Below are 283941 nucleotides of genomic sequence, written 5' to 3' on the forward strand. Positions count from 1 at the left end.
ATCATCCTGGTAAAACAGCAAGTCTAGTAAATGTAACTATTAGGGGCTCTGGGCAGTGCAGCTACATTAGCAAAATAATCAAACTTTTTCATGTCTTCAGCAAGTGACTTTGTCACAGATGCCTCATGTATACATAGCTACCTGTGAAAGAATTATGATAAAGTTGGCTTTGTTTAAAACTTCAATATATTGAAGAAATGCAAAAAGAAATATGTTAAGCTTTTGGAAGAACAGGAAGAAGTTCATCACTCTCTGTTGCAGAGAAAAGACTGATAACAGGACCTAAATACATCTTAGAGCATCAGAAACCAGGTGCAAAAAACACCTTCAAAAATGTATTCTTGTGATTTAGAAGGCAAGCTCCACTTAATTTAAATTGATTTTTTTGTTTTGTTTTTAAGTTTAGCAGTGATGAAGTTAACTGATACCAGAAATGTTTTCTAGTACTCTTAAATTGCTTTTCTTTGTAGCAAAATGCAATAAGTGTTTTATTTTATGAATACATAAGGAAAAAGCTTTCTCACAAAACTGTAGGAATCAAAGTATATACGGTACAAGACAAAAATATAACATTTAATGAAATTATTATTTTGTTGTTGTTACATAAAGCCCTGTAATTACCACATTTAGCCACTGTTTCTATTAAACCGTATTTTAAAACATGTAATTTTATGAAAAACTTTTTTTTTATATTAAAGGCAGCTATTTCTCATAACATCTGACCATGATTTCTAGGCCCGGTCTCACAATTATGTGACCAACATACAGTTTTGCTCACATTTCCCTGCCGAATCAACACAGCTCAAAGAGAAAGAATTGAAGCCTATTCCTTCCTGTGAATCATCACACAAATTGTTTGCAGGCCTCCAGTCAATCACATATGGGAACTCACTCAGGAGGAGAGAGTATTTTTTTGTTTTGTTACGTTTTGTTACTGGTGGTAATGTGGAAGCAAACTATTCTGCCTAGAACAGAAAGCAGAGGGAGCTGGACAACTTGATCAGACCTAATTCCCCAACCCTTCACTGTTTCTCTGAATGATTTTGATACGCAGCTTTTAAAATAGTCACTTTTCACAATAAAATAGTATTATTTTTTCTTTAATAATGGGCTCAATTCAATGAAGCAAGACTGTACAGTTCAAAAGATGCAAGAGTAAGAGTGAGTAAAGGGATCTTTCATGGCAGGGTTTCTGATTCTTACCACTTCATAGTTGTAGCAGGCTCTTTTCCCTGTTAGTAAGGAAGCTCTCACACCACAGTTGAGAGAATTGATCTTCATTATTATATAGTGGGACAATCACTTGGCCCTGGAATACTTCAGTTTCTTTCTTAGTTCTGGATTTCAGCTGTAATAGTTCAGCACTGCAACTACTTACAATTTCGACATTATAGCAGAGGAGATGAAATTCTTGTCTCTGTCAAAGAAAGAGTCTGTCCATAATTGAGTTTCACAGGATTTTGCACAAACTCCCAGATCTTGACCTGTAAACAATGGGGAAGATTTTGCTTGTCTTCTGTAACAGGGACAGGAAAACCTAATTCAATCACTGGGCCCTGCACTTAGGTCACAGCCATACGCAATTCTGCAGGTCTTGGGGAAGAGTGTCTGGAAAACTGCTTGACAGAAAAGGACCTGAGGGTGTTGGTAGACAGCTGGCTGAATATGAGCCAGCAGTGTGCCCAGGCAGCTAAGAAAAACAGCATTCTGGCTTGTATAACAGTCTAGCCAGCAGGACCAGGAAAATGATTGTCCCCCCGTACTCTGCTCTGGTGAGGCTGCAACTCGAGTGCTGTGTTCAGTTTTGGGCCCCTCACTACAAGAAAGACATCGAGGTGCTGGAGCATGTCAAAGGAAGGGCAATGAAGCTAGTGAGAGGTCTGGAGAACAAGTCCTACGAGGAGTGGCTAATGTAAACTAGGGTTATTTAGCCTAGAGAAAAGGAGGCTCGGGGGAGAGACTTTATTGCTCACATCTACCTTAAAGGAAGTTATACTGAGGTGAGGGTCGTCTCTTCTTACAAGCAACAGGACAGGAAGAAATAGCCTCAAGCTGTGCAGGGGAGGTTTAGGTTGGACATAGGAAAAAAAAAGTCTTCTCTGAAAGGATTGTGAAGCATTGGAGTAGGTCACCCAGGGTGACTTGAGTCACCATCCCTGGAGGTGTTTCAAAGATGTATAGTGGTGTTTAGTGACATAGTTTAGCAGAAGACTTGGCAGTTAATTGCTCAACTTGATTTTTAGAGGTCTTTTCTAACACAAATGATTCCATGATTCTATTCTACAGACTCTACAACAACTGAGAGATTTACAGAGCTGTTAATACCAGAAAGTAGACTGTGACACTATACTAAGTACAGTATAATGCATTATTTTGCTGACACTAACAAAAAACAAAACAAAGAAAGATCCTCTGCATCTGCTGCTACCAAGTTCAGCAGCAAAGCTTCAATGAAAGTAGGTCTGAGCCACAAGAGGGCAAGACATTATTCACTCTTTAATGTCTGTGAGCCAAGGAGCTGTTAGTCTACCAGGCCTGCCTTTAGGATTCATATTTAACAATATAACATGCTTCCATCCTTGTTTAAGATCTTGGGATTTCATGAACATTACATTTACATGCAAAGGTAAGTGAGCGACAACTAATTGTGTACAAGAGAAACTGCTTACTAGAACTTGCTCAGTTTTATCTCTCAACTAGATCTAATTTCACTCAGAAGAAAATAGTAGGAAAAAAAAAAAAAGGTGGTATGCAGCCAGCATGAAGAACACGCCCTACACGTTGAGAGCTGTGTCAGCTTTTTGATTACCAGATCCATTGTATCTCCCTTTACTGAGGTTCATACATCTGCTAGTGGAAATAAAAATAACCACTTCAACTTGATTTTCCCTTGAGCCCTGTATTATTTCAGCTGCTGATTCAGAAGTATACTATATTGTACTTCAACAGCAGAAAAGGTTCCGATGGAAGGTAGGAAAATGCCTAAGGAACCATCTCAAAAGCCGTAACTTGAGGCTGGGATAATAATTATAAACATGGGGCATAGAAGTGCAAGCAGCTTGAAAAGAGAACCAAACAGGAACCATGAACTGTAACGGAAGTCTTACTGGAAGTTCCTGATGGAAAAAAAAGGCATTAGAGAGACTAAGCTTACATTCACTCCCAGCCTTCTTAGTGTATAAGGAAAACAACACAAAGGAATAGAATTGAGAATTACAAGGGAAAGGGGACAGGGAGAGGAGAGATGAGGTATGAAAAGACAGGAAGAAATTGAGGTAGCATCTAGTACAGGAGGAACAAAGAACACCCATAAGTCACAATAAAATCCTAGAAAAAAAAAATTAGAATTATGGAGTTTTTCAATATATAAATTAGTTTATTTTCATTTAGATATAAAAGTTATAAATACAATTAATGTAAAACAGTATTTGATAAAAGAGCTCTGAAGCGGTTCATATATCTACATAAATGTGACCAAGACACGGAGGCTCTGACCCAGTGAAGATGATTTGTCATCAACAGATAGCTTGAAGAGCCACTGCTGTCCAGCTTAGCTGAAAGGGTGAGTAAAGCAATGCTACTGTGGCCTTCTGAGAACAGAGAAAAATCAACTTAAATTGGAAATTATCATCGTAGCTTCAGGACACCCCAAGTTAACATAGTTTCTTTACACAGTCCTAGACAGAAAAATAATAATAATAATCAGATTATGAACTTTTTTTTTTTTTTTTAGTATTTCTGGATGGGTGGAGGGAATGCAGAGCCTTCAGCCAAGAACTCAGTGGAGAACAACTGGAAAACTCTGTCAGGTCTTAACTCCAGCATAATGCGCAGGAAGTACATGAAGGCACAAAATAGATCCATGATTCAAGTTCTCTTCACTGACTGCTGTGCTGATGAGATCACTCTCAAGACAATGGCTCTCAAGCTAATACAGAATGGGCATCTGGGACTTGGCTTCCAGCATTTTCTAGAGCTGGTGCCCTCAGCAACAGTTCAAAATTTACAATTAAAAACAAAGTTTACACATGATTACCATCTTTTTTTTTCCTGGCCATGAAACTCTGTGAAGATATTTTCTGATATTATTTTGAAAGAGCAAGTGATATTTACCACTGCAAAGACTCTGGAGAACAAAAGCAGTAAGTCTGTTTTTCAGGAGCATGAAACAGAACTTGTCTGCTGACAGTATGCAAAACTGCTAAACGCTGATTCTTGTCTTATTGGAAGGATACAGTTTTCCAGTTTCATCATGGATATGCACAATGGCCATGAAACTGGCAAGATAGTAGCTGTTCTCTACTTTAGCACACACCAGATGTGTGCACTATGAGGCTTATGTGTCAGTGTGCAGCAATTGACTCTGATGAATCAAGGCCATATGAATCAAAAAGTGTCCCATGCTGTGACCTACTGTCTCCATACTGTAGAACCCAGCATTGAAAATTAGAATAATGAAAAGGAGCTGGACTATCAGACTTAGCAGAGAATCATTCCACAGAGAAGGAGGTGTTTTTGCTACAGACTCATTCCAGCTTGTACTTGTTGAACACTACCTACAGTTGCACAGAAGCTTAACCTCAACCCTTCTCTCTCTCAGTGTTTTTACAGACAGCAAAATGCTACACAGGGCAAGAGAGAACACATACTATAACCACCCTTCTATTTTTTTTTTTTTAATTAATCTGATCAGGAACTCAAATGAGTATCGGTAGCATCATCTTCAGGGGCACTGCTTAAGATCCAAGGTATATGGACACTAAACTATTATTTTTCCAGTACAAGCTGCAGTGTGTTTCAATTAGTGGGTTAACTTCCTTAGCCTGTTCAGGCAGCAGCATGTGTTACAAGGATTCTGAAAGCAGAATCAATTCTGACAATAAAAACATCACCAATATTCCTTGTTCTTCCACAATGAGTACAGAGACTGCTCAGTCTTGGGACAGTCTCCTAAGAAGATCTACTGTAAACCACCATAATGCTCTCCGGCCTACTATTCGCTTTCAAATAAGCCTGCAGAAGTTTGTCCTCCAGTTCCTTTCCATCCCTGATGTGCTTTTCATTGCTCCACCTAAACTCTTGTAACAAGATGCAGGGATGGGAGTCAGTTCCACGTCTCAAGTCTGTTGTCTCTCATTCACAGGCCAATTTGCTATCAAAGCTGGAGAGTCCAATAGCAAAGGCCTGAAGAGCACAGAGAGGATAATTATAGTCCAGAGTGAACACATCTTCTGCTACACGACCGAACTGCATCACAATGTAGTCAGCTGGGGAGGAAAAAAAAGATTCAGAGACCAGCAATTTCACAGGGAAGCAAAGAAAACAAACAAATGAACAAAAGTTCAGAAGTATCTGGCAGTCCCAAATATAAGTGGTCACCGTATCCATCCTTTGTCACCAAATTGGACTTAAAATCTTTTCTCTGGGGTGACTGTGGTATTCCAGAGATTACCAAGAACCAAGGCCCACACCACTCTTTTGCTGGGTTGAAGGTGTCACATTAACTTTTCTTCCCCTGCAGGAGGCTTGCATTTGTTCCCTCTTTTGCTGGACAACAGCCTCTGCACCCATCCCAAAAAAAGTTAGGTCTTTTATAATTTTCTTGACAGCTGAGACGTCCTCAGTCATCTTGAGCTGTCTTCTTTCATCCAGTCTCCCTTCTCCAGGAAGAGTGTCCTACTCCTCCAAAACCTCTTGAAATATATTGTGCTTTCCCTGTTTGAATGACATCCCACCCCCAATTCTCCACCAGACTCTTACGGTCATTGTCATGGACAATCTGGAAGTTCTTCACTGAAGCCTGAGTGACTCTCCCATGGAAGTTCAAAACGTAGGACTGAGTATCATCATTCCAGACTGGAGCCTTGTTGTGCAACTCAATGAGGTTCTCTAAATTTTTGTTTTGCCATTTTGACAGAAGACTCTCATTTTCCTGTTTAGAAGAAAAAAATACATTTATCAGATTCAGAATGGCTCTGTTGAGTACTGCCTCTCTCCCATGTGCACACTGTGATTCAGTGTCATTCCCTGTTAAATGACACACAATGACAGCATTTAAATTCAGTCCTACTGAAAATATCCTGCAGGTACCAGGAAAATACCTTAATGGTTTCCTAATCCAACCATTCCTTTCCACTCAAGAAGTTATTGCCATATCTCCACCCAAACACGAAAAAAAAGAGTGATAGAAAAAGTGTGTGCATGCACAGGAAAGACAGCAATTCACAGATCACAGATGACCATCAAAGTGCTGTTAGAAATCTCCTTTGTGAGACTTACAAGCTTTCTCTGATCCTGTTGGATCCAACTTCCATTTCCAAAATTCTAAACTTTGAAATGAACAAAAAACATCTACAATTAACTACATAGTGTAAACTGCATATGCCCTGGGGTATTTCAGTATAAAGTCAAAAGGCTGCAGCAGGTGGCAAGTATGCCATAAGTAGATTAAATGTCATCCTAACGGATCAAATAAGAGGTGCACAATATGACAAATACACAGACAAATAAAAGAAATATACAAAACGGAGAAGCAAAGCAGCACATTAAATTTGAGAAAGAATTAATTACAAGGAATTGGAAATAGTGCGTGGAACACATGGCATACAATTTAATTTTAAAAGTTATGTGATAAATAAAACCCCAAATTACATAATATAAGCTAAAGCTTACAAGAAAGAGAGTCCCATATTTAATGGGAGTTCAGTTAGAATGGAAGCAAACAGAAAACCACTTTTTGTGGAGGTCTGGCTAATACGACTAAATATTTTAGTATTGTATATGGATAGAAAAATAGGTTATTCTCAAAAATTCTCTGTTTTCCTTACACTAAAATTTGTTGTTCAGTTTAAGTTGTATCTTCATTTGTACCTTTATAAAAGTAAATAAAGATAAACTTTAAAAACTGGCACTAACAAGCTGAATTTTGATGCAATTTTTGTTTCTGTAAAGTGGGGGCGGTATTGCCCAATCAGAGGCATCACACTACAGAGAAGGAAGATAAAAACAGTCAATACCCCGAGGGATTTGACAACTTTTTTGAATTGCTTTGTCTTTCAGACTTGGCTGTCATTATGCTTGCCTGCTAGCAAAGGGGTATGGAAAATGTTAGAAAAATGCAAGAAGAATCATTAAACTTTTACTGAAGAATATGGGAACACCGAAACATGAAGAATCAATGACCACCTCCAGATATAATTTTCCTGCCCACATAATTAAATATGTTTTTCAGGTTCTCATAAGTCTAAATTTCCACTCTTGAAGGTCACTCTTCTCTGTCATCAAAAATATTCTCTTGTTCTACTTATATCCACACACAACATAGCTGTAGATGCCATTTTCTAGCTTATAACACTGATCGGGTGAATTAGTTGGCATCTGTCTTTTCTGCCACTGGTCTCCTATCACACCAAACATAACACACACATTTAGGGATGCCAGAAGGCATCTTCATCATACTCCTTACTATACCTTCATATACACATCTGTAAGTTGCTCGCCAGGAAGAAATGCATCTGAGAAATCCTCATATGAGAAATCCTCATTAAATACCCACAACTACATCCTTCTCATCCCACTTTCTCCCTAAAGAATCCTCACTTTCCTGGGATTCCTACAAAGATGCTGTCACCATTCTGATAAAAATGTGCTTGCTCTCTTGCTACTACACCAAAACACTGCCCTATCCATTTATTATCCATCTGTTGTAATTCCCCTACTCGCTTAAAATGAAGGCTTTTGGGAGACGAGAGTTTGTTCTGTGTTCATGTAACTCTCAGTGTAACAGAGTCCTATCAATGAGGAGTTATAGGTGCAAAAAGATACAGTAGCCACTGCAACAGTAAATAGCATTTAGGCTAACTACAAGACAAATAAGAATACAAACAGTATTCAAAAGGCTACAAATGAGGTGAAAGTCAAGAATAAATTAATTAACACCATTAGACTACACTGTTAGTGTCTAAGAGACTCATTAACAGCCATGGACAACCCTGCTCTAATGACCACTATTGTCACCAACACCCACACCTCTAGGAGAAAGTTTTAACCTCTTCCTCCAATCTGAACCATGACCCAACTTCGTAACTCACATTTTGTGGCTGGATTGGAATTCGCTTATGATTCATGTTCATTCCTGGAATGATCACAGACATTTTTCTGGGACCCTTGAATCCTAATACATTGGTTTCCTGAAATACAAGTAAAAGACATTATTTTCAGGAATGGAGATACTCTGTCTCACAGAAAGACAGACGGAAAAGCTGAACTTGAATCCACATTTGTGTTGGTTTTTGGAGATTTGCTAGCTGTAACTGTGCTAGCAGTCATCTAACTCCAAATGTGTTTAATCACTGAAATAGCTCTCTTCTTCCATTTAGAGAACTGTCTCAAGACATACAGAGCACTACCTAATTTGTAGTACATCTGCATTGTCTTAATGAAACATCAACACTGAAATTAGACAAGTGCAATTTCCAGGCATAGATTTCTACATCCAAGGCAAAAGCATGCTAAAATCATGCTAGTGAGCAAGAGTTAAGTATAATAAAGTATACAGATCTTTGATCTGAGACAATGATATATAGATATCACCATTTAGGCTAGATTGTTCCTAAAGAATGAATGGCATTTTTCTTGTGTTTAAGAGCATACCTACTATTTGCTGTCAAATTGTACTTTTTTATAAATGATTAAGAACAGACCCGGAAGGCAAAGTAGTCAGCATCACAGAATATTAAGGAATGGAAGGGACCTTGAAAGGTCATCTAGTCCAATCCCCCTGCCAGAGCAGGAACACCTAAATCACATCACACAGGAATGCGTCCTGGCGGGTTTTGAAAGTCTCCAGAGAAGGAGACTCCACAACTTCCCTGGTCAGCCTGTTTCAGTGTTCTGTCACTCTCACTATAAAAAAGCTTTGTCTCATATTTAAGCGGAACCTCCTATGTTCCAGCTTGCACCCATTGCCCCTTGTCCTAAAGGGGCAGTTCATCCAAGCTTCAGTCTTCAGACAAGCAGACTTTTCCAGAGTACTGCAAGACACTGCTCCAAGTAGACTGAGTATAAAAAGCAAAGGAGAAAGGTCTTTCCTGGTATTCTCAAACCATTCACTTAATAGTGTCAACCAAAATCCAATGCTCAGTTTAAAGTGTTTTATTTAAAGTGTTTTGTAACAATGTCAATGATACCTTTAAAGCTTCCAAATGCCAATTAAAAAGCCAGAATCTTTTAGAATCACTGAGCTAACAGAAGTGATACAACGTCTAATGTGCTAGAGCATTTTCACAGACACAGAATGAAGGTCTTCAGAGCTGCAATCTCTATTATTTCATTTCAGAAAACCTATGAGCACATATGAGAACAAGAGTACTGATTTTATTCATGTATAAATTTCACTAATTTCACCTATATGAAACAGTACAAAATCTGAGAAATTGACTTTATATCTTCTGCTGTACTCATTTTAACACCCTGCTCTGTTGAATTAAACAGGGAAACAGTTTGGAGAGAAACTTTTTACAAGGGCAGGTGACAATGACAAGGGGGAACAGTTTTAAACTAAAAGAGGAGAGATTTAGGTTAGATGTTAGAAGGGAATTCTTTACTCAGAAGCTGGTAAGGCACTGGAACACGTTGTCCAGAGAAGGTGTTTGCCCCATCTCTGGAGGTGTTCAAGGTCAGGTTGGATGGGACCCTGGGCAATCTGATCTAGTGGGTGGCGTCCCTGCCTATGGTCCCTTTAAGGTCCAGCCCAACCCAAGATGTTCTATGAAATGAATAATAAAATGAATAATACTGTATACAAAGATCCACTGATGTTTCTGTAAGCAGGCTAGTACTGGAATTATCATGTAATTTTTTTCCCCCCATGTGGCATTAAGATTAACAGGGAGAAAAAAATCAAATTCCAGTAGGATTATGCACTGTTAAATTTCTACTACTCTACCTGTGATAAAAGAAGAATTTCTCCACTTGACTGGCTTTTATTTTGTAAAGTATCTTAAATTTTCCTCAAACCTCAGGACTGGAATATGAAACAAAGTGTTTTGAAAAATTTCACACTTGTAGCTACAAGTATATTGTTTCTATGCCTTAGACTGAGATGACCCACAAGACCAAGATCCTCTGTCTCTAGGAGGAGAGACAGTGACAGTGAATAGCTTCCCCTGGAAATGTGCCCTTACTAACAACATGCTACTACTGAAATAATACCAGCTCACTTCTATTTACCAAAATACTTTTAGTTCTGCTAAAAATAGCTCTACTTCACGAGACATTTCCAGTTCCTTTGTAGTGTCTACCGGCTGGGCAGTTCATAATATGGCTGGCTCTGAATCAAGGATATGCTGACTGGGAACATGCCTAATGTTGGGTCAGGTGACAAGTTCATCAGAACATTAGCTAGGATCTCTCTCCTCTGACTTCTTTCCCATTAAACTTGTAAAAACCTATATTTGAGGCCCCTACCCCTTATCATATCTGGCTGAAATTGGTTAGTTAGTTCAAAAGTTAAATGAGGGAAGATGTAGGCAGCATGATTTTGTGAGTCCCATTTCCTTAGTAATCAAGCTACAAAAAAGAAGAAGGGCATAAAAGGGAAGAGGCACTACTTACATAATAGATAGCTGCAAGCTCCTGTCGAGTACGGGCCTTTTCCAATACGCCTTGTGCCTTGATGGGGCTAATTCCATGGTCATAGACCGTAAATTTAGTTCCCATGAGGTTTGACCTAATGTTAAGTTATGGAAAGACAGAAAAAGAAAGAGGCATCAGTGGATTATTTTTTTTTTTTTTTTATCATCTGAACGCATGTGTGCAGCACAGAGAAAATACTGGTCATCGGGTTTGTCCACAGTCAACTCAGTAAGGAATTTCAGTTCCATTGTAAACCAAGCATGTAACCTGTACTGGAAAAGCCCTGAGCCAGAATTCCTCCAAATTCTAAATTACCATTGTGAATGGTAACTCTAAAGGAGGCTTGCCAACCCAGGTGGGTACACATCACATTAAGCACGAACAGGTGAATACATTCTCTGAATTGATATGAAATTGATGTTTTTAACTCCAAATAAACATGTAAATTCTACCTCTCCTATTGCAGAAGATGTACTTTTGTCCATAGTTTTTTCTGTGGTTCTCACCTGAGTTTTCCAATGAAACTTTCCCCTTCCCGGGATAAATCAGTTGGGTCAACTGATATGAGGTAATTGGACGTTTTGCTCTTTTTTCGTTTTCTCCCTGCAAGAAGGAATGTCTGGAAATACAAAATTTTGATCAAGACTGGTGTTTTGAAAGAATGCAGAAGCACTGCTATCCAAACTGTTACGCATCCATTTTTTGTTCTATACTGTTATTACTGTCTCCATAATTTTCTGTTTCACAAGTATACAGCCTGAAATCCTGTTCTTCCAATCAGCTCACTCAACAGTCTGGATATAATGCAACTGCCTTTTCTAGTTTTTCCTCTGTTTCTTCTCAACAGCCCAATCTCTTTGCTTTTCTTTATCCCTGACATTTTTATACTTTATTTCATCTTCAATTGTATTACGGCTTCTAAACTTGCCAACATCCTCCTTAGTGCCTTGGCCAAATATAAACTGTCCTCATCTACATGCTGTCTCTCCTTGGTTTCTGGTGTCTTACTGATCTATGCACTGCTCTCTGTTACACCAAAAATATTATGTGGTAGGAGTACAATAGCCAAGCCAAGATACTGTGTGCTGCTTCCAATACCTTTCTGTTGTCATCCCTTTCCAGATGCATGTAATAAGTAGGGAAGAGGCCCCGGTCCATTCCCTTCTTATCTCTAGTGATTCGACATTTGATTGTAATACCACGGGGTGCAGGGCGTAATGCAAAATCCTCCAAGTTCTCTACTTCTCCCAGATGTGCAACTGCCTGAGGGGATGGACTACAGGAAGCACCTGTTTCCTGTGGAAAGAACCATCATATTAGCAAACCAGTATCAGATCAGAGGCTTTGGTATTCCCCAGGAAAAGAAAGGCCTGTTGAAACAGAAGATCTCATGCCTCTAGAATATATTTGGGAAAGGAAAGCTGAATGAAAAAAACACTTGTGTTTCTCTGAAGAAAGTGACTAAAGACTATTTAACTCTGAGTAGTCTAACCCTCCAAGGGGAGGAGAGAAAAAGTAGTCATGAACTAGAGAAAAAGTGAATTACTAGGAATAGGGAAATAGGTTGATATATGATAAACATTCTAATCAAAGAGCCTCTCTGCTTTTAGAGCTTCAAACACTCTGTGGGAAATAAGGCAGCATGATGAACTGGACTGATGGATGCTGCAATAAGACAGAATGTGCTTTCTGCAACTGAATTGAGCACTAAGCTTATGTTGGTTCTGAAAACCAGAAGAAACAGAGCAAGATGACAGCGGAACCTTCCCAACTAAATGCTGGAGGAGCCTTGGAGCAATGCATACAGCCAGCATGCAAGTTATGGTCACCAAAGGAACTAGAATTCTAGTGGGAATCTGGTATCACTTACTAAAGTCATTTTTCTTAGAGGTAGCTGAATCCTGTAGATTATAGAACCCAGGGCATTCTTTGTCTGACTAGGCCTAGGAGATGAGGTTGATGGTTTACCCCTTTCACCAGGTCCAGACAGTAGAAAGTCTGAGTGAGTACACACATACAAGTGCACACTTGAAATTCTCTAGTGGTTCTCACCCACCCCTTGTGGCACCCCCACAAGTCACCTCCAGCAATTGGCACCCATACCCCAGTCACTCAAGTTACCAGTGACCAGACCTCTTGTATTACTCACTGGCAGTGCAGCACATTATACACCCAGTCACCTCACAAGCATACTCACGTTGGTCTCTTGAATAGTATCGAAGACTTAAGTACAGACCTGTGCGGTGCCAGGAGTTGGACTTGATGATCCTTATGGGTCCCTTCCAACTCAGGATATTCTATGATTCTATGACTCTACATCCAGGATTGCTGCAGACTTTTATCCCCTCCCTTTACTTCCTGTTTTCCCATGCATGTTGCTCCTTGATCCACCTTGCTTCCCCCCCCCCTTGTGTCCCTTCCTCTAATCACCCTATAAATTTTGTATAATCCCAAAATTTTTGTGTTCCATTGCAAAATTCTGCTCACTGTTGCATCCCACATTAAAATTTATAATCCTTCAAGCAGACTAGTGGATTTTGAGCTGGAGACAATCTTTCTCCTTTGAGCATCATAGGGGTAGCTGATTCAGTGTGTTCTGTTCGTCACTGATTAGGTTACTTGGGTTGGGTTCCTCCACCCATCATTGTTCCTTTGATCATTACTACTACTCTTTGTGTTTAACTCAGGGAGCCTTCTGTTAGATAACCTGATCATCTTGTCCTTCCCCTGCCTTCAGGGATTAATGACAGCTCCAAATACTGTATTTTCACCCAGTGCTAAAATGATTAGTAAGTCAAAATCAAGCACGTACCCAGCCCTTATCAGAAACTGATTATAAAACACGTACTGCAAAGGATTTCTCACTGGTTGCAGAACTAGGCCTCTCAGATTCAGGATGTGGTGAATGAGATGCTGGTCTCTTACTAGCTTCTTCCTCTTCTTCTGTGTCCTCCTCATCAAAATTCAAACTGCCTGAAATTCCTGTCAGAACATAGGATCAAGCAAGTAACCTTTGAAAGAAGGTGTCATAAGATCAGGATATCACTAATTCACATAAGACCCTTACATAACTATCCTGCTCTCTCTATTCAATTAATTTATGTTTTTCCAACTACTGATTTTCTTCATGCTATATTGTTTCCTGAGCCTTGAAATTCAAACCAGCGGTGACATTTTACAGCTGACAGTGCGCAGCTGATTAAGCTTTTATTAATGCATGTTTTACATGATATAGCACGTTTAGCATATGCTACCATTGAATTAAATTTTGCCTATTTTTATGCAGAAAAGCTCTCCGTGCTTTAAGAACAAAAAAGACAATCCAGCTCAATAGGGTGAAACCTACCCTGCAGCTTGGACTCTACAGAGTTTACATCCTTTACCATTTCCCCTTAGTTTTACACACTGAAATGGAGTATGATACTTCTTCAACTAGATGCTTTCCTGTTCTTACATCAGTAGCAGAAACTCAGGTTTGTTAAATACTACTAATGATTTGATTTTCAGAATGGAAATAGAATTGTCCCAGTATTTATTTATTTAATCTTAAACCAAGCACAGCTATGTAGGGATGACTGGGTATATAACAAAAGTAACTCTGAATGAAGACTACATCAGAACACATCACTATTTGGTGTTTCCTTTTACTTGGTGTTATATCATTGTTATATATCATTGTTAGTCTCCTCAACAGTTAAATTACAACATTACTGTTTTTAGAAGGTTCTGCCATTGTAAAAATACTCAAGTATTTCGTATATCGTATCCAGATATATCTGGAATAAAAACACCCCGAACTTCAGCAAAATGTGAAGTATAATGTTTTGTCACCAAAAAAAATCTCAGATTTTTTTTAGAAAGGCCAGAAAATTATAAAGCATATTGTCATATTCCAATTAACAACAGAAAAAGGAACTGCAGACCTGCATTTCTACATGCTGTAGAATCTACTAGCTCTGCTTGTAAGAGGAAGATCCTACAGACATTTGTTTAATGATTTCTTAAATGCTACTGAAAAAAAAAAAGTTACAAGTAGAAGAGTCCTGAAAAAGACCTCTGCCCATTATCAACTCTTACCTCGTTTCTCTAAGATTTCTTGTAGATCTGGCTTGACGGATGTTTCTGTTATAGACTGTCCATCCTTTTCCTCATCTGCATTGTCTTCTGTTATGGAAGATCCAACAGAGAGAGTTTGGAGCTTGGTTCCTAAATCTTGCACTTCTGATTTCAGGAAAGCAGCTGGTCCATCAATACCTTCAGGCCAAATGAAAGAGAATGCAAAAGCCTCATTTTTACAGGTAAATACATTTCCCAGGATGGTTGGTTTCTCTTTCACCTTCCCTAGCTCAAGCATCCCTTTAAAGTACTGAAGTATTCTTATTTACTTAAACTTTTGTCAGACCTGGGAGGAGCCAGGCCTGACTGTGGTACAGATCTCCTGTCACTTTAAACATGTCAGTCATGAGTTTCTCCATTTATAAGTCATTGCATATACTTTTTTTCAAGGACTCAAGCAATTAAGATGAGCAGTATTTGTCATGCACGTTGGTACCTTTCAATTTATTTATGGATAACTACTCTTTTCAACTCCTTGTTTGTAAGAAGTTGTATTGAGTGAGTGCTCTACAGTGAACAACACAGATCAATCTGATAAAAAGCATCCACAGCTACAAGCTTAACAAACTGAGCTTCCTCTTCTACAGACTAAATAACCCCAGTTCTCTTGGCCATTCCTCATAGAACTTGTGTTCCAGGCCCTTCACCAGCTTGGTAGCCCTTCTCTGGACACGCTCCAGGGCCTCGATGTCCTTCTTGTAGTGAGGAGCCCAAAACTGAACAAAGTACTTCAGGTGTGACCTCACCTGAGCAGAGTACAGGGGGACCCTGTTCCTGCTGGCTACACTATTCCTGATACAAGTCAGGATGCCGTTGGACTTCTTGGCCACCTGGGCACACTGCTGGCTCATGTTTAGCTGAGCATCAACCAGCACCCCCAGGTCCTTTTCCTCCACACAGCTTTCCAGCCACTCTACTCCAACCCTGTAGCATTGCATAGGGTTGTTGTGACCAAAGTTCAGGACCTGGCACTTAGCCATGCTGAACTTCATCCTGTTAGCCTATGGCCATCTATCCAACCTGTCCAGGTCCCTCTGCAGGGCCTTCCTATCCTCCGGCAGATCGACACTTTCCCCCCAACTTCGTGTCATCTGCAAACTCACTGAGGGTGCATTCAATTCTCTCATCCAAATCATCAGTGAAGATATTAAAGAGGATGGGCCCCAACACTGACCCCTGGAGAACACCACTGATGACTGGTCGCCATCTGGATTTCACCCCATTCACCACCACTCTCTTGGCCCATCCATCCAGCCAGTTTTTAATCCAGCAAAGAGTGTACCTGTCCAAGCCCCCAATTTAATGTCCACATTAGCAAGTCTCCAGTGATCGGGGACCTCTCTGCTGATAGGCTATTGATAGATGATGGAAAGCAGCTTGGCCATCACATCTGGCAGCTCCCTCAGCACCCTCAGGTGGAACCCATCTGGCCCCATGGACTTGTGACAGTCCAGGCGGAGCAGCAGGTCTCTAACTGTTTCCACCTGAACTGTGGGGGGTTTATTCTGCTTCCTGTCCCAGACTTCCAGTTCAGGAGGCTGAGAAACCCAAGGATAACTGATCTGACTATTAAAAAACAGATGTAAAGAAGGCATTGAGAATCTTTGCCTTTTCCTTATCCTCAGTAGTCTTGTTCCCCACCATGCCAAGTAAAAGATGGAGATTCTCCTTGGTCCTCCTCTTATGGTTAACATATTTGTAAAAACATTTTGTTATCTTACCATAGTGCCCAGGTTGAGTTCATGTTGGGCTTTAGCCTTTCTGTTTTTTTCCCCTGCATGTGCTGACAACTTCCTTGTACTCTCCCTGAGTTGCCTGTCCCTTCTTCTACTGGACATAAACTCTCTTTTTCTCCTGGATGTTCAACAGAAGTTCCCTTTTCAGCCACGGCATTCTTCTTCCCCACTGGCTCATCTTATGGCACACAGGGACAGCCTGTCTCCTGTGCCTTTAAGACTTCCTTTTTGAGGAGTATCCAGCCTTCCTGGACTCCTCTCCCCTTTGGGTCTGACTCCCAAGAGTCATTTGTTTGCGCTGAAGAAACTTCAGAACTAGGTACGCTAGTGAAGGAGTAGTAAATTTCATTTTTTCTTGTACTTCCAGTACTACTGAAGTTTACTAACTTTGAATGTCTATCAGTCTTTTCACTTCCTCTCTTCCTCTCTCCCCATTTAAAGCTGTCCTTCTTCAGATTTCCCCAACCTGATTTTAAACATGTAAATGCTACATCACCACTCTCCTCCTCATCTCATGATTGTGAAAGATCTTGAAACCAAGGAAAACATTTAAAAGACAGGATCTCACGGGATATCATATGTGATCTTCAAATTAGGTAACATTGGTTTAAATTCTACTCTGCAAATTAATTCCCTATTAATCTAACAGTGGTATTATAACATCCTGCATTAGTATGCATCTCAAAACCTATTTGCTGTTACTTTCTTGATAGCCTGACAGGATCTTGGCTCTCATAAACTACTTCCTGACATTTCTACTGCAATGTAGGGCTTCCACATCCAGTCATATCCAATCTTGAGATGGAGCATACATTGATTCTATGCAGGACAGTAAAGGCAGCCACCACTGGACCATTCTCTTTTCTTTATCCTACTGCTTCAGAAAACCCTCACTGTATTTGTAGCTCCCTGCCAATATAGAAGTTCCTAGCCCATTTCTACACTTCTTTTTAGCTAAACACAAGTGAGAGAGTACTGAAAGGCAGCTGTCACAAAATTTGAGGTAAGTTTTCTACTTGTTTATACAGTTCAATATTTCTCTACTATACTAATAATACGGTTGTACTTACCATGTAACATAACATCACTGTGGAATGGGGTAGGAGTTTCTACTAAAGGAGTCTGCTCCTCGCATCCTTTGGGCCTTGGCCTGCGCGGCTTTGCCTCAGGATTTGGCTGTACCATCAAGGGATCAAGACGTTTCTTCCTCTGCTTCTTCTCTAGAAGAGCTCTCTGAAATAAAGAAAAACATGAAATAGGAATGAGTAACCACATCCAGAGAGGCAGTGCCTCGGCCACTGGTAATGACATGCTAGTGGACCTACAATCAACCTAAAATGCACTTGCAAACTTTTACAAAAATCCTAGATAAACGCACCACACTGTCTTTGGAGTGAGATACTCCAAAGCCTTTGGTTCTCCATCAGTGACTGATGGGTGATGAGAGTACCTGCTTGTTTTCTGATCTATCCTGAGACCATCAACAGATAATTATAATTCCTTTTAACAGATAATTTTAACTCCTTTAACTCCATTCCTCCTAACTCCTGCAGTAAAAACTGCAGCAACCTTTAAATCAGACAAATTCAGTAGTCACTTAGACACTTCATATAGTAATGTTGCAACATACAGCATATTCTGTCAATTTTATTACTCCATGCATCATACTTAAGCTAACAGAACAGACCAAACAGCACACAAGGACTCTCCATTTGCTGCACTATAGTTACAATTGGACTAAATGTTCTATCTTTTAGGACAACCTCCCTCATATACAGGAAATACATAGTTTATCCTCACTGGTTTGTACAATTGAACTAACATTGACAACCAAGATTATCACCAAGATTAACACCAAGATTATCAGAGTAAAAATAAGAGCCCATGACCTATTAATTATATGGTAATTAAGCTTTCCATTATATTAGCATACAATTTCTAAACATCCTTAACAAGGGCTTATTCTGCCACTGCAGTTATAAATGCTGTCACAATGCAGTAAAAGCAGGTCAGTACTTGCAAAGGAAATGGCTTTTGTGAAAAGGCTATCATCTAACAGGGAGAACTCAGACAGCTCCCAGAAACAGATGTTTCGAGATAAAACAGAGTAGGAAACAAACAAACAAACAAAAAACACACCCAGTCATTAAAATAAGACTGATTTAGTAATAGGAAAAGATCTACCTTGTAAAATATTTCCTTTCAATCCTGAATTACACAGAAATAACTTTATATCCATATGTGGATGTTAAAAATAAAACTTTTTTCTAAAAATAATTTCTTCACCAAGTGCTTCTCAGTTAAGGATCCAAGGATCCAACAGATAAATAGTAACAACAACTCAACTCACTTGAGACTAACGTTTTTGGAATCCTTTCCTGCTACACTCTTTCTCTCTCTTGTTGGAACTTTTCTCTCCTGTTAGGCTTTTTATCTCAAGTGAGGACAGTTTCTGAGGCAACCTCTCCCTGAAAGGATCCAACACAACTTGGTCCTTTATTCTTTCTTTCTACTTTTCAAGTTATTTTCTCCAAAATATGTACTTTTTTAGATTCATGATCTCACTTTGAAGACTAGATAGCAATACAGGTTCCACTCATTACTGCAAAATTATTTGCACGGATTGTCCTGCACAGCAAAAAATACATAGAATTACAAAGAGATTATCAGACTGGTCTAGAGAAAAGGAAGAAAAACAAGCAGTAAAGTAAAATTCTTAGAAAATGCTCAGTCATCACAGGTCAGAATATTTTCTCTACAAGCATAGTTAAATTGTCCAGAAGAATTCAAATATTTTTTAAATTATTATTTTAAATTAATGCTAAGTGAAAATTAAAAATACATCTGTAATATTTTCTAAATCTGTGATAGTTGACATAAAAGGAGTCGGGAAAAACTGAAATAAAAAAATTAAAATAAAAATTTGAAAAAACTGTTGCTGAGGCTTTTCTACATGGCAAATATACAATTGGAAAAAACAACAACAACAACAAACACATTCTAAAGGCAGTAAGAAAGTACATAGCTTGAAACTATTATTGGGATCAGTATGGGATATAATAATTTTTAGAGTTACTAAACTGATTATTCTATTAGATCATTTAAAAATAATAATAATTTATAATAATAATTTATTACTTACCTATCTATAAATTTATTTTCTTATTATAGTAAATTCTGCTTCATTAATGACTTTCTGGGGACTCACCAATCTAACAGGATAATAGGGTCATATTGAAACATATACTTTATTGCTGGTATATGTGACCAACCTTCTTTTCACAAGAACTTCAAGACAACCAAAGTGACGAATCTTGATAGTAATTTCATTTGTTTTTAAAAGGTTAGTTTCTACTGCTTTGCTTATTGAGATGAAAATCTACAAGCTCATTGAAGGGATGGTTAGTAGCAGTTCCTTCTCCATGCACAAGGTGGCAAAGCAGCATTACCTTCAGCACTGTGTGCTCTTAGACTCGTTCCACTAAGATGAAATCTAAAAAAACAAGCTGTATTTTGTTTCCTTTTGTCTACTAAGTGGCCTTTTCCTCCAGCTCTGAGTCACAGTAAAAATTCATACAGCATTAAAAATAAATAAATAAAAATCAGATAGTTCATGAACAGAACACAGGAACATTTAACCCATTAAATAAATAACAGACGCCAAGTATTGTGATTCATTCAGGATTTTGTGAACTTCACATATTAAGTATTTTCAGAAGCATTTTCTTTGCACCATAGAAAAGCACAACATCAGGACAGAGGATGACTGAACCATCACAAACCATCAACTCTGGTTCTAATGAGTTTCCAATGTGCTGCCTAAGAAGTCAGATGCATCAGATGAATACATCATATCAGACTAATAAGAGAAGCAGTTTGGTACTCTTCCTATCAGTACAATGAACAGCAAGATTGTATGCAAGAAGGCTTCAACCACTTCACTCTTGAAGATGCAATATCATACTATTTATTATTTGGCATGGTCCCACCTTAGCAGGCCACATGGGATGGATCCTAGCACTGCAGCATCCTCTCCTCTCTTCCAGCTCCTCCTCAGTTCATACTGAGACACCAGGGACAATGCTAGTGATGATGGCATTAATGAAAAACTTGGTGTCAATAATACCAAACTAAGCACATTCAGAAATATGCCTTCAGCTTCACCCTTTGCATCCACGGAGAGGTGGCAGCACCACAGTTTTGAGCTTCAGGTGCCTGAAAAGAAACATGTTCTACTGCTGGGGAAGTAAACACTGCCTGAGAAGTCACCCACTCTCTCCTCATGGAAAAGGCAGTAGTCTAGACAAAAGCATCCTGTCAGACAGACCTGGCCCACAGATGGATCTTGATGTCAAGCATTGTTATAAATAACACTTCATTGCAATTACAGGGTTTCCAAATCCCTCTTAAAGATGGATGAGAAACACAAATCTTTGCTGTGGCAAATGCTTATTCCAGATTCTTTGTGTGGTCAAAGGTGATAAACATGATTCTACTGTATTTTGCAAAAACATCCTGTAATTTTTATCTCAGTTCCTACAAACATTTGAAATTGATCAAGTGTGCTATCAGTTACAACCAGCAATGACCATCGTCTCTGATACTGATTTGCCATTGACCTCTATTTCTTCAGAAAGCATGGTACTTACTACTCATGTAAAAGATAGAAGTAGACTTTCAAAGTTAACATTGAAACCTAAAAATACAATCCTAAATGAGAGACTGTTAGCATTTCACAGCAAATCTCAATTGCAAGCTGCAGTGAAGCTCGGGTGTTAAAATACATTTTACTAAAACTTTCTAGCTGTCATTTTTTGAAGATTGCAATCAATAAAATCAAAAAAGCCTGAAATAAAATTGCAAAAGTGTATGAATTCTATAAAATCACTTCTTCACAGTTTAACTGACAGCTGCTCCAAGGAAATCCCACCCAGCCCAGCAGCTTTGTTTTGATGGAACAGTGCTGTATCTCCATGGCAATGTCTGAAACTGGCATACATCGACCACAGTATCTAACATTAAGAGCCAGTAGCCACTGCCAGCTCATGACCCAAGACAACAATCCTGAAACAGACATCAAGGTTCATCACCAAGCAGAACGACCATCTTTAGTATGGAAACTTCTTATTGAATGGCATTGGGCATTATGTACCTCTTTTTTTTTTTTTATTTTTTAAGATTACTTATGAGATCTTTCGCTCAAGCTAATGCCTTTTTTAGTTTTTCTCTCCAGTAAGTATTACTGAAAAGCTTATAGGTAAAAGGATCATTGTGGCTTCTATGGTTACGGCCAAAGACCATTTTTACTCCCTGATCTGAAGTGTTTTAGGTAACAGCTTACATATGTACTGAGATAAAGTTGGTAAAAAATCCAACATCTGAATTCAAAGCTAAATAGACTAGAACTAACAAACAAGTTTTGGTAAAGTGGGCTACTAACCAATACATCAGTTCCCCAAAGAGTGTTATGTCTGGATTTAAAGATCCTCAGCTGAGAGACAGCATTTCTAAAAAACATACTTTAAAGTTCTACCTTGATTAGTTTAATGTAATATGGTGATTTCTGTTTCATGTGGAATAGGCAGCTAGATAAGTATAATAATTTCAAAACTTCTAACCTATAGAGAATCATTTGAAATTTCAGAGGATGCACACTTTATTGCTTTCATGAGTAGCTAATCAAGGCATCCAGCAAATAACACTCACATGTTTTAAAAATTAAGACAAAAATCCTAATATCTGATAAATGCTTGGCTGCATTTGATTTTATTTAGTTACTTATTTTTAGGAAATGAAGAAAGAAATAGAGATATGCTGGAAATCTCTTTCATCAACAGTATTAAGCAGATCTTTCAATAGCTTAGGGAACACTTCTCTTTCACTTTGAGGTCATTCCCTACAGTCTTCCAACCTTTTTATTCATTCCTCCCTTTTGGTGACTCAATCCCAATGAAATGAGAAGGACATGTGGAAAAGTAAATGTATCAAAGAAATCAAACCTACAAGGCATAGCAATGTTGACTAACAAAAACCAGGCAAATCTTTAAAGAAAAATGTTAGAAATCAGTTCTGTTTATATTCTTCAGACTAAACATTTTTAATCACTTCACTCCCAGTTCTCAAGTCTCTGTGACACTGTGAATTCACATAAAACCTTGCATATTGCAACTCAAGTTAAAGAATGTGGACAGGATTCACTGTTGCTGTACACCTTACGTAGTTCTGAGCAAAAAATTACACAGTAAATGACAACAGGCTGGGAAATCAAGAGGAAAAATGAGGGAGAGGAAGGAAGAGAAAAAGGAAACAAGCACTTTAACCTCCTCCCTTCCTACAACGAGATAGCTAATGTTTGTTTTCCTGTACTTATATTTGCCAGCTTGTGCACAATCATTTACCTGATTCTCTAGTTTCAGTTGTCGTAGTTTCATGCCTTCATCCTCAAAAATGCTGCGAAAGTGAAAGATACAAACAATTATTACTAGAAAATAGTTTGCATTATAAGAACACGACATTCATAGACCGCAACATAACTGTCGAGATTTTTTTTTTTAAAAAAGAAAAGCATAATTTCTATCCCACAGAAAAGCCAAGCCACCAGGCATTATAAAAGAAACATACTTCATGTTCTGTCACAAACAAGACCAGATTTAGTCACTTTAGTAAACTGTTCTGAAAACATTTTGTAAGCCAAAAGAAACTTCATTACTCATAGACAGATAACGAGCCACTGCTGAGGTGGGCTTTGAGACAAGACAATTCAGTATAGTCCTTTATCCTTCATAAAATACCCAATTCCAAACTAAATCAAAAATTGAGGCTTTGTCTTGGGTCAACCCTGTATTATTTACTTCTCCTACCAGACTTCCTAGAACTACTGTTAACACCTGTAAATGTATGCAACACCTGAAATTAATTCCCACAGACAAAAGAAAAAGTAATTTCCCTACTTATTTTATAACCAATTTTCATAAGAACTTTGGGTTTTGTTTCTAAGTTGTGTTTCATATAGAAACTTTTCCTTTTGTAGGATAATGAATTATTACATAAACTGCAGTTTAGAGCAGTTAACCCTACAAAGAAAAAAAGTTAATTGACAAGCACATCTGCCTACCACAGTTGTGTGCTTTCCTCCTACACAGCTTTGACGAAGATGTCTCTTGAAGTGAGACAACTTTAATACTGCAGGAAAAAGTCACTTACTACAAGAAACAGATAGGCATTATGTATTTTTTATGGTATGCAGAAAAGCAGAACTAACCAACATTGAAATTTAAACAGGAAATTTTGTCTGGTCTAGGTACACAGAAATGACCAGTGATGTGAAGTCACAAGCTGGCAGACAGTGCTGAATGTAACTTCAAAAAGGAAAAATCAGAGAAAGAAATGGCATGTGTGTGTTTGCAAAAGTATGCAAAAAATGCATGTGTGCTTGTAAAAGTATGCAAAAAAAAAAAATGTATGCAAACATGAAGTATGGATGTACATAGTGCTAACAAAGAGAAAAGCCTCAGTCTAATTAACCCATACAGAATCCACACTTGACTCAACGTCCAGGCAAGCAAGGAAGTTAAGTCAAATGAGGCTGAAGTCCTTACAGACAAACATTGGTCCTGTTCTGGAAGGCAGAAACATGCAGAGAAAGAAGTTTTGTATGAGCACACCATAAACAACAGCTTATGTACCCTAAAGCTGATGCTTACTGCCCAACTAAAGGTATTTTAGAAGAAGTTACCAATCCCGCTGTTTTTTACTTTGCAGTTTTCCTGATTTCTAGATATTTTTTTTTCTTGATGTATTTTACATACCATCACATAATGGCTCTAGGACCCTGGAAACACCTTGATTATAAAAACTGACCTTACTCCTCATTCAAGCCAGTAATAGCTAGCACCTTGAATTCAAATGCAATGTGGAGGGGCTGGAAAAATTGATGTCTTTCCTGAAGAGTGATGGAGAGCTACTGAGTGTCCCCACAGCAACATTTACAGTAATACACTCATCTCCATCTCAAAACAGCCAGAATTTGAAAAGAAACAGAGACATATCTATTGAATGCAGAGAGATATATTAGTTGCCACATGAAACTACAAAAAAAAATATGAAATGTTTTTTATTTAAAGCATATGTGATGGAAAAGGCCACTTTTGGCATAACCAGAAAAGATTCTTGAAGGAAAAAAAACAAGAAAAATAAAATTAAAAATCTTTCTTTTTATATGCCAACTGTCTTAAAATATGGATGACATCAGTTAAATTCTCTAAAGAGTTTGTCATAAAGCAATCAATATAGTTCCCATCAATTTTTACTAATATGTGGACATATTCTTATATAAAATTAGAAACAGATACGAAGTTGTACTGCATTGATACAAATGACTGTCTATATTTTTATTGCTTTTCCTAACAGAAAATAAGCCCATAGCAATTTCACAGAATCACAGAATTTCTAGGTTGGAAGAGACCTCAAGATCATCAAGTCCAACCTCTAACCTAACACTAACAGTCCCCACTAAACCATATCCCTAAGTTCTACATCTAAACGTCTTTTGAAGACTTCCAGGGATGGTGACTCCACCACCTCCCTGGGCAGCCTGTTCCAGTGCCTAACAACCCTTTCGGTAAAGAAGTTCTTCCTAACATCTAACCTAAAACTCCCCTGGCACAACTTAAGCCCATTCCCCCTCGTCCTGTCACCAGGCACGTGGGAGAACAGGCCAACCCCCACCTCACTACAGCAGTTTGAGCCTCTTCTTCAGAAAAATAAGCAGCACTACTTATAAAAACAAGGTTCTAAGTTTTCATTTTTACCTGTATAACAATAAAACACTGGAATACTCTTGCACATGAGACTTGTGGATATCCTCAATTAATATTATTTACTTTGTATTTTTAATTTATTTTCTACCCACATTGGAATAAAGTTATGTAACTTCAAAGACAGGTCTGAAGACTATTGGAAGAGGAAGGACCATGATGCAGACTACATAACCCCTCACCTTTGGCCACTTAATTGAGACTCTAAAGGGGTTTAAATACATAAAGATTTTAACAGGTCACAAAACTTTAGAAAACAAAAGACAAGAGAGCGTTCTTTTTTACTATTTACTATTAAACACAGACTTAAATAACCTTATAGCAGGCAACAAAATGAGCAGCCTTCAATCTTCTCCATTAAAAAATGTAAGGATTTACATAAGGATCAAAATAAAATAAAATAAAACAAAATAAAACATAATAAATCAAAACAAAACAAAACAAAACAAAATAAAATAATAAAAACAAAACAAAACAAAAACAAGAGCACTGGGATACTATAAATAGTAGCTAAAAATGTTACACCATCCTTATTTACTCCTGCAACATTCCCTCCAGCACTTAGTCATCAGAAAAGTATAACAGTAACCACGCAAAAGAACTTTCTTTCCCCACCTCCATTCCAACTTTTTTTCTAACCACCACAGTGAATTTGGTGTTGTTACAAACCTTGCCAGAAAAGGCTGTGCAAGGGTTCACTCCACAGCTCATCACTAAGGAATGCAAGCAGTGTGCTAACACAGCTGCAGGCTTCAAACGGGAAGCCTTCCGATGGACATGCCCACACAAAACCACTGCGCTTTTCGCTACGCTCTGTTCTGTTTGACTGATTTACGTGCAGTGAGTGGAATTCAATATCCAGTAGGAACAGGAAAAATAACCAGCATTTCCATAGCTACAACAACATAGTTAAAAAAATATATAAATAATTAAATAAATAAAAAATCACCCATTTACCTTTGACAAATAAGAACTGAAAATATTGAAGTAGCCTGTCATAATCTTCCTCTTTCCAACCACTGGGACAGAGAAGACTATACAACACCCTGCCCACTGATCCCTTTGCTAAATTCTGGGCTCCTCACAACATCCCCAAGAAGGATATTGAGTGGCTTGAGTACGTGCAGAGCAGAGCAACAAAGCTGGTGAAGGAACTAGAAAACAAGAGTTATGAGGAGCTGATGAAGGAACTGGACTTGGTTAGCCTGAAGAAGAGGAGGCTGAGGGGAGAGGTCACTGCTCTCTACAACTACCTGAAAGGAGGCTGCAGCAGGGAGGATGTTGGTCTCTTTTTTTCAGGTGACAAGTGGTAGGACATGAAGAAGCAGTCTCAAGCTGTGCCAGGGGAAGTTTAGGCTGGATATCAGGAGAATTTCTTCATGGAGAGGGTGGGCAAGCATTGGCACAGGCTGCCTAAGGAAGTGGTGGAATCCCCGTCCTTGGAGGTACGGAGATGTGTGGGTGCGTCACGAAAACACGCGGTTTAGTGATGGGACTTGGAAGGTCAAGTTGATGGTTGGACTTGATAATCTTGAAGGCCTTTACCAATTTAAATGATTCTACGATTTGAATTTAGCAGAATCCTCTAGCTCTCCTACTAAAGCCTCACGACGGATAATCCTGTAAGTGCAACACTAAAGCTAAACAAATTCAGACTCCAAATGAAACATATTTAACATTGTGACTAATTCACCATTGTCCTCAAAGAGGCGTGGATTTCAGCAGAAAACAACAGCCTTTAATCAAGCCTGAATATTATTATGTTAAAACCTGTTCTCATGAAGTAAGGGTACAGTCTACCTCAGATTTCAAGCATGGCTATCCCAGATGGGAGACCTACGCCTTCTTCATTCAAGTTATAGCAATGGACCAATTAAGATTCCTTTATGTAATAACTGTTGAAGCTTTAAGAGGCAAATGAAAGGCTGTCTTTATTATGGACTGGTTTTCAAGGAACTGGCTTTTTGCACCTGTAAGCAAGAGGCAGCAAGCAGGGGAAGTGAGAAGACCTATAGGAAATACAGACTGTAGAAAGAATTCTCTACGTGATACAGAATTCACCGGAAAGACATGTTTGAAATACATCAGGCAAAGGGAAAGTCTCAAGTTGGTTTTTCCTGTACGCAAAAAAGTAGGGTCATTCCTCATGTCAGAAGTGCACTGAACAAATACCCTACACAGCTTCTTCTCCTAAATAAGCAACATCGTAAGGTTTTCCAGACAGATCAGCCCATCCTGTAATTCAAGTACTTACAGGTTTGATAAATAATTAAAAGAGGAGGGTTCTCTAACCTCTTTAAGCACGTCAGACTAGCTGACAGAAACAGACCCCACCAAAGCCTTAAAAGAAACTCTGACATGAGAGAAAGATAGATGGTTTGCTGTGCTTCTGGACTGTTTCCATTGCTTTATTTCATTTACAGGAACTCCAAGGTATAATAAAATTGCACCATTTTCCTCCACAAAGCTCCCAAACGTACCAATATTTTATGTTTCGTTTCTCACTCTATAGAGCTCCTTATATCAGGGCTCTAACAAGGCTAACATAACTCCTTTTTTCTTTGCAGGACAGTTTATTAATGTGGTAGCACGGATCACATCTCTGAACAATAGTCCTAGAATTAAGAATTGGAGAATGTGAAGAATATGGCTTGTGGCTCATATCTTCGTCCGCTGTGTTTTATCTTTAGCTGTAGAAGTGCAAGTAAAATGAAATTTTATTAAGAAATACAGAGTCTGCTGGTACAAAAGGGTTTTCATGCTTTAACTCTCCAAAGAGCTTTCCTAAATATTGTTCTCATGTTCCCCTCACTACAGCTATAAAGAAAAACAAATGGTGCAGAAAATAACAAATTTGAAGCAGGATTCTAATACTTAAAAAAAAAAAAAAGTTCCATATAGAAGTTTCAGTGCTGTCTCTGGAAAGTGGCTGAGGAACAGAATTAATCTGTAATGCACCTTCCAATCCACAAAAGTTGGGAATCCAATTTGCTTTCCTTGCAACTGACATAATTTTATATTGTTCACCTCTGGGAAAATGTGTAACAGCACCCACTGGAGTGAGGACTATCAAGCTGTTCTGCCTTCCCGAAGGTAGAGGAGTTTTCTTTGGTAGACACAGGATATTCTTTGCTTCATAATTAAGTGAACTACCAGAGAGACTCCTGAGGCAAAACAGGATCTGCTGTGAATCAGCCATGAAATGCCACTCCCATTTCTAAATGGCAGAGATCACATTACATCAACACCTCAATTATAAATTATTTTCAAGCAGTTGGTATTTCAATAAAAGGGAAAGTTTTACCTTCTGTTTTTGTGTTGGTTTTAAAATAAGAATCCTTTCTTCAGGAAAACAGTTTTATCTGTGATTCTTCCCCAAAGAAACAAGTACAGATTTCTAATGCCAATATCGTGCTGTTTAAAAAAACATTTCACAAAATTTGTTTGGATAGTTTTTCACCTACTGAACATAACACGGGAAGAATGATACGGGACCAGTTATCACATAATTTTGGAAGCAATCCTGAATGAACGGATACATTACAGTGAATAAAGATTCTCTTAGAAAAGCACGAGCAGTAAGTATCTTAACTTAAAACTAATGAAGAACATCCTAAAGAAACTCAATGGCAAATTATTCCTTTACAACTTCTACTCTACCTACATCTGAGTTAAAAAATGGAACTACAGTGTGGAATTATTAGATGCTTTGAAGTGACATGTACCAGGAATGTACCAAAACAAAACAACCAACAACAAAAATCACTAAGGCTGGCACTCTGAAGAATATATATATATATATGTTCTTCATACACACACAGATATTTTGCTAGTACTGTGGCAAAACAGAAGCTCCAACAACTCGGTGCAATAGAAATACCAAGCTGAAGAAAAGAATTACAGAAAAAATAATCCAAGATACATGTGCTACAGAAAAAAACCTTTTGTTACAAAACATGAACAGATTAACTTCTGTTGTCAAAAGCCAAGAGAACATTCAATTTGATACAAACCTATTCCTGTAACACCATGTTCTCCATACTTAAATAATACAGGCAATGATACCATTAAATACAAAATGACTTAATAAGAGAAGTGTAGCTGAAAGTAAGAGGCTGTTCAACTTAAAACAGCTGAAAAAGAATACATTAGACTTAGCCTAAAGGAGTTCCTTTGGAAATTCATCTGTTTTGATGTGACTGCTCACATGCCAGATGGAACTGCTGCAGTCTACTACTGACTGAGTGCAGCTACTTAATGCAAAAAAAAAAAAAAGTATTTATCATTTGACAGACCCAACACAAGTGGAGACAAACTTCAGTTTCTTAATCGAATCATAGAACAACTTGGGTGGGAAGAGACCTTAAGGATTATCTACATCCACCCCACCTCCCGGCATAGGCAGGGATGTCACCCACTAAATCAGGTTGGCCAAGGCCCCACCCAGCCTGGCCTTGAACACCTCCAGGGATGGGGCATCCACAGCTTCTCAGGGCAACCTGTTCCAGTGTCTCACCACCCTCTGAGCAAAGAATTTCCTCCTAACCTCTAATCTAAATCTCCCTTCTTTTAGTTTAAGACCATTCACCCTTGTTCTATCATTATCTGCCCGTGCAAAGAGTACTTCTCTATGTTTTTTGTAAGACCCCTTTAAATACTGAAAAGCTGCAATAAGGTCACCCCAGAGCCTTCTCTTTTCCAGGCTGAACAGCCCCAGCTCTCTCAGCCTTTCTTCATAGGAGAGGTGCTCCAGCCCTCTGACCAACTTTGTGGCTTTCCTCTTGACCTGCTCTAACAGGTCCACATCCTTCTTGTGCTGGGGGCCCCACACCTGGTACTCCAGGTGGGGCCTCACAAGGGCAGAGCAGAGGGGGACAATCACCTCCCTTGCCCTGCTGGCCACTCCTCTGTTGATGCAGCCCAGGATGCAGTTGGCCTGCTAGGCTGCAAGCACGCACCGCTGGGTCATGCCAAGCTTTCCATCCACGAGAACCCCCAAGTCCTTCTCTGCATGGCTGCTCTCAATGAGTTCTTCTCCCAGTCTGTCCTCGTGTCTGGGATTGCCCAGACCCTGGTGCAAACACATCTCAAAACAGGAAAAACTAACATTGCAGGAGATGGTAGTATAAAGTAAACAGGAATGTGATAATAAAGCAACATCAAAAAATGAGGGGTCTGTAGGAGAAAAACAGAATTATGGTGAAACAAAGAATAAAGCATGTTATCTCATCCCTTTATCAGAAATAGCTGATACTATCTTGCTTGGTACCAAGTTGACCATGAGCCAGCAATGCAATGTACCCTCACTACTAAGGTGGATAACAGTACTGAGGGCTGCATTTGCAGCTAGCAGCAAGTTGGGCAGGAGCATTGATCCGCTTGAAGGCAGGAAGGCTCTGAAGAGAGATCTGAATAGGCTACATCAATATGCCACATCCAATTGTATGGGCACTCAACAAGGCTAAACGCTGGGAGCTGCACTCGGGTCCACAACGTGAGAATTAAAGCTGTGTTTCTGCAGTAGAAAATTCCACTAACCTTGCATATTCAGAAGTAATTGCACAGGCACAACAGTGTGTGGGGGGGGTGCGTTAAGCAGATAAGGGAGAAACAAGCATCAGGTAGTAGGGGATATAAGGCTATTATACACTTCTGTTGTGTGCTCCTGCTTGCAGGATGTCCACCATTGCAATCATGAATAAACATGTTACTTCACTGAGATCCTCGCCTGAGCCTGTGTTATTGGCTGCAGATTGCTTCTCACAATGACAATCGTATGCTGGAGTATATGCTTGGGGAAGAGTGGCTGGAAATCTGCCAAGCAAAAAGGACCTGGAGGTGTTAGCCGACTGCTGGCTGAACATAAGCCAGCAGTGTGCTCAGGTGGCCAAGGAGCCCAATTTCTGATAGACTGGCCTCTATCAGAAATAGTGTGGCCAGCAGAGCTAGGGAATGGATTGTCCCTCTGTACATGGTGAGACCATGTGTTGAGTATTGTGTTCGTTTTTGGGCCCCTCACTACAAGATAGGTATTGACTGGCTGGAACACATTCAAAGAGCAATGAAGCTGGTGAAAGGACTGGAAGACATATGAAAAGTGACTGAGGGAATCGGGTTTGGTTAGTCTGGAGAAAAGGAGGCTGAGGGGAGACCTCATGGCTCTCTACAACTATCTGAAAGGAGGATGCAAGGTGGGCATCAGTCACTCTTCTCACATGGCAGGCAATAAGATGTAAGGCAATGGCCTCAAGTTGTACCAGGGGAGGTTGAGGTTGGTTATCAGGAAGAATTTATTCATGGAAAAGGTGGTTAGGCATTGTAACAGGCAGCCCATTGAGGCAGTGGAGCTGCCATCCCTGGAGGTATGTAAGAGAGATGTGGACGTGGTGCTTAGGGACATGGTTTATTGGTGGACTTGTAGCACCTGGTGGATGGTTGGACTTGATGATCTTATGAGTCTTTTCCAACCTAAATAATGCAATGATTAGGAAGAGCACTGCCAGCATGTCAAGGGAGGTGGCCCTTCCTCTCTGCTCAGTACTGGTAAAGCCATAATATTAAGTACTATGTACAATTCTGGGCTCCTCAGGAAAAGACAGACATGGACACACTGGAGCAAGTCCAACAAATGGCCACCAAGGTTATTAAAGGACCAGAACATCTCTTATATGAAGTGAGTCTGAGAGAGCCAGGACAGTTCAGCAAGGACCTTCTCAAGGTATATAAGTACCTGATGGGAGGGCATAAAGGAGATGGAGCAAGTAGTGCCTACTGAAAAGACATGAGGCAACAGTCATGATTTAAAACACATGAAATTCCATCTGAACACAAGAAAACATTTCTTTTTACTGTGAGGTTAATCAAACACTGGAAGAGGTTGCTCAGCAGAGTTGTGGAGTTTCCTTCTGTAGAGATACTCTAAACCTGACTTGACACCATCCCGTGCAACCTGTTCTAGTTCACCTTATTTGAGCAGTGGGGTTGGATGAGATGATCTCCTGAGGCTTCGTCTAACTTCCATGATTCCCTGATTCTGTCTGTTTGGATTCTGGAGATCACAAGATACACGGAAATAGTTTAGAGTCTAGGTCTTAGAGAATGAGTTAGGTGGTAATAAATAATTCAGGCTGTTACAGGAAAATGCAAGAGAAACACTAGCACCACAAAATGGTTAAACTATGAGCTTAGAACTATTTTGACTAACGTATTGTTTTGTATTTCATACATCATTCAAAACTGGCTCATCAGGTACCAAAGATTAGCTCCTGCTACTTGGAACAAGGGGAATGGAACAATGAAAAAGCAGCACCCTCTGAACAGATGCTAGAAAGTCTTCTAACTGGGTTAAAAAGAAGAGTGCAAACAAAAGCCAGTGATGTTCTCTGTTAGACTATGGTGGGAAAACAGAAGATGGATTCATGTTTCCTTAGCAAGTCTTACATAACTGATTACAGCATACCTGAATTGAAAGCATACCTATCCTTTTTCTGGAAGGAAGACCAAGAGAAGATGGAAATGCACATAGGCCACTATTACAACCATTGGGGATGCTGGGAAGGAGGTACAGAGGAAGACAACAATAAGAATGTGCACATTCACTTATGTTCAGGTGCGTAGCCAAATGGGGTTTAAAACAGGGCTTTTATTAAAATATTTGTAAGAGGAGGGGGACAATGAACCTCCAGCCAGGCATATTCCTTCAAGAGTTCATAGCCGGTGACTCACAGGGATCCTGGCATTGACTCGGAAGATACAAATTTGTAACGTGAGTAAGGATCTTTCAGCTCTTAACCACTGATTCAATTGCAGAATGCTATACTTCCAAAAATCATGTGTATTCAGGTTAATTTAATGAAACTGAACTTTCTTCTATGAAGCAGAAACTGCCATAAGCAGAACACCAGCTTGTATTTAATGTACTTTCAACTACATACTCCAAATCCTCAGGGATATTTCACGTATACACATTGGCAAGATCCACAGGGCCTTAGATTCCTATAGTCTTCAATTTGTGAATTATTAAACCTTGCCTGTCACTTCTGTTGGCATTGTACTCCATTGCAACACAAATCCATTTAAATGCAAAGCAATTGCTACTCTCCCCTGGCAACAAAGTCTGCAGTTAAACAGCACACAGGGTGCATAACCCAGACTAGAGAGCAAAACACAAAGTTCCCTGAAAATAAATTTACTGCATGTCATGCCAAAAATTGTTTTATTGTCTGACAAACCAAAAAATCAGGGAAAAAAAATAAATTTTCTAAATTAATAGTACAGAATGGTATGTGGAGTTTTAGTTCCAGTCCAGTTCTTATAAGTTTTAATGAGGAAGCTATTAAGAAGATTGAAACAGTAAAATTTAATTTCCATCCCAAACTAGATGATTCAGCAATATACTACATTTAGAATCTTGGGTTTTGTGTGTTGGTTTTTTTTTGTTGTTGTTGTTGTTTGTTTTGTTTTTGTTTTTTTTTGTTTTTTGTTTTGGCCTGTAATTTCACATAAGAATTTTAGATTGGAAAGGAGTGCAGAAGTAAGTGATCACTGACTTCTCTAACAGTAAGAGGCTGTTAGAGTTTTAGTCTCACACAGGAGATGTTTTAAACACTAGGACTAAGGGTAAATGTTCTTGTAGTAGCCTAAAACACTAGCTCTAGGCATATCAGCAAATTTCCTTACAAGAGCAGTCATTCCATAACCCAATTACAATACATTTAACAGCTTTATTGTGGAGATTACCCAGCTGTATCCCACTGATAAAACAAGACTGGAACTATGCTAGTGCAAGACAATTTGCAGAAACAGTTTTCACACAACATGAAGGCACAATTACCTTGAAATCTGGGCACTTGCCCCTCCTACAAATGTCATATTGACATTGGATAAAAAAAAAAAAAAGCAGGAGAAAAGAAAAATAACCTTTGCCTCTATAAAAATGGGCCATCAGTAACCTAAAGCATAAGGAATGGGAGAACTTATCTGAAGAGACAATTCAAATAAACAGCATCTTTAAGACTTTTATTGTTCTAACAATTGCAGTTACCAAGTGCGAACATTTCAAGTTGTGTCTGGAAATTTTAGTGACAAGAACAGTTTTGCTACTTTTTCTCTCTTGCCACTGCTGCCTGCATCACAGGAAGTGGACTGATTCCCTCTTTATTCACATTGACAAGAGCCGCAACAACCTGTAGCCACAAAGGTATTCTCTTCTTTCTAAAATGTGTTCCTAGGAGTACATCTCAACTGCATTTAAAAAATATGTACAAATTTATACCATTTTAGACAGATTTCTTGGTAATGCTCCAAATTTAAAGGGATTGGGCAAACAAGATATTAAGCCAATTTTCTTTTATCTAAGGATAAGATTTGTGAAATTGTAATCCCTGGGACTTACAAAATAGTTCTTGTTAATTCCAAGGAGGTCACCAGCACCCAAATAAAAATACCCAAGGGCTAACAGAGATGTTAATAGGATTTTAAAAGGAAACCTGGACTTTTCTGTCCTGTCTGGACTACAAGTATAGCTAAAATCATTCGCAAGTAACTTTTATTTTTTTTTCTCCCCAAACTTACAATTCAGGTACATCTATGCAAAATAATCAAGCCCAGCAGTCTTCCAAGACTCCCAACAACCTTAACTATGCTACAGTCTTTCAAATATGGAAAGGCCTTTTGGCTGGAAATCGCTTCTGAATATTTTTCAGTCTACGGGCTCATAATCTTTGGAAATTTAGCTTACTGACAATAGGCCCTTTTTCTTCATTAACTTTTGAAGACATTCTGGAGCAACCTGGGATTCCGAAACTGAAAGCCACTAACTCATGTGTGTCTAGTCACCAGGAAAGCATCCAAAGTATGGGAAGTGTTGTGGTTTTACCCAGCTGGACAGCTGATTTCCACCATAACCATTCTCAATTCCCCTCCTCCTCAAAAGAGGGGGAGTAGGAGGAAGAAGAGAGAAGAAGATGGAGAAAGGATGAGAAAAATACAACGCAAGGGGTCAAGGGATGAAATAAGGATAGGGAGATCACTCAACAATTGTCATGGGAAAAAAGAAAAAAAAAAACTGGCATAGGGAGATTAATATAATCTATTACCAACAGGATAGACCAATGAGAAACTAAAAGCAAACTAAAAGCACCTTTCCCCCATCCACTCTCTTCTATGTCCTCCCTTCCCCCCCCCCAAGTGGCACAGGGGAATGGGACAATGGGGGCTGCAGTCAGTCCCTAACGCTTCATCTCTGCCACTCTCTCACAGTCACTTTCTGCCCCCTGCTCCCCGTGGGGTCCCTCCCATGGGATGCCATCCTTCCTGAACTGATCCTGCAGGGGCTGCCCACAGGCAGCAGCTCTTCAAGCACTGCTCCCACACGGCTCCGTCCCACGGGGTCCATCCATGCCCCAGGAGCAAACTGCTCCAGCACGGGTCCCCCACTGGTGGGCGGCAGCTCCCCCCAGGCCCCCTGCTCCACGTGGGCTCCTCTCCACGGGCTGCAGCTCTGGCCCGGGGCCTGCTCCTGCGGGGGCTCTCCATGGGCCGCAGCCTCCTCCAGGCCACATCCACCTGCTCCACCGGGGGCTCCTCCACCCATGGGGGGGCTGCAGCGTGGAGATCTGCTCCATGTGGGACCCATGGGCTGCAGGGGGACAGCCTGCTCCACCAGGGGCCTCTCCACAGGCCGCAGGGGAACTGCTGCTCTGGAGCATCTCCTCCACCTCCTGCACTGGCTTTGGGGTCTTCAGGGCTGCTTCTCACTCCTCTCTCCCAGCTGCTGTTGTATAGCAGTTTTTTTCCCTTCCTTAAATTTGGTCTCACAGAGGTGCAACCAGTGTGTTTCTTTGGCTCACTCTGGCCAGCAGCAGATCCCTTTGGAGCCAGCTGAAACCAGCTTTTACATGGACCAACTTCTGGACTTTTCCACAAAGACTCCGCCTGCAGCCCCTCACTACCAAAACCTTGCCATGTAAACCCAATATAGGAGGGACCATTGTAGTTGACATCCATTTTTGTAATCTCTGTAGAGTCAGTCATGATTTCAATGTCCTGAAAATAATGTTCTTCATGTGTGACATCTCCAATCCAGAAGCTGAATCCCATTTGGGAGGAAGCATGTGGGAAGCTTAAAACATTGCTGTTTACTACATAGTTATTGTGTGAAATGGTAAAGTTCATTAGTCTCCGAGACTGTCAAGCACGTACTACCATAAGACTCAAATTGCCTTCTCAATATTTTAAACGCAGTGATTTTAGTTAATTTATCTGAATGTGTTAACCTTACCCAACATTTTTAATTTCAGACTTTCCCAAATGAAAAGGAATGTCGTAGCACTAATCAAAACAATGAAACAGCTCCATCAATATTACCATATTATAAAGCATTAAGACAGCTTTGTCATGCCTAGCTGAAAGTCAAAGCTTAAATTGTTGGTTATTGGCAATAATGTACCACATTCATTTTTCTTTACAAAAAGACTGGACAAGTAACAAATTCATCAAATCAGAGAATATCTTGAGTTGGAAGGGATCCACAAGGATCACAGTCCCAATCCTGGTTCCACACAGGACCACCCTAAAATGAAACCATGTCTGAATGTGTTGTCCAAACACTTCTTGAACTCTATCAGGCTTCGTGCCGTGACCCTCTTCCCTGGGAAGCCTGTTCCAGTGCCTGACAACCAGTTGGTGAAGAACCTTTTCCCAGTAACCACCCTGAACCTCATCTGTCACAGGTTCACGCCATTTGCTTGGTCCCAGAATGGAGCCCTGTAGAACCCCACTAGTGAGCGGCCACCAGCCTGATGTAACCCCATTTACTCTAACTCTTTGAGACCAACCCATCAACCAGTTGTTCACCACTCGTATTATGTATTTACCTAGCTGTAAGAGAGACATTTTGCCCAGAAGGATACTGCGAGAAAATTTACTGAAATCCAAAAACATAAACTGGTTTCTGTTGGTCAACTAGGTGAGTGACCTTGTCATAAAAGGAAATTAAGTTCATTAAGCAGAACCTTCCCCTCATGTTGGCTGTGACCAATGACTGTATTGTCTTTCAGGTGTTTTTCAGTAACTCTCAGAAAAGTCTTCACTATAATTTTACAAGGGACTGAAATGAGATTGACAGATCTGTAGTTACCAGGGTCTTCTTTCTGTTCCAGTTTTCAAAAAGGGCAAATGTTTGTTAGCTTCCAGTCACGTGGAACCTCTCCAGTTTGCTTTGCCAAACAAGAGCTGTAATTACTAAATTAGTCATTTACAGATAACTTTACCATTCTCTTCTTAGGAAAAGATCCTTCCTAAAAATACAGTTGTGGGGGTTTTGTTTGTTTGTCTTCCTGCAATTTGTTATAGTGTTCCTGAACATTCCAAGTCAAAACCCTAAAAATAATAGGCCTTAAATATCTACTTAGACTATGTACATTTATTTAGGTTCATGTATTCTAGTATTCTTACCTTAATCAATGGAGACCGATAAAGAAAATAGATTATTTCTTTAATAATCTGGGGCTGAGAGGGATGAACTTGCACTAATATAAGGCTGCTTCTGTGGGGCACCCATAGAGGCATGCAAAATAAGTTTCTTAGTAGAAAGAAACTGTGCTACTGCAACTTATCAGAAGAGCAGTGTTGTTCTCTGTGGCTTCAATTCTGTAAAATTTTAAAAGTCTAATATCTATGCAAGAAAATTTATTGGCATAAAAGAATTAAAAGAAAAAAAAAGTTCTAGAATCGGTATACAAACCTCAATCTTAGAAGATTTCTTCTTTCCGCTGACTTTAATGTTTCGCAGCACATTTGGTGGACCCACGAGATTAGCGGACCCCTTCTCAATCTATTGCCTCATTCCACCCTCCTCAACTAAAAATTACAACGCTTACCCCAAATAAACACCTCCTCTCTCCTTCATCAGCTGCCCGCATCCCCACATTTACCCTCAAGTGGGTTTTTTTTTTGCCATTCAGACGCCACAGGCGTAATCCCCATGCAAAGTCCCATCCCCTCGCCCCTCGCCCTGGCACGGGCACAGCCACGGCCCCGCAGCGCCCGGCCGTGCCATAGCAGGGAGGCGGCGCAGGGCAGGGCTGCTGCTGCCGCCCGCGCTCCGTCCCCTCGGGCTCCTCGCCCCGCCGGCCCCGCTCCCTCCCTCCCTCACTCACCCCGCGCCGGCCGTGCCGCGGCCCCCGGCGCTCTCCATGCCCGGCCCCGCCGTTGCCATGGCCCCGCCTCGCGGCGCAGCGTGGCGGCGGAACCCGCTGCCGCCCCCCCGCCCCGCCCCGCCCCGCTCGGGGCCGCGCATGCCCGACACCTGAGGGCGGAGCGCGGTGGGAACTACCGGGGCTGCCTCCCCCACAGCCCCGCGTCCCTCCGCACCATGATGTCAGCGCTGCTCAGCCTGCCCCGCTCCCGCAGGTACTGCAGGACGCGGGGCCGCTGCCGCCAGGTGACGCGGAGCCCGTACTGCTCCTGCGGGGTGTCCGCGACCAGCACCGCCGCCGCCTCCCCGGGCGGTGACAGGGCGCTGCTGCACCTCCCGCCCCGTACAGGGGGCTGTGGGGTCCCGATGTCCGGTGGGCTGAAGGCTGCTGGCTCCACAGGCCGGGGAGCGGGCGCTGGTGGTGTTTCCTCACCGCTCTGGGAACTGGCCGCCTGGATGTTGCTGTGTGGGACCCTGCCGTGAGGGTGCTGTGCCTGCCTCCCTGCGTGGTTCAGCGCATCTGGGGAGCAGGCTGTGTGTCCTTCCGAACCCTCAAAAGTTAAAGGAGGGAATTTGCAGGCTACAGGTCTTTGACAAGCTCCCCTCGCGCAAGGCAACCCGTGGCTGGCATCCTGCTTCTGCGCTTTACAAGCACCACGATGCTTCTTCTGAAATGCTTTCAAGACCAACAACTTGGTTGTCTCAAATTGTGCGCACACCTGAAGGTCAAGACATAAGAAAATAAAGAGTTTTCTCCAAAGGAACAACAACCTCATTCAACTTCCCCACCCATCCCATCTGTCTTCAGTGTCATTAAATGCATAGGATGGTCTGCAGCAAAGCAAAACAGTCATTAACCTTGCTGGTAAGCATGAGACACCTCTGAACTTCAAAGTTATGTTCTGACACTTCCCTCTAAAGAAAGTGGGTAGGAAGTGAGCTTACTCTGGTAACTTACAAAAGAACACAAGATTTCTGATTTAAAGAAAAATCTAAATCACCTAACTGGCATCTACACCTTTAACACCTGCAGATTTAAAATAGTTCAGGCCTGGATCCCGTGTCCTTCTGTGTCATAAATTCAATGAACCACATCCTCAGTGTTCCTGAACAGACAGAGGTTCGATACAAAGTGATTTAAACAATACCAACTTCATTTCATCACCTTAGATTACGCTAATTAAGCCTTCACAATATTTCCCCAAAACACCTTTGCCTCAAACACATAGTTAACCTCTATATTCTAGAAGAGCAGATCACTAGAACTGCTGATTCTAAAATCAGCTGTCCATAGAAGATGGTCAAAGTTAACGATCTGTATTTCCTTGAAAGACTCGGGACTCTTACTCAAGACCTGAAAATCCTTCTGTTACAGTAGTCTTTATCTTCCTGGGTCTCAAAAAAAAAAGTCAGGTTCAGTTTCTCACTATTTATTTTTCCCTAGAGCATGCCAAACTGGCTTCTAGTTATGACAACCACAGACCCCTTTTAGCACTCTCACGTTACTACATAGTCCCTCAAAAAGTAAGATCAAGTTAACTACAGGTAGTGATTGTCTGTTGTATATCTGAACTGCTGGAATGCAAAGCCACTGTGCAGGAAAACAGAGTAATGATTCCCCAATAACTGTATCCCAGCACACACTTAAAAGAATGAACCACGCTGACTTTGAGGGTATGACTTCCTTGTTTCAGAGAACACGTCAGGTAGGCTTTACCTGGTATGAAAGACTTAACACCAAGATGAGCAGAAACTCAGATGCCACTGAAACAACTGACATCCATCTGCAGAAGAATCTGCAGGAAGTTACAAACATACCAGAATCTTTCAAATGGAATAATGTTTAGAAACAAATAATAATGTAGACATTTTCATATCTTCTAAACAGAAAACATAGTTCTTCACAGTAGTTATTGCACACAGCATTGCAGAAGCCATAGAGCTAACTCACTGATATAAAAAGTAAAAAAAATTGAACAAGTTCTACTTCAAGGTTAAAGCATAACAAAAATAACTCTGTGTCTCCAGGGTTAAAGGAATGTTTCTTGTACACTTGAAACAACACTTTTTGAGCCTGCTTTGTAAAGAATGCAGAATATCCTGAGTTGGAAAGGACCCACAAGGATCATCAAGTCCAACTCCTGGGTCCCCAAAGGATCACCCAAAAAATCAGGCCATATGTCTGAGAGCGCTACCTAAATGCTTCTTGAACTCCATCAGACTTGGTGCCATGACCACTTCCCTGAGGAGCCTATTCCAGTGCCTGATGACCCTCTTTGTGAAGAACCTTTTGCTGATAGCCAGCCTGAGCTGCCTCATCACAGCTTTATGGCATTTCCTCAGGTCCTATTGCTGGTCACCAGAGAGAAGAGATCCGTGCCTGCCCTCTGCTCCCCCTTATGAGGAAGCTGTAGACCGTGATGAGGTCTCCCCTCAATCTTCTCTTCTCCAGACTGAAGAATCCAAGTGACTTTAGCTGCTCCATATACATCTTGTCCTCTAGACCCTTCACTGTCTTTGTAGCTCTCAAAGCACAGAGACTCAAACAGTAATAACACTTAAACAAAGCTCCCCTAGGAGATAACTATTGTTGGAACAGTGTGTGTATAGAGACACATATATCTAGGAACATACATATATAGGAACAGCCTGTCTTTGCAGCAGCCATTTACTTAAAAAAAAATAAATAAATCTTGGCATTACATAATATACAGACTATCTCAGGACACCTCAACAGTCCCTGGAATATTCTTTCAGACTAGAAAGAAGCCCATCAGAAGAACAATAAGGAGAGAAACTATTCAAAACACACAGAATGGAAAATAAGGCAGGTTAAAACAAGTTATTTTGAAGCGAAGACCTCTGGTCCCTAAAATTAGTAGTGTCAGATTTAAACAAGACACCTAGTATTTTAACATGTAACATTTAGATTTCAGCAATTTCAAGCAGCAAGGCAATAAATAAAAATCCGCCAAAGAATATTTCTTCTGTATAGGGTTTTCAGTTGCCATAGAAAGCATTTTCCTCATGAGAAATAGTTTTCCAGAAGACAAACAGGAATAGTAATCAGTATACACTATGCAGTGTTATGCCTTCAAATACCCAAAATCTTGTAGTTTGTTTGTAATTAGAATGTGAAGCAACTCACATGTGCTTATTTAGGCTTTAGGCATTTATAATCAATTCAGGTCCATGCTACTAATTTTGCATATCCAGGACAGACAGCTTTCTTTTGAGTCTTGTGACTTGTGGGAGAAACTCTAAGACTGTTGTTGTGGGACACAGAGGAAAGGATAACTTATACCAACCCAGGCAGCAGAGGTATTCTTGTCTATACGTTTTGTAGGAACATGTCTTGGATTCTCAGCCAAAGGTTGTGGAGTTTCACAGCAATGGATGGGTCCCTCCCATGGTTCCTCAAGGAATACCAGTTCTGTTTTCCTGGCATTGCGGGCACGCTTCTTCTTCGGAGGCATCAAAAGATATGGTAAAGCCACTTAGAAACCTCATGACGCTTGCTAGAACCAACTGGAGAAAGACAAAAGCACTCTGAGAAGATGCTAAAGCGCTCTCAAATCTGTAGAAGACAAATAAACGCATTTCAAGACAAGCTTGTTTGGAAACCTCGAGTATAAATTTTAAGAGAAATAAAACACACAACAGTATCGTGTATACCTCACCAATAGCTTTTAAGCTTTCTGTCAAATTCCAGGCAAACTTAGAAAATGCACCACAGAACAGATAATTAAAATGTTCCGAAGCTTCACAAAAGGAGATAGCCAAATAGGTTGGGGCAGACAAACAAAACAAAAACCTTGTAGCTGCGGAAGGAGCTCTGAAGGAGCACTATGAGCAAGACGTGACGTTATAAAAGACCAGTTCCTTGCAGAAACACGGATTTTAAATACGCAAACCAAACTTGCATAGGCACGTTCATAGAAATATTTTAGAAGCATATTTTATGAATACTTAGAAGCAGTATTTTTGAAAGGCACCCACACGCGGTAAGACCTGACTGAAATAGGGAACCACCTAGGCTCAGAAGCGGCTCGGTCACTGACAATTCTCAGTTTCTGCCCGCCCGTCAGCGCCCTCCCGCCACACGGCGCTGCCGTTGCCTAACGGCCCCCAGGCTCCTCAGCCGCCCCCCCGGGCCCGGCGCCGCTCCCCTGAGGCGAGCGAACGGCGCCGGCGGCGGCCGCGCTCCGGATGCGGATCCCGGCCGGGCCCCGCCTCCCGCCGCCATCCCGGGAGCGGCCTCTCATTGGCCCGGGCGGGCACGTGACGGCCGCGAGCCGCCGGGCGCCAAATTCAAACGGGGGACCTGAAGCGAGCCGAGCCCAGCGGGGCCGTGACGCGGGGCCGGCAGCGCCGCCGGGGCTCCCTCCGCGATCTCCGGTGAGTGCTGCCCGCCCGGCCCCGCCGGGAGGAGGAGGACCGGGGGGTGCCGGGGCTGTGGTGCCGGGGCGGGGGTGAGGCCTCCCCGTGAGGAGCGGGGCCCTGGGTGCCGCAGCTCGGCCGCCGGGCAGCCCCAGCGGCCTGCCACGCTGGGCGCCGCCTCGGCTTTTTGTCCCCGGGGCTCTATTTTATTTTATTTATTATTATTTTTTAACCCACGCAGGTGGCTTGCTGACAGTTTTCTTGCTTACTGGCCGGCCCTGTCAAGTCCACCGATGCTGAATGCCTTCTTCGTTAAGAATTCTTATCTAAAATCTTACCTGAATCGTTTCTTATCTCAAGGTTTTGGGATTTGAGCTGCATGCTCCCCTGTGGCAGGTCTGTCCGACGCTACAGAATTCTACAGCAGGAATAGCTGGAGCGTTTACTCCACATTTATTTCAAAGCACCTAGCCTGTGCTGCTTTTATTATGTGCTCTTATGGTGTCCAGGGCAATCTCTGCTGCCCAAATCTTACACCATCCGCTAAATCCCCTTTTCTCTCGTCTTGCGTGATCTGCTTACAGCAATAAGATGTAAGGATCAGGGCTGCTATTTCTGTGTTACAGCTTCTCATCCCTTCAGCTTGCTGACTGATGCTGATCAAACCACTTTACAGCTAAGTCTTAGCATCCCTTTCTGCAAAGCAGGTACACGTGCTTTCCTTCCCTGTTAGGTACTCTATGACTCTGAACTTCTGATATAAATTATCTGCTTTGCAAATATCTCTCCTGTCCTGCTTACACAAGATGTGAATAAGAGAATTACAGTACTATTTTCCCATAGCCTGGTCAATCTTGTTAAAAGTTTTCAATTCTGATTTTTCTTCTTTTTTTTTTTTTTTTTTTCCTAGCAGTGTAATTACTGGTGATTACACATGCGCTGTGGAAGGCCTGTGGCAATTTGCTGCATCTTTCTTTTCTATTCCTGCCATCTTCACTCTTACATTATATCTTTTGTTTTGCAGGACTTATTCTTCCCATTTTCAATGGAGAGTGACTGTACGGATCAATAATGAGGACCAGCCCTCGCAGGCCCTTAATTCTCAAAAGACGGAAGCTGGCCATTCCACAGGAGGATGCACCCAGTACTTCAGCAAGAGATGAGCACGATGGTCAGGGACAAAAGACATCTAAGCAGGAGCACAGCCAAGAGGACCAACATGACAGCCAAGGCAGAGACAAAATGGACTCTGGCCTGCAGAAATTCCCAGCAGGAATAAAAATAATCAACCATCCTACCATGCCCAACACACAAGTAGTGGCCATCCCTACAAATGCTGATATTCAGAGCATCATAGAAGCCCTTACAGCAAAAGGAAAAGAATGTGGAAATAATGGGCCCAACAAATTCATTCTCATTAGCAGTGGGGGCACCTCTTGTTCATCAGGTTCAGGACTGTCGCAGCATCTCCCCTCAGAGAAACCCGGTGCAGCGATCAAGGCTGCTGATGGTCAAGTAAGAGAGAAGAATGTCATGCAGACACCTGGGCTCGCAGGAGGGACAACGACCTGGCACTCAGGAGTTGATTCTGTGGTTGCACAGGAACAGGAGAGCACCAGTATGTAACTCTTACCCTTTCCTTCATCATGATAGATGGGCAAAGTTGTGCAAAGTGGGACAATGAGTGGGACAATGGATCTCAGTATGCAGTAAATTGTTAAATTATTTACAAAATAGCTGTATATATGTAGCTAAATCTGAAGGATCCCTGTGGATATGTTTTTGGTGGAAGAGACAGGTCTGGCATATGAAGGTGTGTACCAAGGCAAAATTTTAGTGCTGAGGGAAAAAGAAGTGGGGTTGGTTTAAGGGAATCTAGTCTATTAGAACAAAATACTAAGCAAAGAAGTGATGGATGGAATCAAGACAAGCATGAAGTACCCTAGTCAGTGACAAAACATAGGAGCCTGGAGCACTGAAAGAGATGTTTCCCATCCTTTCATAACTAAGTGGCAAGTCCATTTTTTCTTGACTGTCACATGAAGTTGATGGGCAAATGTTAGAAGTAGGATAGTTTTTACTTTGACTCACTACTCAAATCGTATTTGTAACTACGTAGCTTTTGTCTGTGGCAAACTTTATCCTGCTGCCTGACAGGAACCCACATACTGTTCTAGTTAGTAGATATATTGTTACAAACAGACTCACTAGAAACAATAAAACTGCAGTAGTTTTCCATTGTTGCTATTGAAAAACACTGAAAACACGGAGCTTCTGACTTGTGTCTTGTGCTTAGTCTTTCTTTCTTTCTATGGTGGCATAAAGTGGTTTATGCCACCGCTTTCCTTGGCCTTTGCTTACTGGGTTCATCTTTTAGTTGAAAATGCTTGAATTCTTGAAGTACTGGAGTTAACACTGTCCTGTTTTGATTGAGAGCAATAGTCTGGTTTGATTGTTTTGTTTTGTGTCTTTTTTTTTTTTTTTTTTTAAGGCTTCAGCTTTTTTCAGGAATTGGGCAGATTCTCATGCATTCAGGAATTTAAGGTATATGCACAAGAAGCTTTAGCTTTGCAGTATCATCTTGTCCTTATTGTGACACAGGGATACCTTTTTGAGCAGTGTGATTAGTGCCTTCCATTTGGCATTAAGGTGAAGGAAGAGGATTACTTGTGAGTAAGCAGAGTTATGGGCTTGTTATCCCGACAGGCAGTGGCGAGACAATGAGCTCTGTGCTGGATAATAGTCTCACTAACATCCAGTGGCTGGGGAAGATGAGAACTGATGGACTAAGTCCCTGTTCTGTGAAGCAAGATATGGAGAAAGAGAACCAGATACCTCTGCAGGAAAAAATCAAGGTAAGCAGGCAAAGGCAACATAGTGTGCACTGAAACCCTTGATAGGGATGCAATTCATATGGATTAGAAGACTTGCAAGAACTAGATGTGACCAACTCTAAGTAACCTGATATTGCCTCTTACTGGTTTTGCATAGCAGGACATAGATTATCCAACTCTTTTTGTCAGCTCTTTGAGCACTCACGTATTGTTTTTTCTGTCTCAGACTGAAGAAGATTCCACTGCTGTTGCCATTCCTACCTCCTCTTCTTCCTCCTCCTCCTCCTCATGGCAGGATTCGATATCAGAACGACCTCCTTACTCGTACATGGCCATGATCCAGTTTGCCATCAATAGCACTGAGAGGAAGCGTATGACTCTGAAGGACATCTATACCTGGATTGAGGATCATTTCCCATATTTTAAACATGTGGCTAAGCCAGGTTGGAAGGTAACAAGTAGGCCCTCAAGTTGCTGTGGGCCTCAGGGTGATACAGTCATAAGCTTTCTGGGTGAAAATGAAAAGTTGTTCCCCAGCCTGCAGAGCAAGATGGAAATTAACTTATATATCCCACCCCAAATACTTTCTCATTCCAGGCGTTCCCCCTTCAACTTCTTGTATCCTTTTTCTCGTGCTACATAGGCAGGATGGTGGGATGTTTGGTCATTGCAGTAAGAATAGGGCTCTCAAGAGTAAAGAGAGTAAGAGACTTATGGTAAGGTTGGCTGGGTATGCAGTGAATATGAAGGTCCACATTGTCTGGACTTCGGAATGGAGTCTCCTCTGCCAGAGCAGTCACGTCTGAAGTAAGCCCTACAGTGCTGATAACAACTTCTGCTATTCAGTTCCCCCCCCCTTGTTCCTTTTTCTCCAGAACTCCATACGGCACAACCTGTCCCTTCATGATATGTTTGTCCGTGAGACATCTGCTAATGGTAAAATCTCATTTTGGACTATTCACCCTGATGCCAACCGTTGCCTAACGTTGGACCAAGTGTTTAAGGTGAGTGCCTCATGCAGAGAAAATGGCACAGCCTATCCAGTCTATGCTAGACAGGCACCTTAATTTAAAAGGAAATTTAAGCTACTTTGACATCAGCTCCTCTGTAAAAGCTGGACTCAGTCCTGGCAAACAGATGAACGCTGTATTTGAAAGAAAAAGTGCTGTGGCTTTTGCTGCTGGAGCTTTTCTGGGATGCATTTAATTCTTCAGGTGGTGTACCAAAAGTAAAAGTGAGTTAGTTCAACCTGTTTCCATGGGCCTGCAACAAACTTCTAGTGAGAAGCTTTCCACTGAAGTGGGCTAGCAGTTCTTGTGTTGACTAGACAGCCACAGGATGGAATTATACTGTCCCAGCCAGGTATTCTAGGAAGTACCATTTCTATAGAAGAAACAGCTTGCAGGTCTGGTACAGGAGTGTTTAGTCTTTTGTATTTTCTGCAGTGGGTGGGCAGATTTACTCTGGTTTGCTTGAATTATACGAAGATTAAACTGTCCCATTTTCCCTCCCCCCCCTCTCGTTGATAACTTCCTCTTATTTTCTTATTTTTTTTTTCTCTCTCTCAATGCCTTGTTGCTACCAGCCGCTGGACTTGGGGTCACCAACATCGCCTGAGCACTCTGAATCAGTAAGACTTTCCCCCTGGCTCGGGGCTTGGGCTTCCATTCTCCTCTTGCCCGTCATTGAAGGAAAAGACGAGATCTGGGGAGGGGGGGCTGGGTCACTGCTGCACCTGGTCAAACACTCTGTGTACACCCTTTCTGGGGAAAGGTGTTGAGCCAAAGGTTGATTGCCTTCAGGTGATACGTTCTCTCTACAGCTTGGCTAGAGCTGTACAACTTTGAGCAACTAAAAATCTACTGCTGAAATAGGATGCAGTGGGCACCAGCAGGCTTCAGAGAAAGCTAAGACAGGATTTGGGTACAATCCTAATCTGTGGCAGCAGTCCCACTCTGTTCTGGGTCTCACAACCAGAGAGAATGGGATCCCTCTGTGCTCCTTGTTTCGTTTGGAACCCAGCTGCACTGTGACTCTTAGAAGGATAAACCCATTTACTGTCTCGTGCATTCAGCAATTTTAACAATGATGGATTTACAATGAGCCAGTAAGACACTTTTCTGTTACCACTGCAGTCCTGGCCCTCATTCCATCTGCTTTGACCTCTGATTCCTGTGTTGCCTCTGATATTCCACTTGAACTTCAGGTCTACGGTTTGTATGGAAGTCAAATACACAATAAATGTATGCTGTTCAACTTTCCTCAGGCACTGAGGGCACTGGAACAAGGTCAGTTCTACAGCAGAGTACACAGCTGGATCAGCTATTTCGTGCCATTTCCTTCTTTTTTGACTGGTAGCTAGCTTTGAGCTGGCATGACCACAAAACAGCAAGTGTTGCAGAGAGAGAGACAGCGTGATTGCTGGGTGCTAACAGCTGCTTTTCCTGTAATTAGCTCAGCACAGGCTTCTGGATTTGCAGCTCTGAATGAGACAACGGAATTAATATGAATTCTTTTTAAATAATTTCCTCCTTCCTCTCATCTTCCTTATTTTACAATGTCTACAGCAGCAAAAGCGACATGTTCCAGATCTTCAGAAGAACGTGGGAAGCAGCAGCAAAACTGAACCCCAGAATGCACGTAAGTGTCTACATCAGCTGAGGCCAAAGAGAACCATTCTCATAAATCTTAGGCACTCTCCCAGGTTCTCGTAGGAATAAAGCAGAGATTGTTATCCAGCTTTGCCTGCTTACACACTTCCTACAGCTGCTCCCATCTGTCAGGTTTAGAGCTGAAGGTAGAGCTACAGTCTCCTAGAGGATGGGAAGGAACTGGGTGTTCAAACTGAGTGAGAGTAGAATTTCCCCCAACTTGAGGACTAGGATCTGTATGCGAGGCTGTATTTTCCTCTTCATCAGGCCTTCTGGCTTGGAATTTGTATCCTCAAAACTAACAGAAAAGGCAGGTGAACCTGTCTCTGATAAAATGGTTATTTGGGGGTATTTAGAAGCACTTTCTGTTAGGTATCTGATTTTTCCAGAGGTGGTAGAAGAAGGGCAGGAGGCTAACAAATCCATTCTTTTCCCTTCCAGGCCGAAAGATGAAGCCTTTGCTTCCTCGCATCAACTCCTACCTGGTTCCAATCCAGTTTCCTGTGAGTCAGCCTCTTGTGTTGCAGCCTTCTATGAAGGTTCCTCTATCCATGGCACAGGGAGCATCCCTCAACAGCTCAGAGACCTTCCAGTGCAATAAACGCGTGCGCATTGCACCAAAGGTTGTTTTTAATTCTTGTTTTTGGGGGGGTGGGATGGAATGGGGTGTGTTGTATTTTGTTTTCTCCATAGCTGCTGTTTTCCATGGACTGTGTACTTTACATGGTTCCTTTGTGTATCTTTACTGGGTCCTCCAAGCCTGTGAGTTTATGGCTAGGAACCTACCAGTGGCAATCCTTGCTGTCCTTTTCTGTCTCTAGGGTCAGTGTTAACTGCTAGTTGACTTGCTGTAAAGGACATTACTTTAATTCAGTGGAGAAGTGGGCACTCTGGACTGCGTGGTCCAGACTGTCTTTTTTCTACTGCTCAGATGTGAATAAGTAGGAATGGGAAAAATAGCTTTGTTCTGCCCCTAAAGCACTCCGAATTTCATAGCTCTGAAGAGTCAGCCTTAGTATAGGGCACTGCTTTTGAAAGATCATTTACTTGCACATAGACTCTTCCCAGAGATTTTCAGTATCTGCTATTTGCCAGTTGTGGAGTTCTCAGTTATTCTGGGCTGAAGAAAAAACAGCTATTAAACAGGGCTTACTCTTCACATCTTACTGACTCACTATCTTGGATACTTAGGCATTGTCAAGCTTTTCCATCCTTTCTAACCTTAATCTTGTTTTCCTTCTTTTCCTGTTGCTTTATATTCTCTCCTGCTGTGATTTGTCTCTTCCTCATGTTTTTTTTTTTTTCTTTTAATAACCTCAACTTTTCTTTCTTTTTCCTTGGTTTCTGGGAAAACTGTCCCCATTCATTTTGTCATTGCATATGTACATAATGTAAGGAGTAATCAAAACCATAAATATGTGGCTCTTCTCCTGCCAGTCCTTCTAGAAATTGCTCATTTCAGAATTATTCTGAAGGGCATGACTTCCAGTCACTTAGCTAAAACCCTTCCCATTGGGATCTGTAGGCTCCTCTGTATCAATATCACAGGGAGATCAATGTTTATCCATTGTTATTGCTATTTCTTTCTCCTTTTACCTGTTCTGCTGTCCTTTACTACTAGTCTTTCTTTTTTTTTTTTTTTTCTTCCACTGCCACTTGTATTTTAAATGGGTTAGGTCCTTGCTAACTGACTGCATATCATTTTTTGTCTCTTTGTAGATGTCACTCTCTATGGATGAGTCATCCTCTTTGCCTGTGGCTATTGTCAAGGAAGAGAGTCAATGTGATGAAGGCCTATTTTCTCAAACCCATTCTCTAAAGGAGAGCAACTCCCAGCCCGGTGAGGAATTGGCTTCTTTCCCTGAGACTCGCTGTATAAAAGAAGAGGAGGTCTCACAGCTGGATGACTGGTTGTCCCCCTTTGCCTCAACCCTAACTGTAAAGGAAGAGCCAGCCTTGTTCCTCCCAGTCTCAACTGCAACTGAGAATAAACATTTCACCGCACTGAAGTCACCATCTAAGAGTTTTTCTGACACGTTAGTTATAAAGAGACGTGAGAGGCGGGAAATGAGCAGATCCAGAAGGAAACAGCAGCTAGCACTGCCTTGCTCTGAAGAGCCTGTCCTCATTTTGCCAGAGAGCAATGACTTTGACCCTTTCCGGTTAGGGGCAGACTTACCCTTCCTGCAGGAAAGCCAGGCTCCAGAGAATGTATCGCAGCTCAGCTGCCTGCAGGGGGAAGAGGGGCCTTTCAAAACACCAGTCAAAGAGATGTTCAACAAATTGCCGGTTTCTTCCACTCCCAGCAAAGTCCCAGCAAATGCTACTCCCCCACTAGGAGGCCTTGATCCCTGGAAGTCTGCATCGTTGGCCAAGGAAAGTAATGAGCTGGATTTCAGTCCAGTGAGAACCCTCCAGTTGCCATTTACGCCCCTCCAGGAGAACCAGGACTTGCTGGGTTTTAACAGCACACCCCTTAAAAATCCTCTCTTTGAGTCTCCTCGGGAACTGCTCAATGCAGACTCAAGTGACATGGTGCATGGCCCCCTCACAAGCTCTCCAGCTTTTACTAATGAATCTACCAAGCAGTTGTCTGTTGAACTGCCAGCTTCTGGCTTTACTGAAAACCGGTCACTCATGGAGGGCCTGATCTTGGACACTATGAATGACAGTTTGAGCAAAATCCTTCTAGATATCAGCTTTCCTGGTCTTGAGGATGAAAATCTAGGAACGGACATTAGTTGGTCTCAGCTTATACCTGAACTGAAGTAAACTGGCCAGAGGGCTGAATTTGGCTTATTTTGATATTATAGAAAGCACTCTCCTCTTCTGAGATCTATTCACATAGTCTAAAAAGACTGTCTGCTTTTGACTAATTCCCTTGTTTGTGGGAATAGTGGGCACTATTGACTCCTGCTAAGCTGGGAGACAGGCCCATTGGCTGCTATGAACTCCCTTTTTGAGATGCAATAGACTATTTATGTGGGATAAGATAGCCTCTCTCCAAGGACTCTCATCTTTAGTACCGGGTTAGAGAGGCTCTTTCGGGAAAACATCTAGATAGACCCTGAATGGCATTGGCTACTCAAGGGATCAGAGAGAGATACCCCTCAGTTATGTCCGATAGAAAAGGCCCTGAGAACTTCCTCTTAGCTCTGTCCTTATTTCCCTTTGCTGTTCTCCTCTTATTTAGCATCTTTTGTGTAGTTCTAATGGCTGTAAATATTGTACATTCCTTACACTAGCTCTTAATTATAATAGTAATTTTATTCTTGTAGGATTATCATGGGAATATTTGGGCTGGTAAAGGGTTTGACTTAGTCTTGTCCATATGTCCCACTTGTCCTGTACTCTTCTACTCTAGATGAGAGCCCAAAATACTATTTTCTTCTTTGACCTAAGAAACCCATTGGCCTAGGCTGTTTTGAATGTTGCTGGCACACAGATCTGAAAAATCATCTACACGTGACTGAGTGACTACTCAAGTTAAACAGAACCTAGGGGACTAGGTAGAGTCACTGTTGCAGTAAGATGGGCTTTTACTGAATGGTTAAACCAGTCCTCATTATATTATCAATTGAAAAATGTTTTTAAAAAATAATAAAATACCAATATTGGCAAGTGAATGCCAACATTTTCACTGAAAAGTGATCTCTGGAAGCACAAGGTATGTTTCTAAGTGCAATAGGGTGACTCATCCCAGTTCTCTAGAACTCGTATCAAACGAGGAAATTGGTATGGAAAAGACCTAATCCTTCTGCTTACAGTCAAATAATGGCTCACGCATCTACATATGCAATAAAGTTTCTCTGGGAGCACAGTTGAGTGTTGTCTTTACTGCTGCCACTTTTTAGTAGCATGTTTAGGCTGGACGATGGTATGAACAGTTAATTTTATTTATTTATTTTGCTTGCTTGACATATGCCCTGGATGTTAGTTCTGGAAATAAGGCTAGATTGCTATGGGAGAGGAGAGGATCAATGGGAAGAGGATGTGTTTAATATTGCTTTGTATTTAAAAGAAACATGTCATGTACAGGTGATGCTTTGATAGCAAGGGTTGTTTATAAAATAGTTTCAGTAGCAAGTTAGACAACCACAGCCATCACCTGGGTGAACTGTTCAATTTATGTATTGGTCTATGTTTATAAGAGGTTAGGAGCACATTGCCTCAAATGATTCCACAAAATTAAGTGAGCTTCCTTGGTACTGTGCCAATGATAGCCCATGAAAATATCTCACTGCCTAACATCAGGAAGTTATGAAATTTTCTTTCACCCCTAGGCAACGTGGTTTCTTGAAATCTTTGTTTTATCTGAAGCACTGAGGGTGGGGGCAGAAATATTTTGAGTAGTCATAGAGCACAAAAAGGTGGAAAAAGAAAAAGGAAGAGAGAGAGGCCAAGCACGTACTAAATGCATTTTACTCACTGCTGTATCACAAGAAGCAGCTCCACTAGAGAAGCTGAGGGAAAGTGCACTAGTTTATATCCCCTGTTTTGGAATGCTTAATATTTGTCCGATCTCTGGTCTGTCTTGTTCAATGATGTGGTACAAAATGTTTTTTTGTTTTGTCTTTGTTTTTGTTTTTTTTTTTAAAAAAAACACGCAGCAAATCTGTTTTTGGTGGGCTAGAGAACTAGATCTGTGGGGATCAGTGTGTTGAGGTTTTTTGTTTGGTTTTGATTTCATTTCTTCTGTTAGACAACAGTTAGCTTATGCCTGCAGTGCAGGATCCCATTTTTGTTTTCCCTCTGTTGAAAGAGTTGTTTTTTTTTATCTAAATGTTATACAAATACAGCTAATCATTGTATAAATTCTTTTAAGCTTTTGTTTTCAACCACAGGCAACACAAGTGCTGTCTAGATTAGTGAGAATCTACTGGACAATTTTCTGTTGTCATTGTTTTCTGTTTGTCTTCACTTCTTATAAATTTACATTTCTTAAGACTTTTAGCACATCCTTATTTCAAAAAACACAACTATAGGTTTACAGTCCACCTCTGTTCTTTTCCTTGTATGTATTTTCTTCAACATAGTTACTTTATTCTATCATCTACATGTTTAATAGGCAGACTTGTAGCAGTAAACCGCTGCTGCTGTCACTGCCTACATCATAAAAGGACTTAAGAACTGAGTATAATCCTATGCTATTACTACTCTTAATTCCTACAGCAATGATTGAAATACGTTTTTTTCTAAATGGGTAAATCATGGGAAGGAAATTAGAAAAAGGGCCAAATATTCCTATTGCCCATATTCTCAGCTGTTCTATCCTGTTCCTAGAAGCACTATGTTTTTTCTGTCCTCATTGGGTAAGTAATCAGGACGTTTCCAGTATTACTCAGGCCGTCTTGACAGTACCAAATCACAGTTGGTTACTTGACTCCTCCTTTTATATCATACTTTTTACTGGTGTGGATGGGTAAATCCCTATGCTGTGGGTCAGAAATACAGAAACTTAATCTGAAACATCAGAACAGCACCAGCAGACTAGTTTCTGTATTTCCTAAATGCAGAACAATTTCCACTCAACATTTCCGTTTCTTCTGTCATCCGTAAACATAAGAGCAGAAACTTAGACGTGCATGTTTTTAAAAATTGCAGTTCTCTCACATGCATTTGTTACAGATTATTTGCTCTCAGCAGGTATTTCCAGCACTTACTGGTTATTATTTCAGCTTCTCTTGACAGAAATATTGTATTTCCTGATCTAAATTTCTGTCTGCTTAGCACAAGTGATTGCTCATTTTGAGGCCAACAGTAAAAATATTTTACTAGCCTGCCACGTAGATCTCAGACCAGAAAAGTTTTGTCATTGACTCAGATATTGAAGCTGTATCACTTCTGATTGAATCTCAGATGTTTGCTCGCCTCTGGGTAGGAAATAAGAAACAAAGCTGAAGGCTATGATTGTTGGCTGTCAGAGGCCTACGTGTATTTTGTTTATGATTGATTTGCTGACACTGCCTATGATGGCAGGTCTTAATTCCTTCTTACCTATAAATTTCCTCTAGTGAGGAGCTCGTGTCCTCCAGCCCTGACTGAAATCATTCTCCTCTGAGAAGGAAATTGTAACAGACTGCTGTGAAAACTCATCAAAGCCACACAACACATCTGTCTTCAGGGAGGGGAGCCCAATCTGAGGAGGAAGCCATAAATCTATATCTAGACCCGGTGAGAAGGAGAGATGCAGATGGAAGAAGGCAAGATCATAGTCATGAGACTGCAGGAGAGGCACACTTTGGAGCATGCTTTCTGCCAGTGCACATTACACAGCTGTCAACGCTTAAAGCTTGTCAAGCCATCCTGTTTGACTTTTACCTCATTTCTTGTTACTGAGAGGATGCACATGTGTAACTAATATCAGAGCCACCTAACAAAAAATTACATTCCTAGCTGACTATTAAATGCTCTTGTCCTTGAGATAGCATCAGTTTCAGGTGGGTGATCCTTTGCTCTCCTGGTCAGCAGAGGTTCCCTGATGTGGCTGATGTGGCTGAGCAAACGGGAAGAAATGACCTTTTTGCCCTGGCACTCTTTGAACTGGTAGGAGATGTCAGCATTGCAACCAGTTCTCTTTTCCACTGACAAATGGTGCCACCTTTCTCCAGGTGACTATGGGACAGGGAAACTGCTTTGTTGCTGGGATGCAACTTGGAAGCCTCCCTGTACAAGCATTGTGAGCTTGTACAGCCTCCACATTCATCCTTTTGTGTTCTGTGGCCAAAGAAAGGGGAGAAAGATTTGCAACAGGGTTTTTAGCCAAAATCTAGTGCTCGTGCTGTGTATGTGACTGCCTGCAAAGGCAAATAGAAGGGTAATGTATGTAGTTAGTGAAATATTTATTGGCTGACTTTTATGACATTCAGATTTCCACAAAGGGAACTGCAGGTCTGCTGCTAAATATCATGTCAGTCAGACAATGGAGATAAAGGTAAAAAAGGGAGAAATAAAGATAGAGTCAGTGACAGTTCAGTGCAGTACTAAGGTACGCCTGCCATGAAGGATGCATTCCAGTATCCTCAGCGCTTAGAAAACAGATGGAAGACTGTCCTGTAGAAGAGATGTTTCCAACCCCAGGAGACTGTTGACTACTTGTGTTGAGTTACTGCTTTCCTGAGGAGATTCTGAGCTGTTAATAAGCAGGCTGAGATGCTGGTGTTGTGTGTCAACTCTGGAGAATCACCTATTACACTCACAGGTAAAGTGAAACCAAACTACTGTGATAATGGAATTATCTCTGAGAAAATGGGAAGAAAATGTCTGATCATAAACAACAACAACAACAAAATAGCTCTGTTAAAGTTAATATTTTTAATATAAAGTTACTCCAAAATCAGTACATCCTTATGGGTGAGAAGTCAAGCAAAGTGGGAAGAGGTCTGCATGGGTAAATGAGCTGACTGTGGTAAAACTCAGAAGAAGGAATAGTGCAGAAGGTGGAAAAAGGGACAGGCCACATGGGAGGAATATAGGAACACAAGCATGGAGGGATACAACAAGGAAGGCTGTTGCATAAATGGAATTAAATCTAGGAAGGGATATCAAGGACAGCATGAAGGGCTTCTTCAAACTCATCAGTAGCAAAAGGAAGACTAGGAAAAATGTGGGTCCACTGCTGAATGGGGTAGGTGCCCTTGTGACAACGAGCTGCTAAGACCAGCCCTCAGGAATCCCAGATCCTAGAGAAAAGAGAGAAAACCTGGAGAACGGAAGCCTTTCCCTTGGTCAAGGAGGATCAGGTTAGAGATCATTTAGGCAAATCTGAAACCCACAAATCCATGGGCCCAGATGGGATGCACCATGAGTGCTAAGAGAGCTGGAAATTGTTATTGCTAAGCCACTCTTCATTATCTTTGAAAGGTCATGGAGATCAGGAGGAAGGGGCCTGAGGACTGGAAGAAAGACAGTGTCATTCCAGTCTTCAAAAAGGTAAAGAAGGAGGACCCAGGAAACTGCAGGCCAGTCAACATTACCTCCATCCCTGGAAAGGCGATGGAACAACTCATCCTGAAGTCATCTATAAGCATGTGTCTAAGGAGACTGTACCACATCGGACAAACAAAGATAGTGAACTGGTAACAATAGATGTGAAGAAGGCAGAGGTACTTAAAAACTTCTTTGCCTCAGTCTTCAGTGGTGGTGGTCAAATTTCCCACATCTCTTGAGTCTCTGAACCTTTAGGTGAGGTCTGGGAGAGTGGAATCCCTTCCAACTGTAAGTAAAGAGCAAGTTTGGGACCTCCTGATGCAATTTAATAACTGCAAAGCTATGGGGCCTGATGACAGGCATCTCAGGATCCTGAAGGAATTGGCTGATGTAGTCACCAAGTCACTCTCCAACATAATTGATAAATTGTGGTAGTCATGTGAAGTCCCCAGTGACTGGAAAAAGGGAAACATCGCTCCCATTTTTAAAAAGGGTAGAGAGGAGGATGTGGGGAACTACAGAGCAGTGAGCCTCAACTCTGTGCCTGGCAAGATCATGGAACGAATCCTCCTGGAGGCAGTGTTAAGGCACATGCAGGACAAGGGGGTGATCCAGGACAGCCAGCATGGCTTCACCAAGGGCAAATCATGCCTGACCAATCCAGTGGCCTTCTATGATGGAGTGATTGCATCAGTCAATAAGGGAAGACCAACTGATGTCATCTATGTGGACTTCTGTAAGGCTTTTGACATGGTCCCACATGACATCCTAATCTCTAAATTGAAAAGGTATGGATTTAAAGGGCGGACCATCCGGTGGATAAGGAATTAGCTTGATGGCCACACAGAGAGAATAGTGGTCAATGGTTCTATGTCCAGGTGGAGATCAATGATGAGTGGTGTCTCTCAGGAGTCTGTCTTGGGACTGGTGCTTTTCAATATCTTCATCAATGACATAGACAATGGGACAATGACATAGACAGTGGTTTGTCTCCTAGCTCCACACAGAACTATCTAAGTTGTGGTTTAATGTGACAGGCAGCTAAGCACCACACAACCAAAAAAAAAAAAAAAAAAAAAAAAAAGGAAAACTCATTGGTTGAGATAAAGACAGTTTAATAGGACAGGAAAGGAAGGGATAATAATAATCATCATCATCGAATATACAAAACAAGTGTATTCTGACTGATGCCCAGACAGTCCCTGAGCAATGGCAGCCTCCCTGGCCAAATACCACAAGTTTACTTGTTCAGCATGACCTTATATGTTATGGAATTGGACAGTTTGGGTCAACTGTCTAGGTTGTGTCCCTTCACATTTTCTTGTGCACCCCCACCCTTCGTTGCTGACAGGGTAGTAAACTGAAAAGTCCTTGTTTTAATGTAAATACTGCTCAACATCATACTGTTATCAGTATTATTTTTCTCCTAAATCTAAAACATGGCACCATACCAGCCACTGTGATAATTGCTGCAGTTCAGATGACACATTGGTTCTTGATTTTCAATTACAACTTTTCTTGGAAAAATGCATATGACAGATAGCTTGATACACAGTTTACCAATACAAAATAACAAGCAAAAGATTATGCAAAGCAGATTCAGTTCCATGCCTCAAAATCTGTGAGAAGTCATTAAATAGAGCACAATGATTAATTGCATTTTTTAAAAAACTTGGAATTCCAGGATTCTGACATTACATGCTTGTCTATGCACAATATTATTTTGGATCATAGAACAGTATGAAATTCCAATTGCAATTGCAATTTCTATTTTGGATAATGGCTGTATATTGCTAATCTCTGAAACACTTGATTTAGGTGTAATTATATGACCTCTGCAGTATAATCTATCCAGAATTGCCAACATGTATTTTCTACATTAAGCTTCTGTTTTGAAAAGCTTTTCTTCAGGGCAGTTAAAGTTTTGTCTGCCTAGCTTCTCATACACACACAGATAACGAGAGGAGGAGTGGTGTCTGGCATTGTCAAGACAGCAGTAACCAAAACTTTAATAAAAATACTGATTTTCAAGAACTCCAACCTCTTAGGGCCACTTTGGGGAGGCTGGAAGTGACCATATGTGCTCTATACTTCTGCTGTCTCTATATTTAGACACCCCTCTGTTCTGTCTCTTGTTTAATGTGTTTTTATGTGTTTCTATGACCATACCCTATTTCCTCTTTGCTCTGAGTGCTGTGTTTGCCTTCTCCTTTACTTCTCCCTCTCTTGAAGTGGGGAATGCTACAGGTTAGTGCTCAGATGCTGGGAACATCTGTGATGTCCCACAATCATCAATAATCCAGCCAGTTCTCTGAAGAGGGCTTTCAGGTTTACAAAGTTTCTGTTGGGAATAGTCTTACAAGAGAGCAGCTGTCTCTACATTTCCCTCCACAACCCCACCACCAAGATGATAACCAGCCTCCAGCCCCTAACCTGTCATCTAGATAACTTTGGTGCATACACTTGCTTTTTATAGACCTACACCACGTCTTCTCATGCCCTGTTCTCATTTTCTGTGCTTATTAATCACTCTCTTTTTCTTTTTCAAAGGCTATTTTGGACCTTTGTCATTCCTTCATGTCTATAAATAGCAATATTGCCTTAAAACTTTGGATAGTGTTTGATGTATTTAGGATCCAATAATAGGAGGGGGAGAAATGTCAGGAATGCAGCAGAATTGACACCATAAACTCATCATCTGCAGGGTGTTAGATCATTGAAGATGCTTTTGGCATCACTGTGCTTTTCCAAGTGTTTACAAATAATGAGATCAATGTCACTGAATGGTCTGATCTTACAAGCTCCACCCTGTAACTAATATTTGATAGCAAGCATTCTGCAATGCAAACCCATGGGACTGACACATTGCAATGATAAAAGCGTTTCTACCACTTCCTATAAATGAATCTCAGTTTTGTTTGTTTTGCTGTTTTTATTAAAATCCCAGTTGCTGGAGTTAGGAGATCATAATATAACCTTTGCTGTCATTCAAACCATGCTACGGCCTAGCCATCAAGAATGCAAAAACCAGCTGCATGGCATGATGTACAATTGCAGCTTAAAGGCTAAGAAATGAAAGGAATATGGTATTTAAAATAAAATTTCACTGTTAAACTAACACTGTTATCCATCAAGTCCTTGGGGTGATGACACATACCTCTGCCTTCCAGCCACTGTATGCACATTATCTACACAAAGCTGGCTCTGTACTAGCAACTACCATGGTGGGTGATTCCATCACAAAATACTGAATTGTTTGAGAAGAAAATATCCATACAGTCTCAGGCAGATTTATTCTTGTTCTACTGGGGAAAGAATGAGAAGGGAACACAGGGAATTCAGTTCAAACAACCCAATTGCTTCTATAAATAAAAGCAAAATAATGTTTTGCTTAGGTTATAAAAGCATTTAATACCAAACTTTTTGTTGAAAAGATCTACTCCCTGCTGTGCAGTAAATGCTTGAAGTTTATCAAGGTATCATTCTTGGGTTGGATGTATTCTTTTTTTTTTTTCTGAATTTAATGAAAAATTCCCAACTTTTGTCTGAGTTATAAGTACTCTAAAAAATCTATTTCACATCTTTAGAAGAGACATAAGTGGCAACTAAAATCTGAGATTTTTTCAGTATGGATTGTGCTTCAGCACACACATGCTGAGGTGTATGGAGATTTTTTTCTGAACTGAATCTTCATGACTGCCAGGAGCTAGGCATGAGAACATGAGCTCTCTTGTGTTGCAGGGTCTTCTGCTGGTCTTTAAGGAATGGGTGATAGGAAGACCTTGTTGAGAAGTGATTCAAGTAGCCTAGTACAGATGGGAACTGAGAAACAATAAGGAACAGGAGGAGTTGGATAAGGGCCACACTGGTCACAGATTCAACAGTCGTCCAGATTAAGGCTTTGGCAAAACAGTCAGTCTTCAGGGATGGGTTTGACTAATGTTTGAAGGATAAGCCCAGCACCAAATACCCATAAATAGAATACACAATGGAGAAAAGATGATGATTCACTGAGCAGGGCTGAGGTGCTGTTCTCAAACCATCCAAACGGGATAATGCAGTCATGTCTTTGTAGATTTAGCCATTGAGCACTAAGGCTTCAATTTCTGTATTTCTAGATGAAAATCTGCCTTAAAAAAAGCCTGTGCAGGCTGTAACATCCTTTAGAGTGGCTCACTTTCCCCAGACTGGAGTGTGAGTGTCTGAGCAGTCCGATAGAACTGTTACAGTCGAGGTGTTCACAAAGCATCACAGTGCAGGAACCACAAGGGTGCTACAGGTGCAAATATACTTGGCTTAAACTGTGCATACCAACAAATATACCTGGTTAAAGTGATTACAGTTAATATCAGCAAGTTATACTGATGGCTGATCAAAAATCTGACTGATCTCAATTGCTTTAAGATACAAAACAAGCTATTAGAAACATCACAGGAAACACTGCAGTAGTTCTAGCAAGTGTTGATAGCAAAGTTTTACAGAGAGTCTGCTGGTGAATTTTAATAGTAACACCTGTCCCCAAAGGAAAGGAGCCTGGAGGCAAAGATAGCCAAAGAAGAGATGCTTTACCTTGAGGACTATATCCAAGACTGAACTGGGACTGATAAGGACTACGCTGGGCTTCATTTTGAGCAAGAAGATATTTTTTCTTTTTCTACAGATAGCTATTACACAGGGAAATAAAAAAAAAAAAAAAAGTACTGGTATTTTTCATTTATTTTCCAAGGCTTCATTACTGCTTTTGATAATACGCTCACACATTAAGCTTGCTGAAGCAACTTTAACAGTGCTGTGGATTTATTTTTACTTTTATTTTCTTTCTGTGTGGGTGTTCATCTTTTAGGACATTCTTTGAAAGGATCCTTAATGATGTAAAAAAATATTTATTATTATGGCTGGATGTAGAGACTTAAAAAAAAAAAAAAAAAAATCCGTGTCAGAGATAAGTGAATTCTTAGCCTCAGATGAAGTGGATAATGGAAATGTTATTCTCCCTACAGATGGGAAGCAGAGGGACATTGAAATGAAAGCGAGTACTCGGAGATATACACAGGGGACATCTTTCAGACTGCACGTTTTCAACTGCTGGGCTACTGGCCTTAAATTTGCAATTATCCTTAATCTCAGACTTTTGCATCCTTTTACTGGTGAACATATTTGTACCAGAAATTTTCTACTTTAAACATCTTCATGAGCACAGAGAAGCCCTAACCTGTGCAAGACTCTAGCCACAGTAATATGCATTAGAACTCTTTAATAGAAGAAGATATTCTTTCCCCTTGTGAAAACAAAGCCATCTATTGTAATTAATGTAGCCATGTAACAGAAGGTGGAATTTTGTATTGCCTGCTGCATGATCAGTATCTGCTCTGTGGCAGCACTAATTATTCTAACCAAGCAAAGAAGGTCTCTTTGCATACAGCTTAGTTCAAGCAGTGAAATCAATACAGACAGGACACAACTCATTGCAAGCAATATTTATACAGCAGGGGATATTCATATTGGACAATATTGTATGAAGTTTGCCACACTGTTTTCATAAAATCAGCCCCTGTGTCAGATGATTATAGAGACTTAACCATAAAGGTATACCTAGGCAAACTGAAGTACTTTCTGAAAGACCTTACTGACAGGACACACTTTGCTGCCGAGCAGCTGAGCTAAAATGTTACATACATTTGAGATCACAATTATCTCAAGAAAATTTGCCAGACGTTCACAGACATAAATACTGTAACTGGTTAGTCATTACTTGAAGAATAGGAATATATTTTGTTATCCAAATTGACAAATTGGAGAGAATTCAAATCAGAAGAAGCATTTTTCATGCTTTTTTGTTTGTTTCTGGAGATGGAAAGAGAGAAAGAAACATGCGTAATTTGCCTGAATAAAATTTGTGCTCTTGTTCTTCCTCTGCACCATCTGTGCATCCACAGGTTGCAGACAGAATACTAAAGGTTGAACAGAAAGTCTTCTCGTAGAGATTTTATACTGCGCCACCACAAGGAGTCTGCTGGCCCTGACATAGTTGCTTAACCCTGTGGCACTACCACAGTAACTTGCAGCTTGCTCTACCAAACTGAGACAGTGCCTTGGAAACTGGTGTAATGTGGAAACAACCTCTGGGCTGGCTACATTATGTATGGGCTGTTGTGGAGCTCTGTAACAGACCTACTTGATACAAAGGAAATGTAAAGCTCTTTATCTACAATCCACCCTCCCAAATGCACTGTGTTGGCTCTACAAGAGGACAAACTAGTAATCTCCAAATTGTTGAAAGAAAGAAAATTCAAAGTCAGAAATAAATCTCTAAGAAAGGGACAAGTATTAGAAGCTTCAAAAGCAGCAGAATACTTTAAAGAGGAACGATTAGGTTAGGTAAACCTTCCCAGAACTGAGATACAAAAAATATCTGTGGTGAAAGACACTCAGCTTGTGAAATTCAAAGTCAAACCATTGAAAGTCTTCGACACAGCAGCTCTTCGAACAGCTGGGATATTCCCTAATGATCCTGGCAGTGAGATGTAAAGTCTTAATTTTGTGTTTTTATTTAATTTGGGAACTACACCTTTCAGCAAAGGAATCTATTACTACCCTTCAATACTCCAGGCAGTATTCATTGGTTGATTCAGCAACGGTATAGCTGGTTAGAAAATTACCCTTGTTGCTTGGATGCAAAAACTGATTTTTCAGCTGGCTACTGGAAAATTCTGTTTTCCAGTGCCTTTCTTCAGAAATATGGGCACCAGTTCTGAATTCTTCAGCATTTCTCAGGGAAAGGCATAGCTACTGGGAATAAACTTAAGTTTGCTACACTGTGGTCTGGTTTTTCATTAGAAAACCTTTAAGAGTGTTGATTCTGGGAAAATAAATAAATAAATAAATAAATCTGAAAGTACCTAATCTACTTACCAATCAGGCTCTTTTTAGCAAGAATGGGATGGAAAAAGTGAAAAGCTGAATAGAAAAAGAGATATAGAACCCAACATGCCTCTGAAAGGAGAAGATACAAACATAGATGAGTCCACCTCCATAATAATGCTAGGGTTTTCTTTGCCAGATCTAGGAACCAGCACATCACAGGATACAAAAGTCAAGTGACCCACACTTTGGAGCAGAAGGGATGAAGGAGAGGAGAAAGTTTTAAACAACATTTGAAGAATTATCCCTTATGAAGAATTATCCCTTATGAGGGACTAGGAGAGAAATAGTTTCTGAGTTAGGGGACAAGATTAGGGGTCTAGACACTGAAGCAGGACTACTCCAGCAATAGCAATTGCAACACTTGCAATGCAAGACAATTTTAACTGGGCTTCACCAAAGCACAGAACAAGAATAAGTTATGAAAGGGTGGGATATGTCCTACTTGAAGCATATAGCTAGCTATGAGGAGGAACTGGGGCTTGGAACTCTGAGTGCCTGCACACTCTTCCAAGGTGGTCGAGGATCTCATAGGAAGCTGCGTAACTCTGCCCATAGGCTTCAAGGCAGGGACTGGGGGGGATCTGGCTGCAAGATGTTATATTCTACTTTGCAGTTTTAAGGCCAGTTCTGAGGCTTTAAGAAAATTGGCACTGCCATTTCTGCCAGCAGAAGTTGAGCTACCTAGTGGAACATATTTCTACTCCCGTTCCTGCTAAATCTAGTTCTGCCAGTTGGTGCTGAGGGAACCATGACAACCTGTGTGAAACAGCATACTGGGAAACAGCAAGGTAAACCTGTTCAAATTTTAGAATTACTCTAAAAATGAGCAGCCTCCCTTGGAACATTTGAGGACCAGGGATCCCAAGAGAACTGCTAACACTGTGATAACTACCAGGGAGCTAAAGGTATGCAATGTGGTTTGTTTTGCACTGGGGCAACTTTGCAGTTTATGTGACCAAAGTGAGGTCTCACAGTGGGTGACTAGACTCATCTCTTTACACGGACTTTTGGATTTATTTCCTAACATTGTATAGTCAGTGTTATATTTTTATACACAATCTAGAACATCATAGAAATAATTGGTATCAGTAATGTTGCAATGTTACATATAACTAAGCTGGAAAAAAAAATAGACCATCATAAAATCTCCTTTATCTTGAACTTTCACATTCTGTTGCTGCTATTCCTTCTGTGTGTACGCAAGAGCAGCACTTGCTAAAACCAGCTGTTCATTCATGGAAATGTAATGCTATGCTCAGCTTCATAGCTAAGTAAAATGGTTTCCTCCTCAGTACATGGCATCAGAATTCGTGCCGACTGGGGTAAGGTACAGTATCAATCAGGACAAAACAACAATGTGGAGGCAGAAGATTGAGAAAAGGATTTCTGTCATGTCCTCTCTCCCCTGAGAGAGGGACACAGCAGCAATGTCAGTGTAGTTTATTCAGTGTTAATGGGGAGTCAAGTCCACTGGTCTCAGCAATACAGTAATCTTAGTCTTATGCATCCTTGGGGGAGCTGCTTTAGATGGAGAAGGGGAAAAATGAAGGCGGAGTCAGGCCCAATAAATTTGCCCTGCCCAGAAGCAAAAAACAGGCCTTCAGCATTTCATTCAAGCTGCACAGTAAAATCCTTCAGCGCAGCCTATCTGAAACGCATGATGACACTCCCTGCAGAAATGAGACTGGGCATGCCTGCTGGGAGCCCTGAGGTGGATGCTGTATCCCATTTACCAAGGCACTGCATCATCTCATAGACTGAACCTTGCTTTTGCCGGTATTTACAGATTCACTGAGATGCGTCAGCGTTCCCCAGCAGACACTGAACTGCACAGCCTGCCACAGATATTTACTGTCTCTCCAGCGTATCAGTGGGGAACGGGGCGGTGTATTCTCTCTCTCTTTCTCTCACACACACGCACACAGACACTGAGGGAGGTAAGTCCAGCCCCCAGCAGTGGGGCCATCCCTCTGCTGCTGGATTTTTCCAGCCAGAGCATCTTGCCAGCTCTGCTGTAATTTATGGAGATTGGTTTCTGATGTGGGGCTTCTTCTGTTACGACAGGGACCTACTGCCTGGTGGGGGGAGAGCTGCAATCAGGGCAGGAGAAGAGAAGGAGAAGAGGTGAAGAACAGAGTGACACTGGGGGACTGGAGAGGACAAAAGGAGAAAAAGGCACATAGCATTTAAGAGATGGGTGAGTCTTAACTAAGAGAGCAGGAAGGAAGGCAGAGAAAGCGAGAGGAGGACAGCTGTGGGGAAGGGGAACAGAAGGGAGTTCAGAGACTGAGTCAGCTTGAAAAGCACAAACACCAGGAAACAAGTGCAGAGAGCACCCCAGCATACAAAGAAGGACCTGTTTTACCTGAGTCTTCACTATGAGCACAAGAAAGAGCTGCCCCCTGTCACCGGAGCAAGAAGATGGGGAGCAAAAACAGAGTGAGGGTACTCCTGACCCAGAGCGACAGGACTGTGAAGTGGAGCTGAGGAACAAAGCTATTCTGCAACAGAAGAGGCGCCTTAAACAGGCCACACAATTTGTACACAAGGACTCTGCTGACCTGCTGCCCCTGGATGGCTTGACAAGGCTTGGCACCTCCAAGGATCTGGTGAGTCCACTGGGAACCCTTTTGGGTGTGGGTCCTCATCCTAATAGCTCCCTGTCCCAGCTGGGAAATGCTTCCAGGCTTGTCAAAGGATCACAGGTTCAGCAAAAATTAAAGTGCCCCTCAGCATCACCTAGAAGCAGGTTTGAGTGAAAAGAAAGAATAAATCCCCTACTCTTTGCATTCATCTTCCCATGCATCCCCATAAGGAATAAACTCTTCACAGAGGCAGGCAGACATGGAGTGCAAGGACTCCCCAGAATCCAACTTTCTGCTCACCCTGTATATAAATATATTCATCTGACATTTACATTTTCATGTGGGACTTTTCTGAAAAGTTCCACATGTTTCTGTATGGTTCACCTCAAAAGCAAACACACTCCTTCCTGGACTCAGCTGGCAGGGAAGCACAGTTCATAAAAATCCTTGAGGATTATGTTTGACCTTGTCACCTTTTTGTATTTTTCTCTTTCCCCCTACTCTTTGGATTTATGGAGGGGTAAGCACATGGCAGGACTGATAGCCTGGAGTGCAGGCAATTTGAATGACAAGCAGCTATGGATGACATCTGTGGGGAGGAGGCGTGGGAGTGAGGCCTTGGGACATCTCCCCATGGGGATGTGCAGCAGGAGGCATCAGGGAGGGATCTGCTCCAGGAGATCAGGCAGAATCTGTGGTCTGGAGGGTCTTCCCCAGGGAAACATGGCAATACAGGGATTCATTTCCTGTGGAATCTCTTGATAACTTCACTGCATGCCCCTGGGTGGGCCAGGGGCAGGCTCAGTGTCAGGAAGTTCCCTTATTTCAGCTATGGCAGAGGATGCCCCTCCTTATATCCAGTGCTTTCTTCTGTATTCCTAGACCATTGGAGCAACACCAGGCTTGCTTGTGTGTGTCTGTCCTCCTCAGGTCATTTTCCTTCTGTTTTCCCTGCTCCCTTTGCAGGCCACACCACTGCTGGCAACAGGGCACTGCTTAGCACTAGGGCACAAGTCTGTGGGACAGGCAGGGTCCTGGGTGTGTGGGTCTGAGTGGAAGTCATCCCCTCTGCTGAGACCTGAGACCAGCAGCTCTGCCACATGCAGGTGAGGAGTCAGTGTTGAGGGCTCTGTGCTGTTAGGCTCTCCTATTCCCACCACACTTCTCACATCTGCCCCACCTGCTGATGAAATTCCTTGGTTCATCTGTTGCAAGGGTGGCTCCTTAAAGTCACCCTGAGACTTCACTGCATGCTGTCCCAGCCTTTCAGAGCAGCATATCCTGCTTTCAGCATTGCAGAATGGTTAAGACTGGAAGGGATCTCTGGAGGCCATCTGGTCTAACTCCCCTGCTCAAGCAGGGACACCCAGAGCACATTGCCTAGGATCATGTCCAGACAACTTTTGAAGATCTCCAAGGAGGGAGACTCTACTACCTCTCTGGGCAACCTGTGCCAGTGCTCCATCACCTGCACAGTGGCAAAGTGTTTCCTGATGTGTGGAGGGAACTTCCTGTGTTCCAGTTTGTGCTCATTGACTCTTTTCCTGGCACTGAGCACTACCGAAAAGAGCCTGGCTCCACCTTTTTTTCACCCTTCCATCAGGTATCTATAGGCATTGCTGAGATCCCCCTGAGCCTCCTCTTCTCCAGGCTGAACAGTCACAGGTCTCTTGGCCTCTCCCCATAGGAGGGGTGCTCAGTCCCTTGATCATCCTGGTAGCCCTCTGTTGGACACTTTCTAGTATTCGTATATTTCTCTTGTACTGGGGGCTCCTGAACCAGACACAGTGCTCCAGGTGTGGCCTCACCAGTGCTGAGTAGAGGGGAAGGATCACCTCTCTTGACCTGCTGGTGATACTTTGCCTAATGCAGCCAAGAAAGCCATTACCCTTCTTCTCAGAAAGGGCACATTGCTGACTCATGTTCAACTTGGTGTTCACCTGCACTCCTTTTCAGAGACTGGTCCTTTCAGAGACTAGTTATGAGTATGCCTCAGGGTCAGAACACAGTCACTGCCTGAATTGTAACAGGGGAGTCACAAAGATGACCTACTGGCAAGGAACAGGGCCTTTCCTGCCCTGTGGAGATGCAGATCCAACCAAGCTGGAGTCTGGAATGCTCTATTCTGTCTGGCAGCACAGGCAGTCTGTCAATGACCCTGTGCATAATGCAGTGCTGCAGCTGGATATCCAGACCACATATTTCGCTGTTCCTTGTACAGTTTTCAGCAGGGAATGGGTTTGGTAAAATTTGAGTGTTCTACTGCATGGTTGTTGAGCCCAGACCCAAAAGCAGAGAAAAACATGTCTATCTGCTTTGCTTTGATATCGACTCCTATCACAACATGCCCCAAAAATGACAACTGCGTTGCCCTGCATATTAGAGATGATAGTCTTGGTGTTAGGATGCTGGCAGCATAACATCTCAAGTACCAAATACTTGCCCTAGTGAGACAGGCATTGTTAGAATTTCCTATTATAACCAGATTTGCTGGTTAATCTTTAATCTATAAATAATCTTTTTAGACATGAGAATCTCTCACATGTGAACAACAGTCAGCCACTCAAAAACACAGCATATTTCATGCATGGTCTGTAACAGAATGACTGAAACATTTTTGCTGTGGACCTAGCAAGCAGTAAATAAAGCATAACATCTTTTATGCTATGGAAATTTACCACTGGTGGCAGAAGGCACAAAATAAAGTGTGATACCTGTGCAAAGTTCATGCACATAATGCAATACCCAGGGTTAATGTGGTAATTGTGTTACCTCCATTCCTGCCTTGCCTTGAAGCAAGAGAAGAATCAGGCTTTAGATTCCCAAGAGCAGTGTCCTGCATTCAGCAGTCCCTGCAACTTGATGGGCCACTGTGATATTACTGACATTTTGGGGGCTGAAAATCAGAATCCAAAATTCTTCTGTTGAGCTCATGCAGACTGTAGGCTTTATAAATGATCTTCATATTTTCTTCCCCTTTCACACTTGGAGAAAATGTGGAATAAAGGGAGATTGTCCAAGGTCACTCCACAGGCCAGAAATAGAGCTGAAGTCCTCTTGGTCCAGTGCTCACTTCTGCCACAGTCTCTGCCATATCCCACAGGAATAATAAAAGGCAGTGAAGAGTCTTCTGTCATATGCTAGTAACAGGAGCCAGAGGGCCCTTAATAGACAAGAGGACAGAATATGCTTTCAAACACTCCACCAGTCCTATGCAAAACTCCCCCCTGTTGCCAAAATTCATCTGGCTCCCTTCTGGATGAAAAGAAGGAAGCACTTAACACAGAGCAGCAGCATTACTGGAGAATTTGATCTTGGAGGGAGTGAAAAACACCCTGGAGTCCAGTTGCACTTGTATAGGGAAGTGATTTTAATTTCCCAAAGCATGTCTCCATTGACAATGTCAGAGACTCCTGCTGTGGCAGCATTCCAAGTCCTAAAATCAGGGCAAGGCCCCCAGTCATTTCAAAACTGACATGTTTTCTTATAAACACAGGCGGTTATATTTTTTCCAATCTTTTCTGTGTATTGAGGTTGTGCATTCAGGTTATGCAATGCATTCAGCAGTCTCTGGAATTTGATGCAACCATCACATCTCCAAAAAAGAGAAATTATACTTTTCAGTGGAGACCTCACATTTTTAGCTTTATCACAACTACATGTGACTTTATTATTATTATTATTTATATTTTTTTTTAGTGGAAAAAATTAGCTGCATGAATTCAAATATTTTGAAAGTACTAAGAAAGTCTGAAGACCTAGCTTCTCCCTTCCCAAAAATCAGGACCTCCAGCTCATATCACTTCACTAATCATAGCAGTGCCTTGAGATTTTACATTGGAGAGTCTGAAAATGATGAGTTGCACTGGGAACCTCCTCCTATCCTCCTGAGAGTGTTCAGAGGGTATCCTTTCCTGCTGTCTGCCACAACTCCCTTCACATCCTCCCTCATCACCCTCTTCATCTCATAGTTTCTTACCAGCTCAGGAGAAATAATATTCTCCATTTCTCCATCTCATTGGTGATACAGAAGTCAAGGAGAACCCCAGGAGTCTGTTCTTGAATTAGATGTCCTCCCAGTCCCTAAGCTTATCTACTCCCCATCAGTGCCGAGCCTCTTCCCCTCCTGAGTGACAAGAAAGGGACAGAGAGATCAGCTGCAAAGGGCCTGCTTTTTCTGTGGGAAAGGTTGCGGGGAAAGGGGAAGGTCATTCACATGCCAGAATGTGAGAGAAAACAGAGGAGGGAGTATGGAAATTTATAGCCCTGCTGGTGGTTCCCTGCCCTTTTCCCATGGCCCAGACATTAGTTGGCAGCCCAGCTGGCACTGTGCTCGGAGTATTTAAGGACTGCAGTTCAACAGCCAGATGTGCTGTGGACCTGTGCAGTGGGCTGGGAAAAGACCAGGAAGAGGAATAGAGGAATATTTTTGCTTCACTTTTTCAACTATTACACTGCTTCTCAAGCAGAGTGTGAATGATCTGGATCTTGCCCCTTGGGTGGTGGAGAAACAGAAGCACAAGGGACTTAGCACCTTGCAAAGAGTCATGTTGAACGTGACCAAAAAGCCTCTAACAGCTGCTCCAACCATTGGACAAAGCTGACAAATCAGTGTGCAGTTCAAATGGGAATTTATACACTTCCATGGCCTCATCACTCTAACCAAGTGTAAAGGTAGTCTGAAGCATACACACCCTGCAGGGTTACAACAGCCCAGCCCATTGGTAGGTCTGGTCTGGCTCAGATGTTTTGCCTGCACATTGATAAACTCCTACATCAACCTGCTGCACCATCTGAGAGCTGATCTATATTTCTCTTCCTTCCTTCCTTCCTTCCTTCCTTCCTTCCTTCCTTCCTTCCTTCCTTCCTTCCTTCCTTCCTTCCTTCCTTCCTTCCTTCCTTCCTTCCTTCCTTCCTTCCTTCCTTCCTTCCTTCCTTCCTTCCTTCCTTCCCTCCTTCATGTCAGAACAAAAAGGTTTTCACCATTTTCCTTCCCTTTTCATGCATTGCCCCTTTTTCAACCCAGAAGAGAGGAAGGTGAAACAGCTACTTCTACATGAGCTAGGAATAAAGCAGATTCTCAGCTGTTGATCTGGTTGGTGGCACTCCCTGTAGCTATGAACAACATAGGGCTCAATAGATGCTCTCCCAACTATGAAAGGAATCAAAATAATATCTCTTGTGATGGAAGGAAGCAGAGACAGACTCTGAAGTACATTAGAGGCTAGTTTTATTTTCCTATGCAGTGAAAAATTCCTGTTTCACTACAAATAAATGCTTGTACACCTAAGGTTTCTGGAATCCTGCCTTCTTATCACAGGTGCATCACACATGTGCTGTCATCCTCCTTTCCCCCCCATTAGAAGGTGTGAATGTGTCTGGCTGGGTGTCAGCATACACACACCAGGTAGTGTATTTGCATACCTGCACAGGTATGAGCATGCAGAGTGCATGTTCAGCTGAAGGAACAGATATATGTGGGGAAAGCATACATCAGACGTTCTTCTCCTCCAACAACTGCATCCCAGAAACCTTCCTGTCACAGACAGTTCAATACTTTAAAATCATCACAGGGGCTGCAGAAAAAAAGTTTGGGATTTAAAGAATATTTCTTGGGATAATCCTGTCATGAATCAGGACGATGAATCAGGTGAGCCAAACATTTGCAATCTGCTTTCCTGGGCTAGCAAATGTCCTAGTCCTTAGCACTATACTTAGCTGGGATTTCTCTTTCTTTGTGATGGAGACAGCAGCCGCATAGTGTGGTCCAGCGGCGCCTCATGGAAGGCAATCTGAACAAGCTGCGGGGCGAGACCAGGGTTCGGTCTGCATGGGTTCAATCTCCACTGGCAAAAGACCGGGATGAAAAGATGGAAAAGGGAGAGGACAGGACAAAAGAGACCTCAGCCCTGCTAATACAGTGCCAGGTAAGGCAACAACACGGTGCTGCTCATTTCATAGTGATGGCAAACGCTCACTGAGTTCCCACTCCCAAGGGCCATTCCAAGTTATTAATAGCAAAGCCAGCTGAAGCTGATTTCCCACATGGTCTCTTCTGGAGTTCAGATCTTGTTCTTCCAGCAGACACAAGAAAGCATTTCTACCACATGCATTCTGGTTGTCCGTATTTGAAGATAAAAGAAAATAACTTCTTCACATCTCCTTGTTTGGTGCTCAGCTTTCCTGTGATATGAAGTGTTGCATAACTGCATACAGAAACAAGGAATGTCTCCTTATCACTCTAAGACAGGTGCTCTTAGATGATTTACACGGACTGAATCCAGTCTGGTCAGATCCTCACAGGTGTCAAAGGACCTTCTAAGAAAGTGACTAACAGTGTTCTGAATTAGCACTGTTGGATTTGTCAATGGAAGCAGTATTTTTATCTCCCTTTTCTTCTTATATCCACCATGCAGCAGAACACACACTTCCATGGCCCCTACAGATAAAAGAGCGTGTCCAAAACCTGTGTCTCATAAAAGTGGGTTTTAATGCTGCCTGATGTGCAGATATGAGACTCATCAAAGATATACAGAACACTGACCTGATATAAAAATCCATTTTACAGCTGTGTCTTTTTCAGTACTTTGTCCTAAAAAAATTATCACATGGTAGACTGCAAAGCTTTCAGCAAAAGCATATACACCTTTAAAAGTTCAGCTGGCAAAATTAGTTATCTTATGAACATCCTGATGCTTTCTGACATGTTCAGGTCTCAGGTCTCAAAACCAAGCAAAATTATTGCATAGTTTGTTTTCCAACCTTTACTGTTGCAAAAAGTCATTGCTCACTCTGGGTTTTAGACCCTGGGGTAGCTAAGTTATCATACTAGGAGTAGGATGAATGGCACTCAGTACAATTTCTCCAAGTAGCCAGTGTCTTTTTTGAACAAATGAAATTGTTTCTTTTAATTTAGTCAACCCTCTACATTGCTCATGAAGAGGAACGTCAGTGATAAATGGTGTTTTTGTCAGGCATGTATCTCAAACAATGACAGCCAGGCATAGGCATGGGTATCACATACCAATGGCAATAGAGTCAGAATCCACTAATCGTTCCTCTTTTGTGATTCTAAGGACTATACCTGTGCTGTCATACACATTACATGTTTCTTTATGGAGGTAGGTTAACACACATCACAGTTAAGGAAATAGGTCTACTATATCACTTAACTCTCCCTGAACTAAATACCGTTTGCACAGGCGCTGTCTCTTTTCCTGCACTCCTCATTTTCTGCCCTGGACTATTCTCACAGAGCTTCCCACTTTCCCCCTCCCTCCCTGCAACACCCCCCCTTGCTACTAAACCCTTGCCAAGTAAACCCAAGACTGAGTGTTGTCACTCCAACAAGTTGTAGTTTCCCTGTGCCTAAGGCCTTTTATACTTCCAAAGATCACAGATCACAGTCTGTAATAATTGTATTGCAGAGTTGTTCACCCTTTTACTTAGGTAAGTTACTCAACTGGTACTTCAGCAGTATACCTATTTTATGGCATTTTTTGTAAAGCAGTTTGGAAAGCTTGTCACATGAGTGCCATCTGCACAGTAAAAACAAGCCGTTATTTTTATGGTGGAGCTTGTGTCTTGACTTGGAAATAGACACTGAAAGATTCCACTGCTTCCCAAGGCTGCTTTTCCTCCATGTGAAAGTAATGTGGGGGTTAACCAATATTAGTTGCTAAAAGCAGTTTCTTGACCTCAGAGCTGACATTATTTCAGAAAACTGTTTATAAATGATGATCCTTACTGATACCTCTCCCTCCTTATTTTACGGAAATCTACACAGTTGACCTTTAAATAAAGACTAATGGAAACTGGTAGTAACAGCCTAAAACTTCTGGGGGAAGAGATGAGAGTAAGCAATGTGATGAAAAGTCCTCTTAGTCCAGGAAGGCTTACAGTGCTCATGACTTCATTGTGTACTACTTACCTAGTCTGCATCATATTTCTGGTACACTGGGCCAAGAATTCTCCTCGGTCCCCAGGTGAGTTCTCTGGGTAAATGATTAGTGGTGTAATAGGAAGTTGGACAGCTTTTGTGAGGCTGCTGGAGCTGGTATCTGCAGGGCTGCCTGCCACCCAATGGGAGGGTTTGAATTGTTCTCTTCTACAGGGTGATCACTGTCCTGTTATATCCTAGCAAGTTTTTATCTTGCAGCTTTCCCAGCCTGCTTTGGAGCAAAACACAGCAGCCTGCCTAGTGATACAGTTCAGGTTTATTATCACAACAATGATAACAGCTCATCCGTCTCAGTTCTGCCTGCTCCCACATGCGTTAGAAATTGCTGCTCATACTCTGGGTTTCCTGTTTTGGAAGAGCTGATTCAATGCCTTTTCTGTAGCTGAGCCATGTAGAGTTTGCCTCTGTGAGCAACGGGAATGGTCAACTCCTTCTCAGTAGAATCCATTTCTGTTAATGAGAAAGTGCTAATTCAGCTGGACACTGTTGGCAGGCTGTAGTCTGGACAGATGCAGCATCATGCCTGACCTCACACTCATGACTAACATGCCCATTCAGATAATGAGGAGGCACAGGACAAAGCAAGGAGAAAGATGTACCTTAGCATCTGCAGTTTATGCTTTATTCTGTGTGTCTTCTTAACCCAGACGTAATCCTTCCAGGCTGGGCTGGTATGTCTGTGAGGGTCAGGCAGCACAGACATTATAGAGTTCCAAAAGTAGACAGAAGAGGATACATTTTGTCCTCTGGGTCCAGTCCATTTCCAGACTGTTCTCCCTCTAAAAGCCTGAGTTTTGTATTACTACTTTTGCCACAAACAGGTGCTGTCATGAGGTGAGGTGGGATATTTCCAGTTGGCCTTGGGGATCTCTATGGGCAGGCACAACTCTTAGTCCAGATTGTTTAAACTCAACCTGCCAGACAGCCTGGAGCCGTGATGGGTATTTTTATTTAATTTTTTCTTAAGCAAGCAGAAGTATTGGCAAAGTCAGTAGTTTCTAAATAGAGTGCTTTGGAGCTGGTCCCCTTCTGTGAGGCTCTAGCATGCTCCCCCACTTACATAAAGCATATTTGTGCTAAGAAGCAGGAGGCATGTTCATAATAAAGGGCAACAGAATGTGGTGTGTTCTGGGAACAGGCATCAGCTTGTCTGTGTCGCCTACTAGCTAGATCATGCGTGATATGTATTACCATGGGACAGCAGTTCAAGCTGCTCAGGAGTGCAATAGGACTGCTCATTTGTGAAGGAGCTGGAAAGAATATTCCTGTGCGAATGTGCAAAGAACTGCAGGGAGAGCTGCTGGGGGTTGGGTTTTCTGTGCTCTGGTTCTGTTTCATGAATCTTCCAGCTGGTATGAGGTCATTTGAGTTCTTCCAATGTATGACTCTGTAGATCTCTGGCAATTTCAATATCATGTGCCAAAGAACACCCTTGAATTGAATGTAGCTGACAGTACGGCTGAGATGGCTCAGATTGTGGGGAGGGTACATAATGGAGAAGGCACGGTATTGGCAGCCAGAAGTTTTTGAGATCTGTTCTGGTTTCACTTTGCTAAGTATTTAGCATTACCTGCCTTACTTTTGTGTTGTAAGGAGTCCTAAACGTTTGCAGCCAAATGGGTTTGTTAACCAACTGGACATAATACCTTATGAATAAGATATGGTTTTTTACATTAAAAAGGAAAATGTATAATAACCAAACTAGGAGCTGTTGAAATATATGTCTGTGTAGATACAACTGAGTACTGCCCTCCTTGTTCCTGGATGAGACCACACATGGCAAATGCTCATCCTTCTAAAACCACCAGCATTTTTTAAATACACATCATAAGTACATCTATGAGTCTGACATGATTCTTGGTGAACTCTATAAAACAAAATAGATCAAGATCTCTAGCTCCAGTGGCCTTGCAGTTACCAGAGTGATGACTTTCTCAACTAAATGACCCTTCTAAGAATGTGGTTCAGGATGATGAAATTCTCTATGCTGATGTACTACAGATGTGTCTGGGCATTTAGATCACAGGAAGAGCTCCAAGGCAAAACAGATTTGAAGTTTCCAGCATGTAACCTTTGAGGTTTCCTTGAGTGCAACTAGCACTCAAGCTACTAATGGCATTGTGTGTTTGCAGCATTACAGTATCTCTCACAGGAGGTGATTTCTCCTTTCTCTTTGTAATGACTCACAAACAGAACACTGTTGAGAATAAAACCTTGGAAATACTGGATATAGCTCTTGCTGATGTAATAAGCATAAACATATTTAGTTAAGAAATCAGGAAATTGAGACAGTTTCCTTGACCCTACTGATGATGTGTAGTGAATCTCTGATAGTCATACTGATCCACTTCAAGCATTTAAGCTGTTTTCAGGAGTGAGCATAAGGGGGGGGAGCTATGACAAGTGTGTTGCTGCTTCTGAGTGGCTCACAGCACTGTGTGCCACAGTAGCTGGAAGAGAAGCAATCACAGGCAAAACATTAACAACAGCAGTAGGATAATAAGCCTCCCAAGAGGAAGATGCTACTTCATTATTTTAGTATTGGTGAAAGAAGACAGAGCCTTGAAGAACTGAGCCGTTAAGAATACGTATGGTTAGGTACTATAAGTAGGTGCAAGACATATTTTGCAGGTGGCAGTTACTCCATCTTTTCCAGTTCCTTTACTAAGTCATTTTCCTCCTCTTTTTTTTTTTTTTTTTTTTTTTTTTTTTTTTTTCCCCTCTGAATATAACCCATATTAATGTATTTGCCAAAACTATTTTTTCAGGCTTCTGCCATATATGAAAGCTGATGTTAATTCAGCATCTCTGGCCTGTTGTTTAGGACCTCTTTGCAGAGGGGACAGAAAATAGTTAGTAACCATATTTCCTGTTCTCTATCTACTGCAAGTGGGTGAAGAAATAAATGGACAAGGCACTGCAGATTGTTCCAGTAAGATCATGCAGTCATGACTTTGCTGCATGGCATTCAGTCTCTCCTGATCATAGATCACAGTCAGCTGTGAATATTGAAGCTGTAGTGCTGCCTTGGTTTAACCTGGCAGGCAGCTAAGCACCACACAGCTTTTCACTCACTCCCCACCCCAAAGTGGGATGGGGGAGAGAATCAGAAGAAAAAAAAAAAAAAGAAAAAGAAAAAAAAAAGGTAAAACACATGAGTTGAGATAAAGACAGTTTAATAGGACATAAAGGGAAACCATTAATAATATCATATATATATTATTTTTTTTAAATGGTGCACAATGCAATTGCTCACCACCCACCAACTAATACCCATCCCATCCCTGAGCAGAGGTCCCTATCCCTGGCCAACCCTCCCAGTTTTTATTGTTCAGCATGATGTCATAGGGTATGGGATATCCTTTTAGCCAGTTTGGGTCAGCTCTCCTGTCCCATCCCAGTTTCTTGTGTACCCACAGCCTTCTTGCTGGCAGGGCACTATGAGAAGCTAAAGTCCTTCACTTAGTGTAAGCACTGCTTTGCAACAACTAAAACATCAGTGTGTTATTATTACTGCTTTTCTCCTAAATCCAAAACAAAACACATACCAGCCACTATGAAGAAAATTATCTCAGCCAAAACCAGGACAAGTGCTTGTGTCATGTTTCCTTAAAGATCAGTCTAAGAACTTAAGTCTCCTACAAAACAGACACCTCTTGATCAGATTGTTTCTTGAATTCAGGAATCATGGGCGGGCCAATTATCTTGTGAACTGCCTTAAATTTGGGGATATTTGTCTGGATGCTTCTGCTTCTCCAATAGACATCTTCTGGAAGATGGAACCCCAAAATACTCAACTGAGAGCGGACATTTAGCCCTAGAATATTGTGCCCTGTGACACCAGAAGAAATGGAGAGAGGAAGCCTGTAAAGGATGTACCACATGGTTGTGTTTATTTAGAAGCTTTCATTATATCAATAATGAAAGCTAATAAAAATCTCTAATAAAATCCATGCATGTTTTCTGAACAAAATAATAATTATGTATTTCTTGACTGGAATACCACTAAGTTAAAGTTGCTAATAACAGTTAAGTGCCTGGGCAGATATTTGCAGAGCACCATGGAGACTGTCATTGCCTTGGATGAGTCTCCTGCCTTCTGACTACTGCCTAAACGCCACACCTTTGGCTGCGCTGCTAAGGAGAGTCTAAGGGATTGTCACACTGTTGAAGGAGTGTGTATGTCTACTTTGAGCCTGAAATAATTATCTGATTTTATGTTTTTTTTGTTTGTTTGTTTGTGGTTTTTTTTTTTTTCTAGTGCCAAGGTCAGGTATTGAAAGCCACTGTTAATACTGGATGTCTGCCAAATCTCATCTCCACGAGATGTTTATACCAGTTGGGGTAAGTCTTTGCACACTAGAAAAGGAGAGATGGCTAAAAACAAACACAAAACTAACCAAACAAAAAAAAAAATCACACAACCACTTGAAAAGGACTTAGGGTATCCCTGATGCCTAATCCTATAATGATAATTACTAGTAGCATTGCACGTTGTGGTGGTTTTACCCATCTGGGCAGCGGAACTTCACCACAACTGTTCTCACCCCTCCTCAGAAGAAGAAGAGGGGGGAGAAAATACAATGCAAAGGGCTCAAGGGCTGAGATAAGGACAGGGAGATTGCTCAACAATTGTCATAGGCAAAAAAACCTCAGCATAGGGAGATTAATATAATCTATTACCTATTAGTACCAGAATATAGAGCAGTGAGAAACTAAAAGCAAACTAAAAACACCTTTCCCCAATCCACCCTCTTCTATGTGCCCTCGCCAAACAGGGCAGGGGAATGATGACTGTGGTTAGTCCCTAATGCTTTGGCTCTGCTGCGCCTTCACAGTCACTCTCTGCTCCTGCTCCCCGTGGGGTCCCTCCCACGGGATGCTGTCCTTCCTGAACTGAGCCTGTGGGGGCTGCCCGATAGGGCAAGGCATCAGAAGCACTCACAAAGTTGTGTGCAGACCCCAGACTAGAAGGAGGAGCTGTGTCATTCTGTCTGTGTGCACTGCATGGTAAAGCTGACCAGCTAACATCAGCCTTACCAGGGAGGAACCCAACTGGGTACTGCATTATGATCTTTTTTTTTGGAATCTGCCTACAGACATGCTGCATGAAAGATTCTTCCTCTTGTGGGATTGTTCACAGTGAGACCAAGCACTGCTATCAGTGAGAAGTCCTGTTTCTCCTTTTTCTCCAGTTGCAGCAATAACTCCTCTTGTGTCCCACAGGCTGGAAGAAGTGTCTGTCAAGGACTGTGGAGACCTTTCTCTTCCCATCCACAACATTGTTGGCCGAGTAGAACATATGGAATTGCAATTTGGCCAGGAGAAAGTGCTGTGTTCAGCACTGGTTGTAGGTGAGAGTGCCAGACCCTGCTCTCTCTCCCCCAGTTTCCTGTGTTCTTGTTGCTCTGCCAAGGGTATTTAAATGAATCTCTAGGAAAAAGGTAAGGTGGTAGAAGGTTGGTGACGTGGTAACCTCCATTGCTGGCTAAGCTCATTATATTTGTGAGTCCCTTTCAGCTGAGGATATTCTTTTATTTGTTTCTATCTGCTGTGTATATCCTCAGCGTAACCAAAGGCAAATTATGTAAGAAGAGTTCAGGGAAGAGTCTGATGTTGAAAGAGGGGAGAACTTTGGTGCTGTTTGGTCTCAACCCGGGATGTGGAAAATTATCCATTTATTTTAGGTCTCTAAAATGGACCTTTCATAGATTATCCAGACTGCTTGATAAATTCTCCGGTACCCTTTGTTCTCTGTCTCAATGGGCACTTGTACCCTTGGCTGGATGAAATTATCAGAGAAACTGGCACAGGATACAGCTTATACCTCAGAGTGTTTGTCCATGTGCTCCTCTGCCTCTGAGGCAGGTGCTCTGCAGGGAGCACCCTGGAAGAACCACAGTAGCTCCAGTGTGCTGAGTCTCCCCTTTTGTCCTGAGGCAGGACCCTTTGAAGGCAGGAGCTTTAGGAGAAAATGTCCCATCAGTAGCCACTGGCACACATCCAGAAAACAGCAGAAAGCCTCCCCTCCCCGTTCTTTTTTCCATTGCTCTCCTCAGCTTTTTTCTGTTGCCTTTATCTGTCCCCTCATCTTCAATGAATACTATTCATCTTTCCTTGCCCCCTATCTCTTTTCATGTCCATTCTTTCTGCTTTCTTGGTCATCTAGTCATTCCTCCGCTTCTACACCCCAGCTCAGTCTTCTTCCCTCTTGTTCTAGCCCTTCATGGAGACTTTGTATTAGTCCAGCACAGATGAATTTAACCCCATAGCAGTAACTACCCACTTTGCTTGGATGTGTAAATGTCTGCCTGCAAAAAGCAAAACTGCTGTATCTGTGCCTTACATCTCCCTGCACACACAGGTACTCTAGATTATGTGGTTATAAATAGAGTGACTATACCAGTTGACAAGGGAATGACCAATGTTATTTACCTGGGCTTCTGTAAGGCTTTTGACATGGTCCCACATGACATTCTCAGTTCTAAATTGTAGAGATACGACTTGATGGGTGGACCACTCAGTGGATAAGGAATTGGCTCGAAGGCCACCCCTAGAGTAGTGGTCAATTACTCTATGTCCATGTGGAGGCTGGTGACGAGTGGTGTCCCTTAGGAGTCTGTCCTGGGACCAGTACTGTTCAATACCTTTATCAATGACAGAGACGAGGGGGATTGAGTGCACCTTCAGCAAATTCACAGATGACACCAAGCTGAGTGGTGTGGTTGATACCAAAGAAGGAAGAGATGTCATCTGAATGGTCTTGGACAAGCCTGAGAAGTGGGCCCATGTGAATCTAATGAGGTTCAAGAACTCCAAGCACAAGGTGCTGCACCTGCATCAGCACAATCCCAGACAGGAGCACAGACTGGGAGAAGAACTTATTGAGAGCAGCCATGCAGAGAAGGACTTGGGGGTTCTGGTGGATGGAAGGATCGACATGAGCCAGCAGTGTGCACTTGCAGCCCAGAAGGCCAACTGCATCCTGGGCTGCATCAACAGAGGGGTGACCAGCAGGTCAAGGGAGGTGATTGTCCCCCTCTGCTCTACACTTTTGAGGCCCTACCTGGAGTGCTGCATCCAGGTGAGGGGCCCCCAGCACAAGAAGGATGTGGACCTGTTAGAAAGAGTCCAGAGGAAGGACATGAAGCTGATCAAGGGGCTGGAGCACCTCTGCTATGATTAAAGGCTGAGAGAGCTAGGGGTGTTCAGCCTGAAGAAAATGCTCCCCAGGAGACCTTACTGCAGCTTAAAGGAGGTTTATAAAAAAGATGGAAAACAACTTTTTGCTCAGGCAGACAATGATGGGACAAGGAGGAATGGCATTAAACTAAAAGAGGGGAGATTTAGATTAGAGATTAGGAGGAAATTCTTGACTCAGAGGGGATGGTGAGGCACTGGAACAGGTTGCCCGGAGAGGTTGTGGATGCACCATCTGTGGAGGTGTTCAAGAACAGGCTGGATGAAGCCCCGGGCAACCTGATCTAGTGGGTGGCATCCCTGCCTATGGAAGGGAGGTTGGAACTAGATGATGGTTAAGGTCCCTTCCAACCCAAGCCACTCTATGATTCCATGATATATATATATTTATATATTATATATATATATATATATTAAAAATACATATGTATATAATATATATATTATGTAATATATATATCTATTAGGCCAGTGGTTACAGGGTTTAAACCCTTAAACCAGATTACAGGGCATCCAAAACCAATAGGGGTGTTAATAATATTACTGGTGGCTGCCAAATCTTGTATACTCTAGACTTGGAGATTCTTTCTTCCTTGCCACTGGATGGATACAATTGATGACCCAGGAGTTTTCTCCATCCTAGTCCAATGCATGTTCTCATGTATAGGTTTGGACAGTAGCAAGGCTTACCATATACTCCAGAGAGGCACAAAGGACACAGACAAGGCGAGACACATATGTGTTGTCTTTACCAACACTCACATAAATGTAAGCAGCCTCACATAAATACCAGTATAGATAGCCCAGTCTTGGTCCTCCTCCCTGGCTGATCAGGATTGAAGGTCACTAACAGAAACTCACACACCTTCAGGTATCTAGATTCACAAGCACACTTACACACAGACTTATACACTTATACACATACTTTACAAATATCAGCACAGATTTTAAGTCTGTTTTGTATCTATGTCTGGGCCCTAGGCCCCTTACTCAGTCACTAACTCAGACCTTGAGTCTTTCCAGATGCAGCAAAGACCTCTTCCTACTCACTGACAAGACCAGCTTTAAGCGTGCTATCAGATTACAAAAATAAACATACATGCATTCAAGATTAAATTAACTGGGGAAATATGAACACACCCAGGTCTTTATACTTAGTGGCTTGTAGACCTCTCATACATATGCTTGTCCTCTCCAGGTGCTGGCTTATAAAATTCTGGGCCCGGTGGCCCTGGTTACAGCTGGCACTCTGAACTCTCCTGCATGATAATCTCTCCAATTGCTGGCACCTAGCTCTACAGGCCCTGTGACCCATAGTCCCTCCTCCAGTTGCTGGAATTCAGACCTTCCACCACACATCACAGTTCTCCCAGTTGCTTGCATCCAGGCCTATGCTCCCCTCCATAGTTACCAGGCTATAAGCCTTCCTATTTTCTTCGAGGTTCCCTTGTTTTCCCCAGTTTAGGACTACACCCAGACCTCTCTAAGTTACTCCTTTAATGGCTCATCAGTCAGTGGTAGAAAAGTGTTGATTTTTGGTTTTGTTACTGTTACCACCTTCTTGTTAATGTTTGCATGTTTAATTCATCACTTTCGTTGATATTTGTGATTAAGTTTATACTAAGAAGTTCTTAACCATATAACTTAATGAACCAGATGCTCTCATATTTCACTTCTAGTAGGAGAGGGATACTTTCTTTAGAAGGGCAGTGTCCATAGTTTTGAGCCTAATCAGTCTCTTTTCTCTTTTTAGATGATGAAATGCTGGAGTTTTGCATTGGTCTCCAGACTTTGTTGTCTCTCAAGGTAAGGAACAGCTTCTTGCAGGCCTCCTCTCAGAGTCCTCCAGATTTGGTTGCTGGAGGCATCAAAAATTCTCATGGTCAGGCCTTCCAGAGTGCCACTCGCAATGCTTGTTGCACAGTTACCAACCACACAAGCTGCAAATGGGAAGAGGAAAATGAAGAAGAAACTGGGAAAGGCAGGGCACACTATATCACTATATGTCTATGACTATATATGACTATATGTCTATGTTGCCTTTTGAATACAGATGGGAACAAGCCTTGTCTTTGAGCCAAGTGAAGCTGTATTGCTACATTCAATAGACATTAGCTGGGCACAGATGGAGAGAGTCCTCTCCTTTTGTCAGCTCAGAGCTCAAGATCAGCGCTTTGCTGAGCTTGGCTTCTGCGCCCCTCAGAGCATGGCCGCAGGAAGCTTGTGCCTGCCTGTCAAATACCATGGAGCCACATGGTTGGATGCATAAAGCAGGAAAAGCACTGGACTGAAAGGCTGGGTGATGTGAGGACGTCATCTCAAATGAGGTCAGATGAGAAGAAGGGAGGTGGACAGGTGGCCCTGTGAAGGGTTTAGAGATGAACTAACTGGAGGGAATAGGAGCAAGGAAGCTGCACAGGGGACAGGGAGGGGAACTGTGAGGTTGCTACAAATCCAAAGTGGGGTGCTTGATGGTTATACAGGTTTTCCCCTGTCAGACATCATAAGACTGAGGTACTTGCTACCTGGAATGTCCAGCAAGTAACCAGCTTTCTCCTTCTTAGTGTTGTATCGACTTGGAGGAAGGAGTCCTGAGATTTAAAACACTGAATCAAGATTTGCCTTTTCTACATGCTTTTGAAGAGCCTGGTCAGTGACTGACTGCATCCCCCATGTCTGGGGCTGAGAAGACTTGCTGCCATATGAGAGAGATGAGGGTGAGGCTCACGTGCCCCTACCCTTGCCAAATTCTGGGTTGATGCTTTCACCGTGGAGTGAGAAAAAGACAAATGGGTGCTGGGAACTGTTGTTACTGGGAGTGTCTCACCTTGAGAGAGCTCTCCCTACTTTCATTAGACCTTCTGCTTGTCCCCATGTGCTGAGTGGGCTTTTCCTTGTTTTTCTATCTGTCCCTAGTCCCCTGATTTCTGTTTCTCTCTACCCTTTTAATGACTTTTTTTTTTTTTTTTTACAATACCCTCTGTTCATGAGACAAGAGAGTCACTGTGAACAGTCTGCAGTTGTTCTATGGACAGGACAGTGCTTTTTCCAAAAGCTTCCAAAGATTGCTGTGTATGTTTCCCTTAGCTCTTTTCCTGAATGTGAACACACTCCACTCTCCTTTCTTTGTGGGAAGGGCTCTGTGGCCAGTCCCCTCACCTGCACTCTGGGAAGCTGGATTTTGTTACTTCTTTGCTGGCTCAGAGCAGAACAGGATTTTATTGGGGGAAAAAATGCAGCAAGAGCACTTTTAGAGTTCTTAATTCTAAGAAACCTTTGAAAAAAAAAAAAAACTGAACTTAGATTCATAGAGTATGGTAGACACCAATGGATGCTTGGGCTTTATTACTGCATCATTGGCTACTAGGCTATATTGTGTGAACAGCAAAGCTACACATGGTAACCAGGCTGCTCCTCTCCGCAATTCAGCTCCGAGAGCTATATTCCTATCACCTCTGCTGTATCACCGGTCTGCAAGCCTGCCACTCATGTTAAATGTTAAGATGAATTATAATACCCAGTCTTCTGCTCTGTTAGCAACTTTCTTTCAACATCAGATCTAGTGATTGGACACAAATACATCATCAACCTCAAGTCCTGGCATTTCACAGCCCATCAACTTTGCTACTATTGCAGGAAATGAGAACTAGACTACTATGCAGAATCAGCTCAGATCAGACAACTGTGAACTCATCTGGGATGAACAATGGTTATAAGTCACTTCTTCTTTTCCATTTGCATCCTAGAGCATAACTGTATGATAAATTCAAAGTCTATTCTTTATTAGCTATAGGAAAGATGTACCACATCAGGGCTTGCTCCATCTCACAACTATCTATTGACTATCCAAACTTCACAATGTCCCCTCATCTGCCCATATAATGTCATGATATCCTCATTTTGCCTATCCTGCTGGTTAAACACCACTGGCTCTCTTCCTCTCAAACACTTATAGAATCACAGAATCATTAAGATTGGAAAAGACCTTCAAGATCATTTGGTTCAACCACCCCCCTACCACCAATGTCACCCACTAAGCCATGTACCTAAGCACCATGTCCAACATTTCCTTAAACTCCCCCAGGGACGGTGACTCCACCACCTCCCTGGGCAACCCATCCCAGTGCCTGACTGCTCTTTCTGAAAAGAAATGTCTCCTAATTTCTGACCTGAACATCCCCTGGCGCAATTTGAGGCCATTCCCTCTCGGTTATCTGTGAGAAGATGCCAACCCCCAGCTCCCCACACCTTCCTTTCAGGTAGCTGTAGAGAGCAATGAGGTCTCCTCTGAGTCTCCTCTTCTCCAGACTAAACACCCCCAGTTCCCTCAGCCGCTCCTCACAGGACTTGTGTTCTAGGCCCTGCACCAGTTTCGTAGCCCTTCTCTGGGCACACTCCAGGGCCTCGATGTCCTTCTTGTACTGAGGGACCCAAAACTGAACACAGTACTTGAAGTGCAGCCTCACCAGAGCTGAATACATGCATTTCTGTGTGTTTTTTGTTGTTGTTGTTTGCTTTTCCCCTGAACCAGCTGTTGGATTCTGTAGTTTAACATAACACTATAAACAGTGGAGTTACAGCCTGGCAGATACAACTTGTGACGTGTTTACCAGTATTAGTTGGCATGACTGGCAAATACTTCTCCTACAAACATTAGGCTAATGACTTCTGTCGTTAGTCACCATATCTTGCAGCTTCAGATCATACTTCTTTGATATTCTTCTACTTGTGCATCTGATTATTTCTCGCTGTGAACTGCTTTGCATGAATCTGCTGAATGACACCAACAGTTTACAGTATTCTCTCACTTATGTCAGGACCAAGTATATTTGATGATCCCTTCTTAAAAAGGGCATCTACATACACATACATGGTTATTTTTTAAGAATCTTTTGATGTCAGGGAGCACATTAAGTCTTTTTTTTTTAATTGGGTTTGCAAGGCTTAAGACTGTTTCAATTGTAGTTTCATTTGGAAAATACAAACTTCCCTATTCCCAACTCTAGTCATCTCTATTCCTTTGGAGGGCAAAGGGAATGAAGGAAGTCTTTCACAAGAGAACAAAACCCACTAAAGTAGAAATTTAGTATGAACTGCCACCTTAGAGCAGGACATAGGCATATCTTGTGTGGCCAACACTGGCTTCTTCATGACAAGTCCTACACCTTCAACGTAGACAATGGCATTTTAGGGAGAATCCCTTTGAATTGCCTTAGTGGTCAGCTCCTGTTAGGGCTACTTTTCTGTAGAGTGTATATAACACTTGCAAAACTGTCTGCAGGGAACTATCAAAACAAGTCTGTGGAACAGAGCAGCAGGTATCACATTTCGGGCATGAGATCCATGTGCAAGAGGTAACCCAATCCACAAAACGTGCACCATCCTGAAGCCATAATCACATCAGTTGTCTTGCCAGGAGCTTGGAGGCACTTGGTTTTGAAAGGAATGGAAGCCCTCTAGTCATCCATATTCCCAGAGGCTCACTCACTAGCAGGTGAATTATGGAACTGAATAGCACTGAGATGCTACATACATTTCTAAGCAAATACCAGGATATACCTGAAGAGTAATAGAAATAATTGCATTCAGCAAAGAGATCACAAAAATGGGAGCAGGGATGGCCAGCAGCATTATTATCTCTCAGGTAAACCAAACAAACCCCTCCCTTTATTTTCTTGATAGTAAATTGAACCTCACAACCAAAGCTGTGAATAGTTTGTCTACAAACATCCCCATTGTCTGAGACTGTTGGACTCCTCACTTGCTGTGTGCTGTCACTAGGACACACAAACATAGCTTGCAAATCATGCCCTGTTACCTGGTACCAGTTACCTGGCACCAGTTACTGCTGAGCAGGATGCAGCAAACAACATTTGCTGCTGCGTGGAAAGGAACAACTAATTCCAATGCTGTGAATTGCAGTGGCTGGCAAGGATGAACAGGCAATGAGTTACAATGAAAATATAACTGCACCACTCCAGAGACAGAGCATATGTGGCTCCTTCTCTGAGCAGCTGTACGCTTCACAGAAAGTTGACAGCACAGGAAATAGTCTGAAGCATTGACTGTAGCTGCCAGTCTATTGATTGTCACTTTGAAGGTTCAGGGCATGAAAAAGAACAGAGAAGTCATCTTTTGCCCAAGGAACAGTACAGAAGTTCCAATTACCTCTTTTGTAGAGGTTTCATTTTATTTTGTGCACAAAGAGAACAGGAACAAAACATCTGCAACTTATGTACTGTACACAAAACAAAACTGTCAGAGAAAACCCTCGAACACTACTGTCTTCCTTCTCAGATGCTTTCACGATTGGATGGTATATAATGCCCATACCTTCTGACCTCTGTTCTTCCACAGCGAAGCATGCCTGGGCTTGCACAGCACACAGCAGTGTTACCCAGCAGAAGAGGGCTAGGCTGTACGGGTTTGCCCTGTCCAACATTACATGTTTTGTCCCATTTTCTTTTAAAGATGGTTCCTAGGAAAATGTTGTTTTTCTCCACTAACACTTTCCTGTTTCAACTAAAATAAATCAAGTTTGACTTACTTTCTTCCTTAGAAATCATTTGACCTGTAATGCAGTTTGTTTGGCATAAATCAGTTTCAGTCATACAACTATTTGTGTCCCCCTTGCGCTTGTGTTGCTAATAAAGGTTTCCATTTGGCACGGACTGTGAGCATTGAGTTGTTCTCTGTTAATGAGTGTAGGCAATCCTGTTTTGCTGTTAGGCCTTGAGAAGGAACTCCAATGCAGCAGCACTGCAATAGCCTGTAAAACCCAGCTAACAGATTTGCTGAACCCGGCCCAACTCTCAACCAAATTAAGTGTTCCAGGCAATTGCTTGCAGGAACCTCGGGGATCCCAGCACTGGATCAAGGAGAGTCATTTGTGGAGAATGCCTGCGCTACCACAGCCAAACAAGATGCTAAGTGGGGCTACAGCAGGCACAAGTTGTGGTAGAACTTCAATTATATTCATCAAAGCACACACAGCAAAAAGAATCCAACACCTCTGCAGCAGTACACATACCAGGTTGTCTGAGCCATGACCAAGAACTCAGGCACTGATACTATTTGTACTCATACTGGTTCTGTCCCCAGCGTGGAAGACAGCAGTCACAGTACAAAGGGTGTGGGGGTAAAGGACAACAAAACACACAGCCCAAAGTAGATGAAGATCTGCATTCTGTTTTCAGGATAGAACAGCACATGCCAAGATACATGCTTGTTGCTCAGCCCAGGGATAGCTATAATGTCATTTTGTTATTTATTTCTGGAAACCTGCTCTGCAGAGCCCTGCTCCACCGTGGTCCCTCTCAGTGTCAGGTCCTAATTCTGAAGTGCAAGATTAAAATCACGTAGCAACAGGGCTAGAAAAGTACCTCAGAATAGAGTGAAACCAACCTATTCACCCCACCTGTACGGTTCTCTGCTTCTCCCCAACTCAGCTGGGCCCCCAGGAGAGGAAAGAAGGGTAGTAGCTGCTACCACTTCACCTGAAATTCTGAACGAGAAAAGTGAAAATCCTCGTTTGTTCTGGTGATCAGAACAGCAGCTTTGGAGGAACAGAAACCTCAAAGTGGCAGGAAAACAATTTACTGTGATCTAGTTAATAGCCAGTACAGGATTCATCTTCATTAGGAAAGCAAAATGATAAATGAGAGCCCACAGTGTCACACTAACTAACCACCAGCAGCTATGTTCTGTAAGGTGATTGCCCAGTGGGACAGGACGCTGTACATCCCAGCATCATGAGAACTGCTGGAATTTCCTGAGGTTACTTCACAAGCCCAGAGATGACAAGCCTCAAGACCACTCCTTGCTTTATCCCATGGGTAGATGGTCCTTACACTCTCCATGAATGACAAATTCAAGCCTTACTGCTCCCAACTTCCACTAATCTGACCAACACTGTCACCAAAGCACTATCATGATTGGAGAGTTCTTGCCTTGAGGGTCTAGTCAAACACAACCACTTAGTATTACAAGGGAACATGCAAATGTTTCTCAGAGGTCATGAAAATGGAGAGAAACTTCCACTGTAGTTACAGAAGCTGCCCTCTGTAAAGCTTTTATACACCTGTGAATGGGAATTGCAAGGAAAAACTACAAGCCCTTCTCCCACATAGGGCCTTACTGCAGCAATGGACCTTTTGACCCAAATAGCAGGACACTTCTTTCCTCCATACAAAGTTCATTCTTCCTGTTAGGGCTGCTCTTGGATGTTTTGCAGAGCATCGCACACCAGTATTTCACAAAACAGCCTGCAAGATCTTTAAATGTCATTTACTAACAGAAGACCACTGAATTAGTTTTATCTGTTCTTATATCCAACCCTCTTAGGATGCCATAAGGGTGAAAGACTGCTCCATCCATTATGCACAACCAATAAAACATTACAAAAATGTGAAAGGGTAATAGATGCAACACAACAGGTTGCTCCCATCCTAATAAGCTGAAATAGGCAAGAGGCAAGCTGAGGGGAAAAGCAGAACACCAGCAACACATGGAAAGGCACCCCTGAGGCTCTGAATATGAGCAGCCTGGGTGAGCAATAGCCTTTTCTAGATTCTACATGTACATGCAAGCAAGTAGAACACACCTCACTCCAGGCCACTTCCTTCATTTGTGCAGGACTCAAAAAATAGCACTGCACTCTCCAAAGACAGAAGAAAGTTTCACATTCCCACTGCTATGGAACAGACAAGCCATCACAGCACCACAGATTCTTCTTATTACCCAGTTCACAGGTGTTTTACTAAGTCACAGACTTCTCTGTAGTCATTCTGCCCAAGAGAATGGAGGCAAGCAAGGCTTCTTGAGTCAGCTGTGGTTTGCTGGAGCTGTTCAAGAGGACACTTTACACGTGCACTTTGTGGTTCTTCTCACTCATGTCCCTAGCTCCTCAGAACAGGAGGTGGTTTGTGAGCAACTTTTTAATAGGACAGCAGCAGAGCAAAAGCAAATAATGCTTGGGTCTACCTTAAAGACAAACCTAATGGTGGAGAAGGGCAAAGCCCCAGCCTGCTCACTCCCTAATTCACTTTGTCAGTTTGCAGCTTTTTTTATGAACGAAGTAATCACTAAAGCAGTTGTAAGAATAAGCCATAACTAAGACGGAGCTTGGCTATTTTCTCCTATAAATGTCCTTAGTACTCCTCCACAGTCACCCATAATGGACTTTCATTAGTAGAGAACATGGAATCTTGCTACAGAAGGCCAATGAGCAACACACTAGATTCCTGCTGTCCTGGTAGCTTTCTCAGCTAAAGTCAAATCAACTTGCCACCTTCACTGAAGCCTACAGCCAAGCGCTTCGCTCCATTCAACCTGGCCTGTACACCCTTTGCTGAGCAGAGGCCTTGACAGAGGGAAAAAGAACAGTCTAATCTTCCTGAGGTGTGAATATTCGATTCCAGTCAGAGAAGAGTTTGTGTTGGGATGGAAGATGTTAATCTTTATGTGACTTGTTATAAGGAATCCAGGAGGGCAGTGTGGTAGGCAGAGTCTGTTCCAGCAGGGTCCTGACTCTGTGCGGGGACATCACGCTGATAGTGCTCAGGAAAATACAGTGTTTTGTGAATCAGATCTTTCACTGCAGAAACGTCATCTTTATCTACAGAAAAGAGAGAAAATTAATTGACAGGGATTCTCAATAGTTAGTAGACCCCCTCCTCAAGTAGTACCTAGAACTCTAGTTCTCAGCATGTCGTCTGCCAGCAGCCTTTCATCTTTTTTTTCCTGTACACCCCTCACCCTTTCTTCACTCACCCACACCTAGCTCCTGCAGAAGACTGGCAAACTCTGGGTCATCCTCCAGGATTTTTAACAGGTTGGTGGACTCCATTCTCTCCAGCTGCACATCCCAGTAGATGTAGATCTTCTGATTGAAGCTGACATAAACCAGGCAGGGGCTGTTGCATCCTCCTTTGCATGCATAGAGGCCTATGAAAAGCAGAAGTATGGAGAATGTGGCTACTGCCCACAATACAGAGAAAGCAAATAGGCAACTTCTCACGATGAGAGAAAAAGATGTCAGCATAAAGCAGTGAGCACCCTGGGGGGAGAAGCAGAGACATGGACTTGGCTATGTTAAGTTATTTTGAGACAATCCGAGTAGGTGTCTCTAAACTATGTTATTAATGCATGGAACCTGGGGATTTGTGAGCTGCTTCTTGCAAGTCTGAGAGAAAGGAATTAGCAAAGTCAAGATTCAGGCTGGTTCCATGGGGTTCCTTATCTTCACCTGAGAACAGCTTAGAAGCCCACAAATTAAAAAGCAGTGGGGAAGAGAACACTGTAGCACTCAAGTAGGACAAGAAAAAAACAACAACCCTAAACCAATCAGAGGCATACCCCTGCTCACCCCTGATTATCCTAGATCCCACCAGATGGAAGACCAGCAGGGCCTCATGCAGTATACACACCCCAGGGAAATTCCTCTGCTGACAGACAAAGGATCCCATGTTCCCCAGAGGACGTCAGTAGCTTTGATGGAGAAATGCTTTGAGGGCTGTCTTTGCCACCAGGATCCTCACCTGCACAGAAGGCACTGACATTCTCATCTGCTTGAAATCTGGCAACAGTTCGATTGTGGTCAATGATGTACGTCTGACCGTCCCATGCACAGGCAATCACCTCCTCGTGCCCATTGCCCTGCAGGAACCGTAAGATCTCTTATCAGCACAAACATCAACAATTCACAGAGACAGTCAGGAAACTTCCCTGCTTGTGCAGAGACAGAACACTACTAACTGAACAAGTTACATCACTTTTAATTTTCTTGGAGACCATCTCCTCTCTATCATAAAGATTATGCATCCTAAGAGCCTGCAGACAAATTGGGGCATTGGCGGTTCGCAAAACCATTTACCTTTGAAATGAGACAGAAGAGCAGCTAGGGGATGGAAAAGTTCATAGCAAGGTGCTGGGTTCACTAGGTCATACAGGCAGCCACAGCTCAGCCTCTTGCAGGGAGACAGACTGACAGGAGTGCAGAATGCACTGGCACAGTCAGAACCACTCTGTGTCATCCTGAGATAATCCCAGCAGCTCTTCAGCTGAGTCACGCTCCCTCTGCCCTTTCTAAATTCACACACACAAAACCATGTTGAGTTTTTGTCTTCACTCCTTCCCTCCCAGACCTATTCACAGAGGTACTCACAGTAACATCCAGCTTTTCCAGAGCAAACAGCTGGTGATCAACCTGCACAGACCAAAGCAGCTTGTCTGCCCCTTCCATGAGTTTCAGTGTCCCTGAACGGGGAAGGAAGAAAAAAAGAAAAAAAAAAAAAAAAGTAGCACAATTTCTGCTAAAATTAGGTCCTGCACACTCTTCCAACACTTGAGGTCTGCGTATGGAGGGGAGGGCATGGTACAGGCTGCGGCTGATAACAGATAGTCTCATTTCTGGGAAGGATGGCAGTCTATTATCTTGTCTGCAGTAACAGAAAACAGAAAGGAAAAATGGAAACAGCAGCCCTGATAACTGGACGCTTTCTAAAACAATAAAATTGTCCAAAACAAGCTCTCCCTGAGTACAATATGCCAACAAGTCTCACATGAGACTACGTGAACTAGAAGCTTCTCAGCATGTCCCACAATTTCAAGAGAGCAGGTAACAGCTGAAAGGTCACTGAGTAATAGTATACACACACCCTCTTAGATGCTAAAACCATGCTGGACACTTAGATTATACAATTTTCCTACTACCCAGAGATTCTGTGATAGTGCCAGAAAGTGTGTTGGAGGGTGGGGGGAAGTGTGTATCTGTGAGACAAAGTCTCATATAAGATAAACACCAATCTATCCTCACAGTGCCCTCCAGTCTCATTAAGGCTCGTGGAAGAACCATGGCCACAAAATAATCAGAAAGTTCCTAGCAGGACAACATATGGCAGGTGGACATCTAGCCTGAGCAGGCCAGGCTGTCTGTCTGGGAAGAGACAAGCACAGCACCTTGACTCCACGCAGTTGGACAGAATCCCTCTGTTCAGTTCATTAGATTAAGTCTGTCCTATCACTGGTGAAGGATCTGGAACACAGATCTTAGGAGGAGTGGCTGAGAGAACTGAGATTGTTTAGTCAGGAGAAGAGGAGGCTCAGAAGAGACCTTTGACAGTTGGACCAGATGATCTCGGAGGTCTCTTCCAACCTTAATGATTCTATGACTATTGTTCTCTACAATTACCTGAAAAGAAGTTGTAGGGAGCTGGGGGTCTCTGGACTGCTGGAGCGGCCTCTTCTTGCAGGTAACTAGAGATAGGACAAGAAGGAATGGCCTCAAGCTGCACCAGGGGAGGTTTAGGTTGGAAATTAAAAGACATTTATTCTCAGAAAGAGCAGTCAGGCATTGGGATGGGTTGCCCAGTGAAGTGGTGGAGTCACCGTCCCTGGGGGTGTTTCAGTAAAGGTTGGGCCTGCTGCTTAGGGACATGGTTTAGTGGGTGACATTGGTGGTAGGGGATGATTGAAGCAGATGATCTTAGAGGTCTTTTCCAACCTTAATGATTCTGTAATCCCTAGTCAGTGACACAGCATGAGAACTTGGCTCAGGTTTGGAGTCGGCCTACATGAGGCCAGCTCTTCTCTACCAACACTTGAGTTCCAGCATCCATTTCCTTTACTGCTTTTGGAAATAACCCAAGTCTCTTCAAGTACAAGGACACATCTCTGCTGTGGTTTAGAGGCTCTTGTTTACATGAATGGCACTGCTGAACTGGCATCACAAACAAATGTTTAAAGTAAGCAGGCAGCTTAAGAGTAAGCAGATATACATGTAAGTTCTAGTCTCACCCTCCACCTCAAGCATGCCTCCACCTTAAAGCATGCCTTTGGGCCAATGACCTAACCTTTTCATTCTCCAGCCTGCTCACAGCAGCAAGACTTTAATAGTTCTATCCCCATAGGACATGGGGCCAAATGAGTAATTAATGTTTGTAAAATGCTTTGGAATCAACAGAGGAAAGCACTGCAATAGGGAAAGAAAGAGGCAGATACTAACAGATTGAAAAAATAAGAAGTTTCCCAGAAAGCGCAAGCCTGTGCAACATGGGACCCAATTCAATAATGAACAGAAAGACATGCTCAACTTGAAGATGTTTCATCACATCCTCAGATACAGGCATGTGATCACACACCTGGTTTAAGTGGGGGGCTTGCTTACAGTGACACTCTTACATTCCTGTCTTTGCTTTCATGCCTAAAGCATGTCAGCTAAAGGAGCTGTGGTAGAGTCTCTTGCCTGCCTCAGGAAGCACTTCTGAAGCTCTGTTCCCTCTCCTTTCAAAACCAAAAGGGCTCAGCACCTGTCTCCTACCTGGAGTTAGTGACAGGCCTTGGCTACCCCACAGGCCCACTTTCCAGGACAGTGGTAGGACTTACCATCCAGAGTACAGAGGGCAAAAAGACCCGAGCCACTATTCTCACTGGAGCAGCCTGCAAATATAAAAGAGAATTAAAGGAGTTGATACCATTTTAAGAGCATTGTCCCCTCCCTCTCTTGAAAAAAGATCCAAAACAATGAGCTGACTCATACTGCCTCCTTTTTTACCCAGCCTGGACATTTTGCATAACAGATATCTGCAGTCTTGCAACCCATCCTGCCTCATGATAGCTTTTATTTGTGGGGCACTACTGTTTCAAAACCCAAGAATCTAAACTCTTTGGTTTGCACTGACATAGGCATATCTGGCTCTGCTGACTGCTTCTTCAAGTCTATCAATGCCATGCATGTACTTCCAGGCCCTTGGCAGTTCTGACTGTACTGAACTGCATCGCATCCTCTCCAGGCTCCAAAACCACACAGAGGCAGGACAATCACTAAAGTACAACGTGGAGAACAGCCTATGTCAATTGAGTGTTACACCTGTACCCTTACTGTTTTCTTCAGGGGCAGGAATGTGGATTTTGGCTGTTCCAGGAAGAAATGCAGAGGGGAAAAAAAAAAAAAAAGAGAAAGATTCTGCTAGGAGGACTACAGATCAGTCACATTAGCACAAAAGCACCTCCTTTGCAACTCCTGAATGAGATTGTGGAGATGATGCTACAAACATTATTGTTTTCACTAGAGCAAAATTGGGCAGAAACCGAGGTCCATTCTCACCAAACACTGGTTAGATGCTACAGAGCCCTTGCTTCATGAGCAGGTTAGACATCTGCTTCCATGCTCACACGCCCAGCCCTGGCTTTACTGGGTTATGCCCCTACAGCTGTGAACCTCCTGCAAACAGTATCCTCTCCAAGACCTGTAACACACGCAGCTGGGTGCAGGACAGCACCAACAGATGTGACTAACTGAACCTGAAGGAAAGACTCCCCTGACCACCAATAATATATTCAATATATTCTCTACCTGTCCACCAGTAAGAAAAGACACGGAAGGTCAGGTTTTGAAATACAACACCCGGTCAGGGAAGATGAGCTGTATTCAACTACAGCTGCATTTTATCCTTGGAGTGACAATGTGGAAGGAAACACTGTCTCCCTAAGATCTAAGATCTTCCTACACAGGAAATCTGGGAAAGTCAGGGGCAAGCCATCAGAGCTGAAAGCAGCTTAGTGCTTTCCTCAGGCAGTTTCCTCAGAATGACACTACTGCAAACTTACCTCTGCCCATGCACAGCTCCATGCTACACCCTACACACTCCCAGAACACAGACTACCCTATTTCTGCAGATGAGCTTAAGGCAGACAGTTGGGATGGTTGGGTGCTCTACTGCCTCTAACTTATATCCATCCAGACAAGCTCTGTTCCAAAAGATCAGCTGTGCCTCCTTTATGAAGTGGTCAGCATTGCACTCTTTAGTTGCTTCACAACTACTGGGCCCAGCACTAAGGGGCTTTTCATAATATTTTCCTCATCCCTAATTCTGCATGCCTTCATTTTTTACAGGCTTCTCTCATTACATGCAAGGCTTTGTATGTGTGAAATAATTGATTTCATGCTCTGTGACTACGGTGCTTGTAACAGTATCTGAGATGCTGAAAAAATGACAAGCTTAGGGACTGGGTAAGAAAGGTACTCTGGGGAGGGGGTGAAAGGAGGGAAGAAGGAGGGTCCTTCTTCCCCAGCTCTAATCACATTGGACAGCCTAAAATCCTCCCCAAACAGCACTGTAGGGGATAATACTTGGACAGAACAAATGCGGCTGAATTCTAGCCAGCTGCAGACAAGGACGGAAAGTGATCTGTGCTTGGAATTTTCTTCTTCCTTGCATTATGCTCCAAGCACGGGGTAAAACCTGCATTCTCCATAGGTATCAAAACAAGGTTCAGTATGTGGGCCAGGCAGAGGCCACGCCACAGAGCAGTTGCACAGGGGAAGTGTTGGCAGAGTGTAAGACATGTCTGGATGTAACAGCAGTGTGTTAGGGCTGAGAGAAGACAGCAGCTGTGGAGACTTTAGGCATGAGAGCTGAACAGAATACATTGAAAGGAGACAGAGGACAGTGATATAAATGAAATATGGAAGCAGCTCTGCAGGGGTTAGGACTGCATAGATAAAGGAAGAGCAGGATCTAGCTGCTGGAGGACAGGTAATTAGGAATCAAGTGCTGTAAAGCACAAAAGCAAGAATTAAAATTAGGCTGTGGAAAGAAAGAAATGCATCTAGGGAGTAGGAAGGGCGTAAGCTGCAGACATGCTAAAGCAAGGATCAAGGACAACTGCAGGGCATAGAAGCCATTCAAGATGAATAAATGAAAGCCAGTGGAAGCTGCAGAGAAACTATTGTGCTGGGTGAAGAGTAAGCTAGGGAAGGACAAAAGCTATAAAAAGCTCAAAAGCAACCATTTGGCTGTCTTTCTTTGGAGGCTGGCCTCCTGTTCTTGCAGCTACCTCTCAAAGTTATTACTTTTCAGCCACAGGCTGATTTCATGATGGACTGACGTATTGAAAAAAATATCACAGACAACTGTTGGGCTAAGATCCCAAGCTTCAAGCCTCTCACCTCGGCCAATGCTACCAATCAGATGAGTAGAAACATTCTTGTTGTGAATTCGGCCAGATGTTTGGTGGAGAATGACATCTCGAACAGGGGCTTCCCTAGGGAAAAAAGCAGCAGGCATCAGGAAAGGTTAGGGAACCGTGCAGGGGGACTGTACCAGAACAATCTCATGAGCAGTGTACTCCAGAGCTATCCAAGTCCAGAGATGGATTGAGTCTGAGCATAGGCTAACTGTTCAATGAAATACTCAGAAATAATCTGCTATCCCAACAGCAAAAAACAACACAGATTGCTCAAAGTGGCAGCCATTTCGGTCATTAGCAGAGCGATTATTTGCTGGGAAAAATCAATTAAAAGAATGCATGCCACCTCAGGAATCAAATAAAGTTGCTAATGCTTAAAAAATAAAACATAATGATTTGATGCATCAGCAAAATGAAAAGAACTCAAAAAAAGCCAATAAAACACCTATTCCAACCAAGGGAAAAAATGTGGTTTTTGTTTGTTTGTTTTTATATCATTACTGTCACACAAGCCTGGCTGCTATTCATTCAGGAAAACTGTCTGTCTGTGGTTGAACAAGTTGGTCACAAGTCATGTATGGACCTGGGTCCTGGCTAGGAGGGTACTCATGTTCCACTAAGGTCCCTGTGACATCAAGGAGACTAGCTCCTATTCAGTTGATTTTCTGGTTCTGCCTTAAAGTTTCAGAAAACAGCACAGGAGCACCTAAATTTCCCACACTGATCCCTCTAGGGCTAAGGAAAATAACCTCACTGCTCATCCTGCCTTTTATGATTGTGATTTACAGCACTGGCTGCCAGGGTCTCCATTAGAAAATCCTACAATCCTACCTTACTTGGAAAAAAAAACACAAACAGTGAACAAACCCTAATTGTAATTCTAGGGATTCAGATTAACTGGCCTTGTCTCAGCCTTTCATTAACCACCCTTCCCACCATTAGACAAGTCCCCAAACTGCCTACTCCTCTTTCTCTGGAAATAAAGGTCACTGTCTTTCCTGATTTAGTCCTCCAGTACAGCCCCACTCAGTAAACTGCTTTTGCTATCTCTCTTTGGCCAACCCAAGGAGAAAAGAGTGGGACTCAAGGAAAACAGCAGTATTCAACTCTGTGATAGAGAGGTGAATTCATGGGCACTCGGGTGCAGGTGGGCTTAAGCCATAAACTCCCAGCAGCACACAGCAAGTCAGCAGGCTTCACCAGGACAGGTAACGCCATCCCCTCTCCGAAGGCTGGTGTGGTGGTGCCCCCTTGTGACAGCCACATACAGCGGAATCTCTTCATCCACCACGTGCAGTCAGGCTGTTCACCTGCTCGAGGCAGAGCTCTCCCTTCCCTCGGCTGCAGGCTGCTGCTCCGAATTCCAGGTGCAGAGCAGAATGGCATAGCCGCAGCCCGGCTGGGACACCATCATCTCCGGTAAGCCATCAGGGCCTGGGTTCACAGAAAGGCTATCCACCTGTGGCGGCACAGGATAAACACGGACACAGTTAGACTGAGAACCATACACACCCCAGAGCTTTCCACTGCGTTTGTGTGGATGTAGCAGATTTTCTGACAGAAGCTGAGCAGGAGCTGAACAAATACAGCTAGAGGCAAAATATCCAAATTAAAGTAAAAGGTATCTTCCCTACCAAAAGCCACTTAAGAACAGCCTAGAGGACAATGCTCTCTGGTTAGGTGAGAGTAGCTGCCCATTTCCCAGACCATCCCATGAGCTTCCCTGCAAGCACAGGACAACCACGGGGCAAATCTCCTTTCAAGCCATCAAGACAACAATCTCCATGTTGATAGGACTGAAATTTTGTGCCTCTTCCCCCGTTTCCTTACCTGACCTTCTAGCAGCCATTTCTTCAGCAGGATCAGCTGCCCAGAGACATGGTCCGAATTCTCCGACAGGTCCTCCCAGCGGAAAGCACGCACCACCCTGTCAGTGTAACCTACCACCAGCTCACACTTCCCATCTCCATCTGCAGGGAGACAAGATAGATAGGCTCTCTCAGGCCTACATAACCACAAAACCCCTAATATTCAGAAACCACTGTGCTGGTTTCCATCAAGTAGCACCCCTGAGGATCCTAATCCCATTAGGAGAACTTGCACTACAGGAAAATTTCTGAAGTTCTCATTCTTCTCCTCAAGGACTTGTCTGTGTTTGTTAAAACATCTGTTTCAGCAACGTAGTCATTTTCCTCCTGTGAGTCCTGTACACTTTCTCTCTCCCCAGCCCCAACTCACACCCACAAATTCCTTCACCCAGCCGCCCTACTCACCAATGTCACTGATCAGCATGACCTTGGTGTTGGCAGGAATATGCTGCTTGAACACTGGCTTCTGCTCTTCTGCCAACTCATGGTGGCCAGAAGCATCTGGGTGTTTTGAAGGTGGAGAAGTCAAGTCAAAAAGATGAAACCAGCCTTCTGCACTCACTGCTACTACAAGATTCTAAGAGAGAAAAAAAAAGTCAATTGATTTTATTTCTCTTTTAGAAACTATAGAAGCTGTCACTCAGCTGGGCAAGGGAAGATATGAGGGTGAATCCATCAAGATCAATGACTGCTACAGGGGAACAGAAGAAGATTTTTGACCAGCATACAAACCACTCAGGTTCTGTAGGGTCCAAACTTCTTGCTCATTCTTCTCAGAAGATTAGGATATCAAGACGATGTGTGTATGCAATCCCCACTCTACGGCTTCCTCAATCCTCACTTTAGCTATGCTCCACTCTGGAGCTACAACATTTTAGGCAGGGTGCCTAAACTAGGAGCTTTGGTAATGGGTTTAACTATCAAAAAAACAGCAAACCAGCAAAAGGAGTTATATAAACCCAGAGAAATTTACTTGGAAGTCTGGACTATTCTGTGGCTCAGTCTTGTTTAGGTGACCTTAAACACACACAGACAAGTAGCAGAAGGGCCATGACCACAGCACGGATCAGTGCAGAGCAGGATAAAAGCCACTGAGGAAAGGGAGCAACCCTCAAACCTCTGAAATCTCATGGCACTCACAAAGGGAGATGTGCTTATCGGTAATATTTTCTGAAGATAGGATGTATTTCTTTGCTCACTTAGACCTGCGTATGGATCACACCGCCCACATGCCCCACAGACACAGCTGGGGACAGTTTGGCTGCTCTCACCTTCCCTTTATTGCATACGTCTCCCACACCAACGCACGTGAGCTGCAAGAGAAAAGAAGGCCTTAAGAGTCCATCCACGAGAGAAGGCAATGCAAGGCAGCACTTTCAGATAAACCCCTGCCCCACCTCCTCCTCTCCTCATAAACAGTCTCTTTAACAGCTTCTTCAAAGACAAGAGAGCATAGCCAAAAACAGAAACACATCTGCCACTCAACAACCCAGAGCACTGGAGCAAAACCCACAGTGCACAGGAACAGGGTCAATGTAGAAGCCCAGTTCCTGTGTTCATTCAGAGCTCGTCATCTCTAACCACAGGGCTAGCTGTAAGCAAACGCCGAGTCTTTCATTACCACATGAAAGGCATCAGATCCAGTTCTTGCTGCTACTCCTCTCTGGTCTTCAAGTTCCCAGGCAGTCAAGGACCCGCACCAAAAGGCCCAATCATTTAAAGTTTTGCCAAAAAACTAACCATTCCTTGGCAGGATCGCACAGTCCACGGTTTGCTGTCATCGTTCTTGTACACATAGAGCTTCCCATTGGTGTCTCCTACCACCAGCTCATTCAGCTGTATGAGAGAACTGGGTTAGTAGGTAGGAATTCACAATTACAGCAAGGCAGCACTCCCAGCGCAGTGAGAATCACAGCAATCATACATTAAAATCACTCAGCAAGAAGAATCGGCAGAGCAAAACAAGAATTAGAGAGAGGCTTGAATCAATACAGAAGGTCTGGGGAAAAAAAATAAAAAATAAAAGCCCTGATTTTACTCTAGCAGGTAAAACAGCAGGAGAGTGGCTCCTTAGAGCAATGCCTTATTATTCACTTCTTCTCCAGGCGTTGTTTCAGAATCCTGTCACTGCCTATTTAATGTTTTGCCTTAAAAACAAACAACCACCACCACTCCAGCTTCCACCCTTTTGAGTTGCGTGCATTTCCACGCTCCCTGCGCCCTCCACCCCACACAACACCCATCCTCACACCCATCCCCGCGACCCCCGGGCAGGGCGACCCCCAGACCCCTCTCCCCGGACCCCCCCGGACCCCCCCGCCCCGCACCGTGTCGTTGTCGGCGTCCCCCAGGCAGATGGCGTGCGGGAAGAGGCTGCCGCCGAAGTCGAGCGCCACGCGTTGCACGTAGCTGACCGAGCGCATCCCGCCGGCCTCGGGGGGCTGCGGGGGGCTCCCGGGGGGCTCCGGGTGGGGGCTCCGAGGGGCTCCGGGGGGCTCCAGCAGCACCAGGCCGCGGCGGAGGGAAGGGGCGGTGTGAGGGAGGGAAGGGGCGGTGCTGGAGGAGGGCTGGCAAACCGAGAGAGACAAGAGGCGGGGGGTTGGCGGAGGCAGTGCTGTAATGGTTTATTTCGTTGGTTTTTTTTTTTTTTTTTTTCTGTAAGAGCATAAGGAATAGTTTGTGCTTGAAGCTTACATGCAGAACTTCGGTTATAAATGCTGGCATGCTGTTTTCTGCCAGCAGCCAGGTGCATTTTTTACAGATAGCATGGAACCTCCTTTCCACTGCCTGAACACAGCATGCTCGCTGGCCTGGTAAATTTACATTCTTCGACACTTCATACGGAATAACAGCGAGGGCCGAACGCTACTTCCACACCTGCTCACATCCAACGCATCCACCATTGTCCATAAAAATTCCTGGATACTTCTACTTAACACAATAACCCTGCTTTCTGCTTTCAAAGACCCCTTGCTTTAAACTGTCACCCACATGAGGTTGTTTATTTTCTTTTAGTTTGTTTGTTGCAAACTGGTGTTCAAGAATTAGAAACTTACTAGGATTTTACCCTATTCTTGCTTTCCCAGCAACAACAGCTTCAGCCACCGCTCCCATTTCTTGTAAAAATTGTAAGCAGATCAAGGCATCCCTGCTGGAGAACAAGGGCTCTTGCTTGACATTCCTGCTCTCCTTTCTTGTAGTCTATTGTTTTGTATTCCTGTCTTAAGAGTAACTCTAAAAAGCACTTCTTTAAGTTGCCTGATTCACAATACAAATTATAGCACTTTATTTTCACTATTAGCATTACCAGCTACAGCTGAAGCTTGAGAGCTTTTCTATTTCCTTGCAAGCGGTATACCTCATAGGAAAGAAATCTCTATGGCTCCTCTATCATCTAAGAGATGAGACAGGAATCTGACTGTTCCAGTTTTGTTACTGTCTTTTCTCAGTAAGATTTTCCCTGTGTTTCGCAGTCTCTCTCACACATTGTATTTGTTGAGATGATTCTACTGAGCTATTCAGACTTGTTTACTACCGTGCAGCCAGAAGGGCATGTCTTTTGCTACTTTTATAGAATGCATGTAAAGCTCCTGTAACATAACAGGAGGTTACTGGCATGGATTTTTACATCTTGATTCAATCTAAAGAAACCCCTGTATTAAATATTCTGTTTTTCCTTTTTCCCGGGTAGTGGCAGGCATTATCAACCCATTAGCTTCTTTTGTAGGACTGGAAATGATAGCCTTTTTCTTAGCTTGATTCCCATCACTGTTTTTGTCTTGAAATCCTCTAACTTCAATGGACAAGATGCTCTTCACATCTTGTTGTTACCCAGTTGTAATGTTCCCTTCAGAGGTAGCTGTATTTTGGTAGAAAGCAAAGCTTTCATGTATGCAGAACTGATGATGCTACAGAGTCAGAACTCATGAAAAGTACCTACATTATCTGGTGATTGTAACTTTCCTAAATAACTAGTCTGTGATAGAAAAGTCAAGGGAAACAGCATTTCCTTAAGTGTGATGACCTACCAAGCACGTATCCTGCTGCTTTCTCCTACCTCTTCCCACCCTGAAGAATCTTAGGGCATGCAGAAATCAGTGCAGTTTGCAGATCCCTAAGCTAGCTCCAACCCAGCAGCAGGTGGTAGACTTCTCATCTTTGGACTAGGGGCAGGAGAGTAATTTAGGCTTACCGCTTTAGTGATAGTTAATCATACAGGTCCCAGGCCCAAGCTGTCTCTTCTGCAGAGGCAGGTGCTACAATCTCCAGTCCTATAGGAAGCCCATGAATGAATGCTCCCTTTTTTTCTCCCCCTCAGGAAAGGAGACCAGGAATTCAAAACAAGAATTCAGATATAATCAGATTTAAGACAGGCATATTCTTTGCAATGTACAAACAAATCCAGCCCATTCCATGCCATGGGAAGACAAGACATCCTTCTCAGTGCAGAAGTCCATTACCTGAAAGGAACGGATAAAGCTACCTTCCTTCTGCAAAGCAGGCAAAAAAAATAGTCCCTGCTGCTAGAAGGTGTTGGAACAGGACAGTAAAGATGCCAAGTTTAGCATTACATCACGAAATAAACAACAAAGTTAAGTTTGAATACTCCATTCCATACCTGCAGAGAGGGGAGGGGAAAAAACAAAAAAGAATACCCAACACCCAAACCTCACATACTTCCCCCATTCCCCACCTCCAAAAAACAAAACAAAACAAAACCCACACCACAAAACCACTAGCAAAAAAAACACCCAACATACTATATAAAGAAGCAGAAGGATACCAAATAGCTTCCGTGTGAAATGAGGATCATTCAGAAGTTTGTAGTTCATCAGGAATTATAAGCATTTGCAACACATTTCAACTATTATCACATTTTTTCCTTAAAGCCAGTTACTTTCAGGTATAAATCAGTATTTTCCTGGTCCAGTTTTACAACAAAAAGAGGAAAGAGGAATATAGCGATACAAACAGGAAAATAAACTTTATATGCATAGGTTACAGACATGCTTTGTGTACAATTTTCAGCAACATTTTTTCATTTGCAAACAGATTCTCTATTCATTGTGAAAACTTATGATAACAATAGAGGAAAACATACTGTCACTACTGTACAGCTACGTGGATGAGAAAATGCTGAATGACTAGAGAACAATAAATTCAATTAATTCTGCGCAAATTCCAATAAAAACCCATAAAAGTTCTGTTTTCTTAAGTTTAACCGAAGCTTTATTTCTTAAGCTGTGACTTCACAGTCTTCACCTTCAGTAATTTGCAGAGGGGAGGCATACAAGGAAGGTTACAGCATTTAATGGGGGAATGGGGACAATGCCAAGGCAGAAGAACAGGGAGTGCTGATTTGTTCTCAAATCTCACATGAGGACTGTTGGAAAAGGTCATTGAAAAAAAAAAAAAATCAAGGAAATTAATCCCAGATTCTGCTTCCTAAATTTAAGTAAGCTGGAACCAGAAAGACAAACACAATGGCAAAATGCAAATAAACCAAGCAGAGTAAATCCAGACAGAACTCAAACAGTAACAGAGGCCGCATGAATAAATAAAGTCCCTAGGATTAAACCAGATTTATGCTGCCACTCAGCTTCTTTCACAGACATACAAAGCTGTAATTGACTATGGCATAGTGGCCTCAGCTTCTGTTCCTCTGAAGCCACTGTCCAACCAGGTAGAAAAATAAAGGTCTAATTCACTGGAAATTCTTTCATTTACAAAACTAATGGAATAGGGTTTGTTTTTATGCTTCTGTGTCAACTTCAGATTTATCTTCAACTCCATTCTGCTCATCTTTCATTTCTGCATCTTCAGTGTGGGTGGTTTGAAGAGTAGTAGCTGACTAAACAGAGACAAAAAAAGGCTCCATTATTCAAAATTGCTAAATTTGCAGACAATACCACAAACATCATTTGATGTCTATCACTGGGACACCTAGACTCCTTGCAAAACTGAATTATGATATTAAGACCTTCAGCTAAGAGAACCTGAAAAATTCTTTGCGTTTTTTCCTGTATCAAGTAACCAGAAGCAGTTTAGAGCAGGCTGAGAAGTAATACTAGTATTAGGTAGTTAAGATTCATAATATGATATTTACATGCTTGCTACATAACACTTTCTTAAAAGGTTCTTCTACAAACCAAAATTTATTTAGGAAGCCTCTACAGAGAACTCCTTTCTCCTGCTTATGTTTCAATGTGATTCAATTTCAGTGATTCCCATGCCCTGTCTCCTCTCCCAACTTGTAAGAGGCACAGTTGAACTCAGGTTATGAAGAAATATTTCAGACAGCTAGTTTCATGAAAAGCAACTTCAACTAAACAAGTCACTTGGATGTCCTCTACAAGCTTACCTGGAAGAAAAATCTAATCTGACAAAGTGTCTGCTCTAGAAGTGCTCTTCTCCTTGCTCTTCCAGTCCACTTAAAAAGGTGTGGAAGGCAGAGCCACATAATGATCCCTAAATCAGTTTTTACAATAGGACATACAAAGGACTACTGATGCAATAGCAGCCATCACACTTTACCGGACTGTTTAGATATTGGATGTTTTGGACTGTTTAGATATTGGATGTTTTGGACTGTTTAGATATTGGATGTTTAGATGTTAGGAATTTCAGAACCATACTGCACACTGCATTCTTATAAGTAAGAAGGTATTAGCTAAACTAACCCTCTTCTCTAGAAGTCTTCAGCTTCTCCCATACCTACTGCTGGAGTTTGAGTAAGACATCAATGAAGTTGCAGGAATACGTATTTTCTTGCAAGGAAAATCACCAAGACTGACCTAGGGACTAAGTGGCATTTGTTTACAGTTCCATATTCCATAGATCCATTTTCATACAAAATCACAAATATGAAATAGGCCAGATGGCTTCTATTTAAAATAATAATAATATATATATATATACACACAAACACATGCCAGTTCCTGATACTATCTGACAGTGTATTGAGCAGAATGAACAAAGTTGATTCTTTCCTAAAGTAAATGGGAAAATTGGAAGAAAGCATGCTGTCTCTCTACAGCGTCTTCAGTGATGTGCAATGGGAAGACCGTGAATCTGCTTTTTGTGAAAATGACTCTCCCAGCTGTCCTTCTTAGGGAGTGAGGCATACATTTTTAAAATTATGAAGACAGCCCCTTTCATACTTTTACTGGGTATCAGTTGTTTCAGCGATCTTCTATGTATGGCAGATCTTGCAATACACCACACTTAGGGAAAGATACCAGACTCCTAGCAGCTGTGCTACCTGGAAGGAATCTGCACAGCATAGCCAGACAGCTAGCAATTAAAACCTGCAGTTTCACATTTAAAGATTCCTACAAGTGAGGTGATTCTAGTTTGGTTGCTGTATCTTTATCTTTCTGAGATTTTTAATATAAATGAATAAATAAAGACAATGGATGGGTATATCTAAAAGGACAAAATAGCTTCTTCCCAAGATCCAGCAGGCAAGGGCCATTGCTGACATGAGGCTGCCAGGTATGTAACTACCCTGCTCACGGACAATGACACCTTCCTTGCAGAATCGGTGGGGAATGTCTGCATTTTTGTGTTTGTTTATGCTTCTCCATGAGAAGAACCAAATCCAGAAAAATACTGCTACTCTTTGAAAACAAAAACAACAAAAAAAAATAATCAAGGTTTTTCTCAGCACTACCTGTATGACAGGCATAAAGTTTCAGTAGATTGGCCATGTTGACACCAGAATAGACTGTTCTTCAGAGATGATAGTTCAAGGAAAAAAGGTTGTTTTTTTTTTTTTTTTTTTCTCCAGTTCTTAGATGTTACCATGTTCTCACTTCACCAACTTCAACTGCTTTCTGATCATCACTGCTGTTTCAAAATCAGTTGAACTAACTAAAAACATTTTGTGTCATATCCTTGGTACTGATAGTTGTCTTGTTGAAACAAGAAGGTTTAATCATTCTGAGTGTTGCCTGCTCCATTATTTTTCCCCGGAGGCACCTACTTGAGTGCTTTCCCACTCATATGAGAAGTGGGTGGGAGAAGTAAGCTGAATACCCAAAACTCTATTTGTTGTCTAACATATGACATCACCTCTTGTGGTCTTCTGGAGCAGTGTTACTTACCTTTAAGTCTTTGTCTGCAAGCCTTTGGAACATGTTGGCATACATCTTTTTCTCTTTCTCATGCTGCTCGCGTATTTTTTGCTGACAAGTTACTAGTTGCACTTTGGCAGCTTTGTTACTTGGATAGAGTTGTATCACCTTCTGGAAATCTCCCCGGGCCAACTCAAAGTCATTGACAGCCAAGTGGGCTTCTCCACGTCGGAAGAGGCCTTTTTCATTGCTGCTATCCAATTCAAGTGCCTGCATTTAAAAAAGGAAGAAAAATTTATTTTTTTTAACTAACATGCAGTCAGAACATCACTAACTGCTACAAACTGAACCTTCTGATTTTCAGTCTTGTCGGGACTTACTAGTAATTCTAATGTATTTGATTCCATTTAAGTAGAAAAAGATATAGTAGGCCACCTGACAGAGAACCATCAAGTCTGAGAGTTAGTCCTGGCTCTATCCCAGCTCTTTGTTGGACTTTTGCCAACATTACTATCTTCTTTCATCCACTTTGGTGGACAAAAAGCTCAACATGAGCCGGCAGCATATGCTTGTAGCCCAGAAGGCCAACTGCATCTTGGGCTGCATCAAAAGAGGAGTGGCCAGTGGGTCAAAGGAGTAAATTGTCCCCCTCTACTCAGCCCTGGTGAGGCCCCATTTGGAATACCGTATCCAGGTGCGGAGCACCCAGAACAAGAAGGATGTGGAGCTGTTAGAGCAGGTCAAGAGGAGGGCCACAAAGATGATCAAGGGGCCAGAGCACCTCTCCCGTGAAGAATGGCTGAGAGAGCTGGTGACGTTCATCCTGGAGAAGAGAAGGCTCCAGGGTGACCTTGTAACCTTTCATTACTTAAAGGAAACTGATTAAAAAGATGGAGAGAGACTCTTTGCTCAATCAGAAAATGACAGGACAAAGTAGATTGGTTTTAAACTAAAAGAGGGAAGATTTAGAAGGAAATTCTTCACTCAGAGGGTGGCGAGGCACTGGAATGGGTTGTCCTGAGAGGTTGTGGATGCCTCACATCCACAGATCAGGTGTTCAAGATCTGCTTAGATGAGGTCCTGAGCAACCTGATCTAGTGGTGGCGTCCCTGCCTATGGAAGGGAGGTTGGAACTAGATGATCTTTGAAGTCCCTTCCAACCCAAGTCATTCTATGACCATGTCTTCCTGTTTCTAATTTCTGAATGCTCAAATATTCTTAGTTAAATGTATCAGCAAGTTAGTAAAAGATATTCCAAATACCACTATGAACTTAAGGTGCTGGGTATTTTCATTGTGTGTTTGCTACTACCCACCTGTCAGCTGATGATAAAGTTCAGATGCCACATGGCCTGACATCCCTCAATTATTAAAGCAAGAAATAAATTGTCAGACCACTTGAGCATCTTAAGAATGAATAAATCCTACTACCTTGTTGCAGTTCTCCAAAGCCTGGGAGTACTCCTTCAGTTTGAGATGGCACATAGCTAGATTAAGGTGGGCAGCAAGCCTCAAGCTCTTGGCTTTTGTATCCTCCTCCTCAGAGAGTCCTGATTCATGCTCCAGCCATGACACAATCTTCTTATACTGTAATGCTGCCCGTTTGTATTTCCCCTCCTGTAAACAAGACAATTTAATTTTCCACACAGCTCATCACAGTAACTTTCACCTCCCCTTTGCCTCTTCTGCTTACCTGAAGCAATAGATCTGAAATACTTCAGACTAATCAGAACAACTTCTATCATCAAAAGTATACTACTGTCATAGTATATCACTACTGCATAGAACAGTAAATCATACCACCTACTGGTTTCCCCACTAAAGCTGTGCACGTTGGCCAGCATTGATACTTTACTCTCAACTCCCACCTTGTATTCAATTTCTGATATAAAACAAGATGGGCCTTTTTCAAAACAGTACAATTATCACAACGCCATGAAAATCATCGTAAGGTCTGCATTCTGCTCATCAAATAGTTTGAAACACTGCTTCTCCACACATCTCTACCCAAGTGGAAGTTGTTCATTCACAGCACCATCCCACAGCAGGAGCTTAAATACTGTAACCTTGCCACTACTCAATGTTTGCCCCAGAGTTATCTCTAGGTACAAACAACTCTGATACAGAGAACTACAGAACAGAACAGAGCAGCAAGCATTCAGACATTGCAACTCTGAGGCTTTAAAAAAAAAAAAGACACCTTCTCCCCCCCCTCTAATTCTTCCCTGTAAAATGACACAGAGAACACCAACAAACACCACTCTAAAATGACCGAAGCTGTACATCATCATTACCAGTTCATAACATGGACTAAGAAATTATACTATTATTTGGGGTTTGTAATTTACCTTGAAGTACTGAGTGCCTCTCTCTTTCACCATGCAGCTTTGTTCCAGCTTCTCGTCTGTATTCATTTCCCAAGACTCCTTAGCCTATCCAATTAGGAACAGTTCAAGACAGCAATGTCATTTCTTGGGAAAATGTATGGCTATACTATTCATAACAGTACAGTAAAGATATACTTGGAAAAAGCAGTTTACACTACTACTAGAAACTGAGCTCTAGAGCAGAAGAGACACTGACAGCAACAGACAGGGATCCAGTAAGGACAATTTAACCCAAGAGCTCTCAAAGTCTCATCACCACCTACCACAGCAACTTCCTTAATTCGGGTCAAAAGATCAAGGACACCATTGTCCTCGTTTAAGCTGCACCCACACTTCTTCCCCCTCCCCTCCTCCCAGTCTGTTTGGAACTTCATCTCCTATTCCCACCTTTTCAAAGCTCTTGAGTTTCACTTCATACTGTAGTTCTGCATCTGGAGGGATCTGAAATTTCTCCTTCCCAGCACTTCCAAAACCATAGCTGAAAGATTGGGGGAGGGGGGGAAAGTTGAAAAACTATCCAAACAACCATGATCACAGGAAGCTTGAGGCAAAACAAACAAACAAACAACATGCAAGTCTGCCTACATGGCATTATTGCAAGACAAAGGCTCGAACAATTCCAGATACTTTTCCAAGATTAGCAAGCACAAGATAGGGGAGAGTTGGAAAAAAAATGGGATTCATTTGTCTATTAAATGCTTTTTTCCCCTTTTTTTGAGCTTGCTGTTGCTTATGTGAAGGGAAATCAAGTTCAGCAAGTAAAAAAAAAAAAAAAACACATATTGAAATTATACACATCCTGCTTTATATTCATAGTCCAAGACTGGTTATTTTCTTCAGAACATCTGTATTCTATTCTAACTATTCTCAGAAAAGCAAAAACAGCAATACATAGATTAAGTAAACAGCTGTACACTTAAGATAGCATAAATCTGTTGATTAACAGTAAATGCCTGTAGAAAGGCCGTTCTGCCCTGAAACTCCATTAAGAAACTGCATACTAGCAGGAAAACCCTCAAGATAAGACTGCTTTGCTTTTTTTTTTTTTTGTTCCAGATTCAACTCCAGTTAAAAAAGCTTAAAATAAAAACAAATAAGTTAGACTTGGTGGAAATAATCAGTGCAGACTCCACTTACTTTAAATGTGTTCACACTCTAAGGGGAAAATTCTGCCTTTTTTTTTTTTTTTTTTTTTTAAGAACATTTACTATTACAACATTATGCACTCGTACCTCCAAGTTAGGGCTCTCTGAAACCAAGAACTGTGATGATCAAAGGTTTGGATATAAATTTGCCTTATGAAATCTCGTGCCTCACAAAAATCTTGAGCCTGTTTTTCCAAACTGCTTAAGAATATCATTGAGCTTTTTATAACAGCAAAGGGTTTCAGATACTCAGATACTCTTAACATCTCACTACATATTGCATAGGGCTGCTTGGAGGGCTTATCAGATCTTTTCCTATTCTGAGGCTGTTCTTTAATCCAGGTATCTTTATATGCACTTCTGTCCAGTAAGTAGTTTCATTAAGAGGGGACACAAAAATGTCAGTTAAAGAAAGCAATAGTATCTGTTTTAATACTCACTAGGATCAACACTATAGACACTTAAGTCAATTTCATTTTGAGTGCTACTACTTTATAACCTATTGGCTAAATAACCTTAGCTTTGTACTTTCCATACATCCGATTTTCAGGTCTGATGAAGTTTGTACTACAGAACTGAGAAGATCTGAAGAACATTGCAACAGAACACATCATCCCTGCCAGATGTTAGGAATAAGCCTTCAAGTATCAGAAGATCAGGAACAGCTTACTTGGGTTTGAGATAGAAAATAGATTCCTCAGATTTCTCCATTTTCTGTATTGCTTTCTCCAGACCATGAGGAAGATCATAATTATCACCTTCTCCAATCTCAAACTGCAGCTCCCGCTTGTCAAAAACACGATCTCCATATCGGCCTTCAAACTGGACTGTCGACAAAAAACAGAACAACCCAGAGACAAATCAGAAGTTAACTGTGCATGGTAAGGGGTATGTAGCACATGTAATACAGGTTATGCCAAAGCCTCTTCCTAACCAGTCTTTTTTAACCGTTACAGATGTATAGTTAGCTATTGGTAGCAAATACAACTTCTGTTGCTAAAGTTAATAAACCCTCCCCCCTCATCATTCATCCAGGTTGTGTTGGATTTTTTTTCTACTCCAACAACAAATGCAAGAACTAATCTCCCCTCTTGTTCCTCTGCAAATAGAATTACTTTATTAGAATCATTTAACTTTTGTTATCAAATCAGCACTTTATCAGATTCAGTGTCTCTGAAGAACACAGTTGCTCCTTGAAAATGTAAACCTCTCTAGAAATAAAAGAATGAAAGCTTACCCTAAGTTATGTCACTTGGTAAAGGAGAGATAAGCTAGGTATTCCTCTCTCTAAGGACAAAGAAGTTGTAGGTAAGGAAAAAAAGTTCTGCCTTCTCACACATAAAGCTACGTACTATTTGTATAATATACTTACTCTCTACAATAGCACCCTCATTGGGCTTGGAGTAGCCTTCTCCTTTCTTACGGATTCTTCGGATGATGCCACCGTCTTCATCATCAGTGAGGTCCTCCCCCTTAAACTCAAACAGCTCTATCTGTGCAGGGAAGAGAAGTCTTGCATTTATTCTCGTCACGTCAACTCAGTAACCCATGGAATTTGTACTCCAGAGTTCTTTGAAACTATAGCTGTTCAGACAGCCCCTGTCTTAGTTAACATCCTGTAAGATATTAGATAGCCAAGACTATAAAGATGCTGTATTTAGTAGATAGTGAATGGAAACCTACAGATGAGTTACAGACGATAATTCAGGCCTTTATGGCTTTTTTTTTTCCTCCAAAAACTTTGATCTCCCAACAGTACAAATTAGATCCTTTAATTCAAATAACTGTGAGAATGGCTTTTAAGTTATACTTACATGAACCACAATACTTAGGGACTACTGAAAAAAAAAAATAAATTCTTGGCTTCTTTAAGAGTTGTCCAAAGGACAGTAGTTTTGAGACTTCTGTATCATTCTTTCCTGCATGACTGAACATAGCTACTGTTCTCGTTTTATTTCTCTTGCATTCTCCCCTCTAGACTTGCCTTATCATTATGTATTATGAGTTCACAATTGATTTGCTTGGATTGTCACACTCAAGGAGTTGCAGTCAACAGCTCATTATCAAAGTAGAGAACAGTAACAAGCTCTGTTCCTCAGGGGTTGGTTTGGGACTAGCATTATTTACTATCTTTGTGAGCAATATGGACAGTGGGATGGAGTGCACCCTCAGCAAGCTTGCTGAGGACACCAAGTTGCAGTCCACACACTGGAGTGAAGGGATGCCATCCGGAGAGGGACCTGGACAGACTTAAGATGCAGGCCTGCGTGAACCTCATGAAGTTCAACAAGGCCAAGTGCAAGGTCCTGCATTTGGGCTGGGACAACCCCAGCACAAATACAGGCTGGGCAGACAATGGATTGAAAACAGGTCTGAGAAGGACCTGGGGGTGTTGCTTGACGAGAAGCAATGTGCTGTTGTATCCCAGAAAGCCAACCATATCCAGGGCTGCATCAAAAAGAAGCATGGCCAGCAGGTCAAGGGATGTGATTCTCCCACTTGATCCTGCTCTTGTGAGACCCCACCTGGAGTACTGTCTTCAGCTCTGGGGCCCCCAGCACAAGAAGGACATGGAGGTATCAGAGCATGTCCAGAGGAGGGCCACAAAGATGATCAGAGTGCTGGAGCACTATGAGGACAGGCTGAGGGAGTTGGGGTTGTTCATCCTGGAGAAGAGAAGGCCCCAGGGACACCTTATAGCAGCCTTCCACCAATATCTAAAGAGGGCCTATAAGATACCAGGAGAGGGACTTTATCAGGGACTGCTCTGATAGTACAAGGGATAATGGCTTTAAACTAAAAAAGGGGAGATTTAGATTAGATATAAGGAAGAAATTCTTTACTGTAAGGATGGTGAGGCACTGTAACAGGTTGCCCAGAAAGGTTGTAAATGGATGTGTTCAAAGTGTTCAAAGCCAGGTTGGATGGGGCTTTGAGCAACTTGATCTAGTGGGAGGTGTCCCTGCCCATGGCAGTGTGGTTGTAATTAGATGATCTGTAAGGTCCCTTCCAAACCAAACCATTCTATGATCATTCAGGAAAAAAAAAAAACCTCTAAGAAAAAGACAAAGAAGAAGCCAGGATGACCAAACTCTTTAGTCACTGAGAAAGAAATGTAAACAAGGTATTTTACAAATGCAACAGAAACATGACCTTTTATCTAGAATTGCTGCTGCAACAAATTGTTTAGAATTTTTAAAAGCTGGTTTTAATGCAATTGACTAACCAGCCTGAAACTTCTTCAAATGGTCTTTCAAGTCTCTAATGAAAATCAGTTTGAAGTGGGAGTACCAAGACAAGACAGAAAAAACACATCTAGTCACAAAAGAAACTTTGTCTAACAGCTACAAAATTAAGAAGATGTTTTGTTATCCCATCTTTGAGTAAAATAGTAGTAAAAACGACACAAAGAGCAAGCCAGTATACTCAGCATTGTTTATACTAAGTATCTTGTTTGAACAACAACAAAAAAAGGAAATTCAAAGCTATTGCTGTTGAGATTCATGACACTGAACTAAAGATACGCAGAATGTAAAAGAAATTGAATATTCATCTGCACAAGGAGCATATCCAGCTACCATTTTGATAGATATCTAATACAATTCTGGTCTTTCTATTCAGTCTGTCTGAAGCAAGCTAGATCACTTCAGAACATGCCACTGATGACATTACAATTTTTCCCATTTCTTTTTTCACCACCAAGGCCTGCGCCAATGTTCTACAGAAGAATTATGAATTAAAAAGAAAAAAAGGACATCCATTATTTCAGGACATAACCAAGAGACAGTCTCCAAATACTGATGTAGTGATGAGACAGCTACTAAATCTTTCAACATCAGTTTTAGAGGCAACCATGTACAAAAAAAAAAAGTGCTTTCTTTGTAGGACGATTTGTACACAATTTTGGTGCAATGATGGCACTTGCAAAGGAACCATGCTGGCAATGCTTTATTTATTAAATATATTTTTAAACAATGTAAGAGGAAGACTAAAGAATGAGTGACCTTCACAGATTTTAAGTGCCTAACCCTCCTATTTAAAAAGATACTACATCACACAATTTCTACAGTGAAATATGACTTTCATTTGTTCTTTGAGTGTACAGTTTTAGTGTCTATATCTCACTTACCTCAAAGATCAGCGTAGCGTTGGGAGGTATCTTTGGTGGGCTCCCAGCTGAGCCATAGGCATATTCTGGTTTACAAGTAATCCTACAAATTTCGCCAACCTTCATAGTTGCCACAGCAATGTCCCATGCTTTGATCACCTCACCTGTAGAAGTCAAATTTCAGTCGTGATTGCTAGGCACACATGAAAGACATCATCAACTCTGAAATCGAGCATCATCACTTTTAGTATACAAAAATTAAGACAGAGCAGAACTAGTAAAAGACTTGTGCCCATTCTGCTTTATGTATGTCAGTTTTAACTGCAATCAAGTTACAAAGTTACTTGGGCACTCAAATTTGTGTACATTTCTTCCTTCTAGATACAGTGATTCTTTTCCTCCCCTTGCTTCCTCGCCCACAGAGAATACAAGTTATCTAGACACAGACTATTCCTGAAGAGCCTGGCACAATCTCAAGTGTGGAGAAAATAACAATAAACTCTTTGGAGCAGAAGGTCTTAGGGCGAGAGATTGGTTGCTTGTATTTTGAAAACAACACAAAACAACAGCCTTTTCTCTCTGTACTTTATCAGTTGGCAAAGACCAGAAAAAGTGGTAACTAAAAGTTACATGCACTTGTAACAGAAGGGGGGTGGAGGCATAGTATCCCTTCTAATGAGAAAAGGGAACAGAAGCTGTAATCTCAAGTAACAAAATCCTCTCGTTCAAGCTCTCCTACTCCTGACTCCTTTAAACTCAATCAGACCCGATTATTTGAGTAAACTTGGTATCATCCCAGATTTCAGGACACTGCAGAATTTATCTCCAAAATAAAAGAGCAGCAGGTAGATAACTGCTAGTGAAAAAACACAGATTGAGTAGTAAGATTTGCTGAACAAGGATGTCTGGATTTTTACGTTCAAAAAATGAAGGCTTTTGACTATGACAGGATTTACTTCAACATTCAGATTTGGGTTAAATTGGGAATTTAGGGAAAAAGAAGGAGTACATTTCATCATTCTTCAGCTGCAGCTGACAGTTGCCCCTGTGCACTCTGCCCCAGTATCTGTGCACCCTGCCCCAGTATCTGGTCACGATTAAGTACTCTTGAATTTGAGTTGTTTGCAAAAGTAGTTTGCAAAAGAAAAAGAAAAAAATTCAACAAGTTGCACACTCTGGTTATTTAACCACCCCTTATCACTCTGCTTCAGGGTGAATTCCCATCAGGTGAGCGTTTCCCCTAAAGGGCTTTGTCTGAGGCTCCATGAATTCTTCAGCAGGCAGGTATACAGAATGCACATTCATAAAGATTTCAAAGCAGTTCTGATTGTGCTGTTGTAAGTAAATAAACTTTAAGCTCTGGAAACACATTTAAATAGTAACTTTAATATGGGAATGAACCACACACGCAAGGGAACTCCATCTCAATACTACCAAGGTTAAAACCAAACATAAAATATTACCTTTCCCCAAATCGAATGAAAATTTGTCTCTCCTGTCCAGACTGGAGTCAAATTTTGTGCCATCGAGGAGCCATCCTGTATAATGGACAGTCACTTTATCACCTATCATCGGCGACTCTGTCCCACTGCCTTCCCTCTTGACAACCTGAAAAAAAAACAGTAAACAACACTAAGATTATGAATACTACACCTGCCTATTGGACATTAATTCTGTTTACTCAAGGTATGTGCATTACTATCTTCAGCCAATAAGGGATTTGCAGGTTTGTTTCAGTTATCAGGAAAGGAACTGACTGACTAGATTGTCTACAGACTAATAGTGTTTTAAATGCAGGAACCTCAAGATGGCTGTGCTGTGATACAAGAATTTTAACTGGCAACAGTTGGCACCAGCTTACAAATCTCTCCACCTATAGCTGCCAATGTCATTTAACTTCCTTGACAATATCACGTATGATCTTTAAACTTAATCAGAAAAACCACCGAGCGGGTTTTTTTTTTTTGTCTGTTTTATTCTAGTATTTTCTTTGCCACTACTGTATCATTACCAAGAAGTTCAGTGCTCTAGGCAAAACACAAGCAAGAAAACATCCTGATTCCTCTCATACGAGGTCTATTCCAATAGGTAATCTGAAATTACTCCAGTTAAACCTGACAGTTATGCAAAGCTCACCGGGGAAGGAGGGGAATACTACCTGCTCAGTTTCCTAGGGAGGGAACACTGTGAACAGAGAGAGATGCCTTGACCTCACTCTGCACACCCTGCCCTTATCCTCCACCACCTCTGTGGTGCAGCAGTTACGAGCATCAGAGATAAAATGAGATCTACTGATGTTCTTTCCTCCCAAAGAAAGCAAAAATTTAAGCGATCTCTTTAATGGAGAATTGAAAAAAGGTATATGAAAATAACATGAATCTAGTAACCAACCTGAACTACATCATGCACAGACTTGTCTAGCAGCTTTAAAGCAATGAATCTGAAATCACTTTGGAAGAGTAACTGCGTTTACTGGAAAATTTACTAAGCATTTCCAAATGTCAGATTCTCAAAAGTGTCATATCAGGTTATACAACATCAAACACCGATTATCTCATTTTCAGTATTTATACAACATTGATATTTTCCATTTAATCAATTTTCAGGAAACTCAAAATTGATTTCTCGTAACTACGGCAGCCCTATTTTCAATAGCATTTACATTTCCCTTGCAGATGTAGGAACCTGATTTTTCTGTTTGTATCGTCATTGCAAATATATTTTTTCTGTGCTTAAATGCTGACGCTATAAATAGTGCAAATGCATGCAGTAACACCAGGTGAAAACCTCTGGATACTGTTCTGATATGAAGCTAATGAACAAATGTAAAAAAACCTCTCCTGGAATCAGTGCAATGATACCAGTACAAAATCGGTGTAGATTAGGTTCAGATTTAGACTTCTTGGTTTTAATAGGTGCATCCTGCAATCACTACAAAAATGAAGTCTGTGGAAGCTAAATTCATGGCTTCTACAGTCTTTTGCCTTAGAAGTTCATAGTCCCACTCCTGTTTTTTTTTAGTATCACCTGCTTCTCCATCAAAAGGTGGGTACTGCAGATGGATACTTGCATCTGTATTTGCATCTATAGTGGATGGATACTTGCTGCCTTGTACTGCGTTCAAGCAGCCAAGATGCAAGACCTCCAGGCAGCTCCCTGGGAGCCGTGTGTGTGATATGAGAGCTCCATCGTTATACCGTGACACAGGCGAAATCCTGGAGCTCCAAGCAGAGTGTATCGGTGAGAAACATGTGAAAGGGGATAAAACCAACCATTTTTCAGTGAGGTCCCCAGCATCCTTCCTGAAAGCGTCACCATGACACAGGACCTACACCAAAAGGCTCGGGAGGCTGAAAAGAGAATTTTGTCTTCGCTGTCCTGCTCCTTTTCATCTCCCCTAACGCTACGGCTCCGATCTCGCCGCGATTAAAGACGACTTCTAGCCCTTACTGCGGGAAGTTTTTACGAGAGACCGGAGAAGTTTCTAGAGATACGGAGATTGGAAATGTTGGATGCAGGAGGAGGCCGCTCAAGCAACTCCCCCTGACGGTGTCAATCCCGCCACCCGCATCAAGCACCCGGCGTACCAAGGGGAGAAGGGGGGGGGGGGGAGGGCACGACCACCGGCAGCTCGCCCAGCCCGGGGAGCCTCCCCGAGGGGCTCCTGCCGCCGAGCCCGGCTCCTGCGGGCCCCCAAGGCGCCATCTCGGGCTGCCGGAGCCGCTCGCAGCAAGATGGAGCGCCCCGGCCGCCAGCGCCCTGCTGCCGCCGCACGCACATGGCGGCGCTGCCCGGGCTCCATCTTCAGCCCCCGGCCAGCAACACGTGCTGGGGGCGGGACGGGCACGGCCACGGGCCCCCGCAGTAGCGGGCACGGCTCGGCTCGGCTCGGCTGCCCTGAGCCCCGGGGGGACCCGCAGCGGGACCCCCCCCCCCGACCCCCGAGGGGACCGCGCCGCAGCCGGCGGGTACCTTGAGGACGCCCTCATCCCGCTTGAGCGTGATGTCCACCCCCTCCAGGGGGGCCCCGTCCGCTTTCATCTCCTCCGCCGTCATCCCGCTCGCTGCTGCTGCTGCTGCTGCCACCGCTGCGCTGCACCGGGACAGGGACCGGGTCTGGCTCCGCGCTGCGCCGCGGGCTCCGCTCGCCGCGCCTCTCCTGCCTTCGCCGCAGCGCCGGCCCCGGGTCAGCGGGAGGAGGAGGAGGAGGAGGAGGAGGAGGAGGAAGGGGAGGGGGAGAGGGAGGGACCGAGAAGTTTCTAGAGGCTGCCGCAGCGCGCTCGCCGCGCCGGGGCGCCAGGGGCCGGGGTGAAAGTGCGCGGAGGGGAGAGGGGCTGCGGGGCTCGGGGATGGCGGCGGCGGCGGGCAGCGTCCGGCCCCGGGCTCTCGGCCCTGCTAGCAGCCGCCTGCGCGGGGATCGAGGCGGGCTGGGGCCGTGCCCGGCCCCGCTGGGCAGCGACACGCGTCTGCCTCCCCCCTCGGCGGCGCCTCCCCGCGGCACCTTCCCGGCCCTTCCTGAACTTTCCTTCCCTGCTCGCCCACGGGCGCCGGGCGAGCAGCGCAGCGCAGCGGCCCCTGCCGGCCCCCGGGCAGTCCCCCAGGGGGATACAAAGCCCCAAATCCGCAGATTTCCCCTCAAAAGGCGGCGCCCTCCGGCCCCGGGCAGGAACGCGTTGTAGCGCAGCTTAAAACCTAGGGGGACCAAGGATGAGGAAGGGTGAGAGGGAAAGATAACAGTTTCTGGATGCAGTTGGTCTAGAAGCTTCTAGATGCTGATCACAGTTCCCCATGGATGAGTTTGCAGGTTAAATCTGCAGCAGGTACCGAGCTGGTTCTGTGTGTGCCATAAACCAGACTGAGATCTGCTGGGGTGCACGGAGAAAAGCATCTGAGCTGCTTCTGGTCCAACGGGTCTTAATGGAGGCAGCAAATACGTGGAGGAACTTTCACAACCATCCTCTGGCTGTTATATATGGAGTGGTAATTCGTGTAGAGAAAATGGTTGATATTAATAAAGAAGGGGGAGATTTGGGAGTGCGGCCATGGGGGTTGGAAAGCCCCGTGGATGAGATAACATTAGACTCTTAACGATGAGGCCATCAGGAATGTAAAAGAGTTTAGAGGGAACAAAGAAGGGTGATTCAGGAGACTCCATGCAGTATTTGGTTTCTTGTTCTCCAGCCATTAAGCATGGAAGTTTCTGGGTGTTTGCTGTTGCTGTTATATGCAAAGTTGTTTGACCAATGAAAAGTTGGTTTGAAAAGAACTGCTGTGGAGAGAGGGGTATAAGAGGGGAGCCTGCCCTCAAGAAAAAAAAAAAGCAGCGTGATGTGATGAAGTTGTCATCAATAAAGAAGCAGAAAGAAGGAATGAAAAGGAGCAGGCTAGCAGAATGGAGACCAGGACAGGAACGGACACTTTGATTGCCTCATGAAGATAGGTTCGGCCAGACTCAGCAAACTGCTCAGAGAAGCTTGTACAGAAAGGCGCTGGAAATGGGCGACTTTAAGGCCTCAGCCATGTCGGACCACAGTCAGACATGTGTGGTTTGCCAGATAGTGAGGGAGCTGCGGGCTTCCTTTACTGATCTGACTGCTACGCCATGGGCCCCTCTGCTGCTACAGCCATCAAAGGCTTTTGCTGTTATACCTTTTATACCTTTTATAAGTATAAATATTACAAAATTCAGATTGAGTTGAGACTTCATTTATAACATGGCTAATGTGTCTTCACAGTGCTAAGTGTTCTTGTTGGGCAATGCAGTTTCTGTTTGGTACCAGTATTGCTTGAGCAATATGTTGAATTCTTCATGTTCCAGTTAAAAACTGGTGTGTAGAAATGGTGCCAAACTAACCACAGTTGCCAAATATGTTAGAACCGAGTCTAAGAAAGTGCTAAATAGTAAAAAGGGAGGGGGGTCTATTATAAATGAAGTCTCAACTCAATCTGAATTTAGTAATATTTATAGAAGAAATATCTATAAAAGGTATAAAAGGCAAGTAAACAGTGGTGGGTGTGCGGGGAGTCTACGCTCCACCAACACGCACACACGAACATCAAACATTCTAAATATACAGAACATTGTTTTACATACTAAACCTGAGTATGCCTATGCATACGTACAATCAGAAAAGGTAACAAACAATCCTTTAAGTTCCATGACTTAACAGTCTCCATTTTCTATTCCTTTTCTTGATTACAAACAAGTCTCCATTTTCCATTTCTTTTGAACAATATGTCTCACTTTAAGTTATCAAGCAACTCGGTCTTTGGGCCTTTTGTATCCCGTTCTTCCCAGATCGAAGAAAAGCATATTCAGGCAATTCCTAAATATCGCAAGTCAGGCAGGCGGGGCAGGAGGCCTGCGTGGCTGACCAGAAACATTCTAATGGAGATCAGGCGGAAACAGAGAGTGTTTCGCTACTGGAAGGAGGGCCAGGTATCATGGAAAGAATACAGGGATGCTGTTCGTGTTTGTAGGGAGAAAATTCGTGTGGCTAAAGCACACCTAGAGTTGAAGCTGGCTGTGTCTGTGAGAGAAAATAAAAAGGGTTTTTTTAGATATGTGAATGGAAAAAGGAGAACTAAAGAATACATAGGGCCGCTCCTTGATAGGGAAGGTCTCCTCACAGACAATGACATAGGCAAAGCAGAGACGCTTAATGCCTTCTTTGCCTCTGTCTTCAATGCCGATGATGGGCTTCGGGACCCAGGGTGCCCTGAGCTGGAGGACCGGGACGGTGGGGATGACAAACTCCCAACCGACCCTGAACGTGTGCGGGATTTGCTACTCCACCTGGATCCCTACAAGTCCATGGGTCCGGATGGGATTCATCCCCGGGTGCTGAAAGAGCTGGCGGACGTCATCGCGGAACCTCTCTCAATTATTTTTCAACGATCCTGGGAGTCTGGAGAGGTCCCGGTAGAATGGAAACTGGCAAATGTTGTGCTGATTTTCAAGAAGGGTCAGAAAGAAGACCCTAGCAATTACAGGCCTGTCAGTCTCACGTCAGTGCCTGGTAAAATCATGGAGAAGATGGTTCTCAAACTTATTGAGGCGCACCTGGGGGACAAAGCAGTCACTGGTCCCAGCCAGCATGGGTTTGTGAAGGGTAGGTCCTGCCTAACTAACCTGATTTCCTTTTATGATAAGATCACCCGTATGGTGGACCAAGGGAAACCAGCTGATGTGATTTTTTTGGACTTCAGCAAGGCTTTTGACACGGTTTCCCATAGGATCCTACTGGACAAAATGTCCAGCATACAGCTAAATAAAAACATCATACGATGGGTGAGCAATTGGCTAACAGGCAGGGCCCAAAGGGTTATGGTAAATGGGGCTGCGTCAGGCTGGCGGGCGGTCACCAGTGGGGTCCCTCAAGGCTCCATTTTAGGGCCGGTACTTTTCAATATTTTTATAAACGATCTGGATGTAGGAATAGAAGGTATTTTGAGCAAGTTTGCTGATGACACCAAACTTGGAGTTGTGGACTCTGTTGAGGGTGGAAAGGCCTTGCAGAGGGATCTGGATAGGTTGGAGAGCTGGGCGATCGCCAACCGCATGAAGTTCAATAAGAGCAAGTGCCGGGTCCTGCACCTGGGACGGGAAAACCCTGGCTGCACGTACAGACTGGGCGATGAGACGCTGGAGAGCAGCCTAGAAGAGAGGGATCTGGGGGTCGTGGTAGACAGCAAGTTGAATATGAGCCAGCAGTGTGCCCTGGCAGCCAGGAGGGCCAACCGTGTCCTGGGGTGCATCAAGCACGGCATCGCTAGTAGGTCAAGGGAGGTGATTGTCCTGCTCTACTCTGCGCTGGTGCGGCCTCACCTCGAGTACTGTGTGCAGTTCTGGGCACCACAGTATAAAAAGGACATGAAACTGTTGGAGAGTGTCCAGAGGAGGGCTACGAAGATGGTGAAAGGCCTGGAGGGGAAGACGTACGAGGAACGGCTGAGGGCACTGGGCCTGTTCAGCCTGGAGAAGAGGAGGCTGAGGGGAGACCTCATCGCAGTCTACAACTTCCTCGTAAGGGGGTGTCGAGAGGCAGGAGACCTTTTCTCCATTAACACCAGTGACAGGACCCGCGGGAACGGGGTTAAGCTGAGGCAGGGGAAATTTAGGCTTGACATCAGGAGGGGGTTCTTCACCGAGAGGGTGGTTGCACACTGGAACAGGCTCCCCAGGGAAGTGGTCACTGCACCGAGCCTGTCTGAATTTAAGAAGAGATTGGACTGTGCACTTAGTCACATGGTCTGAACTTGGGTAGACCTGTGCGGTGTCAAGAGTTGGACTTGATGATCCTTAAGGGTCCCTTCCAACTCAGGATATTCTATGATTCTATGATCTCCTTTTCAAGGTCAAAAGGCACGTCCAGGTCACCAGGGGGCGTAGCAGCAAAAGCCTTCGATGGCTGTAGCAGCAGAGGGGCCCATGGCGTAGCAGTCGGATCAGTAAAGGAGCCCGCAGCTCTCTCACTGTCTGGCAAGCCACACGTTTCTGATTGTGGCCCCACATGGCTCTTCAAGGCCCCAGAGACTGCTCGCCAGGTGCTGAGCAATCCCACCGCAACCTTGTCATTTTTAGTTGTAGAGTCCCACACCTTGACCTCAGTTTGGTCCCATATTTCAGGCTCATAAACTGTCTGATTGTTAATAAGGAGAATAAGCTGTAAGGTTACCAGGACAGTCTTTGTTCCTAAGGACATATGATTCCCCATAATGCGCAGCTGCTTACCAGCAAGGGGCAGTTGTGTGCGCGGCTCCGCTTCTCTCCAGCTCCAGTGTGCCTGTTTCCAGCGCCTTTCAGTACGAGCTTCTCTGAGCAGTTTGAGTTTGGCCGAACCTATCTTCATGAGGCAATCAAAGTGCCTGTTCCCGTCCTGGTCTCTGTTCTGCTAGCCTGCTCCTTTTCATTCCTTCTTTCTGCTTCTTTATTGATGACATAACTTCATCACATCGTGTTGCCTTTCTTTATCTTGAGAACAGACTCCCCTCATATACCCTTCTTTCCACAGCAGTTCTTTTCAAAACAACTTTTCATTGGTCGAATAACTTTGCATATAACAGCAACAGCAAACAACCAGAAACTTCAATGGCTGGAGAACAAGAAACCAAATACTGCATGGAGTCTCCTGAATCACCCTTCTTTGTTCCCTCTAAACTCTTTTATATTCCTGATGGCCTCATCGTTAAGAGTCTAATGTTATCTCATCCACGGGGCTTTCCAACCCCCATGGCCACACTCCCAAATCTCCCCCTTCTTTATTAATATCAACCATTTTCTTGACACGAATTACCACTCCATATATAACAAGCATCAAAGAGTATCTAAAATAGCATTTTATTGCCTGATCAATAAAATGTCCCAAACCAACTAATTGCAGTGGGACTCTGGAACAGACTTGTAGGAGGTGATGCCTGGCTAATGCTGGCCTGCAACTTGTTATGTTTATGAATAGGTTTATGTAAAGACTTGCTATAGATAACAAGGTTTGTACATAAAGCCGTTAGAAGGTGGGCAGAGAGCAGCACAGCTCAGATGTAGCTTATACGAATTTGAAAAATAATATAAGAGAGCAGTTTGTAGTACCTCTTCTTGGTGCATTATAAAAGATAATGGTGCATAATAAGGGGGAAATGATCAGTTTATATGAATTGTGCTTTGTTGTTGATGTTGCAAGCACTCTTGAAGCCCACGGTAAGGTACAAATGTTCATCAGTCTAATCCTATGTTGCTAATTTGTGTGACACTTCATGTTAGGCCATGAAGGATGTCAGACACTGCCTGCCAGCCAAGTTACACTTTATCCATTTGTCATTTTCAGATTCAGTGAGCTGTCCTGTTATCCGTGCTCTCCCTTGTTCTTGATCATATACAGCAAAACAAGTCCTGTGCTGTCAGTTTAGAAGAAAGTTGTTTCTCCTTATCCTTTACCACATCCCTGCAGACAACAGTAGATTGGCATGGTCCACACCAAAGAGCATTTGACACAGGTCTCTTTTCACATGAAGAACTGTGGTGTTACACTCATCCCCTGCTTCAAAACCTAGCAGCATCTAAAGGGAAATAATCTGAACAGGCATAATATAGCAGGCATGCAAATGAGATCCAACCCCTCCACCCGTAGGATTGGCAAAGGGCTCTGTATTTGCAATTCTGAGATTTGTAGCTGTTCTTTTCGTTGTTCACCAGCAGATGTCAGCATGGTTCTAAAACTACAGGCCATAGGACTTTGATTTAAGTACGTTCTCATTTTCAAAGTTATTTTCTAGTAAGGTTATGGTTCCTTTTCCCGTGCTTCTGCACATAAATACTTTATATTATTTGGGAATTTCATTTATGTGATATGTGCTGGCCTTTTTGGATCACAGATAGAGATTTTAAAAGAGTAAGTAGGACATTTTTTGTATAAACATCTCTGGCATCTGTCTTTACTGGTCATTGCCCATGAGCCTACTTTCAGTTCTTAGGAATTTAGTCAAATTCAATTTTAATTAAAATTGTAATTACATTTTCAAATGCAAAATTATTTTAAAACACACAGGCAGATGTTTATATATACTTTCATTTTGCTCTTTCCTTATCTTTAAAAAGTAATCGAGATTGCTGTTCAGCTGTGTGTTTAGACACTAAGGATTTCTATTTCTTTGCATTCTTTTAGACAGTGAGTAGCCCTAATGCGTGCATGTTACTATCATCAGAAAGGATAGGCAATCCCTGTTGATTTTTTCCGTACGAAAATACTACCAATAACTAATTACAGGTGGCAATTGCCTGATAGATTCTGCTACACCTTTACTGAAATTTGTACTGTATTTGTTTTCAATTTGTTTTCTAGTAACTCTAATACATTAAAAAAATAGTAACTTCCTCTAGTCACTGCTTTCTTGGCCTTGTCTTTCTTAACCTGGTTCCATCGGTCTGTATGGATTACATTTTTTCTCCGTATGGCTTTTATCAACAGCCACCTTGGGAAGGTATAAACTATTGGAGGATTTTTGTGATGATGCTTTTAGCTTTTGTTTTATTAAATTAAAAAAAATATATATAAAAAATTATAAAAAAATAAATTTTTATTTAGCTTTTATTTGTCATTTTAAGAGTTGTTACTAATTTTACAACCTCACCTACTTCTTGTCTTCCTCAATTTTCGTTTGACCTACTAAGCTTTGTTTCTTTGACTTTTTTAATGTAACACTATGGTGGTTTTACCCTGCTGGGCAGCTAAATTCCACCACAACTGCTCTTTCACAGAGTTGGGGGGGAGGAGGAAGGTGTTGGAGGGAGTCTTGATGCTGTGCCAGCTCTGCTCAGAAATAGACAAAACATTGGTGCGGTATCAGTGCTGTTCTAGCTACAGTTCATTGCACCTGGATTTATTGCTTTTCCTTACAGCCTTTCTTACACTTAAGTTGATCTTTCCATTTCATGGCTTACTGCTTTAGCCTACCCTATTGGTGGTTTCATGGTGCTTATGCTTTCAAAAGGTATTGAAAACGGTGAAAAAACATGCAGGACATATCTGAGATGTTCAGTCCTGAGAGTTTTTGTCCCCATCTTTAGATTAACACAAATTTGAGCCTATTCTGAAGTGAGCCAGCCTCACAGTTTTGCTCTAAATGTTTTTCATACCCTGTCAGAAACCAAGTGCTTGATCATCTGGCAGGGCAGAGCTTGAGCGTGTTACAGTCCTAGCAGTAACCCAAGCTCTCACTTGTATGCTTAAACCAGCTGTAGTGCCCACTTAGTCTTGCAGGGTAGGTATTGGCTTTCTTTATAAGAATATCACAGAACTTTTAAGTACATTCTGGTTTGCATTTATGCTACACAGTGCAAAAATCATATGTTGTGTTTTTTTTTTGTTGTTGTTTTTTTTGTTTTTTTTTTTTTTTGTTTGTTTCTTGTTAAATAGAGCATTGTCACATGGCTCAGACAATCTTATGGAGAAGAAATAAATCTTCATGTGTATTATATGTCATCAGCTTTCCTAAACACTTCAGATTATGACCTCTAGTTTGTTTTGTTTTGTTTTGTTTTTTGACAGTGTTGACATAAATGTATCATCCTTCCTGTGTCTTGTTGCCTTTATTTTTTTTTTTAGTTATTGTGCCCTTGCAGGTCACTGCTGCCATATGGATACTGGGACATGCCATGGTACTGGTCATTCTACAGGGCCTATGAGGACAACATTCTCCAGGTTTCTTTGGTCACTCTTCTTTGTTTCTGTCCCAGCCTAATGAGAATGCATGTTGTAGGCTCTCCGTGGAGGTAAGGACTTCTGATGCAGATAATGTTTGCCTTTTTTTGTTGCAATTTGGAATGTAGATGAGCAGGAAATAGTTGAGTCGATAATTTCAAGATTGGCTGGATAAATGTCTGGGAGGACCTTTGAGTACCTGCTCCACAATGACATAAGAGGCTTATGATATTCTCCTGTTCTGGGTTCAAAGCTGCTTCTTACAGTCACCTAGCAGAACATGGAATCTCAAAGTTCCAGCTGTGAGTGTTCATCCAGCATGCCAAAGGGCATTGCTCGAGGCATGGAATTAGTGTTCTAAGTTAGCTATTCTGGGACAAAACTGTTATAAAGGCATTTCTGGAGCCCAGTGTCATTTCAGTTCTCCATATAGGCCTTGAACCAGTGACACTGGCTTCATCTAGTTGGAAAGGACTGCATTGGAGCTAGTTGCCCTGTGCTCCCTTTAAAATTAGGAGTGATCCAGTCACTAGATTATATAGGGTGATCCATTTCACCCTAAAGAAAAGTTTTAAAGCAGGGCAGATGGCTTTTTCCATCCAGCTGCATGTTTTTCTCCACTGATAGAAAACAAAGCTCACAGTGACTAGCTCAGTTTTAAACATCTGCATTTTGAAAGGTCACATCTCCCTTCTGCTTTGCAAGTCTCTTAGCTGTCCTCAGAATAGTTTTACCTGCCTGAGATTTTTTTTATCAGAATCTACTCCAGCTCTGCCCCAGACTGCTAATTGTTTAGTCATTAATGTACCTAGTCTCCTTCTTCTCAGTTTCCCAATTAAGTAGGTATTCGCAAAATCAAATCAAATAAAAATCCAATGTTGATGATGAACAGACATCATGGATATAAGTACTTCTGTCTCTTCAGCAAATGCCAGATGTTGGCATTCATCTCCTTGCTCACTTTGTTGATAAACGTGTTAAAAAGCAAGAGCCCACCAATTCCTTACTACATGCATACCTTGCAGCTTACTTCATGCACAGTTACTTGTGCGGACAGCTAGACTGTAAAGCTGAAAGAGGAAAGAGTAGAAACTGCAAGAGTCCCCCCTGATTAGGAACAGCAGCCAAATTGCTAAGAATCGTGTCTCTCTCTCACTTAGGCTGCCTGTGTTCTTAACAAGTGATTTACCTCCAGTGACTGTCCTGTGCCTTTTGTCCTCCCACTCTCAGATACTGCACATTACCCTACGTTTTACCCATGACAGGCTTTGCAGCAACCATTAAGGACTTGCTCCACAGTGACTGAGCACTTGATACGAAGTCTGTTCCCATATTCACCCTTAGAACACCCTCTTAGTCATGTGTCTGCCAGAGGTCTTCCTAAATGGACCCAGCAGTTTTCCTGCCTCCACACCATGTCCCTTTTGCCTGGGTATTCTCTGTTCTGACTGTGATGACTTTTGGACAGAAGATGATGGACTCTTAAGTCTGCATTTAATGAACCCACCACACCTTTCCGTGTAATTTTTGTTCCTTTTTTTGCAGAGAGAAGAAAGCCTAGGACTGGTCATCTGACAGGGTTTACAAATGCTCCAATCCCTACTCCTAATAGTTTCAGCTCTGTAGGGAAAGGAAACTGCCTGGAAGTGAGAAGTGGAAGGGGCAGGACTGAGGACAAAGAATTGAGTCTTTAACTCATTCCAGGCATTGCTGTGGAAAATTTTTGTTTTCATGTTAACAAGGGAAGCAAATGGTAATCAAGATCTTCCTCTTCCCTCTGCATGTAGTTAGAGCCAATTTTTATTTCCTCCACATTCACACATCAGACACACATCTGTCTTCTACAGGTTCCTCTAATTCTCGTTAGACCTCCGTGTTCTCTGTCCCTATTGTACCTTCTACTTTCTCTGTCTAGAAAGAGGGATTTGCCCATAGTTGTTTGCACTGGGTCTAATGAGTACAATTCGTTCCTCTTTCCACTGTCAACTGGTTAATACAATGTTAAGGGAGAAATCGTAAATACATAGAAATTGGGAATTCTGTTGTGTGGTGGTCATTGTGTCCTGTAAACATAGAGTTTATGTTTGCATAACAAGAAGACAGCCATATCTTTTTCTGGCTAAGTGCCAGGAAGTACTCATCCTTTTGTGGGATCAGAGCCCAGGATTTTGGCTTCCAAATCTTGTGATAAGAACAAAAGTGGGTGCTAAGAAGTAAGGGCTTTTTTATTACTGAATTTACTTCAAACTGTAATCCTGGAGGGTAGTCCTCAGGTGGAGTACCAGTTACTGAAACTGAGTGACTATTCATCTGATTTTCCTCTCCCTTACACCATGGTCAGTGTGCCAACATAGCTATATTAGTTTAAAATCCACAGAAGCCATCAGAAAGAGACTATTATTTTCCCAGGCTGTGTTAATGCTTCATTGCATGATTCCTGGCAAACAACCTAAATCACCTAGTATTTGCCTTTAAATGTAGGGTTTATTCAAACCCAGGGAAACAAAGCTGGAATTCAGACTAAGCTAGCAAACAAGCACTAAATTTCTGGGCAATGTTAATCAGCAACTTTCACTCAGAAATCAGATATAAAAAAGCAGTCAAGTCTTACGAGAGATTATGTGAAAAACTCAGAGCTTCCAGGCTTGCCCAGAGGATGGGCAAGGGGAATGCGCTGTCATTCTTGATCCACTTGCAGTTTTTGAGCACCTTGGGGCTTACAACAAATAAATCTGTGTCAAGGATTCCGCTTCTCCAGAACTTCTCTATTTTCCTGTGTTAGCATGCCAAGGATTTGGTTTCAGGGTAGCCAAATCTGAAATGTATGTGAAGGCCATAGAGACCGATGTTGGCACAGGATGCTGCCCAGGAAAGGGCAAAGTCTGCCCCAGAACAACACCTTCTCTTGCCGTAGGCGTAGTGTTCGTCAGCCTTGTGAATTCGGAATGACACGAAGTGGGTGGGACTTGGTCAAACTCTCCTCCTCAAAACTCTTCCTGTCTGCACAGTCACAGAAGCCTCAGCTCAGCAGGAGACGATTTTGCTGAAGAGCTAGTCCAAACTTTCGACCTGAGGGAAGCTAAATATAGCACGTGTCACCCAATAGACTTCAAAGGCTTTGGCAACAAAGGTCAGTACCATTCTCCTCGCTTCATAGATGGGAAAAACAAAGCTGCAGAAGAGGGAAATTATTTCCTTGATATCATGTGGCAGTTTAGAACAGAATACTAGGGCATGAAAATCCTGTGCCCAGACCTGCTCTGCTAGGTCCCATGTGGCTTAAACTGTCAGTTGTGACAGGGAACTGATTGTCTCTATTGTTTCTATCAACCCTCTTCCTCTTCACGTCACCACCTAATGCTCCTTGCTTTTAGTGTCTGAACAGGTAGAAAAAGTGCATCTTTGGAAACTTATGCCACAGCAGGCATGTGTATTTCTATACATACCCAATTGGGAAGAAAATTGGAAACTGCATGTTTGAATTACGCCATGTATTGTGCTGATCAGATCTTTTTATTGTCTGTCACCTTCCATGTAAGCCACCTCTACCAGGCAAGTTCCTAGTAGACTTCTTGGAGTTTCTGTCATTCTCCCTCTCCAAACCAATTGTTAATGGGAATGTATTCATCCTTATTTCCTTGTTCTCCTCTTTGAGAATTTGCAGAATTTGTTAAAACAGTCGCTTCCTTTAGCAGTTTAGCAGTTCTGTATTGCTGAGCCATACTGCAATGAATGTTGCTCTTCTCTCCATCAGATTAGAGTGGCTTGAAGATGAAACCCTCTGCTACCTATGAGCTGTTAGTAGACAGTGTTGGAGAATGGGACTTCACGGGTGGTTTTGTTCCTTGTGAGCTGCTGCTTGTTGGAGAGGATGCCTACCCTGTGCTTCTGAGCGCTGAGAAGCAGGTTCTGATCGCTGTTTCACGGTATGGGAAAGGCAAGATGGTGGTTATTTCCCACGAGGGAATCATGAAGAGCTCCAAGTTTTCCCAGTTCCTCAGAAATGCTGTGGAGTGGCTCAAGCCTTCCCCTGCGGCCCTGGTTGGGTCCCATCATCGGTTGGATTCCCTCTCCCAGCTGCTCCTTGGGGCTGGCATCAAAGTAGAGGCTGGGGTAGCGCTCAGCACCCACCACGGGGTGTACTGTATGGATGCCTATGACAGCACGCAGGCAAAAGACGTGGTTTGCTTTGTAAAGAAAGGTGGAGGCCTGCTCATTGGAGGCCAGGCTTGGCACTGGGGTAGTCTACATGGGAAGGAGAAGGTGCTGTTTGAATTCCCTGGGAACCAGGTGACCAGTGTGGCTGGTGTGTACTTCACAGGAAATCCTGTAGCGAAAGGGATCTTCAAAGTTGCCAAGAAAATTCCAAAGATCCCCTTAACTGTTCCGTGAGTATCTGAATTGTTCTGTCTATTTAAACAAGTTATGCAAATGAGATGTTTACAGAAGATCCTTGAGGTAAGAGATGACGATGTTTGAATGCTGGTTCTTTAATAGCCAGGGTGGGTTGCAGCTGTAGTCTTCAGATGTAAGAGAGAATCTCCTTGCTGTTTGTAATCTGAAAGAATGATGACTTTGCTTCCAGGGGAGTGGGTTAGGACATTCATTCAGGGTCAAGAAATGAGTGCAGCCATGTTGTAGAGCTGTCTCCCTGACCAGCTGTGCCTGTGAGCACCACACAGCAAGCTGGGGAAAGGAGGAGCAACTCCCCGGCTCCTATCCCATCCTTTCCCCCAGGGTGGGTATGTTCAGGCCAACTTTCACACAGTTCAAAACCACACTGGAGATGGAGCACCTCACCAGCACTCTGGGCTGGGCTCTGCCTGACAGCTGCTAAACCTGCTTAACCTGCAAAAATTTCCTTTTTGCAAGTGAAACCGCTGGACTGATGCTGAGCTGAGGAGGCAGGCCTGGTGCCACCTCCCTTCTCCAGAAGACACAGGCTGTTAGCAGGAACCCGCTGTGCTTCAAGTTAGTTTGGGATTCTAGCTTGGCCTTTTGGTCTCAGAGCAGCAGGTTGTGAAACTCTGAGCTGTTGTGTCTTGTATCGCAGAGCAGACAGCAGTGCCCTGGACTTTGCCCCTCTGTCTTCCTCCACCTCCCCTTGCCACTGAGCATACTGGACTGTGCCTAGCACCACTTTCTGCTCAGTTAGGGAAAGTGCCATGGGATCTCAGTGGAGCAGGAGCGGTGCTATGCTTCCTGTGTGTGGCCGTTTCACCTCACTGCAGTGGAAGTTGCAGTGACAGAAATAAAATTCCCAGAAAGTCTTTCATTTACTTCACAGTGTCAGTAAAGTAATAATCAGAAGAGAGGTGCAGTTTCCTGTCCTATGGGTGTGCACAAGGGCAGCATGTTTTATTGTAACTGAGCTGGCTGCAATGGCCATGTAACAACAGATTCTTTTCAGGTGTCAAAGAAAAATTGTGTTTGCCCAAATGGAGAAAATTATGTAATTGCAACCGATTGAACATGTCTTTCTCCACAGTGTCATATAGACGCTATACAGAAATAGCAAAAATACAAGAGCCTTACATGGTAAAAGCTCCACAAAGATACTGTGGAGGATAACTGGTAGGAATTTGTGGGTCTGTCTTTTGGGGTCTATCTATCCTTTCTTCACTTCTCAACAGAACACACAGAGAAATCTTTTGGGCTTGTCCAGTTTATGATACTTAGGGTGGAGTAATTCAAGGAAGTTTCTGCTACAGGAGATAGGCTGATTTCCCCATCATTTGCAGGTTAAATTTGCAAAAGATTTGCTTAAAAAATATGAAAGGTCCTTTGACTTTTGAGATCCCGCATTTGGATTTTCAAGCTGCTCTTCAAAGTAACAGGCCTGGAAACTTTTCTTTCTCTTCATTTGTAAATGAGTGCTGAGATTCTTACAGATTTGGTTGACTGCAAAAACTGAAACTGTAAAAGAAAAAAAAAGATTGGATTTTATTTTATTTTTAAAATGAAAGAAGTGGCAACATGATGTACTAGGGTGAGAGAGGAAGAAGAGGCAGGGACGGACACAGTAGCTGTTTAAGCAGAGGATGCTGGATTGGGAGCTAACTTGAACCTCTCTTGGTTTTGCAGACACCAGGCCAATCTTGGCCTTGATTCTGCTTTTCTCCTGCATGGTGTGTCAGAGCTGGATATGGTGACAGGGGGCACACCCTCCATCTTGCTGGTGCATGGTGTACTCTCCTTCCCGCTCTGCCTGGACAGCTCGCACCGCTGCCTCTTAGCTGCAGCACGCTATGGCCGAGGCCGTGTTGTGGTGGCAACCCATGAGAGTCAGCTCTTCTCACCAAAGATGGCCAAATTCCTGCTCAATGCTGTCCGCTGGCTAGATGCTGGGAGAAAGGGGCTGGTGGGTGTGGATGCCAGCCTGAAGAAACTGTGTGGCCTCTTCAGTGAGGAAGAGGTGAAGTCACAGGTATCAGAGCTGACAGGCAACATGAGCGTATACTGCTGTCCTTCTTACAGTGACAAACAGGTGGAGACGATTCATGCTTTTGTGGCAGAAGGGGGTGGCCTACTGATTGGAGGCCAAGCCTGGTATTGGGCTTCCCAGAACCGCGGCAAAGCTGCAGTGGCAGAATATCCTGGCAACAAAATCCTCAACCGCTTTGGGCTGAGCATCCTGGGGCAGAGTGTCCAGGCAGCAAAGCTCCCAGCCACAGCATTTGGGGAGCACTATCACTTTCGCAAGGCACTCTCTCTTTTCAAGAGCCATGTAGACAAGGCTGAGGATCTCAAAGCTCCCCTGAAAGGCTGGCTGCCAAGGCTGGCACAAGACTGTGCTGCCTTTCTGCGCATCCCTGCCCAGGACTGCCCTGCATATGCCTCACTGCACCGCATCCTGGCCAAAGTGCTTCGCCAAAGTGGGATCCCGCACGTCAGCAGGCACAAGCCTGTCAAGAGCAACTCCAAAGAGGCAGCCCTGCTCTGCATGGCAACTGAGCTGTCATACACCATGACAGACTGTGCAGCCCTAGTGCAGAAATCTGCCACTGGGGTCTGTTCCCTTCCTGTTACCGTGGAAATCGATGGCACTAATCCAGGTGAGTACCATATCTCCCTTCCTCTTGAGGCATGCTGGCGCTGGGATCAGCAAGGCACTTGCCCTCTGTGTGTATGTCTGAACATGAGGACAGATGTCCAGTTGCACTGTGGGCTTGTGGGGATGCTGGCCTCTGTGTGGTGGCAGGCAGGCTCCTTTTATGGCTGGCACTGATTTTAGCGCTCTGAAACATGCCATGGAAGTCTTGCATCCTCATAATTGGTACACAGGCACTTGGAGAAGAGCCAACTAAAGAAGCTCCTGAGGGTACTTGCACAGTGCAGTGGCTTCCTCAAGAAAGCTATAAGTTCCTCAGGAACTCCAGGCTCTGCTCTACCGTTTGTTGTCCCACTAGTGTTCTGACAGAGCCATCTTTGAGACCATCATGTGAAAAGGTGGGAGTTAGGAACAAAAGTTTTATTTTTTTATCTAGGTAATTTCAGTCTGAGTAGTAGCGGTCTCACAACTTCTTGTATCAGCAGAGCTGATGGAGTGAAGTTGTGGTTTTGGGGTGAAAACAAGAGACTGTGAGCAGGATGGGAACTTCATAGGCTGACACCATCACTGAAGCTATGGTATTTGGTAATTACGTCCTGAATCATTTGTCTAACGTTAGGCTTTGTAGCTATATAACTTTGAGATTCCTGGTACTGATATATTTAAACTTTAAGTAATTTCACTGGTAAGGTATTTTTCCATGGACAGATAAATCTTGAATTTTTGAATTTGAATATGATTGAGAGTTGTTGTTTGCAAACTATTCTAATGAGATAAAAAGGACAGTTCTGGAGTGGCAATGTCTTGAGTGCAGAGGAAGTTTCGAGACAAGAGTTGTGGAATAGTTGCTCACTGGTTGTAACACTAATGAGTCAGGGCAAAAGGGGAAAATTGTTAGGGTTGGTTGGATTGAGAGCATTGAATTGAATAGTGGGACTGTTCAGAATTTGTGTAATTCCACATTAAAAAAAAAAAAGAAAAGTGCTGGCAACCCATGATTTGAGATTAAACAATTTCAAAAATGCCATAGGTGTAAGTTCAGCAAAATTGAGATGAATTGGTGAAAAGTTATGATATTATGTCTATTTTACATTTTTCCATGGATTAGGTTTTGCCTGACAAAATTTCTTGGAGGACGGGGAAGGTTGTAAATGAGGAGCTTTAGGATGGTCCGGCTCTTCTGAGGAGTTTTGCTGTTTGGGCTGAAATATTCTTGAGTAAACTTTGTCAGAACTAATGAGTGGATTTTGCCTGATCAGTACAGTAGAGATGGATCAGTTTTGCAGTGTATATCAAAAGTGTCTACTGAAATCTCCGAGGCAGAGGAGGCTTTAATTTCCATGGGAAGGCTGTCTAGAGGCTTGCTAAATTTTAGTGGTGTGGTAGGGTACCCATCTTATGCCTTGGCTAGGACAGCCCTCTAGGCATTCTCATAACTTCAGTCAGCTTAGAAATGGGAATTCGTGTGGGCCCCAGCTTATGCTGACTAGTCAGTTGGGAAAAATATGATGTCACTGTCAGTCTGTTATTTAGGAGATGTTTGATGACCATTACAACTTCAACTACGTCTAATACCATCACAGTATGCACCTTTGAGGGTAAGAGGATCTGAGTGGAGGAGGAGTTGTTTCTTTTTAAATTATTATTTTTTGTTTATTTTTTTACACGTATTAATAAGTACCTTCGTCATTCTTGGAATTTTACGTTTGGGTGGGCTTGCTTGCTAATTGTGTGACGATCTTGTTCATGCCAATACCCTTTCTCTTTAAAGCTGTATTTCCAACAGATTGGATAAAATGTGAGACAATTGTGCATGTGTAGAGACAAGGGCAGAAATTCTTTTACTGCAGCTTGAAATCTCCAGAATCCATAACATCAGGCTGAAGAGTTTCTGACTGTTCAGATCTGTGTTCTCTCACATTTTAGGTAAGACAGCCTGGAGGAGTACAGGACTCTATCTCCCGGAGGGTCACACAGCCGTTATAACATTCCCTTGTCGGCTGGTCGGTGCTGGTCTGCAGGTGAGCCCTTACTAGTTTGGCTACTGCTTACACAATGTCAGCTGGGCACTCGAATATAGGTCTTAGGCCTTGTCAGTCCTTTCCTTCTGCTGCCACCCTGTGGCACTTTCCATGCATTGTCATCATTTTTCACTTTGTTTCCACTCCTTGCATTCCTCGTCTGTGTGCTGGCAGGATAATTGATTGTGGCTGCTGCCTGGAGACTGCTTGCTGTACCTGTTCTGTTGCCGTGCAGAGAGAACTGATCAAGGTGATTCTAGGCCCAAATAAGTACTTGGGTGGGCCCTTCTAATCATGAAACTTAGTTCTGTCTCTTTCCAGAACTCTCCTAATGTACTTCCACAATGCTGCTACTGTTGCTCTCATAGATGTATCCAGATCAGATATAAACCAGTTAACTGGAATCCTGTTCTCATCAAAGAACAAAGCAGACAAAAGCTCACCTGCTTGGGTATGTTTTGCAGTAAGCTTCCTGCAGCTGAAACTCAAGATTAACTCAGGTATTTTTGTATGATCTTGCAGCCACTTTCTGTCTGTTTTACTGTATCAGGGCTGAGGAAGAGGCACAATAAAACAACCCAGGAATGATCACACCTCTCCACCTCATATGTTATAGGATGTGACTTTGATGCTGGTGCAGGGTGAAGAAAAAATAAATACAAGTAAAGTACAGTGAAAAAAAAAAACATTGCAATTCTGTGAACTGCCAATGAAGGATATAGCAGACCCCGGTAAAAATAGGAGCAGAGCCGTGAGACTGTCCGAGATAGAGACAGCACTAAACTTTTTAACTTTTTTTTGTTTTGTTTTGTTTTGTTTTGTTTTGCTGCTTCTGGCCACCACAGGCTGAACACTTGAACAATTCTGAAGTTAGAAAGCTGTTTCTGCACATGTGCCCTGCAGGAACAGCGCTACAGCAGAGGGCTCAGGGTGCTATAGTTCGTTGGCAAAGTTGTACTTGAAGCATTTTACCCAGCTGCTCACAAATCACCTACCCTTCTGTTTGCCAGGTGCAGGTTGGGTGTCATGCGGATGACCTCTCTAATGCTGAAGAGCTGAAACGAGCCCCAGTGGTAATACGTACCTGTGATATTACCTGCCAGAAACAGTCAGTTTCCTGCCTCTGGGGTGGCCTCATTTACATCATAGTACCAGAAAGGAGCGTCCTGGGAAAAGTGCCCATCACTGTAGAAGGGGCAGTCAGAGCTCCTTTCTTCAAGCTTGGTAGGTTTATTTACCTTGGTGCCTTTCTTAGTGCTGCTCATGATGCTGCTATCCCTGTGACTGAAATGAAAGATGCTGCCATGCTTAGGAGCACCTGACTGTGTTTAGTAATGCCTAGACTCAGTTTCCTTGGTTTGTCTTGCTCTGGGATTCCAGGTAGTTCACATATTCACTCTGTGCCTGCTGTCACATGAGGGAGGTGAGGGAGCTGTCACAAAAAGGGCAGGGTTTGTCTAAACCAACATTTCTTAGTGGTTGAAATTGTCATTTCTGGTGAAAACCATGTGTTGATGGGAGTGTTCTGTCACAACAAAGCTTATCTTGCACTCTGTGTGCTTTAGTGTGATAAATCTCTGTGGTGAATTTTCCATGATTTCTGTCATTTTCTCTTTCCTTGTGGTATGCAACATCTTGTTCCTCTATCAAATTAAACAGAAATCAGTGTTGTTAGACGGAGAAAAAACTCCATTGGAGAAGAAGAAGCAAGATCATCAAGTGAGACTGGAGAAGCCTGCTTCTTATTCTCAGAAGGAAAACAGAGATTTGTTCTTGCCATGCTAACTACTTTGGTATATGACAGTTTGCTCCCATCTGTCTCCCATCCATAAGAGCCTAAGGCTTCCCAAGTACAGGGTGAGGATTAACTAATTAACAACCAACCACCTGCAGTTGCACACCTACCACGTACTGTTTTCCAAGAGAATTTCTCAACTGTGATCTGTTTCTTCAACTTGACTTCTGGGAGTGTGCTCAAAAGTTAGAGCTGTGGTTAACTGATTTTCTGTGTTGATGTAGGGGAGACCTGTGAAAACCAGTGGAAGGCCAGTATCCGGCACTACCCTGCTCCCTGGGCAGAACTGGCAGCTGAGAGTCTCATCCTGACGGTACCAGCTGACAGCATCCGCCACTTGGAGAACCCAAAACCACTGCTGACCCTGTGGAATGAGATCATGGTGGCAATAAGCAAATTGGCAGCCATACCAACAAAGTTCCCAAGGCCAGAGAGGATTGTAGCAGATGTCCAGATCTCATGTGGTAGGTGCACTGACAAATGGCATTTCTCAAGTGGCTACAAGGCAAGTGGCCTCTAGTAGCAAGATCTGTTCCTGCGAAGTCACTTCAGTAAAGCCGGACTGGAAACATACGTAAAGGGTCAAATGATTGTGATCCTTGCATAATTGTGAGCTACTCAAACAGTATGAAAATACAGTAAGACAGTACTTATAAAAATTAAATAGACCCGTTCAGATGCCTCTCTGTCTAAACCAGCCTTGTCTCACTCAGCTGTTCTGCTGCCTGGATGTGTTAAGAGGCAGAGCTGGTGACTGCAGGGTTTTTTGTCTCCTTCCTGAATGTACTGCTGAATCAGTACAGCTGGGAGACATTGATCTAATTTCTGTTTTTTTTTTTTTTTTTTTTTTCCTGCCTCAGCCATAGGATTGTTTGCTTACATTCAGTGATAATTGTTATACTCGTGTGTACCTACCTGCTGGAAACAGGCTGTGCAAAGGTTACTGTGGGCAAACCTTAGTTGGAAAAGATGTGCCTGAGGTGATGGCAGTGGAGAAGCAGAAGCAATACTACTGTTAAAGCCCATGAGTTTGTAGTTTTGCAGTTGATACTCCATGACCCCAGCTTTTCAAGTTGTGTGCTGAGTGTATTTGAATGAGTCAAGCTAGATGATAAATTCAGAACCTTGTAATACTATTTTTTCAATTGGTTTTCAAATCACGTTGGTGAAATTCATTATCCCAAAATGAGGCAAGGTCTTGGCACAAACCCTGATGCCCTAATCCTTTGCTAAGGCACATGGGAATAATCTGTTACACATTTTGGGAACGTTAAGTTCAGCTATGCTAAGCAAATGCCAGTTAAAAAGACCATTGGCTGCAAACACAAAATTCCCTCCTGTTTTGGGTGGAATAAATGGTTTCACTCACATTTCTGGACCTGATTTTTTTGCATGCCTATGGCTTTTAATTACACGCATCCCTCTTATTAGAAATTGGGGAGCTCAAGATCTTAAATAGTTTCTGCAGGAAGGGGGTTGTGATTGATGTCCTCTCACTTGAGTACTATACAGGCTTATTGTTCAGTTAAAGCCAGCTGTGTAGGCTCCCTACATGTATGTAGTGAGAATAAGGGCTGTTTATCCACTTCTACGATAGGTGTTTGATTTTGGGGAGATGATTCTTTTATGAAGCTTTGGGAATCTTTAAGAATAAGGACAAGTCAAGGATGAAAACACCAAGGAGACTTGGGAAAAATCCCTTGCAGTACAAAATTCTTGCCTTGCATGACACTGGGAAATTATTTATAGAACAGCTATTCTGTGAGGTTAAGAGCTGACTTCAGCATGACAAGTTTTGCAGCCCTCGAGCATGGCAAGCTGTAACATCCATGTATTTTGTCTACACTGCTAACTTCTGGAGTGCAGACATGCAGGATCCACACTCTACACAGGAAGTCAAACTCTGCCAGGGTGCTGAATCACATTATTGCACGTTTGGGTAGGTGTCAGCTGTGCTTGGTTTGTGAGCATTCGGGGGTATTCTGGGCAAGAGACAGGAAAGAAAGTCTGCCCCAAACCTGAACCTTCCTTCAACCAAAAATCTCATCCTCAGCCCAACTGTGAGTGTACACTTAAATATAAAAAGGCAAAGTAGGTGAAACTGTACTTAACTGATAGTACTGTCTCTATCTCTTCTTTGATACAGTAACGCTTGTACTATTTCCTTATCTCACAAAAAGGAAAAAAAAAGTCACTTATGGTAATCTTAGAATGATAGAATGTTTCAGGTTGGAAGTGACCTCAAAGATTATCTAGTTCCAACCCCCTGCAATAGGCAGGGACGCCACTGCTAGATTAGGTTGCTCAGGACCTCATCTAACCTGGTCTTGAACACCTCAAGGAATGGAGCCTCCACAACCTCTCTGGGAAACCCATTCCAGTGCCTCACCACCCTCTGAGTGAAGAATTTCCTCCTAACCTCTAACCTAAATCTCCTTTCTTTTAGTTTAAAATCATTCCCCCTCATCCTGTCAATATCTGATTGAGCAAAAAGTTGCTCTCCATTTTTCTTTTTAAGTGCCCTTCAAGTACTGAAAGGTTACAATGAGGTAACCTCACTCCGGAGCCTTCTCTTCTCCAGGCAGATCAGCCCCAGCTCTCTCAGCCTTTCTTCACAGGAGAGGTGCTCCAGCCCTCTGATCATCTTTGTGGCCCTCCTCTGGACCCACTCTAACAGATCCACATCCTTCTTGTGCTGGGGGCCCCTCACCTGGATGCAGCACTCCAGGTAGGGCCTCAAAAGGGTAGAGCAGAGGGGGACAATCACCTCCCTTGACCTGCTGGTCACCCCTCTGTTGATGCTGCCCAGGATGCAGTTAGCCTTCTGGGCTGCAAGCACGCACTGACAGTTCACGTTGAGCTTTCCATCCACCAGAACCCATAAGTCCTTCTCTGCAGGGCTGCTCTCAATGAGTTCTTCTCCCAGTCTGTCCTCATGCCTGGGACTGCCCCGGCCCAGGTGCAGCACCTTGTGCTTGAACTCGTTGAACCTCATTAGGTTCACATGATCCCTCTTCTCAAGCTTGTCCAGGTCCCTTTGGATGGCATCCCTTCCTTCTGTTGTATCAACCATACCACTCAGCTTGGTGTCTCTTGTGAACTTGCTGAGGGTGCACTCAATCCCACTGTCTATGTTGCTGATAAAGGTATGGAACAGTACTGGTCCCAGGACAGACCCCTGAGGCCTTCACTTCACCGGCCTTCACTTGGACATAGAGCCATTGAATACAGCTTGTAATGTAATTGTAATACAGCATGGTTTGTGAGATGGAGGAAAGGTGCTGGAGAAATGAAAAAGAAATACAGTTACTTATGTTTAAGAGGCACTGGGGTAAGTACTTATGTTTTTCTTGCAGGCTGGATGCATTCTGGCTACCCCATCATGTGCCACATCGATTCAGTGAAGGAGATGATAGATGTGAAGCACATGAAAACTACTGGTCTTTGGGGTCCTGTCCATGAGCTGGGACACAATCAACAGCAGCAAGCATGGGAGTTTCCACCTCATACCACAGAGGCCACCTGCAATCTCTGGTCTGTCTATGTGCATGAGAAGGTGCTGGGGATTCCCAGGCATCAGGCACATGGGGCACTTAGGTCACAGTGCCGGGAGGAAAGGATAAGAGAGTATCTGAAGAAAGGTGCTCAGCTAAAGGACTGGAACGTATGGACTGCTCTGGAGACATACCTGCAGGTAACTGGGAAAAGCGAGTGTATTAGTCCCTGCACCAAGCCTGTCTGCATTTAAGAAGCGATTGGACTGTGCACTTAGCCACATGGTCTAAACTTTTGGATAGACCTGTGCAGTGCCAGGAGTTGGACTTGATGATCCTTATGGGTCCTTTCCAACTCAGGATATTCTATGATTCAGTAGTTGGTGAACCCTGTGTCAGAAGGATGTCTTCAGCCTGGTGACTCCAGGTGTCATGCCAGTGTTTGCTTACAATCCGGATTCATCATAGGTCCAGAAATCACTTGAGAGATGCACACGTAGATTGTGTAGTGCTAGCATCTCCTGTTACCCTTCCTTTGAAAGACTGGGGCTTAACTGCTCAGGAACAGAACTTAGTACAATATATTAATCTCTCTCCCTAGGAGAGAAACAGGAACTGCTTGTTATATATAACAGTATATACATGTATATATATTATATATATGGTATATATAATTATATAGCATATATTTATGTTTGATTATATCATGTGGAAAAAGGATGATCAAACTTGGATCTTTAGTCCTTTAATCTGCTGCAATTTTCCTGTGGGACATTGAGTTAGCTGGCAAAAAAAAAAAAGTCCATTATGATGACTTAAGCTACTGACTGTTTTGAGGTGAATGTCCCTCAGCCCCCTTGTCTGGGAGCTCTCACATCTTCTATGAATAACAAAATATTTATTGAAGGAGTAGTGATCCTGATTTTACCACGTTCCAGAGTGGAAAATCAGTGAGCCTAAATCATCAAGCTAAAGATATTGCCTAGTCCATAGCGAGTCTCAGCACCAGGGGTTTCCATGGTCATAGGGGATTATGAGAGGTAGATAATCTGTCTGCCTGTACTTCCTAATGTAGAAATGCTGTCTGCTCCTGCTTAGCTGTTCCAGCATGATGGTGGATTTGTAGAACATGTTTTAGTGTCAAACTATTTAGTATCAGGAAGTGAGATGCAAGTCATGGCTTGGTAAAGAACTAAAGATATTCAGTAGATATTCTGTATCCTGTCATGCTGTTTCAAGTCAGCTCTTCATATTAACCTCATCTTGAGCAACAACATAGGTTTCCTCTCCCTCTTTACTTTAAATTTGTTGCTCATACAAGACTATTTTTTTTTATTTTTTTTTTAAATCTGAAACTCCTGTGTTCTTATTCCTAGCCAAAACTCATGCTCAGCTCACAATCTCTCCTTCTTGTTTTCTGATCATGCCTTGTTCTCCTGTCTTCCTTCTGTCCAGGTTATCTGTCAGCATCCTCTTTGATACTCCTTTTGCTGCACAAGAATCTTTCTTCCACACAAACCAACAACTTGTATAGATGATTGCTGACATTTCTAGCTCCTCCCAACGCATCTTTCATCTCTGTTTGTGCTTGCAAGCCAGTGTAATGGGAAGGTGTATTTTTCTGTACTCTAAGTTGTGCTCTGAAGCCTGAAAGCTGGATACCTTCTTCTAACTTTACATTAAATCCAAAAGACACTAGAGAAACAAGGGGTGGGAGGGTCACTCTACTGTTTGTAACACAGGAATAATGTCAATGAAATGAAAAGTTCACTGTTTTATACTGTTCTTCTCCCGCAGCTGCAGGAAGGGTTTGGCTGGGACCCCTTCACTCACCTCTTCTCTGACTACCAGAAAATGTCCTCTATCCCAAAAGACAACCCTTCTAAGATGAATTTGTGGGCGCAGAAGTTTTCTCAGCAGGTGAATAGGAATCTGGCTCCTTTTTTTACAGCCTGGGGATGGCCTATCAAGAAAGAGCTGTCTGAGGAACTCTCCTCTTTACCCACCTGGGAACAGGACCCAATGAAGTCCTACAGATCATGAAAGAAAAACATCTGAACTTTGATTCTCAGATAAGGTACAGCCTATGTTTTAGGCCTTGTGTGCTGCATGATTGCTCATTGGGCACTTGATGTTACATTAATTTCTTTAGCTTGCTAGTTTAGAGTGGAGGTTAACCCCCAACAGGTGTTCAGCAGAAACTTGTATGTTGCTCAGCACCCATCTAAACCACCTTCTGAAGGCTTGAATAATAAATAAGCTTTGTTCTAGGTTCTTCACCTCAGGAGGAATGTAATTCTGAGTAGATGTAGTTCCTGCAGAACCTTTATCTGATGAAATGGAAGTTTTCAGGATGGAGCAATCACTGGAGTGGTCTCAAGCACAATACCAATAGAATAAGGGTCTCTAAAGCAAATAGTATCCTCCACAATGTTGTATTCTTCCGCTGTAATCTCAGTAATACGAGATGTTCACTATGGACATGAGTACCTATAAAATTCTTCATCTTTAATCTCCCTAACTATGCAGAAGGTCCATGCCTACTATCATGAAAATGACCTTATAATGCTTATATACAGCTTATATAACAGCTGATACTAAAATGTTGTAATTTCTTCCTGCTTTATATTGTGTGACCCAATGTCCAGCTTTGTGCAAATAAGTCAATGCTGAGTGGTAGCCATCACTCTTACTGTAGTCTGTGAGCAAGATACAAGCCATGAAATATATCAGCATAGAAACAAAGAAGAGGTGACTTGCTTATAGTTAATAGCGATCCAACTCCTGGACTCATCAGAAATTAAAAACCAGGCGATGACATGACAGCATGAAGGAGCAATCAGGAGCAGGACAGCAGCACAGCCAGCATTTTCGGAGGACCAACAGACATTAATGTTTCCCTCACCTCATTCATGATTGCTTGACTAGCACAACACACTGGTGACTACACAGTGCTGACAAGTGTTTTAATGCTTCGTCTAGTAGCATACTGGTCTGGACACCCTTCTTGTGTATCAGCAATAAATAAGACAATTCTGGATTTTCAAACTGTGTGTGGTCCTACTTTCAAGTGTGCAGTTTAAAAAAAAAAAGCCTAATAAGAAGTGATCCAAAAATTTGTTACAGCAGTTTTTCATTTTTGTTCTGTCTCAGATGTAGTTCTGGCTTTTCTGTGATTCATTGGCCTAATATTTACTTTGTCTTTCAAACTTTCTGTTCTTATTCACTATCAGTGTAAGTTGTTCTTCCAATAAAGTATATGCAGAGGCTAATGATAGCTTAGACAGTGGTTCAGTACTAGTTTAGTATTGAACTAGAGTAGAGTACTAGAGTGCTTTAGACTAAAAGGAAGGCTTTCATAGTGGAAAGGTTTAGATTTGACCCTGTCTACGGAAACAGATTTCACCCCTACTGAGTTTATGAGCAAAAGCTGAGTTCATGTACATTTAAAAAAATGCTGAAAATATTATTGGTTCTGTTACCTGAGTACGGCAGGATTTGTTTTTTGTTTTGTTGTTGTTATTGTTGTTTGTTTTTACGTGAAAGACACAACAAAATGGATCTTAAAGTGTTTAAGAGAAAAAAGGCTAAAGAAAAAGGTGATAGGCTGGATTCTGAGCTAGAATGGACTAGTCCAACCACAGGGATTCCAATGGAAAAGTTACAATTTACACCAGCTCTAAATGCAGCCTGAAATATTTAGGCATACATGTATGTAGTACACAAACTCAACATTAGACTAACTCAATTTAATGTCACCCTTAGAATGGTATCTGTTCTTCTTTAGTGTAATACCACCACCACTACAAAAACAAACACACAGAAAAAAAAAAAAACCAACAACTACATGGACAGATCATAGAAAAGTTTTGACACATTTATGAACTGATTTCTGCACTTGCTTTTCCACTAGTTATGGTGCATACTGGAGCAGCCTGTCAAAGCAGAAAGGCCAAACTGAGACCGCAGCAATAGAAAAAAGGGGGAGCACAGAGACAGTCTGCAAAATAACATATGGAACATTTAATCATTTCTGTAAAAATGTAATTCAAGCAGCAGTCACAGAGAAATTTAGCATGAAGTCTGGGAAAAACCTATAACACAGCTGAGACCAACCTGAGCAGTAGCTGAAATAGAGAGGAAAAAAATAAAGTAAAATAGATTTGGAGACCATAAGAGCCTTAGCAAAAAAATAAACCAGGAAACATGCTCTAATCAACCCTGAGAATGAATGGGTTAACTGGTGATGTTTTCATAGCGCATACATATTTTCTGGCTTCATTTATACAGTAAGCTTTCTTTAGCAGAAAGTCCCTTGCCATTGCTATACACTGACTTCATCTAGTAGGGAGCAGGAAGCTGAACAAAGATCTGACAAACTTTCCTTTTATTATCAGTACTAGGGTGTAAAAATGTAAAAAAGATGAAAATATGTAATATGAATTTGTTGCTACTAAAGCTGAACTGAAGTTTGATCTCCATAGCAGAGCAGTTGCATAGTAGGGGTCCAGGGAATTCTCAGAAAATAAGAATGGGATTTAAAAGGAAAAAAAAAAAAGGAAAAAAAAAAAAAAGCTGATTGACTTAATACTTTGCCAAAGACTACACAAGAAAGAAGAGAAGCCTTTTTTTGGATGGAGAGAGTTTGGACAGTCAGATGTAACTCTGGAGTGTGAAAGCTGTGTGGGTGAACCAAAGTTTGAAAGGGACACAATGTTCCCTAAAGAAAACTCTTCTGGGATACAGAAGCAGTTCTTTTCTTTGAAGAAATGATGTTCATTTTGCACCCTAAAGCAAATATTTCTGGTTGGTTTAGAATTAGAATAGTTCAGTTGAAAAGTGGTCACTGGTTGCACCAGCGCTAGATATGGCAGGAGAATCACCTCTTTTGACTGTCTTGCTATGCCGTGTTTAATGCACCCCAGTTAGTTTGCCATCTTGGCTGCCAGGGCACGCTGCTGATTCGTGTTGAGCCTGCTATCAGTCGGCACCCCCAGATCCTAGGGCTGCTCCCCAGCCACTCATATCCCCTTCTATACCTGTGTCTGGTATTACTCTGTTCCAAGTACAGAACCTGACATTTTCACTTGTTGAATTCCGTGCCACTGATGATTGCCCATTCTTTCAGTCTACCTAGAACCTTTTGCGAGGTCTCTCATCCCTTGAGTCAACAGCACCTCCCAGTTTAGTATCATTAGCAAACTTGCTGAGGATGCACTCCACTCCTGCATACAGGTAGTTGATAAAAATCTTGAAGAGAACTGGCCCTAGAATCGAGCCAGCCTGATGCAGTCCCATTCAGTACGATTGTCTGTGTGCTACCATTCAGCCAGTTCATCACCCAGCATAGTGTGTACCTATTCATCTCACAGGTTGTCCAGAAGGATGCAGTGAGGGACAGTACCAAAGGCCTTACTAAAATGCAGAAAAATTACATCTACTGCCTTCCCTTCATCCAATAAGTGGGTGACCTTATCGTAGAAAGATTCCAAATGATTAAAATAGAACTTTTCCTTCATGAACCTATGTTGACTATGTCTAATAGCCTTCTTCTTTAACTGCCTCTCAGTAGCATTCAGGATAACCTCCGTAAGTTTTCCAGGTACTGAGGATAGACTGTTACGTCTGTAGTTTCTTTGGTCTTTTCTCATGCACTTCTTGTACATTAGGATAACATTAGCCAGCTTCCAGTCAGCAGGGTTCATCCCAGACTCCCAAGCCCCTTGGTAAATTGTTGAGGGGAGTCCAGTTATAACACCTGTTAACTCCTTCAGTACTCCAGGGTGAATACTGTCAGACCCCATGGATTTATAAATGTTCAATTGATACAACTTGTCCTTTTAATTTCAGTGACCACAAATGGAAAGTCACTGCTCCACCAGTCATGATCCTTCAACTTAAAGGACCTGACAACCCACAATCTATCATTAATACTGAAAATTGAGGCAACAAAGATGTTAAATATCTCAACCTTTTCCTCATTCTCCCTTGTTAGGTGACTATCCAGTGTTTTCCTTGGACTTTCTCTTGCTTAACATACTTTCAGAGGCCTTTTCTTTTTTTTTTTTTTTGTTTGTGTGATACTGCATTGGCTAGGATCAACTCAAGATAAGCTTAGTTTTACCTTGATTTCTTCCTACAAATGTGAACTTTGGCTCTATAATCTCCCTGTGAACCCTAACCTTGCTTCCAGAGATCAGGTACTTCTTTTGCCCAGGTTCCAAGAGGAGTTCCCTGTTTAGCCAAGCCAATCTTCTGCCCCACTTGTTTGACTTGCAACATGGTGCCTGCTCCTGGGCTTTTAAAAGGTGGTTCTTGAAAAGTGACCAGCTTTCAGGGATCCCTAAATCCTCTTTAGAGTATATTCCCAGGAGACACTGTTAACTAGCTTCCTTAGTAGCTTAAAGTCCAGGGTGACAACTCTGTTGACGTTTTCTCCTTACAACACAAGTTTTAAACTGATATTTCATGATTGCTGTGGCCAAGATAGCCGCCTACATTCACATCTCCCAAAAGGCCTGTAGTCTCAAATAGCAGGTCTAGGAAGGCATCTTTCCTAGTTGGCTCGCTAAACATTTGTGACAGGAGGTTGTCTTCAAAATGCTTTGGCAATTTCTCAGACTTGTCAGTATTCCTCCAGTTTATGCCTGGGAAGTTGAACTCTCCCAGAATGGTGAAGACAACCAACCAGGAGATTTCTCCTAATTGCTTATAGAATAGCTCATCTATGCCATCATCCTGGGTGGGTGGTCAACAATAGACACCCATGACACCCACAACAAAATATATTTGCTTTGCTGTCCATCCCCTTAATTCTCACCCAGAGGCTCTCTACCACATCCTGCCCTAACTACGACACCAGATGTACACCAAGTTTTGTGGATGACACCAAGTTAAGGGGAAGTGTCGATCTGCGGGAGGGTAGGAAGGCCCTGCAGAGGGACCTGGATAGGATGGGTCAATGGGCAGAGGCCAATGAGGTTCAACGTGGCTACAGGCTGGGTCCTGCACTTTGGTCACAACAACCCTATGCAATGCTACAGGGTTGGGGCAGAGTGGCTGAAAAGCTGTGCAGAGGAAAAGGATCCGGGGAGTTGGTCAATGCTTGTCCAAACTTGAGCCAGCAGTGTGCCCAGGTGGCCAAGAAGGCCAACAGCATCCTGGAATGTTGTTCCTGTATCAGGAATAGTGCAGCCAGCAGGAGCAGGGAGGTGATCGTCCCCCTGTACTCTGCTCTGGTGAGGCCGCATCTCAAGTACTGTGTTCAGTTTTGGGCCCCTCACTACAAGAAGGACATCGAGGCCCTGGAGCGTGTCCAGAGCAGGGCTATGAAGCTGGTGAAGGGCCTGGAGCACAAGTCCTGTGAGGAGCAATTGAGGGAACTGGGATTGTTTAGTCTGGAGAAGATGAGGCTCAGGGGACTCTTAAGTCTGCATTTAATGAACCCACCACACCTTTCCGTGTAATTTTTGTTCCTTTTTTTGCAGAGAGAAGAAAGCCTAGGACTGGTCATCTGACAGGGTTTACAAATGCTCCAATCCCTACTCCTAATAGTTTCAGCTCTGTAGGGAAAGGAAACTGCCTGGAAGTGAGAAGTGGAAGGGGCAGGACTGAGGACAAAGAATTGAGTCTTTAACTCATTCCAGGCATTGCTGTGGAAAATTTTTGTTTTCATGTTAACAAGGGAAGCAAATGGTAATCAAGATCTTCCTCTTCCCTCTGCATGTAGTTAGAGCCAATTTTTATTTCCTCCACATTCACACATCAGACACACATCTGTCTTCTACAGGTTCCTCTAATTCTCGTTAGACCTCTGTGTTCTCTGTCCCTATTGTAGCTTCTACTTTCTCTGTCTAGAAAGAGGGATTTGCTCGTAGTTGTTTGCACTGGGTCTAATGAGTACAATTCGTTCCTCTTTCCACGGTCAACTGGTTAATACAATGTTAAGGGAGAAATCGTAAATACATAGAAATTGGGAATTCTGTTGTGTGGTGGTCATTGTGTCCTGTAAACATAGAGTTTATGTTTGCATAACAAGAAGACAGCCATATCTTTTTCTGGCTAAGTGCCAGGAAGTACCCATCCTTTTGTGGGATCAGAGCCCAAGATTTTGGCTTCCAAATCTTGTGATAAGAACAAAAGTGGGTGCTAAGAAGTAAGGGCTTTTTTATTACTGAATTTACTTCAAACTGTAATCCTGGAGGGTAGTCCTCAGGTGGAGTACCAGTTACTGAAACTGAGTGACTGTTCATCTGATTTTCCTCTCCCTTACCCCGTGGTCAGTGTGCCAACATAGCTATATTAGTTTAAAATCCATAGAAGCCATCAGAAAGAGACTATTATTTTCCCAGGCTGTGTTAATGCTTCATTGCATGATTCCTGGCAAACAACCTAAATCACCTAGTATTTGCCTTTAAATGTAGGGTTTATTCAAACCCAGGGAAACAAAGCTGGAATTCAGACTAAGCTAGCAAACAAGCACTAAATTTCTGGGCAATGTTAATCAGCAACTTTCACTCAGAAATCATATATAAAACAGCAGTCAAGTCTTAGGAGAGATCATGTGAAAAACTCAGAGCTTCCAGGCTTGCCCAGAGGATGGGCAAGGGGAATGCGCTGTCATTCTTGATCCGCCTGCAGTTTTTGAGCACCTTGGGGCTTACGACAAATAAATCTGTGTCAAGGATTCCGCTTCTCCAGAACTTCTCTATTTTCCTGTGTTAGCGTGCCAAGGATTTGGTTTCAGGGTAGCCAAATCTGAAATGTATGTGAAAGCCATAGAGACCGATGTTGGCACAGGATCCTGCCCAGGAAAGGGCAAAGTCTGCCCCAGAACAACACCTTCTCTTGCCGTAGGCGTAGTGTTCGTCAGCCTTGTGAATTCGGAATGACACGAAGTGGGTGGGACTTGGTCAAACTCTCCTCCTCAAAACTCTTCCTGTCTGCACAGTCACAGAAGCCTCAGCTCATCAGGAGAGGATTTTGCTGAAGAGCTAGTCCAAACTTTCGACCTGAGGGAAGCTAAATATAGCACGTGTCTCCCAATAGACTTCAAAGGCTTTGGCAACAAAGGTCAGTACCGTTCTCCTCGCTTCATAGATGGGAAAAACAAAGCTGCAGAAGAGGGAAATTATTTCCTTGATATCATGTGGCAGTTTAGAACAGAATACTAGGGCATGAAAATCCTGTGCCCAGACCCGCTCTGCTAGGTCCCATGTGGCTTAAACTGTCAGTTGTGACAGGGAACTGCTTGTCTCTATTGTTTCTATCAACCCTCTTCCTCTTCATGTCACCACCTAATACTCCTTGCTTTTAGTGTCTGAACAGCTAGAAAAAGTGCATCTTTGGAAACTTATGCCACAGCAGGCATGTGTATTTCTATACATACCCAATTGGGAAGAAAATTGGAAACTGCATGTTTGAATTACGCCATGTATTGTGCTGATCAGGTCTTTTTATTGTCTGTCACCTTCCATGTAAGCCACCTCTACCAGGCAAGTTCCTAGTAGACTTCTTGGAGTTTCTGTCATTCTCCCTCTCCAAACCAATTGTTAATGGGAATGTATTCATCCTTATTTCCTTGTTCTCCTCTTTGAGAATTTGCAGAATGTGTTAAAACAGTCGCTTCCTTTAGCAGTTTAGCAGTTCTGTATTGCTGAGCCATACTGCAATGAATGTTGCTCTTCTCTCCATCAGATTAGAGTGGCTTGAAGATGAAACCCTCTGCTACCTATGAGCTGTTAGTAGACAGTGTTGGAGAATGGGACTTCACGGGTGGTTTTGTTCCTTGTGAGCTGCTGCTTGTTGGAGAGGATGCCTACCCTGTGCTTCTGAGCGCTGAGAAGCAGGTTCTGATCGCTGTTTCACGGTATGGGAAAGGCAAGATGGTGGTTATTTCCCACGAGGGAATCATGAAGAGCTCCAAGTTTTCCCAGTTCCTCAGAAATGCTGTGGAGTGGCTCAAGCCTTCCCCTGCGGCCCTGGTTGGGTCCCATCACCGGTTGGATTCCCTCTCCCAGCTGCTCCTTGGGGCTGGCATCAAAGTAGAGGCTGGGGTAGCGCTCAGCACCCACCACGGGGTGTACTGTATGGATGCCTATGACAGCACGCAGGCAAAAGACATAGTTTGCTTTGTAAAGGAAGGTGGAGGCCTGCTCATTGGAGGCCAGGCTTGGCACTGGGGTAGTCTACATGGGAAGGAGAAGGTGCTGTTTGAATTCCCTGGGAACCAGGTGACCAGTGTGGCTGGTGTGTACTTCACAGGAAATCCTGTAGCGGAAGGGATCTTCAAAGTTGCCAAGAAAATTCCAAAGATCCCCTTAACTGTTCCGTGAGTATCTGAATTGTTCTGTCTATTTAAACAAGTTATGCAAATGAGATGTTTACAGAAGATCCTTGAGGTAAGAGATGAAGATGTTTGAATGCTGGTTCTTTAATAGCCAGGGTGGGTTGCAGCTGTAGTCTTCAGATGTAAGAGAGAATCTCCTTGCTGTTTGTAATCTGAAAGAATGATGACTTTGCTTCCAGGGGAGTGGGTTAGGACATTCATTCAGGGTCAAGAAATGAGTGCAGCCATGTTGTAGAGCTGTCTCCCTGACCAGCTGTGCCTGTGAGCACCACACAGCAAGCTGGGGAAAGGAGGAGCAACTCCCCGGCTCCTATCCCATCCTTTCCCCCAGGGTGGGTATGTTCAGGCCAACTTTCACACAGTTCAAAACCACACTGGAGATGGAGCACCTCACCAGCACTCTGGGCTGGGCTCTGCCTGACAGCTGCTAAACCTGCTTAACCTGCAAAAATTTCCTTTTTGCAAGTGAAACCGCTGGACTGATGCTGAGCTGAGGAGGCAGGCCTGGTGCCACCTCCCTTCTCCAGAAGACACAGGCTGTTAGCAGGAACCCGCTGTGCTTCAAGTTAGTTTGGGATTCTAGCTTGGCCTTTTGGTCTCAGAGCAGCAGGTTGTGAAACTCTGAGCTGTTGTGTCTTGTATCGCAGAGCAGACAGCAGTGCCCTGGACTTTGCCCCTCTGTCTTCCTCCACCTCCCCTTGCCACTGAGCATACTGGACTGTGCCTAGCACCACTTTCTGCTCAGTTAGGGAAAGTGCCATGGGATCTCAGTGGAGCAGGAGCGGTGCTATGCTTCCTGTGTGTGGCCGTTTCACCTCACTGCAGTGGAAGTTGCAGTGACAGAAATAAAATTCCCAGAAAGTCTTTCATTTACTTCACAGTGTCAGTAAAGTAATAATCAGAAGAGAGGTGCAGTTTCCTGTCCTATGGGTGTGCACAAGGGCAGCATGTTTTATTGTAACTGAGCTGGCTGCAATGGCCATGTAACAACAGATTCTTTTCAGGTGTCAAAGAAAAATTGTGTTTGCCCAAATGGAGAAAATTATGTAATTGCAACCGATTGAACATGTCTTTCTCCACAGTGTCATATAGACGCTATAAGGAAATAGCAAAAATACAAGAGCCTTACATGGTAAAAGCTCCACAAAGATACTGTGGAGGATAACTGGTAGGAATTTTGGGGTCTGTCTTTTGGGGTCTATCTATCCTTTCTTCACTTCTTAACAGAACACACAGAGAAATCTTTTGGGCTTGTCCAGTTTATGATACTTAGGGTGGAGTAGTTCAAGGAAGTTTCTGCTACAGGAGATATGCTGATTTCCTCATCATTTGCAGGTTAAATTTGCAAAAGACTTGCTTAAAAAATATGAAAGCTCCTTTGACTTTTGAGATCCCGCATTTGGATTTTCAGGCTGCTCTTCAAAGTAACAGGCCTGGAAACTTTTATTTGTCTTCATTTGTAAATGAGTGCTGAGATTCTTACAGATCTGGTAGACTGCAAAAACTGAATCTTTAAAAGAAAAAAAAAAGATTGATGGATTTTACTTTATTTTTAAAATGAAAGAAGTGACAACATGATGTACTAGGGTGAGAGAGGAAGAAGAGGCAGGGACAGACACGGCAGCTGTTTAAGCAGAGGATTCTGGAATGGGGGCTAACTTGAACCTCTCTTGGTTTTGCAGACACCAGGCCAGTCTTGGCCTCGATTCTGCTTTTCTCCTGCATGGTGTGTCAGAGCTGGATATGGTGACAGAGGGCACACCCTCCATCTTGCTGGTGCATGGTGTACTCTCCTTCCCGCTCTGCCTGGACAGCTCGCACCGCTGCCTCTTAGCTGCAGCACGCTATGGCCGAGGCCGTGTTGTGGTGGCAACCCATGAGAGTCAGCTCCTCTCCCCAAAGATGGCCAAATTCCTGCTCAATGCTGTCCGCTGGCTAGATGCTGGGAGAAAGGGGCTGGTGGGTGTGGATGCCAGCCTGAAGAAACTGTGTGGCCTCTTCAGTGAGGAAGAGGTGAAGTCACAGGTATCAGAGCTGACAGGCAACATGAGCGTATACTGCTGTCCTTCTTACAGTGACAAACAGGTGGAGACGATTCATGCTTTTGTGGCAGAAGGGGGTGGCCTACTGATTGGAGGCCAAGCCTGGTATTGGGCTTCCCAGAACCGCGGCAAAGCTGCAGTGGCAGAATATCCTGGCAACAAAATCCTCAACCGCTTTGGGCTGAGCATCCTGGGGCAGAGTGTCCAGGCAGCAAAGCTCCCACCCACAGCATTTGGGGAGCACTATCACTTTCGCAAGGCACTCTCTCTTTTCAAGAGCCATGTAGACAAGGCTGAGGATCTCAAAGCTCCCCTGAAAGGCTGGCTGCCAAGGCTGGCACAAGACTGTGCTGCCTTTCTGCGCATCCCTGCCCAGGACTGCCCTGCATATGCCTCACTGCACCGCATCCTGGCCAAAGTGCTTCGCCAAAGTGGGATCCCGCACGTCAGCAGGCACAAGCCTGTCAAGAGCAACTCCAAAGAGGCAGCCCTGCTCTGCATGGCAACTGAGCTGTCATACACCATGACAGACTGTGCAGCCCTAGTGCAGAAATCTGCCACTGGGGTCTGTGCCCTTCCTGTTACCGTGGAAATCGATGGCACTAATCCAGGTGAGTACCGTATCTCCCTTCCTCTTGAGGCATGCTGGCGCTGGGATCAGCAAGGCACTTGCCCTCTGTGTGTATGTCTGAACATGAGGACAGATGTCCAGTTGCACTGTGGGCTTGTGGGGATGCTGGCCTCTGTGTGGTGGCAGGCAGGCTCCTTTTATGGCTGGCACTGATTTTAGCGCTCTGAAACATGCCATGGAAGTCTTGCATCCTCATAATTGGTACACAGGCACTTGGAGAAGAGCCAACTAAAGAAGCTCCTGAGGGTACTTGCACAGTGCAGTGGCTTCCTCAAGAAAGCTATAAGTTCCTCAGGAACTCCAGGCTCTGCTCTACCGTTTGTTGTCCCACTAGTGTTCTGACAGAGCCATCTTTGAGACCATCATGTGAAAAGGTGGGAGTTAGGTACAAAAGTTTTATTTTTTTATCTAGGCAATTTCAGTCTGAGTAGTAGCGGTCTCACAACTTCTTGTATCAGCAGAGCTGATGGAGTGAAGTTGTGGTTTTGGGGTGAAAACAAGAGACTGTGAGCAGGATGGGAACTTCATAGGCTGACACCATCACTGAAGCTATGGTATTTGGTAATTACGTCCTGAATCATTTGTCTAACGTTAAGCTTTGTAGCTATATAACTTTGAGATTCCTGGTACTGATATATTTAAACTTTAAGTAATTTCACTGGTAAGGTATTTTTCCATGGACAGATAAATCTTGAATTTTTGAATTTGAATATGATTGAGAGTTGTTGTTTGCAAACTATTCTAATGAGATAAAAAGGACAGTTCTGGAGTGGCAATGTCTTGAGTGCAGAGGAAGTTTCGAGACAAGAGTTGTGGAATAGTTGCTCACTGGTTGTAACACTAATGAGTCAGGGCAAAAGGGGAAAATTGTTAGGGTTGGTTGGATTGAAAGCATTGAATTGAATAGTGGGACTGTTCAGAATTTGTGTAATTCCACATTAAAAAAAAAAAGTGCTGGCAACCCATGATTTGAGATTAAACAATTTCAAAAATGCCATAGGTGTAAGTTCAGCAAAATTGAGATGAATTGGTGAAAAGTTATGATATTATGTCTATTTTACATTTTTCCATGGATTAGGTTTTGCCTGACAAAATTTCTTGGAGGATGGGGAAGGTTGTAAATGAGGAGCTTTAGGATGGTCCGGCTCTTCTGAGGATTTTTGCTGTTTGGACTGAAATATTCTTAAGTAAACTTTGTCAGAACTAATGAGTGGATTTTGCCTGATCAGTACAGTAGAGATGGATCAGTTTTGCAGTGTATATCAGAAGTGTCTACTGAAATCTCCGAGGCAGAGGAGGCTTTAATTTCCATGGGAAGGCTGTCTAGAGGCTTGCTAAATTTTAGTGGTGTGGTAGGGTACCCATCTTATGCCTTGGCTAGGACAGCCCTCTAGGCATTCTCATAACTTCAGTCAGCTTAGAAATGGGAATTCGTGTGGGCCCCAGCTTATGCTGACTAGTCAGTTGGGAAAAATATGATGTCACTGTCAGTCTGTTATTTAGGAGATGTTTGATGACCATTACAACTTCAACTACGTCTAATACCATCACAGTATGCACCTTTGAGGGTAAGAGGATCTGAGTGGAGGAGGAGTTGTTTCTTTTAAAATTATTATTTTTTGTTTATTTTTTTACAAGTATTAATAAGTACCTTCGTCATTCTTGGAATTTTACGTTTGGGTGGGCTTGCTTGCTAATTGTGTGACGATCTTGTTCATGCCAATACCCTTTCCCTTTAAAGCTGTATTTCCAACAGATTGGATAAAATGTGAGACAATTGTGCATGTGTAGAGACAAGGGCAGAAATTCTTTTACTGCAGCTTGAAATCTCCAGAATCCATAACATCAGGCTGAAGAGTTTCTGACTGTTCAGATCTGTGTTCTCTCACATTTTAGGTAAGACAGCCTGGAGGAGTACAGGACTCTATCTCCCGGAGGGTCACACAGCCGTTATAACATTCCCTTGTCGGCTGGTCGGTGCTGGTCTGCAGGTGAGCCCTTACTAGTTTGGCTACTGCTTACACAATGTCAGCTGGGCACTCGAATATAGGTCTTAGGCCTTGTCAGTCCTTTCCTTCTGCTGCCACCCTGTGGCACTTTCCATGCATTGTCATCATTTTTCACTTTGTTTCCACTCCTTGCATTCCTCGTCTGTGTGCTGGCAGGATAATTGATTGTGGCTGCTGCCTGGAGACTGCTTGCTGTACCTGTTCTGTTGCCGTGCAGAGAGAACTGATCAAGGTGATTCTAGGCCCAAATAAGTACTTGGGTGGGCCCTTCTAATCATGAAACTTAGTTCTGTCTCTTTCCAGAACTCTCCTAATGTACTTCCACAATGCTGCTACTGTTGCTCTCATAGATGTATCCAGATCAGATATAAACCAGTTAACTGGAATCCTGTTCTCATCAAAGAACAAAGCAGACAAAAGCTCACCTGCTTGGGTATGTTTTGCAGTAAGCTTCCTGCAGCTGAAACTCAAGATTAACTCAGGTATTTTTGTATAATCTTGCAGCCACTTTCTGTCTGTTTTACTGTATCAGGGCCGAGGAAGAGGCACAATAAAACAACCCAGGAGTGACCACACCTCTCCACCTCATATGTTATAGGATGTGACTTTGATGCTGGTGCAGGGTGAAGAAAAAATAAATACAAGTAAAGTACAGTGAAAAAAAAAACATTGCAATTCTGTGAACTGCCAATGAAGGATATAGCAGACCCCGGTAAAAATAGGAGCAGAGCCGTGAGACTGTCCGAGATAGAGACAGCACTAAACTTTTTAACTTTTTTTTTTTTTGTTGTTTTGTTTTGTTTTGTTTTGCTGCTTCTGGCCACCACAGGCTGAACACTTGAACAATTCTGAAGTTAGAAAGCTGTTTCTGCACATGTGCCCTGCAGGAACAGCGCTACAGCAGAGGGCTCAGGGTGCTATAGTTCGTTGGCAAAGTTGTACTTGAAGCATTTTACCCAGCTGCTCACAAATCACCTACCCTTCTGTTTGCCAGGTGCAGGTTGGGTGTCATGCGGATGACCTCTCTAATGCTGAAGAGCTGAAACGAGCCCCAGTGGTAATACGTACCTGTGATATTACCTGCCAGAAACAGTCAGTTTCCTGCCTCTGGGGTGGCCTCATTTACATCATAGTACCAGAAAGGAGCGTCCTGGGAAAAGTGCCCATCACTGTAGAAGGGGCAGTCAGAGCTCCTTTCTTCAAGCTTGGTAGGTTTATTTACCTTGGTGCCTTTCTTAGTGCTGCTCATGATGCTGCTATCCCTGTGACTGAAATGAAAGATGCTGCCATGCTTAGGAGCACCTGACTGTGTTTAGTAATGCCTAGACTCAGTTTCCTTGGTTTGTCTTGCTCTGGGATTCCAGGTAGTTCACATATTCACTCTGTGCCTGCTGTCACATGAGGGAGGTGAGGGAGCTGTCACAAAAAGGGCAGGGTTTGTCTAAACCAACATTTCTTAGTGGTTGAAATTGTCATTTCTGGTGAAAACCATGTGTTGATGGGAGTGTTCTGTCACAACAAAGCTTATCTTGCACTCTGTGTGCTTTAGTGTGATAAATCTCTGTGGTGAATTTTCCATGATTTCTGTCATTTTCTCTTTCCTTGTGGTATGCAACATCTTGTTCCTCTATCAAATTAAACAGAAATCAGTGTTGTTAGACGGAGAAAAAACTCCATTGGAGAAGAAGAAGCAAGATCATCAAGTGAGACTGGAGAAGCCTGCTTCTTATTCTCAGAAGGAAAACAGAGATTTGTTCTTGCCATGCTAACTACTTTGGTATATGACAGTTTGCTCCCATCTGTCTCCCATCCATAAGAGCCTAAGGCTTCCCAAGTACAGGGTGAGGATTAACTAATTAACAACCAACCACCTGCAGTTGCACACCTACCACGTACTGTTTTCCAAGAGAATTTCTCAACTGTGATCTGTTTCTTCAACTTGACTTCTGGGAGTGTGCTCAAAAGTTAGAGCTGTGGTTAACTGATTTTCTGTGTTGATGTAGGGGAGACCTGTGAAAACCAGTGGAAGGCCAGTATCCGGCACTACCCTGCTCCCTGGGCAGAACTGGCAGCTGAGAGTCTCATCCTGACGGTACCAGCTGACAGCATCCGCCACTTGGAGAACCCAAAACCACTGCTGACCCTGTGGAATGAGATCATGGTGGCAATAAGCAAATTGGCAGCCATACCAACAAAGTTCCCAAGGCCAGAGAGGATTGTAGCAGATGTCCAGATCTCATGTGGTAGGTGCACTGACAAATGGCATTTCTCAAGTGGCTACAAGGCAAGTGGCCTCTAGTAGCAAGATCTGTTCCTGCGAAGTCACTTCAGTAAAGCCGGACTGGAAACATACGTAAAGGGTCAAATGATTGTGATCCTTGCATAATTGTGAGCTACTCAAACAGTATGAAAATACAGTAAGACAGTACTTATAAAAATTAAATAGACCCGTTCAGATGCCTCTCTGTCTAAACCAGCATTGTCTCACTCAGCTGTTCTGCTGCCTGGATGTGTTAAGAGGCAGAGCTGGTGACTGCAGGGTTTTTTGTCTCCTTCCTGAATGTACTGCTGAATCAGTACAGCTGGGAGACATTGATCTAATTTCTGTTGTTTTTTGTTTTTTTTTTCCTGCCTCAGCCATAGGATTGTTTGCTTACATTCAGTGATAATTGTTATACTCGTGTGTACCTACCTGCTGGAAACAGGCTGTGCAAAGGTTACTGTGGGCAAACCTTAGTTGGAAAAGATGTGCCTGAGGTGATGGCAGTGGAGAAGCAGAAGCAATACTACTGTTAAAGCCCATGAGTTTGTAGTTTTGCAGTTGATACTCCATGACCCCAGCTTTTCAAGTTGTGTGCTGAGTGTATTTGAATGAGTCAAGCTAGATGATAAATTCAGAACCTTGTAATACTATTTTTTCAATTGGTTTTCAAATCACGTTGGTGAAATTCATTATCCCAAAATGAGGCAAGGTCTTGGCACAAACCCTGATGCCCTAATCCTTTGCTAAGGCACATGGGAATAATCTGTTACACATTTTGGGAACGTTAAGTTCAGCTATGCTAAGCAAATGCCAGTTAAAAAGACCATTGGCTGCAAACACAAAATTCCCTCCTGTTTTGGGTGGAATAAATGGTTTCACTCACATTTCTGGACCTGATTTTTTTGCATGCCTATGGCTTTTAATTACACGCATCCCTCTTATTAGAAATTGGGGAGCTCAAGATCTTAAATAGTTTCTGCAGGAAGGGGGTTGTGATTGATGTCCTCTCACTTGAGTACTATACAGGCTTATTGTTCGGTTAAAGCCAGCTGTGTAGGCTCCCTACATGTATGTAGTGAGAATAAGGGCTGTTTATCCACTTCTACGATAGGTGTTTGATTTTGGGGAGATGATTCTTTTATGAAGCTTTGGGAATCTTTAAGAATAAGGACAAGTCAAGGATGAAAACACCAAGGAGACTTGGGAAAAATCCCTTGCAGTACAAAATTCTTGCCTTGCATGACACTGGGAAATTATTTATAGAACAGCTATTCTGTGAGGTTAAGAGCTGACTTCAGCATGACAAGTTTTGCAGCCCTCGAGCATGGCAAGCTGTAACATCCATGTATTTTGTCTACACTGCTAACTTCTGGAGTGCAGACATGCAGGATCCACACTCTACACAGGAAGTCAAACTCTGCCAGGGTGCTGAATCACATTATTGCACGTTTGGGTAGGTGTCAGCTGTGCTTGGGTTGTGAGCATTTGGGGGTATTCTGGGCAAGAGACAGGAAAGAAAGTCTGCCCCAAACCTGAACCTTCCTTCAACCAAAAATCTCATCCTCAGCCCAACTGTGAGTGTACACTTAAATATAAAAAGGCAAAGTAGGTGAAACTGTACTTAACTGATAGTACTGTCTCTATCTCTTCTTTGATACAGTAACGCTTGTACTATTTCCTTATCTCACAAAAAGGAAAAAAAAAGTCACTTATGGTAATCTTAGAATGATAGAATGTTTCAGGTTGGACGTGACCTCAAAGATTATCTAGTTCCAACCCCCTGCAATAGGCAGGGACGCCACTACTAGATTAGGTTGCTCAGGACCTCATCTAACCTGGTCTTGAACACCTCCAGGAATGGAGCCTCCACAACCTCTCTGGGAAACCCATTCCAGTGCCTCACCACCCTCTGAGTGAAGAATTTCCTCCTAACCTCTAACCTAAATCTCCTTTCTTTTAGTTTAAAATCATTCCCCCTCATCCTGTCAATATCTGATTGAGCAAAAAGTTGCTCTCCATTTTTCTTTTTAAGTGCCCTTCAAGTACTGAAAGGTTACAATGAGGTAACCTCACTCCGGAGCCTTCTCTTCTCCAGGCAGATCAGCCCCAGCTCTCTCAGCCTTTCTTCACAGGAGAGGTGCTCCAGCCCTCTGATCATCTTTGTGGCCCTCCTCTGGACCCACTCTAACAGATCCACATCCTTCTTGTGCTGGGGGCCCCTCACCTGGATGCAGCACTCCAGGTAGGGCCTCAAAAGGGTAGAGCAGAGGGGGACAATCACCTCCCTTGACCTGCTGGTCACCCCTCTGTTGATGCTGCCCAGGATGCAGTTAGCCTTCTGGGCTGCAAGCACGCACTGACAGTTCACGTTGAGCTTTCCATCCACCAGAACCCATAAGTCCTTCTCTGCAGGGCTGCTCTCAATAAGTTCTTCTCCCAGTGTGTCCTCATGCCTGGGACTGCCCCGGCCCAGGTGCAGCACCTTGTGCTTGAACTCCTTGAACCTCATTAGGTTCACATGATCCCTCTTCTCAAGCTTGTCCAGGTCCCTTTGGATGGCATCCCTTCCTTCTGTTGTATCAACCATACCACTCAGCTTGGTGTCTTTTGTGAACTTGCTGAGGGTGCACTCAATCCCACTGTCTATGTTGCTGATAAAGGTATGGAACAGTACTGGTCCCAGGACAGACCCCTGAGGCCTTCACTTCACCGGCCTTCACTTGGACATAGAGCCATTGAATACAGCTTGTAATGTAATTGTAATACAGCATGGTTTGTGAGATGGAGGAAAGGTGCTGGAGAAATGAAAAAGAAATACAGTTACTTATGTTTAAGAGGCACTGGGGTAAGTACTTATGTTTTTCTTGCAGGCTGGATGCATTCTGGCTACCCCATCATGTGCCACATCGATTCAGTGAAGGAGATGATAGATGTGAAGCACATGAAAACTACTGGTCTTTGGGGTCCTGTCCATGAGCTGGGACACAATCAACAGCAGCAAGCATGGGAGTTTCCACCTCATACCACAGAGGCCACCTGCAATCTCTGGTCTGTCTATGTGCATGAGAAGGTGCTGGGGATTCCCAGGCATCAGGCACATGAGGCACTTACGTCACAGTGCCGGGAGGAAAGGATAAGAGAGTATCTGAAGAAAGGTGCTCAGCTAAAGGACTGGAACGTATGGACTGCTCTGGAGACATACCTGCAGGTAACTGGGAAAAGCGAGTGTATTAGTCACTGCACCAAGCCTGTCTGCATTTAAGAAGCGATTGGACTGTGCACTTAGCCACATGGTCTAAACTTTTGGATAGACCTGTGCAGTGCCAGGAGTTGGACTTGATGATCCTTATGGGTCCCTTCCAACTCGGGATATTCTATGATTCAGTAGTTGGTGAACCCTGTGTCAGAAGGATGTCTTCAGCCTGGTGACTCCAGGTGTCATGCCAGTGTTTGCTTACAATCCGGATTCATCATAGGTCCAGAAATCACTTGAGAGATGCACACGTAGATTGTGTAGTGCTAGCATCTCCTGTTACCCTTCCTTTGAAAGACTGGGGCTTAACTGCTCAGGAACAGAACTTAGTACAATATATTAATCTCTCTCCCTAGGAGAGAAACAGGAACTGCTTGTTATATATAACAGTATATACATGTATATATATTATATATATGGTATATATAATTATATAGCATATATTTATGTTTGATTATATCATGTGGAAAAAGGATGATCAAACTTGGATCTTTAGTCCTTTAATCTGCTGCAATTTTCCTGTGGGACATTGAGTTAGCTGGCCAGAAAAAAAAAGTCCATTATGATGACTTAAGCTACTGACTGTTTTGAGGTGAATGTCCCTCAGCCCCCCTGTCTGGGAGCTCTCACATCTTCTATGAATAACAAAATATTTATTGAAGGAGTAGTGATCCTGATTTTACCACGTTCCAGAGTGGAAAATCAGTGAGCCTAAATCATCAAGCTAAAGATATTGCCTAGTCCATAGCTAGTCTCAGCACCAGGGGTTTCCATGGTAATAGGGGATTATGAGAGGTAGATAATCTGTCTGCCTGTACTTCCTAATGTAGAAATGCTGTCTGCTCCTGCTTAGCTGTTCCAGCATGATGGTGGATTTGTAGAACATGTTTTAGTGTCAAACTATTTAGTATCAGGAAGTGAGATGCAAGTCATGGCTTGGTAAAGAACTAAAGATATTCAGTAGATATTCTGTATCCTGTCATGCTGTTTCAAGTCAGCTCTTCATATTAACCTCATCTTGAGCAACAACATAGGTTTCCTCTCCCTCTTTACTTTAAATTTCTTGCTCATACAAGACTATTTTTTTTTATTTTTTTTTTAAATCTGAAACTCCTGTGTTCTTATTCCTAGCCAAAACTCATGCTCAGCTCACAATCTCTCCTTCTTGTTTTCTGATCATGCCTTGTTCTCCTGTCTTCCTTCTGTCCAGGTTATCTGTCAGCATCCTCTTTGATACTCCTTTTGCTGCACAAGAATCTTTCTTCCACACAAACCAACAACTTGTATAGATGATTGCTGACATTTCTAGCTCCTCCCAACGCATCTTTCATCTCTGTTTGTGCTTGCAAGCCAGTGTAATGGGAAGGTGTATTTTTCTGTACTCTAAGTTGTGCTCTGAAGCCTGAAAGCCGGATACCTTCTTCTAACTTTACATTAAATCCAAAAGACACTAGAGAAACAAGGGGTGGGAGGGTCACTCTACTGTTTGTAACACAGGAATAATGTCAATGAAATGAAAAGTTCACTGTTTTATACTGTTCTTCTCCCGCAGCTGCAGGAAGGGTTTGGCTGGGACCCCTTCACTCACCTCTTCTCTGACTACCAGAAAATGTCCTCTATCCCAGAAGACAACCCTTCTAAGATGAATTTGTGGGCGCAGAAGTTTTCTCAGCAGGTGAATAGGAATCTGGCTCCTTTTTTTACAGCCTGGGGATGGCCTATCAAGAAAGAGCTGTCTGAGGAACTCTCCTGTTTACCCACCTGGGAACAGGACCCAATGAAGTCCTACAGATCATGAAAGAAAAACATCTGAACTTTGATTCTCAGATAAGGTACAGCCTATGTTTTAGGCCTTGTGTACTGCATGATTGCTCATTGGGCACTTGATGTTAGATTAATTTCTTTAGCTTGCTAGTTTAGAGTGGAGGTTAACCCCCAACAGGTGTTCAGCAGAAACTTGTATGTTGCTCAGCACCCATCTAAACCACCTTCTGAAGGCTTGAATAATAAATAAGCTTTGTTCTAGGTTCTTCACCTCAGGAGGAATGTAATTCTGAGTAGATGTAGTTCCTGCAGAACCTTTATCTGATGAAATGGAAGTTTTCAGGATGGAGCAATCACTGGAGTGGTCTCAAGCACAATACCAATAGAATAAGGGTCTCTAAAGCAAATAGTATCCTCCACAATGTTGTATTCTTCCGCTGTAATCTCAGTAATACGAGATGTTCACTATGGACATGAGTACCTATAAAATTCTTCATCTTTAATCTCCCTAACTATGCAGAAGGTCCATGCCTACTATCATGAAAATGACCTTATAATGCTTATATACAGCTTATATAACAGCTGATACTAAAATGTTGTAATTTCTTCCTGCTTTATATTGTGTGACCCAATGTCCAGCTTTGTGCAAATAAGTCAATGCTGAGTGGTAGCCATCACTCTTACTGTAGTCTGTGAGCAAGATACAAGCCATGAAATATATCAGCATAGAAACAAAGAAGAGGTGACTTGCTTATAGTTAATAGCGATCCAACTCCTGGACTCATCAGAAATTAAAAACCAGGCGATGACATGACAGCATGAAGGAGCAATCAGGAGCAGGACAGCAGCACAGCCAGCATTTTCGGAGGACCAACAGACATTAATGTTTCCCTCACCTCATTCATGATTGCTTGACTAGCACAACACACTGGTGACTACACAGTGCTGACAAGTGTTTTAATGCTTCGTCTAGTAGCATACTGGTCTGGACACCCTTCTTGTGTATCAGCAATAAATAAGACAATTCTGGATTTTCAAACTGTGTGTGGTCCTACTTTCAAGTGTGCAGTTTAAAAAAAAAAAGCCTAATAAGAAGTGATCCAAAATTTTGTTACAGCAGTTTTTCATTTTTGTTCTGTCTCAGATGTAGTTCTGACTTTTCTGTGATTCATTGGCCTAATATTTACTTTGTCTTTCAAACTTTCTTTCTGTTCTTATTCACTATCAGTGTAAGTTGTTCTTCCAATAAAGTATATGCAGAGGCTAATGATAGCTTAGACAGTGGTTCAGTACTAGTTTAGTATTTAACTAGAGTAGAGTACTAGAGTGCTTTAGACTAAAAGGAAGGCTTTCATAGTGGAAAGGTTTAGATTTGACCCTGTCTACGGAAACAGATTTCACCCCTACTGAGTTTATGAGCAAAAGCTGAGTTCATGTACATTTAAAAAATGCTGAAAATATTATTGGTTCTGTTACCTGAGTACGGCAGGATTTGTTTTTTGTTTTGTTGTTGTTATTGTTGTTTGTTTTTACGTGAAAGACACAACAAAATGGATCTTAAAGTGTTTAAGAGAAAAAAGGCTAAAGAAAAAGGTGATAGGCTGGATTCTGAGCTAGAATGGACTAGTCCAACCACAGGGATTCCAATGGAAAAGTTACAATTTACACCAGCTCTAAATGCAGCCTGAAATATTTAGGCATACATGTATGTAGTACACAAACTCAGCATTAGACTAACTCAATTTAATGTCACCCTTAGAATGGTATCTGTTCTTCTTTAGTGTAATACCACCACCACTACAAAAACAAACACACAGAAAAAAAAAAAACAAAAAAAAACCAACAACTACATGGACAGATCATAGAAAAGTTTTGACACATTTATGAACTGATTTCTGCACTTGCTTTTCCACTAGTTATGGTGCATACTGGAGCAGCCTGTCAAAGCAGAAAGGCCAAACTGAGACCGCAGCAATAGAAAAAAGGGGGAGCACAGAGACAGTCTGCAAAATAACATATGGAACATTTAATCATTTCTGTAAAAATGTAATTCAAGCAGCAGTCACAGAGAAATTTAGCATGAAGTCTGGGAAAAACCTATAACACAGCTGAGACCAACCTGAGCAGTAGCTGAAATAGAGAGGAAAAAAATAAAGTAAAATAGATTTGGAGACCATAAGAGCCTTAGCAAAAAAATAAACCAGGAAACATGCTCTAATCAACCCTGAGAATGAATGGGTTAACTGGTGATGTTTTCATAGCGCATACATATTTTCTGGCTTCATTTATACAGTAAGCTTTCTTTAGCAGAAAGTCACTTGCCATTGCTATACACTGACTTCATCTAGTAGGGAGCAGGAAGCTGAACAAAGATCTGACAAACTTTCCTTTTATTATCAGTACTAGGGTGTAAAAATGTCAAAAAGATGAAAATATGTAATATGAATTTGTTGCTACTAAAGCTGAACTGAAGTTTGATCTCCATAGCAGAGCAGTTGCGTAGTAGGGGTCCAGGGAATTCTCAGAAAATAGGAATGGGATTTAAAAGGAAAAGAAAAAGGAAAAAAAAAAAAAAAGCTGATTGACTTAATACTTTGCCAAAGACTACACAAGAAAGAAGAGAAGCCTTTTTTTGGATGGAGAGAGTTTGGACAGTCAGATGTAACTCTGGAGTGTGAAAGCTGTGTGGGTGAACCAAAGTTTGAAAGGGACACAATGTTCGCTAAAGAAAACTCTTCTGGGATACAGAAGCAGTTCTTTTCTTTGAAGAAATGATGTTCATTTTGCACCCTAAAGCAAATATTTCTGGTTGGTTTAGAATTAGAATAGTTCAGTTGAAAAGTGGTCACTGGTTGCACCAGCGCTAGATATGGCAGGAGAATCACCTCTTTTGACTGTCTTGCTATGCTGTGTTTAATGCACCCCAGTTAGTTTGCCATCTTGGCTGCCAGGGCACGCTGCTGATTCGTGTTGAGCCTGCTATCAGTCGGCACCCCCAGATCCTAGGGCTGCTCCCCAGCCACTCATATCCCCTTCTATACCTGTGTCTGGTATTACTCTGTTCCAAGTACAGAACCTGACGTTTTCACTTGTTGAATTCCGTGCCACTGATGATTGCCCATTCTTTCAGTCTACCTAGAACCTTTTGCGAGGTCTCTCATCCCTTGAGTCAACAGCACCTCCCAGTTTAGTATCATTAGCAAACTTGCTGAGGATGCACTCCACTCCTGCATACAGGTAGTTGATAAAAATCTTGAAGAGAACTGGCCCTAGAATCGAGCCAGCCTGATGCAGTCCCATTCAGTACGATTGTCTGTGTGCTACCATTCAGCCAGTTCATCACCCAGCATAGTGTGTACCTATTCATCTCACAGGTTGTCCAGAAGGATGCAGTGAGGGACAGTACCAAAGGCCTTACTAAAATGCAGAAAAATTACATCTACTGCCTTCCCTTCATCCAATAAGTGGGTGACCTTATCGTAGAAAGATTCCAAATGATTAAAATAGAACTTTTCCTTCATGAACCTATGTTGACTATGTCTAATAGCCTTCTTCTTTAACTGCCTCTCAGTAGCATTCAGGATAACCTCCGTAAGTTTTCCAGGTACTGAGGATAGACTGTTACGTCTGTAGTTTCTTTGGTCTTTTCTCATGCACTTCTTGTACATTAGGATAACATTAGCCAGCTTCCAGTCAGCAGGGTTCATCCCAGACTCCCAAGCCCCTTGGTAAATTGTTGAGGGGAGTCCAGTTATAACACCTGTTAACTCCTTCAGTACTCCAGGGTGAATACTGTCAGACCCCATGGATTTATAAATGTTCAATTGATACAACTTGTCCTTTTAATTTCAGTGACCACAAATGGAAAGTCAAATTTAACAAAGATGTTAAATATCTCAACCTTTTCCTCATTCTCCCTTGTTAGGTGACTATCCAGTGTTTTCCTTGGACTTTCTCTTGCTTAACATACTTTCAGAGGCCTTTTCTTTTTTTTTTTTTTTTGGTTGTGTGATACTGCATTGGCTAGGATCAACTCAAGATAAGCTTAGTTTTACCTTGATTTCTTCCTACAAATGTGAACTTTGGCTCTATAATCTCCCTGTGAACCCTAACCTTGCTTCCAGAGATCAGGTACTTCTTTTGCCCAGGTTCCAAGAGGAGTTCCCTGTTTAGCCAAGCCAATCTTCTGCCCCACTTGTTTGACTTGCAACATGGTGCCTGCTCCTGGGCTTTTAAAAGGTGGTTCTTGAAAAGTGACCAGCTTTCAGGGATCCCTAAATCCTCTTTAGAGTATATTCCCAGGAGACACTGTTAACTAGCTTCCTTAGTAGCTTAAAGTCCAGGGTGACAACTCTGTTGACGTTTTCTCCTTACAACACAAGTTTTAAACTGATATTTCATGATTGCTGTGGCCAAGATAGCCACCTACATTCACATCTCCCAAAAGGCCTGTAGTCTCAAATAGCAGGTCTAGGAAGGCATCTTTCCTAGTTGGCTCGCTAAACATTTGTGACAGGAGGTTGTCTTCAAAATGCTTTGGCAATTTCTCAGACTTGTCAGTATTCCTCCAGTTTATGCCTGGGAAGTTGAACTCTCCCAGAATGGTGAAGACAACCAACCAGGAGATTTCTCCTAATTGCTTATAGAATAGCTCATCTATGCCATCATCCTGGGTGGGTGGTCAACAATAGACACCCATGACACCCACAACAAAATATATTTGCTTTGCTGTCCATCCCCTTAATTCTCACCCAGAGGCTCTCTACCACATCCTGCCCTAACTACGACACCAGATGTACACCAAGTTTTGTGGATGACACCAAGTTAAGGGGAAGTGTCGATCTGCGGGAGGGTAGGAAGGCCCTGCAGAGGGACCTGGATAGGATGGGTCAATGGGCAGAGGCCAATGAGGTTCAACGTGGCTACAGGCTGGGTCCTGCACTTTGGTCACAACAACCCTATGCAATGCTACAGGGTTGGGGCAGAGTGGCTGAAAAGCTGTGCAGAGGAAAAGGATCCGGGGAGTTGGTCAATGCTTGTCCAAACTTGAGCCAGCAGTGTGCCCAGGTGGCCAAGAAGGCCAACAGCATCCTGGAATGTTGTTCCTGTATCAGGAATAGTGCAGCCAGCAGGAGCAGGGAGGTGATCGTCCCCCTGTACTCTGCTCTGGTGAGGCCGCATCTCAAGTAGTGTGTTCAGTTTTGGGCCCCTCACTACAAGAAGGACATCGAGGCCCTGGAGCGTGTCCAGAGCAGGGCTATGAAGCTGGTGAAGGGCCTGGAGCACAAGTCCTGTGAGGAGCAATTGAGGGAACTGGGATTGTTTAGTCTGGAGAAGATGAGGCTCAGGGGACTCTTAAGTCTGCATTTAATGAACCCACCACACCTTTCCGTGTAATTTTTGTTCCTTTTTTTGCAGAGAGAAGAAAGCCTAGGACTGGTCATCTGACAGGGTTTACAAATGCTCCAATCCCTACTCCTAATAGTTTCAGCTCTGTAGGGAAAGGAAACTGCCTGGAAGTGAGAAGTGGAAGGGGCAGGACTGAGGACAAAGAATTGAGTCTTTAACTCATTCCAGGCATTGCTGTGGAAAATTTTTGTTTTCATGTTAACAAGGGAAGCAAATGGTAATCAAGATCTTCCTCTTCCCTCTGCATGTAGTTAGAGCCAATTTTTATTTCCTCCACATTCACACATCAGACACACATCTGTCTTCTACAGGTTCCTCTAATTCTCGTTAGACCTCTGTGTTCTCTGTCCCTATTGTAGCTTCTACTTTCTCTGTCTAGAAAGAGGGATTTGCTCGTAGTTGTTTGCACTGGGTCTAATGAGTACAATTCGTTCCTCTTTCCACGGTCAACTGGTTAATACAATGTTAAGGGAGAAATCGTAAATACATAGAAATTGGGAATTCTGTTGTGTGGTGGTCATTGTGTCCTGTAAACATAGAGTTTATGTTTGCATAACAAGAAGACAGCCATATCTTTTTCTGGCTAAGTGCCAGGAAGTACCCATCCTTTTGTGGGATCAGAGCCCAAGATTTTGGCTTCCAAATCTTGTGATAAGAACAAAAGTGGGTGCTAAGAAGTAAGGGCTTTTTTATTACTGAATTTACTTCAAACTGTAATCCTGGAGGGTAGTCCTCAGGTGGAGTACCAGTTACTGAAACTGAGTGACTATTCATCTGATTTTCCTCTCCCTTACCCCGTGGTCAGTGTGCCAACATAGCTATATTAGTTTAAAATCCATAGAAGCCATCAGAAGGAGACTATTATTTTCCCAGGCTGTGTTAATGCTTCATTGCATGATTCTTGGCAAACAACCTAAATCACCTAGTATTTGCCTTTAAATGTAGGGTTTATTCAAACCCAGGGAAACAAAGCTGGAATTCAGACTAAGCTAGCAAACAAGCACTAAATTTCTGGGCAATGTTAATCACCAACTTTCACTCAGAAATCATATATAAAACAGCAGTCAAGTCTTAGGAGAGATTATGTGAAAAACTCAGAGCTTCCAGGCTTGCCCAGAGGATGGGCAAGGGGAATGCGCTGTCATTCTTGATCCGCCTGCAGTTTTTGAGCACCTTGGGGCTTACGACAAATAAATCTGTGTCAAGGATTCCGCTTCTCCAGAACTTCTCTATTTTCCTGTGTTAGCGTGCCAAGGATTTGGTTTCAGGGTAGCCAAATCTGAAATGTATGTGAAGGCCATAGAGACCGATGTTGGCACAGGATCCTGCCCAGGAAAGGGCAAAGTCTGCCCCAGAACAACACCTTCTCTTGCCATAGGCGTAGTGTTCGTCAGCCTTGTGAATTCGGAATGACACGAAGTGGGTGGGACTTGGTCAAACTCTCCTCCTCAAAACTCTTCCTGTCTGCACAGTCACAGAAGCCTCAGCTCAGCAGGAGACGATTTTGCTGAAGAGCTAGTCCAAACTTTCGACCTGAGGGAAGCTAAATATAGCACGTGTCTCCCAATAGACTTCAAAGGCTTTGGCAACAAAGGTCAGTACCGTTCTCCTCGCTTCATAGATGGGAAAAACAAAGCTGCAGAAGAGGGAAATTATTTCCTTGATATCATGAGGCAGTTTAGAACAGAATACTAGGGCATGAAAATCCTGTGCCCAGACCCGCTCTGCTAGGTCCCATGTGGCTTAAACTGTCAGTTGTGACAGGGAACTGCTTGTCTCTATTGTTTCTATCAACCCTCTTCCTCTTCATGTCACCACCTAATACTCCTTGCTTTTAGTGTCTGAACAGCTAGAAAAAGTGCATCTTTGGAAACTTATGCCACAGCAGGCATGTGTATTTCTATACATACCCAATTGGGAAGAAAATTGGAAACTGCATGTTTGAATTACGCCATGTATTGTGCTGATCAGGTCTTTTTATTGTCTGTCACCTTCCATGTAAGCCACCTCTACCAGGCAAGTTCCTAGTAGACTTCTTGGAGTTTCTGTCATTCTCCCTCTCCAAACCAATTGTTAATGGGAATGTATTCATCCTTATTTCCTTGTTCTCCTCTTTGAGAATTTGCAGAATGTGTTAAAACAGTCGCTTCCTTTAGCAGTTTAGCAGTTCTGTATTGCTGAGCCATACTGCAATGAATGTTGCTCTTCTCTCCATCAGATTAGAGTGGCTTGAAGATGAAACCCTCTGCTACCTATGAGCTGTTAGTAGACAGTGTTGGAGAATGGGACTTCACGGGTGGTTTTGTTCCTTGTGAGCTGCTGCTTGTTGGAGAGGATGCCTACCCTGTGCTTCTGAGCGCTGAGAAGCAGGTTCTGATCGCTGTTTCACGGTATGGGAAAGGCAAGATGGTGGTTATTTCCCACGAGGGAATCATGAAGAGCTCCAAGTTTTCCCAGTTCCTCAGAAATGCTGTGGAGTGGCTCAAGCCTTCCCCTGCGGCCCTGGTTGGGTCCCATCACCGGTTGGATTCCCTCTCCCAGCTGCTCCTTGGGGCTGGCATCAAAGTAGAGGCTGGGGTAGCGCTCAGCACCCACCACGGGGTGTACTGTATGGATGCCTATGACAGCACGCAGGCAAAAGACATAGTTTGCTTTGTAAAGGAAGGTGGAGGCCTGCTCATTGGAGGCCAGGCTTGGCACTGGGGTAGTCTACATGGGAAGGAGAAGGTGCTGTTTGAATTCCCTGGGAACCAGGTGACCAGTGTGGCTGGTGTGTACTTCACAGGAAATCCTGTAGCGGAAGGGATCTTCAAAGTTGCCAAGAAAATTCCAAAGATCCCCTTAACTGTTCCGTGAGTATCTGAATTGTTCTGTCTATTTAAACAAGTTATGCAAATGAGATGTTTACAGAAGATCCTTGAGGTAAGAGATGACGATGTTTGAATGCTGGTTCTTTAATAGCCAGGGTGGGATGCAGCTGTAGTCTTCAGATGTAAGAGAGAATCTCCTTGCTGTTTGTAATCTGAAAGAATGATGACTTTGCTTCCAGGGGAGTGGGTTAGGACATTCATTCAGGGTCAAGAAATGAGTGCAGCCATGTTGTAGAGCTGTCTCCCTGACCAGCTGTGCCTGTGAGCACCACACAGCAAGCTGGGGAAAGGAGGAGCAACTCCCCGGCTCCTATCCCATCCTTTCCCCCAGGGTGGGTATGTTCAGGCCAACTTTCACACAGTTCAAAACCACACTGGAGATGGAGCACCTCACCAGCACTCTGGGCTGGGCTCTGCCTGACAGCTGCTAAACCTGCTTAACCTGCAAAAATTTCCTTTTTGCAAGTGAAACCGCTGGACTGATGCTGAGCTGAGGAGGCAGGCCTGGTGCCACCTCCCTTCTCCAGAAGACACAGGCTGTTAGCAGGAACCCGCTGTGCTTCAAGTTAGTTTGGGATTCTAGCTTGGCCTTTTGGTCTCAGAGCAGCAGGTTGTGAAACTCTGAGCTGTTGTGTCTTGTATTGCAGAGCAGACAGCAGTGCCCTGGACTTTGCCCCTCTGTCTTCCTCCACCTCCCCTTGCCACTGAGCATACTGGACTGTGCCTAGCACCACTTTCTGCTCAGTTAGGGAAAGTGCCATGGGATCTCAGTGGAGCAGGAGCGGTGCTATGCTTCCTGTGTGTGGCCGTTTCACCTCACTGCAGTGGAAGTTGCAGTGACAGAAATAAAATTCCCAGAAAGTCTTTCATTTACTTCACAGTGTCAGTAAAGTAATAATCAGAAGAGAGGTGCAGTTTCCTGTCCTATGGGTGTGCACAAGGGCAGCATGTTTTATTGTAACTGAGCTGGCTGCAATGGCCATGTAACAACAGATTCTTTTCAGGTGTCAAAGAAAAATTGTGTTTGCCCAAATGGAGAAAATTATGTAATTGCAACCGATTGAACATGTCTTTCTCCACAGTGTCATATAGACGCTATAAGGAAATAGCAAAAATACAAGAGCCTTACATGGTAAAAGCTCCACAAAGATACTGTGGAGGATAACTGGTAGGAATTTTGGGGTCTGTCTTTTGGGGTCTATCTATCCTTTCTTCACTTCTTAACAGAACACACAGAGAAATCTTTTGGGCTTGTCCAGTTTATGATACTTAGGGTGGAGTAGTTCAAGGAAGTTTCTGCTACAGGAGATATGCTGATTTCCTCATCATTTGCAGGTTAAATTTGCAAAAGACTTGCTTAAAAAATATGAAAGCTCCTTTGACTTTTGAGATCCCGCATTTGGATTTTCAGGCTGCTCTTCAAAGTAACAGGCCTGGAAACTTTTATTTGTCTTCATTTGTAAATGAGTGCTGAGATTCTTACAGATCTGGTAGACTGCAAAAACTGAATCTTTAAAAGAAAAAAAAAAGATTGATGGATTTTACTTTATTTTTAAAATGAAAGAAGTGACAACATGATGTACTAGGGTGAGAGAGGAAGAAGAGGCAGGGACAGACACGGCAGCTGTTTAAGCAGAGGATTCTGGAATGGGGGCTAACTTGAACCTCTCTTGGTTTTGCAGACACCAGGCCAGTCTTGGCCTCGATTCTGCTTTTCTCCTGCATGGTGTGTCAGAGCTGGATATGGTGACAGAGGGCACACCCTCCATCTTGCTGGTGCATGGTGTACTCTCCTTCCCGCTCTGCCTGGACAGCTCGCACCGCTGCCTCTTAGCTGCAGCACGCTATGGCCGAGGCCGTGTTGTGGTGGCAACCCATGAGAGTCAGCTCCTCTCCCCAAAGATGGCCAAATTCCTGCTCAATGCTGTCCGCTGGCTAGATGCTGGGAGAAAGGGGCTGGTGGGTGTGGATGCCAGCCTGGAGAAACTGTGTGGCCTCTTCAGTGAGGAAGAGGTGAAGTCACAGGTATCAGAGCTGACAGGCAACATGAGCGTATACTGCTGTCCTTCTTACAGTGACAAACAGGTGGAGACAATTCATGCTTTTGTAGCAGAAGGGGGTGGCCTACTGATTGGAGGCCAAGCCTGGTATTGGGCTTCCCAGAACCGCGGCAAAGCTGCAGTGGCAGAATATCCTGGCAACAAAATCCTCAACCGCTTTGGGCTGAGCATCCTGGGGCAGAGTGTCGAGGCAGCAAAGCTCCCAGCCACAGCATTCGGGGAGCACTATCACTTTCGCAAGGCACTCTCTCTTTTCAAGAGCCATGTAGACAAGGCTGAGGATCTCAAAGCTCCCCTGAAAGGCTGGCTGCCAAGGCTGGCACAAGACTGTGCTGCCTTTCTGCGCATCCCTGCCCAGGACTGCCCTGCATATGCCTCACTGCACCGCATCCTGGCCAAAGTGCTTCGCCAAAGTGGGATCCCGCACGTCAGCAGGCACAAGCCTGTCAAGAGCAACTCCAAAGAGGCAGCCCTGCTCTGCATGGCAACTGAGCTGTCATACACCATGACAGACTGTGCAGCCCTAGTGCAGAAATCTGCCACTGGGGTCTGTTCCCTTCCTGTTACCGTGGAAATCGATGGCACTAATCCAGGTGAGTACCGTATCTCCCTTCCTCTTGAGGCATGCTGGCGCTGGGATCAGCAAGGCACTTGCCCTCTGTGTGTATGTCTGAACATGAGGACAGATGTCCAGTTGCACTGTGGGCTTGTGGGGATGCTGGCCTCTGTGTGGTGGCAGGCAGGCTCCTTTTATGGCTGGCACTGATTTTAGCGCTCTGAAACATGCCATGGAAGTCTTGCATCCTCATAATTGGTACACAGGCACTTGGAGAAGAGCCAACTAAAGAAGCTCCTGAGGGTACTTGCACAGTGCAGTGGCTTCCTCAAGAAAGCTATAAGTTCCTCAGGAACTCCAGGCTCTGCTCTACCGTTTGTTGTCCCACTAGTGTTCTGACAGAGCCATCTTTGAGACCATCATGTGAAAAGGTGGGAGCTAGGTACAAAAGTTTTATTTTTTTATCTAGGCAATTTCAGTCTGAGTAGTAGCGGTCTCGCAACTTCTTGTATCAGCAGAGCTGATGGAGTGAAGTTGTGGTTTTGGGGTGAAAACAAGAGACTGTGAGCAGGATGGGAACTTCATAGGCTGACACCATCACTGAAGCTATGGTATTTGGTAATTACGTCCTGAATCATTTGTCTAACGTTAGGCTTTGTAGCTATATAACTTTGAGATTCCTGGTGCTGATATATTTAAACTTTAAGTAATTTCACTGGTAAGGTATTTTTCCATGGACAGATAAATCTTGAATTTTTGAATTTGAATATGATTGAGAGTTGTTGTTTGCAAACTATTCTAATGAGATAAAAAGGACAGTTCTGGAGTGGCAATGTCTTGAGTGCAGAGGAAGTTTCGAGACAAGAGTTGTGGAATAGTTGCTCACTGGTTGTAACACTAATGAGTCAGGGCAAAAGGGGAAAATTGTTAGGGTTGGTTGGATTGAAAGCATTGAATTGAATAGTGGGACTGTTCAGAATTTGTGTAATTCCACATTAAAAAAAAAAAGAAAAGTGCTGGCAACCCATGATTTGAGATTAAACAATTTCAAAAATGCCATAGGTGTAAGTTCAGCAAAATTGAGATGAATTGGTGAAAAGTTATGATATTATGTCTATTTTACATTTTTCCATGGATTAGGTTTTGCCTGACAAAATTTCTTGGAGGATGGGGAAGGTTGTAAATGAGGAGCTTTAGGATGGTCCGGCTCTTCTGAGGATTTTTGCTGTTTGGACTGAAATATTCTTAAGTAAACTTTGTCAGAACTAATGAGTGGATTTTGCCTGATCAGTACAGTAGAGATGGATCAGTTTTGCAGTGTATATCAAAAGTGTCTACTGAAATCTCCGAGGCAGAGGAGGCTTTAATTTCCATGGGAAGGCTGTCTAGAGGCTTGCTAAATTTTAGTGGTGTGGTAGGGTACCCATCTTATGCCTTGGCTAGGACAGCCCTCTAGGCATTCTCATAACTTCAGTCAGCTTAGAAATGGGAATTCGTGTGGGCCCCAGCTTATGCTGACTAGTCAGTTGGGAAAAATATGATGTCACTGTCAGTCTGTTATTTAGGAGATGTTTGATGACCATTACAACTTCAACTACGTCTAATACCATCACAGTATGCACCTTTGAGGGTAAGAGGATCTGAGTGGAGGAGGAGTTGTTTCTTTTTAAATTATTATTTTTTGTTTATTTTTTTACAAGTATTAATAAGTACCTTCGTCATTCTTGGAATTTTACGTTTGGGTGGGCTTGCTTGCTAATTGTGTGACGATCTTGTTCATGCCAATACCCTTTCCCTTTAAAGCTGTATTTCCAACAGATTGGATAAAATGTGAGACAATTGTGCATGTGTAGAGACAAGGGCAGAAATTCTTTTACTGCAGCTTGAAATCTCCAGAGTCCATAACATCAGGCTGAAGAGTTTCTGACTGTTCAGATCTGTGTTCTCTCACATTTTAGGTAAGACAGCCTGGAGGAGTACAGGACTCTATCTCCCTGAGGGTCACACAGCCGTTATAACATTCCCTTGTCGGCTGGTCGGTGCTGGTCTGCAGGTGAGCCCTTACTAGTTTGGCTACTGCTTACACAATGTCAGCTGGACACTCGAATATAGGTCTTAGGCCTTGTCAGTCCTTTCCTTCTGCTGCCACCCTGTGGCACTTTCCATGCATTGTCATCATTTTTCACTTTGTTTCCACTCCTTGCATTCCTCGTCTGTGTGCTGGCAGGATAATTGATTGTGGCTGCTGCCTGGAGACTGCTTGCTGTACCTGTTCTGTTGCCGTGCAGAGAGAACTGATCAAGGTGATTCTAGGCCCAAATAAGTACTTGGGTGGGCCCTTCTAATCATGAAACTTAGTTCTGTCTCTTTCCAGAACTCTCCTAATGTACTTCCACAATGCTGCTACTGTTGCTCTCATAGATGTATCCAGATCAGATATAAACCAGTTAACTGGAATCCTGTTCTCATCAAAGAACAAAGCAGACAAAAGCTCACCTGCTTGGGTATGTTTTGCAGTAAGCTTCCTGCAGCTGAAACTCAAGATTAACTCAGGTATTTTTGTATAATCTTGCAGCCACTTTCTGTCTGTTTTACTGTATCAGGGCCGAGGAAGAGGCACAATAAAACAACCCAGGAGTGACCACACCTCTCCACCTCATATGTTATAGGATGTGACTTTGATGCTGGTGCAGGGTGAAGAAAAAATAAATACAAGTAAAGTACAGTGAAAAAAAAAACATTGCAATTCTGTGAACTGCCAATGAAGGATATAGCAGACCCCGGTAAAAATAGGAGCAGAGCCGTGAGACTGTCCGAGATAGAGACAGCACTAAACTTTTTAACTTTTTTTTTTTTTGTTGTTTTGTTTTGTTTTGTTTTGCTGCTTCTGGCCACCACAGGCTGAACACTTGAACAATTCTGAAGTTAGAAAGCTGTTTCTGCACATGTGCCCTGCAGGAACAGCGCTACAGCAGAGGGCTCAGGGTGCTATAGTTCGTTGGCAAAGTTGTACTTGAAGCATTTTACCCAGCTGCTCACAAATCACCTACCCTTCTGTTTGCCAGGTGCAGGTTGGGTGTCATGCGGATGACCTCTCTAATGCTGAAGAGCTGAAACGAGCCCCAGTGGTAATACGTACCTGTGATATTACCTGCCAGAAACAGTCAGTTTCCTGCCTCTGGGGTGGCCTCATTTACATCATAGTACCAGAAAGGAGCGTCCTGGGAAAAGTGCCCATCACTGTAGAAGGGGCAGTCAGAGCTCCTTTCTTCAAGCTTGGTAGGTTTATTTACCTTGGTGCCTTTCTTAGTGCTGCTCATGATGCTGCTATCCCTGTGACTGAAATGAAAGATGCTGCCATGCTTAGGAGCACCTGACTGTGTTTAGTAATGCCTAGACTCAGTTTCCTTGGTTTGTCTTGCTCTGGGATTCCAGGTAGTTCACATATTCACTCTGTGCCTGCTGTCACATGAGGGAGGTGAGGGAGCTGTCACAAAAAGGGCAGGGTTTGTCTAAACCAACATTTCTTAGTGGTTGAAATTGTCATTTCTGGTGAAAACCATGTGTTGATGGGAGTGTTCTGTCACAACAAAGCTTATCTTGCACTCTGTGTGCTTTAGTGTGATAAATCTCTGTGGTGAATTTTCCATGATTTCTGTCATTTTCTCTTTCCTTGTGGTATGCAACATCTTGTTCCTCTATCAAATTAAACAGAAATCAGTGTTGTTAGACGGAGAAAAAACTCCATTGGAGAAGAAGAAGCAAGATCATCAAGTGAGACTGGAGAAGCCTGCTTCTTATTCTCAGAAGGAAAACAGAGATTTGTTCTTGCCATGCTAACTACTTTGGTATATGACAGTTTGCTCCCATCTGTCTCCCATCCATAAGAGCCTAAGGCTTCCCAAGTACAGGGTGAGGATTAACTAATTAACAACCAACCACCTGCAGTTGCACACCTACCACGTACTGTTTTCCAAGAGAATTTCTCAACTGTGATCTGTTTCTTCAACTTGACTTCTGGGAGTGTGCTCAAAAGTTAGAGCTGTGGTTAACTGATTTTCTGTGTTGATGTAGGGGAGACCTGTGAAAACCAGTGGAAGGCCAGTATCCGGCACTACCCTGCTCCCTGGGCAGAACTGGCAGCTGAGAGTCTCATCCTGACGGTACCAGCTGACAGCATCCGCCACTTGGAGAACCCAAAACCACTGCTGACCCTGTGGAATGAGATCATGGTGGCAATAAGCAAATTGGCAGCCATACCAACAAAGTTCCCAAGGCCAGAGAGGATTGTAGCAGATGTCCAGATCTCATGTGGTAGGTGCACTGACAAATGGCATTTCTCAAGTGGCTACAAGGCAAGTGGCCTCTAGTAGCAAGATCTGTTCCTGCGAAGTCACTTCAGTAAAGCCGGACTGGAAACATACGTAAAGGGTCAAATGATTGTGATCCTTGCATAATTGTGAGCTACTCAAACAGTATGAAAATACAGTAAGACAGTACTTATAAAAATTAAATAGACCCGTTCAGATGCCTCTCTGTCTAAACCAGCCTTGTCTCACTCAGCTGTTCTGCTGCCTGGATGTGTTAAGAGGCAGAGCTGGTGACTGCAGGGTTTTTTGTCTCCTTCCTGAATGTACTGCTGAATCAGTACAGCTGGGAGACATTGATCTAATTTCTGTTTTTTTTTTTTTTTTTTTTTTCCTGCCTCAGCCATAGGATTGTTTGCTTACATTCAGTGATAATTGTTATACTCGTGTGTACCTACCTGCTGGAAACAGGCTGTGCAAAGGTTACTGTGGGCAAACCTTAGTTGGAAAAGATGTGCCTGAGGTGATGGCAGTGGAGAAGCAGAAGCAATACTACTGTTAAAGCCCATGAGTTTGTAGTTTTGCAGTTGATACTCCATGACCCCAGCTTTTCAAGTTGTGTGCTGAGTGTATTTGAATGAGTCAAGCTAGATGATAAATTCAGAACCTTGTAATACTATTTTTTCAATTGGTTTTCAAATCACGTTGGTGAAATTCATTATCCCAAAATGAGGCAAGGTCTTGGCACAAACCCTGATGCCCTAATCCTTTGCTAAGGCACATGGGAATAATCTGTTACACATTTTGGGAACGTTAAGTTCAGCTATGCTAAGCAAATGCCAGTTAAAAAGACCATTGGCTGCAAACACAAAATTCCCTCCTGTTTTGGGTGGAATAAATGGTTTCACTCACATTTCTGGACCTGATTTTTTTGCATGCCTATGGCTTTTAATTACACGCATCCCTCTTATTAGAAATTGGGGAGCTCAAGATCTTAAATAGTTTCTGCAGGAAGGGGGTTGTGATTGATGTCCTCTCACTTGAGTACTATACAGGCTTATTGTTCGGTTAAAGCCAGCTGTGTAGGCTCCCTACATGTATGTAGTGAGAATAAGGGCTGTTTATCCACTTCTACGATAGGTGTTTGATTTTGGGGAGATGATTCTTTTATGAAGCTTTGGGAATCTTTAAGAATAAGGACAAGTCAAGGATGAAAACACCAAGGAGACTTGGGAAAAATCCCTTGCAGTACAAAATTCTTGCCTTGCATGACACTGGGAAATTATTTATAGAACAGCTATTCTGTGAGGTTAAGAGCTGACTTCAGCATGACAAGTTTTGCAGCCCTCGAGCATGGCAAGCTGTAACATCCATGTATTTTGTCTACACTGCTAACTTCTGGAGTGCAGACATGCAGGATCCACACTCTACACAGGAAGTCAAACTCTGCCAGGGTGCTGAATCACATTATTGCACGTTTGGGTAGGTGTCAGCTGTGCTTGGTTTGTGAGCATTCGGGGGTATTCTGGGCAAGAGACAGGAAAGAAAGTCTGCCCCAAACCTGAACCTTCCTTCAACCAAAAATCTCATCCTCAGCCCAACTGTGAGTGTACACTTAAATATAAAAAGGCAAAGTAGGTGAAACTGTACTTAACTGATAGTACTGTCTCTATCTCTTCTTTGATACAGTAACGCTTGTACTATTTCCTTATCTCACAAAAAGGAAAAAAAAAGTCACTTATGGTAATCTTAGAATGATAGAATGTTTCAGGTTGGAAGTGACCTCAAAGATTATCTAGTTCCAACCCCCTGCAATAGGCAGGGACGCCACTGCTAGATTAGGTTGCTCAGGACCTCATCTAACCTGGTCTTGAACACCTCAAGGAATGGAGCCTCCACAACCTCTCTGGGAAACCCATTCCAGTGCCTCAGCACCCTCTGAGTGAAGAATTTCCTCCTAACCTCTAACCTAAATCTCCTTTCTTTTAGTTTAAAATCATTCCCCCTCATCCTGTCAATATCTGATTGAGCAAAAAGTTGCTCTCCATTTTTCTTTTTAAGTGCCCTTCAAGTACTGAAAGGTTACAATGAGGTAACCTCACTCCGGAGCCTTCTCTTCTCCAGGCAGATCAGCCCCAGCTCTCTCAGCCTTTCTTCACAGGAGAGGTGCTCCAGCCCTCTGATCATCTTTGTGGCCCTCCTCTGGACCCACTCTAACAGATCCACATCCTTCTTGTGCTGGGGGCCCCTCACCTGGATGCAGCACTCCAGGTAGGGCCTCAAAAGGGTAGAGCAGAGGGGGACAATCACCTCCCTTGACCTGCTGGTCACCCCTCTGTTGATGCTGCCCAGGATGCAGTTAGCCTTCTGGGCTGCAAGCACGCACTGACAGTTCACGTTGAGCTTTCCATCCACCAGAACCCATAAGTCCTTCTCTGCAGGGCTGCTCTCAATGAGTTCTTCTCCCAGTCTGTCCTCATGCCTGGGACTGCCCCGGCCCAGGTGCAGCACCTTGTGCTTGAACTCGTTGAACCTCATTAGGTTCACATGATCCCACTTCTCAAGCTTGTCCAGGTCCCTTTGGATGGCATGCCTTCCTTCTGTTGTATCAACTGTACCACTCAGCTTGGTGTCTTTTGTGAACTTGCTGAGGGTGCACTCAATCCCACTGTCTATGTTGCTGATAAAGGTATGGAACAGTACTGGTCCCAGGACAGACCCCTGAGGCCTTCACTTCACCGGCCTTCACTTGGACATAGAGCCATTGAATACAGCTTGTAATGTAATTGTAATACAGCATGGTTTGTGAGATGGAGGAAAGGTGCTGGAGAAATGAAAAAGAAATACAGTTACTTATGTTTAAGAGGCACTGGGGTAAGTACTTATGTTTTTCTTGCAGGCTGGATGCATTCTGGCTACCCCATCATGTGCCACATCGATTCAGTGAAGGAGATGATAGATGTGAAGCACATGAAAACTACTGGTCTTTGGGGTCCTGTCCATGAGCTGGGACACAATCAACAGCAGCAAGCATGGGAGTTTCCACCTCATACCACAGAGGCCACCTGCAATCTCTGGTCTGTCTATGTGCATGAGAAGGTGCTGGGGATTCCCAGGCATCAGGCACATGAGGCACTTACGTCACAGTGCCGGGAGGAAAGGATAAGAGAGTATCTGAAGAAAGGTGCTCAGCTAAAGGACTGGAACGTATGGACTGCTCTGGAGACATACCTGCAGGTAACTGGGAAAAGCGAGTGTATTAGTCACTGCACCAAGCCTGTCTGCATTTAAGAAGCGATTGGACTGTGCACTTAGCCACATGGTCTAAACTTTTGGATAGACCTGTGCAGTGCCAGGAGTTGGACTTGATGATCCTTATGGGTCCCTTCCAACTCGGGATATTCTATGATTCAGTAGTTGGTGAACCCTGTGTCAGAAGGATGTCTTCAGCCTGGTGACTCCAGGTGTCATGCCAGTGTTTGCTTACAATCCGGATTCATCATAGGTCCAGAAATCACTTGAGAGATGCACACGTAGATTGTGTAGTGCTAGCATCTCCTGTTACCCTTCCTTTGAAAGACTGGGGCTTAACTGCTCAGGAACAGAACTTAGTACAATATATTAATCTCTCTCCCTAGGAGAGAAACAGGAACTGCTTGTTATATATAACAATATATACATGTATATATATTATATATATGGTATATATAATTATATAGCATATATTTATGTTTGATTATATCATGTGGAAAAAGGATGATCAAACTTGGATCTTTAGTCCTTTAATCTGCTGCAATTTTCCTGTGGGACATTGAGTTAGCTGGCAAAAAAAAAAAAAGTCCATTATGATGACTTAAGCTACTGACTGTTTTGAGGTGAATGTCCCTCAGCCCCCTTGTCTGGGAGCTCTCACATCTTCTATGAATAACAAAATATTTATTGAAGGAGTAGTGATCCTGATTTTACCACGTTCCAGAGTGGAAAATCAGTGAGCCTAAATCATCAAGCTAAAGATATTGCCTAGTCCATAGCTAGTCTCAGCACCAGGGGTTTCCATGGTCATAGGGGATTATGAGAGGTAGATAATCTGTCTGCCTGTACTTCCTAATGTAGAAATGCTGTCTGCTCCTGCTTAGCTGTTCCAGCATGATGGTGGATTTGTAGAACATGTTTTAGTGTCAAACTATTTAGTATAAGGATGTGAGATGCAAGTCATGGCTTGGTAAAGAACTAAAGATATTCAGTAGATATTCTGTATCCTGTCATGCTGTTTCAAGTCAGCTCTTCATATTAACCTCATCTTGAGCAACAACATAGGTTTCCTCTCCCTCTTTACTTTAAATTTCTTGCTCATACAAGACTATTTTTTTTATTTTTTTTTAAATCTGAAACTCCTGTGTTCTTATTCCTAGCCAAAACTCATGCTTAGCTCACAATCTCTCCTTCTTGTTTTCTGATCATGCCTTGTTCTCCTGTCTTCCTTCTGTCCAGGTTATCTGTCAGCATCCTCTTTGATACTCCTTTTGCTGCACAAGAATCTTTCTTCCACACAAACCAACAACTTGTATAGATGATTGCTGACATTTCTAGCTCCTCCCAACGCATCTTTCATCTCTGTTTGTGCTTGCAAGCCAGTGTAATGGGAAGGTGTATTTTTCTGTACTCTAAGTTGTGCTCTGAAGCCTGAAAGCTGGATACCTTCTTCTAACTTTACATTAAATCCAAAAGACACTAGAGAAACAAGGGGTGGGAGGGTCACTCTACTGTTTGTAACACAGGAATAATGTCAATGAAATGAAAAGTTCACTGTTTTATACTGTTCTTCTCCCGCAGCTGCAGGAAGGGTTTGGCTGGGACCCCTTCACTCACCTCTTCTCTGACTACCAGAAAATGTCCTCTATCCCAGAAGACAACCCTTCTAAGATGAATTTGTGGGCGCAGAAGTTTTCTCAGCAGGTGAATAGGAATCTGGCTCCTTTTTTTACAGCCTGGGGATGGCCTATCAAGAAAGAGCTGTCTGAGGAACTCTCCTCTTTACCCACCTGGGAACAGGACCCAATGAAGTCCTACAGATCATGAAAGAAAAACATCTGAACTTTGATTCTCAGATAAGGTACAGCCTATGTTTTAGGCCTTGTGTACTGCATGATTGCTCATTGGGCACTTGATGTTAGATTAATTTCTTTAGCTTGCTAGTTTAGAGTGGAGGTTAACCCCCAACAGGTGTTCAGCAGAAACTTGTATGTTGCTCAGCACCCATCTAAACCACCTTCTGAAGGCTTGAATAATAAATAAGCTTTGTTCTAGGTTCTTCACCTCAGGAGGAATGTAATTCTGAGTAGATGTAGTTCCTGCAGAACCTTTATCTGATGAAATGGAAGTTTTCAGGATGGAGCAATCACTGGAGTGGTCTCAAGCACAATACCAATAGAATAAGGGTCTCTAAAGCAAATAGTATCCTCCACAATGTTGTATTCTTCCGCTGTAATCTCAGTAATACGAGATGTTCACTATGGACATGAGTACCTATAAAATTCTTCATCTTTAATCTCCCTAACTATGCAGAAGGTCCATGCCTACTATCATGAAAATGACCTTATAATGCTTATATACAGCTTATATAACAGCTGATACTAAAATGTTGTAATTTCTTCCTGCTTTATATTGTGTGACCCAATGTCCAGCTTTGTGCAAATAAGTCAATGCTGAGTGGTAGCCATCACTCTTACTGTAGTCTGTGAGCAAGATACAAGCCATGAAATATATCAGCATAGAAACAAAGAAGAGGTGACTTGCTTATAGTTAATAGCGATCCAACTCCTGGACTCATCAGAAATTAAAAACCAGGCGATGACATGACAGCATGAAGGAGCAATCAGGAGCAGGACAGCAGCACAGCCAGCATTTTCGGAGGACCAACAGACATTAATGTTTCCCTCACCTCATTCATGATTGCTTGACTAGCACAACACACTGGTGACTACACAGTGCTGACAAGTGTTTTAATGCTTCGTCTAGTAGCATACTGGTCTGGACACCCTTCTTGTGTATCAGCAATAAATAAGACAATTCTGGATTTTCAAACTGTGTGTGGTCCTACTTTCAAGTGTGCAGTTTAAAAAAAAAAAGCCTAATAAGAAGTGATCCAAAAATTTGTTACAGCAGTTTTTCATTTTTGTTCTGTCTCAGATGTAGTTCTGACTTTTCTGTGATTCATTGGCCTAATATTTACTTTGTCTTTCAAACTTTCTTTCTGTTCTTATTCACTGTCATTGTAAGTTGTTCTTCCAATAAAGTATATGCAGAGGCTAATGATAGCTTAGACAGTAGTTCAATACTAGTTTAGTATTTAACTAGAGTAGAGTACTAGAGTGCTTTAGACTAAAAGGAAGGCTTTCATAGTGGAAAGGTTTAGATTTGACCCTGTCTACGGAAACAGATTTCACCCCTACTGAGTTTATGAGCAAAAGCTGAGTTCATGTACATTTAAAAAAATGCTGAAAATATTATTGGTTCTGTTACCTGAGTACGGCAGGATTTGTTTTTTGTTTTGTTGTTGTTATTGTTGTTTGTTTTTACGTGAAAGACACAACAAAATGGATCTTAAAGTGTTTAAGAGAAAAAAGGCTAAAGAAAAAGGTGATGGGCTGGATTCTGAGCTAGAATGGACTAGTCCAACCACAGGGATTCCAATGGAAAAGTTACAATTTACACCAGCTCTAAATGCAGCCTGAAATATTTAGGCATACATGTATGTAGTACACAAACTCAACATTAGACTAACTCAATTTAATGTCACCCTTAGAATGGTATCTGTTCTTCTTTAGTGTAATACCACCACCACTACAAAAACAAACACACAGAAAAAAAAAAAAAAACAACAACTACATGGACAGATCATAGAAAAGTTTTGACACATTTATGAACTGATTTCTGCACTTGCTTTTCCACTAGTTATGGTGCATACTGGAGCAGCCTGTCAAAGCAGAAAGGCCAAACTGAGACCACAGCAATAGAAAAAAGGGGGAGCACAGAGACAGTCTGCAAAATAACATATGGAACATTTAATCATTTCTGTAAAAATGTAATTCAAGCAGCAGTCACAGAGAAATTTAGCATGAAGTCTGGGAAAAACCTATAACACAGCTGAGACCAACCTGAGCAGTAGCTGAAATAGAGAGGAAAAAAATAAAGTAAAATAGATTTGGAGACCATAAGAGCCTTAGCAAAAAAATAAACCAGGAAACATGCTCTAATCAACCCTGAGAATGAATGGGTTAACTGGTGATGTTTTCATAGCGCATACATATTTTCTGGCTTCATTTATACAGTAAGCTTTCTTTAGCAGAAAGTCACTTGCCATTGCTATACACTGACTTCATCTAGTAGGGAGCAGGAAGCTGAACAAAGATCTGACAAACTTTCCTTTTATTATCAGTACTAGGGTGTAAAAATGTCAAAAAGATGAAAATATGTAATATGAATTTGTTGCTACTAAAGCTGAACTGAAGTTTGATCTCCATAGCAGAGCAGTTGCGTAGTAGGGGTCCAGGGAATTCTCAGAAAATAGGAATGGGATTTAAAAGGAAAAGAAAAAGGAAAAAAAAAAAAAAAAGCTGATTGACTTAATACTTTGCCAAAGACTACACAAGAAAGAAGAGAAGCCTTTTTTTGGATGGAGAGAGTTTGGACAGTCAGATGTAACTCTGGAGTGTGAAAGCTGTGTGGGTGAACCAAAGTTTGAAAGGGACACAATGTTCCCTAAAGAAAACTCTTCTGGGATACAGAAGCAGTTCTTTTCTTTGAAGAAATGAAGTTCATTTTGCACCCTAAAGCAAATATTTCTGGTTGGTTTAGAATTAGAATAGTTCAGTTGAAAAGTGGTCACTGGTTGCACCAGCGCTAGATATGGCAGGAGAATCACCTCTTTTGACTGTCTTGCTATGCTGTGTTTAATGCACCCCAGTTAGTTTGCCATCTTGGCTGCCAGGGCACGCTGCTGATTCGTGTTGAGCCTGCTATCAGTCGGCACCCCCAGATCCTAGGGCTGCTCCCCAGCCACTCATATCCCCTTCTATACCTGTGTCTGGTATTACTCTGTTCCAAGTACAGAACCTGACGTTTTCACTTGTTGAATTCCGTGCCACTGATGATTGCCCATTCTTTCAGTCTACCTAGAACCTTTTGCGAGGTCTCTCATCCCTTGAGTCAACAGCACCTCCCAGTTTAGTATCATTAGCAAACTTGCTGAGGATGCACTCCACTCCTGCATACAGATAGTTGATAAAAATCTTGAAGAGAACTGGCCCTAGAATCGAGCCAGCCTGATGCAGTCCCATTCAGTACGATTGTCTGTGTGCTACCATTCAGCCAGTTCATCACCCAGCATAGTGTGTACCTATTCATCTCACAGGTTGTCCAGAAGGATGCAGTGAGGGACAGTACCAAAGGCCTTACTAAAATGCAGAAAAATTACATCTACTGCCTTCCCTTCATCCAATAAGTGGGTGACCTTATCGTAGAAAGATTCCAAATTATTAAAATAGAACTTTTCCTTCATGAACCTATGTTGACTATGTCTAATAGCCTTCTTCTTTAACTGCCTCTCAGTAGCATTCAGGATAACCTCCGTAAGTTTTCCAGGTACTGAGGATAGACTGTTACGTCTGTAGTTTCTTTGGTCTTTTCTCATGCACTTCTTGTACATTAGGATAACATTAGCCAGCTTCCAGTCAGCAGGGTTCATCCCAGACTCCCAAGCCCCTTGGTAAATTGTTGAGGGGAGTCCAGTTATAACACCTGTTAACTCCTTCAGTACTCCAGGGTGAATACTGTCAGACCCCATGGATTTATAAATGTTCAATTGATACAACTTGTCCTTTTAATTTCAGTGACCACAAATGGAAAGTCACTGCTCCACCAGTCATGATCCTTCAACTTAAAGGACCTGACAACCCACAATCTATCATTAATACTGAAAATTGAGGCAACAAAGATGTTAAATATCTCAACCTTTTCCTCATTCTCCCTTGTTAGGTGACTATCCAGTGTTTTCCTTGGACTTTCTCTTGCTTAACATACTTTCAGAGGCCTTTTTTTTGATCAACTAGGCCTATCTTGATCAACTCAAGGTAAGCTTAGTTTTACCTTAATTTCTTCCTACAAATGTGAACTTTGGCTCTATAATCTCCCTGTGAACCCTAACCTTGCTTCCAGAGATCAGGTACTTCTTTTGCCCAGGTTCCAAGAGGAGTTCCCTGTTTAGCCAAGCCAATCTTCTGCCCCACTTGTTTGACTTGCAACATGGTGCCTGCTCCTGGGCTTTTAAAAGGTGGTTCTTGAAAAGTGACCAGCTTTCAGGGATCCCGAAATCCTCTTTAGAGTATATTCCCAGGAGACACTGTTAACTAGCTTCCTTAGTAGCTTAAAGTCCAGGGTGACAACTCTGTTGACGTTTTCTCCTTACAACACAAGTTTTAAACTGATATTTCATGATTGCTGTGGCCAAGATAGCCGCCTACATTCACATCTCCCAAAAGGCCTGTAGTCTCAAATAGCAGGTCTAGGAAGGCATCTTTCCTAGTTGGCTCGCTAAACATTTGTGACAGGAGGTTGTCTTCAAAATGCTTTGGCAATTTCTCAGACTTGTCAGTATTCCTCCAGTTTATGCCTGGGAAGTTGAACTCTCCCAGAATGGTGAAGACAACCAACCAGGAGATTTCTCCTAATTGCTTATAGAATAGCTCATCTATGCCATCATCCTGGGTGGGTGGTCAACAATAGACACCCATGACACCCACAACAAAATATATTTGCTTTGCTGTCCATCCCCTTAATTCTCACCCAGAGGCTCTCTACCACATCCTGCCCTAACTACGACACCAGATGTACACCAAGTTTTGTGGATGACACCAAGTTAAGGGGAAGTGTCGATCTGCGGGAGGGTAGGAAGGCCCTGCAGAGGGACCTGGATAGGATGGGTCAATGGGCAGAGGCCAATGAGGTTCAACGTGGCTACAGGCTGGGTCCTGCACTTTGGTCACAACAACCCTATGCAATGCTACAGGGTTGGGGCAGAGTGGCTGAAAAGCTGTGCAGAGGAAAAGGATCTGGGGAGTTGGTCAATGCTTGTCCAAACTTGAGCCAGCAGTGTTCCCAGGTGGCCAAGAAGGCCAACAGCATCCTGGAATGTTGTTCCTGTATCAGGAATAGTGCAGCCAGCAGGAGCAGGGAGGTGATCGTCCCCCTGTACTCTGCTCTGGTGAGGCCGCATCTCAAGTAGTGTGTTCAGTTTTGGGCCCCTCACTACAAGAAGGACATCGAGGCCCTGGAGTGTGTCCAGAGCAGGGCTATGAAGCTGGTGAAGGGCCTGGAGCACAAGTCCTGTTGAGGGAACTGGGATTGTTTAGTCTGGAGAAGATGAGGCTCAGGGGAGACCTTATTGCACTCTACAGCTGCCTGAAAGGAAGATGTGGGGTACTGGGGGTCAGCCTCTTCTCACAGGTAACTAGTGATAGGACTAGAGGGAATGGCCTCAAGTTGTGCCAGGGGATGTTCAGGTCAGAAATTAGGAGACATTTCTTCTCAGAAGGAGCAGTCAGACACTGGGACGGGTTGCCCAGGGAGGTGGTGGAGTCACCATCCCTGGGGCTGTTTAAGGAAAGGTTGGACATGGTGCTTAGGGACATGGTTTAGTGGGTCACATTGGTGGTAGGGATTTGGTTGGACCAGATGATCTTGGTGTGATGGCTTTAAACTAAGAGGGTAGATTTCTACTAAATCTAAGGAAGAAATTATTTACTGTGAGGCAGGCACTGGAACAGGTTGCCCAGAGAAGATGTGGATACCTCCTCCCTGGAAGTGTTCAAGGCCTGTTTGGATGGGACTTTGAGCAACCTGATCTAGAGGAAGGTGTCCCATGGCGGTGGGGTTGGAATTAGATGACCTTTAGGGTCCCTTCCAACCCAAGCTATTCTATGATTCTATGACTTTCTGTCATGATGATGATTTTGATTTGAGTAATCTAAGATGTTTTTCCCTCCCAATATCTAACTCATTCAGAATACAGCAAAGATGGGCAATCAGGCAGTATTAAAGTGGAATTGCAGTCTTAAATCTGCCAGCCTTACTTTTTGCAACTTGCCAATGCACAGCTAAAGCCTGTGCAGGTCTAGACAGAAACATGCGTCCTGACATCACAGAATGGCCGCAGGGGACTACAGATGTTTGGGCTGCTCCAAAGGAGCTTCCTTACCTGGTAATCATCATACCAAATTGCAGCATTGGTTTTTAGTCTCACCTTTCATAGCACTGAGCATATGAGTAATATGCCCTCCAAAATAAACAGTATTCTACAGAGTATTCTTATAATTCTTATAAGCATTCTCTGTTCTTTAGAAACAGTACGATACACCCTGGGTGACATACATTTTGATAGTTCACATTGCTTAAGATCTGTGTGCTTTCATGAAACTGTAATCCACTATTTAGGTGAGGCTTCTTTTCAGTAGTGGATTAAATGAATCATATTCTTTAGTATCTGATATTATCTTTCTTGTACACAGTGTTTGACTACCTTCCCTTTTTGGATCTGCCTTAAAAAAGGGTAAAAACAGGGGAAATTTCTGCATTTGCTTCAACAGACAAAATTATCCCTATTGTGTGACATTGGATTAGATACCGCATTGCCAGTACCTCTGTACCTGGATGGAATAGGAAGAACACTTTGTAATTAATTATATTGAAAAGCCCTTGCTAAGGGAAAAAATGCAAAATAATATTGGTAGCTTGCTGAGAGCACAGGTGCTCACAAATCAGAAGCCTTTTATTTGTGCAGTGTGGCCACTGTTTGGGGTAAAAGGAGTTGGTGGAACAAGAGCCCAGGAGGTAAAAATATTAATAGCCATCGGGTTGGTACTCTCCCATGATATGGTTCCTTCATGTGATTGCATGCTACTTACGTATTTGGAACTATTTCTTCTTCCAAGTCCTTACGAGCAATGGGATCTGAAGCTTCAGTGTCACTGACAATGAGCTCAATATGTTGACCACCTTTATTGTTTTCTTTGGAAGTTGCCTGCAGGCATTGATCTATTTGTTGTTCTCAGTGCACTGAATTTATATGAGACTGAATGCATCACTCTTCTCCATTATATCAGTGAAGTCAAGAACCTCTACATGAAATAAAATTGAAATACAAAATTTGGCCACCCAGAGATCCATAATCAGGAGCATAGAATGGAAGTCTATAAGTATAGGTGCAGAACTGACGTGTGACTGGTACACATACTCTATTTCAGTGCTCTGGCTTTCAAATAGGAAGCTGACGTGGTCGAGATGACCCATAAGCAGCAGAAGACACAAAGATAAGCAGGATGACAAAGATGTATGGCCAAGCATTGTTGAATATCACCAAGAGTACTTAGCAGTTACACAGTATTTGGTACTGGTTAGGAATATGGCCTTACCAGCTTGTTGGTAAATAAACCTAGGCAGAATTTAATAGGGCCCTTCTCATGGCAATGGGTTGAAATTGTACCTGAAAGCCTCAAGGGCTAGGGTGCATGGCGTTCTGCTATTTTTCAAGTGGAAAAATACGGAAACAGGCAGAGAATTATGTAGAACCTGCTGCTATTTTTGCAGAATGCAAAAGGCTTGTGTAGGACCTACAATTTCTAAACTGGGATCCAGCTCCCAGGGTTAGATTAGTTCAAAAGAAAACCATGTCCAGCGTGGGATTAAATAGTGTATTTCAGTGTCCTGTAATTTGAAATAAACATACATATGTGGCTGCAAAACAGAGAAAAATATCCTACAGAAACTTAAGAGTAGCCAATGGTTTAATCTTATGCTATTCCATACAAAAGCATTTTTCCACAGACTGACCAATTGTTTTTTGAAACAGAGCTTCCCAAATCTCCCAAAATACATCAAAAAGAAGTAACAGGGCCATGAGCTCCACGATGGGTTAAACTGCTCCATGAAGGAGTAGTGTGCAAGTTCAGTGCAGAAGGGAGGAAGAACCTTATAGACCTCTGTTCATGGAGATGTATATTAGTTGTACTTTGAGATGCCCCAGAATGCTCACATCGAGGAGAGGTTCCAGGATGTAGTTAAGTCAGGCACCCACCAAACTTCTGTGCACTGAGAGGGAGGAAATGCTTGATGCCTGTAACAGGGGACAATAGCAGTGTCAATAGGGTGCCAGGTGGCTTAAAACATAACAAATGATTAGGCATGTCAGAGCAAATTCCATGTGAAGCAACCTGCGGTTGGTTCCTCCCAACTGAAACACATGGTTGTATCTGTAAATCCAAGTCCAGAAATGGCCACATCTCATACACTCACAGGCCCCCTGATTCCAAATGAGCAGGAGTGCACTTAACGTAGAGACGGCTTTGGTCTCCTGGTCCTCTCCACAGCAAACCACTGGTGCACTTAGGACCCTGACATTCAGCTGAAACTGCCAACAGAAAAACGTGCATGGTGGCCAATGTATTCTTAGATTCTTGGGAAAGGGTTTTAGATTAGCTAGTCACTTCACTGGGGTTGTAAGAAGCAAATATTAAATGTTTAGAGTTTCTAGTTACTCCTGCCTGGGATAGATTTGCAACAGCACTTTATTTCTTCTACCCATATCACTAGGTCTCTGCCATGTCCCCTTGACACAGGAAGGCACCCAGTATATTGCTAGGTCAGCTTATGTAAGAAAGTGGCACTGGGTGTATGACTAGATTAATATATATATATATATCTGTAAACACAGCTTTACCATGTTGGTTAGTTTCTTTGTCTGGATAGGTGGAGAGAGATGTAGAACCTGTTACACCGGTGTAGCCCCAGAGGTAGCATTACAAATGGACAGTTATCTATCATGGTCATGAAGATGAATGGGGATGCAATGAGACTGCCTTACTTATGCCAGAACATGTATGCCTAAACCCTCAGCCTTGTGAAGGCATGGATCTGTCTAATTATTCAGCACTGGATACTTGATGTTCTGGGAGTGGTTCTGTCTTCTCTGTTGCCCAGCAAATGTCTTGTTGCTATTGCTAGTGGTAAGCCACAGGCCTTGTACTAATTTAATAGCTCAGGACTCACCAGTAACTGTTCTGAGTATTCATAGGTCTATTTTAGATGTACCTGCAGGATTTTGTAAGTGTCAGGAGAAGGTTGGGAGGCCTATCTCTTATCGCGTAACACTGATTCTGTAAATTTATCAGATATAGTAGAGGTCAAACACTACTAAGTAGTCACTGTGTAACTGACCCATGGGTCAGTAAAAAACAGACTTCTTAAGAAGTATAAAAATAACCCAAAAAGGACCTAAGAGCAAGGAGGAAGAACTACCCCCTCCTCCCCTCCATTGAATTCCTCCTAGCAAAGAACTCAGGACGACTCACTGCAAACCATCTCTTCTAAAAGACTAGCACGGAACAGCATAACCCAACAATGGTGAAATGGTTAGATACTTGTGTCCATGTGTGTTCATTTCAACTGTACCATTACCAGGATTTTGCAATAATTGAATAATTTGTATTATATATGTTAGTATCATTTTAACGGGGTGCATATTTCTACGGTATTGTAATTACCCTGTGAAGACACTAATAAAACTAATGTTAAATTCCTGACTCTGTATATAAGGTATGTTCCTTTAAGTCTACACAACTTTCATTGTGTTGTGGTGATTTTACTTGGGTGGGGATCCAAGCTCAACCACAGCTGTTCTCTTACTTCCCCTCCTCAAAGGGAAGGGGGAGAAAATACGACGCAAAAGGTTCAAGGATTCAGATAACGATGGGGAGATCACTCAACAATTATCATGACAGGCAAAACAGACTCAGAGTAGGGAGATAGTAAGATTTATTGCCTATTACTAACAAGCTAGAGAAGTAAGAAACAAAGGAATTAAACCAAAAATGCCTTCCCCCAATGCACCTTCTCCAACCTCCTCCCCCCCGAGTGGTGCAGGGGAATGGGGAATGGGAGCTGTGGCCAGTCCCTAGCGCTTTGTCTCCAGCTCTTGTTCTCAGTCATTCTCTGCCCCTGCTCCCTGTGGGTTCCCTCCCACGGGATGCCATCCTTCCCAACCTGATCCTGCGTGGGCTTCCCACAGGCAGCAGCTCTTCAAGGACTGCTCCAAGATGTGTCTCTACCACAGAGCACATCTCTCAGGAGCACACTGTTCCAGCACAGGTCCCCTACAGGCAGCAGCTCCTGCCAGGTCACCTGCTCCTGCGTGGCCTCCTCTCCAAGGGCTACAGGTCTGGCCTGGAATCTGCTCTGGCAGGGGCCCTCCACAGGCCACAGCCTCCTTCAGTCCAGGTCCACCTGCTCTACTGTGCCACCAGCCTGATGTAACCCCATTTACTCTAACTCTTTGTGCCCAACCCATCAGCCCTTGTACTATGTATTTTTCTAGCCAGAGGCTGTATATTTAGTCCAGAAGCATACTGTGAGAAACAGTCTTGACAGCTTTTCTGACAACTAACAAGATTACATCAACTGGCTTCCCTTGGTCATCTACCTGGGTGACCTTGTAATAAAAGGAAATTCACTTCATTTAGTGGGACATTCCCCTCTTGAACCCGTGTTTGCTGTGACCAACGTCTGCATTGTCTTTCAGGTTGTTTTCAGTAACTCCCAGAATAACTTCTCCATAATTGTACCAGGCACTGAGGTGTGACTCTCAGGCCTGTTGTTATCAGGATCTCCTTTCTTGCCCTTCTTGAAAGCCGGAACGTTTGTCAGCTTCCAGTCAACTGGCACCTCCCTCTCCAGGTTCCCAAGGCCATTGGAAAATGATTCAGAAAGGTCTCATGATTACGTCAGCCAGCTCGCCGAGTCCCTGGGGACGAGTCCCACCAAGCCCAATAGACTTCCATGCATCCAGCTAGAGCAGCAAATTCCACCTCTGCTTTGTCTATGGCCCTGTTTGTGAGGTGAACATCCTCATCAAGTATCAGACCAAGGTTTTGTCTGGTCCTCCTTTTGCTGTTAGCATATCTTACAAAACTCTTTTTATTGTCCCTTGCAGTACTGGTCAGCTTCAACTCTAATTGGGCTTTGGCTCCATGAATTTTCTCCCTACAACAGCAAACAGCATCTCTGTAGTCCTCCCATGTCACCCGACCTTGCTTCCAGTGGCCATGCACTTTCTTTATGCACCTAACCTCTAGAAGAAGGTCCCTACCCAGCCAAGCTAGCCTGCTTCTCCACCTGTTTGACTGCCAACATTTTGGAATTGCCTTCTCCTGTGCTCTTAAGAGGTGGTACTTAGACACTGACCATCACTGATGGATCCCAGTGTCTTCAAAACCAGTCTTTGTGGGTGCTTGGATCCCTCTCGGGTCTTTTCCATCCCAGTTCAGGTGGCAGTTTGCCTGATAGAGAGCCTCTAAAACCAGACAGTTTTGATGCTCCCAGCATGTTGTTTTCCATGTTGCCAGCTCTCAAACAGGAGGTGCATTTAATTCCCTGTGTGGTTAGATTATGCAGAAAAGCTGATGAAGGTTTCATTTCCAGCTTTGGGCTTTCAGCTTTGTAGACCATAAGTACCTCTGAGGGAAGCTGCATTCTGTGGCTCCTCCTGCAGTCTCTAGTCATGCAAGACCCCTGTCGCTGCAGTATTTTCTTCTGTTCACATCCCACTGATCTTGTTTGTATCTGTGCTGTTCTTTTTGACTCTTGTCTGTACCATGAGGGTCTGCAAAAGTAGACTCAAGACTCTCCAGTGCCTCCAACTAGCATTTTGGTTCAGGGACAGGCACGAGAGACCCTGGCAACTCTGCCAGGTTGGATCATCTATAAGCAGAGTTGGGTTCCATGGGCAGGCATTCAGCTGTCATTCCTGGCAGTAAGGGGTACGGCAAGTACACACCCACAGCTTCAGCAGATGCATGTGCCCTTAAGCTTCCTCAGTGACCCATGGGTCAGCAGACTGCATGAATTGGTGTGGACACACACAGAACCTGCACCAGCAGCAGGAAGCCCCTGTAAACAGGGGAACCAACACACCCAGAAAAGAGGATGTATAACAGTTCCCTACCCTCTGAGTTTTCCTTCCTGATCAGCCACCCTCAGCACACCTCCCAGATGCACAAAGTCAGGCATATTATAGAGCAAGAACAAACAGCACACATTCTCATTTTGGGGCACGAGTGGTACAATTCATCTTTGTTACCAAGCTTTGTTCTAAAATTTCATTTTAGAATCTCTCACTGTGCTGTGAACCCAGTAGCAAGTACCTTCTAGTAGTTAATTCCTTCTAGGACAATACCAACAAGCACTTTTATGGACCATTTTTCCAATGCAACAGCGCTGTTGGCATGGTCTGAGCCTTTTGTGCACATTTCTACGCACAGTTTAGGTTTGTCCTCATTTATCACCAGCTGTGTGCCCTACCCTTCTGAGCCTTTGATGCTCATGTTGTTAGCTATCCCATGTCTTCCTCAGCACCTGCATGCCTGCCTCTTCACAGGGACAAAGCTAACTGATGGGGTGTGGAAGAGCAGTGTCTGCATGCCCACAGCACTCAGTTCAGAGTGCAGAGAGGCCCAGCAGGGCTTCTTTTTCCTTCGGGATATCCTTAGGGATGCTTACATCCTCCAGAGTTTTCAATCAAGTCACCCCGAGCAGTGCTACTAGCACCATGTGTGCCTCATGTAGTGGTGACAGAGTAAAGCTTCGCGATCTGTCACAGGCAGGGCTGCTGACATGATCTGGTGATCCCTTCAGATCTCCGGCTACGTTTTGGCAAGTCACGTGCAACCCCTCCTCTCTGTTCCAAGCACCATCCTTGTTTCCTCAGCAATTAGTCAGAAACCATGATGGCAAGTTCCTGAGCTCTGGGTTACTGGGCTTGGGCCTTGCATGGGGACTTGCCCAGGCTGAGCCACACATGGGCCTTCCTGTGGTGTTCTGGCTGCTTTTGTAGGCCCTTGTGAGTGTGTTTATTATCCGTTTGATAGCAAATACCAACAGCACAGGCATTTTCACACACGTTCTCTCTCACCAGGGAAGGATAAACACCACTAATGTGTCTTGTGAAGCTGCTTGAAAATGTACAAAAGGAGATGGTCTGCGTGGCAGTGGTCCTGTTTTTTTGTCTGTTTTCCTTTGCCTCTGTGAGTTTCTGGGTTGCAACAAGCCTCTTGTGAAATGTTCTGACAGAGAAATGGTGAAAATTTGCCTATCTCTATGTGCTGTGAGAAATACCCCGGCTATGACTCTGTCTGCACATCAGCTTCAAGTCCGTGCAGACTGCCCGGCACTGTGGGAGCTGCCCTAGCTCTTCCTTCTGCAGGAGGGCTGTGCTTGTGGCCGTACTGGTAACGTGGACGGACTCTTGGTGGAGAAGTGATTCTGTGGCAGCGATAATGAACCAGCAAGAGAGAGTCAGTCCTGGGACTGCAGGTAACCTTTAAGCCTTCCTTTCTGCCCTCCTCTAGGAGAAGGAGAAGGTGGGGGAAAATACGGGGCTGGGATATATAAAGGGCATGGTACCGTGGCTGGCTGTGTACCAGGAGAAAGACCCAGTGCCCATTTTCGGGGTAGAAACCATCTCTTCTGCGTGTCTGCCGCCAGACACCGAGCTGGACTGTGAGTCCTTTGAGTAAGTGACTACTCGCTGTTGTGTAAAAGATGCTGGGGGACAGAGCCCAACTAAGCGTTGGGTCGCTGAGAGAAAGATGCTCCAAAGAGGTGAGGGGGAGGGTGTGGTGGTTTTACTGTGCTGGGCAGCTAAACACCACCGCTCTCTCACTCCCCTTCCTTTGATGAGGAGGGGAAGAAGTAAAGCAAAGAACAACTCACGGGTTGAGATAAGGATAATTTAATTGAAGGGAAATAATAATAATTAAAGAAAGATTATTATGAAGTAAACAGTTTAACTAAAATGAAAAAAAGAAGGAAAGGGGAAAAGGGAGGTGGAAAGGAAAAAAAGGGAGGAAAACAAACAAATAAAACTAATGAAGGCTCTGTGGAAGTGCAGAGGAAAGAAATTACTCTCTACTTCCCACAAATGAGCGATGCTTGACCACGTCCTTGAAGCAGGGCCTCAACGCATGTAACCGGTGTTTGGGAGGAGGACCGACATTTTCACAACGAGAGCCCAGCCCTCCCTTCTTCTTCCTGTTTCCACCTTTTATTGCTGAGTGTGACATCAGATGGTATGGAATATCCCTTTGGTTGGTTTAGGTCAGCTGCCCTGGTGATGTTTCTCTTCCCACTTTTTTGCCCACCCCTAGGAGGGTTAGAGAGAGGCCCGATGTTGTGCCAGCACTGCTCAGCAGCAGACACAACACTCCTGTGATACCACTGCTGTTCCAGCTACAAGTGCAGAGCACAGCACTGTATGGGCTGCTGCAGGGAAAGAGAACATCCCAGCCAGACCCAGTACAGAGGGAGGTGTTGTGACCACTCGCTGTTGTGTAAAAGAGGCTGGGGGCCAGAGCCCAACTAAGAGTTGGGTCGCTGAGAGAAAGAAGCTCCAGAGAGAGGTGAGGAGGAGGGAGGTAGAGAAAGAGCATTCAGTGAAAGACGGGGTAAGGGAGGGCAACCAGGAAGGTGTGCAGGTCAGGAAAGAGGTGTGACGGGAGAAGAAAAGTAGTGCAGCTTGGGAAGAGCGCAGCTATGGCTTTTGACATGAAGCAAGAGGGCAGTCCCCGTGTTGCCCTACGCTGCAGGTGTGACCCACTGCCAGTGACAGACAGCACGAGCTGGTTCCTGCGCCTGCGGGACCTGCCAGGCCTTGGGACAGGGTTATCAGCAGGCTGTCAGGGCACGCAGCCCCTTGGATTATCCTGCCCCCCGACTCTGGGCCGGGGATTTCCACTCTTGCCTTGTGTTTTTCAGCCCCAGCAGAAGGGAGCAGCTGTTCCCGCCTGAGCCCCTGGGTCTTGCTCGTTTCTGCCCTTGCCGTCAAAACTGCCCTCATGACCGTCGTCCTCGGTGGGTGCCAGGGTCCCTTTACTTCTGCGGGGAGGAAGGGAACGGGGCCTGAAGTTGCCTGGTGTCAGGTGGACAAAGAAAACCCCAGCCTCTTTGCCAGCAGGCGACTGCCCTGCACCCAAACAGCCTGTTCTGCTGCCCCTTTCCCACGCTGCCTCTTAGCTGGGGAGCCGCGTCCCTTGCACAGTTAGCAGGTAGTGTCCTGGCAGGGCCTTCCCACAGCTCCTCTCACTTGCCCACCTGTGCAGATAAAGCCAGTCCTGGGTGAAACCCATCAGTTCCTGCCCTCCCACTGCAACAGGGCCGAGAAGTCTCCGTAGTGCCAGACGACATCTGAGCAGGTTCCCCGAGGGCTGGCTGTTGGCTCTCAGTTCTTCTGGCCGCATTTGTGGTCTCCCTCAGAGCTCCTCGTGGCCCTGTTGCAGCCGAGGAGCCAGCATGATCTCCCTGGACATCCTGCTACCAGGGCTGACCATGGTTGAGCAGAGTGAGGCGTAAATCCACCAAAATGCTCCAGCTGCATCCTACCCACAGCGCCTGGAACAAACAGAAGGGAAATATGTTGCATGTAGTGTCCTGGAGTATCGTTACTGCTCTGCGATAACTCTCCTGTGGTGTTCAGCTCCCTTGGGTGAGGCCTCAGCACTCAGCAGTTCTTCCCCTCCTTGGTATGCGTGAAAAGGGTGCTCTAAAGCTGCAGAACACAGGCAGATTAAGAGGGAATGCATATTGATATTCCACCTGTACTAGGATGGTCTCACAACTTCTTTGACCTTTTCCTGACCCCATCCTCGAAGGGTGTCTTAGCTGGGCTTTGTCAACTGGGAAAATGAGTCTCAGCCAGCTGAGGTGAGGGGGGCTCATCTGATCAGTGTTTGCCCAAGGGAGGGAGTGTCCCGTAGTGGGGAAAGCTGTCTGCTCTTTTCCTTCAGGATACAATTTTCAGAGCTTGTTGGTGTAACCGAGTCTCTGAGGGAGCTCTCAGCCAGAAGGTGGAGGGCAGGACAACTTGCCCATGAATGAGGATGAAAGGATGACAGTAGCGCCTTCCTTCTCTTTCCTCTCTTCCCAGTTGTTCTCTTTCACATGAGCTGTGGCCAGTGCAAGACTCTGCCCCAGAATGCTTCGGAGTGGCACTGCATCCCCAATGGATCTGTAAGTGAAAGTGAGTGATACTAAGAACATTGGGTGTGACACTGAGCACGTCCCCCACATTTATTCAGGTGTAAGTCAGCCTGGTGTAAGTACAGCTCCTGTGTGGGGAACCCATGAAGACAGTCCCTGTGAGGTCTGAGATTCAGGGCAAGCATCTTCATCTCTGCTCAGTGTACCAGAGTGTCTTTGTTGGTTGACTAGACTGGACGGACTTGTTTGTTGGACATGTTCCATATTGAGCTATATTCTGTGTGTGATAGAAACAGCTTACAGATAGAGGTATATATAACCTGAAAAAAGATAACCTCATGCTTAAGAGAATGTGCCCATGCTTTTCGACCCATCATGAGACTTTCTGCATGTATGGCAAATTTCTAGGAAAACATGCACGGCTTGTGTAAGAAACTACCAGTGTTGGCAGTGAGGCTGCCAGACTAGTTTGCTGTGTATGTTTGTTCCTGTGTATGAGATGAGAGCTAATCACTTGGACAATGCTTTTCTGATGTCTGTGTCCCCAGAGGAGTGTTGCCAGCTACTTCCCATCTCACTTCCTCAGGAACGGTGAGGCAGAAAGTGCCTCTCCCCAGTGAGAGCTTGAATGGGCACGATAGAACAAGGGAAAAAGCTCTTTAAGCAGGGGCCCTGTGACAGCAATCTGTCAGGGTGTCAATGGTGTTGTTTGTGGAGCACAAAAGAGAGCATTTACCGCAGTCCAGAAAAGAGGTGCAGTTCAAACCCCTTCCCTGATACTTGGGGTTCTGTGCTGAGCTCACTGAGAAGAGGCACAGCACATCTTGTCCAACACAGGCTCTTCTTCCCCTACAGAGGGCTGGAGACCCTTTCAGGAAAGCTGCTATTACTTCTCAGATGATCAGATGCCCTGGAATGAGAGCCAGCAGAACTGCAGTGGGATGGGCTCCCAGCTGGTGGTGATCAATACAGAAGCAGAGCAGGTAAGTGCAGGGCTGGGAGAGGGCCAGAGCAGCCTGGAGACAGGAGTGCCAGGCCTGGGGGGGCCTCAGAGCCCCTCCTGGCTCCTGCAGTGGAGGGGGGATGTCCTTGCTGCATGCACTCAGCACTGGCTCCAGTCTGCCACCAGCTCCACCCCACTGGGACTCCTGCCACCTCCCTCTGTTCAGTCCTGAACCTCATGGAAGTTGTACTCTCCCTCATTTCCAGGATTTCCTCTATAAGGAAATACAGATGAAATACCGACGAGAACAAATCAATTTATACATCGGTCTGAGGGCACAAGAGGTGGGCCAGTGGCGCTGGGCAGACCAGACTCCCTATAATGTATCAGCAGCGTGAGTATCCCATGACGGAGAGTGTTTGGTGTGGCAAGAGGGTGGAAGAGATGTGAGGGTGTCTGATGAGCATGGGAGGGATATGCCATGGCTGTCTGTGAGAGGACAATGATGGAGCTGGCAAGGGCTTTGTAGGATACCAGGTTCCTACAGATCCATCCATGCTGGTTAGTGGTTAGTGATAAGTTATCTGTGACATGGCCATCGGTGCTGTAGGCAGAGAAGAAGCTGCATTTCCTGATGAGAAATACATGAATTCATACAGGACAAGCCTTGCCTGACCTCCGTACTGCCCCACCACACACATGTGCAGGTGTAGGCACATGGTCTATGTGCCTGTAGGTGTGCAGGTGTAGGCACATGCTGGGCCAGTGCTGCCATGCTGCAGAAGCGATGGGGTGCTGGAGAGATCACCAGGGCTTGGCTTGCAGATGTTTCTTCTGGAAGAGACGCATCCCCTGCTGGCTGTGAAGTGCCTGGCGTGAGCTGTGGTGAGCAGCTCTGCCCACCAGGACTGAACAGCTCCCTGCTGTGTTGGTTCTAGGAAGAAGTCAGGTTTGCATGTAAGACTGCTGCCAGTGGGATTAGCAGAGTGAGAGGAAGGGTACGACTTCTGTCCATCAAACTGCATCTGGAGTGTCTCCCCTCCAAGCCTTGTATTCCAGGCGTGGCCTTTTCCAGCAAGGTGCTTGGATGGTGCACAGGGGAGTAACATGTCTGTCTCTCTCTCAGGTTCTGGAGGTCTGGGGAGCCAAGTGATCAACTTTATGAGCTGTGTGTTGTAATCCATTACCAGAAAGATGTTTTCCGGAACTGGAATAATGTCCGGTGCAGTATCCATTCTTATCGGATTTGTGAAACTGCAGCAGTAACTCTATGATGGAGGAATCCTCATCCTGAGATGAGCAGCGAACTGGGAACAGCAGAGGGCTGTGTTGGGAGGGGTGGGAGAGCCTTGCAGCCTTTATCTTCCCTCTGCTGGGTGGGATGATGAGACTGGGAGTGATGTTGCTCTGCACCCAGCATCCCTTGTGCATGTGTATTTCTCAAAGTACTATGACCCCTGAAGTAGAAACAATAAATACTAGAAGAACTCTGCCTGTGCTTTCTCAGGCTGACCATCCCATCTCACGGTCGGTGAAGAGAGATTTGGCAATGAAAGCTCCAGGCAAGCATGGCAGGTGAAGGTCATGTCTGGGAAATGTGCCAGTACCTTTCTTTCGATGCCATTGACTACATGGGAATGACATAGGAGGGTTCAGGGTCATCAGAGCAGTTCCTGGGCTCTTCTGTCAGTCATCCTCTTCTCTCTGTGTGGGTCTGGCAGCTGCTGGCTGAAAAGAGCTGGAGCTCTCCAGAAGGAGGAAGATGCAGGAACGCAAGAAGGATGCTCAGAGCTGCTGTTCCGTTTATCTCCTTGAGAAGAGGTGTCTGCTTCTTGCTGGGTCATAGAGGGTCCTGTTCAGCATTGGTTTTGCTGAACAAATACTGATTTCCTGTAAAGCAGAAAATACAATATTACACCAATGAAAAAGGCCCTGGGCTCATTCCCCTTCTTTCTCTTTCCCTTTCCCTCTCTAAGCTGAGGTAGTTTGCACATGCACGTGCTTCATACCAAGCCTGTTGCTGTGCCAGCAAAGAGCCAGAGATGACTACTGCAGTAGAAGTTGCATACACCCAGTGAGTCTTAACGCTTCAGAGATAACCTGTGTGTAACGGTCCTGTCGCACACAGCCAGGGCTCTGGGAGAGACTGGGCACAGGAAACCAGCTGTGGGGTTTTCATATGTTGCCATGCTGCAGGTCTTACCTGAGAGAGAAACAGGAGCGTGTGCCAGGAGTCTAGCCTGCACATGGTTGACCAGGTATGAGGACGTGGCCCCAGCAGCAAAATTAGTAGGTCCTTTGGTCACCCCTCCCACCTCAGAGCTAATCCTGGACTCAACAGATGCAGTGGGTGTCCTGGGAGGCCGGCACCTCAGTGGGCCCTGTCAGGGCACACCTGCCCAGGCTGGACGATGCTGGAGAAGAGCCAGGGAGAGGCAGGGCGGTTGCTGCCCGTGAGGGCCCCTCCAGAAGTGCAATGCATATTGTCTCCACATCCACCCGAGTCTTGAGAGTTGGCTTCCTAAATGCATCCATGGGAGTCGTTGTGTGGGTGGTGGCAGAAGCTGCCGAATGCCATAGCCCAGCAGATGCAAGGCGGCTGCATTGCCATGTCCCTAGGTCCAGGCTGTAGCGAGGCTGAGTGTGTGCACCAAACAGACACAGCTGCACACATTCACACAGCGTGTACGTATACAGGTACAAGTATGCATAGCATGCAGACAGACAGATGAGCACTGCTGAAAAGCGCTTACACAAACAGCACCAGCAGCCTCACCCTACTGTCCTCTCTTGCTGCTCAGGGTGAAAGCTTGTTAACGGAAAATATACGCTTACATTTATGCAGTATGGATCCCTCCAGGAGCTAGGCTTAGTCATTGAGTATCCAGTAGCTGGACCCTAGATTGCAAGGTCACGCAAGACCCCTGTTGCTGCAGTATTTCCTTCTCTCCACATCCCACTGATTTTGTTGTATCCATGCTGTTCTTGTTGGCTCCTCTCTGTACTGCAAGGGTCTGGGAAAGTAGACTCAAAATTCTCCGGGGCCTCCAACTAGCATTTCCTAGCAATGAACTTGGTAAAACCAAGTACCACTGTCTTCAGTGGTTCAGGGACAGGCACGAGAGACCCTGGCAACTCTGCCAGGTTGGAGCATCTATACGCAGAGTTGGATGCCATGGGCAGGCATTCACCTGGCATTCCTGGCTGTAAGGGGTATAGCAAGTACACACCCACAGCTTCAGCAGATGCATGTGCCCTTGAGCTTCCTCAGCAGCCTGTGGGTCAGCAGACTGCATGAAGTGGTGTGGACGCACACAGAACCTGCACCAGCAGCAGGAAGCCCCTGTAAACAGGGGAACCCACATGCCCAGAAAAGAGGATGTGTTCTTGTAAGCTGCACTTCCCACCGCAGGAGTGTGGGCAGGGTCAGGAGCTTGTGCAAGTGTGCGAATGATCACTTGTGGGGTCTGGAGTTCTGGGGGGGGTAGTTGTAGGAAGCTGTTTAGAAACCCATAGCTGTTTATTAATGTGTCATTGATCCATTATATCGCAGAATCAGAGAACTGTAGGGGTTTTAAGGGAACTTGAAAGATCATCGGGTCCAACCCCCCTGCCAAAGCAGGTTTCTTAGAGCAGGCTGCCCAGGTAGGCGTCCAGACAGGCCTTGAATATCTCCAGGGAAGGAGACTCCACAACCTCCCTAGGCAGCCTGTTCCAGTGCTCCGCCACCCTCACCCTGAAGAAGTTCTTTTGCATGTCAGTGAGAAACTTCCTGTGCTCTAACTTGCAGCCATTGCCCCTTGTCCTATCCCCACAAACCACTGAGAAGAGGTTGGCTACATCCTTCCATCCCCCACACCTCAGATATTTATATACACTGAGGAGATCCCCTCTTGGTCTTTTCTTCTCCAGGATGAACAGACCCAGGTCTCTCAGCCTTTCTTCATAAGGAACATGCTCCAGGCCCCATATCGTCATTGTGGCCCTCTGCTGGACTCTTTCCAGGAGATCCCTGTCTTTTTTTGTACTGGGGAGCCCAGAACTGGACACAGTACTCCAGGTGAGGCCTGACCAGGGCAGAGTAGAGGGGGAGGATCACCTCCCTTGACCTGCTGGCCACGCTCCTTTTAATGCACACCAGGATCCCATTGGCCCTCTTGGCCACCAGGGCACAGTGCTGGCTCATGGTCAACCTGTCGTCCACCAGGACCCCCAGGTCCTTCTCCTCAGAGCTCCTCTCCAGCAGGTTGTCCCCCAACCTGTACTGATACTTCGGGTTGTTCCTTCCCAGGTGCAGGACTCTACACTTGCTCTTACTAAATCTCATTTGGTTTCCTCCTGCCCACCTCTCCAGCTGGTCCAGGTCTCGCTGAATGGCAGCACAGCCTTCTGGCATGTCAGCCACTCCTCCCAGCTTTGTGTCATTGGCGTACTTGCTGAGGGCAGACACTATTCCCTCATCAAGGTCGTCGATGAAGATTTGAACGAGACCGGACCCAGCACTGATGCCTGGGGAACACCACTAGTCACAGGCCTCCAGCCAGACTCTGCTCTGCCGATCACAACCCTCTGAGCTCGGCCAGTCAGCCAGTTCTCAACCCACCTTGCCGTCCACTCATTTATCCCACAATTTCTCAGCTTTGCTAGTAAGATGTCATGGGAGACAGTATTGAAAGTCTTGCTAAAGTCACGTTGGATGACATCCACCGCTCTCCCCCCATCTACCCAGCTGGTGATGCCATCATAGAAGGCAATGAGGTTGGTCGAGCACGACTTCCCCTTGGTGAATCCATGCTGACTACTCCTCATAACCACCTTCTCTTCCAATTGCTTGGAGATGGCATCCAGAACAAGCTGCTCCAATACCTTTCCAGGGACAGAGGTGAAACTGACTGGCCTGTAGTTTCCCAGATCCTTCTTCCTGCCCTTCTTGAAGACCGGAGTGACACTGGCTATCCTCCAGTCTTCAGGCACCTCACCTGTTCTCCAGGACCTTTCCAAGATGATAGAGAGCAGTTCGGTGATCACATCTGCCAGCTTCCTTAGCAGACGCAGATGCATCCCATTGGGACCCATGGACTTGTCTGCGTTGAGCCCACTCAGACACACCCGAACCACTCCCACATCCACCAGGGGGAGCCCTCCATTTCCCAGACCATTTGTCCTATTGTCAGGGGCAAGGAGTCCCGGGGGAGTGTTCCTGAAGCAAAGAGTGAAGCAAAGAAAGCATTCAGTATCTCTGCCTTCTCAGCGTCCCCCATGACCAGGACACTCCCCTCATTCAGCAAGGGACCCACCTTATCCCTAGTTTCTTGCTGTTTACATACTTGAAAACATGCTGTTTGCTGTTTACATACTTGCAAACATACTTTTCTTTGCTGTTTACATACTTGAAAAAGCCCTTCTTATTATCCTTTATCTCTTTCGCAAGTCTCATCTCTAGGTGGGCTTTAGCCTTCCTCGTCGCGTCCCTTCAGGCCCTGATAACACATCTATACTCCTTCCAAGAGGACAGGCCCTTTTTCCACATTTCATAGACCCTCCTCTTCTTTTTGATCTTATTGATGAGCTCCTTGCTTATCCATGTGCGTTTCCTGACCCCCTTCCCCGATTTCCTATTCCTTGGGATGCACAGACCCTGAGCATGGAAGAAGTGCTGCTTAAATGTAGCCCAGCTCTCACAAGCACCCTTGCCTTCTAGCAATCTAGCCCATGAGATACTCCCAAGCAGGTCCCGGAAGAGGTTGAAGTTGGCTCTTCAGAAGTCCAGGGTGGCAATCCTGCTTTTAGCCTTACTTCCTTTGCCTAGTCCCTTCTGGAACTCCACCGTCTCATGGTTGCTGCATCCCAAGCTGCCCCCAACTTTCACATCCCTAACAAGGCCATCCCTGTTAGTAAGAAGGAGGTCCAGGAGCACCCCCCGCCTCGTCGGCTCCTCCACCTCCTGCGTCAGAAAATTGTCCTCAACGCATTGTAGGAACTGTTTGGACTGCTCGTGCCTGGCCGAGTTGCTTACCCAGCAGATGTCTGGGTAATTGAAGTCCCCCATGAGGACCAGCGCTCGTGATCGTGAGGCTACTAGCAGCTGCTCGTAGAAGGCCTCATCGACTTCCTCCTCCTGATCTGGAGACCTGTAGTAGACCCCTACCACCGTGCCTCCCATACCAAATATTCCTGATACTATTCTGATAATATTATTCCTGATAATATTCCTGATAATGATCCGGAATATAGGGATCGTGGGTTGCCAGTTAACTACGTGTCATTAATGTACTGCTTCAAGACCGATTAGATTTAAGCTGTGCAATATGAGCAGACTTTCCCTGTAACAGTTCCCTACCCTCTGCATTTTCCTTCCTGATCAGCCACCCTCAGCTCAACCACAGAGTCAGGCATATTACAGAGCAAAAACAAACAGCACACATTCTCATTTTGGGGCACGAGTGGTACAATTCATCTTTGTTACCAAGCTTTGTTCTAAAATTTCATTCTAGAATCTCTCTTTGATAACATTTTGCAAATAACCCTTTAACCACATTTATCACAATACTATGTGTAATGATGATTGACACCACAATGAACAGAATCCTTAATGCCCCTTTGACTAATCCCTGTAACCATCTATGCATTGTTTCAAACAAATCAGTGAACCATTGATTGAAAGGATTGATATCATATTGAATCTTTCTAATGAATCAATTTTTCTATGATTTTTGCCAGCACCAATTTCCCATGCTTTTAGCCTGCACTGTTGTTATATCTCGGGATCCTACACTATGGCAACAATAACCTGGACTATGGTTATATTCCAGAATCCTGCACTAGGGCAACAATAACCTGCACTATGGTTAAAATGTGCTCTCTCTCACACGGTACACAGTACAATCATGCATACAGAACACAATCGTACACCCAGAGGCCTCTGGCACATCTCACTCTCAATCATACCACAACCTCAATCATACCACAAGAATATAATTTAGAATGATAAGCAAACAAACAAGTATTGTCTCTCATTGTGTTCCTCGTGAAGTGACTTGCAACACTTTGCTTTAAAACCTTACCCTTACTCAAATACTTTCAACACAAAATACCTGGACATTTAAGAATAACACATACAACTATTAATACTCCAGTTAGTATCCCTCCAGCAGCTGAAAACCTACTGTTTGTCTGCAGCTAAAGGAGATCTTTGTCTGCTCCTGCAGTGAGCAGCTGAGAGTGGAGTCCCCTCCGAACAAAATGCTCAGGGTGCACCTAGGGGCGTCCACACCGCAGCCGATCCCCGCAGCCGAGCAGTTGTTACGTGCGGCCACAGATGCCACTCCAAGCACTAAAATTGCCAATGCCACTCTAGCTGCAACCCCACACAATTCAACATTATCATTGCTATCTGGTGCAAGCAATGCCCATTTATGTCTGGTGATTTCATGCAACTGCAACAAGCTAGAAGCAAATACAATGAGTTTATCTAAGTAACATGGACTTCTGATAGCATTTGCAGTGATACCTTGCCAGGCCCTATCCCCACAAATCAGAAAAACATCAGGAGGTAAGGCCAAAGCTGTACAATTGTTCCAAACACTGTAGTTGTTACCCCTTGTCTCCATGCTATGAACCCCTAAACCCTGCTTAGCAGCGTCATTGTAATCACAGGTGTTATTTGTACTTTTGTACCGGTATGGCCTTTTCCAGGTTCCTGTAGCAGGAATCATCTGATATCCACGGCTACGTTCACATTTGTAGCCACCTTTCAGGTTGATACATATTTGACTACAGATACCAGGGTTTTGACATTCATCAATATCTCCACAGTTTCTCTTGTCTACAAACTCAAACCCAGCTGGACAGTCACATTCATTTATGTTGCATTCCTTCAGGGGCTCATCACCCCCGTCCTTGCAGCCTCTCTGCTGGTTACACACTTTATTGATATCTATGCATTCTCCACTTCTGCACTTAAATTTGCCAGGTCCAGAGCACTGAATAACATTGTTACAGTTTGCTTCATCAGTGCCATCCAGACAGTCTTTCACACCACTGCACTGCCTACTCCCATGGACACAGTTCCCATCTTCACATCTGAACTGGTCTGGCCTGCAAGTCTGAGAAGGGCAGTTAATTTCATCAATTCCATCCTTGCAATCAGGATCTCTGTCACAGTCTTTTTCACCTGAGCCGCACTGCACCTCACTCACATAACACTTCACCAGAGGTGCAGGCTGGCGGCCACACTGCTCCAAAGATTCATCCGAGTGGTCGGAGCAGTCACCTTGACCATTGCAGACAAAGCTTTTGGAAATACATTGCCCACTACTGCATGTAAATTCTGCTGCACTACAAGTCACAATGCCACAATTCTCTTCATCTTCTGCACTGTCACAGTCCTTTTCACCATCACATTTCCAGGACACTGGTGCCCACCGCCCCGCACCTGTGTCACTTATACTACTGCTATTACCCGTGCCGTCAGTGTCCGTGGCATCCTCCTGGTACCGTTTCTGTCTTTGCCGCCCCTTACTCTCCCCCTTTTCTTTTTGCCACTGACCATTCACCACAAATGGATGAGACACATGATTACTAGTTAGGAAAGAGCGTGTAACATCTGCTATACGGCTGCAGGCGATCTGCTGGTTTTGGTAATACTCCAGCTGCCTCTCTGCCAGGTCCATGCGCTGCAGCAGGTTCTCAATGAAGTGCTGGAGCCTGGCTTTTCCCTGCAATTCTTTTTCTGTCTCCTCCTCGAACTCGCTGAGGCGCTGCTTTAAGGCCGCGATCATCTCCACTGCCATGTCCACCTGCCTGCTGAGCACCCGCTCCTCCGCTGCACCTCCTGCTGCTTCTGCGAGAGCTGCACGAAGGCCTCCCGCACCTCCAGCAGCTCCGCTGTCTTCTGGGCCAGCTCCCCGGTCAGCCTGTCGAGCTGCTTCTCCATCGTCTTGTCCACGGCCTCCACCATCCTGCTGAACTTCACCCTGACACGCGCGCCGCGGCCGAACCGACCGCGCTCCCCGCAGCGCGGGCAGCGGAACGGCAGCGCCGGGCCGGCCACGGGCAGCGGCTCCGGCCACGGGAAGCCGCCCCGCTCCGCGCCGTCCTGCTGCATCCTCCGCCTCGGCGGGGCGGGCTTGGGAAACTTCGGGCACAGGGACCGGGGCCGGCCCCAGCCGAGAGGTGGCCGCCCGCGGCCGCGCTGCCCCGGCCGCGGCCACGGGAGGCGTTTGCGACTCTTGCCGCTGTTCCGGCCGTTTCCCGGCACGTTGCGTCGACATGCCGCTTCCTTGTGATTGTTCGACTGACAATTTGAGCACCATACTGCCCCAGCTTTGCAGTGTCGTCTCACGTGTCCAAAAGCACCACAACGATAACATCGGCAGCGGTGTGGTAATTGGCTACTAGGGGGTGGTACTTGACCACCGGCGGTTTGCAAAGGTTCTGGAGGCCTTGGGAGCCAAGTGATCAACCAAGTGATGAGTTCTGTGTTGTAATCCATTACCAGAAAAATGTTTTCCAGTTCCGGAACTGGAATAATGTCCCATGCACAATCCACTCTTATCGGATTTGTGAGACTGCAGCAGAAACTCCATGATGGAGGAATCCTCATCCTGAGATTAGCAGCGAACTGGGAACAGCAGAGGGCTGTGTTGGGAGGGGTAGGAGAGCCTTGGAGCCTTTATCTTCCCTCTGCTGGGTGGGATGGTGAGACTGGGAGTGATGTTGCTCTGCACCCAGCATCCCCTATGCATGTGTATTTCTCAAAGTACCCCTTAAGTGGAAACAATAAATGCTAGAAGAACTCTGCCTGTGCTTTCTCAGGCTGACCATCCCATCCCATAGTCATTGATGACAGATTTGGCAATGGAAGCTCCAGGCAAGCATGGCAGGTGAAGGTCATGTCTCTATGGGAAATGGGCCAATGCCTTTCTTTCCAAGCCATTGCCTCCATGGGATGGACACACGAGGGTTCAGGGTCATCAAAGCAGTTCGTGGTCTCTTCTGTCAGTCATCCTGTTCTCTCTGTGTGGGTCTGGCAGCTGCTGGCTGAAAAGAGGTGGAGCTCTCCTGAAGGAAGAAGATGCAGGAATGCAAGAAGGATGCTCAGAGCTGCTGTTCCCTTTCTCTCCTTGAGAAGAGGTGTCTGCTTCTTGCTGGGTCATAGAGAGTCCTGTTCAGCATTGGTTTTGCTGAACAAATACTGATTTCCTGTGAAGCAGAAAATACAATATTACACCGATAAAAAAGGCTCTGGGCTCACTCCCCCTCTCTCTCTTTCCCTTTCCCTCTCTAAGCTGAGGTAGTTTGCACATGCACATGCTTCATACCAAGCCTGTTGCTGTGCCAGCAAAGAGCCAGAGATGACTACTGCAGTAGAAGTTGCATACACCCAGTGAGTCTTAACGCTTCAGAGATAACCTGTGTGTAACGGTCCTGTCACACACAGCCAGGGCTCTGGGAGGGACCGGGCACAGGAAACCAGCTGTGGGGTTTTCATATGTTGCCATGCTGCAGGTCTTACCTGAGAGAGAAACAGGAGCGTGTGCCAGGAGTCTAGCCTGCACATGGTTGACCAGGTATGAGGACGTGGCCCCAGCAGCAAAATTAGTAGGTCCTTTGGTCACCCCTCCCACCTCAGAGCTAATCCTGGACTCAACAGATGCAGTGGGTGTCCTGGGAGGCCGGCACCTCAGTGGGCCCTGTCAGGGCACACCTGCCCAGGCTGGACGATGCTGGAGAAGAGGCAGGGAGAGGCAGGGCGGTTGCTGCCCGTGAGGGCCCCTCCAGAAGTGCAATGCATATTGCCTTCACTTCCACCTGAGTCTTGCTGCAGACCGTGTGCCCCTGTGGCTCCCACCCCTTTCTGTTTCCTGGTCCCTATGCCCCCACCTCTGTTTGCCTCGGGAAGCATCATCTGCCTTGGTGCTCCCAAACAACCCGTGCCAGTTCCCCATGCAGCGCCGATGTGCATCTCCTGGCTGTGTTGTTCTGTCCTACCTATAACGTGAGCCGTCCCTCTGTGTCCCAGTGCAGGGGAGAATTTGTACTGGAGAAAAGGTGGCTGACCAGGAGAGTTGGCTTCCTAAATGCATCCATGGGAGTCGTTGTGTGGGTGGTGGCAGAAGCTGCCGAATGCCATAGCCCAGCAGATGCAAGGCGGCTGCATTGCCATGTCCCTAGGTCCAGGCTGTAGCGAGGCTGAGTGTGTACACCAAACAGGCACAGCTGCACACATTCACACAGCATGTACGTTTACTAACTAACGTATGGTTACTAACACCTATGAAACAAAATATTACATGGGCCTGTCTGCTCACAATACTGGGCAATGGCAATACGTGGATCGGACTCCATATAAGAAGATGGGCACGTGAGTATCCCGAGCGAGTGAGGAAAGTCCTGCAACTCACACCACTTCATCCAAGGGACCAATACACAGTGCAAGGCAAGGGCTGTGTCATTGAGGGGTGTCTGTCCCTAACTGCCCTGAAAAGTCAGGGAGACACAAGTAGTCTTCTTTGCCTTTTCTGATCTGTCACATTTTTGTTCACTTTTGTTTTGCACAACTGTTTGAGATGACTTCACCCCAACTGTCAGGCAGGCCAATGCATTCTCAATAGGGGAACTTTCTTTTACAGGTTCTGGAAACCTGGAGAACCCAATTTGCTCTTTGCAGAAAAATGTGCTGCAATTCATGTCAAGGGAAGCACGGACTCCAACACATACAGTAACTAGAACAACATCCTTTGCTCTACAAGTTGCTACAGAATTTGTGAATTGGCAGTCAAATTTGTCTGAGGGAGGTGTCCTGGTTTTGGTTGGGATGAAGTTAATTTTCTTCACTGTAGCTGGTATTGTAGTGGAACAAACTTTTCCTTGGAAAAGAAGAGGTATTGTCTAAGTTTATTTAAGGATCCCTATAATCAACAATCATTTATGTAGCACAGGACAAAAAATAATCTATATTCAATGTTTAATCTAGACTCTGTTTGATCAGGGGCAAAATGCTCTTTCTGAAAGAAAGAATGGAAAGGAGGCAACAGAAGGTAGCCTGAAGTTGTCCTTAGGTGATGTGACCACATATGGATAAAAAGGGTTAGGGTACTTCATTAGGGAAGACCACTGAAGACCACCAGCTATATATGCATTTATTGGTTACAATATAAAGCTTTCTTGAGATGTTTTGATATTTGTGAAATTATACTGGTTTCTCTCGCAGAAGCATAGAAGAGAATCTCCTGATCCCATCTTCCTGATTACATATGCATGTACAACAGGCACAAACCCATTCTCTTGCATTGGTTGTATGATACATTAAATGAAGGTAGACATAGGCATTTGTCGCTATCTCTGCTTCATGCAGCCAGTCTTGATGGATAAGTTGTGAAACTCTGAGTAAGAGTTTCAGCCGTGTGTCCTCAAGACAATACCTTTGAGTAGTTCAGCCCAGTAGCAGTATCTGGAGTTTAGGCATGGTTGGACTCAGTACTCAGCTGTCTAACATTAGGACTGCCCTTCTACTTGCTCCCTAGCTGCCCAGCACTGGTCTTCTGTGATGGGCTGCTCCCACAGGCTGCCAGCAGAAATGACCAGGGACCACATCTCAGTCACGCTCTGTATTACTGATAGTCCCAGGCTCATTTTTGTTGAAGAGGCCTATGTCGCAGCAACAAGCATTAGGATGTGCCAAAAAGCATCTGGAGGCATTGTAGTAACCACTAAATCCCACCCTGGGCTGGTGTCATATCTAGCACAAGGCCTTGGGGAGGGTGTGGGGGGTGTTGAATCGGGTGTGAGAAATGTGGCTTGTAAGCAGGGAATTTAACAAAGCTGTAAGACACAGGACACTGTACTTATGGTCACATTCCCATTTCACAAAATGAACTTCACTTGCTTTCACATGAAATGATGTCAAAAGAAACCACATCCTTTTTTATAAGACATAAATGATCTGATATGGGAGACCATGTAACAGGAGAGTGCAGAGGTATGAAAACACCCCTGGGTCCTTCAAGTGTAGTGTGACGGCAAGGGCATAAAATGTTGAAATTGAGCAACATAACACCCTGAGGTCCTGTAGTTCTTGGTAGAGGCCTTATCTGATAACTGTGAGATTGTTTACCAAAAAGTCCCTCTCTGCTCTGCACAGCTCTTTGTTTTGTATTTTCTAATCTTTCAGCTGTTTGCACTCAACTCTTTTTAGTCTCCCAGTCATGTGTCTTTCCTCAGTCATCATCTTCAATCAGACCATTTGTTTTGGGGATATGGAAGAGGAAAAAACAGTGGCAACAGGGCTTACAGGCTGGCTGCATTTGAAGTTGGGTATGTGTGGTGGTTTCACACTGACAGCTAGCTGAAGTCCACCACACTACTCTCTTACTCTCACTCCTCAAAAGAACAGGGACAGAAAAAAAAGGGAGATTTAAAAGAAAAAAGCCTACAAGTTGAGAGGAGGACAATTTAATTAATTAAAGGAAAATAATAATAATAAAAAGCAAAGGTCATAATAATTAAAAACAAAGATAATGCAGAAGCAAAGGAAGAAAAAAAAACATTCTCTACTTCCCATCAGCAACAAATATTTGGTCGTATCTTGGGAAGCAGGGCCTCAATGTATGTAGTGGTTGTTTAGGGTTGGCGTTTTCATAATGAACACCCCTCCTTCCCCTTCCTCAGTTTTTGTTTCTGAGTACAGTGTCATATGGCATGGAATATCCTTTTTATCCCTTTGGTCAATTTAGGTCAACTGCCCTTGTGATGTCCTCTCTCCACCTCTTCCCCTCTTCCCCGGCCTACTGGCTTTTGGTATGCTGGGGTTGGAGGTGGGTGGGATTGGAGAGATGGTCTTGATACTGTGCCAGCCCTGCTTAGCAATAGACAAAACATTGGTGTGGTACCAATGCTGTTCTAGCTACGGGTACAGAGCACAGCACTATAGGAGCTGCTAGAGGGAAAGTTAACTCCATCCCAGCCAGACATGGTACCGTATTTTGTCTACATGCAATAGGAGGTCTTGCTACATCCCTTTCATTGTGCTCACATTACAAGAAGATTGAGACTGTACACTGTGCATATGTGTACCCATCTTGTCTCCCACCTGCATGGTCTCCCAGATGTACCATTTATTTCACTAATTAGAATGAAAAAAAAAGAGCATAATACAGATAATCTTACGTCCCATCAGATGTTGGGAACACCAGGTTGTGCAGCACCAGACTGACTTCCATTCAGGTCATGGTATGAGGTGCAGATCCTGTCAATGGAGAGGCTCTGCAATACTTAGAGCACTTGAAGGACTAAAAGCTGTCACAAAACTTTCTCAGAAGAAAACAATCATAGAATCATAGAATATCCCAAGTTGGAAGGGACCCATAAGGATCATCAAGTCCAATTCCTGGCACTGCACAGGTCTGCCCAAAAGTTCAGACCATGTGACTAAGTGCACAGTCCAATCGTTTCTTAAATTCAGACAGGCTTGGTGCAGTGACTACTTCAGTGAGAAGCCTGTTCCATTGTGCGACCACCCTCTCGGTGAAGAACCTCTTCCTGATGTCAAGCCTAAACTTCCCCTGCCTCAGCTTAACACCATTCCCATGGGTCCTATCACTGGTGTTTACAGAGAATAGGTCACCTGCCTCTCCACTCCCCCTCGCGAGGAAGTTGTAGACCGCGATGAGGTCCCCCCTCAGCCTCCTTCTCCAGGCTGAACAGGCCCAGTGCCCTCAGCCACTCCTCATACGTCTTCCCCTCCAGGCCCTTCACCATCTTTTTCGCCCTCCTCTGGACACTCTCCAACAGTTTCATGTCCTTTTTGTACTGTGGTGCCCAGAACTGCACACAGTACTCGAGGTGAGGCCACACCAGCGCAGAGTAGAGCAGGACAATCACCTCCCTCGACCAACTTGATGCTTGATGCACCCCAGGATAAGGTTGGCCCTCCTGGCTGCCAGGGCACACTGCTGGTTCATGTTCAACTTGCTGTCAACCACAACCCCCAGATCCCTCTCTGCAGGGCTGCTCTCCAGCGTCTTGTCACCCAGTCTGTACATATGGCCAGAGTTGCACTGTCCCAGGTGCAGGACCCAGCACTTGTTCTTGTTAAACTTCATGCAGTTGGTGATTGAACAACCCTGTTCAGCATTTACATTGCCAAAGAGATAAGAGGTTCACAAGAGAACATGTTGCTTCACTTTAGATAAAGGCAAGGAAACACAGATGCAGACCTGTTTTGCAACTTCATCTTGAACTACTAAGCTCAGCACTACCTACATTTTAGCCAGCAACATCTGACATGGATGAGAAGAATAATTTTGCATTCAAATTTTGTATCTCAGCTCAATGACTAGCAAACAATTCTTCATGGATTAATTTAGCCTATTAACAATCTACCACTTTCCCTCTGCCACAGGATAATACACTCTGCAGAGTGAAGGACAAAGGCTCGTATTTGATAGCTGATGTAAGAGGAGATAGAGTCTGTATTTGTGAAATCTGATGTATCAATCATTGATGTAATAAGTCTCCCTAAGAGTTTGGGAATTCATATATTTATAGATATTTACAATAGATATTCAAATGTTCGATATGTTTACCCCATATTATTTCCTCTGAGCAGATTTTTGGATTCCTAAAGAGCTGCTGAAACCTACATGGAATCCCCCACTCTCTCCCTCTGTAGAGCCTTGCAAAACAGGAATGGAGTATCCCATTACGTATTTCCACAGAAACTGGAAAAGGCAAAAAAGTGATGATCAGTATACTTCATGATAGTATCTGCAGTCCTGTTTTCAGGTGAGCATCTTGGCCACATCCCAACTGCCTGTGAGGACAAGGCCCGGATGCTGGCATATTCCCTTCTCTTTTGGAAAGGAGCTCAAATTTGAGAATGGGGAAAGAGTCACAGTGACATTCAGTTCTACAGCTATATGCACTGTAGCTGAGAAACAGTCTGACTGCAGAAAAAAATCTGTCTTCATTCAAACATGAATTTGCCTCTGATTTTCCTCAGGAAAGATAGACTGTATCCATTGATTGATTACTTGGCAAGAGACAGAAAGAAAATGCCAGGCATCACTGAAGAAAGAGGAAATCAAGAATGGGAAAGGAACAATACTGTGTTATGTTTTCAGAAAGTGCCCAATTAAAATGTGTCCTGCAAGAGCTGGAATAGCTGGTATAGGTAAACATGCGGAAAGCAAACTCCACAATCAGTAAGACTGTAAAGTAGGTATGTTTATTCAGCGCTGGGTGGCACAGGGGGTAATCCCACCAAAGTCGTGTGCACCCCAACGTGGCACTTGCCTTGGTTATATGTGGTGAAGAGTTACGTATGCATGAAGTTTCTTGAGAAGCCTATACATACGCGTGACCTATCCCCACTTAGTATTAAAATTAGTTCCAGGGAGTCATTTTTCCTCCCATCCACGCTTGCACAATGTTTTCTGGTAGTGGTTGCCGGGGGTCGACCGTTTAACTTACAGTTGGTCAGGCATGATTTCCCTTTGGTAGGTCCATGCTCACTACTCCTGATGATTGTCTCTCACTTCATGTGCCTGGCAATGTTTTCCAGGATTAGCTGTTCTATCACCTTCCCAGTGACTGAGGTCAGGTTGACTGGCCTGTAGTTCTCTGGGTCCTACTTCTTGCCCTATTTGAGCATAGTGATGATATTTGCCTTTCTCCAGTCTTTGGGCAGTTCTCCCACTTGCCATGATTGAGCAAAGATTATAGAGTGGCCTCACAATCACATCTGCTGGCTCCCTCAGCACTCATGGGTGCATGCCATCATGGTCCATGGACTTGCAAATGTCCAGTTTGTTCACATATTCCTTGACCCAATCCCCTCCCACAAAAGATACATCATCCTTGTTCCAGCTATTGAACCCGGCCTCTGGAACCTGGGATTCCTGAAGGCCAGTTTTGCTGGTAAAGTCTGTGGCAAAGAATGCATTCAGTACCTTGGCCTTTTCACTGTCCCATCTAACCAAGTCTCCCATTTCCTTCAGGAGAGGGCTCACATTTTTCCTAGTCTTCCTTTTGTCACTAGGTAATTGTAAAAGCCCTTCTTGCCCTTGATGTCCTTGCCATATGCAGTTTTATCTGGGCTTTAGCTTTCCTAACTTTATCCCTGGCTGCTTGGACATTGTATCCTACCTGGCTATCTGTCCTCGTTTCAACTGTCTGTAGGCTTCCTTTTTATGTCTGAGTTTGGCCAAGATCTCCTTGTTCATCCATGCAGGCCTTCTGCTGTTTTTGCCTGGCCTCCTCTTCATTGGCATGCATCATTCCTGAGCTTGGAGGAGCTGATCCTTGAGTATTAACCAGCTTTCTTGGCCTCTCTTCCCTCCAGGGCTTTATCCCATGGTACTCTACCAAGCAGATCCTTGAAAAGGCCAAAGTCTGCTCTCATGAAGTCCTGGATTGTGAGCTTGATGTTTCCATTTGGACATTGAGTCACTGATTGCTACTCTTTGAATGCAACCATCCTGCCAACTCCTCATCCCCTGAATAGTCCATCAAATCCATCTTTCTTCAATTGACAAAGACGTTGTGTGGAACTGTGCCAATGGCCTTACAGAAGTTCAGGTAGATGACATCAATCATTATCCACCAATACAGTCACCCCATCATAGGAGACCACTAGATTAATCAGGCACAATGTGTCCTTGGTGAAGCAATATGAGTTGTCTCTAATCACCTTCCTGTCTTTCATATGCCTTTACATATCTTCCAGGAGGATCTGTTCCATGAAAGTGCAAGAAAGAGAAAGCAGAAGAAAGTAAGAAAGAGCTCGAGAGAGGGTGAGGGGGAGACAAAGGAAAAGAGGGAGATTGGGAGGAAGGGAGAGAGATGGGGAGAGATAGGAAGGGAGAGGGAAAGAAATAGAGAACGCAAGTGACACACAACACAATTGCTCACTCCTACCTGACCAATGCCCAGCGAGTCCTTGAACAATGGCAGTCCTCCCATTCCTGGCCAACTGCACCAGCTTTTATTGTTGGGCACGATGTTATATGGCATGGAACATTCCTTTTGTCCATTCGGGTCAGCTGTCCTAGTTGTGTCCTCTCCCAGCATCTTGTAACCCCCCAGCCTCTTTGCTAGCCAGGCAGCATGAGAAACAGAAGACTCTGTGTAAGCACTGCTCAGCAACTACTCAGTTTGTTGTCAACATTATTTTCCTCCTGAATCCAAAATATGTCACAATACTGTAATTCCAAAAACGTGGATCCTTTACCTGGTGTGCAACAAATCAATTCTCACACAGTCAGGAGAGATATTGCTTTTATTCAGGCCTGGGTACTTGATAGATTTTCCATAACTCAAGCACGCCCACTGCTGGTTTCTTTGCTACAGTAAATTCATGCATATTCTCTCTATTTAATACATATTAATACTAATCTACATGACTTCCATAATCCTGTGGCATCATTCTTCTTGCCACCTTTTCAGACCCTTCTGCTCATACATTTTTCTTTGGGGGCCCTTGGTGGTCTTCAGTGGTCTTCCCTAACCCTTTTCATCCATATGTGGTCACATCACCTAAGGACAATTTAAGGCTGCTTTCTGTTGCCTCCTTTCCATTCTTCCTTCGAGAAAGAGCAATTTGTCCCTGATCAAATGGACGCTAAGTTAAACATTGAACATAGATTATTTTTTGTCCTGTGCTACATAAATGATTGTTGATTATAGGGATCCTTAAATAAACTTAGACGATACCTTTCATTTCCAAGGGACAGTTTGTTCCACTACAATACCAGCTACAGTGAAGAAAATTAACATCATCCCAACCGAAACCAGGACACCTCCCTCAGACAAATTTGACTGCCAATTCACAAATTCGGTAGCAACTTGTAGAGCAAAGGATGTTGTTCCAGTTACTGTATGTGTTGGAGTCCGTGCTTCCCTTGACATGAATTGCAGCACATTTTTCTGCAAAGAGCAAATTGGGTTCTCCAGGTTTCCAGAACCTGTAAAAGAAAGTTCCCCTATTGAGAATGCATTGGCCTGCCTGACAGTTGGGGTGAAGTCATCTCAAACAGTTGTGCAAAACAAAAGTGAACAAAAATGTGACAGATCGGGAAAGGCAAAGGAAAATATTTGTGTCTCCGTGACTTTTCAGGGCAGTTAGGGACAGACACCCCTCAATGACACAGCCCTTGCCTTACACTGTGTGTTGGTCCATTAGACGAAGTGGAGTGAGTTGCAGGACTTTCCTCACTCTCTCGGCATACTCACGTGCCCATCTTCTTATATGGAGTCCGATCCACCCATTGCCATTTCCCAGTTTTGTGAGCAGACAGGCCCATGTAATATTTTGTTTCATAGGTGTTAGTAACTAGTCCTTTCACTGAGCTAAAGAGGAACTCCTAGAAAAAAAAAAAAATAATAATCTACATGAGTAACAAAATTGAACAGTGAGAGGTGGCAGGAGTCCCAGTGGGGTGGAGCTGGTGTCAGACTGGAGCCAGTGCTGAGTGCATGCAGCAAGGACATCCCCCCTCCACTGCAGGAGCCAGGAGGGGCTCTGAGGCCCCTCCAGGCCCGGCACTCCTGTCTCCAGGCTGCTCTGGCCCTCTCTCAGCCATGCACTTACCTGCTCTGCTTCTGTATTGATGACCACCAGCTGGGAGTCCATCCCACTGCAGTTCTGCTGGCTCTCATTCCAGGGCATCTGATCATCTGAGAAGTAATAGCAGCTTTCCTGAAAGGGTCTCCAGCCCTCTGGACAGCACTTCCAGCTGTCCTCTGTAGGGGAAGAAGAGCCTGTGTTGGACAAGATGCGCTGTGCCTCTTCTCAGTGAGCTCAACACAGAACCCCAAGTATCAGGGAAGGGGTTTGAACTGCACATTTCTTTTTGGACTGCGGTAAATGTTCTCTTTTGTGCTCCACAAACAGCACCATTGACACCCTGACAGATTGCTGTCACAGGGCCCCTGCTTAAAGAGCTTTTTCCCTTGTTCTATCGTGCCCATTCAAGCTCTCACTGGGGAGAGGCACTTTCTGCCTCACTGTTCCTGAGGAAGTCAGATGGGAAGTAGCTGGCAACACTCCTCTGGGGACACAGACATCAGAAAAGCATTGTCCAAGTGATTAGCTCTCATCTCATACACAGGAACAAACATACACAGTAAACTAGGCTGGCAGCCTCACTGCCAACACAGGTAGTTTCTTACACAAGCCGTGCATGTTTTCCTAGAAATTTGCCATACACGCAGAAAGTCGCACGATGGATTGAAAAGCATGGGCACATTCTCTTAAGCACAAGGTTATCTTTTTTCAGGTTATATATACCTCTATCTGTAAGCTGTTTCTATCACACACAGAATATAGCTCAATATGGAACATGTCCAACAAACAAGTCCTTCCAGTCTAGTCAACCAACAAAGACACTCTGGTACACTGAGCAGAGCTGAATCCCAGACCTCACAGGGACTGTCTTCTTGGGTTCCCCACACAGGAGCTCTCCAGGGGCTCCCTGTGCTAATCTATGCAATCAAGGTGTGACTGCCAAATGCTGTAACCAGCTGCTGCTGATATGGGGCCAGAAAAATGAAAGGAACAGGGAAGGGAGGAGAGGCCCAGGAGGCTGTGGTCCAAAACAAGACCACAGAGGAACCAAAACCAGAAGCAAAGAATTCTTGTGCTGCAAGAACCACATGAAAAGCAACGAACCTGCCTGCCTGCAATGCTTCTGCCTGGGTAGGTGCTTAGTTCTTCCAGTACCTACAGGTATATATTTGACCATGCCCCTTCCACACACATATCCTCTTCCAGCAGAGTGAAGATGCAGGCTTCAGGGCTCACACTCTTCAAAAGCTCCCAGCTTCCATGCATGAGGCTGCGGAGTCCCTTACTGCGGAGATATTCAGGGCCCATCTGGATGACTACCTGGGCAACCTGCTCTAGGGAACCTGCTTTGGCAGGGGAGTTTGAACCCAATGCTCTCTTCATGTATCTCCCAACCCCTACAATTCTGTGATTCTGTGAAATGAAAAGCTGCTCATTTCACACAGTTTAAATCTAATCAGGGTCAAAGCAGTTGTCTCAGATTCCCTTCTTGGCACCAAATCGAGAGAGTGAAAAGTCCAGGGAGTGGAAGAAGTAGAAAAAAAATGTTAATTTACCTGTGTTCTTCTATATTAGATCAAAGTTTACCGTTGCATTTGTAGAAACAGAAAACCTGGCACTGGAGAGCACAGGCTTGAGCCATCCCTTACAAAAGGATGAAGTGCTTTTGGCTAGATTTGTGAACTGGACTGGAGCTGAGGGGCTGTATGTGGGCAGAGAATGGGACGAGTGATCACAAGGTAGAACTGGAGCAAGCCACCCCCTTCCACTGGCCCAGGACATGTTTTCAGAGCATCCTAAGTCAGACTTGAAAACACAGCATTTTCTTTCCTCATGTCTCCATCTTCCTTCCCTAGGGCAATCCAGCTCTGGCTGACAATCCCGTTCCCAAACTCAAAAGCTGACTTACAGCAAAATAAACGTGGGGGACGTGGTCAGTGTCACTCCCAAGGCTCTTAGCAGCACTCACTTTGGCTTGCAGATCCACCGGGGATGCAGTGCCACCCTTGAGCATTCTCAGGCAGAGTCTTGTACTGGCCACAGCTCCTGTGAAAGAGAACAACTGGGAAGAGAGGAAAGAGAAGGAAGGCGCTACTGTCATCCTTTCAGATGAGAGGAAAGAGAACAACTGGGAAGAGAGGAAAGAGAAGGAAGGCGCTACTGTCATCCTTTCATCCTCACTCATGGGCAAGCTGTCCTGCCCTCCACCTTCTGGCTGAGAGCTCCCTCAGAGACTCGGTTACACCAACAAGCTCTGAAAATTGTATCCTGAAGGAAAAGAGCAGACAGCTTTCCCCACTACGGGTCACTCCCTCCCTTGGGCAAACACTGATCAGATGAGCCCCCCTCACCTCAGCTGGCTGAGACTCATTTTCCCAGTTGACAAAGCCCAGCTAAGACATCCTTAGAGGATGGGATCAGGAAAAGGTCAAAGAAGTTGTGAGACCATCCCAGTAAAGGTGGAATATCAATATGCATTCCCTCTTAATCTGCCTGTGTTCTGCAGCTTTAGAGCACCCTTTTCACTCATGCCAAGAGGGGAAGAACTGCTGAGTGCTGAGGCCTCACCCAAGGGAGTTGAACACCACAGGAGAGTTATCGCAGAGCAGTAACGATACTCCAGGACACTACATGCAACATATTTCCCTTCTGTTTGTTCCAGGCGGTGTGGGTGGGATGCAGCTGAAGCATTTTGGAGGATTTACGCCTCACTCTGCTCAACCGTGGGCAGCCCTGGTAGCAGGATGTCCAGGGAGATCATGCTGGCTCCTCAGCTGCAACAGGGTCACGAGGAGCTCTGAGGGAGACCACAAATGCGGCCAGGAGAACTGAGAGCCAACAGCCAGCCTTCGGGGAACCTGCTCAGATGTCGTCTGGCACTACGGAGACTTCTCGGCCCTGTTGCAGTGGCAGGGCAGGAACTGATGGGTTTCACCCAGGACTGGCTTTATCTGCACGGGTGGGCAAGTGAGAGGAGCTGTGGGAAGGCCCTGCCAGGACACTACCTGCTAACTGTGCAAGGGACGCGGCTCCCCAGCTAAGAGGCAGCGTGGGAAAGGGGCAGCAGAACAGGCTGTTTGGGTGCAGGGCAGTCACCTGCTGGCAAAGAGGCTGGGGTTTTCTTTGTCCACCTGACACCAGGCAACTTCAGGCCCCATTCCCTTCCTCCCCGCGGAAGTAAAGGGACCCTGGCACCCACCGAGGCCGACGGTCATAAGGGCAGTTTTGACGGCAAGGGCAGAAACGAGCAAGACCCAGGGGCTCAGGCGGGAACAGCTGCTCCCTTCTGCTGGGGCTGAAAAACACAAGGCAAGAGTGGAAATCCCCGGCCCAGAGTCGGGGGGGCAGGATAATCCAAGGGGCTGCGTGCCCTGACAGCCTGCTGATAACCCTGTCCCAAGGCCTGGCAGGTCCCGCAGGCACTGTAACCAGCTCGTGCTGTCTGTCACTGGCAGTGGGTCACACCTGCAGCGTAGGGCAACACGGGGACTGCCCTCTTGCTTCATGTCAAAAGCCATAGCTGCGCTCTTCCCAAGCTGCACTACTTTTCTTCTCCCGTCACACCTCTTTCCTGACCTGCACACCTTCCTGGTTGCCCTCCCTTACCCCGTCTTTCACTGAATGCTCTTTCTCTACCTCCCTCCTCCTCACCTCTCTCTGGAGCTTCTTTCTCTCAGCGACCCAACTCTTAGTTGGGCTCTGGCCCCCAGCCTCTTTTACACAACAGCGAGTGGTCACTTACTCAAAGGACTCACAGTCCAGCTCGGTTTCTGTGGCGGCAGACACGCAGAAGAGATGGTTTCTACCCTGAGAATGGGCACTGGGTCTTTCTCCTGGTACACAGCCAGCCACGGTACCATGCCCTTTATATATCCCAACCCCGTATTTTCCCCCACCTTCTCCTTCTCCTAGAGGAGGACAGAAAGGAAGGCTTAATGGTTACCTGCAGTCCCAGGACTGACTCTCTCTTGCTGGTTCATTATTGCTGCCACAGCATCACTTCTCCACCAAGAGTCCGTCCACGTTACCAGTACAGCCACAAGCACAGCCCTCCGGCAGGAGGAGAAGCTAGGGCAGCTCCCACAGTGCCGGGCAGTCTGCACGGACTCGAATCCAATGTGCAGACAGAGTCATAGATGGGGTATTCCCCACAGCACATGGAGATGGGGGAATTTTCACCATTTCTCTGTCAGGACGTTTCACAAGAGGCTTGTTGCAACCTAGAAACTCACAGAGGCAAAGGAAAACAGACGAAAAACAGAACCACTGCTGCTCAGACCATCTCCTTTTGTACATTTTCAAGCAGCTTCACAAGACACATTAGTGGTGTTTTTATCTTTCCTTGGTGAGAGAATACGTGTGTGAAAATGCCTATGCTGTTGGTATTTGCTAGCAAAGGGATAATAAACACACTTACAAGGGCCTACAAAAGCAGCCAGAACACCACAGGAAGGCCCATGTGTGGCTCAGCCTGGGCAAGTCCCCATGCGAGGCCCAAGCCCAGTAACCCAGAGCTCAGGAACTTGCCATCATGGTTTCTGACTAATTGCTGAGGAAACAAGGATGGTGCTTGGAACAGAGAGGAGGGGTTGCACGTGACTTGCCGAAACGTAGCCAGAGATCAGAAGGGATCACCAGATCATGTCAGCAGCCCTGCCTGTGACAGATCGCGAAGCTTTACTCTGTCACCACTACATGAGGCACACATGGTGCTAGTAGCACTGCTCGGGGTGACTTGATTGAAAACTCTGGAGGATGTAAGCATCCCTAAGGATATCCCGAAGGAAAAAGAAACCCTGCTGGGCCTCTCTGCGCTCTGAACTGAGTGCTGTGGGCATGCAGACACTGCTCTTCCACACCCCATCAGTTAGCTTTGTCCCTGTGAAGAGGCAGGCAAGTATGTGCTGAGGAAGAAATGGGATAGCTAACAACATGAGCATCAAAGGCTCAGAAGGGCAGGGCACACAGTTGTTGATAAATGAGGACAAACCTAAACTGTGTGTAGAAATGTGCACAAAAGTCTCAGACCATGCCAACAGCGCTGTTGCATTGGAAAGACGGTCCATAAACATGCTTGCTGGTATTGTCCTAGAAGGAAGTAGCTACTAGAAGGTACTTGCTACTGGGTTCACAGCACAGTGAGAGATTCTAGAATGAAATTTTAGAACAAAGCTTGTTAACAAAGATGAATTGTACCACTCCTGCCCCAAAATGAGAATGTGTGCTGTTTGTTCTTGCTCTGTAATATGCCTGACTCTGTGGTTGAGCTGAGGGCAGCTGATCAGGAAGGAAGATGCAGAGGGTAGGGAACTGTTACAGGGAAAATCTGCTCATATTGCACAGCTTAAATCTAATCGGTCTTGAGGCAGTACATTAATGACACGTAGTTAACTGGCAACCCACGATCCATATATTCGGGATCATTATCAGGAATATTATCAGGAATAATATTATCAGGAATAGTATCAGGAATATTTGGTATGGGAGGCAACGTGGTAGGGGTCTACTACAGGTCTCCAGATCAGGAGGAGGAAGTCGATGAGGCCTTGTACGAGCAGCTGCTAGTAGCCTCACGATCACGAGCGCTGGTCCTCATGGGGGACTTCAATTACCCAGACATCTGCTGGGTAAGCAACTCAGCCAGGCACGAGTAGTCCAAATGGTTCCTACAATGCGTTGAGGACAATTTTCTGATGCAGGTGATGGAGGAGCCGACGAGGCGGTGGGTGCTCCTGGACCTTGTTCTTACTAACAGGGATGGCCTTGTTAGGGATGTGAAGGTTGGGGGCAGCAACCATGAGATGGTGGAGTTCCAGATGGGACTAGGCAAAGGAAGTAAGGCTAAAAGCAGGATTGCCACCCTGGACTTCTGAAGAGCCAACTTCAACCTCTTCCGGGACCTGCTTGGGAGTATCTCATGGGATAGGTTGCTAGAAAGCAAGGGTGCTTGTGAGAGCTGGGCTACATTTAAGCAGCACTTCTTCCATGCTCAGGGTCTGTGCATCCCAAGGAATAGGAAGTCGGGGAAGGGGGGCAGGAAACCCGCATGGATAAGCAAGGAGCTTATCGATAAGATCAAAAGGAAGAGGAGGGTCTATGAAATGTGGAAAAAGGGCCTGTCGTCTTGGGAGGAGTATAGATGTGTTGTCAGGGCCTGCAGGGATGCGACGAGGAAGGCTAAAGCCCACCTAGAGATGAGGCTTGCAAAAGAGATAAAGGATAACAAGAAGGGTTTTTTCAAGTATGTAAACAGCAAGAGGAAGACTAGGGATAAGGTGGGTCCCTTCCTGAATGAGGGGGTTGTCCTGGTCACGGGGGATGCTGAGAAGGCAGAGATACTGAATGCTTTCTTTGCTTCACTCTTTGCTTCAAGGACACTCCCCTGGGACTCTCTTGTTTGTCCTCTTCACGGTGAGGGTGACGGAGCATTGGAACAGGCTGCCTAGGGAGTGTTTGGAGTTTCCTTCTCTGGAGATATTCAAGGTCGTTCTGGATGCCTACTTGGGCAGCCTGCTCTGAGGAACCTCCTTTGGCAGGGGTTTGGACCTGATGATCTTTTGAGTTCCCTTCCAACCCCTACAGTTCAGAGATTCTGTGATTCTGTGATATAATGGATCAATGACACATTAATAAACAGCTATGGGTTTCTAAACAGCTTCCTGCAGCTACCCCCCCAGAACTCCAGACCCCACATGTGATCATACACACACTTGCACAAGCTCCTGACCCTGCCCTCACTCCTGCGGCGGGAAGTGCAGCTTACGAAAACACATCCTCTTTTCTGGGTGTGTGGGTGCCCCTGTTTACAGGGGCTTCCTGCTGCTGGTGCAGGTTCTGTGTGCGTCCACACCACTTCATGCAGTCTGCTGACCCACAGGCTGCTGAGGAAGCTCAAGGGCACATGCATCTGCTGAAGCTGTGGGTGTGTACTTGCCGTACCCCTTACAGCCAGGAATGACGGCTGAATGCCTGCCCATGGCATCCAACTCTGCTTATAGATGTTCTAACCTGGCAGAGTTGCCAGGGTCTCTTGTGCCTGTCCCTGAACCACTGAAGACAGTGGTACTTGGTTTTACCAAGTTCATTGCTAGGAAATGCTAGTTGGAGGCCCCGGAGATTCTTGAGTCTACTTTCCCAGACGCTTGCAATACAGACAAGAGCCAACAAGAACAGCACGGATACAACAAGATCAGTGGGATGTGGAGAGAAGAAAATACTTCAGCAACAGGGGTCTTGCATGGCCTTGCAATCTAGGGTGCAGGTACTGGATACTCAATGATCCCTCCTGGAGGGATCCATACTGCATATATGTAAGCATATATTTTCTGCTAACAAGCTTTCACCCTGAGCAGCCAGAGAGGGCAGTAGGGTGAGGCTGCTGGTGCTGTTTGTGTTAAGTGCTTTTCAGCAGTGCTCATCTGTCTGCATGCTATGCATACTTGTACCTGTATACGTACACGCTGTGTGAATGTGTGCAGCTGTGTCTGTTTGGTGCACACACTCAGCCTCGTTACAGCCTGGACCTAGGGACATGGCAATGCAGCTGCCTTGTGTCTGCTGGGCTATGGCATTCGGCAGCTTCTGCCACCACCCACACAACGACTCCCATGGATGGGTTTAGGAAGCCAACTCTCCTGGTCAGCCACCTTTTCTCCAGTACAAATTCTCCCCTGCACTGGGACACAGAGGGACGGCTCACGTTATAGGTAGGACAGAACAACACAGCCAGGAGATGCACATCGGCGCTGCACGGGGAACTGGCACGGTTTGTTTGGGAGCACTGAGGCAGATGATGCTTCCCGAGGCAAACAGAGGTGGGGGCATAGGGACCAGGAAACAGAAAGGGGTGGAGAAGGATGGGAGCCACAGGGGCACACGGTCTGCAGCAAGACTCGGGTGGAAGTGAAGGCAATATGCATTGCACTTCTGGAGGGGCCCTCACGGGCAGCAACTGCCCTGCCTCTCCCTGCCTCTACTCCAGCATCGTCCAGCCTGGGCAGGTGTGCCCTGACAGGGCCCACTGAGGTGCCAGCCTCCCAGGACGCCCGCTGCATCTGTTGAGTCCAGGATTAGCTCTGAGGTGGGAGGGGTGACCAAAGGACCTACTAATTTTGCTGCTGGGGCCATGTCCTCATACCTGGTCAACCATGTGCAGGCTAGACTCCTGGCACATGCTCCTGTTTCTCTCTCAGGTAAGACCTGCAGCATGGCAACATATGAAAACCCCACAGCTGGTTTCCTGTGCCCAGTCTCTCCCAGAGCAACAGGACCGTTATACACAGGTTATCTCTGAAGCGTTAAGACTCACTGGGTGTATGCAACTTCTACTGCAGTAGTCATCTCTGGCTCTTTGCTGGCACAGCAACATGCTTGGTATGAAGCACGTGCATGTGCAAACTACCTCAGCTTAGAGAGGGAAAGGGAAAGAGAGAGAGGGGGAGTGAGCCCAGAGCCTTTTTTATCGGTGTAATATTGTATTTTCTGCTTCACAGGAAATCAGTATTTGTTCAGCAAAGCCAATGCTGAACAGGACCCTCTATGACCCAGCAAGGAGCAGACACCTCTTCTCAAGGAGAGAAAGGGAACAGCAGCTCTGAGCATCCTTCTTGCATTCCTGCATCTTCTTCCTTCAGGAGAGCTCCACCTCTTTTCAGCCAGCAGCTGCCAGACCCACACAGAGAGAACAGGATGACTGACAGAAGAGCCCAGGAACTGCTCTGATGACCCCGAACCCTCGTGTGTCAGTCCCATGGAGGCAATGGCTTTGAAAGAAAGGCATTGACCCATTTCCCATACAGACATGACCCTTCACCTGCCATGCTTACCTGGAGCTTCCATTGCCAAATCTGTCTTCACCAACCATGGGATGGGATGGTCAGCCTGAGAAAGCACAGGCAGAGATCTTCTAGCATTTATTGTTTCTACTTCAGGGGTACTTTGAGAAATACACATGCACAGGGGATGCTGGATGCAGAGCAACATCACTCCCAGTCTCATCATCCCACCAGCAGAGGCAAGATAAAGGCTCCAAGGCTCTCCTACCCCTCCCAACACAGCCCTCTGCTGTTCCCAGTTCGCTGCTAATCTCAGGATGAGGATTCCTCCATCATAGAGTTACTGCTGCATTTTCACAAATCCGATAAGAACGTATTCTGCACGGGACATCATTCCAGTTTCGGAAAATATCTTTATGGTAACTGATTACAACACACATCTCTTCAGGAATATCACTTGGCTCCCCAGACCTCCAGAACCTGAGAGAGAGACAGACATGTTACTCCCTGTGCACCCTGCAAGCACATTGCTGGAAAAGGCCACACGTGGAACACAAGGCTTGGAGGGGAGACACTCCAGGTGCAGTTTGATGGACAGAAGTCGTACCCTTCCTCGCACTCTGCTAATCCCACTGGCAGCAGTCTTACATGCAAACCTGACTTCTTCCTAGAACCAACACAGCAGGGAGCTGTTCAGTCCTGGTGGGCAGAGCTGCTCACCACAGCTCACCCCAGGCACTTCACAGCCAGCAGGGGATGCGTCTCTTCCAGAAGAAACATCTGCAAGCCAAGCCCTGGTGATCTCTCCAGCACCCCATTGCTTCTGCAGCATCACAGCACTGGCCCAGCATGTGCCTACACCTGCACACATACAGCAACATATACCATGTGCCAACACCTGCACACCTACAGGAACATAGACCATGTGCCTACACCTGCACATGTGTGTGGTGGGGCAGTACGGAGGTCAGGCAAGGCTTGTCCTGTATGAATTCATGTATTTCTCCTGATGAAATGCAGCTTCTTCTCTGCCTACAGCACCCATGGCCATGTCACAGATAATTTATTGCTAACCACTAACCAGCATGGATGGATCTGTAGGAACCTGGTATCCTGCAAAGCCCTTGCCAGCTCCATCATTGTCCTCTCACAGACAGCCATGGCATATCCCTCCCATGCTCATCAGACACCCTCACATCTCTTCCACCCTCTTGCACTACCCGGAGCCACACCAAACCCCCTCCGTCATGGGATACTCACGCTGCTGTTTCATTATAGGGAGTCTGGTCTGCCCAGCGCCACTGGCCCACCTCCTGTGCCCTCAGACCGATGTATAAATTGATGCTGTGTTGTTGGTATTTCATCTGTCTTCCTATTTCCTTATAGATGAAATCCTGGAAATCAGGCAGAGTACAACGTCCATGAGGTTCAGGACTGAACAGAGGGAGGTGGCAGGAGTCCCAGTGGGGTGGAGCTGGTGTCAGACTGGAGCCAGTGCTGAGTGCATGTAGCAAGGACATCCCCCCTCCACTGCAGGAGCCAGGAGGGGCTCTGAGGCCCCTCCAGGCCCGGCACTCCTGTCTCCAGGCTGCTCTGGCCCTCTCCCAGCCCTGCACTTACCTGCTCTGCTTTTGTATTGATCACCACCAGCTGGGAGTCCATGCCACTGCAGTTCTGCTGGCTCTCATTCCAGGGCATCTGATCATCTGAGAAGTAATAGCAGCTTTCCTGAAAGGGTCTCCAGCCCTCTGGACAGCACTTCCAGCTGTCCTCTGTAGGGGAAGAAGAGCCTGTGTTGGACAAGATGCGCTGTGCCTCTTCTCAGTGAGCTCAGCGCAGAACCCCAACTATCAGGGAAGGGGTTTGAACTGCACATTTCTTTTGGACAGCCATAAATGCTCACTTCTGTGCTCCACAAACAGCACCATTGACACCCTGACAGATTGCTGTCACGGGGCCCCTGCTTGAAGAGCTTTTTCCTTTATTCTGTCGTGCCCATTCAAGCTCTCACTGGGGAGAGGCACTTTCTGCCTCACCGTTCCTGAGGAAGTCAGATAGGAAGCGGCTGGCAGCACTCCTCTGGGGACATGACATGAGAAAAGCATTGTCCAAGTGATTAGCTCTCATCTCATACACAGGAACAAACATACACAGTAAACTAGTCTGGCAGCCTCACTGCCAACACTGGTAGTTTCTTACACAAGCCGTGCATGTTTTCCTAGAAATTTGCCATACACGCAGAAAGTCTCATGATGGATCGAAAAACATGGGCACATTCTTTTAAGCATGAGGTTATCTTTTTTCAGGTTATATATACCTCTATCTGTAAGCTGTTTCTATCACACACAGAATATAGCTCAATATGGAACATGTCCAACAAACAAGTCCTTCCAGTCTAGTCAACCAACAAAGACACTCTGGTACACTGAGCAGAGATGAAGATGCTTGCCCTAAATCCCAGACCTCACAGGGACTGTCTTCTTGGGTTCCCCACACAGGAGCTCTCCAGGGGCTCTACGTGCTAATCTATGCAATCAAGGTGTGACTGCCAAATGCTGTAACCAGCTGCTGCTGATATGGGGCCAGAAAAATGAAAGGAACAGGGAAGGGAGGAGAGGCCCAGAAGGCTGTGGTCCAAAGCAAGACCACAGAGGAACCAAAACCAGAAGCAAAGAATTCTTGTGCTGCAAGAACCACATGAAAAGCAACGAACCTGCCTGCCTGCAATGCTTCTGCCTGGAGAGGTGCTTAGTTCTTCCAGTATCTACAGGTAAATATTTCACCATGTCCCATGCACTCACATATTCTCGCCCAGCAGAGTGAAGATGCAGGCTTCAGGGCTCACACTCTTCAAAAGCTCCCAGCTTCCATGCATGAGGCTGTGGAGTTCCTTTCTCTGGAGATATTCAAGGCCCATCTGGATGTCTTCCTGGGTAACCTGCTCTAGGGAATCTGCTTTGGCTGGGGGGTTTGACCCAATGCTCTCTTCAAGTCAATCCCAACCCTGTGAAATGAATAGCTGCTCATTTCACACAGTTTAAATCTAATCAGGGTCAAAGCAGTTGTCTCAGATTCCCTTCTTGGCACCAAATCAAGAGAGTGAAGAGTCCAGGGAGTGGAAGAAGTAGAAAAAAAATATTAATTTACCTGTGTTCTTCTGTAGTAGATCAATGTTTACCAATACATTTGTAGAAACAGAAACCCTGGCACTGGAGAGCGCAGGCTTGAGCCATCCCTTACAAAAGGATGAAGTGCTTTTGGCTAGATTTGTGAACTGGACTGGAGCTGAGGGGCTGTATGTGGGCAGAGAATGGGACGAGTGATCAGAAGGTGGACATGGAGAACCCCACCCCCTTCCACTGGCCCAGGACATGTTTTCAGAGCATCCTAAGTCAGACTTGAAAACACAGCATTTTCTTTCCACACATCTCCATCTTCCTTCCCTAGGGCAATCCAGCTCTGGCTGACAATCCCGTTCCCAAACTCAAAGGCTGATTTACAACAGAATAAATTTTGGGGACGTGCTCAGTGTCACTCCCAAGGCTCTTAGCATCACTCACTTTGGCTTGCAGATCCACCAGGGATGCACTGCCACCCTTGAGCATTCTCAGGCAGAGTCTTGTACTGGCCACAGCTCCTGTGAAAGAGAACAACTGGGAAGAGAGGAAAGAGAAGGAAGGCGCTACTGTCATCCTTTCATCCTCACTCATGGGCAAGCTGTCCTGCCCTCCACCTTCTGGCTGAGAGCTCCCTCAGAGACTCGGTTACACCAACAAGCTCTGAAAATTGTATCCTGAAGGAAAAGAGCAGACAGCTTTCCCCACTACGGGTCACTCCCTCCCTTGGGCAAACACTGATCAGATGAGCCCCCTTCACCTCAGCTGGCTGAGACTCATTTTCCCAGTTGACAAAGCCCAGCTAAGACATCCTTAGAGGATGGGATCAGGAAAAGGTCAAAGAAGTTGTGAGACCATCCTAGTAAAGGTGGAATATCAATATGCATTCCCTCTTAATCTGCCTGTGTTCTGCAGCTTTAGAGCACCCTTTTCACCCATGCCAAGGAGGGGAAGAACTGCTGAGTGCTGAGGCCTCACCCAAGGGAGCTGAACACCACAGGAGAGTTATCGCAGAGCAGTAACGATACTCCAGGACACTACACGCAACATATTTCCCTTCTGTTTGTTCCAGGCGGTGTGGGTGGGATGCAGCGGAAGCATTTTGGAGGATTTACGCCTCACTCTGCTCAACCGTGGGCAGCCCTGGTAGCAGGATGTCCAGGGAGATCATGCTGGCTCCTCGGCTGCAACAGGGCCACGAGGAGCTCTGAGGGACACCACAAATGCGGCCAGGAGAACTGAGAGCCAACAGCCAGCCCTTGGGGAACCTGCTCAGATGTCGTCTGGCACTAAGGAGACTTCTCGGCCCTGTTGCAGTAGGAGGGCAGGAACTGATGGGTTTCACCCAGGACTGGCTTTATCTGCACGGGTGGGCAAGTGAGAGGAGCTGTGGGAAGGCCCTGCCAGAACACCACCTGCTAACTGTGCAAGGGACGCGGCTCCCCAGCTAAGAGGCAGCGTGGGAAAGGGACAAGCAGAACAGGCTGTTTGGGTGCAGGGCAGTCACCTGCTGGCAAAGAGGCTGGGGTTTTCTTTGTCCACCTGACACCAGGCAACTTCAGGCCCCGTTCCCTTCCTCCCCGCAGAAGTAAAGGGACCCTGGCACCCACCGAGGCCGACGGTCATAAGGGCAGTTTTGACGGCAAGGGCAGAAGCCAGGAAGACCCAGGGGCTCAGGCGGGAACAGCTGCTCCCTTCTGCTGGGGCTGCAAAACACAAGGCAAGAGTGGAAATCCCCGGCCCAGAGTCGGGGGGCAGGATAATCCAAGGGGCTGCGTGCCCTGACAGCCTGCTGATAACCCTGTCCCAAGGCCTGGCAGGTCCCGCAGGCGCTGTAACCTGCTCGTGCTGTCTGTCACTGGCAGTGGGTCACACCTGCAGCGTAGGGCAACACGGGGACTGCCCTCTTGCTTCATGTCAAAAGCCAAGCCTGTGCTCTTCCCAAGCTGCACTACTGTCCTTCTCCCGTCACACCTCTTTCCTGACCTGCACACCTTCCTGGTTGCCCTCCCTTACCCCGTCTTTCACTGAATGCTCTTTCTCTACCTCCCTCTGTACTGGTTCTGGCTGGGATGTTAACTTTCCCTGCAGCAGCCCATACAGTGCTGTGCTCTGCACTTGTAGCTGGAACAGCAGTGGTATCACACCAGTGTTGTGTCTGCTGCTGAGCAGTGCTGGCACAGCATCGGGCCTCTCTCTAACCCTCCTAGGGGTGGGCAAAAAAGTGGGAAGAGAAACATCACCAGGGCAGCTGACCTAAACCAACCGAAGGGATATTCCATACCATCTGATGCCACACTCAGCAATAAAAGGTGGAAACAGCAAGAAGAGGGGAGGGCTGGGCTCTCGTGAAAACGTCGGTCCTCCTCCCAAACACCGGTTACGTGCGTTGAGGCCCTGCTTCAAGGATGTGGTCAAGCATCGCCCGTTTGTGGGAAGTAGAGGGTAATTTCTTTCCTCTGCACTTCCACATAGCCTTCATTAGTTTTATTTGCTTGTTTTCCTCCCTTTTTTTCCTTTCCCCCTCACTTTTCCCCTTTTCTTATTTTTCTTTTCTTTAAAATGTTTCGTTCATAAGAATCGTTCTATTATTATTAGTAGTAGTAGTAGTAGTTATTATTATTATTATTATTATTATTATTATTATTATTATTATTATTATTATTATTTCCCTTTAATTAAATTATCCTTATCTCAACCCGTGAGTTGTTCTTTGCTTTACTTCTTCCCCTCCTCATCAAAGGAAGGGGAGTGAGAGAGCGGTGGTGTTTAGCTGCCCAGCACGGTAAAAACACCAACCCTCCTCCTCATCTCTCTCTGGAGCTTCTTTCTCTCAGCTTCCCAACTCTTAGTTGGGCTCTGTCCCCCAGCCTCTTTTACGCAACAGCAAGTGGTCACTTACTCAAAGGACTCACAGTCCAGCTCGGTGTCTGTGGCAGCAAACACGCAGAAGAGATGGTTTCTACCCTGAGAATGGGCACTGGGTCTTTCTGCTGGTACACAGCCAGCCACGGTACCATGCCCTTTATATAACCCAGCCCCGTATTTTCCCCCACCTTCTCCTTCTCCTAGAGGAGGGCAGAAAGGAAGGCTTTATGGTTACCTGCAGTCCCAGGACTGACTCTCTCTTGCTGGTTCATTATAGCTGCCACACCATCGCTCTTCTCCACCAAGAGTCCGTCCACGTTACTGGTATGGCTACAGTCACAGCCCTGCTGCAGGAGGAGGAGCTAGGGCTGCTCCCACAGTGCCAGGCAGTCTGCACGGAACCGAATGTGATGTGCAGACAGAGCCATAGATGGGGTATTTCACACAACACATGGAGATGACAAATTTTCATCGTTTCCCTGTCAGGACGTTTCACAAGAGGCTTGTTGCAAAACAGAAACTCACAGAGGCAAAGGAGAACAGATGAAGAACTAAACCACTGCCCTCAGACCATCTCCTTTTGTACATTTTCAAGCAGCTTCACAAGATACATTAGTGGTGTTTATCCTTCCCTGGTGAGAGAGAACGAGTGTGAAAATGCCTGTGCTTTTTTGTGTATTTGCTAGCAAAGGGATAAATAATAATAAACACACTCACTAGGGCACATGACTTGCTGATATGGAGCCGGAGATCAGAAGGGATCACCAGATCATGTCAGCAGCCCTGACTGTGACAGATCGCAAAGCTTTACTCTGTCACCACTACGTGAGGCACACATGGTGCTTGTAGCACTGCTCGGGGTGACTTGATTGAAAACTCTGGAGGATGTAAGCATCCCTAAGGATATCCCGAAGGAAAAAGAAGCCCTGCTGGGCCTCTCTGCGCTCTGAACTGAGTGCTGTGGGCATGCAGACACTGCTCTTCCACACCCCATCAGTTAGCTTTCTCCCTGTGAAGAGGCAGGCAAGTATGTGCTGAGGAAGAAATGGGATAGCTAACAACATGAGCATCAAAGGCTCAGAAGGGCAGGGCACACAGTTGTTGACAAATGAGGACAAACCTAAACCGTGTGTAGAAATGTGCACAAAAGGCTCAGACCATGCCAACAGCGCTGTTGCATTGGAAAGACGGTCCATAAACATGCTTGCTGGTATTGTCCTAGAAGGAAGTAGCTACTAGAAGGTACTTGCTCTAGAAGGTTCACAGCACAGTGAGAGATTCTAGAACGAAATTTTAGAACAAAGCGTGGTAACAAAGATGAATTGTACCACTCATGCCCCAAAATGAGAATGTGTGCTGTTTGTTCTTGCTCTGTAATATGCCTGACTCTGTGGTTGAGCTGAGGGCGGCTGATCAGGAAGGAAAATGCAGAGGGTAGGGAACTGTTACAGGGAAAATCTGCTCATATTGCACAGCTTAAATCTAATCGGTCTTGATGCAGTACATTAATGACACGTAGTTAACTGGCAACCCACGATCCATATATTTGGGATCAGTATCAGGAATATTATCAGGAATAATATTATCAGGAATAGTATCAGGAATATTTGGTATGGGAGGCACGGTGGTAGAGGTCTACTACAGGTCTCCAGATCAGGAGGAGGAAGTCGATGAGGCCTTCTACGAGCAGCTGCTAGTAGCCTCACGATCACGAGTGCTGGTCCTTATGGGGGACTTCAATTACCCAGACATCTGCTGGGTAAGCAACTCGGCCAGGCACGACCAGTCCAAACAGTTCCTACAATGCGTTGAGGACAATTTTCTGATGCAGGTGGTGGAGGAGCCGATGAGGCGGGGGTGCTCCTGGACCTCCTTCTTACCAACAGGGATGGGCTTGTTAGGGATGTGAAGGTTGGGGGCAGCTTGGGATGCAGCGACCATGAGATGGTGGAGTTCCAGATGGGACTAGGCAAAGGAAGTAAGGCTAAAAGCAGGATTGCCACCCTGGACTTCCGAAGAGCCAACTTCAACCTCTTCCGGGACCTGCTTGGGAGTATCTCATGGGCTAGATTGATTGAAAGCAAGGGTGCTTGTGAGAGCTGGGCTACATTTAAGCAGCACTTCTTCCATGCTCAGGATCGGTGCATCCCAGGGAATAGGAAATCGGGGAAGGGGGGCAAGAAACCTGCATGGATAAGCAAGGAGCTCATCAATAAGATCAAGAGGAAGAGGAGGGTCTATGAAATGTGGAAAAAGGGCCTGTCCTCTTGGGAGGAGTATAGATGTGTTGTCAGGGCCTGCAGGGACGTAACGAGGAAGGCTAAAGCCCACCTAGAGATGAGGCTTGCAAAAGAGATAAAGGATAATAAGAAGGGTTTTTTCAAGTATGTAACAGCAAGAGGAAGACTAGGGATAAGGTGGGTCCCTTGCTGAATGAGGGGGGTATCCTGGTCATGGGGGGCACTGAGAAGGCAGAGATACTGAATGCTTTCTTTGCTTCAGTCTTTGCTTCAGGGACACTCCCCCGGGACTCCTTGCCCCTGGCAATAAGACAAAGGGTCTGGGAAATGGAGGGCTCCCCCCTGGTGGACGTGAGAGTGGTTCGGGTGTGTCTGAGTGGGCTCAACGCAGACAAGTCCATGGGTCCCGATGGGATGCATCTGCGTGTGCTAAGGGAGCTGGCAGATGTGATCGCCAAACCGCTCTCTATCATCTTGGAAAGGTCCTGGAGAACAGGTGAGGTGCCTGAAGACTGGAGGATAGCCAATGCCACTCCGGTCTTCAAGAAGGGCAGGAAGAAGGATCTGGGAAACTACAGGCCAGTCAGTTTCACCTCTGTCCCTGGAAAGGTATTGGAGCAGCTTGTTCTGGATGCCATCTCCAAGCAATTGGAAGAGAAGGTGGTTATGAGGAGTAGTCAGCATGGATTCACCAAGGGGAAGTCATGCTCGACCAACCTCATTGCCTTCTGTGATGGCATCACCAGCTGGGTAGATGGGGGGAGAGCGGTGGATGTCATCTACCGTGGCTTTAGCAAGACTTTCAATACTGTCTCCCATGACATCCTACTAGCAAAGCTGAGAAATTGTGGGATAGATGAGTGGACAGTAAGGTGGGTTGAGAACTGGCTGACTGGCCGAGCTCAGAGGGTTGTGATCGGCGGAGCAGAGTCTGGCTGGAGGCCTGTGACTAGTGGTGTTCCCCAGGGGTCAGTGCTGGGTCCGGTCTCGTTCAAATCTTCATCGACGACCTTGATGAGGGAATAGTGTCTGCCCTCAGCAAGTACGCCAATGACACAAAGCTGGGAAGAGTGGCTGACACACCAGAAGGCTGTACTGCCATTCAGCGAGACCTGGACAGGCTGGAGAGATGGGCAGGAAGAAACCAAATGAGGTTTAACAAGAGCAAGTGTAGAGTCCTGCACCTGGGAAGGAACAACCACATGTATCAGTACAGGCTGGGGGACAACCTGCTGGAGAGGAGCTCTGAGGAGAAGGACCTGGGAGTCCTGGTGGACGACAGGTTGACCATGAGCCAGCACTGTGCCCTGGTGGCCAAGAAGGCCAATGGGATCCTGGCGTGCATTAAAAGGAGCGTGGCCAGCAGGTCAAGGGAGGTGATCCTCCCCCTCTACTCTGCCCTGGTCAGGCCTCACCTGGAGTACTGTGTCCAGTTCAGGGCTCCCCAGTACAAAAAAAGACAGGGATCTCCTGGAAAGAGTCCAGCGGAGGGCCACAAAGATGATATGGGGCCTGGAGCATGTTCCTTATGAAGAAAGGCTGAGAGACCTGGGTCTGTTCAGCCTGGAGAAGAGAAGACTGAGAGGGGATCTCCTCAGTGTATATAAATATCTGAGGTGTGGGGGATGGAAGGATGCAGCCAACCTCTTCTCAGTGGTTTGTGGGGATAGGACAAGGGGCAATGACTGCAAGTTAGAGCACAGGAAGTTCCGCACTGACATGCGAAAGAACTTCTTCAGGGTGAGGGTGACGGAGCATTGGAACAGGCTACACAGGGAGGCTGTGGAGTCTCTTTCTCTGGAGATATTCAAGGCCTGTCTGGACGCCTACCTGGGCAACCTGCTCTGAGGAACCTGCTTTGGCAGGGGGGTTGGACCTGATGATCTTCCAACCCTGGAAGTCTTCAAAAGACGTTTAGATGCAGAGCTTAGGGATATGGTTTAGTGGGGACTGTTAGTGTTAGGTTAGAGGTTGGACTCGATGATCTTGAGGTCTCTTCCAACCTAGAAATTCTGTGATTCTGTGATTCTGTGATTCTGTGATCTTTCAAGGTCCCTTCCAACCCCTACAGTTCAGAGATTCTGTGATTCTGTGATATAATGGATCAATGACACATTAATAAACAGCTATGGGTTTCTAAACAGCTTTCTGCAACTACCCCTCCAGAACTCCAGACCCCACATGTGATCATACACACACTTGCACAAGCTCCTGACCCTACCCTCACTCCTGCGGTGGGAAGTGCAGCTTACAAGAACACATCCTCTTTTCTGGGCGTGTGGGTTCCCCTGTTTACAGGGGCTTCCTGCTGCTGGTGCAGGTTCTGTGTGCATCCACACCACTTCATGCAGTCTGCTGACCCACAGGCTGCTGAGGAAGCTCAAGGGCACATGCATCTGCTGAAGCTGTGGGTGTGTGCTTGCTGTGCCCCTTACTGCCAGGAATGACAGCTGAATGCCTGCCCATGGCATCCAACTCTGCTTATAGATGCTCCAACCTGGCAGAGTTGCCAGGGTCTCTCGTCCCTGTCCCTGAACCACTGAAGACAGTGGTACTTGGTTTTACCAAGGTCATTGCTAGGAAATTCTAGTTGGAGGCCCTGGAGAATCTTGAGTCTACTTTCCCGATAAAAAACAATCTAAAGGAGGGGTCAGGGAAGGCGAAGGAGGAGGCTCGATCGGGGATGAAAATAATGTGGAACAGGAGAAAGAAGAGGGTGGGAAACCTTTTGTGGCCCCCCTGCAAGTTCGGTTGGATCGTGAAAGAATGGCAACACCTAGTGCTCCTCCGGCGGAAGGGAGCACCGTACATACTTCATCGGACGGGTCCTTTTGGGGGGTAAATAAGAAGGGCTCCCTTATTCTGTTCCCTGCTGGGGGTCCTGAGGGGGCAGGGGTGGCATCCACCAGCATTTTCGGGCTCCCTCCGGCCGCCCCTGTATGCAGCCCCCCCTGCGTTTGACCCTGGAGAGCGGGCAGGAGGGGAAGCGCGGGTGGAGCTTTTTTCGGAGAAGCCCCTACCATCGTCCATGCATTGCGTTCACGTTCCGTCGGGTGCTGCGCCCCAAGAGAGAGAATGAGTGGATAGTGAGAGTTCAACAGATGAGGAGTCTCGGGATCCTAGACAGGCTACCCCGCGGCAGCCGATGCACATTCGCGAGGAGGTGCAAAAGGCAAGAGAAAAATGGACTATTAGTGCGAGAGAATGTCTTCTCTCAGGTTGTGAAATAATGCCAAGTCCTGTGCGGATAGGGTGCTATCCTGTTTTCGCAGGGTCTCAAGGACATAGTGGCAGCCGGTAGATTGTAAGGTGCTGCTACAGTTAAAAAAGGCTGTACAGGAGGGGGGATTCTCTAGCCCACAGACACAGGTTTTGTTGGATGTGGTGGTCTTGCAAGGGCCCTTGATATTTGATTGGCGGCAGGTTGCCCGAGCCTGCCTGACGGCAGCACAGGTACCCATGTTTGAGTCTTTGCTAGAAGAGGAAGGTGAAGTGTTAATAGCGCGTGCCTGGGCAAATCCCCAGGATCCTTTACATGGTATGCCTGGGGAAGCGTTGTTGGGACGGGGGCGGTGGAATACTCCACAGGAACAGCTGCAGTCAGCCCAACTCCCAGTTGTCTCCATATTCGGCAAAAACCTGAGGAACACTTTGGGCGCTTTGCAGATAGAGTGCAGACAGCTGTGGCGAGCAGTAATTTACCACCGGAAGCGCAAGATGTTGTTTTGAGAGAATGCTTAAGAACGGGAGCTCTACCTGAGTTCAAGGCCACTCTTGCAGCACTTCCAGCTTCTGCAAGCGTGGGTGAGCTGATTGCTCGCGGATGTGCATTTGGCAAGGCTCAGGAGATGCAGCCTCTTGCTGCTGCTCTCAGTGAGCAGATGGTTGGGGTCACATCCACCCTCCAGGCGTTTGCTCTCCAGATTCATCCTGGAGGCTGTTTTCGTTGCAGACAGCGTGGTCACGTAGCTCGTGATTGTTCCAAGAAGACGGAACCTGTGATCGAAAACAGCCGTGTCCGTTGTTGGGTGTGTGGGCGATCTGGCCACCACGCTCGCGAGTGTTCACAATGAAAAGGGGAGGTAAAAGAGGAAAAGAGGGGGGGGCTGTCGGGAAATGCCAACGCCGGGATGAAAAGGGACCCGCCATCTCGGCCGCAAGCATGGGTCCCAACCCCCATCGAGCAGGGGTGGACAAGACCACTGTCCAGTCTCGGGCCGGAAAATGATTGGTAAATACAGAAGCTTGGCTTGCAGGTGCACGGGCAGTGGAGCAAGGAGTGGAGATTCCCGTGCAGCTGCGGACTGCCACAGCTGAGCCCACTGTATTCCCTCTGGTAACCGAAAGTGATGATGGACTCTCTAGCGCGAATTATCCCCTTGATACAAGTTAGCTTTGACATGGGTTCTCGGCCAACTTTGCCTGCCCGAGTAGCTATTCAAGGTGTGAAGGATCCATTTCCACCGCTAGCCACTATAACCTTTTTAGTGGACTCTGGTGCAGATGTCACCTCCATTTCCGCCGCACACTGGCCTCAACAATGGCCGCTAGATCCGCTGCCCCAAGCAGTCAGTGGAGTGGGTGGTTTGGTGGAAGGTCATCGCAGCCATCATCCAGTATTGATTCACTGGGATGACGCTGGTGTCCGGCGGGAGGTGGGGCCCCTCAGACCCTACGTTCTAGCCATTCCTATATCTCTGTTAGGTCGTGATGCATTAGTGTTAGCAGGAGCTCGCTTGCATATTGAACCTTCACAGCAGGTTTTATACAAGGCGCCCCTGTTGGCATTTAACATGGTGGTCGGATGACCCCATATGGGTTGCCCAGTGGCCCATCACAAAAGAAAAGCTTATCGCTCTGCATGAACTCGTCAAACAAGAAGTGCAACAAGGACATCTCGTTCCGTCAACTAGCCCTTGGAACTCCCCTGTATTTGTAATTAAGAAAAAATCTGGGAAATGGCGCTTTTTACATGATTTACGTGCGGTTAACGCCTCGATGGAGGACATGGGGCCCTTACAGCGCAGGTTGCCGTTACCTACTATGATCCCTAGAGATTGGCAATGTATGATTATAGATTTAAAGGATTGTTTTTTCAGCATACCTTTGCATCCCGATGACACCAAGCGTTTTGCTCTAACCATTCCATCGTTGAACAATATGCAGCCAGCAGCCCGGTATGAATGGGTTGTCCTCCCTCAAGGTATGAAGAATTCCCCTACAATTTGTCAGATGTATGTGGCCAAAGCCCTCAAGACAGTTCGTCAGCAGCACCCCGCTATCTTGGTAGTCCATTATATGGATGACCTGCTGCTTGCTGCCCCCATACTGCCTTCAGGTCGGTATGATCAAATAGAGGCCGCTCTATTGAGATTTGGTCTGACCATCGGGAAAGATAAAACTCAGCTAGTGGCTCCATACAAATATCTGGGGACTCAGCTTACAGAACGCCTTGTGCAGCCTTAAAAATTGTTGGTCACAGAGAATTCGGTTACTAACTTGCATCAGTTACAAGTGTTGATTGGCGCCCTGCAGTGGCTCCGTCAATTTGTTCCGCTGCCCCCTGACGAGATGCAATTATTTACTGATCAGTTACGGGGCGACACTGACCTGACAGCCCCGCGCCAGCTGTCTTCCCAACATCAGCACATATTAGAGCGCTTTATGCAACGCCTCCAAAAGCAAGGCTTATGGCGTCGCGATGCCGCGCGGCCCTTACTTGCACACATCCTTCTGCAGGTACAGGGAGCTGTTATTATTCTACATCAGGGCCAGCTGCAGCGCCCACTGCTTTTTGGCTATGTGTCTGTGCCCCGCGTTGCGTTTCCACAATGGGATGAACTCCTTGCCCTCGCTATAGAGTGGGCTCGAACGAAGGTACGTGCAATAGATGGCAGTGAACCGCGCCTGTTGTCGGTGGAACTACGGCCGAATGCCCTGGCATCTCTTTTACAACAATCTATGCAGTTGCAGACTGCCCTAGCAGCTTACCCTTATGCTTTGCAGGCATATCCAAAGTCGCCTTATGCGAATCTATTTTCCGTACTTGATGTAATTCCTGCTTTGCCGATCTCTCCAGAGCCATTGCAGGCTCGAACTGTTTTCACTGATGCAGCTGGCTCCACTCACAAGTTTGCTGTGGTGTGGTGGACTGGCTCGGAATGGGAAGGCCAAGTGCGCTGCAACACTTCTGTTTCTTTACAGCGTCTTGAAATGCTTGCTATTTGTCTCGTGCTCTCTCTTTTTCCCACAGAGCCTTTGAACATTGTAACAGATAGCCAATACTATTTTCGCTCTGCCACCCTCTGCCGTTCCTGCATTGCACCACGGACTGAAACCGCAGTCCTCCTGTATAATGCTCTTTCTCAGCGCAGCCAGCCTGGTTTTGTAATGCATGTCAACAGCCATACCCAGTTACCTGGTTTCATTACGGCGGGTAACGTGGCAGCAGACTTGGCATGCTACCCCACTCTTGTCAATGCCCGCGTAGCTGCTGCCCAGTCACACCGCCAATTTCACCAATCGGCTTTGTCGTTGCATCGTCTATTTAAAATTCCGCTAGCTGACGCACGGTCTATAATAGCCGCATGTCCAGCCTGTAGTCACCCTGCTCCTCTGCCGTCTGGGGTAAATCGGAGAGGACTGCGCCCCAACGAGCTGTGGCAGATGGACGTTACAGAATATGTGCCTTTCGGACGTTTCCGGTTTCTCCACGTCGCGGTGGATACCTGTAGTGGTATGATGTGGGCTACTGCTCTCACAGCACAGAAAGCTCGAGAGTGCATTCATGCCCTGCGCATTGCAGTTGCGGTCATGGGCATCCCGCACACTCTAAAAACAGATAATGGTCCAGGCTACACTAGTGGCTCTTTGGCCAATGGTGTTGCACCTGGGGCATCACTCATACCTTGGGTATTCCGCATAATTCTACTGGGCAAGCCATTATTGAGCGTACTCATCTGGCTTTGAAAGCTCGCCTCGATGCCCTTAAAGAGGGGGGAATGGAGGCGACTGGCTATGGAGATTCCTGTCCGCACGCTTTGTTATTAAAGGCCCTTTTTAGTTTAAATCATTTGGAAGGTCGATCCGCAGACCATGCTATGACAGAACGCGTACCTTTAGGGGTCGTTCAGGTATGCCTGGACGGTGGGCCCTGGAATCGGGATTCGGTACCTCTGTTAGTTATGGGTCGGGGTTACGCCTGTGTACAACTACCATCAGGGGTTCGATGGGTTCCAGCCCGATGGGTACGTCCATTCCCTGGACTCAAAGGAACAGCCGTTCCCTGAGCAGGTGGACTCAAAGGAACAGGAAATAAGTAAGTAACTTTCTTCCCTTTACAGCGACTCCTGCTTGTCCTCGCCTTATGCCCTGCAGTGTACGGGGGCTACTGGCAGGAGTATGCTGTGGGCTACCGGACCGCTCCGCTGTTTCCAACGCCATACGCTTACAACCTACGGTCTGCTGAGCCAGTACTCAACAGGACACTTCGTGGGTTGTTCCCGCCTGTTACTTGCCGGGGAAGGAAGCTGACTACAATCCGTATCAATGCCACCGTGCAGGCAGGTATCAATCTGACACATGAAACACTCTTGTCATCGGACAGCACCACACATGCGATGGAGGACGGAAAAGAAACCGTTCTGCCGGTGGCGCAATTGTGCGGCTCCATTGACATTTGGGACAATGGGACAATAGCGGATGTGGCCGTTCTGCCGTGGACAGTTAAGACTACGGTGCGCAATCAGTCAGTGGCCTGGTTGTGGGTGGGGTCACCGGGCCATGCTCCTGCACCGGTGGACTTTTTCCCTGGGGATGCTTGGACTGTAAATAGCCGTGCAACGGCCCTTTATCAATCGGTCCGCGTCGCGCATGTTTCGAACTGTGCTCATTGGCGTTTACCTAACCCTTATTGGTTGCTCTGTTCTCAGGAATGTGCTTGGAAGGTGATTCCAGCTAATACGACACTTTGTTTGTGCTTTATGGGTCTGCTATTGTGGCCACATCGCACTGCTCGCAGCCCACGAACAACCCGAGGAGTCTGTAAAATTCCGGTGTTGTTAAAAATGAGAGATAAAAGGTCAGTTCAGTGCACACAGCAAGCAAGGAGCAATCAAGAGGAAAATTTAATGATAGGGTTAATTAGACACTTCGCAAATTGCAGAATGTGAGTCAAGTGACCGCTTGTTTACCTATACCTAAATCCGCAGATGATCCTATACCCTGGGGTATAATCACATCACTGATACCCCAGATTGAGAAAAACAAAACAATCCAATGTGAATCGGAGACAGTCATAGAGACAGAAATGCTGGAAGGGTTTTATAGAGAGTGTCAGATTCGCCTTTATTCTGGGCGTCAAAAGGAAAGAAATTACATATTTACGGACCTAGACAACGAGGATGGACAACTAGGGATGTGTGAGTATGATGCACCACGCACACGACAAAAGGAAAAGGTTATATGGAAGTGTAAAGAAGGTAATGAGATAGGAGGATTAGAGGGTTGGGAGTCAGCATGGGCATTAAATATACTGCAGAAATACCAATATGGGGGGATTACTCCTTGGTGTTTGCAGTGGGTAGGAAGGACGAATAATCATAGAATCATAGAATCATAGAATATCCTGAGTTGGAAGGGACCCTTAAGGATCATCAAGTCCAACTCTTGACACCGCACAGGTCTACCCAAAAGTTCAGACCATGTGACTAAGTGCACAGTCCAATCTCTTCTTAAATTCAGACAGGCTCGGTGTAGTGACCACTTCCCTGGGGAGCCTGTTCCAGTGTGCAACCACCCTCTCTGTGAAGAACCCCCTCCTTATGTCAAGCCTAAATTTCCCCTGCCTCAGCTTAACCCCATTCCCGCGGGTCCTGTCGCTGGTGTTAATGGAGAAAAGGTCTCCTGCCTCTCGACACCCCCTTATGAGGAAGTTATAGACTGCGATGAGGTCTCCCCTCAGCCTCCTCTTCTCCAGGCTGAACAGGCCCAGTGCCCTCAGCCGTTCCTCGTACGTCTTCCCCTCCAGGCCTTTCACCATCTTCGTAGCCCTCCTCTGGACACTCTCCAACAGTTTCATGTCCTTTTTATACTGTGGTGCCCAGAACTGCACACAGTACTCGAGGTGGGGCCGCACCAGCGCAGAGTAGAGCGGGACAATCACCACCCTTGACCTACTAGCGATGCCGTGCTTGATGCACCCCAGGACACAGTTGGCCCTCCTGGCTGCCAGGGCACACTGCTGGCTCATATTCAACTTGCTGCCTACCACGACCCCCAGATCCCTCTCTTCTAGGCTGCTCTCCAGCGTCTCATCGCCCAGTCTGTACGTGCAGCCAGGGTTTCCCCGTCCCAGGTGCAGGACCCGGCACCTGTTCTTATTGAACTTCATGCGGTTGGTGATCGCCCAGCTCTCCAACCTATCCAGATCCCTCTGCAAGGCCTTTCCACCCTCATTCGAGTCCACAACTCCTCCAAGTTTGGTGTCATCAGCAAACTTGCTCAAAATACCTTCTATTCCTACATCCAGATCGTTCATAAAAATATTGAAAAGTACCGGCCCTAAAATGGAGCCTTGAGGGACCCCACTGGTGACCGCCTGCCAGCCTGACGCAGCCCCATTTACCATAACCCTTTGGGCCCTGCCCGTTAGCCAATTGCTCACCCATCGTATGATGTTTTTATTTAGCTGTATGCTGGACATTTTGTCCAGTAGGATCCTATGGGAAACCGTGTCAAAAGCCTTGCTGAAGTCCAAAAAAATCACATCAGCTGGTTTCCCTTGGTCCACCATACGGGTGATCTTATCATAAAAGGAAATCAGGTTAGTTAGGCAGGACCTACCCTTCACAAACCCATGCTGGCTGGGACCAATGACTGCTTTGTCCCCCAGGTGCGCCTCAATAAGTTCGAGAACCATCTTCTCCATGATTTTACCAGGCACTGACGTGAGACTGACAGGCCTGTAATTGCTAGGGTCTTCTTTCTGACCCTTCTTGAAAATCGGCACAACATTTGCCAGCTTCCAGTCTACCGGGACCTCTCCAGATTCCCAGGATCGTTGAAAAATAATTGAGAGAGGTTCCGCGATGACGTCCGCTAGCTCTTTCAGCACCCGGGGATGAATCCCATCCGGACCCATGGACTTGTAGGGATCCAGGTGGAGTAGCAAATCCCGCACACGTTCAGGGTCGGTTGGGAGTTTGTCATCCCCACCGTCCCGGTCCTCCAGCTCAGGGCACCCTGGGTCCCGAAGCCCATCATCGGCATCGAAGACAGAGGCAAAGAAGGCGTTAAGCGTCTCTGCTTTGCCTATGTCATTGTCTGTGAGGAAACCTTCCCTATCAAGGAGCGGCCCTATGTATTCTTTAGTTCTCCTTTTTCCATTCACATATCTAAAAAAAACCCTTTTTATTTTCTCTCACAGACACAGCCAGCTTCAACTCTAGGTGTGCTTTAGCCACACGAATTTTCACCCTACAAACACGAACAGCATCCCTGTATTCTTTCCATGACACCCGGCCCTCCTTCCAGTAGCGAAACACTCTCTGTTTCCGCCTAATCTCCATCAGAATGTTCCTGGTCAGCCACGCCGGCCTCCTACCCCGCCTGCCTGACTTGCGATATTTAGGAACTGCCTGTTCTTGTGCTTCTAGGAGGCATCACTTAAAGAATGACCAGCACTGGTGGACATCGAGGCCTTCAAGAGCAGTTTCCCAGGGGACCTTGCTGACTAGTTCCCTGAGCAGCCTGAAGTCCGCTTTCCCCATATCTAGGGATGAGGTTTTGGTGGCACTTTTCCTTCTGTCACCGTAAATTTTGAACTCAACCACTTCATGGTCGCTATGACCGAGGTGGCCACCAATCACCACATCTCCCACCAGACCCTCTCTGTTTTCTAGCAACAGGTCTAGGAGGGCACCTTTCCTAGTTGGCTCCGTTAGCACCTGCACCAAGAAGTTATCATCTAGGTGCTTCATGAACCTCCTGGACTTGCTTGTGTCAGCCGTGTGGCACTCCCAGTTAACATATGGCAGGTTGAAGTCCCCCATAAGGACAAGGGGAGTTAATCTCAAGGCCTCTCTTAGTTCTGTAAAGAATAATTTATCGGCGCTATCGTCCTGGCCAGGCGGTCTGTAATAGACTCCCACAACGACATCCCCTTTATTCGTTCGTCCCTTGATCCTTACCCAGAGGCTCTCAACTTTGCCATCGCCGACCTGAAGTTTCACACAGTCCAGCCCCTGCTTCACATACATCGCCACCCCACCACCTCGCCTACCCTGCCTGTCCCTCCTGAAGAGCCTGTAACCATCTATCGCAACACCCCAGTCACAGGACTCATCCCACCAGGTTTCGCTTATGCCGATGATGTCGTAGTTGCGGGACTGGGCCAGGACTTCTAGCTCATCCATTTTATTCCTCATACTGCGTGCGTTCGTGTAGAAGCATATCAGGTGCGTCTCCTTACACTCAGCACCTTGTGGATCTAACCGAAGGACCTCACTGGCACACAGCCCCTCTGATTCTAGCATACCATCCCTTAGGTCTTCACCGGCGTGCCTGGTTTTAGCCCCTTCCCCCTTCGACTCTAGTTTAAAGCCCTATCTATCAGCCCTGCCAATTCCTGACCAAAGATCCTTACCCCTCTCCAAGAGAGGCCCTTCCCATCCGGTGCCATCAGGCCCGGTGTAGCATAGACCTTCCCGTGATCAAAGAACCCAAAGTTCTGCCGGTCACACCAGTCTCGAAGCCATGAGTTTATGTGAACAGCACAACTTTCTGCTTCGATCCCCCCTATCGGAAGGACAGAGGCAAACACAACCTGCGTGTCTGATCCTCTAAGTAGTCGCCCCAAATCCCTAAAGTCTCTTTTGATTGCCTTCGGACTTCTCGTTGCTACTTCATCGCTACCAGCCTGAAAGACCAGTAGCGGGTAGTAGTCAGTGGGCCGTACCAGGCGCTTGACTTTCTTGGCGACGTCCCTGACCCTAGCCCCAGGGAGGCAGCAGACTTCCCTACGGGTAGGGTCAGGCCGACAAATAGGACCCTCTGTTCCCCTAAGGACAGAGTCTCCCACAACAATCACTCTCCTGTCTTTCTTGGTGGAGGCAGTCCTGAGGCGTGGAGTCGACCTCCTTGCCCTAGGCATCCTCCTGGGAACACTTTCTACCTCTTCCTCAGGTAATGGTCTCTCAATCTCCAGGGCCTCAAACCTGTTTCGTAAGGGCACCTGGGAAGGTGGGGCCGGAAGGGGAGGGCATCGCCTGCCATGTCGAGCAGGGACCTGTCTCCATTCCTCCTCAACTCCCAGATCCCCTCCCTCTGCCTGACGGCGACAGGGCAGGGGGTCCACCCCCATTTGGGGTGTCTCACCCTGGTACCTCTCCTTGAGGCCCTGCAGGGAGTTACTCCACAAGTCTATCTCCCGCAGAGATGACCAGAGTTTACTATATGAGACGGCTCAGAGGGAAACTAGTAGTCGGGAGAGGGTAAAGGCGGTCCCGTGGTGGAATTGTACACAAATATTCAATTGTGACACTACTTTAGAAACAATATCTCTGCTCCCGGTAAAGATAGCCTTAGCCACCGGATGTGCATGCAGAGGTCTACAAGTTAACATGAGTATCACCAATCGGAATATAGCCAGCCAGACTGGTAGGGAAAAGACCTTAGTGAATTGTAAATCTTCGACTACACTAAGCATGGGACATTTTGTGTGGGCCGCCAGTGATGGAACTTGGACGACTCATTTAAGTTTGGATGGCCCAGTAAAAGAAATAACTTTAGGATTGCCCACCCTTTGCCCGCTTTGGAAAAAATCTCCTCTCATAGAGAGAAGGACAAAAAGAGAAGTAAGTGAAGAAGATGATGACTGGCAGGAACCGTCCACTGGGATAAAAATAGGATGGGTGGTAGAATCGTTTGCCCCGATAGCCTCCTACCACAATAGGGAGCTGATATACAATTTGATGGGGCAAGTACATAGACTGGCCAACGTGACCAAAAGGGGGTTTAAGGAATTAAATATACAGTTACAAGCCACAACAAGAATGACCCTGCAGAATAGATTGGCCCTCAATATGCTTCTGTTAAAGGAACAGGGCGTCTGTGGATACCTTAAAGATAAGGTTGACCATTGTTGTATACACATTCCGAATGTAACTGCCGATGTAGAATGTGACATATCCCAAAGAGCCCAGGTAGAAGACAAAATAAAAAAAGAGCAGCGTGACGCAGAACAGAATTGGCTGGGGGCAACTCTCGAGGGGTTAGGCTTTCAGCTAGAAGGATGGCTTAAATTGCTCTTACAAACAATATTGCTACTAGTAACAGTATTCATTGTGATAGGGCTAGTATATGCATGTATTAAAGCAAAAATAGCTAGAAGCAGTATAATGAATCGCAGCATGCTGACCATTCTCAACAAAAATCATGAAGGGTTCCCATTGTCACCACTTGCTCCTGGGACGGATACTCGTCCCTAAGTAATTATGATTAAATCACGCTTAGTGTAACGGGTTAAAGAGGGTACGTTACCGCATAAAGAGGGGAGAGGTGTGGGATTATTCTGGGTCGTGCCTGTGTGCACGAAAGGAGGGGTCTGGGGTGCCTGCGAGCACAGTGGGAGGGGTCCTGGGTTCCTGGGTGGGATGCTTTGACACTAAATAAGATAATGTCACGCAGTAATAAATTGGCTTATGGCACAGAATGCTGGTCGTTGTGTCCGTTTGTCCCGGGGCTTTCGGTCGGGATATCCTACACCTGGAGGGATCCATACTCTGTATATGTAAGCTTATATTCTCAGCTAACAAGCTTTCACCCTGAGCAGCCAGAGAGGACAGTAGCATGAGGCTGCTGGTGCTGATTGTGTAAGTGCTTTTCAGCAGTGCTCATCTGTCTGTCTGCATGCTATGCATACTTGTACCTGTATACGTACACGCTGTGTGAATGTGTGCAGCTGTGCCTGTTCGGTGTACACACTCAGCCTCGCTACAGCCTGGACCTAGGGACATGGCAATGCAGCTGCCTTGTGTCTGCTGGGCTATGGCATTCGGCAGCTTCTGCCACCACCCACACAACGACTCCCATGGATGGGTTTAGGAAGCCAACTCTCCTGGTCAGCCACCTTTTCTCCAGTACAAATTCTCCCCTGCACTGGGACACAGAGGGACGGCTCACGTTATAGGTAGGACAGAACAACACAGCCAGGAGATGCACATCGGCGCTGCCTGGGGAACTGGCACGGGTTGTTTGGGAGCACCGAGGCAGGTGATGCTTCCCGAGGCAAACAGAGGTGGGGGCATAGGGACCAGGAAACAGAAAGGGGTGGAGAAGGATGGGAGCCACAGGGGCACACGGTCTGCAGCAAGACTCCGGTGGAAGTGAAGGCAATATGCATTGCAGTTCTGGAGGGGCCCTCACGGGCAGCAACCGCCCTGCCTCTCCCTGCCTCTTCTCCAGCATCGTCCAGCCTGGGCAGGTGTGCCCTGACAGGGCCCACTGAGGTGCCAGCCTCCCAGGACGCCTGCTGCATCTGTTGAGTCCAGGATTAGCTCTGAGGTGGGAAAGGTGACCAAAAGACCTAATAATTTTGCTGCTGGGGCCATGTCCTCATACCTGGTCAACCATGTGCAGGCTAGACTCCTGGCACACACTCCTGTTTCTCTCTCAGGTAAGACCTTCAGCAGGGCAACATATGAAAACCCCACAGCTGGTTTCCTGTGCCCGCTCTCTCCCAGAGCCCTGGCTGTGTGTGACAGGACCGTTACACACATGTTATCTCTGAGGCGTTAAGACTCACTGGGTGTATGCAACTTCTACTGCAGTAGTCATCTCTGGCTCTTTGCTGGCACAGCAACATGCTTGGTATGAAACACGTGCATGTGCAAAATACCTCAGCTTAGAGAGGGAAAGGGAAAGAGAGGGAGGGGGAGTGAGCGCTGAGCCTTTTTTATCGGTGTAATATTGTATTTTCTGCTTTACAGGAAATCAGTATTTGTTCAGCAAAACCAATGCTGAACAGGACTCTCTATGACCCAGCAAAGAGCAGACACCTCTTCTCAAGGAGACAAAGGGAACAGCAGCTCTGAGCATCCTTCTTGCATTCCTGCATCTTCTTCCTTAAGGAGAGCTCCAGCTCATTTCAGCCAGCAGCTGCCAAACCCACACAGAGAGAAGAGGATGACAAGAGAGCCCAGGAACTGCTCTTATGACCCCGAAGCCTCCTGTGTCAGTCCCATGGAGGCAATGGCATTGAAAGAAAGGTACTGGCACATTTCCCAGACATGACCTTCACCTGCCATGCTTGCCTGGAGCTTCCATTGCCAAATCTGTCGTCAACGACTGTGGGATGGGATGGTCAGCCTGAGAAAGCACAGGCAGAGTTCTTCTAGCATTTATTGTTTCCACTTCAGGGGTACTTTGAGAAATACACATGCATAGGGGATGCTGGGTGCAGAGCAACATCACTCCCAGTCTCATCATCCCACCCAGCAGAGGCAAGATAAAGGCTCCAAGGCTCTCCTACCCCTCCCAACACAGCCCTCTGCTGTTCCCAGTTCGCTGCTAATCTCAGGATGAGGATTCCTCCATCATAGAGTTACTGCTGCATTTTCACAAATCCGATAAGAACGGATTCTGCACGGGACATCATTCCAGTTCCGGAAATTTTCTGTTTTGTGGTGGATTACAACGCACAGCTCATTAGGGTCATAACTTGGCTCCCCAGGCCTCCAGAACCTGAGAGAAAAAGAGACATGTTACTCCCCTGTGCACCCTGCAAGCACATTGCTGGAAAAGGCTACTCCTGGAATACAAGGCTTGGAGGGGAGACACTCCAGATGCAGTTTGATGGACAGAAGTCATACCCTTCCTCGCACTCTGCTAATCCCACTGGCAGCAGTCTTACATGCAAACCTGACTTCTTCCTAGAACCAACACAGCAGGGAGCTGTTCAGTCCTGGTGGGCAGAGCTGCTCACCACAGCTCACCCCAGGCACTTCACAGCCAGCAGTGGATGCGTCTCTTCCAGAAGAAACATCTGCAAGCCAAGCCCTGGTGATGTCTCCCAGCACCCCATCGCTTCTGCAGCATGGCAGCACTGGCCCAGCATGTGCCTACACCTGCACACCTACAGGAACATAGACCATGTGCCTACACCTGCACATGTGTGTGGTGGGGCAGTACGGAGGTCAGGCAAGGCTTGTCCTGTATGAATTCATGTATTTCTCCTCAGGAAATGCAGCTTCTTCTCTGCCTACAGCACCGATGGCCATGTCACAGATAATTTATCGCTAACCACTAACCGGCATGGATGGATCGGTGGGAACCTGGTATCCTACAAAGCCCTTGCCTGTTCCATCATGGTCCTCTCACAGACAGCCATGGCATATCCCTCCCATGCTCATCAGACACCCTCACATCTCTTCCACCCTCTTGCAGTACCCGGAGCCACACCAAACCCTCTCCGTCATGGGATACTCACGCTGCTGTTTCATTATAGGGAGTCTGGTCTGCCCAGCGCCACTGGCCCACCTTCTGTGCCCTCAGACCGATGTAGAAATGGATGCTGTGTTGTTGGTATTTCATCTGTCTTCCCATTTCCTTATAGAGGAAATCCTGGAAATCAGGCAGAGTACAACATCCATGAGGTTCAGGACTGAACAGAGGGAGGTGGCAGGAGTCCCAGTGGGGTGGAGCTGGTGGCAGACTGGAGCCAGTGCTGAGTGCATGCAGCAAGGACATCCCCCCTCCACTGCAGGAGCCAGGAGGGGCTCTGAGGCCCCTCCAGGCCTGGCACTCCTGTCTCCAGGCTGCTCTGGCCCTCTCCCAGCCCTGCACTTACCTGCTCTGCTTCTGTATTGATCACCACCAGCTGGGAGCCCATCCCACTGCAGTTCTGCTGGCTCTCATCCCAGGGCATCTGATCATCTGAGAAGTAATAGCAGCTTTCCTGAAAGGGTCTCCAGCCCTCTGAACAGCACTTCCAGCTGTCCTCTGTAGGGGAAGAAGAGCCTGTGTTGGACAAGATGCGCTGTGCCTCTTCTCAGTGAGCTCAGCGCAGAACCCCAACTATCAGGGAAGGGGTTTGAACTGCACATTTCTTTTGGACAGCCATAAATGCTCTCCTCTGTGCTCCACAAACAGCACCATTGACACCCTGACAGATTGCTGTCACAGGGCCCCTGCTTGAAGAGCTTTTTCCTTTATTCTATCGTGCCCATTCAAGCTCTCACTGGGGAGAGGCACTTTCTGCCTCACCATTCCAGAGGAAGTGAGATGGGAAGGAGCTGGCAGCACTCCTCTGGGGACATGACATCAGAAAAGCATTGTCCAAGTGATTAGCTCTCATCTCATACACAGGAACAAACATACACAGTAAACTAGTCTGGCAGCCTCACTGCCAACACTGGTAGTTTCTTACACAAGCTGTGCAAGTTTTCCTGGAAATTTGCCATACACGCAGAAAGTCACACGATGGATTGAAAAGAATGGGCACATTCTCTTAAGCACGAGGTTATCTTTTTTCAGGTTATATACCTCTATCTGTAAGCTGTTTCTATCACACACAGAATATAGCTCAATATGGAACATGTCCAACAAACAAGTCCTTCCGGTCTAGTCAACCAACAAAGACACTCTGGTACACTGAGCAGAGCTGAAGATGCTTGCCCTGAATCCCAGACCTCACAGGGACTGTCTTCTTGGGTTCCCCACACAGGAGCTCTGCAGGGGCTCCCTGTGCTAATCTATGCAATCAAGGTGTGACTGCCAAATGCTGTAACCAGCTGCTGCTGATATGGGGCCAGAAAAATGAAAGGAACAGGGAAGGGAGGAGAGGCCCAGGAGGCTGTGGTCCAAAGCAAGACCACAGAGGAACCAAAACCAGAAGCAAAGAATTCTTGTGCTGCAAGAACCACATGAAAAGCAACGAACCTGCCTGCCTGCAATGCTTCTGCCTGGGCAGGTGCTTAGTTCTTCTAGTACCTACAGGTATATATTTCACCATGTCCCTTGCACTCACATATTCTCACCCAGCAGAGTGAAGATGCAGGCTTCAGGGCTCACACTCTTCAAAAGGTCCCAGCTTCCATGCATGAGGCTGTGGAGTCCCTTACTGCGGAGATACTCAGGGCCCATCTGGATGCCTTCCTGGGCAACCTGCTCTAGGGAACCTGCTTTGGCAGGGGGGTTTGACCCAATGCTCTCTTCATGTATCTCCCAACCCCTACAATTCTGTGATTCTGTGAAATGAAAAGCTGCTCATTTCACACAGTTTAAATCTAATCAGGGTCAAAGCAGTTGTCTCAGATTCCCTTCTTGGCACCAAATCGAGAGAGTGAAAAGTCCAGGGAGTGGAAGAAGTAGAAAAAAAATATTAATTTACCTGTGTTCTTCTATATTAGATCAATGTTTACCAATACACTTGTAGAAACAGAAACCCTGGCACTGGAGAGCGCAGGTCTGAGCCATCCCTTACAAAAGGATGAAGTGCTTTTGGCTAGATTTGTGAACTGGACTGGAGCTGAGGGGCTGTATGTGGTCAGAGAATGGGACGAGTGATCAGAAGGTGGACATGGAGAACCCCACACCCTTCCACTGGCCCAGGACGTGTTTTCAGAGCATCCTAAGTCAGACTTGAAAACACAGCATTTTCATTCCTCACGTCTCCATCTTCCTTCCCTAGGGCAATCCAGCTCTGGCTGACAATCCCATTCCCAAACTCAAAGGCTGGCTTACACCAGAATAAATTTGGGGGATGTGCTCAGTGTCACTCCCAAGGCCCTTAGCAGCACTCACTTTGGCTTGCAGATCCACTGGTGATGCAGTGCCACTCCGAAGCATTCTGAGGCAGAGTCTTGTACTGGCCACAGCTCCTGTGAAAGAGAACAACTGGGAAGAGAGGAAAGAGAAGGAAGGCGCTACTGTCATCCTTTCATCCTCACTCATGGGCAAGCTGTCCTGCCCTCCACCTTCTGGCTGAGAGCTCCCTCAGAGACTCGGTTACACCAACAAGCTCTGAAAATTGTATCCTGAAGGAAAAGAGCAGACAGCTTTCCCCACTACGGGTCACTCCCTCCCTTGGGCAAACACCGATCAGATGAGCCCCCCTCACCTCAGCTGGCTGAGGCTCATTTTCCCAGCTGACAAAGCCCAGCTAAGACTCCTTTGAGGATGAGGTCGGGAAAAGGTCAAAGAAGTTGTGAGATCATCCTAGTAAAGGTGGAATATCAATATGCATTCCCTCTTAATCTGCCTGTGTTCTGCAGCTTTAGAGCACCCTTTTCACCCATGCCAAGGAGGGGAAGAACTGCTGAGTGCTGAGGCCTCACCCAAGGGAGCTGAACACCACAGGAGAGTTATCGCAGAGCAGTAACGATACTCCAGGACACTACACGCAACATATTTCCCTTCTGTTTCTTCCAGGCGGTGTGGGTGGGATGCAGCTGGAGCATTTTTGGTGCAATTACACCTCACTCTGCTCAACCGTGGTCAGCCCTGGTAGCAGGATGTCCAGGGAGATCATGCTGAATCCTCAGCTGCAACAGGGTCACGAGGAGCTCTGAGGGACACCACAAATGCGGCCAGGAGAACTGAGAGCCAACAGCCAGCCCTTGGGGAACCTGCTCAGATGTCGTCTGGCACTACGGAGACTTCTCGGCCCTGTTGCAGTGGGAGGGCAGGAACTGATGGGTTTCACCCAGGACGGGCTTTATCTGCACAGGTGGGCAAGTGAGAGGAGCTGTGGGAAGGCCCTGCCAGGACACTACCTGCTAACTGTGCAAGGGACGCGGCTCCCCAGCTAAGAGGCAGCGTGGGAAAGGGGCAGCAGAACAGGCTGTTTGGGTGCAGGGCAGTCGCCTGCTGGCAAAGAGGCTGGGGTTTTCTTTGTCCACCTGACACCAGGCAACTTCAGGCCCCATTCCCTTTCTCCCCGCAGAAGTAAAGGGACCCTGGCACCCACCGAGGCCGACGGTCATAAGGGCAGTTTTGACGGCAAGGGCAGAAACGAGCAAGACCCAGGGGCTCAGGCGGGAACAGCTGCTCCCTTCTGCTGGGGCTGAAAAACACAAGGCAAGAGTGGAAATCCCCGGCCCAGAGTCGGGGGGCAGGATAATCCAAGGGGCTGCGTGCCCTGACAGCCTGCTGATAACCCTGTCCCAAGGCCTGGCAGGTCCCGCAGGCGCTGTAACCTGCTCGTGCTGTCTGTCACTGGCAGTGGGTCACACCTGCAGCGTAGGGCAACACGGGGACTGCCCTCTTGCTTCATGTCAAAAGCCATAGTTGCGCTCTTCCCAAGCTGCACTACTTTTCTTCTCCCGTCGCACCTCTTTTCTCCCCTGCACACCTTCCTTGTTGCCCTCCCTTACCCCTGTGTTTCACTGAATTCTCTTTCTCTACCTCCCTCTGTACTGGGTCTGGCTGGGATGTTAACTTTCCCTGCAGCAGCCCATACAGTGCTGTGCTCTCCGCTTGTAGCTGGAACAGCAGTGGTATCACACCAGTGTTGTGTCTGCTGCTGAGCAGTGCTGGCACAGCATCGGGCCTCTCTCTAACCCTCCTAGGGGTGGGCAAAAAAGTGGGAAGAGAAACATCACCAGGGCAGCTGACCTAAACCAACCAAAGGGATATTCCATACCATCTGATGTCACACTCAGCAATAAAAGGTGGAAACAGGAAGAAGAGGGGAGGGCTGGGCTCTCGTGAAAATGATGGTCCTCCTCCCGAACACTGGCTAAGTGCTTTGAAGCCCTGCTTCAAGGACGTGGTCTAACATCGCCCATTTGTGGGAAGTAGAGAGTAATTTCTTTCCTCTACACTTCCACATAGCCTTCATTAGTTTTATTTGTTTGTTTTCCTCCCTTTTTTTCCTTTCCCCCTCCCTTTTCCCCTTTTCTTTTTTTTTCTTTTATTTAAATTGTTTTGTTCATAAGAATCTTTCTATTATTATTATTATTATTATTATTATTATTATTATTATTATTATTATTATTATTATTATTATTATTATTCTTTAATTATATTATCCTTATCTCAACCGGTGATTTGTTCTTTGCTTTACTTCTTCCCCTCCTCTTCTAAGAAGGGGGAGTGAGAGAGTGGTGGTGTTTAGCCGCCCAGCACGGTAAAAATACCAACCTTCCTCCTCACCTCTCTCTGGAGCTTCTTTCTCTCAGCTACCCAACTCTTAGTTGGGCTCTGGCCCCCAGCCTCTTTTACACAACAGGAGTAGTCACTTACTCAAAGGACTGACAGTCCAGCTCGGTGTCTGGCAGCAGACACGCAGAAGAGATGGTTTCTACCCTGAGAATGGGCACTGGGTCTTTCTCCTGGTACACAGCCAGCCACGGTACCATGCCCTTGATATATCCCAGCCCCGTATTTTCCCCCACCTTCTCCTTCTCCTAGAGGAGGGCAGAAAGGAAGGCTTTATGGTTACCTGCAGTCCCAGGACTGACTCTCTCTTGCTGGTTCATTATCGCTGCCACAGCATCGCTCTTCACCAAGAGTCCGTCCACGTTACTGGTATGGCTACAAGCACAGCCCTCCTGCAGGAGGAGGAGCTAGGGCAGCTCCCTCAGTGCCAGGCAGTCTGCACGGAACCGAATGTGATGTGCAGACAGAGCCATAGCTGGGGTATTCCCCACAGCACATGGAGATGACAAATTTTCATCGTTTCCTTGTCAGGAAGTTGCACAAGAGGCTTGTTGCAACCCAGAAACACACAGAGGCAAAGGAGAACAGATGAAGACCAGAACCACTGCCCTCAGACCATCTCCTTCTGCACATTTTCAAGCAGCTTCACAAGACACATTAGTGGTGTTTTTATCCTTCCCTGGTGAGAGAGAACGAGTGTGAAAATGCCTGTGCTGTTGGTATTTGCTAGCAAAGGGATAAATAATAATAAACACACTCACTAGGGCACATGACTTGCTGATATGGAGCCGGAGATCAGAAGGGATCACCAGATCATGTCAGCAGCCCTGACTGTGACAGATCGCAAAGCTTTACTCTGTCACCACTACGTGAGGCACACATGGTGCTTGTAGCACTGCTCGGGGTGACTTGATTGAAAACTCTGGAGGATGTAAGCATCCCTAAGGATATCCCGAAGGAAAAAGAAGCCCTGCTGGGCCTCTCTGCGCTCTGAACTGAGTGCTGTGGGCATGCAGACACTGCTCTTCCACACCCCATCAGTTAGCTTTCTCCCTGTGAAGAGGCAGGCAAGTATGTGCTCAGGAAGACATGGGATAGCTAACAACATGAGCATCAAAGGCTCGGAAGGGCAGGGCACACAGTTGTTGACAAATGAGGACAAACCTAAACCGTGTGTAGAAATGTGCACAAAAGGCTCAGACCATGCCAACAGCGCTGTTGCATTGGAAAGACGGTCCATAAACATGCTTGCTGGTATTGTCCTAGAAGGAAGTAGCTACTAGAAGGTACTTGCTGCTGGGTTCACAGCACAGTGAGAGATTCTAGAATGAAATTTTAGAACAAAGCTTGGTAACAAAGATGAATTGTACCACTCATGCCCCAAAATGAGAATGTGTGCTGTTTGTTCTTGCTCTGTAATATGCCTGACTTTGTGGTTGAGCTGAGGGTGGCTGATCAGGAAGGAAAATGCAGAGGGTAGGGAACTGTTACAGGGAAAATCTGCTCATATTGCACAGCTTAAATCTAATCGGTCTTGAAGCAGTACATTAATGACACGTAGTGAACTGGCCACCCACGATCCCTAAATTCGGGATCAGTATCAGGAATATTATCAGGAATAGTATCAGGAATATTTGGTATGGGAGGCATGGTGGTAGGGGTCTACTACAGGTCTCCAGATCAGGAGGAGGAAGTCGATGAGGCCTTGTACGAGCAGCTGCTAGTAGCCTCACGATCACGAGCGCTGGTCCTCATGGGGGACTTCAATTACCCAGACATCTGCTGGGTAAGCAACTCGGCCAGGCACGAGCAGTCCAAACAGTTCCTACAATGCATTGAGGACAATTTTCTGATGCAGGTGGTGGAGGAGCCGACGAGGCGGGGGGTGCTCCTGGACCTCGTTCTTACCAACAGGGATGGCCTTGTTAGGGATATGAAGGTTGGGGGCAGCGACCATGAGATGGTGGAGTTCCACATGGAACTAGGCAAAGGAAGTAAGGCTAAAAGCAGGATTGCCACCCTGGACTTCTGAAGAGCCAGCTTCAACCTCTTCCGGGACCTGCTTGGGAGTATCTCATGGGATAGGTTGCTAGAAAGCAAGGGTGCTTGTGAGAGCTGGGCTACATTTAAGCAGCACTTCTTCCATGCTCAGGGTCTGTGCATCCCAAGGAATAGGAAGTCGGGGAAGGGGGGCAGGAAACCCACATGGATAAGCAAGGAGCTCATCAATAAGATCAAAAGGAAGAGGAAGGTCTATGAAATGTGGAAAAAGGGCCTGTCCTCTTGGGAGGAGTATAGATTTGTTGTCAGGGCCTGCAGGGATGCGACGAGGAAGGCTAAAGCCCACCTAGAGATGAGGCTTGCAAAAGAGATAAAGGATAATAAGAAGGGTTTTTTCAAGTATGTAAACAGCAAGAGGAAGAGTAGGGATAATGTGGGTCCCTTGCTGAATGAGGGGAGTGTCCTGGTCACGGGGGACGCTGAGAAGGCAGAGATACTGAATGCTTTCTTTGCTTCAAGGACACTCTCCCGGGACTCCTTGCCCCTGACAATAGGACAAATGATCTGGGAAATGGAGGGCTCCCCCCAGTGGATGTGGGAGTGGTTTGGGAGCATCTGAGTGGGCTCAATGCACACAAATCCATGGGTTCCGATGGGATGCATCTGCATGTGCTAAGGGAGCTGGCAGATGTGATCGCTGAACCGCTCTCTATCATCTTGGAAAGGTCCTGGAGAACGGGTGAGGTGCCTGAAGACTGGAGGATAGCCAATGCCACTCCGGTCTTCAAGAAGGGCAGGAAGGAGGATCCAGGAAACTACAGGCCAGTCAGTCTCACCTCTGTCCCTGGAAATGTGTTGGAACAGCCTGTTCTGGATGCCATCTCCAAGCAATTGGAAGAGAAGAAGGTTATGAGGAGTAGTCAGCATGGATTCACCAAGGGGAAGTCGTGCTCGACCAACCTCATTGCCTTCTATGATGGCATCACCAGCTGGGTAGATGCAGGGAGAGCGGTGAATGTCATCCAACGTGACTTTAGCAAGACTTTCGATACTGTCTCCCATGACATCCTACTAGCAAAGCTGAGAAAGTGTGGGATGGATGAGTGGACGGCAAGGTGGGTTGAGAACTGGCTGACTGGCCAAGCTCAGAGGGTGGTGATTGGTAGCACAGAGTCTGGCTGGAGGCCTGTGACTAGCGGTGTTCCCCAGGCGTCAGTGCTGGGTCCAGTCTCGTTCAAATCTTCATCGACGACCTTGATGAGGGAATAGTGTCTGCCCTCTGCAAGCACGCCAATGACACAAAGCTGGGAGGAGTGGCTGACATGCCAGAAGGCTGTGCTGCCATTCAGCGAGACCTGGACCAGCTGGAGAGATGGGCAAGAAGAAACCAAATGAAGTTTAACAAGAGCAAGTGTAGAGTCCTGCACCTGGGAAGGAACAACCACATGTATCAGTACAGGCTGGGGGACAACCTGCTGGAGAGGAGCTCTGAGGAGAAGGACCTGGGAGTCCTGGTGGACGACAGGTTGACCATGAGCCAGCACTGTGCCCTGGTGGCCAAGAGGGCCAATGGGATCCTGGCATGCATTAAAAGGAGTGTGGCCAGCAGGTCAAGGGAGGTGATCCTCCCCCTCTACTCTGCCCTGGTCAGGCCTCACCTGGAGTACTGTGTCCAGTTCTGGGCTTCCCGGTACAGAAAAGACAGGGATCTCCTGGAAAGAGTCCAGCAGAGGGCCACAAAGATGATACGGGGCCTGGAGCATCTTCCCTATGAGGAAAGGCTGAGAAACCTGGGTCTGTTCAGCCTGGAGAAGAGAAGACTGAGAGGGGATCTCCTCAGTGTATATAAATATCTGAGGGGTGGGGGACAGAAGGATGTAGCCAACCTCTTCTCAGTGGTTTGTGGGGATAGGACAAGGGGCAATGGCTGCAAGTTAGAGCACAGGAAGTTCTGCACTGACATATGAAAGAACTTCTACATGTCGAGGGTGACAGAACATTGGAACAGGCTGCCTAAGGGAGGTTGTGGAGTCTCCTTCTCTGGAGATATTCAAGGCCTGTCTAGATGTCTACCTGGGCAGCCTGCTCTGAGGACCCTCCTTTGACAGGGGGGTTGGACCCGATGACCTTTCCAGGTCCCTTCCAACCCCTACAGTTTTCTGATTCTGCGATATAATGGATCAATGACACATTAATAAACAGCTATGGGTTTCTAAACAGGTTCCTGCAGCTACCCCCCCCAAACTCCAGACCCCACAAGTGGTCATACACACACTTGCACAAGCTCCTGACCCTGCTCTCACTCCTGCGGCGGGAAGTGCAGCTTACGAGAACACATCCTCTTTTCTGGGTGTGTGGCTTCCCCTGTTTACAGGGGCTTCCTGCTGCTGGTGCAGGTTCTGTGTGCGTCCACACTACTTCATGCAGTCTGCTGACCCACGGGCTGCTGTGGAAGTTCAAGGGCACATGCATCTGCTGAAGCTCTGGGTGTGTACTTGCTGTGCCCCTTACTGTCAGGAATGACAGCTGAAAGCCTGCCCATGGCATCCAACTCTGCTTATAGATGCTCCAACCTGGCAGAGTTACCAGGGTCTCTCGTGCCTGTCCTTGAACCACTGAAGACAGTGGTACTTGGTTTTACCAAGGTCATTGCTAGGAAATGCTAGTTGGAGGCCCCGGAGAATCTTGAGTCTGCTTTCCCAGACCCTTGCAGTACAGAGAAGAGCCAACAAGAACAGCACGGATACAACAAGATCAGTGGGATGTGGAGAGAAGGAAATACTGCAGCAACAGGGGTCTTGCATGACCTTGCACTCTAGGTTCCAGCTACTGGATACTCAATGATTAAGCCTAGCTCCTGGTGTGGGATTATTCTGGGTTGTGCCTGCGTGCACGAAAGGAGGGGTCTGGGGTGCCTGCGAGCACAGTGGGAGGCATCCTGGGTTCCTGGGTGGGATGCTTTGACACTATATAAGATAATGTCACGCAGTAATAAATTGGCTTACGGCATAGAACGCTGGTCGTTGTGTCCGTTTGTCCCGGGGCTTTCAGTCGGGATATCCTACATATGGTGACCCCGACGTGATACGAACCCCAACGTGAAACCGGTTGGCACGAGTTAGGCGCGGCGCGAGTTAGGCGCGGTGCGTACTTGCTAGGTACGCAGGTGGCCATGGGGCCTGGAGTCGATGATGTGGTGAGTACTTTAAAATCCTTGGCCAAGGAAGTAGGAATAACTTTATGAAAGAAGGACATACAGTCCCTCTTGTTTTGGGCGATACGCCGGAGTCTGGTGGGGTCTCCTGTCCATTGCCTGAGACAGGCTACTTTAGAAGCAGTGGGACGGGATTTATGTGACAGCGCTTGCATCGGGAACAGAGAGGCGCAGACTTTATTACCGACATATGGGTCGGTGCGAGCGGTTTTGGAAAAGGTAGCCAACGAGGCATGCCTGTGGGCTACTGTGCACCGCATGCTTTTGTCCGATGGGGACAGTGAGAATAAGCAGGCTCCTATGGAGCTGCCGATAAAAAACAACCTAGGAGAAGGAGGAGGCTCGATCGGGGGATGACAATAATGTGGAACAGGAGAAAGAAGAGGGTGGGAAACCTTTTGTGGCCCCCCTGCGAGTTCGGTTGGATCGTGAAAGAATAGCAACACCTAGTGCTCCTCCGGTGGAAGGGAGCACCGTACATACTTCATCGGACGGGTCCTTTTGGGGGGTAAATAAGACGGGCTCCCTTATTCTGTTCCCTGCTGGGGGTCCTGAAGGGGCAGGGGTGGCATCCGGGCATGCGCCAGCATTTTCGGGCTCCCTCCGGCCGCCCCTGTATGCAGCCCCCCCTGCGTTTGACCCTGGAGAGCGGGCAGGGGGTAGAGTGCGGGTGGAGCTTTTTTCAGAGAAGCCCCTACCATCGTCCATGCGTTGTGTTCCCGTTCCGTCGGGTGCTGCGCCCCAAGAGAGAGAACGAGTGGATAATGAGAGTTCAACAGATGAGGAGTCTCGGGATCCTAGACAGGCTACCCCGCGGCAGCCGATGCACATCCGCGAGGAGGTGCAAAAGGCAAGAGAAAAATGGACTATTAGTGCGAGAGAATGTCTTCTCTCAGGTTGTGAAATAATGCCAAGTCCTGTGCGGATAGGGTGCTGTCCTGTTTTCGCAGGGTCTCAAGGACATCAGTGGCAGCCGGTAGATTGTAAGATGCTGCTACAGTTAAAAAAGGCTGTAGAGGAGGGGGGATTCTCTAGCCCACAGACACAGGTTTTGTTGGATGCGGTGGCCTTGCAAGGGCCCTTGATATTTGATTGGCAGCAGGTTGCCCGAGCCTGCCTGACGGCAGCACAGGTACCCATGTTTGAGTCTTTGCTAGAAGAGGAAGGTGAAGTGTTAATGGTGCGTGCCTGGGCGAATCCCCAGGATCCTTTACATGGTATGCCTGGGGAAGCGTTGTTGGAACGGGGTGATTACTGCTGCTGATTTGGGCCGTAGAGCATTAAAGCGGATGAATGCTGTAGTCAGCCCGACTCCCAGTTATCTCCATATTCGGCAAAAACCTGAGGAACACTTTGGGCGCTTTGCAGATAGAGTGCAGACAGCTGTGGCGAGCAGTAATTCACCACCAGAAGCGCAAGATGTTGTTTTGAGAGAATGCTTAAGAACGGGAGCTCTACCTGAGTTCAAGGCCACTCTTGCAGCACTTCGAGCTTCTGCAAGCGCGGGCAAGCTGATTGCTCGCGGATGTGCATTTGGCAAGGCTCAGGAGATGCAGCCTCTTGCTGCTGCTCTCAGTGAGCAGATGGTTGGGGTCACATCCACCCTCCAGGCGTTTGCTCTCCAGATTCATCCTGGAGGCTGTTTTCGTTGCAGACAGCGTGGTCACGTAGCTCGTGATTGTTCCAAGAAAAGGGAACCTGTGATCGAAAACAGCCGTGTCCGTTGTTGGGTGTGTGGGCAATCTGGCCACCGCGCTCGCGAGTGTTCACAATGAAAAGGGGAGGTAAAAGAGGAAAAGAGGGGGGGGCTGTCGGGAAACACCAACACTGGGATGAAAAGGGACCCGCCGTCTCAGCCGCAAGCATGGGTCCCAACCCCCATCAAGCAGGGGTGGACAAGTCCGCTGTCCAGTCTCGGGCCAGAAAACGATTGGTAAATACAGAAGCTTGGCTTGCAGGTGCACGGGCGGTGGAGCAAGGAGTGGAGATTCCCATGCAGCTGCGGACTGCCACAGCTGAGCCCACTGTATTCCCTCTGGTAACCGAAAGTGATGATGGACTCTCTGGCGCGAATTATCCCCTGATACAAGTTAGCTTTGACATGGGTTCTCGGCCAACTTTGCCTGCCCGAGTAGCTATTCAAGGTGTGAAGGATCCATTTCTACCGGTAGCCACTATAACCTTTTTAGTGGACTCTGGTGCAGATGTCACCTCCATTTCCGCCGCACACTGGCCTCAACAATGGCCGCTAGATCCGCTGCCCCAAGCGGTCAGTGGGGTGGGTGGTTTGGTGGAAGGTTATCGCAGCCATCATCCAGTATTGATTTGCTGGGGTGACGCTGGTGTCCGGCGGGAGGTGGGGCTCCTCAGACCCTACGTTCTAGCCATTCCTATATCTCTGTTAGGTCGTGATGCATTAGTGTTAGCAGGAGCTCGCTTGCATATTGAACCTTCACAGCAGGTTTTATACAAGGGGCCACTGGGGAGCCGCGCCCCTGTTGGCATTTAACATGGTGGTCGGATGACCCCATATGGGTTGCCCAGTGGCCCATCACAAAAGAAAAGCTTATCGCTCTGCATGAACTCGTCAAACAAGAAGTGCAACAAGGACATCTCGTTCCGTCAACTAGCCCTTGGAACTCCCCTGTATTTGTAATTAAGAAAAAATCTGGGAAATGGCGCTTTTTACATGATTTACGTGCGGTTAACGCCTCGATGGAGGACATGGGGCCCTTACAGCGCAGGTTGCCGTTACCTACTATGATCCCTAGAGATTGGCAATGTATGATTATAGATTTAAAGGATTGTTTTTTCAGCATACCTTTGCATCCCGATGACACCAAGCGTTTTGCTCTAACCATTCCATCGTTGAACAATATGCAGCCAGCAGCCCGGTATGAATGGGTTGTCCTCCCTCAAGGTATGAAGAATTCCCCTACAATTTGTCAGATGTATGTGGCCAAAGCCCTCAAGACAGTTCGTCAGCAGCACCCCACTATCTTGGTAGTCCATTATATGGATGACCTGCTGCTTGCTGCCCCCATACTGCCTTCAGGTCTGTATGATCAAATAGAGGCCGCTCTATTGAGATTTGGTCTGACCATCGGGAAAGATAAAACTCAGCTAGTGGCTCCATACAAATATCTGGGGACTCAGCTTACAGAACGCCTTGTGCAGCCTTAAAAATTGTTGGTCACAGAGAATTCGGTTACTAACTTGCATCAGTTACAAGTGTTGGTTGGCGCCCTGCAGTGGCTCCGTCAATTTGTTCCGCTGCCCCCTGACGAGATGCAATTATTTACTGATCAGTTACGGGGCGACACTGACCTGACAGCCCCGCGCCAGCTGTCTTCCCAACATCAGCACATATTAGAGCGCTTTATGCAATGCCTACAAAAGCAAGGCTTATGGCGTCGCGATGCCGCGCGGCCCTTACTTGCACACATCCTTCTGCAGGTACAGGGAGCTGTTATTATTCTACATCAGGGCCAGCTGCAGCGCCCACTGCTTTTTGGCTATGTGTCTGTGCCCCGCGTTGCGTTTCCACAATGGGATGAACGCCTTGCCCTCGCTATAGAGTGGGCTCGAATGAAGGTACGTGCAATAGATGGCAGTGAACCGCGCCTGTTGTCGGTGGAACTACGGCCGAATGCCCTGGCGTCTCTTTTACAACAATCTATGCAGTTGCAGACTGCCCTAGCAGCTTACCCTTATGCTTTGCAGGCATATCCAAAGTCGCCTTATGCGAATCTATTTTCCGTACTTGATGTAATTCCTGCTTTGCCGATCTCTCCAGAGCCATTGCAGGCTCGAACTGTTTTCACTGATGCAGCTGGCTCCACTCACAAGTTTGCTGTGGTGTGGTGGACTGGCTCGGAATGGGAAGGCCAAGTGCACTGCAACACTTCTGTTTCTTTACAGCGTCTTGAAATGCTTGCTATTTGTCTCGTGCTCTCTCTTTTTCCCACAGAGCCTTTGAATATTGTAACAGATAGCCAATACTGTTTTCGCTCTGCCACCCTCTGCCGTTCCTGCATTGCACCACGGACTGAAACCGCAGTCCTCCTGTATAATGCTCTTTCTCAGCGCAGCCAGCCTGGTTTTGTAATGCATGTCAACAGCCATACGCAGTTACCTGGTTTCATTACGGTGGGTAACGTGGCAGCAGACTTGGCATGCTACCCCGCTCTTGTCGATACCCGCGTAGCTGCTGCCCAGTCGCACCGCCAATTTCACCAATCGGCTTTGTCGTTGCATCGTCTATTTAAAATTCCGCTAGCTGACGCACGGTCTATAATAGCCGCATGTCCAGCCTGTAGTCACCCTGCTCCTCTGCCGTCTGGGGTAAATCGGAGAGGACTGCGCCCCAACGAGCTGTGGCAGATGGATGTTACAGAATATGCGCCTTTCGGACTTTTCCGGTTTCTCCACGTCGCGGTGGATACCTGTAGTGGTATGATGTGGGCTACTGCTCTCACAGCACAGAAAGCTCGAGAGTGCATTCGTGCCCTGCGCATTGCAGTTGCGGTCATGGGCATCCCGCACACTCTAAAAACAGATAATGGTCCAGGCTACACTAGTCGGCTCTTTGGCCAATGGTGTTGCACCTGGGGCATCACTCATATCTTGGGTATTCCGCATAATTCTACTGGGCAAGCCATTATTGAGCGTACTCATCTGGCTTTGAAAGCTCGCCTCGATGCCCTTAAAGAGGGGGGAATGGAGGCGACTGGCTATGGAGATTCCTGTCCGCACGCTTTGTTATTAAAGGCCCTTTTTAGTTTAAATCATTTGGAAGGTCGATCCACAGACCATGCTATGACAGAACGCGTACCTTTAGGGGTTGTTCAGGTACGCCTGGACGGTGGGCCCTGGAATCGGGATTCGGTACCTCTGTTAGTTATGGGTCGCGGTTACGCCTGTGTACAACTACCATCGGGGGTTCGATGGGTTCCAGCCCGATGGGTACGTCCGTTCCCTGAGCAGGTGGACTCAAAGGAACAGGAAATGAGTAAGTAACTTTCTTCCCTTTACAGCGACTCCTGCTTGTCCTCGCCTTATGCCCTGCAGTGTACGGGGGCTACTGGCAGGAGTATGCTGTGCGCTACCGGACCGCTCCGCTGTTCCCAACGCCATACGCTTACAACCTATGGTCTGCTGAGCCAGTACTCAACGGGACACTTCGTGGGTTGTTCCCGCCTGTTACTTGCCAGGGAAGGAAGCTGACTACAATCCATATCAATGCCACCGTGCAGGGAGGTATCAATCTGAGACATGAAACACTCTTGTCATCGGACAGCACCACACATGCGATGGAGGACGGAAAAGAAACCGTTCTGCCGGTGGTGCAATTATGCAGCTCCATTGACATTTGGGACAATGGGACAATAGCGGATGTGACCGTTCTGCCATGGACAGTTAAGACCACGGTGCGCAATCAGTCGGTGGCCTGGTTGTGGGTGGGGCCACTGGGCCAAGCTCCTGCACCGGTGGACTTTTTCCCTGGGGATGCTTGGACTGTAAATAGCCGTGCGATGGCCCTTTATCAATCGGTCCGCGTCGCGCATGTTTCGAACTCTGCTCATTGGCATTTACCTAACCCCTATTGGTTGCTCTGTTCTCAGGAACGTGCTTGGAAGGTGATTCCAGCTAACACAACACTTGGTTTATGCTCTATGGGTCTGCTATTGTGGCCGCATCGCACTGCTCGCAGCCCATGAGCAACCTGAGGAGTCTGTAAAATTCCGGTGTTGTTAAAAATGAGAGATAAAAGGTCTGTTCAGTGCACACAGCAAGCAAGGAGCAATCAAGAGGAAAATTTAATGATAGGGTTAATTAGACACTTCGCAAATTGCAGAATGTGAGTCAAGTGACCGCTTGTTTACCTATACCTAAATCCGCAGATGATCCTATACCCTGGGGTATAATCACATCACCGATACCCCAGATTGAGAAAAACAAAACAATCCAATGTGAATCGGAAACGGTCATAGAGACAGAAATGCTGGAAGGGTTTTATAGAGAGTGTCAGATTCGCCTTTATTCTGGGCGTCAAAAGGAAAGAAATTACATATTTACGGACCTAGGCAACGAGGATGGACAACTAGGGATGTGTGAGTATGATGCACCACGCACACGACAAAAGGAAAAGGTTATATGGAAGTGTAAAGAAGGTAACGAGATAGGAGGATTAGAGGGTTGGGAGTCAGCATGGGCATTAAATATACTGCAGAAATACCAATATGGGGGGAATACTCCTTGGTGTTTGCAGTGGGTAGGAAGGACGAATAATGACCAGAGTTTACTATATGAGATGGCTCAGAGGGAAACTAGTAGTCGGGAGAGGGTAAAGGCAGTCCCGTGGTGGAATTGTACACAAATATTCAATTGTGACACTGCTTTAGAAACAATATCTCTGCTCCCGGTAAAGATAGCCTTAGCCACCGGATGTGCATGCAGAGGTCTACAAGTTAACATCAGTATCACCAATCGGAATATAGCCAGCCAGACTGGCAGGGAAAAGACCTCAGTGAATTGTAAATCTTCGACTATACGAAGCATGGGACATTTTGTGTGGGCCGCCAGTGATGGAAATTGGACGACCCATTTAAATTTGGTTGGCCCAGTAAAAGAAATAACTTTAGGATTGCCCACCCTTTGCCCACTTTGGAAAAAATCTCATAGAGAGAAGGACAAAAAGAGAAGTAAGTGAAGAAGACGATGAGTGGCAGGAACCGTCCACTGGGATAAAAATAGGATGGGTGGTAGAATCGTTTGCCCCGATAGCCTCCTACCACAATAGGGAGCTGATATACAATTTGATGGGGCAAGTACATAGACTGGCCAACGTGACCAAAAGGGGGTTTAAGGAATTAAATATACAGTTACAAGCCACAACAAGAATGACCCTGCAGAATAGATTGGCCCTGGATATGCTTCTGTTAAAGGAACAGGGCGTCTGTGGATACCTTAAAGATAAGGTTGACCATTGTTGTATACACATTCCGAATGTAACTGCCGATGTAGAACGTGGCATATCCCAAATAGCCCAGGTAGAAGACAAAATAAAAGAAGAGCAGCGTGACACAGAACAGAATTGGCTGGGGGCAACTCTCGAGGGGTTAGGCTTTCAGCTAGAAGGATGGCTTAAATCGCTCTTACAAACAATATTGCTACTGGTAATAGTATTCATTGTGATAGGGCTAGTATATGCATGTATTAAAGCAAAAATAGCTAGAAGCAGTATAATGAATCGCAGCATGCCGACCATTGTCACCAAAAATCATGAAGGGTTCCCATTGTCACCGCTTGCTCCTGGGACGGATACTCGTCCCTAAGTAATTATGATTAAATCACGCTTAGTGTAACGGGTTAAAGAGGGTACGTTACTGCATAAAGAGGGGGGAGGTGTGGGATTATTCTGGGTCGTGCCTGCGTGCACGAAAGGAGGGGTCTGGGGTTCCTGCGAGCACAGTGGGAGGGGCCCTGGGTTCCTGGGTGGGACACTTTGACACTAAATAAGATAATGTCACGCAGTAATAAATTGGCTTATGGCACAGAATGCTGGTCGTTGTGTCCATTTGTCCCGGGGCTTTCGGTCGGGATATCCTACACCTGGAGGGATCCATACTCTGTATATGTAAGCTTATATTCTCCGCTAACAAGCTTTCACCCTGAGCAGCCAGAGAGGGCAGTAGCATGAGGCTGCTGGTGCTGTTTGTGTAAGTGCTTTTCAGCAGTGCTCATCTGTCTGTCTGCATGCTATGCATACTTGTACCTGTATACGTACACGCTGTGTGAATGTGTGCAGCTGTGCCTGTTTGGTGTACACACTCAGCATCGCTACAGCCTGGACCTAAGGACATGGCAATGCAGCCGCCTTACATCTGCTGGGCTATGGCATTCGGCAGCTTCTGCCACCACCCACACAACGACTCCCATGGATGGGTTTAGGAAGCCAACTCTCCTGGTCAGCCACCTTTTCTCCAGTACAAATTCTCCCCTGCACTGGGACACAGAGGGACGGCTCACGTTATAGGTAGGACAGAAGAACACAGCCAGGAGATGCACATTGGCGCTGCACGGGGAACTGGCACGGTTTGTTTGGGAGCACCGAGGCAGGTGATGCTTCCTGAGGCAATCAGAGGTGGGGGCATAGGGACCAGGAAACAGAAAGGGGTGGAGAAGGATGGGAGCCACAGGGGCACACGGTCTGCAGCAAGACTCGGGTGGAAGTGAAGGCAATGTGCATTGCACTTCTGGAGGGGCCCTCACGGGCAGCAACTGCCCTGCCTCTCCCTGCCTCTTCTCCAGCATCGTCCAGCCTGGGCAGGTGTGCCCTGACAGGGCCCACTGAGGTGTCCAGGAGGCCCGCTGCATCTGTTGAGTCCAGGATTAGCTCTGAGGTGGGAAAGGAGACCAAAGGACCTAATACTTTTGCTGCTGGGGCCATGTCGTCATACCTGGTCAACCATGTGCAGGCTAGACTTCTGTTTCTCTCTCAGGTAAGACTTTCAGCATGGCAACATATGAAAACCCCACAGCTGGTTTCCTGTGTCCGGTCCCTCCCAGAGCCCTGGCTGTGTGCGACAGGACCATTACACACAGGTTATCTCTGAAGCGTTAAGACTCACTGGGTGTATGCAACTTCTACTGCAGTAGTCATCTCTGGCTCTTTGCTGGCACAGCAACAGGCTTGGTATGAAGCACGTGCATGTGCAAACTACCTCAGCTTAGAGAGGGAAAGGGAAAGAGAGAGAGGGCGAGTGAGCCCAGAGCCTTTTTCATCGGCGTAATATTGTATTTTCTGCTTCACAGGAAATCAGTATTTGTTCAGCAAAACCAATGCTCTCTATGACCCAGCAAGAAGCAGACACCTCTTCTCAAGGAGAGAAAGAGAACAGCAGCTCTGAGCATCCTTCTTGCATTGAAAAAGGATCCTGGGCCAGGAGCTGACGGGGTTCATTGAGAGGGCTTTAAACTAGGTAAGAAGGGGGATGCGGCTGAAGCAGGGATTGTTGGGGCTGTGCCAGGGGGAACAATGGCAAGGCTGGAGGATAAGGCAATGGCCCAGCTGAAGTGCATCTACACCAATGCACGCAGCATGGGTAACAAACAGGAGGAGCTGGAAGCCAGGCAGGCAGGCAGGCAGCAGGCAGGCTACGACTTGGTTGCCATCACGGAGACGTGGTGGGACCAGTCTCATGACTGGAGTGCTGCAATGCCTGGCTATAGGCTCTTCAGAAGGGACAGGCAGCACAGAAGGGGTGGCGGTGTGGCTCTCTATATTAGAGAGTCTTTCAGTGTTGTAGAACTCGAGACTAGGAATGACAAGGTCGAGTCCCTTTGGTTTAGGATCGGCAGGGACAACAAGGCTAGTGTCCTGGTCGGGGTCTGCTATAGACCTCCAAACCAGGATGAGAAGACAGATGAGGAGTTCTACAGGCAGCTGACAGAAGTTGTGAAATTGTCAGTGCTTGTACTCGTGGGGGACTTCAACTTCCCTGACATATCCTGGAAGCACAACACAGCCCAGAGAAAGCAGTCTGGGAGGTTTCTGGAGAGCGTGGAAGATAGCTTCCTGATGCAGCTGGTTAGTGAACCTACCAGGGGTGGTGCCCCGCTAGACCTTCTCTTCACAAACAGAGAAGGACTGGTGGAGGATGTGATTGTCGGGAGCTGTCTTGGGCAGAGTGACCACCAAATGGTGGAGTTCACTATTCTTGGCGAGGCCAGGAAGGGGACAAGTAAAACCGCTGTATTGGACTTTCGGAGGGCTGACTTTGGGCTGCTCAGGACACTAGTTGGTGGAGTTCCTTGGGAGGCAGTTCTGAAGGGCAGAGGGGTCCAGGAAGGCTGGGCACTCTTCAAGAGGGAAATCCTAATGGCGCAGGAGCGGTCTGTCCCCATGTGCCCAAAGATGAGCCAGCGGGGAAGAAGACCAGCCTGGCTCAACAGAGAACTGTGGCTTGAGCTTAGGAGAAAAAAGAGGGTTTATAAGCTTTGGAAAAGTGGGCAGGCCACTAGGCAAGACTATAAGGATGTTGTGAGGCTGTGCAGGGACAAAATTAGGAAGGCCAAAGCTCATCTGGAGCTCAATCTGACTACTGCCGTTAAAGATAACTAAAAATGTTTTTATAAATACATCAACACAAAAAGGAGGACTAGGGAGAATCTCCATCCTTTACTGGATGCAGGGGGAAACTTAGTTACAAGAGATGAGGAAAAGGCGGAGGTGCTTAATGCCTTCTTTGCCTCAGTCTTTAGCGGCAATACCGGTTGTTCTCTGGATACCCAGTACCCTGAGCTGGTGGAAGGGGATGGGGAGCAGGATGTGGCCCTCACCATCCACGAAGAACTGGTTGGTGACCTGCTACAGAACTTGGATGTGCACAAATCGATGGGGCCGGATGGGATCCACCCAAGGGTACTGAGAGAACTGGCAGAGGAGCTGGCCAAGCCCCTATCCATCATTTATCAGCAGTCCTGGCTATCGGGGGAGGTCCCAGCTGACTGGCGGCTAGCAAATGTGACGCCCATCTACAAGAAAGGCCAGAGGGCAGACCCGGGAAACTACAGGCCTGTCAGTTTGACCTCAGTACCAGGGAAGCTCATGGAGCAGATCCTCTTCAGAGTCATCACGCAGCACTTGAAGGGCAAGCAGGCGATCAGGCCCAGTCAGCATGGGTTTATGGAAGGCAGATCCTGCTTGACGAACCTGATCTCCTTCTATGACAAAGTGACGCGCTGGGTGGACGAGGGAAAGGCCGTGGATGTGGTCTACCTTGACTTCAGCAAGGCTTTTGACACCGCCTCCCACAGCATTCTCCTCAAGAAACTGGTTGCTCTTGGCTCGGACTGGCGCACGCTTCATTGGGTTAGAAACTGGCTGGATAGCCGGGCCCAAAGAGTCGTGGTAAATGGAGTCAAGTCCAGTTGGAGGCCGGTCACTAGTGGCGTCCCCCAGGGCTCGGTGCTGGGGCCGGTCCTCTTTAATATCTTCATCGATGATCTGGACGAGGGCATTGAGTGCACCCTCAGTAAGTTTGCAGATGACACCAAGTTAGGTGCGTGTGTCGATCTGCTTGAGGGTAGAAAAGCTCTGCAGGAGGATCTGGATAGGCTGCACCGATGGGCTGAGGTCAACTGCATGAAGATCAACAAGGCCAAGTGCCGGGTCCTGCACCTGTGGCGCAATAACCCCAAGCAGAGCTACAGGCTGGGAGAGGAATGGTTGGAGAGCTGCCAGGCAGAGAAGGACCTGGGAGTGATGGTTGATAGTCAGCTGAATATGAGCCAGCAGTGTGCTCAGGTGGCCAAGAAGGCCAACGGCATCCTGGCTTGTATCAGAAACACTGTGACCAGCAGGGCTAGGGAGGTGATCGTCCCCCTGTACTCGGCTCTGGTGAGGCCGCACCTCGAGTACTGTGTTCAGTTTTGGGCCCCTCGCTACAAGAAGGACATCGAGGTGCTTGAGCGGGTCCAGAGAAGGGCGACGAAGCTGGTGAGGGGCCTGGAGAACAAGTCCTGTGAGGAGCGGCTGAGGGAGCTGGGCTTGTTCAGCCTAGAGAAGAGGAGGCTAAGGGGCGACCTTATTGCTCTCTACAGATACCTTAAAGGAGGCTGTAGAGAGGTGGGGGTTGGCCTGTTCTCCCACGTGCCTGGTGACAGGACGAGGGGGAATGGGCTTAAGTTGCGCCAGGGGAGTTTTAGGTTGGATCTTAGGAAGAACTTCTTTACTGAAAGGGTTGTTAGACACTGGAACAGGCTGCCCAGGGAAGTGGTGGAGTCACCATCCCTGGAAGTCTTTAAAAGACGTTTAGATGTAGAGCTTAGGGATATAGTTTAGTGGGGACTGTTAGTGTTAGGTTAGAGGTTGGACTCAATGATCTTGAGGTCTCTTCCAACCTAGAAATTCTGTGATTCTGTGATTCCTGCATCTTCTTCCTTCAGGAGAGCTCCAGCTCTTTTCAGCCAGCAGCTGCCAGACCCACACAGAGAGAAGAGGATGACTGACAGAAGAGCCCAGGAACTGCTTTGATGACCCCGAACCCTCCTGTGTCCGTCCCATGGAGGCAATGGCATTGAAAGAAAGGTACTGGCACATTTCCCAGACATGACCTTCACCTGCCATGCTTGCCTGGAGCTTCCATTGCCAAATCTGTCATCACCGACCATGGGATGGGATGGTCAGCCTGAGAAAGCACAGGCAGAGTTCTCTACCATTTATTGTTTCCACATCAGGGGTACTTTCAGAAATACACATGCACAGGGGATGCTGGGTGCAGAGTAACATCACTCCCAGTCTCATCATCCCACGAGCAGAGGTAAGACAAATGCTCCAAGGCTCTCCTACCCCTCCCAACACAGCCCTCTGCTGTTCCCAGTTCGCTGCTCATCTCAGGATGAGGATTCCTCCATCATATTGTTTCTGCTGCAGTCTCACAAATCCGATAAGAGTCGATTGTGCATGGGACATTATTCCAGTTCCGGAAAATATCTTTCTGGTAATGGATTACAACACACAGCTCATCACTTGGTTGATCACTTGGCTCCCCACGCCTCCAGAACCTGAGAGAAAAAGAGACATGTTACTCCCTGTGCACCCTGCAAGCACATTGCTGGAAAAGGCCACACGTGGAACACAAGGCTTGGAGGGGAGACACTCCAGATGCAGTTTGATGGACAGAAGTCGTACCCTTCCTCGCACTCTGCTAATCCCACTGGCAGCAGTCTTACATGCAAACCTGACTTCCTCCTAGAACCAACACAGCAGGGAGCTGTTCAGTCCTGGTGGGCAGAGCTGCTCACCACAGCTCACCCCAGGCACTTCACAGCCAGCAGGGGATGCGTCTCTTCCAGAAGAAACATCTGCAAGCCAAGCCCTGGTGATCTCTCCAGCACCCCATTGCTTCTGCAGCATGACAGCACCGGCCCAGCATGTGCCTACACCTGCACACCTACAGGCACATAGACCATGTGCCTACACCTTCACACATACAGGAACATAGACCATGTGCCTACACCTGCACATGTGTGTGGTGGGGCAGTACGGAGGTCAGGCAAGGCTTGTCCTGTATGAATTCATGTATTTCTCCTCAGGAAATGCAGCTTCTTCTCTGCCTACAGCACCGATGGCCATGTCACAGATAATTTATCGCTAACCACTAACCAGCATGGATGGATCGGTGGGAACCTGGTATCCCACAAAGCCCTTGCCGGCTCCATCATTGTCCTCTCACAGACAGCCATGGCATATCCCTCCCATGCTCATCAGACACCCTCACATCTCTTCCACCCTCTTGCAGTACCCGGAGCCACACCAAACCCTCTCCGTCATGGGATACTCACGCTGCTGTTTCATTATAGGGAGTCTGGTCTGCCCAGCGCCACTGGCCCACCTTCTGTGCCCTCAGACCGATGTATAAAATGACTCCGTTTCGCTGGTGTTTAAACTGTCTTCCCATTTCCTTATAGAGGAAAGCCTGGAAATCAGGCAGAGTACAACGTCCATGAGGTTCAGGACTGAACAGAGGGAGGTGGCAGGAGTCCCAGTGGGGTGGAGCTGGTGGCAGACAGGAGCCAGTGCTGAGTGCATGCAGCAAGGACATCCCCCCTCCACTGCAGGAGCCAGGAGGGGCTCTGAGGCCCCTCCAGGCCTGGCACTCCTGTCTCCAGGCTGCTCTGCCCCTCTCCCAGCCCTGCACTTACCTGCTCTGCTTCTGTATTGATCACCACCAGCTGGGAGCCCATCCCACTGCAGTTCTGCTGGCTCTCATTCCAGGGCATCCAATCATCTGAGAAGTAATAGCAGCTTTCCTGAAAGGGTCTCCAGCCCTCTGAACAGCACTTCCAGTCTCGCCCTGTGCAGAGAGAGACCACGGAGCATGAATGCTAATAATGAGAGAGATCATCACTGCAAAGACCCCCTCTTCTCCAGGGACAATGCTCGTATTCTAACTTAGATCTTCCTTCCTTCCTTCCTTCCTTCCTTCCTTCCTTCCTTCCTTCCTTCCTTCCTTCCTTCCTTCCTTCCCTCCTTCCCTCCTTCCCTCCTTCCCTCCTTCCCTCCTTCCCTCCTTCCCTCCTTCCCTCCTTCCCTCCTTCCTTCCTTCCTTCCTTCCTTCCTTCCTTCCTTCCTTCCATAAATTTTTGGAAGAAAATACACCCACAAGTATAATGCAGGTATTTCTTCAAATTGTTCTGAGGTATGATCAGAAGAGAGCTCTGTGTACACAAGTCCATGGTAATCCTTGTACCGTGCTCTCAGGTCTTGCCTTGACAAAGACAAAGCCATTCTGGTGATCTGTTTTGACTCCTCCTTGTACAGTCTCCCATAGGATTGTAGGTGCAGCAGCAGGGAATATTGCTTGTTTTTCTGAAGAGAGTTGCACTTTTCTTATTGCTCCATCATTAATCTTCCCTCCACCACTGTATGATACTATGCATTTTGTCCTTGTCAGTGTGTTCACACCCACCCTGCCCTCCCAGGACACTCTTAACATGGACCTATCCTCCCCCTAAGCTGCTAGCAGGAAATCCTTTTTCTCTCTCTCCCACATCTCTCCTCTGGAGCCTGCTCCTGTTGCTGCTTGCTGTGAGAGCAGACCCCAGCAATCACCATCCTCATAACGAAGACCTCTTGCATCCTTGCCAGCACGACTGACCTTTGCTTTGATGCACCGCCAAGATGCAGTGCAACTCGGTGTGGTTCCCCTGCAGGGCTGCGGGCTTGTCACAGCTCTGGGAGACGTGAGTGACTGGAAACGGAGAGAACAGAAGGCAGGGTTACCACTTTCTCCGTGCTTCTCCCACACCGTTTTGTGCTTCACTTTTTTATGCATTTCCCCACCAAGCGCTGACTCAGCATCACTGCTCCTCTGGCTCTCCCTTTCAGGTTCTCAAGAGGTAACTGACATTCTGTCAGGGAAGAGGAACAAGCATTTCTGCTCCCAGCCACCCACAGCTGCCTGCAAGGGTCCTCCACTCAGTGACTGACAAGGTCTATCCAGGATGACCTAGTCAACAAAGCTAGGGAAGCCCGGGACCCACCTGAGCAGTCCCAGGTGGCTGTGGCAAGCCAGTGGTTTGTTACTGGAGTCTGTCCCAGCACTGAGCAGATGCCCTCAGGCTTCCTTGGATGCCATGGAGCTGAAGGTGTGGGGTTAGTTGCTCCATGGCTCTTAGAAAACTAGGCCCAAAGCAGTATGGCTGCCTTCACAGCAAGTGACAACCTTCCACGTCAGAGAGCAGAGGGAGCCCTGGGAGGGGATAACACAGAGAACATGCCACAGGGTGGGGCTGATTCCACCTGACCACAGGTATTGACCATGGAGACACCCATCTAAATCCCTTTACACTCAGTGGATTAAAAGAAGCACTTCAGCAACACAGTTTCTCTCTTCCTAAGCTAGCCATAGACATCAGCAATAGTTTGGATGAGAAACACATTAGATGGGCCTGTTTTAGCAGCAGCAAAGACAGTCCAGGTGAAGGTAACAGCATATGCCTCTCTCTACTGAAACCAGGGTGGAATACTTGGGAATTGCTATTTGGCTCATACAGTGGTGGTGGCTGGTGTCAGCAGGCCATGTTCACAGCCCAAAGGACTGTGGAGTGGTCACCAACTCAAACACTCAGGGATATTGATAATATAGATAACATTGACAATAGAGATGTCTATTTCCATCAGCTGTGTCATTTAGAAATAGCAGTACTAATGAGGAGGGAAGAGTAATCACAGTGACCCCTGTGAGTGATCAGTGATCTCCTATAATGGACAAAGGCTCAGAAGAGCTGGGCAGGGGCAATTACAAAGCTCGGGGAAGAATGTATGCAGTGACTGACCACAGCTGTTGCAATGAAAGAGGACCTTATCTCAGCACAAATGGGACCAAAGAGGGGGCTTTGCCCTTGTTAGCTGAGTGAATCAACCAGTTATATCAGCTGAGTGAATTGACCAGCTGTGTAACTGTACATCCCTCAGAAGATCAAAACGATGGCAATAATCTCCTAAATTAGCCAGACTGACATGGGATGAAGGTATGTATGCTTTCAGCCCAAAACAGCATAGGAAACTGAAAAACAAAAACAACTCGGAGGAGAGCAATGAGCCTGAGCTGGCTTTAACCCACATATTCCTTTTTGGTTGCTGGGGATACTCAGCGTTGCAGTGGCGGACAGATTGAAGAGATTGGTAAGCCCATCCCAGCTGGGAGCCCATCCCACTGCAGTTCTGCTGGCTCTTATCCCAGGGCATCCAATCATCTGAGAAGTAATAGCAGCTTTCTTTAAAGGGTCTCGAGCCCACTGGACAGCACTTTCAGCTGTCCTCTGTAGGGGAAGAAAGACCTGTGTTGGACAAGATGTGCTGTGCCTCTTCTCAGTGAGCTCAGCGCAGAACCCCAAGTATCAGAGAAGGGGTTTGAACTGTACATTTCTTTTGGACAGCGGTAAATACTCTCTTTTGTGCTCCACAAACAGCACCATTGACACCCTGAGAGATTGCTGTCACAGGGCCCCTGCTTGAAGAGCTTTTTCCTTTGTTCTATGGTGCCCATTCAAGCTCTGCTTGGGGAGAGGCACTTTCTGCCTCACCATTCCTGAAGAAGTGAGATGGGAAGGAGCTGAGCACTCCTCTGGGGACACTGACATCAGAAAAGCATTGTCCAAGTGATTAGCTGTCATCTCATACACAGTAACAAACATACACAGTAAACTAGTCTGGCAGCCTCACTGCCAACACTGGTAGTTTCTTACACAAGCTGTGCATGTTTTCCTAGAAATTTGCCATGCACGCAGAAAGTCGCACGATGGATTGAAAAGCATGGGCACGTTCTCTTAAGCACGAGGTTATCTTTTTTCAGGTTATATACCTCTATCTGTAAGCTGTTTCTATCACACACAGAATATAGCTCAATATGGAACATGTCCAACAAACAAGTCCTTCCAGTCTAGTCAACCAACAAAGACACTCTGGTACACTGAGCAGAGCTGAATCTCAGACCTCACAGGGACTTTCTTCTTGGGTTCCCCACACAGGAGTTCTGCAGGGGCTCTATGTGCTAATCTATGCAATCAAGGTGCGACTGCCAAATGCTGTAACCAGCTGCTGCTGATATGGGGCCAGAAAAATGAAAGGAACAGGGAAGGGAGGAGAGGCCCAGGAGGCTGTGGTCCAAAGCAAGACCACAGAGGAACCAAAACCAGAAGCAAAGAATTCTTGTGCTGCAAGAACCACATGAAAAGCAACGAACCTGCCTGCCTGCAATGCTTCTGCCTGGGCAGGTGCTTAGTTCTTCCAGTACCTACAGGTATATATTTGACCATGCCCCTTGCACTCACATATTCTCACCCAGCAGAGTGAAGATGCAGGCTTCAGGGCTCACACTCTTCAAAAGCTCCCAGCTTCCATTCATGAGGCTGTGGAGTCCCTTTCTCTGGAGATATTCAATGCCCACCTGGATGCCTACCTGGGCAACCTGCTCTAGGGAACCTGCTTTGGCAGGGGGGTTGGACCCAATGCTCTCTTCACGTCCCTCCCAACCCCTACAATTCTGTGATTCTGTGAAACGAATAGCTGCTCATTTCACACAGTTAAAATCTAATCAGGGTCAAAGCAGTTGTCTCAGATTCCCTTCTTGGCACCAAATCGAGAAATTGAAAAGTCCAAGGAGTGGAAGAAGCAGAAAAAAAAATGTTAATTTTCCTGTGTTCTTCTGTATTAGATCAATGTTTACCATTACATTTGTAGAAACAGATACTCTGGCACTGGAGAGCACAGGCTTGAGCCATCCCTTACAAAAGGATGAAGTGCTTTTGGCTAGATTTGTGAACTGGAATGGAGCTGAGGGGCTGTATGTGGGCAGAGAAGAGGACGAGTGATCACAAGGTAGAACTGGAGCAAGCCACCCCCTTCCACTGGCCCAAGACATGTTTTCAGAGCATCCTACGTCAGACTGTAAAACACAGCATTTTCTTTCCTCACCTCTCCATCTTCCTTCCCTAGGGCAATCCAGCTCTGGCTGACAATCCCGTTCCCAAACTCAAAGGCTGACTTACACCAGAATAAATGTGGGGGATGTGCTCAGTGTCACTCCCAAGGCTCTTAGCATCACTCACTTTGGCTTGCAGATCCATTGGGGATGCAGTGCCACCCTGGAGCATTCTGGGGCAGAGTCTTGTACTGGCCACAGCTCCTGTGAAAGAGAAGAACTGGGAAGAGGGGAAAGAGAAGGAAGGCACTACTGTCATCCTTTCATCCTCACTCATGGGCAAGCTGTCCTGCCCTCCACCTTCTGGCTGAGAGCTCCCTCAGAGACTCGGTTACACCAACAAGCTCTGAAAATTGTATCCTGAAGGAAAAGAGCAGACAGCTTTCCCCACTACGGGTCACTCCCTCCCCTGGGCAAACACTGATCAGATGAGCCCCCCTCACCTCAGCTGGCTGAGACTCATTTTCCCAGCCGACAAAGCCCAGCTAAGACACCCTTAGAGGATGGGGTCAGGAAAAGGTCAAAGAAGTTGTGAGACCATCCTAGTAAAGGTGGAATATCAATCTGCATTCCCTCTTAATCTGCCTGTGTTCTGCAGCTTTAGAGCACCCTTTTCACCCATGCCAAGGAGGGGAAGAACTGCTGAGTGCTGAGGCCTCACCCAAGGGAGCTGAACACCACAGGAGAGTTATCGCAGAGTATTAAAGATACTCCAGGACACAACACACAACATATTTCCCTTCTGTTTGTTCCAGGCGGTGTGGGTAGGATGCAGCTGGAGCATTTTGGTGGATTTACACCTCACTCTGCTCAACCATGGTCAGCCCTGGTAGCAGGATGTCCAGGGAGATCATGCTGGCTCCTCGGCTGCAACAGGGCCATGAGGAGCTCTGAGGGAGACCACAAATGCGGCCAGGAGAACTGAGAGCCAACAGCCAGCCCTTGGGGAACCTGCTCAGATGTCGTCTGGCACTAAGGAGACTTCTCGGCCGTGTTGCAGTGGGAGGGCAGGAACTGATGGGTTTCACCCAGGACGGGCTTTATCTGCACAGGTGGGCAAGTGAGAGGAGCTGTGGGAAGGCCCTGCCAGGACACTACCTGCTAACTGTGCAAGGGACGCGGCTCCCCAGCTAAGAGGCAGCGTGGGAAAGGGGCAGCAGAACAGGCTGTTTGGGTGCAGGGCAGTCGCCTGCTGGCAAAGAGGCTGGGGTTTTCTTTTTCCACCTGACACCAGGCAACTTCAGGCCCCGTTCCCTTCCTCCCCACGGAAGTAAAGGGACCCTGGCACCCACCGAGGCCGACGGTCATAAGGGCAGTTTTGACGGCAAGGGCAGAAACGAGCAAGACCCAGGGGCTCAGGCGGGAACAGCTGCTCCCTTCTGCTGGGGCTGCAAAACACAAGGCAAGAGTGGAAATCCCCGGCCCAGAGTCGGGGGGCAGGATAATCCAAGGGGCTGCGTGCCCTGACAGCCTGCTGATAACCCTGTCCCAAGGCCTGGCAGGTCCCGCAGGCGCTGTAACCAGCTCGTGCTGTCTGTCACTGGCAGTGGGTCACACCTGCAGCGTAGGGCAACACGGGGACTGCCCTCTTGCTTCATGTCAAAAGCCATAGCTGCGATCTTCCCAAGCTGCACTACTTTCCTTCTCCCGTCACACCTCTTTTCTCCCCTGCACACCTTCCTGGTTGCCCTCCCTTACCCCGTCTTTCACTGAATGCTCTTTCTCTACCTCCCTTCTCCTCAGCTTTCTTTGGAGCTTCTTTCTCTCAGCGACCCAACTCTTAGTTGGGCTCTGTCCCCCAGCCTCTTTTACACAACAGCGAGTAGTCACTTACTCAAAGGACTCACAGTCCAGCTCAGTGTCTGGCAGCAGACACGCAGAAGAGATGGTTTCTACCCTGAGAATGGGCACTGGGTCTTTCTGCTGGTACACAGCCAGCCACGGTACCATGCCCTTTATTTATCCCAGCCCCGTATTTTCCCCCACCTTCTCCTTCTCCTAGAGGAGGGCAGAAAGGAAGGTTTTATGGTTACCTGCAGTCCCAGGACCGACTCTCTCTTGCTGGTTCATTATCGCTGCCACAGAATCACTTCTCCACTAAGAGTCCGTCCACGTTACCAGTACGGCCACAAGCACAGCCCTTCTGTAGGAGGAGGAGCTAGGGCAGCTCCCACAGTGCCGGGCAGTCTGCACAGAACCAAATCCAATGTGCAGACAGAGCCATAGCTGGGGTATTTCTCACAGCACATAGAGATAGGCGAATTTTCACCATTCCTCTGTCAGGACGTTTCACAAGAGGCTTGTTGCAAAAAAGAAACTCACAGAGGCAAAGGAGAACAGATGAAAACTAGAACCACTGCCACTCAGACCATCTTCTTCTGCACATTTTCAAGCAGCATTACA

The 283941-nt window shown here is 45.4% G+C and overlaps 13 protein-coding genes and 1 long non-coding RNA gene across 39 annotated transcripts; 7 read left to right on the forward strand and 7 right to left on the reverse strand.

The window, feature by feature from the left end:
- Positions 1-3347: 3347 nt before the first annotated feature.
- Positions 3348-38603, reverse strand: TULP3 (TUB like protein 3). Of its 5 annotated transcripts, none has more exons than XM_068700584.1 (11): positions 38464-38603; positions 22886-22937; positions 17558-17720; positions 14713-14889; positions 13484-13617; positions 11734-11931; positions 11142-11254; positions 10615-10729; positions 8091-8189; positions 5761-5932; positions 3348-5267 (listed from the first exon to the last, which is right to left on the reverse strand). In XM_068700584.1, the coding sequence occupies exons 1-11, from the start codon at positions 38601-38603 to the stop codon at positions 5134-5136; spliced, it is 1497 nt and encodes a 498-aa protein (XP_068556685.1). In that variant the 3' UTR covers positions 3348-5133. The 5 variants fall into 5 exon arrangements, with proteins under 5 accessions (XP_068556685.1, XP_068556694.1, XP_068556707.1 ...); XM_068700593.1 differs by lacking the exon at positions 38464-38603 and adding an exon at positions 38049-38457; XM_068700606.1 differs by lacking the exon at positions 38464-38603 and adding an exon at positions 23197-23331.
- Positions 38604-38635: 32 nt separating this feature from the next.
- Positions 38636-42700, reverse strand: RHNO1 (RAD9-HUS1-RAD1 interacting nuclear orphan 1). Of its 5 annotated transcripts, none has more exons than XM_068700682.1 (3): positions 42501-42700; positions 41810-42029; positions 38636-39220 (listed from the first exon to the last, which is right to left on the reverse strand). In XM_068700682.1, the coding sequence occupies exons 2-3, from the start codon at positions 41975-41977 to the stop codon at positions 38636-38638; spliced, it is 753 nt and encodes a 250-aa protein (XP_068556783.1). In that variant the 5' UTR covers positions 41978-42029; positions 42501-42700. The 5 variants fall into 5 exon arrangements, with proteins under 5 accessions (XP_068556783.1, XP_068556766.1, XP_068556759.1 ...); XM_068700665.1 differs by having other exon boundaries at positions 41810-42078; XM_068700658.1 differs by having other exon boundaries at positions 42534-42697.
- Positions 42701-42769: 69 nt separating this feature from the next.
- On the forward strand, positions 42770-52186 carry FOXM1 (forkhead box M1). The gene is made up of 9 exons (XM_068700577.1): positions 42770-42899; positions 43906-44499; positions 45588-45736; positions 45942-46166; positions 46591-46719; positions 47301-47345; positions 48283-48355; positions 48808-48989; positions 50086-52186. Exons 2-9 carry the CDS (start codon positions 43953-43955, stop codon positions 51136-51138), a joined length of 2403 nt encoding a protein of 800 aa, XP_068556678.1. The 5' UTR covers positions 42770-42899; positions 43906-43952; the 3' UTR covers positions 51139-52186.
- A 12387-nt stretch (positions 52187-64573) lies between these two features.
- Positions 64574-87698, forward strand: NRIP2 (nuclear receptor interacting protein 2). Of its 2 annotated transcripts, XM_068700716.1 has the most exons (7): positions 64574-65156; positions 65284-65828; positions 71555-71731; positions 78026-78108; positions 78991-79118; positions 82718-82770; positions 83529-87698. In XM_068700716.1, exons 2-7 carry the CDS (start codon positions 65598-65600, stop codon positions 83619-83621), a joined length of 765 nt encoding a protein of 254 aa, XP_068556817.1. In that variant the 5' UTR covers positions 64574-65156; positions 65284-65597; the 3' UTR covers positions 83622-87698. The 2 variants fall into 2 exon arrangements, with proteins under 2 accessions (XP_068556817.1, XP_068556807.1); XM_068700706.1 differs by lacking the exon at positions 64574-65156 and having other exon boundaries at positions 65173-65828.
- Positions 87699-87916: 218 nt separating this feature from the next.
- Positions 87917-89121, forward strand: LOC137865573 (uncharacterized). The gene is made up of 2 exons (XR_011101997.1): positions 87917-88079; positions 88534-89121. It is a non-coding gene; the product is annotated as an uncharacterized lncRNA (long non-coding RNA).
- Positions 89122-89244: 123 nt separating this feature from the next.
- ITFG2 (integrin alpha FG-GAP repeat containing 2) lies at positions 89245-101359 on the reverse strand. Its single transcript, XM_068700687.1, has 12 exons — positions 101129-101359; positions 100542-100637; positions 100073-100114; positions 99207-99378; positions 98764-98903; positions 98244-98392; positions 96914-97008; positions 94348-94401; positions 92129-92220; positions 91503-91620; positions 90736-90909; positions 89245-90580 (listed from the first exon to the last, which is right to left on the reverse strand). The coding sequence occupies exons 1-12, from the start codon at positions 101222-101224 to the stop codon at positions 90435-90437; spliced, it is 1374 nt and encodes a 457-aa protein (XP_068556788.1). The 5' UTR covers positions 101225-101359; the 3' UTR covers positions 89245-90434.
- Positions 101360-103760: 2401 nt separating this feature from the next.
- Positions 103761-118875, reverse strand: FKBP4 (FKBP prolyl isomerase 4). Its single transcript, XM_068700694.1, has 10 exons — positions 118488-118875; positions 115979-116123; positions 114537-114679; positions 111780-111900; positions 111078-111234; positions 109650-109740; positions 109224-109307; positions 108307-108492; positions 106907-107146; positions 103761-104652 (listed from the first exon to the last, which is right to left on the reverse strand). Exons 1-10 carry the CDS (start codon positions 118569-118571, stop codon positions 104554-104556), a joined length of 1350 nt encoding a protein of 449 aa, XP_068556795.1. The 5' UTR covers positions 118572-118875; the 3' UTR covers positions 103761-104553.
- An 11554-nt stretch (positions 118876-130429) lies between these two features.
- On the forward strand, positions 130430-144121 carry LOC137865576 (TRPM8 channel-associated factor 2-like). The gene is given in 7 exon segments (XM_068700735.1): positions 130430-131100; positions 132797-133767; positions 135690-135784; positions 136795-137008; positions 137804-138043; positions 140936-141273; positions 142871-144121. Coding segments are annotated over 7 exon segments (2760 nt in total). The 5' UTR covers positions 130430-130444; the 3' UTR covers positions 143117-144121.
- Positions 144122-150017: 5896 nt separating this feature from the next.
- Positions 150018-164422, forward strand: LOC137865581 (TRPM8 channel-associated factor 2-like). The gene is given in 8 exon segments (XM_068700746.1): positions 150018-150145; positions 150770-151403; positions 153104-154074; positions 155991-156085; positions 157098-157311; positions 158107-158346; positions 161237-161574; positions 163172-164422. Coding segments are annotated over 7 exon segments (2736 nt in total). The 5' UTR covers positions 150018-150145; positions 150770-150786; the 3' UTR covers positions 163433-164422.
- A 5747-nt stretch (positions 164423-170169) lies between these two features.
- Positions 170170-184669, forward strand: LOC137865589 (TRPM8 channel-associated factor 2-like). The gene is made up of 8 exons (XM_068700756.1): positions 170170-170386; positions 171011-171644; positions 173345-174315; positions 176237-176331; positions 177344-177557; positions 178353-178592; positions 181485-181822; positions 183573-184669. Exons 2-8 carry the CDS (start codon positions 171028-171030, stop codon positions 183645-183647), a joined length of 2550 nt encoding a protein of 849 aa, XP_068556857.1. The 5' UTR covers positions 170170-170386; positions 171011-171027; the 3' UTR covers positions 183648-184669.
- Positions 184670-194352: 9683 nt separating this feature from the next.
- Positions 194353-210803, forward strand: LOC137865700 (C-type lectin domain family 4 member D-like). Of its 5 annotated transcripts, none has more exons than XM_068700997.1 (6): positions 194353-197002; positions 198443-198538; positions 199611-199703; positions 200519-200646; positions 200873-201000; positions 210039-210803. In XM_068700997.1, the coding sequence occupies exons 1-6, from the start codon at positions 196966-196968 to the stop codon at positions 210193-210195; spliced, it is 639 nt and encodes a 212-aa protein (XP_068557098.1). In that variant the 5' UTR covers positions 194353-196965; the 3' UTR covers positions 210196-210803. The 5 variants fall into 5 exon arrangements, with proteins under 5 accessions (XP_068557098.1, XP_068557117.1, XP_068557108.1 ...); XM_068701007.1 differs by lacking the exon at positions 210039-210803 and adding an exon at positions 201733-202096 and having other exon boundaries at positions 195914-197002; XM_068701038.1 differs by lacking the exon at positions 194353-197002 and adding an exon at positions 197467-197757.
- Positions 210804-218868: 8065 nt separating this feature from the next.
- Positions 218869-235582, reverse strand: LOC137865655 (C-type lectin domain family 4 member D-like). 7 transcript variants are annotated; one of them, XM_068700909.1, is made up of 6 exons: positions 235167-235582; positions 223373-223468; positions 222143-222235; positions 220198-220349; positions 219840-219970; positions 218869-219571 (listed from the first exon to the last, which is right to left on the reverse strand). In XM_068700909.1, the coding sequence occupies exons 1-6, from the start codon at positions 235201-235203 to the stop codon at positions 219412-219414; spliced, it is 669 nt and encodes a 222-aa protein (XP_068557010.1). In that variant the 5' UTR covers positions 235204-235582; the 3' UTR covers positions 218869-219411. The 7 variants fall into 7 exon arrangements, with proteins under 7 accessions (XP_068557010.1, XP_068557000.1, XP_068556992.1 ...); XM_068700899.1 differs by lacking the exons at positions 220198-220349; positions 222143-222235; positions 223373-223468 and adding exons at positions 230568-230719; positions 232508-232600; positions 233674-233769; XM_068700891.1 differs by lacking the exon at positions 235167-235582 and adding an exon at positions 224117-224338.
- A 16970-nt stretch (positions 235583-252552) lies between these two features.
- On the reverse strand, positions 252553-258780 carry LOC137865683 (C-type lectin domain family 6 member A-like). The gene is made up of 6 exons (XM_068700958.1): positions 258614-258780; positions 257138-257233; positions 255973-256065; positions 254018-254169; positions 253658-253791; positions 252553-252912 (listed from the first exon to the last, which is right to left on the reverse strand). The coding sequence occupies exons 1-6, from the start codon at positions 258648-258650 to the stop codon at positions 252765-252767; spliced, it is 660 nt and encodes a 219-aa protein (XP_068557059.1). The 5' UTR covers positions 258651-258780; the 3' UTR covers positions 252553-252764.
- A 16974-nt stretch (positions 258781-275754) lies between these two features.
- LOC137865592 (C-type lectin domain family 4 member D-like) lies at positions 275755-283731 on the reverse strand. Of its 7 annotated transcripts, none has more exons than XM_068700776.1 (7): positions 283572-283731; positions 282831-282926; positions 281666-281742; positions 278212-278304; positions 277256-277438; positions 276896-277029; positions 275755-276115 (listed from the first exon to the last, which is right to left on the reverse strand). In XM_068700776.1, exons 1-7 carry the CDS (start codon positions 283606-283608, stop codon positions 275965-275967), a joined length of 771 nt encoding a protein of 256 aa, XP_068556877.1. In that variant the 5' UTR covers positions 283609-283731; the 3' UTR covers positions 275755-275964. The 7 variants fall into 7 exon arrangements, with proteins under 7 accessions (XP_068556877.1, XP_068556868.1, XP_068556885.1 ...); XM_068700767.1 differs by having other exon boundaries at positions 281606-281742; XM_068700784.1 differs by having other exon boundaries at positions 277256-277407; positions 281666-281758.
- Between the last annotated feature and the right edge of the window lie 210 nt (positions 283732-283941).

The sequence above is a fragment of the Anas acuta genome, chromosome 1, assembly GCF_963932015.1.
Source record: "Anas acuta chromosome 1, bAnaAcu1.1, whole genome shotgun sequence".
Taxonomy (NCBI): Eukaryota; Metazoa; Chordata; class Aves; order Anseriformes; family Anatidae; genus Anas; species Anas acuta.

Excerpts from the sequence above, each read along its gene's own strand:
- TULP3 (XM_068700584.1), bottom strand. The coding sequence starts at position 38,603 with ATGCGCGGCCCCGAGCGGGGCGGGGCGGGGCGGGGGGGCGGCAGCGGG. Across the intron at positions 22,938-38,463 it reads CGCGGCACGGCCGGCGCGGG|CATTTTTGAGGATGAAGGCA; the intron begins GTGAGTGAGGGA and ends TCACTTTCGCAG. Across the intron at positions 8,190-10,614 it reads AGCTTGCAGCTATCTATTAT|GAAACCAATGTATTAGGATT; the intron begins GTAAGTAGTGCC and ends CTTGTATTTCAG.
- RHNO1 (XM_068700682.1), bottom strand. The coding sequence starts at position 41,977 with ATGCCTCCGAAGAAGAAGCGTGCCCGCAATGCCAGGAAAACAGAACTG. Across the intron at positions 39,221-41,809 it reads AGAATACCTCTGCTGCCTGG|GTGTGCGCACAATTTGAGAC; the intron begins GTTGGTATAAGT and ends CTTGACCTTCAG.
- FOXM1 (XM_068700577.1), top strand. The coding sequence starts at position 43,953 with ATGAGGACCAGCCCTCGCAGGCCCTTAATTCTCAAAAGACGGAAGCTG. Across the intron at positions 46,720-47,300 it reads CGTTGGACCAAGTGTTTAAG|CCGCTGGACTTGGGGTCACC; the intron begins GTGAGTGCCTCA and ends TGTTGCTACCAG. Across the intron at positions 48,990-50,085 it reads GCGTGCGCATTGCACCAAAG|ATGTCACTCTCTATGGATGA; the intron begins GTTGTTTTTAAT and ends GTCTCTTTGTAG.
- NRIP2 (XM_068700716.1), top strand. The coding sequence starts at position 65,598 with ATGAGCACAAGAAAGAGCTGCCCCCTGTCACCGGAGCAAGAAGATGGG. Across the intron at positions 65,829-71,554 it reads TTGGCACCTCCAAGGATCTG|CAGCCGCATAGTGTGGTCCA; the intron begins GTGAGTCCACTG and ends TGATGGAGACAG. Across the intron at positions 82,771-83,528 it reads AGACTTTGTTGTCTCTCAAG|TGTTGTATCGACTTGGAGGA; the intron begins GTAAGGAACAGC and ends TCTCCTTCTTAG.
- ITFG2 (XM_068700687.1), bottom strand. The coding sequence starts at position 101,224 with ATGCGCTCGGTCAGCTACGTGCAACGCGTGGCGCTCGACTTCGGCGGC. Across the intron at positions 99,379-100,072 it reads ACGTATGCAATAAAGGGAAG|AATCTTGTAGTAGCAGTGAG; the intron begins GTGAGAGCAGCC and ends TTTCTCTCTTAG. Across the intron at positions 90,581-90,735 it reads TCTGCAGGAGCTAGGTGTGG|ATAAAGATGACGTTTCTGCA; the intron begins GTGAGTGAAGAA and ends TCTTTTCTGTAG.
- FKBP4 (XM_068700694.1), bottom strand. The coding sequence starts at position 118,571 with ATGACGGCGGAGGAGATGAAAGCGGACGGGGCCCCCCTGGAGGGGGTG. Across the intron at positions 109,741-111,077 it reads ATTTTCTATCTCAAACCCAA|CTATGGTTTTGGAAGTGCTG; the intron begins GTAAGCTGTTCC and ends CCAATCTTTCAG. Across the intron at positions 107,147-108,306 it reads CTTTGGAGAACTGCAACAAG|GCACTTGAATTGGATAGCAG; the intron begins GTAGTAGGATTT and ends TTTTAAATGCAG.
- LOC137865589 (XM_068700756.1), top strand. The coding sequence starts at position 171,028 with ATGAAACCCTCTGCTACCTATGAGCTGTTAGTAGACAGTGTTGGAGAA. Across the intron at positions 177,558-178,352 it reads AGCTCCTTTCTTCAAGCTTG|GGGAGACCTGTGAAAACCAG; the intron begins GTAGGTTTATTT and ends GTGTTGATGTAG. Across the intron at positions 178,593-181,484 it reads AGATGTCCAGATCTCATGTG|GCTGGATGCATTCTGGCTAC; the intron begins GTAGGTGCACTG and ends TTTTTCTTGCAG.
- LOC137865700 (XM_068700997.1), top strand. The coding sequence starts at position 196,966 with ATGAACCAGCAAGAGAGAGTCAGTCCTGGGACTGCAG. Across the intron at positions 197,003-198,442 it reads AGTCAGTCCTGGGACTGCAG|CCCCAGCAGAAGGGAGCAGC; the intron begins GTAACCTTTAAG and ends TGTGTTTTTCAG. Across the intron at positions 199,704-200,518 it reads CAATGGATCTGTAAGTGAAA|AGGGCTGGAGACCCTTTCAG; the intron begins GTGAGTGATACT and ends CTTCCCCTACAG.
- LOC137865655 (XM_068700909.1), bottom strand. The coding sequence starts at position 235,203 with ATGAACCAGCAAGAGAGAGTCAGTCCTGGGACTGCAG. Across the intron at positions 223,469-235,166 it reads AGTCAGTCCTGGGACTGCAG|CCCCAGCAGAAGGGAGCAGC; the intron begins GTAACCATAAAG and ends TGTGTTTTTCAG. Across the intron at positions 220,350-222,142 it reads CGGTGGATCTGCAAGCCAAA|AGGACAGCTGGAAGTGCTGT; the intron begins GTGAGTGCTGCT and ends CTTCCCCTACAG.
- LOC137865683 (XM_068700958.1), bottom strand. The coding sequence starts at position 258,650 with ATGAACCAGCAAGAGAGAGTCAGTCCTGGGACTGCAG. Across the intron at positions 257,234-258,613 it reads AGTCAGTCCTGGGACTGCAG|CCCCAGCAGAAGGGAGCAGC; the intron begins GTAACCATAAAG and ends TGTGTTTTTCAG. Across the intron at positions 254,170-255,972 it reads CAGTGGATCTGCAAGCCAAA|AGGACAGCTGGAAGTGCTGT; the intron begins GTGAGTGCTGCT and ends CTTCCCCTACAG.
- LOC137865592 (XM_068700767.1), bottom strand. The coding sequence starts at position 283,608 with ATGAACCAGCAAGAGAGAGTCGGTCCTGGGACTGCAG. Across the intron at positions 281,743-282,830 it reads CCTTATGACCGTCGGCCTCG|GAGCTGTGGCCAGTACAAGA; the intron begins GTGGGTGCCAGG and ends TCTCTTTCACAG. Across the intron at positions 278,305-281,605 it reads TCCCCCACATTTATTCTGGT|TCACTCACGTCTCCCAGAGC; the intron begins GTAAGTCAGCCT and ends CTCCGTTTCCAG.